Consider the following 285,386-nt stretch of genomic DNA (forward strand, 5'->3'; position numbering starts at 1 on the left):
ACCTTCCTTCTTTCACAGCCTCTGAGCTGTTCCCACAAGCAAGTTGAAACAAGCAATGATGTGTTTCTGTGTGGATTTTATGTCTATGATTCCCCTCTAAATATTTGCAGCATCTCCTCACACGCTGGTGTTTCTGCCTGTGTTTCTGCTCACATATTGCCTCCACTGGACTTTTTAGAGATTCCAATGCCCTTTTCTCTAGGGAAGTAGGAGGAAAATTCATTGGGACATTGCTAACCCTGTGGTGATTTGGTGGCAAAATTGGTGTGCCTAAAAATAGTACAAGACCAGGTTGCAAGTCAGAATACAGGAATACTAATTCTCCCAAGAAGGTCCATATAGTTAAAGCTATGGTTTTCCCAGTAGTGATGTACAGAAGTGAGAGCTGGACCATAAAGAAGGCTGATCGCCGAAGAATGGATGCTTTTGAATTCTAGTGCTGGAGGAGACTCTTGAGAGTCCCATGGACTGCAAGAAGATCAAACCTATCCATTCTGAAGGAAATCAGCCCTGAGTGCTCACTGGAAGGACAGATCCTGAAGCTGAGGCTCCAAGACTTTGACCACCTCATGAGAAGAGAAGACTCCCTGGAAAAGACCCTGATGTTGGGAAAGATGGAGGGCACAAGGAGAAGGGGATGACAGAGGACGAGATGGTTGGACAGTGCTCTTGAAGCTACCAGCGTGAGTTTGACCAAACTGCGGGAGGCAGTGGAAGACAGGAGTGCCTGGCATGCTCTGGTCCAGGGGGGGTCACGAAAAGTCGGACACAACTAAACGACTAAGCAACAACAATTCTCCCAAGCAGATCTGCCAGTGATTCTCTTTAAACTATTTCAAAGCTATTGCCAGCTCCGTAGGTTGTGGACTGCAACTTTATTTGCCACCAAAATTGAAGTTCTGACAAAGTTAACTCAGTACTTTTCCCCAGGGTGCTTCAGTGAAATTCTGCATCCTCAATCAGAGGGTGGAGTTTTGTTGATCCACACTCAGAGCTGATTTGACCACTAGGTGAACTAGGTGGCTGCCTAGGGTGGCAAAGATTTAGGGTAATAAAATTCACAGGCACATGCCAAGTCTATTGCCTACTGTCAGTCCATGATGCAGCACAAAATATCATTATTTTTTTAACGACTTTCTTATGGGCGAGGAGTGTTAGGAGTGCGCACACACCCAATTGGTTCACACTGGTATTTGCTAACCCCAACATTTTGACAACAGCTATTGTAGGAGGTTGTTTCAATTATTTTTGAGAGACTCTGAATAGGAACAGATGCTAATCTACAGAAAGCCCGGTTGCCATTTCCTCCAACTGAGTGCTAAAGAGCAGTTTTCTCCAAGGGAAAGCGGCGGGACAAGAAATGGATAAGCCCAGAATTTCTAGCTCTCTCTTGCAGCTTATCCACACTTAACTTTACCTTATCCCTTTCCAGTCACAGTTGGCACTTGAAAGCTCCATGTCTGAGGGCCTGGTGTCTTTCGCCTGGCCTAATCTCTGAGGTAGACATTCTGTTGACTTTAAAACAAAAACAGAGGTATTATAGCTGTGGCCATGCCCCCTGCATCTCTATTTTTGCAATAATGGCTCATGTCAAGCTTCCAAACCGAGGAGGGCAGGAAGAGTACCCCCTTCACCTTGCCCGCTGGTCTTCTATTCGAGAATGTGGTGTACGATGGAAGCCTATTCAGTGGGCTCCAGAACCTGTGTGAACCGGGGTTCGTGAGACCCAGTGTGGTGTAGTGGTTAAGAGCGGTGGACTCGTAATCTGGTGAACCGGGTTCGCTTCCTCGCTCCTCTGCATGCAGCTGCTGGGTGACCTTGGGCTAGTCACACTTCTCTGAAGTCCCTCAGCCCCACTCACCTCACAGAGTGTTTGTTGTGGGGGAGGAAGGGAAAGGAGAATGTTAGCTGCTTTGAGACTCCTTCGGGTAGTGATAAAGCAGGGTATCAAATCCAAACTCTTCTTCTTCTTTGTGACGATGGTGTGCACCTTTCCGATTGGGGGAATGATATATGGCTGGCCGATCTTGCAGATGGCTTGAGGCATTGGTTACAGGTGTGAGGGTATTTGGAGGGGGAGCCTTTGGGCTCTTGTGGCGGTTAGGCATTGTTTGACCTTGTGTGGGGGAGGGGAGGTGCAGCCATCACCTGCCCCTCCAAGCTTAAGGGTATTCCGTTAAAGGGATCCGGGGGTGTTGATCTTGTCCGAAGTCCGGGTCAGGGGCTAGGGCCATGACACAACCCCGACAGGAACATCCCAGGGAGCTCGAGTTGGTCTGCATCAACAGGGCTCCTCCATAATATAATAATAATTTATTATTTATACTCCGTCCATCTGGCTGGGTTTCCCCAGCCACTCTGGGCGGTTTCCAACAAAACACTAAAATACAATAACTTATTAAACATTAAAAGCTTCCCTAAACAGGGCTGCCTTCAGATGTCTTCTAAAAGACTATATCTGACTCCTGCCCGATGCTCAGGAAGTCCGGTAAGGGTAAACCACCGGATGGAGTTTACAGCGGTTGGAGGATGGATGGTGGCTAACAGATTGAGGTTGAATCCTGACAAGACAGAAGGTCCAGTCGTGGCCAACTCTGGGGTTGCGGCGCTCATCTCACTTTATTGGCCGAGGGAACCAGCATACAGCTTCTGGGTCATGTGGTCAGCATGACTAAGCCGCTTCTGGCGAACCAGAGCATAGCACGGAAACACCGTTTACCTTCCCGCCGGAGTGGTACCTATTCATCTACTTGCACTTTGACATGCTTTTGAACTGCTAGGTTGGCAGGAGCTGGGACCAAGCAATGGGAGCTCACCCCATCACGGGGATTCAAACCGCCGACCTTCTGATCGGCAAGCCCTAGGCTCTGTGGTTTAGACCACAGCGCCACCCACGTAAATACGGTGGTACCTCAGTTTATGAACTCAATCCGTTCCGGAAGTCCGTTCTGAAACCAAAACCATTCTTAAACCGAGGCGCGCTTTCCCTAATGAGGCTTCCCACCACCAGTGCCCTTCCACCGTTCGGATTCCGTTCTTAGACCGAGGTAAAGTTCACAAACCGGGACACTACTTCCAGTTTTGCGGAGTTCATAAACCAAATAGTTCTTAAACAGGGCTGTTCTTATTTTATGTATGCAACAACAGCAGCAAGAATACTTATCGCGAAGTATTGGAAGACACAAGATTTACCCACACAGGAAGAATGGCAGATGAAGTTGATGGACTACATGGAATTGGCGGAAATGACTGGCAGAATCCGAGACCAGGGAGAAGAGTCGGTGGAAGAAGATTGGAAAAAGTTTAAAGACTACTTACAGAAATACTGTAAAATTAATGAATGTTAGAAAAATGTTGGAATGAAGTTATATGGCTTTAGTAGAAATGTTATAAGGAATTAGGTATAGATAGATTAATAGGGTATTAAAGGGAAAAATAAGGTTAGAATGTGTTAAGATAATTATAGGATAGAAAGCAGAGGAAGATGGAGAGGAATTGCTGAAACAATTAATAGAAGTGGAAGACAAAAAGGGAGGTGTGAGGAGGTTGTGGAAACAAGTGAATGAAAGATAAGATATTGAAATTGGATTGTGTTTTGAATGGTTTTTGTTTCGTTTTGTTAATTGTTTGTGTTAGTGTTGTGTAGTGTTTTTTGTATGGTATTGTATTGTTGTATTGTTGTTGGTTTTTTTGGTTTTTTGTAGTGTTGTGTTTAAATTGTTGAAAATTAATAAATATTATTTTTAAAAATAAAAATAAACAGGGCTGTTCTTAAACAGAGGTACCACTGTAGTACTTAATGTGTTGCACTTAATGACATCGCATCACTGGGGCTGCCCCTAGGTTTTAGGGTAGGGCCCTGAAACCTGGAGGTCTGAGATGCTCCTGCCTTGACAACCCTAGTCAGGGCAGTAGGTGGCAGTGCGTGTGTGAAATAGCAAATGCAAAATGTGAAGACTTTGCAAAGAGATTTAGGCATGTCTTTTGCCGTGCAGGAGCTAAAGACCAGGCACTCACTGAGAATTCACTGTGTACAGTAGTTAATTTGCAGTAGAGGCATCCCCCCACTTATGCGGGGGTTAATTTCACTTGTAAAATTGTGTAAAGTGGGGAGCACCCTCTAAACACCCTTTAAACGCCCTCTCTGCGGCTCTCGCAAAAATATCAGGAAATATCCACAACTAGAATTCAAGTTCTGAGGCTGGCTGGAGACTGGAGGACCCTCAAGAAAGCAGCGGCAGCTGTGCTACCCCGAACATCAGCTGTTTGGCGGGGAAGCTGAGCAGCTTGAACAAAGCCCTGCTGTGCCTCTGGTTGTCCACCCTTACCGATGTCCTTTTCAGCTCCAGGGAGGGTTTCCTCACGAGTCACAAGCTGTCTCCCCCCATTTCCGGGTATGAATTGAATTATTTCCCACCACCAGGTGTATACGTGTTCGCACACAAGTCGATTGTGCAGAAGTGGGGGGGACACCTGTACAATTCTCTGCTTCAGAAGTAAGTCTCTTTAAGCTTAATGGGGTTTACTCCCAGGTAAGAAGTGTCAGGAGAGAGGCTGCCCACAGCACCAGAAAAAAACAGGAGAAGCATTGGGTTGCTGTTAGGCTAACACTACCAGGAAGAGAGCCTTCCTGCATAGTGGGGTTTACGTGAAAAACTTTCTTCCAAACCCACGTTATTTCACCCTCTCTCCCAAGTGTGCTGCTTTTACAGGTTGAGGCACAACTGACTAACTTTGGCATATTTTATATTTGGTATATTCTGCTTGGAAATAAAGATACTTTAACTAAATAAGGCTTCCCTCCTACGGATAAAAAATTGGTGACCTTTCAGTAGACACCATTTTCCATGTGTCCACACAGCCACTACTGGTCTGTTTGTCATCACCAGGCTGTTATTTATTAAAACACACAGTGACCATGAATAAACATACAAAAATGAATTGGCTAATATAAGCATAAAATAATCAAAAAGATTACAGCTGCAACAAGAAATACCTATAGACAGTGGTGTAACGTGGGTTGTCAGCACCCGGGGCAAGGCAAGTAATTTGCGCCCCCTAACCTGTGGATTTTAGTAGGGGCAGAGAGCTGCGAGTGCGAGCGTGCACCCCCCCAGATGTTGCGCCCGGTGCGGCCGGCCCCCCCTGCACCCCCCACGCTACGCCACTGCCTATAGACAGTGCTTTTAACACAAGAATGCTTTATCGTGTGTGTGAAACTCCACCTGTTTTTTAATTGCATGTATATTTTCCTCACAGGAGTTCAAGGCCATGTATAATGTTCCCCCCTCCCCTCTTTTTAGATAGATAGATAATTTATTACGGTCAGAGACCAGCTTATAAAACACACCTGGGGGTACAGTCGCAGAAGAAAAAGAAACAATTAAAACAATGTACAACAATAAATTTAAAAACAACTCCTTTTATCTTAATGACAGCCCTATGAGGTAGGCTAGGCTGATGGGAGTTCAGACACCTAAGTTGTGAAACTGCACACACGTGAGAGAACTTTTGCTTGCTTTTATTTATCAGAGTTGGCAGAGTTGTTTTGTTGAAAATATCAGGACTATTAAATGTAGCTAAAGCAAGGAGGGCTGCTTTTCTGGCTGTGTGTGTGTGTGTGTGTGTGTGTGTGTGTGTGTGTTTCTTTGCAGAAGCCTGTAGTGCAATGGGTCTGGCTGTTAACTAGACGGATGAGGGTGGTTCGAGCCCACTCAGGGACAGCTGTGGGTAGGATTCTGCATTGCAGGCCATTGGCCACGATTACCCTCAGGGTCCCTTACAGCTCTCCAATTCTGTGATTCTACGAATGCCATCATATATTTGCATTTTGCTTTTCCACCCAATTGCTCAAGGTTGTGTATGGTGCCCTCTGCTGTCCCTTTTTATCTTTGCAGCACGCCTATGGGTTAGGTAAAGGTAAAGGTAAAGGTAAAGGGACCCCTGACCATTAGGTCTAGTCGTGGCCGACTCTGGGGTTGTGGCGCTCATCTCGCTTTATTGGCCGAGGGAGCTGGCATACAGCTTCCGGGTCATGTGGCCAGCATGACTAAGCCGCTTCTGGCGAACCAGAGCAGCGCACGGAAACGCCGTTTACCTTGCCGCTGGAGCGGTACCTATTTATCTACTTGCACTTTGACGTGCTTTCGAACTGCTAGGTTGGCAGGAGCAGGGACCGAGCAACGGGAGCTCACCCCGTCATGGGGATTCGAACCACCGACCTTCTGATCATCAAGTCCTAGACTCTGTGGTTTAACCCACAGCGCCACCCGTGTCCCCATGAGTTAGGTAGGTTAGGTTAATTTATATACATAAAGAGCAGTTATTGCTAATTCGTAGCAGTGTGTATGAGTGCCTGGCGTGCTCTGGTCCATGGGGGTCACAAAGAGTCGGACACGACTAAACGACTAAACAACAACAACAACAAAGCAGTGTGTATGTAAGTACCTGCAAGGCAAAGGGCCAAATTCACATACCAGGTTTGGAGGCTCTACACATGCAGAGGGTTTTTTAAAAATATTTTTTTATTAGGAATTTCAACAAAACATTTTATCAAAAAATATATCATCCTTAATTCCCCCCCCCCCGTTTTTCCTCCTCCCCCCTTCCCATAAAGTAACCCCCCCTCCCCTCCCCTCCGACTTCCCTCAGCTCCTCTCTCTGGTTTATCAATAGATGTTATTCTCTGCATGTTACAAAATTGTATAGATCCTTAGTTTATCTGACTGGCTATTATCAATAGAAAGTTTGTGAGTCTTTATTCAAAACCTCCCAAGGAGTCCAGTTCATTTTGTTGTTTACACATGCAGAGTTAATCAGCATTAATAGCAGGGCATCCACAGTAATTGATGATTCGATTTGCCCCTCTGCCAGTGGAGAGGCTCCTTCACTTGTTCCTGAGCTCCTCCAGCCGGTGGCTAGGATTGCCACTGCCCCAATTACAGCTCTATTATCTGCAATATTTTAAAAGCCATACTATTTCCTTGTGCTTTTAATAAGAATTAATTCCTCAGCGTGCTCAGCTGCGGCTGGTATTGGCTACAGTCATCCTCACTGCAGCTTTAGCTAATTGACCAGGTGTCCTATTTTAGCACACTGAGGTAAGTTTAATCATACAAGTAATTGACTGTGCTATAACTGAACACAGGTCATGCGTAGGTTTTGCTCATCTTTGTATTGAAGCTGTGTCAGATGATACTTACGGCATGATTCAACTATTATGGATGGTGGCATTTATTTTTACGGTGTTTAAAATAGCTATATATACCAGAGTTATGTAGCCTAACTATTTTTAACTCAGCCAGTCAGTTTTATTGCACATAGCGAAAGGCTGCTGCAATGTACACAGAATCATTCAACAATTAAAAGAAAATATACTGGATTGATACAAAAAACTTAAAACGTTTATGTTATCAAGACATTACCTACTCTAAACAGAGCTATAAAAGTACCTTAATATAGAAATTAAGACATTAAACAATAAAATTTATAAGCTAAAATTATCACATGGCCACTAATATATTAAAAAATAATGTGAATTAATACAGTGTGCAATTATATTCGGAGTTTGGTGATAAAGATAGAATATAGCTTGATGTAGATAGGGTCAAATAAATTCATCTCCTTTACAGTTGGTGGCTATATAAATTGCTCTAATTGTCCTATTTTTAACTAATTCCTCAGCATTTAAGTAAAGGTAAAGGTAAAGGGGGACGCGGGTGGCACTGTGGGTAAAACCTCAGTGCCTAGGACTTGCTGATCGTAAGGTTGGCGGTTCGAATCCCCGCAGCCGGGTGAGCTCCCATCATTCGGTCCCAGCTCCTGCCCACCTAGCAGTTCGAAAGCCCCCCTAAGTGCAAGTAGATAAATAGGTACCGCTTTATAGCGGGAAGGTAAACGGTGTTTCCGTGTGTGGCGCTGGTGCTGGCTCGCCAGCGCAGCTTCGTCACGCTGGCCACATGACCTGGAAGTGTCCTCGGATGGCGCCGGCCCCTGGCCTCTTGAGCGAGATGGGCACGCAACCCTAGAGTCGGACATGACTGGCCTGTACGGGCAGGGGTACCTTTACCTTTAAAGGTAAAGGACCCCTGGATGGATAAGTCCAGTCAAAGGCGACTATGGGGTACGGCGCTCATCTTGCTTTTCAGGCCGAGGTAGCCAGCATTGGTCCACGGACAGCTTTCCAGGTCATGTGGCCAGCATGACTAAACCGCTTCTGGCACAACGGGACACCGGGACGGAAACCAGAGCGCATTTAACTCCCTGCTGCAGCAGTAGCTCTTTATCTACTTGCACTGGCGTGCTTTTGAACTGCTAGGTTGGCAGAAACTGGAACAGAGCAATGGAAGCTCACCACCGCCGCATGCATTCAAACTACCGACTTTTTGATTGGCAAGCCCAAGAGGCTCAGTGGTTTAGACTACAGCGCCACCTGCGTTCTCAGCAGTTATGACACTGAATCTCTTTCTGGGTTTGGCTACTTAAGTATACTGTGTATACTTAAGTATACACAGACCTAAGTATACACAGGTTGTAGCTAAAGTGGCTACAACAGTTTAGCTGAAAGTGAGAAAAGAGGACCATGTACCACCGGATAAGTTATTCAGCTGCTGATTAAATAGCACAATGCAAAATAGATTAAACATCACAACGTATGAAGCAAGCTTGCCTTTTGAACTATATAAATTCATAACACAGTTTTAAAAGCATGTAACTAAAAGATAGGGGAAGATACTGAAGGGAAATAACCCAGTACCCAAAGCAGTGAAGAGACTAAAAGAAAAACAGCAAAACTAGAAAAATTGCACAGCGAATTTTTTTATATATATATTAAAAAGTTGAATTTTCAGAGCTTTAAAAATAGCAAACAGAAACTGAACAGGGCAATCATGATTCATGTAAGGAATGCTATATTCACAGTGTTTTGCCAATGTCTCATAAGAAAGTGTGTGAAAAAAGCACAGCCATTCCACAGTAAACACCCAGTTCTATCGATGCTTCTGTTTGGCTCCAGTAAATCTCACAAGATCTAAACACTCCATAAATGCAGGAAAATAAGTTTGCATAAATATCTTTAAGCCTGTTCTTATACAATTTAGTTCAGTTTCTCTCCTCATAGTAACGGGCTTAGAGAAGCCCAGTTTCTGGCTTCGTCAACTCCCTCACCTATTCTTCCAGTGTACGCTGTACTAATCAAACACAAGATGTCACAAACTCTTGTGCTCTCCCATAGCAGTTAGGAATATGCACAAGACAGGTGCTTTATACCTAAGCACTACTTCCCAAGGCAACAGACAGTGGTAATTGCTAATAAGGTGAGAGCATTGTTGGGCAAAAGATGTTGTCTTAGAGCAGTGATGGGCAAACTCGGCCCGCCAGCTGTTTTGGGACTACAATTCCCATCATCCCTGACCACTGCTCCTGTTAGATAGGGATGATGGGCATTGTAGTCCCAAAACAGCTGGAGGACCAAGTTTGGCCACCACTGCCTTAGAGGCTTAGCAATCACAGGTGTGCAAGACTATGTTGTAAAGCAGCGGTAAGGAATCTGGATCCCTCTTGATGTTGTAGGACTCCCATCATCCCTAACCACTCACCATGCTAGCTGGGGCTCATGGGAGGGGCAGTCCAGCAAGATCTGGAGCCCCACAGGCTGGCTGTTGTAAGGCAAAATCATGTAGCTTAGGTGTCTTAAAATAGTGTACATTAGAGTTTGAAACATTTAAAGTGCTGGTATCGGGTAGTGTTTTGTCGAGCTGTTGTGGACTACAACTTCCATCAGCCCCAGCCAGCATGGCCAATGGTAAGAGGTTAAGGGGTGTTGCAGTTTAGAGAATACTACACTGGCTATCCCTGAGGGAGAGACTAAGAAACTAAACTAGAAATCAGGAAGTCACCTTTCCCCAGCTTTAAATCACGCCTCTGCCATGAATCTATAAATTGGCCTTACACCCCTACTTTCACAGCAGGCAGCAGGCCCATGCAAAGCTTCTCTGTGACCCGGGGCAGAAGTCTTGTTAGAATAAAGTTAAAAATTCAAACAAAAAAAGCCGATTCCTGGGCAAGTGTACCCGGCGGCCTACCACCCTCCATGGGCCTGGCTGACGGACTCCCAGGAATTCATGAATTGGTCAGGGATAGTTGACTGTGAGCCAACAAGAACTTCATTATTCTTTCTCTCCCTATTCTAGAGGCCGCACGCCACCCAACTTCACTTTATCTGATGAAAGAGGTTGTAACCTGTGAAAGCTTATCCTACTTAATTAGCTAGAGATGCCAATGTACATTTTGTCCTTTGCCAATATTAAATAACACAGACGCTCTCTGTAATTATACTAATCCCTAGCGAAAGGACTTTTGGAAGATTAACCAGTTTAGTTTTCAGTTTGGGGTATACAACAGCTAATTGTTGCAAGCCAATGTATAAAAGTCCGGTTTAAGTTTAGGAGCGCAATCGATACCTAAACTGAATATCTCGAGAAGGATGCACAATTCCAAACCCACAGCGGCTTCCATCTACTGGTGGGATTTCCTCTTCTGAGTTAACCAGTTCCATGTCAAAACAGGTGAGCATCAGGATCACAAACATCTTCAATTCACTAACAGCAAAGAATCGCCCAGGGCAAATAGACGGCCCTCCGCCAAAAGGCATAGTGTATTGTTTGAGCTTTTTTCCGTTCTTATAGAACTCTCTTTTGGTGCCATCTGGGTTCAAGAACCTGTCGTATTTGAATCTGTGAGGATCAGGGTGGATTTCTGGGTCCATATGCAGTCCAAGGAAAGGGAAAAGAAGTAGATGGTCTCCTTTACGAAGGACGTATTCCCTCCCATCAGACATTTTAAGATCTGTATCCTGCATCACACTTCTGAACAGGAAGGGATTCGCTTTCAAGCGCAGAGTTTCTTCTATTGTACTGTCCAGAAGAGGAGTCTTTATTGTTTCCAGGGACACATCGATGATGGGGCTTCCTGGATTCACTTCCTGACCAGTCTCTCTCAGTACTCGGTCTACTTCTTCCCACACTGCTTTCTTTGCTTCTGGATACTTCAGGAGATGCACAAGAACCCAGAAGGCAGCTGGACCAGTGTTGGCTTGAGATGCCCAGAGGAGGAGAAACATAAATTGTGTCCTCATCTTTTCGGTCATCCCAATCTCAGCCATTTGCTGATCTTGCTCAACTATCCAATTGCTGATGTTATCCTTCTGATAGATCTTTTCTACCGACAGTATGTCCCATAAGAATTTCCTCAATCTTTCTGTCTCCATTTTACCCTGAGGGTCCAGAATACCAAAAACCATTTGGGGAAACAAGTGATCAAATTTCTGAAAATTCCCCAAAAAATCTCCACGTTGTGTTAGTTTATTCTCCTTAGCGTTTCTTTCGCTCTCAACAACTTTGTCTGGGTCAGTTCCAAACAAAGCCAGAAAAGCAGCCTGGAATATTGTATTGTAGCTAAAGTGCAAAACCCCATCCTGCTGCCATTGCCTCTTATTCTCACCTGAATCCCAGCTATGAAGCATCACGGTCTTCAACTTCTCCATCATCACCTGGTTCAGGGCAACTAGACTCTTGCCTCTCAGATACTTCTTGCTATTTTGCTGCACAATTTTGTGATGAGATTCGGATGCGTGGAACCTAAAAGCGTTAAAAACTATTTTCAGTCCAAACGTATCAAAATCCAGCTTGTCTTTGGACTTCTTTATTATGTCCCGGTAAGTGCAAGGGTCCAGCACAAAATGTAAGTAATTGCCCCCAACCAGAACCGTGAAAATATCTCCGTGTTTCTTCTGCATGCATTCCAAAAATTCTACAGGCTTCTTCTTGAAATGAATCCCATGTCCTAGCCATGGAATGAAGCCTTTGTCCAGAGGAGGTTCCTTAGGTTTCCTTTTGCGAAATGCTCCTACTGCATAGAGCCCACCAAATAGAGTTGCAAGGAAGGATGCAAAGAAAACACAAAGCGCAGTCTCCCAGGAATCCATGACGGGTGTTCAGAAGCCGAGCCGCTCAGCCAACCCAAAAAACGAATCCTCAGCTCTACTTATAATGCACCTGTTTGGCTGTCCTGCGTAAAACTGCCTCAGCTCATTTGAATTGGCAAGCTCTCCTCAATTTTGCATAATTACGGCATTGCATTATTCTCTCCGATTTATGTTCTGCTTGTTCACAAGCTGAAAAACCACTGAAGCACGTGAAGTGGAAATTATTACTGGAAGTATGTTGCGACAGCTTGCTAGCTAGGAGAGTAAGATTGTGTTAACCGAATTATATGGTTACCAGCTCCCTGGGTCAGCAGCTGTGGTACAGAACCACTCAGCCTGTGATTCACTTTCAGTATTAGCCCAGGAGCACGGCAATTATGTTCCGTAGTACATTGTTATGGGTTCCTCAGTGCCAGATCCTCCTCGTATTTCTTAGGTTTAGCAAAAGTTAGAATTAATTGAGGTTTGACTAAACTATGCCAAACACAGAAAGCCCTTGATTCAGCTTTTGCTGATGAGTCAGGTCAGCTTGACTCATCAGCAAAAGATGAGAGCTGGACCATCAAGAAGGCTGATCGCCGAAGAATTGGTGCTTTTGAATTCTGGTGCTGGAGGAGACTCTTGAGAGTCCCATGGACTGCAAGAAGATCAAACCTCTCCATTCTGAAGGAAATCAGCCCTGAGTGCTCACTGGAAGGACAGATCCTGAAGCTGAGGCTCCAAGACTTTGCCCCCCTCATGAGAAGAGAAGACTCCCTGGAAAAGACCCTGATGTTGGGAAAGATGGAGGGCACAAGGAGAAGGGGACGACAGAGGATGAGATGGTTGGACACTGTTCTCGAAGATACCAACATGAGTTTGACCAAACTGCGGGAGGCAGTGGAGGACAGAGGTGCCTGACGTGCTCTGGTCCATGGGGTCACGAAGAGTCGGACACGACTAAACGACTAAACAACAACAACAACAGGTCAGCTTGGCAGAAGTAGCTGAGGTCATTGGAGGAACAGAAGGCCGATGATGGCTAGCCATTATTAGCCCATCAAGGAAGCCATTAAGAGGTACCAGCTGTGGAGAGGGGCCAGACAAGAAGGGTTTAGGAATTCAGGTTTGGAGATAGTTTTGCTGGGTTAGCAGCAAGCCTGCTGCACCTATGGAAAGAGCAAGAGACCCTCTACTGTGTGTAATGCTGGTATTCTCCCACCCCACCCCCAATCCAAGCTCAGATTGTATTAATGTGTAAATAAACCATATATCATAAAGACACCACTGACTCCACTGTGCCTTATTGTCCAACAGGAAGCACAGACCCCATGATCCTTGCACTTCTGTGGCTGGCGTATAACAATGTAAATCAAGCTAGTGTGATTGAGATTTTACTTGTTCCTACTTGAAGAGATGTTAATTGCTTTCCTATCACATGTTCCTTCATGTTCTTATGAAGCAGTCACTTTACCCAACTGCACTGGCTGCCAACGAAGCCTATTAAAAGGCCATCTAAAAAGCCGCACAGAGGCTGGGGAAACCCAGCCAGATGGGCGGGGTATAAATAATAAATTATTATTATTATTATTATTATTATTATTATTATTATTATTATTATTAGTTTCCAGGCCCAATTCAAAGGCATGGTTTTGACTTAAAAGGTAAAGGTAAAGGACCCCTGACAGTTAAGTCCAGTCGCGAACAACTCTGGGGTTGCAGCGCTCATCTCACTTTGCTGGGCAAGGGAGCCAACGTTTCTCCACAGACAGTTTTTCTGGATCATGTGGCCAGCATGACTAAGCCACTTTGGGCGAAACCAGAGCAGCACACGGAAACGCCGTTTACCTTCCCACCGGAGTGGTACCTATTTATCTACTTGCACTTTGACGTGCTTTCAAACTACTAGGTTGGCAGGAGCTGGGACCGAACAATGGGAGCTCACCCCATTGCGGGGATTCCAACCGCCGCCCTTCCGATCGGCAAGCCCTAGGCTCAGTGGTTTAGACCACAGTGCCACCAGCGTCCCTGGTTTTGACTTACAAAGCCTTAAACAGCTCAGGATCATAGTACCTCAAAGACTGCCTCTCCCCATATGAACATCAGAGGCTTTTCATGATAGATCTGGATGGTAGCAACATGAGAATGGGTCTTTTCAGGAGAATGTACAGTATTTGAAGGGGATTTTGCACCTTGAATTTACTCCAGGTAGGTTTCTTATGCTGCCTGTTGAACTTTTGACTTTAGTGTCCAGGTTTCATTCAGGTCTTGATAATTTAACTGCTTTATTAATGGGGTTCTGTCGCAGGGTTTATCAAAAGGGTTTTCCCTAGCATGGCTTGTATAACATACATGCAGCAGTCTTTCTCATAGAGAGAGGAGAACAGTGGAGGCTTTGTGCTTAAACATTATGCACCATTTTTTCCTCTGTGACCTAGCACTACACATCCCCCTTGCAAACACAAAAATACAGTGTGTTGTGATGTGTCTGTTCATGTTTGCATCAAAGCATACTACAATACAATACGATATCTTTATTGTCATTGTCCCATACAGAACAATGAAATTGAAAAATCTACATAAGACATTCAAACACCCCTAAAAACTCTGAAACCCCATTTTAAAATGCAGTGTTCTCCTATAGAGACTCCTTATACTGTGTTTAAAACCAGAATTGCATTTGGGTAGAAACTGTTTCTCAGACAGCTAGTCCTAGTCTTTATAACCATATACCTTCTTCCAGAAGGCAGAAGCTCATCCACTCTTTGGGCTTGAAAAACTTCATGATTGAGGTTGAATCCTGACAAGACAGAAGTACTGTTTTGGGGGGACAGGGGGCGGGCGGGTGTGGGGGATTCTCTGGTCCTGAATGGGGTAACTGTGCCCCTGAAGGACCAGGTGCGCAGCCTGGGAGTCATTTTGGACTCACAGCTGTCCATGGAGGTGCAGGTTAATTCTGTGTCCAGGGCAGCTGTCTACCAGCTTCACCTGGTACGCAGGCTAAGACCCTATCTGCCCGCAGACTGTCTCGCCAGAGTGGTGTATGCTCTAGTTATCTCCCGCTTGGACTACTGCAATGCGCTCTATGTGGGGCTACCTTTGAAGGTGACCCGGAAACTGCAATTAATCCAGAATGCGGCAGCTAGACTGGTGACTGGGAGTGGCCGCCGGGACCACATAACACCGGTCTTGAGAGATCTGCATTGGCTTCCAGTACGTTTCCGAGCACAATTCATAGTGTTGGTGCTGACCTTGAAAGCCCTAAACGGCCTCAGCCCAGTAGACCTGAAGGAGCGTCTCCACCCTCATCGTTCTGCCCAGACACTGAGGTCCAGCTCCGAGGGCCTTCTGGCGGTTCCCTCATTGCAAGAAGTGAGGCTACAGGGAACCAGACAGAGGGCCTTCTCGGTAGTGCCGTCCGCCCTGTGGAACACCCTCCCACCAGATGTGAACGAAATAAGCAGCTATCTTCTCTTTAAAAGACATCTGAAGGCAGCCCTGTTTAGGGATGTTTTTAATATTTAATGCTGTATGGTTTTTAACACTCGATTGGGAGCCGACCAGAGTGGCTGGGGAAACTCAGCCAGATGGGTGGTGTATAAATAACAAATGATGATGATGATGATGATGATGTTCAGAACGATTAGTGCTTTGGTCCATATCTGCATTGCTGTCAGGGCTGGAGTCAGGCACAGGTCCGAACTGTGCTCTGCTGCAGCCTCTTCCTGTTCATTAAACCCTGTCACCTTTTCCACTTCTGATAGCTTCTCCTCCCCTCCAATCTGCTCCTTCTCCCTCTGACCACTCATCACCATCCCACACCCCAATCCCCTGGCTCTGAGACTTCTTCTCCTGGGGGTTCCCTAGGGGTTTCCCCAGCTGATGCCATTCCTCTGCATCCAGCCAGTCCTTGACAGTTACCTAATGGAGACGTTTGTGCTTGTTGAGTAGATATGTTTGGGCTGTGTGGCAGAGCCACTTCCGCCATTCAGAGGAGGTGGGGTTGCGGGCTTCACGCCCCCACCACATGCACGGTGGCTGGCTCTCAGCCTCCGCACGATGGAGGGAATCCCTGGCTGTGTCATTCCCTGGGCAGCCAATCGGCTGGCTCTGGGGGTGTGGCCTGCCCTATTTAATGCAGGCACGGCCAGGGATCTCCCTCTTTTGCCGCCTCCAGCTGCTCCGGTTTCCCACCCTCCCGCCCTATAAGGTTTTCGTTCCTTGACCTGGTTGGTCGCCGTTGAGGGGCCTGGTAGGAATTTCTTCCACTTGGCAAATTGGTTTTTCACCTACCTCGTAGCAAATCATCACAACTTCCTTGGTATTGGTGGTTAGGCATTGGAATAGTTCTGTAGATGGAAGAGGGGAGATAGCGCCATCACCTGCCCCACATATTGAAGGGTAGTCTGATAAAGGATTCCGGGGGGTGGGGTGGCCCTGTCTGAAGTCAATGGAGGTGAGGGCCTAAGGCACGCCCCCTATCGGTGACCCCAGGGGAGTTCCTAGTTGATGTGCATCAGCAGGACTCCCCCTACTGGTGGTTAACCCTTCCTGGACTTCAAGCGGATGGGCTGAAGTCGGATATAGTCAGTTAGGACCAATGCCTAAGTCAATACCGCTCATCACCTGTAACCAATGAAGTTGTGGCCATATTTAGCCCATTAACCTTAAATAATTGGGTCACGTGTCTTTATTTCCACTGGGGGGGGGGGAGAGACTCGCCACCCAACTGGTTGTCACTGCAGCCCTTAAATGGATGCTCCTGCTGGACTCCTCTCCCTGCCACCCACCTAGCCTCAAATTTGGAGGGGGGTTAGCTGGCACGCCCAACCCCGCTTTTTGCATTCCCAGGCTGACTTGGGCTGACGATAGTTGTACTGCAGTATAACACCAACACATTGGTGAAGGCTGGTCGGTGCTGTCGTCGTTGAGCATCCCCATTATAACTGCATGAAGAACCTGCTGCTCCAACAGGCCGAAGGAACATCGTCACACCATCATAACTTTTCTGCAGTTGGGTCTGTTGCTCTGCTTTGCGATTTCTGTTCTGAGTCCCACACGGATTTTCCAAAGAAGTTTTTGTAAATACAGTCATACCTTGGGTTACAGATGCTTCAGGTTGCGTTTTTTGGGGTTACGGACCGCCGAAACACGGAAGTACTGGAACGGGTTACTTACGGGTTTCGGCAGCTGTGCATGCGCAGAAGCGCTAAATCACACTTTGCGCATGCGCAGAAGTGCCAAATCGCAACCCGCGCGTGCACAGATGCGCCGCTGCGGGTTGCGAACGCGGGTTGCGAACATGCATCCCGCACGGATCACATTCGCAACCCGAGCATCCACTGTACACCTGTCTTAAATCTTGCATACTGTTATGAGTTTGGGCACAGTGGGGGGGTAGGCCTGAACTCCCCTCTAATTCCTCGACCTAGGACGGATTCAATTCCGGGAACAGCCAGGCTAGCTTCCTGGTTGGCTCTCTAAGGTCATTAAGGTAGCAAAGGAAGTCGTTCTGTGCCAGATACCAAATGGGAGGGCGTAACCTCTCTCAAACTCGCTCATTGTTAGAAGGACAAAGGCCAGAGTTGAGGGTCAAGCTGTGTGACCTAGAAGCCAGGCTGCAGGTTGAGCAGCTGGGAGAGACAGAACCATGCCTGATTCCTGTTGGGAATGGAAGAAGCAAGACCCTCTTGGGATGTTAATGCTGCAAACCCCTCCCTCATAGACTCAGGAGACAGGGTTGACCTGCAACCATACACTGCTGCAATAGGTGGTGTTGACCTCACCTGTACTACTGTATTGGTTGTCATGAATGCCAGGTACAAGGCTTTGTCAGATGCTTGCTGCGCCTCTGGTCCAGTATACCTGGTCCAGTATACCTGAAGGAGCATCTCCACCCCCATCGTTCTGCCCGGACACTGAGGTCCAGCGCCGAGGGCCTTCTGGCGGTTCCCTCACTAAGAGAAGCCAAGTTGCAGGGAACTAGGCAGAGGGCCTTCTCGGTAGTGGCGCCTGCCCTGTGGAACGCCCTCCCACCAGATGTCAAAGAGAAGAGCAACTACCAGACTTTTGGAAGACATCTGAAGGCAGCCCTCTTTAGGGAAGCTTTTAAGGTTTAACAGACCACTGTATTTTAATACTCTGTTGGAAGCCGCCCAGAGTGGCTGGGGAAACCCTGCCAGATGGGCGGGGTATAAATAATAAATTCTATTCTATTCTATTCTATTCTATTCTCTGCTGTTTCAAAGCAAGAGTGATTTTCAGAGTGGGCGTTTAATGAAGCCTCCAGGAAATAAAATAAGCATATCAGATGTAACCAAAACAGCTGGGAAAGTTAAAAGAGAGATTGAGTACAAGGAAAGAGAACGCGGTGGACCTCTGGGGTGAAGACACCATGAGAAAGACTGAGTACAAGGAAAGAGAACGCGGTGGACCTTTGGGGTGAAGACACCATGAGAGAAAAGATAATGAGAAGGCATGATCCTGAGAAAGGAAAACCCACAGAATCGATTCCCACACTGTGAGGAACCTTCAAAGCCTTTCCTTGCTCTGCTTTCTTAACATAATTGGGATTTAGGAAGGGAACCTAGCCTACAGCCAAACAACTCTGTTGACCTAGAACAGAGGGTTTTATTCTAAAAGAGCTGAGTCAGAGAAGGGGGGGGCAGAGATGGAGGCAAATAACTGGATGCAGGGAAGAAGCCAGAAGGACAAGCTACAGCGTGTCAGAAAGGGGGGGGGGGACAGGAGAGCACTGGCAGCAAATTATCGAGAATAATAGGGCCTGTTATACTGCCAAGGGTTGCAGCCCTACCCGAGCCATGCAATTTAGTAACACTGCAAAATGAACTTGAAGTGGGGAGCAGCCATAGCTGTCAACTTTTTCCTTTTTTTTAAGGGAAATTCCCTTATTCCGAATAGGATTCCTCGCAAGAAAAGGGAAAAGGTGGCAGCTGTGGGAGCAGCTCTGAAGGAACTGTTGCCTAAGCACAATTTATCCTACCGCCAGACCCGGGGGAGCAATTTGCCTTGGAGTGTAGGTGAGCAATCCCAAGCAGACTCTGTATATGGTTTAGACAGAAGTCCCTTGCAGGAGACTGAATGAAAATGCTCCTTGTTAAGTCATTCCAGGAGTGCCTGGCGTGCTCTGGTCCATGGGGTCACAAAGAGTCAGACACGACTAAACGACTAAACAACAACAACAGTCATTCCAGAGCAGCGAGAGCATTTCCATTATCTGGCAGGGGTGGGTTCCAGGTGTTTGCTTTCTGATAATTGCATCTGAAAGAAGATCAAACCTATCCATTCTGAAGGGAATCAGCCCTGAGTGCTCACTGGAAGGACAGATCCTGAAGCTGAGACTCCAATACTTTGGCCACCTCATGAGAAGAGAAGACTCCCTGGAAAAGACCCTGATGTTGGGAAAGATGGAGGGCACGAGGAGAAGGGGACGACAGAGGGTGAGATGGTTGGACAGTGTTCTTGAAGCTACAAGCATGAGTTTGACCAAACTGCAGGAGGCAGTGGAAGACAGGAGTGCCTGGCATGCTCTGGTCCATGGGGTCATGAAGAGGCGGACACGGCTAAATGACTAAACAACAACAATTGCATCTGAACACCTGTTCATTGTGTCCGTCCTACATATGGCTTGGGCTGTTGGGCAGCCTCTTTCAATGCTCAGTTTTCATTTGCTTTGTCTCATCACTTTTTAACTTCCTTCAGCGTACCATCTATATTACGCAAGCTTTTGGAATTCTGCTTTTTTATTACTTATTACTTTCTTTTCACAACAATAAAGAGGTAACATTCCTAGATCCCCTAAATGACTGTGCCCTAGGACTGCTGGACCAGAGGGGCAGCAACCCTAGACCTCATCTTAAATGGCAGCCACTGCTGGGTGCGAGACGTGTTGTAGCCATTGGCAACTGCGTCCATAGCATTGCCAAGTGCGAAACACATAGAAGTGGGTAAAGGTAAAGGTACCCCTAACCATTAAGTCCAGTCGTGGCCGACTCTGGGGTTGCGGTGCTCATCTCACTTTACTGGCTGAGGGAGCCGGCGTACAGTTTCTGGGTCATGTGGCCAGCATGACTAAGCCGCTTCTGGTGAACCAGAGCAGTGCCCGGAAACGCCGTTTACCTTCCCACCAGAGTGGTACCTATTTATCTACTTGCACTTTGACGTGCTTTCGAACTGCTAGGTTGGCAGGAGCAGGGACTGAGCAACGGGAGCTCACCCCGTCATGGGGATTCGAACCGCCGACCTTCTGATTGGCAAGTCCTAGGCTCTGTGGTTTATCCCACAGCGCCACCCAGGTCCCATGTAAGTGGGTAGTTGCCAAGAAAACCCAACATGATAACAGAATCACAGAACTGTAGAGCTGGAAGGGCTCCCAGCCCCTTGCAAGGCAGAAATCTCAATGGAAGCATCCTCAGGCTTAACTTCAGTTTCAGAAGGGATTAAAGGGATAGAGCAACTCTCCTGCCAGGAAAGGTTGCAACATTTGAGGATTTCGGCTTAGAGGAAAGATGTGCTAGGGCTTGTCCACTTCCACTTGTCCTGTGTCATGGGTCCAAGCAGTTTTCCACATGACCAGCACTTCCCAGAATGCGGCAGCTAGACTGGTGATTGGGAGCGGCCGCTGAGACCACATAACACCGGTCTTGAAAGATTACACTGGCTCCCAGTACGTTTCCAAGCACAATTCAAAGTGTTGGTGTTGACCTTTAAAGCCCTAATTGGCCTCAGTCCTGTATACTTGAAGGAGAGTCTCCACCCCCATCGTTCTGCCCGGACACTGAGGTCCAGCACCGAGGGCCTTCTGGTGGTTCCCTCACTGAGAGAAGCCAAGTTACAGGGAACCAGGCAGAGGGCCTTCTCGGTAGTGGCACCCACCCTGTGGAACGCCCTCCCACCAGATGTCAAAGAGAAAAACAACTACCAGACTTTTAGAAGACATCTGAAGGCAGCCCTCTTTAGGGAAGCTTTTAATGTTTAACAGACCACTGTATTTTAATACTTTGTTTGAAGCTGCCCAGGGTGGCTGGGGAGACCCAGCCAGATGGGCGGGGTATAAATAATAAATTATTATTGTTATTCCCAGGCATGTGTCCAAGTGGCTTACTGCCTTACCCCACTCCTTTCCCCAGGAAAACCCACTCTTTAGCTCTAAATGGGAACCAACGGGAAACGTGGTTGCTGCTTGCTCCAGCTGAGTGCTAAACAGCCCTTTTCCCTGGGGGAAAGCAGTGGAACAACAGGAAGTGCGGAGAAGCCCTAAGAAGCGGTATGATAGATTATATATGGTGTGGACAGAGAAGAAGCTTTGCTTTCTCATAACATTGGAACCTGTGGACACCCAGTTTGTACATATCAAATAATGCTTGCCAAAAGCGTTCTTCAGTATGGTAATAAAAGCACTCAGATATGGTTGGTGTTCCACGACAAGCTGTTCCCTGCCAGCGTTCATCTGAGTTTGATTTCTTTCCAGGAATTAATTACAGTCGATAATGCAACGCTAGCCTTACTCATCTTGCAGATCCTGGATAACCTGGATTGCTCAAACTGGATGGGGGTCACTGACCTGTCTAGCGCAACGTCTTGTTCTTACAGTGGTCGACCAGATCTCTATGGGAAGTTTAGAAGCAGGGTCTGAATGCAGCAACTCTCTGCCCTCCTGCGTCGTCCAACAACGCAACGATTCAGAAGCATCACTGCCCCCGACAGTGGAAGCAGAACATAATCTTGCCTTTTATGGTTTTGTCTAATCCTCCTCTCAGTGGCGTAGGAATGGGGGTGCACTGGGTGAAGACTGCCCCGGGTGTCATCACTGGGGGGGGTGACAAAATGGCAAAAATGTGTGTTTTTAAAATACCGTGTTTTTTGCTCTATAAGACTCACTTTTTCCCTCCTAAAAAGTAAGGGGAAATGTGTGTGCGTCTTATGGAGCGAATGCAGGCTGCGCAGCTATCCCAGAAGCCAGAACAGGAAGAGGGATCGCTGCTTTCGCTGCGCAGCGATCCCTCTTGCTGGTCTGGCTTCTGAGATTCAGAATATTTTTTTTCTAGTTTTCCTCCTCCAAAAACTAGGTGCGTCTTGTGGTCTGGCGCGTCTTATACAGCGAAAAATACGGTAAATAAATATTGGGCTCATGACACAGCTCTGCAAAAGCTGCTTTCTATGTTGGGAGGCTAAGAAGCTGCAGCTCCCGCAAACCCGGACAGGAGTGAGTGACTTAGTGCAAAGGAAACAAAATGGAAGGAATGCAATTCTTTAATCAGGATGAAAGACTTCAGCAAAACAGGGAATAGGATTGGAAGATATGGAGCTGGATATGAATTAATGCATACACAATAAGTAAACAACTATGGAATATTGTTTTAACATATGACCACCGAAGACGGACTCTTGTGTGAACAAAGAAAAACAATATTATGGTTTAATATGGAGAAATAGTTGTTGAAGTTACTGGGGGTAAAGCTGTTAGTTTTGATTGGAGAGAAATTATTGTTGACATTCACTAATAATAAGAACTAGAGAACCCCGTATGAACTTTTGGTACAACGGAAAATGAATGGATTTGAGTTTATGCATTGGCTACTTCAAGACTTGATTGCTGCAATGCGCTCTACATGGGACTTCCCTTGCATCTGGTCGAGAAGCTGCAGTTAGTGCAGAATGCTGCAGCCCAATTGCTGACAGGAGTGAGGCCACGTCAGCATTGTCAGAAACACAGCACAAAGAGAAGCCGGGATGGGCCTGAACATAAGCCTCACTTTCCCCCCAAATTCTGACCATGAAAATGTTAGGATATTTCCGTTCCACCTTAAAAGGGAGTGGGCTTTGTGAGTCACAGAGTCTGCGTATTTCCTGTTCACAGGAAGTTTATGTTTTGTCTATTGCTTTCGTTTCTCTCTGTGTGTCTGAGACACTGAAGCAGGCAGTCATGTTTTTTCTTTGTTCTGACCAACGCTGAATAAACTTGTAAATAATGCTCTCCTGCGTGCATCTTTCGCTGTGCGAACTCTGCTGATAAGAGCGTGCACGAGCTCTGGAATGTGGCAAGCTATTTCTGAGGCTTCGTGTCGCTAATTGACTGATACTGCGTTATCTATGGGAAGTCGATGGATCGCAACGGAGACGGCTTGGGGGCATGATGGCCTTTGTCTCCCGGGCAGTATCCCAACAGAAAAGTTAAAGTGCAGTTTATATTCATGACCTTATAGTATGCAGCCAGAAGCTCAAGGCAAACAGCACCAGGATGGGGGAAGTTTAAATTAGGGGTCCCCAAACTAAGGCCCGTGGGCCGGATAAGGCCTGAGGGACTTGTTTATCCGGCCCGTGGCGACCCCCGCTGCCCACTCTTACCCACACTGCGCTGCACGGCTGCCCACTTCCGGGTCGGAGGAGCACTGGAAATAGCTTGTGCACATGCGCAAGCATTATTTGCGCATGCGCAAACGTTATTTCCGGTGCACATCTGGGTCGGAGGAGGCCTGTGCACATGCGCAGAAGCTATTTCCAGTGCTCCTCCGACCTGGAAATAGCATGTGCGCACGCCTATGGGCATGCGCTCCCCTGCCCTCTGGCCCGCCACGCAATCGGCGCTAGAGACACCGGCCCGAGGCTTGGTAAGTTTGCTGACCCCTGGTTTAAATAGAAAGGGCCCGTCCTGACTTCCTTTTGTGCTGTGCTGTAAAGCTCCGAGTTCCTTTTTCCACCCTGCTGCTTACTCCATGAAAGTCTGCCGTTTATTACCAAATCAGAGCAAACTGCAATTTACAAAAAAAAAACCCCAAATTGGCATTTGTTCCAGTTCAGCATTAAATAGCGCGTTTTCCTTGTGAAAGCAATTGGGGGTGGGGAGAAAATGCTCAGACATGAAGCATTAGAACATGGACCCGAGTCTAGAAAGGACAGGGCAAAAAGCGAGCGTGGATTGTCTTAGCAAATGTCTTACCAAACCCAAGGCAATCTAGGGATGTTGACAGCCCTTGTTTGCATTCTTTAAAAGTGAGGAACAGAGTTCCTTTTTGCACAAAAGGGGCTTAAAGGCGAAAGACAAAGCAGGTGAGCTCTTGGACAATGACCACTCTCCACATTAAATGGGGGCGCCCTTTGCGTGGTCACGCACGGCCCCCTGGACCCTATGTGGCATCATTAGCACAGGCTTGGCTTCGCCTTCCCCAGGTGGGATACCTGGAGGTCTCCGCCTACCTCAGCCAGTTGCCCAATCCCGCCTGGGGAGGCGTTGCCAAGGTGATCAGGCCAGGTAAGGGGAGGGACCACCTGCCCACACAATAGGGAGAGGATCTTACCTGGGAATTGTCAGTTGGCTCCAGAGCTTCTCCCACCCAATCCACCCTCAGTTAAGACTTCTTTTGCAGGTTAACCTTTTCTCCACAGGTACGCGGGCGCTGCTATGTCAAGGTCGCTGTTAAAGGGCTGGAAAGGAATTTCCCTGCATTGGCAGGTTTCGCCTTTCCCGTAGCAAAACGTCACAACTTTGGCGGTATCAGGCCTTGGGTGGAATCCTTTCGTCTATCTTCCCTAAATGGGGGTAGGCCTGCAGTGGTGACCTACGCCCCTCCTCTTTGCGGCGGCGATACCAGGGTTCCCTGTTAAAGGGGTTGTTTGAGGGGACAGCCTGGCCATACCCTAGGGGTCGTCATTGCTCTCCCTTGTGACAGCAACGTAACGGGGGGAGGGTGGGCTCTCTGCTTGAACATATGTTCTCCAGAGGCAGCCCATCCCCCACACACACTGGATAACCCTGATGTTCCCCAGATCCCCAGTGGGGGACTGGGAGGGATAAACGCCCAATGCCTGAGCCAAGGTCTACCCACATCTGAAACATAAGAAAGTTGTGGCCAATTTTAATCCCATAGCACGTTGTCTTGAGTCGTCATTCCACACGGGGGCTGCCCAGGGTTTGGGGGACTCTGCCTGTCCACGCAAATGCCGACCTCAGTCCTTTTCCAAGTACACAAAGGGCTAAACACCACAATTCAGCACTTTGCTCAAATGCCCCCACCATTTCACATAGAATGCTCTCCAGGGCACTTCCAGCCTATTGGGATTTTTCCATTGGGATTCAGTAATATCCTGGCAATTTCAAGTTGTGCAATTGAAGTTAGTTTGGAGTTTTCGAGCAACAAAGCCGCTCCCCGTATGAGACAACTTAGCAACAAGAAAAGTAACAGGGAAATGTGGAATAACATGCTTGACGCAATAGTTGTATAAACGGCTCACAAACAAATTGGAATGAATGGCTGTTTCTTGAACAAGGTTGCCTAATTTCCTCCCACAGTTTCTGCAAACAAATCCAGATAAATGCTCAATAAACAATAAAGACAGATCACAAGCAATGCCTTACGCAATGCTTTGTCATGCGTGAATTCTCACTATGAGGAGAATGCCCTCCCCGGTGAGGTGCTTCTGTCTCCATTATTACTGACTTTCAGGGGGAAATAGAAATATATATAAAAAATGTCCAGTAGCACCTTAAGGTAAAGTTAAAGGGACCCCTGACCATTAGGTCCAGTCGTGACCAACTCTGGGGTTGTGGCGCTCATCTTGCTTTACTGGCCGAGGGAGCCGGAGTACAGCTTCCGGGTCATGTGGCCAGCATGACTAAGCCGCTTCTGGCAAACCAGAGCAGCGCACAGAAATGCCGTTTACCTTCCCGCCGGAGTGGTACCTATTTATCTACTTGCACTTTTGATGAGCTTTCGAACTGCTAGGTTGGCAGGAGCAGGGACCGAGCAACGGGAGCTCACCCCGTCACGGGGATTCGAACTGCTGATCTTCTGATCGGCAAGTCCTAGGCTCTGTGGTCTAACCCACAGCGCCACCCACATCCCTAGTAGCACCTTAGAGACCAACTAAGTTTGTTCTTGGTATGAGCTTTCGTGTGCATGCACACTTCAGATACACTGAAACAGAAGTCACCAGACCTTTATATATAGTGAGAGGGTGGGAAGGGGTATTACTTATAAGGGTGGTGGGAATGGGTGGTTGGCTGATAGGTGTGGTAAACCTGTTGACAACTGTTAACGAAGGGGGAAATAGGAAACATTCTTTTTTTACGAAGGCATTTGGTAGCTGAAGGATACAACCAGGGCCGTCTTAAGCATATCCAGTGCCGTGGTGCAAATATCTATCTGACACCCCACCCCACCCACCCGTTTCCCAGAGCTGTCGATCTTTTTTAAGGGGGGGCTTCAATCCGGCTCGTTTACATCACGCGGTCCGATGTGCACTCGGTGCTGCACATGAGTAAGAGGTGCCCGCATTGCAGCCCAGGTGGCCTCCCGCGAAGCCTCCCTCTAAGCACCCTGTGCCCCTTACCTGCCCCCGTCCGGGGAAGTCTTTGCCACAGGAGGGCCAGCAAGCAGATCAGGTGGCTTGCCAGCTGTGCCATCCTCGCTTGGCACCGGGATTGCACAGGGCACTTCCCTGCTCTACTCGCTTCCAGAGGGGGGTGCCCCACGCCCGCCCCCAATCATGCCCATCAGGCACCCAGGCAGCCCCGGCTGGAGGGGACGCGAAGGAGCTTCCCTGAGCTGGACGCAGCGCGCTCCGATGGGTGACTGAGAGGAGAGGAGCAGGCTGCCTCAGAGCGGGAAAGGGAGCACGCCCTGACTCTCCTTCCCGGACACTCAACCTGTGGCGCCCTCCAAAATCCTGCGCCACTAACGTCTATGGGTAAGACGCCCCTGGATATGACATAAGAAGAGCCTGCTGACTCAGGCCAATGGCTCATTTAGTCCAGCATCCATTTCTCACAGAGGCTGACTAGGTAATAATAATAATAATAATAATAATAATAATAATAATAATAATAATAATAATAATTTAGTAGTTATACCCCACCCATCTGACTGAGCTTCCCCAGCCACTCTGGGCGGCTCCCAATCGAGTGTTAAAAACAGTACAGCATTAAATATTAAAAACTTCCCTAAACAGGGCTGCCTTCAGATGTCTTTTAAAAATAAGATAGCTGCTTATTTCCTTCACATCTGAAGGGAGGGCGTTCCACAGGGTGGGCACCACTACCGAGAAGGCCCTCTGTCTGGTTCCCTGTAACCTCACTTCTCGCAATGAGGGAACCGCCAGAAGGCCCTCGGCACTGGACCTCAGTGTCCGGGCAGAACGATGGGGGTGGAGACGCTCCTTCAGGTCTACTGGGCTGAGGCCATTTAGGGCTTTCAAGGTCAGCAGCAACACTTTGAATTGTGCTCGGAAAAGTACTGGGAGCCAATGTAGGTCTTTCAGGACCGGTGTTATGTGGTCCCGGCGGCCACTCCCATTCACCAGTCTAGCTGCTGCATTCTGGATTAATTGTAGTTTCCAGGACACCTTCAAAGGTAGCCCCACGTAGAGTGCGTTGCAGTAGTCCAAGTGGGAGATAACCAGAGCATGCACCACTCTGGCAAGACAGTCTGCGGGCAGATAGGGTCTTAGCCTGCGTACCAGGTGGAGCTGGTGGACAGCCGCCTTGGACACAGAATTAACCTGCGCCTCCATGGACAGCTGTGAGTCCAAAATGACTCCCAGGCTGTCAACTTTTCCATTTTCTTGCAAGGAATCCTATTCGAAATAAGGGAATTTCCCTTAAAAAAAGGAAAACGTTGACAGCTATGGACTAGGTGCCTATGGGAAACCAGGGAGCAGGATTTCAACACAAGAGCACTCTCCTCTCTTGTGGATTACGGTAACTGGTATAGCAAACATTAAGAAAGCGTTGTCTATGATGCTTTCATAAATCTAATTTATGGTGTTGAGCAAGATCTTATCTATATGAACTCAAAAGGTAACTCCCGGTTACTTCAGGTTGGCTCTGCTTGCTAGCTAATTCCAAAGATAATAGGAGGAGTGGAGAAAGACATTGTGGCTGAATAATTAAGGTTTTCCGCTAGATGTGAATCAATCCAGTTCAGTCCTAGATCAGAGCTAGGCTTTTGCTCAGCAAATATGTCTTGTTCAGAGTGCTGGTTTCTAGGAGTTGGAGTCAGGACCCTTCTGCCTGGTTTCAGCTGCTCCCACTCTGGTAGAAAAATGATTTGTGTGCCCTGCCACCATAATTGTTCATAACCTTATAGGGAGTAGCCTTAAGGGGTTTTTTCCCCCTTCCTTTCAAGTACGTGTTTACCCAACAAAGCAATCATTCTTTGTCATCTTTCGGTGAAGCACAGGTCATTGCCTAGTAAATAAACACACGGTACAACAGAGAGAGTAGGGCCTTTCATGGCTGGTGGTGGAGTGGATGACGTCTGGCGGTGGTATTTGGGGTGATATAAGTGTTATGTACTGAAGTTCGCACCCTGGGCCAACTGTAGATAGTTCAGGTTCACATATGCAAATAAGGGATCGAAAGTGACATTCAGTGATTGGATATTTACAGAAAATGGTTACTGTTGCATTCTAGTGGAGCTCTATATAAGCAGGCTGGCAGAACCCTTCAGTTCAGTTCTGTTCTGGCCTGTGAATAAACAAGAGCTGTTTGAAGAATCGCTGTGTCGTCTGATATGTTCACCCACAACTTAACAATAAGCATACCCAGGGATGCGGGTGGCGCTGTGAGTTAAACCACAGAGCCTAGGACTTGCTGATCAGAAGGTCGGCGGTTCGAATCCCTGCGACGGGGTGAGCGCCCGTTGCTCAGTCCCTGCTCCTGCCAACCTAGCAGTTTGAAAGCACTTCAAAGTGCAAGTAGATAAATAGGTACCGCTCCGGCGGGAAGGTAAACGGTGTTTCCGTGTGCTGCTCTGGTTCGCTAGAAGCAGCTTAGTCATGGCCACATGACCCAGAAGTTAGACGCCGGCTAGCTCAGCCAATAAAGCGAGATGAGTGCCACAACCCCAGAGTCGTCCGCAACTGGACCTAACGGTCAGGGGTCCCTTTACCTTTACCTTTATGGCCTTTGAACTGGATTGTGGTGATACTGGTATTGTTTTTTTATTTTAACTAAGATCAGTGGTTTCTGATTCTTTGGGGAGGAAGTTAGATAACATGTCAAGCAAGCCTACATACACATATAAAGTATATTTATAATGCATCCTGCCTGCCCCCACCCCCACAAAAGAGGATCTCAGGAACTGTGTTTGTTACGGGTGCTGGGAGCTGAAGCTTTGTGAGGGCTAAATTAAAGTTCCCAGGATTCTTTGGGGGGTAGAATTTGCTCACATATATGGTGTGTACACAGGCCAGGTGTCGTCCTTCATTTCCCAGCACATTTTCCAGCGCTTTTCTTTTTTGTTTTTTTTTTAAATAAATTTTTATTAATTTTCCAAACACATAATAAAAACAAACAATACACAAAACAAAAACATACAAACATATAAACATGTATAATTTCATAATCTTATTTTCATGCACCTTACTTCCCGGACTTCCCCATACCTCTCCTTTTCTGCATCCTTGTTTTACATTTCTTCAGCAACTCCTCCAATTATCCATTTATTTTAATTCACTTTCATTAAATTCCCTTTTTTTTTTTTTTACTTATTGATTACAGCTGCAATTCTCTGTTTCTTAATTCCTTAACATCTTAACACTCCTCAATTTTACAGCAGTTTTTAAGATATATTTTAAATTTCTTCCAATCTTCTTCCACTGTCTCTTTCCCCTGGTCACGGATTCTGCCGGTCATCTCTGCCAGTCCCATATAGTCAATCACCTTCGTCTGCCATTCTTCCAGAGTGGGTAGTTCTTGTGTCTTCCAATACTTTGCTAAAAGAATTCTTGCTGCTGTAGTGGCATACATGAAAAACGTCCTATCCTTCCTTGACACCAATTGGCCAACCATGCCCAGGAGAAAAGCCTCAGGTTTCTTAGGAAAAGTCCATTTAAGGACTTTCTTAATTTCATTATAGATCATTTCCCAAAAGGCTTTAATCTTTTTTGAAAAAGTCTGATTTGAGCAGGTTTGTTACACAAGACCTCCTGATCAAAAATATTTGTGCAACCTTAATTTGCCCGTGTGTGACCGAATCCAATCTGAGAACAATGGTCTGGAACCACCTTTTCTTTGTGAAAGGTCCTTATTTTGAATGCACAGTGCACATTGCGTTGCATAAATCATTTGAATAGTACAAAGGCTGCTCTGTCACAAATTGCAAGCTCAGGCCGGGGCTGGTACATGACATTCCACAAACCACAGTTCATGGGGAAATAGTTGTAAACTCCTTGAGGACACAGGCAACACCCAGCCTCCACAACCATAACAACAATTGGTTGGAATTCTCCCGTTGGAATCCTTTTCTACCAGCAACAAGGTTTTCTGCTGCCAAGGCAGAATATATTGTTAAGTAAGGTTACCAGAGGGATGTGGGTGGCACTGTGGGTTAAACCACTGAGCCTAGGATTTGCCGATCAGAAGGTCAGTGGTTCGAATCCCGGCGACGGGGTGAGCTCCCGTTGCTCAGTCCCTGCCCCTGCCAACCTAGCAGTTCGAAAGCACGTCAAAGTGCAAGTAGATAAATAGGTACCGCTCCGGCGGGAAGGTAAACGGTGTTTCCATGCACTGCTCTAGTTCGCCAGGAGCGGCTTAGTCATGCTGGCTACATGACCCGGAAGCTGTACGCCGGCTCCCTCTGCCAACAAAGCGAGATGAGCGCCGCAACCCCAGAGTCGGCCACAACTGGACCTAATGGTCAGGGGTCCCTTTACCTTTACCTAAGGTTACCAGACGTCCCCGTTTCCCGGGGACAGTCCCTGGATTTACAAATCAGTCCCCTGACAAAATACATCTATTTAGTAGGAAGTTGAAAAGTGTCCCCAGATTCATTGGGGGGGGGGGATACTGTAACCTTATTGTTAAGTGCAACCCCAATCTCAGAGCAGCGTGAGATACCAGTGCTTTCTCGGGGTTCTGTTTCCTTGGAATGAATGTGTTGTGACTTTAGGAAATTCGGTTTTGCTTACAAATATATTGTTACAAAAGTCGGATGCCTGCACCTCCGGTGGCAAGAGCCCTTGGGGTCCTGGACACCCCCCACAAGGTCTGTGTTCCTTTGGAGAATGGAAAACGTGGCAGAGACTGTCGTGGCTTTAAGAAATATAGTTTAGTGACCTATTTACACCTTCAGTGTGCATGGAGGGAGTCCAGATCTTACAGCACGGTCATTTCAAGAGGGGCTTGTGTCCCTCAGCAGTGCAGGCAGCCTTCAGCCAGCCTGCCCAAGATGGATCCCAGCTCCACTTCCTGCTCCTTCTTCCCTGTCACCCTTGCTCCCAGACTCCTTTTCTCTGCCACATCAAACATAACCCCCCATCACCTTGGTACCATTGATTCTCCAGGCCAAATAATTCCTCCCTCATGGCCCATCAACACCTTTTGTCATCTTAACAGGTTTGCTCTTTACTAAACCAGCCAGGTTGGTTTGCATAAACCAACCCAGGAATTTTCTGTCTGGCATAGCTCTGCAGCTTTTACTTTAATCCATATCACAATTCATCAAAATCCTAGCATTTATTACCGTATTTTTCGCTCCCTAAGATGCACCTGGGCATAAGACGCACCTAGTTTTTAGAGCAGGAAAACAAGGGGGAGGGGAATCTGAATCAAATGTTGTACTCAACTATTTAAAGCAGCAAAATGGCGACTCCAGTCCACTTTGCTGCTTTAAAGCGAGCCACGGTATGTAATGAAGAGAATGGGGAAAGGATAGACATTCCATTACAATGTAGTTGTTTTCATTATCACTGGGAGTTAGTATTGGCAGCGGTCACATGAACTTAAATTTTGAGCATTTTACTGTTATTAATCAAGAATGGTAATAGTCAGGGAGAGAAACCAGGGCTGTGCAAATGAGAAGTGCTTGGAGTATGGAGGGACAGCAAAGAGATCAAATGATTGCGCTCCAGTTCCTAAATCTGTGAAGTTTTCTCAAAACAGGCATGGTTGTTTTGAAAGGAAGATTCCAAGAGTGGGAAATGGAGTGGTTGAACAAAGAACAGAGGTGGAAGAGAGGGCAGATAAATAGCTTCTATTCAATACCAAGAGAAGACAATGTTTTTGGTTTGGTATAGGTAGACTGTACTTGTAAGAATTTGTATAATGAATTATAGATTTGGAGTGGAATATCAGTGCCTCTTTTCAGCAATAAAGGTTAGCTGCTAGGAACATGGTCCACACACAAACACACAGGATGTCCGGTTACAATTAATTCTGCAATAGCTGGGTGGAGGAAGTTAGCCAACAATCTTCAGTTTGAACTTTTTTTATGCACTAGATATCACTGTTTGGTTTAAATTTAACTTGAAATACAAAGGGGGGAGGGGAGTCTCCTGCAATGCCTGAGTGTCTAACAAGAAAATGCATTATTATCACATCTGACTGAACTCCAAAGTTCATTTGCTATCTTGCCCAGATAGCACTGATCATATGGAAATAGTTGTGCTGTTTAAACTGTTCCTGAGCCAGATGCCCTGCTCGGTTTTAGCTGAGCTCACTATTACTGGTTTGTGGAGATGCTTTGCATGTATTTATGACGATTTCTGCAAAACTGCTACTTGAAGAAATCCCCAAACTTAATATTTTTAAACTTCAAATGGAGCTCAGGATCCAGTTAGGCAATCAAGCTTTTGCAGTTGAATTGGGAGGCACTGAGAGAGGGCAATTTGCTGCTTCAAAGCGAGCCACGGAGGGTCACCATGGCTCCCCTTCCTTCCCTCCTCCGTGGCTCGCTTTAAAGCAGCAAAGCCAACGGATCCTGTCCTCTTTGCTACTTTAAAGCGAGCTGCAGAGGGGGAACAGGCGGGAGCTTCAGGGGAGGCTGCCGGCTCCCCACCCTGTTAGGATATAGTTGCGTTCCACCTTAAAAGGGAACAGGCATGACTGTTGTGTGTCACATGCCTGTTTACTTCCAGCACAGGCTTGCTGGGAACTTCCGTTTGTATATTGCTTTTGCTTTCCTGCTGTTTGCTGGACACGAAGGGAAGCAGACATGTTTTTTTCCTTTGTTCCTGAACTATGCTGAATAAACCCCTGTAGATAATGCTTACACATGTCTCTGTCCGCCACTTCCGTTGTGAGAAGATTTATTCACTCTGCTGATAGAGCGTATCTGAGGCTTGTGTCGCTGTTTGATGCTGTTCCAAGGGAGACCAGTGATCGTTCAGCTGCCGGCCGGTGGCTGGAGCCAGCTGGGGGCCTGCCTGATGTCTCCCCGGCAGTATCCCCAACCCCAAATAGCAGCCCAGGAATGCAGGGCAACAGCGCACAGCCTGCCCGCCACTCCCAAACCTTCCCGGGGTTTCAGGGTAAAGGGGAGGCCGCTGGCAACCCGGGAGGGCGGGGCAACGGCGCGTGCCACACTCGGGCGAATTGACTCCAGGGACCATACATTCGCTCCATAAGACGCACAGACATTTCCCCTTATTTTTAGGAGGAAAAAAGTGTGTCTTATGGAGCGATAAATACGGTAATTTTTAGGGTTTAGAGAGGGTCCCCCCTTAAATCTATAACACCATACAACCTCAGCATAGGATGGAAAGACTCACGGAATTAGCACCCTAAAATATCCTGCTTATCCATTAGTCACAGTCAGGGGCAGCGTAATCCCATTTTGCTGCTTGCAGTGAAACAGGAACATGCTGCCCGCCATCTCTGCGGCCTCACCACTGGTGCCACGCCTCTCTAATTTGCATTTCGTGGTGGCGCCCAGAGAGTGTCCAGTGAGATCTGGTGCTCTCTCGCCGAAACCTGACAAGATCTCATGTGCTCTGGGATGTCTTGAGAGATTTTGGCGATATCTCACCTGAAACTGGTGCTTTGCCAGTGCTGCAGGCAGCAGAGACAAGACAGGCGCTGCACCCTTCGCTTCTGCCACGTGAGGCAGCTGCTTCAGGTTGCCTTCTCAGTGGGCTGGGTCTGGTCGTAGCTGTGGATCCAGCACAGAGCAAGCTTGTCTCTGTGTCTCCACCTTCCAGCCTGCTTCCACCTCAGCTCATGCCCACTACTCTGGCTATTGTTCTACCCAGCAGCTAAGTGAGGGAGGTGGAGGAAAGACCCACCCATTAGCCTAGCGGGCACCATCATAGAATTGTGGAGTGGGAAGGGATCCCAAGGTTCATCTAGTCCAACCCCCTACAATGCAGGAATTTCAACTAAAGTGTGCTGGACCCGGGGGTAACCCGAGAAACGCGGTCCAGAACCAGTCCAGAATCCGAAGGTTCCACTAGGAGTCAGTCCGACAGGGCCAAGGCAGGATACGAGGCAGGAAACCAGGCAAGGACAGGTACAGGATCTAGCATACAGCAATGTTGCTCCCGCAACCTGGGCAGGGTCCGACAGCCTTTTATCTTTGTCAGGGTAACGGCTGGTCCTGGTCCCCCAGCGACTCACCTCCCTGTTTTGCCCGAAGGCGAGCACTCCTCCTGCGAGTACTCAGGTCTCTCCTTCTCTCAGACCTTAGTCTCTGCAGCTCGGGAGACGTCCATGGGTTACTAGACCCAGGGGCCGCCTCAGCCTCCCCTGACCCAACCGGTAGTGGAGCAGCTGTAAGTGATGGCCCAGCTGGAGGCAACGAGGTCATCCCCGCATCTGGAGCCAGGGCAGGCTCAGGCCCCTGACTCGGCCCAGCTGGTGTTTGTTGCAGGGGAACCTGTGCAGACTGGGACTCTTCAGGATCAGGCCCCAGACTTGGGTCAGGTGATGCCTGAGGCAAAGGATCCGGTGCAGACTGAGACTCCTCTGGTTCCGAGTCCGAGCCCAAGTCCCAGGCCATCACATAAAGCATCCATGGCAGATGGCCACTTAGTTGTACTCTTGCCACCTAGCTCACTCTTTCGGGATGCTGATGACACTTAAGTGGCCATCTAAGTTCATTGTCTTAAAAAGAAACTTTCCTGACCAGTCCAGAAACCTCACTGGTTACAGGACCTCGAGAATTGGAAGGGGCTCAGGGCATCAGGGCTCAGGACGCGGGTGGCGCTGTGGTCTAAACCACTGAGCCTAGGGCTTGCCGATCAACAGGTCAGCGGTTCGAATCCCTGCGACGGGTGAGCTCCTGTTGCTCGGTCTCTGCTCCTGCCAACCTAGCAGTTCGAAAGCATGTCAGTGCAAGTAGATAAATAGGTACCGCTCCGGTGGGAAGGTAAACGGCGTTTCCATGCACTGCTCTGGTGTCAGTGTTCCGTTGTGCCAGAAGCAGCTTAGCCATGCTGGCCACATGACCTGGAAAAATTGTCTGCAGACAAATGTTGGCTCCCTCGGCCTGTAAAGCGAGATGAGTGCCACAACCCCAAAGTCATTCGCGACTGGACTTAACCGTCAGGGATCCCTTTACCCCTGTAAAGGGGTATCATCCAGACTGACTGCCCAAACCCACCACAATATTTAAGGAGAAAAGACCCCCTCCACCATTTTTCTCTGTTAGTGGTTTTAATAACTGGAAGACTACTCGAGAGCGCAAAAACATCTTTTCCAAGCTAAGTACATGGGAGGAATGTAAATAGAGGTCCACAATGCGAAAACAGATTTACATCCTAACAGTTTTCTTCCCTGGTGAAGGAAGCTTCTGTTCTTCTGCCTCCTTCTCAGAACACCTGAGAATTTTTGAGCTTACCTTCAGACCCTCCAAGTGCCCCTATTTCCAGGGACAGTCCCAGATTTACAGAAGTCGTCCTGGTTTCTGGTTTGATACTGAAATGTCGTCCCTGTTTTCATCCCAAATGAGGAGCTGCCTCATGATGTCTTCCTCTGGGCTTTGATTGAAGTGGACTGGCTGCAAATGTGGCAGACAACATGGATCAACACGGCCCTCTTGTTTTCCTGTTCCTGCCCAGAGACATAGTTTTATTTTTATTTTTATCCTAAAAATCCCAGCCAAACCTTATCAGGAAATTAAGGAAGCAGTTTATTAGAAGTTTTATGCATTGGCCTCAATCCTGTGCCACATCGTTTTCATAGAAGACACTAAACATGATCAACTGGTCTATATAAGCACTAATTAGGAGTATGTGTGCCATCTTAGCTGCATTCTTAAATTGCATCAGCCGGCACTTATACCACCGCTCCTTAATTAGCAGGTCTCCTGTGGCCAATGCTGTTTAGTTCTGCTGCCTGGAGCATTATGTCCTGCAATTGCAAGGCACATGCTTCTAGAATCATAGGATACCGTGATGAAACACATAATAGAGACAAAATAACCCATAGGTGTTACTTTTGTTAAAAAACCAGAAGCCATTTTATTGGGTATAATGGGTGAAGAGATACCAAGGGAAGATAAAAGACTGTTTATGTATGCAACAGCAGCGGCAAGAATCCTTTTAGCCCCAAAATGGAAACAGCAAGAAGTACCAATGAAATAAGAGTGGCAGATGAAGATGATGGACTTTGCGGAACTGGCAAAGCTGGCAGGAAAAATCCGAAACCAGCATGATCAAGTATTCCAAAAGGACTGGAGTAAATTTATACGATATTTGAAAGATTACTGCAAGCAATTAGCATCACTAGCAGGGTTGTCTGAAGACTCGTAATGAGAAGCTCTCTCCCTTTTTATTTTAACCTAAATTTTAATGCCTTTTTGTAATGAGTGAATCTAGAATTGGAAAACGTATATAAAATGCAATGATATTGTCAGGGGCTCAGGGACTGAGCCACAGGAGAAGGAGGAGATGGAGAGCGAAGGGGAACAATCGGAGGGGAGCGCAGGAGGGTGTGACAGTGACCAGGGAGATTCCCTGAGTCTCTCCAGCGAATCTGAAGATTCCCAGAAGGAGGCCCCCAGGGTCAGGGCAAGGGGGGCCAGTGGGGAGTCGCCAAGCGGCAGCTGGAAATCAGGGGTAGCTTCCCCACCAGAGCACAGCGGGGGGAAAGAATCCCACAGATTAGAACAAAAGCTTCTTCCTGCAGGAGGAGGGAGTGAGGCAGGACTGACCACGCCTCCGTCAGAGAGTGGAGGGGCGGAGGAGAGAGCAGGGCCGTCCAGCCTCCCGGAAGGAGAAAGCAGTGAAGGGAGCAGTGTAGCCGTTAGGAGGAAAGTGGGCGGCTGGGCGCGAGCGCCAAGTTCAAATGTAGAGGCGCGAGGGACAGCAGAAAATCCGGATTGGGAGCCAGGTCCCAAAGCCCGCCGGAGACAGGGGGAGGAGTCAGAAGAATCCGCCTCCGAAGAGTCCAGGAGGGTTGGGACCCCAGAGGGCAGGAGGACCCGGAGGCGAAAGGAGCAGAGGGAGGAAAGGAAGAGGTGGAGCAAAGCTCGGGTATTGAACTGGTGTAAAGGAGGGGCGGATTCAGACGGGACTTCGCCGGTCTAAGGACTCAGACGTAGCGCTGCGCGCCACGGATGTCAAACCAACAATGAACCACAATAAAGACCTTTGTTTATAAAGAGCAACTGGCGTTGGTCCTTTGTGAGCTGGGACCTGAGGCAGCCGCTGACAGATATGAAGGCTGATTTTGAAAGCCATGAGGCGGGAGGGAAGGAAGTCGATGGGCTCTAAAGAGCCAGAGAAGTAAAGTGGATAACAATGATATGATTGTATATTATTAAATGGAAAACTAATAAAAATTATATACAAAAAAGGGGGGGAAAGAAATAAACCATACATGCAGGTAAACAAACTGGTTCCTATTTTTTAAAAAACAACAACAACCCAGTATGCCCATGTAGGTAAAACTTTGTTTACTTTCCATACATTTCCCGGAATGGCTTGACACACAATCCCTCTTCTCCCCAGGAAATCCTGGAAACTGTAGTTCTCTGAGGGGACTAGGGGCTTCCTAACTACTCTCAGCACTCTTAACAAACTACAGTTCCCAGGATTCTTTGCAGGGGGGAAGCCATTAATGTGCAATGCAGATGGTGGTTCCGTCAACTTGGGAATCGGCACACAGGCAAAGAGAAAACGGAAAAACTTGGATCAGGCTGATTGGGGAATTTTTCCTGCTTTGGCAAGTGAACTCAAGCAATTAAACCATGTTCAAAGCAGGCAAATACATGGTAATATGACATCTGCAGAGAGCACTCTCAGGTGCTGCCTTCTGTTTTGCTTTTTCCAGCGTGAAGCTGCTGACTAAGGATGTCAGAGAATACTGACCAATATAGGAATTTTTACCACTCGTGAAATATGAAGCAGCAAATAACCACTCATACAATTGTTGTTGTTTAGTCGATTAGTCGTGTCCAACTCTTCATGACCCCATGGACCAGAGCACGCCAGGCACTCCTGTCTTCCACTACCTCCCGCAGTTTGGTCAAACTCATGCTGGTAGCTTCGAGAACACTGTCCAACCACCTCGTCTTACATTCCAGGTTCCTATCCAATATTTTTCTTTACAGCATTGGACTTTCCTTTCGCTTCCAGGCATATCCACTACTGAGCGACCTTTCAGCTTTGGCCCAGCCACTTCATCAGCTCTGAATCTACTTGTACTTGTCCTCCGCTCTTGCCCAGTAGCATGTTGGACGCCTTCCGACCCGAGGGGCTCCTCTTCCAGCGTCATAATTTTTATATGCCTGTTGACTATGTCCATGGAGTTTTCTTGGCAGAGATACTGGATTGGCTTGCCGGTTCCTGCTCCAAATGGATCACGTTTGGTCAAAACTCTCCACTATGACCTGTTCATCTTGTGTGCCCTGCTCGGCGTAGTTCATAGCTTCTCTGAGTTGTTCAAGCCCCTTCGCCACGGCAAGGCAGTGATCCATGAAGGGGACTCATACAATGCAATGTAACTAATAAAGAACTTCATTTTGGGGGGCGTTAAAAGAAAAGCAGTGGATATAGTTAATGAAACTTTATCTGAAGTCTCAAATACATCAAGCCACGTGCACCATTTTATAGGCATTTCTGTTACCTTGTGTACAATGAATAGTCTATGTTGAAATGGAAACCATTCCCTGGAGATGTAACCTTCTTGCGCAAAAGTATGATTCCCAAGTGCCCAATTCCAAATTATCCAATCCTGTTAGCGTGGTAAAATTCAGAACTGTATTGTGCAATATTCACCTCTGGTAATCCTTTTTCTCTGGGAAAGGATTAATCCCTTTTCTCTGCGAAAGCATTAATCCCTTTTCTCTGGGAAAGGAATAAGTGATATGTTAGCTTGAACACGTTGATTGTGCTCACCTTTGACATACCCGGCTATGAATAGAAGGTGTGAACTGAGGAGAAGCTTCCTTTTTCTCTCTTCAAAATCTGTCAACACAGAAATTCTAGCCTGCATTCAGTGGTGGTTTTGCACCAAGCAGAAATCAGTTATGCCCATGCAAGGCTGGGCATCCATTTTCCATCCCTAGCCCCCAACATAAATACCTCCTGCAGCCCCCAATAACCCGTGCTATTCCAGATGGGACACCCCACCATCACCCCCAGTTCTCGGAAGCATATTTTTTGGGAGAAGGCAGGGTGGTGATGCTCAGCTGCAGTAGGTAGCGGGGTTCCTTAAAAAAATCAAGGCCTGGTCTTGCACAAAGAGAAGTGGTTTCTGCTAGTGCAAAGCCCCCTATTGGGGGGAAAATAAAACCCTGTCTGAAATTGAGATGCCTGGGATTTGAGAAGGCAACTGGCCTGAAATGGAAAAGCTGGATTATTTTAGCAGACACACTGGCATTTTAAAGAAACCAGCATTTTATTCCTAGTCTGTTGCCAACTCTTAGAATGGCAACCCAGGTTTGAGCAGGGTTAGGAGCTCTGCTCCTAATTCTGATTGGGAAGGCAGGCTAAAAATGCTTTGGGGTGGGAATGGGGTGGGGCTGGGGGCTTTTCTTTCTCAAGAGCAAGATGGCCAGAACTGGACATTTTCTCTGTAGCTTGAGAATGGTAACTTAAAGAGCTTGAGCTTGCTTTTCCCTCCTCCCTCCCATTCCTTCTTTCCTTGTGTGTCGTGCCTTTTCCGCTTGTGAGCCTGTGATTAGGGACTGTCTTAATACTGATCTTTTTATTTGTCGCCACTGCCTTAGAATATCAGTTGTTGGGGGAACACAAGCAGAACAGGGTTCAATTGTTGAATATCAAGCTCAGCTTCTTGTTTATGGCCTAAGTATGGGTAACAAAAAAGGGACGCAGGTGGCGTGGGTTAAACCACAGAGCCTAGGACTTGCTGATCAGAAGGTCGGCGGTTTGAATCCTGACAACGGGGTGAGCTCCCGTTGCTCGGTCCCTGCTCCTGCCAACCTAGCAGTTTGAAAGCACATCAAAGTGCAAGTAGATAAATAGGTACCGCTCCGGTGGGAAGGTAAACGACGTTTCTGCGTGCTGCTCTGGTTCGCCAGAAGCAGCTTAGTCATATTGGCCACATGACCTGGAAGCTGCATGCCTGCTCCCTCGGCCAACAAAGCGAGATGAGCACCTCAACCCCAGATTGGCCACGACTGGACCTAACAGTCAGGGGTCCCTTTACCTTTACCTTTATGGGTAACAAATGAAGTGGCTCTGTGACAGAGGGCAAATGGGTGCCCAGGACAAAAGGTTGAGGCGGATGTCCAAGAGGGAGAGACATGCTTGCTTTCTGCTGGAATCCAAGGCTGGGGGGAAACAACAGCTTCTTGGGGTGTTCATGCTGTGAGCGTCTCAGGCTCAAGTTGTATAGATGTTTAAGTAAACCATATATCATAAAGACACCACAGTCTCTGCTGACCCTCATTCCAACCCTTGCAAAGTGCCAGGAACCCCTGGAATCTTGCAACGCTCTGAGATTGGGGTGGCTTGCAACATTACGTTCTTTTCTCCCTGACATTCTGCCAGTCAAACCTACAGCCTCCCAGAAATTGGATTCAGTTTAAAAAAGGAAAGGAAAGCCAGGGGGTGACGATACATGCAAATAACATATTGTCTGAACCTTGCAACATATCACAAGAGCACAGAGCGTACTGCCGCAGCCTTGAACTCTGTCCTTTCATCTTTAATCTCTTGCTATCTGTAGGCTGAGCTTGAAAGCACTGCAGAAAGTTACAACCTGTAAAGCAGGGCGCACCTTTGGGGTGAAATGATAATTGCACTGCAGAGATAAGCTATCACAAATACCCAGAAGTAAATTTATGATGACAATCCGCGGCACGTAACGCTAGTTCTGCTCAGGGCCAGATTTAGGTTTGATGAGGCCCAAAGCTACCGAAAGTAATGGGGCCCTTTATATGTCCAGCTGTCCTTTGTCAACAACAAATTGTCGCTGGTTTTTTTGTGTTGAATATATGCTATATGGTAATTTATGGACCTAATAGCAGCCTGCACAACACAAGACACTGTTGCTGTATATAGGTTTTATTTTATTTATCTTTTATCTTATATTTTGGAAATGTACATCCAGGTTTTTTCCCTTTAAATTTTTTGGGGGCCCTCAAAGGAGTGGGGCCCTAAGCTATAGCTTATTTAGCTTATACATAAGGGATGCGGGTGGCGCTGTGGGTTAAACCACAGAGCCTAGGACTTCCGATCAGAAGGTCGGCGGTTCAAATCCCCGCGACAGGGTGAGCTCCCGTTGCTCGGTCCCTGCTCCTGCCAACCTAGCAGTTCGAAAGCACGTCAAAGTGCAAGTAAATAAATAGGTACCGCTCCAGCGGGAAGGTAAACGGCGTTTCCATGTGCTGTTCTGCTTCGCCAGAAGCGGCTTAGTCATGCTGGCCACCAGACCCGGAAGCTGTACGCCGGCTCCCTCGGCCAATAAAGCGAGATGAGCGCCGCAACCCCAAAGTCGGTCACAACAGGTCAGGGGTCCCTTTACCTTTATCTAAATCCAGAACTGGCTCAGCTCCAGGTAGACTCATTGAAATGAATGGACATGGCTAACTTAGGCTGTTAATTTCACAGAATAATGGAATCAGTGGGTCCCAATGATCATTTAGTCCAGCCCCCTGCAATGCAGGAATCTTGAACCCACCACCTTGAGATTAAGATGCTCTACCGACTGAGCTATCCTCTGAGATAAATGGGTCTACTCTGAGAAGGGCTATACTGGGATACAACCCATGGATGGATTCTAAGTGTAATACTTGTCAATTTCTCATCACTTGTTGCAGCATTATTTTATCACTTGGGGGGGGGGGTTAGCCCAGTGAACACTAATTGCATTTCTACTTTATTGCAGAACCACCTCATGCAGTGAATTGTTCTCTTTTTCCCTCGCCCCATTTCCCCCCGCAGCATTGCAGTGCAGTGGTACCTCGGGTTAAGTACTTAATTCATTCCAGAGGTCCGTTCTTAACCTGAAACTGTTCTTAACCTGAAGCACCACTTTAGCTAATGGGGCCTCCTGCTGCCACTGTGCCGCCGGAGCACAATTTCTGTTCTCATCCTGAAGCAAAGTTCTTAACCCGAGGTACTATATCTGGGTTAGCGGAGTCTGTAACCTGAAGCGTAGGTAACCTGAAGCGTATGTAACCCGAGGTACCACTGTACTCATTTACCTTGTTCTCCCAACACACACGACATGGGACTCACATATTTTGTTGTTTGGTGCTAAAAATAAACTTTCAGGCTTTCTCTTGCTCCCCCCCCCCCAAAAAAAAAATGAAATCATCTGGGAAAGGCTTTCAGTCACCTCTGGCATACAGAATTTCTTTTGCAAAACTTTTTGCCGGTGTCCAAATGGACATAACCTTTGGAGGCAAGGAAGAGGTAAGAGTTCAGTCACCTAGGTGAGGTGAAGCAATCGCAGACAGCCTTTTGCAGCCTCCTTTGTTTCCCCAGATGCGTAACAGTTTGCTGAAGAACAAGCATCAGATGGGGGGGATCAATTTGGGGGAGGGTGATGGTTCTGCTTCTTAGCTTAAATGGGTGGCTACCTAAGTAAACACTGATTTCCAATTAGAACGCGATTCCGGAGGAGGGAAGTTCAGAGAGCATTTGGCTGCGTCCTCCATAGTCTGTGCACTGGCAAAAATCAGAGTTTGGGATCGGGATGGAAACCTCTTAGATCAGTGGTTCCCAATTAAGGGTCTGGGGACCCCTGGGGGGTCTGAGGAATGGACCTAGGGGGTCCACAGCTGCATCCCTTGCCTCCCCCAACTAAATTTCTGTCATGTTTGCATGGTAAGATCGCACATTTTATGGTCTGTTTTATCGCTGTGTGATATATTTTTTTCAATATAACGGCCAAAATCGGTTCTAAAATCACACCGCGGCAGAGCAGATGCTCGGGTTGCGAATGTGTTCCATGCGCATAGCTGTCAACTTTTCTTGCGAGGAATCTTATCCGGAGTAAGGGAATTTCCCTTTAAAAAAGCGAAACGTTGACAGCTATGTCTGTGCGGGAGGCACGTTCGCAACCTGCAGTGTTCGCAACCCATGCCTGTGCACACGCGGGTTGCGATTTGGCGCTTCTGCGCATGCGCGACCGCCAAAACCCGGATGTAACCCATTCCGGTACTTCTGGGTTTCGGCGGTCCGTAACCCAAAAAAACGCAACCTGAAGCGTCTGTAACCCGAGGTATGACTGTAATGGTTTTGACCCGGCAATGCACAGCAATATATCGCTCCTTGCATGAGGGAGAGCAGGCCAGCTGATTTCAAGGCGCCACTGATATCACACGATGATAACGCTGCTTATCTGAGGCACGAGGTGCTGCCTTCCCCGAATGCTGACGGAGAACAGGGCAGCTAATTGCAGCTAAAGGCACCGCGGCGCCACCTTCCCCTGGCACTGAGGCCAAGCAGCTATTCTCAGTCAGCAGTAAAGCAGCAGGTGATTTAGCGCCTCCAGGACTGCTTCTTCCCTCATCCCCATGCTTATATTTATAAAATTTCCAGTTCTCAAATCCATCTTTTATTGAGAATTTTAATGTTTACTTCTTTTTTTGGAAAATGCTTTAAATCATAGAATTGTAGACTCCAAGGATCGTCCAGTCCAGGCATCCCCAAACTCGTCCCTCCAGATGTTTTGGGACTACAATTCCCATCATCCCTGACCACTGGTCCTGTTAGCTAGGGATCATGGAAGTTGTAGTCTCAAAACAGCTGGAGAGCCGAATTTGGGGGTGCCTGATCCAGTCCAACCCCCTGCCATGCAGGAATTATCAGCTAAAGCATAATTAGAATTAGACATTAAACGGCCTCGGTCCAGTATATCTGAAGGAGCGTCTCCTCCCCCATCGTTCTGCCCGGACACTGAGGTCCAGCTCCGAGGGCCTTCTGGCGGTTCCCTCACTGCAAGAGGCCAAGTTACAGGGAACCAGGCAGAGGGCCTTCTCGGTAGTGGCGCCCACCCTGTGGAACGCCCCTCCCCATCAGATGTCAAAGTGATAAACAACTACCTGACATTCAGAAGACATCTGAAGGCAGCCTTGTTCAAGGAAGTTTTTAATATGTGACATTTTAGTGTATTTTTCATCTTTGTTGGAAGCCGCCCAGAGTGGCTGGGGAAACCCAGCCAGATGGGTGGGGTACAAATAATAAATTATTATTATTATTATTCCCACGGTCCTTTGTTAATTGTTTCTCTCCGGTTGTTGTTGGGGGGTTTTTTTTGCCACAAATCTGGTGTGTTTATGTAAGGCACCCTGGAGGTTTTTTTTACTTAAAGTTAATTAACTTTACAACTAAATAAATAAATAGAATTGTAGAGATGGAATGGACCCTGGAGGTCATCTAATTCAACCCTTTGCAACGCAGGAATTATTAGCTAAAGCAGTGGTTTTCTTCCGGTGTGCCATGGCACCCTGGGGTACCTTGAATGATAGTCAGGAGGGCCGTGGGCAACACTGGCCTCTGTCCCTCTGGGACAGGGGGTCGCAGCTTAGAGATCAGGGGCGGCAGCTGCGGCTGCACTCTCGGAGGGAGAGGGGAGAGGAGGCTAAGGGGACACTCCACAATGGAGGGTGTTCAAGAAAAGGTGTGAGGCTGCCAGCTCTGCAGGCAAGGGGTCATATAACTGGGCTCCTGAGCCCCACATGGGTGCCACAGAAAGAATGTAGGAGCCATGGATTCAAAAAGGTTGAAGACTCTTGAGAGTCCCATGGAGGAGAAGGGGACAAGGGGAAGGGGACGACAGAGGACGAGATGGTTGGACAATGTTCTCAAGGCTACCAGCATGAGTTTGACCAAACTGCAAGAGGCAGTGGAAGACAGGAGTGCCTGGCGTGCTCTGGTCCAGGGGGTCACGAAGAGTCGGACACGACTAAACCATAGCTGTCAACCTTCCCCCTTTTTGCGGGAAATTCCCTTATTCCAGCGCCGTTTCCCCGCTGCTATCCCGGATTGTTAGATATCCCGTAGACTGTCCCCGGGACAGGTGAGGCTGCTGATCCCTTATTTTCAAATCTGAAATTTGACAGCTATGGACTAAACAACAACAAAAGCATCCATGGCAGATGGAACATCCACCCTGTGCTTAAAAACCTCCAAGGGAGGCAGCTCTAACTGCCAGAAAGTTATTCCTGGTGTTTAGTTGGAATCTCATTTCTTGTAACTTGAACGTGGCTCTGCTGCGTCACAAGGCACATTTATATCCTACCTGCCCTACAAGAAACTCAAGGAAACATATGTGGTTCTTCCTCCCCTCCCCCCCCCCACCTCCCACACACAACAACCCTAAGAGGTAGGTTAGACGAGAGAGAGAGAGAGAGAGAGAGAGAGAGAGAGAGAGAGAGAGAGAGAGAGAGACTGGCCTAAGGTCATCCTTTTTGGTTCAATGACCAGGGATGGCTGTGTTTTTTTCAAAAAAAAAATTATTAAAGATTTTTTTGTTTCACAGAAGTGTAATGTCTCTCATATTTTTTCCATGTAACATTTTTACAAATCCGTTTCATTTGTTGAGACATTAGGGGGAGAGAAAAAAAAGAAGGGGGTCAGGGGGTCGGATGGGGGGGTCAGGTGGTGATGTTTCTGTTATGCTTAATGTATGTGGGGTTTGGTGTCAGCGTTGCTTGTTCTGTTCACTTGTGTTCCTTTGGTGGTGAGAGAGGTTGGGGTTGGCCTAGGGTGTGGTTGTTTGTTTGTGATTGGCTGTGGTGATCTTTGTTTTCGTGTAGGAGTGGGGTGGATGGGTGTTTTGGATCAGGTACGCCACAAAGAACTCATAACCCACCTCCTTTCAGCAGCCAGAAACACCATAACCAGACACTGGAGAGACCTGCCAGGAGTAAGCATGGACCAGTGGTACCAAATAGTATGGGAAACAGCCCTACTAGAAAAATTAACCAATAAACTGAAACTGACACGGGGAGAAACAGAAGAAGACGCCTTTACCCAGGTATGGCTCGCCTTTATCACATACACAGCCCAACAAGACAATGACAATAACCCACCAACAGCATACAAACCGGGGATGGATTTTGAACCCTGGCCATCAAGGTCTTGCACGGCACTAGCTCACGCTACACGTGCAGAGCAGGCCTCCTATTCTCACATAAGGCTTGCACCATTTTAATAAATATTTCACTTCCAATAAAACAGCAGAGCTGGCCTTCCTTAAACCCAGCAGAGGAAGGGGGTAAAGTCCATAGCCCAGCGGGCATGCCCTGCTGGCATCTCCAGGCGGGGCTGGGAAAGACTCGCTGTCTAAAACCGCCTGGAGAGATGCTGCCAGTCCGTGTAGGCAACACTGGGCTAGATAGACCGACGATTTCATTCAGGAAAAAAAGGCAGCTGCCAAGGTTCCTTCGCTATGATTGGCCAGGATACAGTGATAGACATTTGAAAAGCGCAGCGGGGGAGGGAGGAAAACCCCGTCCGGCCCACCAATAGGGGGAAGCTCTCTAGCAGCGCAATGCTTTCTGGGAGTTGTAGTTTCCACAAGTGACAATAAAGTATTTCATGTCATTTCATTTCTGGAGCCGCTGCATCGTTCAGCGTGGGAAGGGCAGGAGCAGCCTTTCTCAACCCGCGGGTCCCCAGATGTTGTTGAACTACAACTCCCATCACCCCTAGCGAGCAAGGCCAGAGCTCGGGGATGATGGGAGTTGTAGTCCAACAACATCTGGGGAACCGCAGGTTGGGAACCGCTGCGCGCAGTAGCTCCGTCGTCCGAGCACCGGGACGACCGCTGGGGTGAGACTGGGGTGCAAAAGGGGAAATTAAACCCCAAGGAGAAGTGGGGGGGGGGGGTTGGGGGGCGGAAATACCTTTTAAGCAGTTTTTAAAGAGAACGGGCAAGTGCTTTTTAAACAGGGATCATCTGACTGGGGGAAACTCCGTTAATTGCATCCCTATTTTACGCGTATGCCCTACTTTGCTCAAGGCTGCGTGCATGGGGATCTGCACCTTAATCCTCGCAAAACGGCCCTGCAAGGTAGGCGAGGTGTTCCTGGTCTCCCAGGGAGCGTCCTGGCCATTGCACGGATTTGAACCCGTGTCCGGCCCTCCAGGCGCTTGTCAGCTGCGCTTGATGGCGCAATCGAAGGGTTTCTCTTTGAGTCGCTGCTGTTGTAAGAAAGGCAGAGTCCAGCCGCCTTTTCTCCTTATGCCACCTTCTGGCCGAAGAAAGTATTGTTATTTTTAAACGATCCTTTCGTTAGATCATTCTTCGATGCGACGGTTCCTCTTGGGAAATGTTTTATATTATGCGAAATGCATAGGAAGCGAAGCCGTCTATAGCAGAACAGTGCAATGGCACATTTATATCCTCAGGCAAACTGTTTTGAGGAAGGGGAGAGTTTGCTGAAAAAATAAAGTCCTAAAGCGTTCGATGGAGTTGTACTCCCAGCCACTTATCAATAAAGAAATAAGATTAATATTGCAAGGTGCATATTGTAAACTGCCAGGGGATCTTTATTTAGGATTTTACCCCTATACTGCCACGGGGGCCGGATTAAATCGACCGGCAGGCCGGATTAGGCCCCCAAAGCAGACTTTGGACATGCCTGACCCAGGGGGTCACTGAGAGAAAAGTAGGGCAGTAAAGGTATAAATGTCTATGTGGCTTCGAACAGCCAGTACCACTGAATCAAGTTCCCAAATTTTGCAGAATTGATTAAACTAAATACACAATTCCAACTGGGTTTTGAATAAATGTGCAATTAATTGCTACTGCCTTGAATTTTATTGGGTTATTATCTTCCTTAGCGGGTTGTGCAGGATGCTGTTGTGGATAAAAAAATTTTTAGTAGGGTAGGGGGATGAGTTTGGGAACCCTTGCTCTTTGATGTTCCACATTCACCTTGACTCCTCTGCTGCCGTGACCTCACTTGTGTCCCCCACCCCCTCCACCCCCAAAATATCCTCTGCTTCTTCTCATGCTGTTTCCCTGAGCACTAAGGTGACTGGAGGACCAGGAACAATCTGGTTTCCCTTGCAGCCCAGTAATCTTTCGCAATATGGCGCCCAAAATTTGGGCGCCCCCACATGGATCTTCTCAATTATGGGTCTTCTCAATTTTGCGCCCCCTCAGCTCGGCACCCTCTGCGGGGCAACCGCCCTAAATCTGGCGCTGCCTGCTTCGTTTATCCTACCCAATAGCTAGTACTGTATTCAAACTAACTCTGCCCAATTTCCACTTATGAATTAAATACTGTGGGCGCCATATTGCTCCTCCCCATTCGTACAAACGTTTGCGTTCCATTTTCAAGCGCTCCGTGGGGCTACACAAGCTTTCTCCATGTGAGAGGATAGGCTGAGATGAAGGGGCCTGGTATGCAATAAGGCATCCCTATAAAATAGTCACAGATTTGGTATCTTCTATGGTAACCATAGACGCGGGCGTGGGTGGCGCTGTGGGTTAAACCACAGAGCCTAGGGCTTGCCGATCAGAAGGTCGGCAGTTCAAATCCCTGCGACGGGGTGAGCTCCCATTGCTCAGGTCCCAGCTCCTGCCAACCTAGCAGTTCGAAAGCACGTCAAAGTGCAAGTAGATAAATAGGTACCACTCCGGCGGGAAGGTAAACAGCGTTTCCATGCGCTGCTCTGGTTTGCCAGAAGCGGCTTAGTCATGCTGGCCACATGACCTGGAAGCTGTACACTGGCTCCCTCGGCCAATAAAGCAAGATGAGCGCCGCAACCCCAGAGTCGGCCACAACTGGACCTAACAGTCAGGGGTCCCTTTACCTTTTATGGTAACCATGGTCTTGCAAATCCCTGGAAGAATTAGGCAAGCAGATCTATGGATCAGGTGTCATGTGATTAGATTGAGGGACATGTTTGGTTCTGCAAACAACTTTCTTCCTCCAAACTTTTCCCCACAGTCCAAGTAACTTCTCTGTACCAGGAATATAATTCACCTAGTGTACTGGGAGCGGTTAAAATAATGTTCCTTCTATAGTGGAGCTGAGGAACCTCAGGCCTGGCGGCCCCCAGGACCTCTCCATTTGGCCCTTGGAACTCCCTAAGCCACACCCAATCACTGCTCTCCTTTAATGCTTTTGTCTTGTTAGACTGTATCTTTGAACTGTGATATTATTTCCTGGGTTGCTGGTATCGATATTCGTATTATTGTTCTGTCTGTCTAGATTTGAAATACCATGTGAAGTGTTTATTCATTTGTGTAGTTTATTACAACAAAATTAGAAAGTAAACGTAGCTGGGATAGTGCAGTCGGCAGAGTGTGAGACTCTTAATCTCAAGGTCACGGGTTTGAGCCCCACATGGGGCAAAAGATTCCTGCATTTCAGGGGTTTGGACTAGATGGCCCTCATGGTCCCTTCTATGATATCTTCTTCAGGGGAAAATCTGGATTTTTTTTCAGGTAGGTTAGGAACGAGTATCTTTCATCTTTTATCACTTCCTTCCTTGCAGTTAGCATGGCGTCCGGTTCAGAAAATCCTCTCCCTAGCTATGAGACGGACGACAGCCAAACCTCAAAGCTGATCAGAAAGTCCCGGGAGTCTCCGTTTGTCCCAATTGGTAAGTTGCTCTGACACAGAAACATTTCGCCATCACCCTCCTTTTGTGATCTAGGGGGAAAACGCAATTTCCCTCTTAGGCAATGGGTATAAACAAAGTCTTGGACAGTCAGGAAATTCCCTTGAGATGTTGCTTCCTTGTTGTAGCCAGTACAGTAGAACTGAATTGAAGTTTGAATTGAATTGAAATACTTTGTTGTCACTTGTACAACTTGTATACAGTGAGATTACACGAGCAACCCCCACTCAGCTCTCTTACTCTTAATTCCCCTCGTTTACTGACGCACACCCACCAAACCCAAAAGTCAATTGCCCTGTTCTTATATTTTCATTCAGCAGCCTAACAGCCCATGGACAGAAGCTGTTCTTTACCCTGTTGGTGCGACTAATCCTGCTTCTATATCTTCTGCCCGAGGACAGGAGATCAAGAAAGTGCCGGCCACGGTGTGAATCATCCCTGAGAATTTTCCTCACTCTCCTGGGGCAACGTTCTTCCGCTATTTCATCCATTGGATTCATGGGACAGCCCATAATATCTTGTGCTGTATTCACCACCCTCTGTAGGCACTTCCTATCTTCCATGGCTGGCAAACAAGGAATTCAAAAAGCTACAGTGCGCTTCTCACCCTCTCTTCCCCTATTCTAGGCATTTCGGGTTTTGCAGCTGTGGTGGCCTATGGGCTGTACAAGCTGAAGCACAGAGGGGACACCAAAATGTCCGTCCACCTGATTCATATGCGTGTCGCAGCGCAGGGATTCGTTGTGGGGGCCATGACCTGCGGTACGTACTTGTAGTGGTTTGGAGTTACTCGTGCATAAGCCGACCCCGTTTGGGTGCTTGGTTGTCTGGTTAAATCCTTCGGACTGCACAGCCCAGCTCCGCTTGACTGCCTCAGTCACTGGCAGAATCTGTCTGTGGGCGTTTCTTAAACCTCTGCCAGCATAAAAGCTGTTTGACACCTAATCATCTCCGCCTCTCATTGCGCGGGAGTCTCCTGCGCAGGGTGGGCGTGGGTAGTGGAGTGCTTGGGCTCTCTTCACTGACTTCCAGGGAAGAATCCTGGAGCCCTTCCACCTCCTCTTCCCCTTGCTCTCCTGGACTCTTGGTGTCACGCGTATTTCCTTCCCCTTCCACCAAGCTGAGTCTCCCCCTTGTGCTAGGACCTTCACCTGCAGAATCTGAGACCCTCTCCTTCTCCCGTGTCTCTGATGTCAGTTCCCTGACAGTACTGAAACGGGAGACTCCTGTGCCTTGATCTGATAAGCGGCAAATAGTCTTTCCCTGAAAACCTTTGTTTCAGCTTCCCAAGGTACCTGAGAGGGTGGATTGATGTGGGCTGCTCTTGTGCTGTGCAGACTGTTTCCTGTGATCTGAGTGGCAAGAGCCTTCTATCAGGTGGAGGATCAACGTTCAAAGTTGGATTTAACTCTCCATTAGCAAAAACATGATATTCACAGACTTGGCTGTTGGTTCTAATGAGCACAGCAGGTCACCCTTGGTAGGTCTGGCCCCATGAATCGGCTGCTGAGACTGAAAGTCTCTGCCTTCCCACAGCCATCTACCGTATTTTTCGCTCCAGACCATAAAACGCACCTAGTTTTTGGAGGAGGAAAACAAGAAAAAAATATTCTGAGTCCCAGAAGCCAGAACAGCCAGTGGGATCGCTGCACAGCCTGCATTCGCTCCATAAGACGCACACACATTTCCCCTTTTTAGGAGGGAAAAAGTGTGTCTTATAGAGCGAAAAATACAGTAAGTTTCCTCCCCTCCAGGGCTTTTCCCAAGCAATCAGAGACTATGCCTCTGTGCAGCCAAGCTCTTCTCTGCCCTTTTCATGCCGCTTCTGATTCTGGGAGTCAGAGGGGAGGGGAGCTTGTTGCAGCAGGAGGTGGAAACACCCATGACTCTTCACAAGCCTGACTCATCTCTGCCTCTTGGCCTCCCTCCTCTCCTGCTTCCGTTTCTGCCTCTGATTTTGGACTTCTTTCTACCACAAATTCCCCCTGCTCACTAAGCCCCATTCCCTCTTCAGCTTGCAACACCTCCTCCTCCCAGTCTTCTCCCTCTAACCACTCATCACTTCCCCACCATCACTCCCCGAGCTCTGAGCCTTCTTCCCGTCATGGTTCCCAAGCTGGTTCCTCTGCACCCATTACACAGAAATAGAAACAGACAAACTGATCCCTGGCAAAGTGTTCTGGACCTCCCCTCCACCCGCCCTGATTTTACCTTACAAGATGTGTGTCCCACATAGTAAGAATACGCAACAGATCAATCACACTGTTAAATCTGACTTCCTTAGTAGGTTGTGATACCCACTGTTTGGGATCGGTCTTCCAGCAAGGATGTAGTTTTTGTTGCCGTCTCTTTCCCCAGTCAAAGAAAGACGGCTTTGAACTCAAACCCTCCTATCTAACACGCCTTTCTCTCTCTCTCTTCCAGGCGTCATTTATTCCATGTATCAAGAATACTGGGTGAAGCCCAAGCCCTAGGAAGCGGTCAATTGAAGCCTGTCCAGAGTTCTTATGTACCCTAGAGAAAGACCTCACTCGGAAATGGCGCTGCAATAACTACAACTTTGCACAATCTCATGCACAGTGTTAAACTCTACGCTGCCAGTGTGGCTCTGCATTAGGTTGTTGGCGGCAAAAGCGATTCCTCTCTCTCTCTCTCTTGAGAGAGACCATCAATTGATAAATTTTCACAACATGCAACCCTTTTTCACTAAGCCTACCCAAGACGTAAGGCACTCTGTGGCTTAGAAGGTCCAGCGTTTCCTCTTCAGAGTTTCCTCTGGGTTGTGAACAAGCAAAGCAACAAAGTGAGGGATATTCCTGTGTTGGTGCCATGCCTGTTTAAGAGATAGGTGGTCAACCTCTCTTAGCTCTGAATTAGAAACAATTGTGGTGGAAGATTAACCCTTATGATGTGAGCCTTAAATAGCAGATTGTAAATAGTTTAATCTTTATTTAGTTTTTAATGTTTGATGCTTTGCTATGTTTTTGTATATGCTTTAAGCTGCCCAGAGTGGCTGGGGAAACCCAGCCAGATGGGTGTGGTATAAATAATAAAATTATGATGGTGATTATAATGAAAATGATGATGATGATTTATTAAAGGTAAAGGTACCCCTGACCGTTCAGACCAGTTGCGGACTACTCTGGGGTTGTGGCGCTCATCTCGCTTTACTGGCCAAGGGAGCCAGCGTTTGTCCACAGACAGTTTTTCCAGGTCATGTGGCCAGCATGACTGAGCCACTCTGGCAAACCAGAGCAGCTCATGGAAATGCAGTTTACCTTCCCGCCAGAGCAGTACCTATTTATCTACTTGCACTTTTTTGTGTGCTTCCGAACTGCTAGGTTGGCAGGAGCTGGGACCAAACAATGGGAGCTCACCCCATCGCGGGGATTCGAACGGCTGACCTTCCAATCGGCAAGCCCTAGGCTCTGTGGTTTTAGACCACAGTGCCACCCACGTCCCATTGATGATTTATTACCTAACATTAAATTCTAAAACTTCCACTTCTTTTCACTTTGGGTGGCATTACAGCATCTTGAATTCTTCTCTCTCTCTCTCTCTCTCTCTCTCTCTCTCTCTCTCTCAATTGCCAAAAAACACACTTTTCTTTGGTAGCACAGAATTAAACACAGAATAAAAAGGTAAAGGACCCCTGGACAGTTAAGTCCCATCAAAGGTGACTATGGGATTGAGACGCTCATCTTGCTTTCAGGCCGAGGGAGCTGGCATTTGTCCACAGACAGCTTTCGGGGTCCTGTGGCCAGCATGACTAAACCACTTCTGGTGCAACAGAACACCGTGATGGAAGCCAGAGCGTATGGAAACGCCCTTTACCTTCCAACTGCAGTGGTACCTATTTATCTACTTGTGCTGGTGTGCTTTTGAACTGCTAGGTTGGCAGAAGCTGGGACAGAGCAACTCTGTTGGGATTTGAACCACCAACCTTCCGATCGGCAAGCCCAAGAGGCTCAGTGGTTTAGACCACAGCGCCACCCACGTTCACGGAATGCTGAACCCTTAGCAGTGCAGCAAGGTCCTCCATACATTTGGACTCCCCCTGGTAGCGAACCAAAATCTGTCATTGCCACCAATTCTGAGCCTCCCCTAAGTGGGGCAGTTCTTGATTGTGACACCATACCGAACTCTATCTGAAAGGAAGCCCCTGGCTTCCTGTCCGGCTCAAAGATTGGAGAGGAGGAGAGGTTGTGTGGAGTCCTCACCAATGACAAGATGGTCTCACTGTTTCCTGAACCTCATCATGAGGTTGGGAGATCACTTGCCTCCCTCCAGGAGGAAAATGGATCTGTTAGTGGCCAGGGGGTGCTGGTTATATCCTGTTCTACGCTCGTAAGTCACCAGCCAAAAATTCAACCCAATAATGAGCAGCAATTAAATCAGCCTTCTTCAAATCTCTGGTTGGGCAACAGCTATTATCTTCCAGCTTTTCAGGCCTGCAGCCTCTTTTCCTAAGCGAGGAAACAGTCTAGTTTGAATTGTTGTCTGTTGGCAGGCCATGATGTGAAGCAGTGTTGAAACATCAATAAGTTAAACAGAAGTCCTTGGAATGAAATTAACAACCCAAAAAGACAAAATGTTTCAAAAAGGTAGCAGACCTGCAGCTGCTGATTTTGCAGCAACCTGCCCATATGTGTCAATAAATGTTGCTATCCTGTTGTTCGCAACTAATAAATGTAACCTTATAGCTGTGAGCAAACTGGAATTTCAAATCTGTAAAATCCTCGGCTTTATCATGGTGTTCTGAATGATATTGATCGACACAGTATAACCCAATGACTGCTTTTATTAAACATATTATTATAACCAACACCGCCTTTCTATTAGGTTTTGATGGTAACAAGCGTCTCTTGATTAAACTGCAAGTAATATATATATGGGACGCGGGTGGCGCTGTGGGTTAAACCACAGAGCCTAGGACTTGCCGATCAGAAGGTCGGCAGTTTGAATCCCCGCGATGGGGTGAGCTCCCGTTGCTCGGTCCCTGCTACTGCCAACCTAGCAGTTCGAAAGTACGTCAAAGTGCAAGTAGATAAATAGGTACCGCTCTGGTGGGAAGGTAAACGGCGTTTCCGTGCGCTGCTCTGGTTCGCCAGAAGTGGCTCAGTCATGCTGGCCACATGACCCGGAAGCTGTACGCCGGCTCCCTCGGCCAAAAAAGCGAGATGAGCGCCGCAACCCCAGAGTCGGCCACGACTGGACCTAATGGTCAGGGGTCCCTTTACCTTATATATACACGAACACGCATATGATTGGTTTTATATACAATTGCTGTGAGAAGGTCTCAGACCACTCCTTTTTTGGTTTTTGACCTTCATTTTCACATTCTTTTTTCCCTATTAATGGCTATTAATCCTGTCTGCCAGTTCTCTGCCCCCAATTAGTGTTATGGAGCTGAGAACCCTGTGCTTGTATCGTTACATGTATTTCTGACCCCTCTTCCTCTCCCAGTCAAAATCCAAAATGGCGTACTGGGCCTGCCTTTTGCCGATTTCGGTCTGTCAGGTACCAAGAACGTGGGTGGTATTACTACGTTGTAAATAGCTACGATCTTTTAAAAAAGGATTAGATGAGCTAGCAAAAGTGGCCGTGTGTCTCAAGTCTAAAGGCCCTGGTTCAAAACTCGCCTCGGCCATGAATCCACAAGATTATAATCAAATAATTCAGAGTCTGAGAAGGGATTCAGAGAAACAGATAATTATGAGGAAGCTCTTCTGTTTGCGTTGGTCAGAAGGTGCTTTCCACTAGAGGGCAGCAACTGTGTTGTTTTAAAACTTCAACCACCAGCACAGTGAGGGGCAATTCAGATGATGTTTCCAGAGCCAGTGTGGTGTAGTGGTTAAGAGCGATGTTAATATTTAAATCTTAGAATAGCTTTGGAAACGGATATAGGCTGTCGGGTTAGAAGTAGATGATAGTGTATTTTTAAAATAATATTACTTGTAAGCGATAAAATGTGAAGTTATTTTAAATGTGATTTTTTAAAAAAGATGGTTAGAAACTATGATATATGCAAACTGCTAAAGACGAAGTAAAATGAAAATCAGATAGGCGGGACTTGGGGAAGCCCACTTAACAGTGTTTAGAAAAACAAGGATATGAGAAGAATTTGTTTGTTTTGCTGTTTGTGTTCTTTATTTGTGTTATAAAATGAAGAAAAAAATTTGAAGGAAAAAATAAATAAATAAGAAAAACACGAATTGAAGTCATTCTGCCGGGCCTCTCTGTGGCACGGTTTTGCTTGTAATGTGTAGCCTGTCCTGATGAGACCTTTTTCCTTGGTCAACGAAGCAGGTGACGTCTGCTGCAAACCAAATGGCCCTTGCCATTCAGTCCGTGGCTCCAGGCAGGGCAGGATACCAACCCCAAACTCAGCGAAGCCAAGAGGCGCTGCATCGCCACGGAGAATGCCAAGGGACCCCTTTGTCTATCTCGCCTGTTTCCTCCAACCACTTCAGCAGATTTGGACGTTTGTCAAGCACTGTGTGCGACAGAAAAAGAGAGCGAAGCGAGGAATCGTATGCTGGAAGTTGTTTTAGAGCAACTCGAGAAATGCACCGTATTTTTCAGTGTATAAGACGAGGTGTTTTTTTACGGGGAAATTATGTATAACAATTTTTTTCCCAATTTTTTTTTTATTCATTTTATAACACAAATAAACAACACAAACAGAAAAACAAGCAATACAAACAAATTCTTGTCTTATCCTTATTTTTTCTAAACATTGTTAAGTGGGCTTCCCCAAGTCCCACCTATCTGATTTTCGTTTTACTTCATCTTTAGCAGTTTCCGTATATCGTAGTTCCGACCATCTTTTTTTTAATCACATTTAAAATAACTTCACATTTTATCGCTTACAAATAATATTATTTAAAAATACACTATCTTCTGCTTCTAACCCTACAGCCTATATCCACAGCCTAATTAAACATACTTTTACACCTTATACAAATTTTTTGACTTCCATCAATCACATCTGAAAAATTTCCAATCTAATAACTTAACATACATTTCTTACTTTCGCTATTACATTTAAATCTCATAACTAATATCTCTCATCTTTCTCTATTTTGCAATGTTTCATATATTCCTCCTTGCAAAACTTCTTGTAGTCCTACTAGCGCAATTTGTTGATTACAGTTGCTCTTCAAATAGTTGGTATATTTTTTCCAGTCTTCTGTGAATCTCTGGTCCCGCAGGTTTTGAATCCTTCCTGTCATTTTATCTAATTCTGCGCAGTCCATTAATTTTGTCTGCCGTTCTTCTTTCGTCGGAATTTCTTCTTGCTTCCATTTCTAAGGTAACAATACTTCTTTCGTTCTTTCTTCCTGGGGTGAAAGGCAGGGCGGCCACCAAGTGGTGGTGCCAGAGAGTCGATGAGAGACACAGCTAACTCATTCTGGTTTTGCCTCTCTGCTCTTCCCTGTTGAGTTTGACAGAGGCAACACTGAAGTATTGAGGAAAAACCTAATCAAGATGTTTTATAGATGGTACTTAAAAGGTAAAGGGTAAAGGGGACCCCTGACCATTAGGTCCAGTCGTGACCAACTCTGGAGTTGCGACGCTCATCTCGCTTTATTGGCTGAGGGAGCCGGCGTACAGCTTCCGGGTCATGTGGCCAGCATGACTAAGCCGCTTCTGGCGAACCAGAGCACCGCACAGAAATGCCATTTACCTTACCGCCGGGGCGGTACCTATTTATCTACTTGCACTTTGATGTGCTTTCCAACTGCTAGGTTGGCAGGAGCTGGGGCAGAGCAACAGGAGCTCACTCTGTTGCAGGGATTCGAACTGCTGACCTTCTGATCAGCAAGCCCAAGAGGCTCAGTGGTTTAGACCACAGCACCACCCACATCCCATGTGCACAGCTACAAACACCTGTGGTTTTTAGCAGCAAGATTCTGGCGGCACTTTCTGCCCCCCTCCACCCAGTGCTGCTACGATAGCAGCTCCTTTTGGGGAGAGCCAACTGGAAGAGTGCAGCGACTTCTGCTGGAGCTCTAAATTAAGCCGCGGCCAGGCCAAGAGGCGGATCGTATTTCTCTCCTCTCTGCCTTTTGCCGTGACAGCCTTTTTTTTTTACCTCCCAGGGGACACTTCACCCAGCTTCGTTTAGCGCTGCCTGGATCCCACATCCCTCCCTAGGGGGTTTGGAAGGGCGACAACCCCTCTGACTTTCTGCTGATGGGAACAAATGACCCTCTGTGTGACATCGCAGCAAAGTTTCTCGTGTTGGCGAGACCTCAAAGTGCGGCCCATCAAAGAGATGACATACCTCTCTCTGCGAGTTATCAGAGGCTGCGATTTGGGTGTTCGGTTTGGATATGTTAAAAGCACAACAGAAGACTTTCCCTCCATCCATCCTATTTATGTGCCAGATGCTTTGATGTGGGCAGATCTCAGACTGTCCATCATTTCGTAGGTGTGCTGGTCCTGGGGGGAGTTACCGTGCGGCATGGTCTGAGTCCGGTCCTGGGTCAAGGGTCTGGAGGTTGTCCGTTGAGGGAGAAGCGGGGTCCAAGGCAAGGAGCCGGGCGTGGTCAGGAACTCAGGGAGAGCAGGTCAGGGTGCTGGCAGGAATAGGTTTCCAAGAATGTTGCTCCCGCAACCTGGGACTGGGCTGACTGGCCTTATCTCCTCTGAGGCATAGGGCAGCCCCGGCCCACAGGTGACTCGCCTCTCCTGGCCTGGAGGCGAGCACTCCTCCTGCAGGAACTTAGTTCCCTCCGCCTCTCTGCCCTGAGCCTCTGCAGCTCAGGAGAGGCTGGAGGGTTACTGGACCCAGAGGCAACCTCAGCTTCCCCTGACAGGGCTGGGAGAGGAGCACCTGCAGGCAATGGGTCCTCCATCACCTCAGGAGCCAGAGCAGACTCAGCTGGTGTCTGCTCCTGAGGATCCAGCACAGGTGAGGGCCCTTCAGGTTCAAGTCCCAGCCCCGGCTCAGCCAGCCCTGGAGGCGGGGACTCCTGTGCAGGCTGGGAATCCTCAGGTTCAGCCTCTGAATCCGATTCCCAGGCCATCACAGTAGGTGAAAGCAAGGGCCATCCCTGTGTAACTTTGAACACCCCAAATTTTGTGCAAACCATCAGCCAAGTGGGGAAAATTCCTGCCATGCCCCTGTCCCAATGACAAACGACACACGACGGCATAGCAAGGTCAAGCGCAAAGCCCTAAAAGCAGGGAGAGGTGGGTGGGTGTTCTGAATGCAAGCTCCGAAAGAGGAAGCTCTGGGTCACGTGCATAGGTCCCTTGATCCGTTTAGCCTGCATCCCATTGGCCTGATTAAACCCTGCATCAAGGGACCTACCAATCGGGTGTTGTGGCTGACCAATCTTACCCACCCACAATGCAGGGTTTGGTTGCCCGGTCTCACTGCAACACGTGCCCTCTTTAAGGGAGGACCCGATAAATCAAGATAACAAACTTTTTGTTTGGAAATGGTTTATTGAATATTTACAGATAAATTGTAAACAGATAAGAAAATTGGCAGGATTATTGTAATAACCTGCTGTATTATAAGAGCATATACAGTGGTACCTCAGGTTACAAATGCTTCAGGTTACAGACGCTTCAGGTTACAGACTCCGCTAACCCAGAAATAGTACCTTGGGTTAAGAACTTTGCTTCAGGATGAGAACAGAAATTGTGCTCCGGCGGCGCAGCAGCAGGAGGAGGCCCTATTAGCTAAAGTGGTGCTTCACGTTAAGAACAGTTTCAGGTTAAGAACGGATCTCCGGAACGAATTAAGTACTTAACCCAAGGTACCACTGTATTCAAAGTGGATGAATAAATAAGCAAATTAAGTTGATTTGGATATGCAAGAGACATTAAAAATAAATTTAAGGAACAGTGGGAAGAGGGGGAAGGAAGTCAAGTTTTGAAATATTAAGATGATTGTAAAATTGGTGAAATGTATAAATTTGAAAAGTAAAAATAATTAAAAAACAAAGCAAAACCCAAGACAAGTATCTGGTGCAGGCTGTCCGAAACACAAGTGTGATATGTTGATGTGTGAAAACTGAACCCGGCAACCACATCGCCATCATGGAAATGCCTGCAGGCACATCATTGGGCGAGGTCTGCAGAGAGCAGGCAAAGTCCCTGAACACTGAGCATTGCTGGAAACGTGCGCAGGCTGTCTGCCTCCGAGCAGCACCCTCTTAAGCCTTTGAAACCGGAGCCCAGCGCAGCCTGTGCCTTTTCGAAGGAAAGAATGCCGTCCTTGCAAACAAGGGATTGAGAGAGCAGCTGTGGTCACTATCCTGTGCCCAGCGGGGGATCTGCCTAGACACCTATTTATACCTCCTCGTTTTCACAAGAATGGCACAGGGCAAATGCAAGCAAAGGGTGGAGCCGAGGGAATATGTGGAGGAGAAGATTCCAAAGCCGCCTTTTCCCTTCCCCTTTCAGGCACTGCCGCTGTCCTGTGGCAGGAAAACTCAGCGCAGAAAAAGCTTTCTAAGCCTTGCTTACTGGGCTCTGGGAAGATCTTGTGAAATCTCAAGTGGCCCCTCCTGACTGTTTTCTTTCCTTTTTTAAAAAAGGTTTTTTTTAAAATAATATTTATTAGAGTTTCAAATGATACAAAAAACAAAAAGAACAAGAACAAGAAAAAAAATAAAAAAAATCATCCTTTACAATCCCATTTTCAATAACTTTTTTCCGCAACTTCCCCTCACCTCCCCTTCTTGTATTCCATGTCCAAATATTTATCCAACAAGTTCTTATCCCTAAATTTTTAACCTTAATTTGTTATTATATTTATTATATTATATTTTTAACCTTAATTTGTTATTATATTTAATTCAATTTGTATATCAACTTTTAACTTATATACCTCAATCCTTTACATTTGAGAACTTTTTCTAAGGTCGACCCAGTTTCCCTTCCACGAATTCCCCATTCTTATACTAATAACAACACAAAATTTAAAAAAGAGTAGAAAAAATCAAACACCCTTTGGATTTCCAAACCCCACCCTCCCTTCCCCGGTTTCGATCCCAGAACCATTGTCCATTAGTCCATCTACTATCAGCCTGGCAACCTCACGTCCGAGGCCCTTAAGTCTCTCTCAGTCCCTCTCTGCCGGTTTCTTTGAAAGTCCTTTATATTTAACACCAAGTCTCGGAGGGGCACTCTCTCTATAATGTCCATGTTCCTTCCAGCCAGACCTCCATGTTTAACGGTGGAGCTCAAATCTTGTTTCTTATTTTTTTAAAAGATTTTTATTAAAGTTTTCAAAATGTTACAAAAAGAAAAAAGAAAAAGAAAAAATACAAAGTAAAAACAGTTAAAAACAATTCAGTCTTTCCGTGTCTTATCTTTCATTCGCTTGTTCCCCAGACCTCCTCACGCCTCCCTTTTTTGTATCCAGTTCAATTAGTTGGTTCAGCAAATCCTTTCCCTCTTTGTTTTTATCCTAATCTTTAATCTTAATATATTATAACTTTAGATTATCACCTGTTAACAATCCATTTTTGCACATCTTTATAACATTACTGCTGAAAACCACTTAACTTCAATCCAACATCATTCTAACATTCATTAATTTTGCAGTATTTCTGTAAGTAGTCTTTAAATTTCTTCCAATCTTCTTCCACCGACTCTTCTCCCTGGTCTCGGATTCTGCCGGTCATTTCCGCCAGTTCCATATAGTCCATCACCTTCATCTGCCATTCTTCCAGGGTGGGTAGATCTTGTGTCCCCTCCTGACTGTTTTCCCCCAGCTCGCCATTACACTGGGGAACATTTTTTTTTTCCATTTTCTGTTGCATGAGATTTTTCAACTGTTCTTATATGTTCTTTCAATGCTGATTTCAAATCTGAAATCGATTTTCGTGTACATGCTATAGTGATCTTTCAATTTCCAACTTTTGCCGATATGTCATATTTACACTGGGGATAAGTGGACATTGGGGACGCGGGTGGCGCTGTGGTCTAAACCACTGAGCCTAGGGCTTGCCAATCGGAAGGTTGGCGGTTTGAACCCCCACGATGGGGTGAGCTCCAATTGCTTGGTCCCAGCTCCTGCCAACCTAGCAGTTCGAAAGCATGTCAAATGCAAGTAGATAAATAGGTACCGCTCCGGTGGGAAGGTGAATGGCGTTTCCGTGCGCTGCTCTGCTTTGCCAGAAGCAGCTTAGTTATGCTGGCCACATGACCCAGAAACTGTCTGCAGACAAACGCCGGCTCCCTCAGCCTATAGAGTGAGATGAGCGCGCAACCCCAGAGTCGTCCACGACTGGACCTAATGGTCAGGGGTATCTTTACCTTTTAAGTAGACACTGACACGTTGATCTACCCTAACCACATGGCAATTATTGTTTTGCAATCTTAATTTTTCTTTATTTTTATAGTTCTGTAACCTAAATATTTGTATTTTTTTCAGATCGGACCATGAGAAACATGAATTGCAAAAAAAAAACCTAGAACTTACAGAACAAAACCAACTTCAGATATGAAATCAGTACGTCGAAATTAGGTTAAAACAACTGCAGGTGTCAATGCAACAAAATTTTTGTTTCCCAGTGTTATCTATTTATTTTCCTGCCACCCACACAAATCTGCAATCACATAAGCAAATCATGAATGAGTTACAGGCCCACTGCAATTAAATCAGTAAATCAAAAAATAAACCCCTGTGCCCTAGTGATGTCGCAGAACTTTCCCCCTCCTGTCCATTGTCAATGTCAAGAAAAACAACAAAATTCTAGGCCTGAGTTCTAACATAGGAAGGATGGGGGAGAGGACAGGATCTAAGGTGAATTCCTTGTTGTTCTTTGATCCAATGAAGCAGTGAACTCCAGAAGTTCGGCAGGACCGTGATCCCCACTCTTGCGGCCACAATAAGGGTCCTTTCTTTCGAGACAAAAGGTCTGATTTGCCATTGATTTCCAAGGCAGTTTCTTGGCCGCTTCGCTCCCACTCTGGCTGTTCCTCGCATTTGTATCATCTTCCAGATGTCTCCTTCTTCACAATGCACCCAATTGTGCCTTTTGGCTGCCGAAGAACCAGCTCGGTTGGGTTACAACAACAGTGTTCATCCTGTTTTCCTCCAGCTCCCCCAGGCCCTGCTTAAATTCACCTGCTATTCCACAAGCGGCCTTGCTATGTAACGTACCTGCGAAGGCAATTTTGTCCCAAACATTTAGCAGGAGGGGGAAATGTGCTGACCTGCTCCAGGTTCACAAAGACCCCACCTGTGGCATCCTTGCCAAAATAGGTTGTGGATGGGCCAGAAGTTAAAAGGCAGGTTGAAACCAGAGTCGAGACGGGAGGTTCACCTGAGCTCAGTTAGTCACCAGAAAGATCTCTGGTCCTTTATCTTTGGAAGCAAAGCAAGACTTGGGAGGCAACAGAGGCAACAGGAGAAGAAGGAAGAGGGATTGGGTCAAACCAAGAGGGAAGACCGATTTGGAGGTTTCAAGGTATGTTTGAGAGCACTTTGAGCAGGCCCACCAAGCCATGTATTGTGTCTCACCAGACATTTATGGAAACAAGTTCTGCTGGATGGAACCAAAGGCCCATCTAGTCTAGCAATGCTAAACCAGGAGAGACTGAATAGGAGTCCATTCTGAAACAGGAGTTGTGAACAGATATGTAGGAATATAGTCACATCTTTGTTTATTTGCTTGTGTTTACGTTTTGAGAGTCCTGCCAAGTGTAAACCCCCGGTGAGTTTTCAAAAGCTTTTCGGAAGCTTTCCACTATTGCCGGTATTAGTGTACGAAGCCTGTGATTTCTCCTCTTAGACCTCTTGTGCATTTCCTAAATGGAGAGTTCAGCCCCTTTGCATTCAGCTTCTGAAAAATTCTGAAAAATTAACATTATCTGACAAAATTCCCTTTATTTTGTGGTTTTTTCTTCTCTGCAATGGTGATAAGTTATTCTTCTCAGTGGCTACCTCCATTTCCTTTGTTGAGTTTCAGTGTGTGAACTTTCATCTAATACAGGTGAAACTCGAAAAATTAGAATATCGTGGAAAAGTTCCTTTATTTCCATAATTCAATTTGAAAGGTGAAACTAATACATGAGATAGACTCGTGACATGCAAAGCAAGATATGTCAAGCCTGGATTTGTTATCATTGCAATGATCATGGCATACATCTTATGAAAACCCCAAATTAACAATCTCAGAAAATTAGAATATTCAAGAAAAACAGCAAAACAAAGATTGCAAATCGAGCATGATTGGACCTCTGAGAAGTAGAAGCATATCTCACTTTGCATGTCATGAGTCGATCTCATATATTAGTTTCACCTTTTAAGTTGAATTACTGAAATAAATGAACTTTTCCACGATATTCTACATTTTCGAATTTCACCTGTAGTTCTTTACTCTGGTTCCCCATTTTGACCACAATGCTTCCCACTATTGCTCGTATTATTTGACATACTATTTTTTAACATTGTCTCCCCTCCCCCTCCCCCATTTTCATTTGTCTCAGGGTTTGCGTTTGAAATTTGAGTTCCATTTTCTTGACTAATGTGTCTGGGGTAAGGATCGAGAAGAAATTTGATCCAGTTTGCATTTAAAGGCAGGCTCAATAATTCACACTTTCAAAAAAAAAACCCAGTGTGCGAACTGAAAAACAGCTATTCTTCAAAATTCGGGCCTCTCTGAATTTTGCAATGTAGTTCTCCAGCCAAGTAATGTGTACAGACATCCATAAACAGTTCATAAACTAAGCTGTTCCTAAACCAAGGTACCACTGTATAACATTTTCCAATTAATAGTCAATTATCATTGGACTTCCCTTCCCCCCCTCCATGGTTTCCTCAAATTTTTGAATATTGCTGCATATTATAGTTAATCCCACCACAATTTTCTCAGATACGATTTTACTGTTCTCATTCAAAGCCCACGCATTTTAACATGTTTACAACAGTTGTTTTTTAACCAGCCTACAAACATTTCCCACTTCTCCCTAAAGTCAGCCTCATCCTGCTCTCTAATTTTGCCTGTTAAACTTGCCAGTGCAGGATGCTCCATCAGTTTCAGCTGCCGATCCTCTTTAGTAGGTACCACCGCATCTTGCCATTTTTGCGCATTTTAATTTTCTCGCTGTGGTTGTGGCGTATAAAAATGAATTCATCTACAGAGCAAAGCATATGCAACAACTTTTTAATCTATCAACTTGTTAAGGTATCCACCAAGATAAGCCACAGATTGCTGACATTTAGCATTTCACCGAATACCAATCACAGAGTATTGCTCATGTTCAAAAATGTTCTGATACGATAATCCCTAGCTGTCGATTTTAAACGAAGAGGCTCATTCTGAGTCAATTTACACTATAGCCTTGGTGAAGACTTGACATTTTTATCCCCAAAAAAGTTTTTGATTTGAGTTTCCACTGAAAGGAGGCTGCATTTTAATGTTTAAATGTTTTAATGTTGTATTTTAATCTTGTTTTTATAGTTGTATTTCAATGAATTGTTTTATACCAGGTGTTAGCCGCCCTGAGCCCAGTCTTGGCTGGGGAGGGCGGAGTGTAAATAAAATGGGCATATGCACTATCCATGTTAAGACACCCCCAGATTTTATTTTATTTTTCAATTTTTTTTATTAATTTTCCAAAAAAAAATTTAAACGAACAAACAAATAAACAAACAAAAATAATCTCCACCGTATTAAATCAAACTCAGTTACATTGTTAAGTGACTTTCTCGTGTCCCCCTGGTTGAATTTCAATGTATATCATTTTAACGGCTTTCCAAATCCAATATAATTAAAAAAATTAACTTGATCACTTAACATCTTTCTTTCTTTGCAGTTCAACATTAAACATATTACAGTGGTACCTCGGGTTAAGTACTTAATTCGTTCCGGAGGTCCGTTCTTAACCTGAAACTGTTCTTAACCTGAAGCACCTGAATTTAGCTAATGGGGCCTCCTGCTGCCGCCACACCGCCGGAGCCCGATTTCTGTTCTTATCCTGAAGCAAAGTTCTTAACCTGAAGCACTATTTCTGGGTTAGTGAAGTCGTCTGTAACCTGAAGCGTATGTAACCCGAGGTACCACTGTAATTCATCCCATTACATATTTAAATCCTAAGCCTATCTGGTATTTGCAAGCTTCTCCAATTAATTCAACTTAACATATTTAACTAAATAGTCTTTAAATTTAAAGACGCCCCCAGATTTTTAACCTTATTTTAAAGTAAAAACAACAACAACCTAGTCTTATACATGGAAAAGTACGGTATAATATGCCACTTTATGAGAAAAGCGGGATATAATTTTTCAAAGCCAGCGTCCCCCAACCTGGTGCCCTCCTCCAAATGTTTGGGGATCTTGGCTGGGATTTGATGGGAGGGCACCGGGTTGGCAAAGGCTGTTCTGAACAATCATAAACAAACCACACGCTTTCCCTTTAAGCCTTTAGAGTCTTCTGGGTTCACTCAGGCTCTGCACCAGCTCCTACCTCAGCCTTAGGCTGGCAGGAAGAGAGAGGGAGCAAGCCAAGAGTTTTCTGCTGCCCATTTTGCTCACGTCCCTGCATGGGTTCCTCGCCACCCCGCAGGCCTCTCTTTGCTGCACTGCAGAGCCAAGGACCAGATCTCGCTTCCATTTAAAGAAGGACAAATGACTTTTCCTTCTCCCTGCCTGGGGGAGCTTTAACAAGAGCAGGAACTTGAGGGTAAGTGCTCACCGTTTCCCCATTCCAAAGTGCATTGTTTAAATTTTACTCCTTTGCACCTTTCTTCCACCCAGGTCCCAAACTGGCTTAGATACAATAGGGCAGTGGCTTCCTGTGTCTAAAAGCCATAGCTCAGAATTAAATCTAAGGCTGGAGAGCCTCTTGCAGCCTGAGGGGCACATTCAGGGGAGGTCCTGCCACCCTCGAGGGCATGCTAGGTGGGGACGCAGGAGAGGGCCTTCTCGGTGGTGGCTCCCAGACTTTGGAACTCCCTCCCTGGAGAAGCTGGTGACTGGTTCTCTCCTTGCTGTTCTTCTGCTGGCAGGAGAAGACCTTCTTGTCCCAACAGACTTTTGGGAACCGACTGCTTTTAATGAGGGGGCTAGCGCCATGCTGTTTTTGTTATGATTGTATGTTTTTAGTAGATCTAGTAGATTCTATATATCATATGTCAACCTCCACCGGATGACCTCTTGATTCAGCATTCATCCACAAAGCTGAACTTTGCGAAGCTTCATTTTCTCCCAAAAAGCTTTTAGACTATGAGCACATTCACCCCATGCATTTAAAGCGCTGTAAAGGTAAAGGGACCCCTGACCATTAGGTCCAGTCGTGGCCGACTCTGGGGTTGCGGCCCTCATCTCGCTTTATTGGCCGAGGGAGCCGGCATACAGCTTCTGGGTCATGTGGCCAGCATGACTAAGCTGCTTCTGGCGAACCAGAGCAGCGCACGGAAACACTGTTTACCTTCCCGCTGGAGTGGTACCTATTTATCTACTTGCACTTTGACATGCTTTCGAACTGCTAGGTTGGCAGGAGCAGGGACCGTGCAACAGGAGCTCACCCCGTCGCAGGGATTCGAACCACCAACCTTCTGATCGGCAAGCCCAAGAGGCTCAGTGGTTTAACCCACAGCACCCTTTAAAGCACTGTAATACCACTTTAAACACCCATGGCTTCTCCTAAAGAATCATGGGAAGTGTAGTTTATAAAGGGTGCTGAGAGTTGTTAGGAGACTATCTGGAAGTTCCTATTTCCTCATACAAACCTGCCCAGGCTCTGACATATCTGGGGGAGGCCTTTCTTTCAGTTCCACCACTCTCACAGCCACACTTGGTGGGGATGCAAGACAGGGCCTTCTCGGTGGTGGCTGCTCCCAGTCTTTGGAACTCCCTGCTAGAGAAGCTAGGCTGGCTCCCTCCTTTCTGTCCTTCTGCCAGCAGGTGAAGACCTTTCTTTGCCAACAGGCCTTTGGAAACTGATGTTTTCCTTTCCCTTTTTTAGGAAAGAGCTGATGCTATGATGTCATTATTCTTATTGTCTGCGTTTCGAATGGATCTTTTTTATACTATTTCAATTCTATCAGTGTTTAATGACATTTTAATGATGGTCTTCTCTATGCTTCTCAGCTTGTTTCACTAGCTTGTTTCATGTGCGGCCTAGGACCCACATACCAACAGGACCGCCTCTCCTGGTATGCCCCACAGAGGACCTTAAGTTCCACAAATGACAACATTTGGGAGGTCCCAGGTCGCAAGGTGGTTAGATTGGTCTCAACTAGGGCCAGGGCCTTTTCAGTACTGGCCCCGACTTGATGGAACACTCTGGCACAAGAGACTAGGGCCCTGCGGGACTTGACATCTTTCCTCAGGGCCTGCAAGACAGAGCTGTTCCGCCTGGCCTTTGGTTTGGACTCAGTCTGACCCTTATGTTTCCCTCCCCTTATGGTTTTGATCCATGGGCTACTTTTAAAATGAGGCTGCATTTTAAATTGCATTTTAACCTGTATTTTAAATTGTCCCCCCCCCCCCCATTACGTTTTTACTGTCATTTTACTGGTGTTAGCTGCCTTGAGCCCAGGTCTGACCGGGGAGGGTGGGGGTATAAATAAAATTTTTTATTATTATTATTAATCTGCGTAAGCCGCCTTGAGCCCCAGACCGGGGGGGAAGAGGAGGTGGGATATTAATGAATGAAATCACATAAATTCTTCTGGTTAGTTAATGGGGAGACACTGAACCATTCACCTTTCAGTGCATCCTGCTTCGGTGCATTTCTGAACCACAAAAAGCCCCAGGGTTTATTGTAAAGTGGATTCGTTGCACTAGTGCAGCAAAGCCCTTTCATCCAATTCAGCTGCGCGTGGCTAAGGTTCTGGCATATGCGCCTGAGCCCCTCCTGCAAAATAATGACAGTCGCGCTGGAGACAGGCGCCCTCCTGCATTTCCCTAGCTGCATATTCAGGGATGGTGTCGAGTGGACCTGATTTACTGCCTCCGACACTTACGGGCAGCAGCAAAGTGCACCCCAGGGAAGCAACTCAATCCTGCCGGCCCGGGACTTGCAGCAGCAGCAGCCAGGTAGCAGCGCTGTGAGCGAGCCGCTATCTGTGCACCTTGGGGCTGCTGGCTTCGCCTTGCTCCTCTGTCCTCCTCTCTCACATTGTCCTGAATTAACTTTGGCTGCTCCCGCTCCTGCTCCTGCTGCTGTTTTGGGCTGTCTTCAGCAGTCCTTTTGACAGGCAGCTCCTGGGCCAGCCCCTCTCTCTGCAGTGGTCCTCCAAAATAAAAATATCTGCAGCCGGCCACCTTCCACTCTTTGCTAAACTGACACCAGGGACCTGCCAAGGAGGGGGGGAATACCCACCGGCCGATCACTCCTTTAAAACAAACACACAAACAAAAACCACCGGACCTTTTTACAGAAGGACTTTTTTTTATCTCTCCTTCATTCATGTCTATCTAAACTTGGGACTTTCAAACAGAGGTTACCCCAGTCTCCTGCTCTTCCTCCTCTTATCCTAGACCTCCCCTTTATTCTCCAGGCCGGTGGTGGTGCTGAACTCGGCCAGCTTGTTTCTCAAGGTCAGTGAGAGGGGAATCTGCATGCTGCCAAGGGGGTTTGGGTAGGGCAAAACCTGGCGCGTGGTTTAAGTCGCCAGCCGGTTGTCCCCTGCAGCCGCCACCGCTGCCGCTTCTGTGTGGGATTCGCTAGTGGCACAGCTGCCGGCTAGCGAAGGGTTAAACGGCATGTGCACTCAGCTGGAAGGAGAGAGGTGTGCGGAGGGCAAGTCGGAGGGAACTGCTTCTGGCTATGGCATTCGTCCACGGTGCAGAAACTTCGATATCGATATACTGGCATTGCAACATTGAGAGGTCCTTGGGATGTCACATGCAGGTGTGTGCACTGGAGCAACAACAACAACAACAACAACAAAAGAGTCAGGCAAAGAAAGCTCGTTTGAAAAGGCCGTAAAACTTCCACGCTCGGTGCATCTCCAAGCGCCTGTCAGAGGCTGCCCCAGGAAAACGATCGCCTCTGCTATCACATTGCGCCGCCGGCTGCAGATAGAGCAATTACTAAGCTAAAATTGGACAGGACGGCTGCTTTGCAGATGATTTCCCTCTCCGCCCCGCCTCACCCCAGCTACAGTGCCATTGCCTTATGCTATTTAAGACCCAGGCTCCATTAACTGTCTCCCTCCCTCGCCACCGTGATCAATAATGCAGCTTCCCTTTAAAAAAAACATTCGGCGTAATCGATGCAGGATAGAGCCAGTAGAATTAACACACCTAAGCGTTTCTTCCAGGACCAAAGAACAGTGGGTTGGGATTTTTTAATTGATGCAAAGGCAGGGGTGCAATTAGGTCATTCTGACCTCTGGCCTTACTGGGGCCGTATATGTGTCTGTGCAAGAGTGGGGGGTTTAGCCCTCTTTAGACAGAATTATTTTACTTTAAAATTGTGGCAAGCCAGCTCTGCTGCATTGAGGGCACTTTCTAACTTGTTCCACACCCTCCAGTTTTCCTTTGATGAAATTAGGTACCTCCTTTTCAATACAGTCATACCTTAGGTTACAGATGCTTCAGGTTGCGGTTTTTTGGGGTTGCAGACCACCAAAACCCGGAAGTACCAGAATGGGTTACTTCCGGGTTTCGGTGGTTGCCCATGCGCAGAAGTGCTAAATTGCGCTTTGCACATGCGCAGAAGTGCTGAATCGCAACCCGTGCGTGCGCAGGCACGGGTTGCGAACACTGCGGGTTGCGAATGTGCATTCCGCACGGATCACGTTCGCAACCCGAGCATCCACTGTAATATTATTACTATTATTACTACTACTACTACAACTGGACCTAATGGTCAGAGGTCCCTTTACCTTTACTACTACTACTGTTACTCTACATATCTGATAGGGTTGCCCCAACCACTCTGGGCGGCTTCCAACATATATAAAAACATAATAAAGCATTAAACATTACAAAACCCTAACCCTATACAGGGTTCAGATGTCTTCTAAAGGTTGTATAGTTACTTATCTCCTCGGCTCAGGGGCCACATAATTCCATACCCTCCGAAATTTATCCGGCAAAAATAGGGACGTCCTAAGGAAATGCGGGACATTCCAGGATCAAATCAGAAACCGGGACGGCTTCTGTAAATCCCGGACTGTCCCTGGAAAATAGGGACACTTGGAGGGGCTGTCGTTCTACTAAACAGGGACCTTCTGTGCTTCAAAGATATTTCCTGATGGTAACCCCTATGCAGAAGCAGAAATTAACTGTAAAAACTAGGAACTGCAACAACCCGTAGCTCTAACCACTGTGAGCTTCCTGTTAACAGATTGAGGTTGAATCCTGACAAGTCAGAAGTACTGTTTTGGGGGGACAGGGGGCGGGTGGGTGTGGGGGGATACCCTGGTCCTGAATGGGGTAACTGTGCCCCTGAAGGACCAGGTGTGCAGCCTGGGAGTCATTCTGGACTCACAGCTGTCCATGGAGGCACAGGTCAATTCTGTGTCCAGGGCGGCTGTTTATCAGCTCCATGTGGTACACAGGCTGAGACCCTCCCTGCCCACAGACTGTCTTGCCAGAGTGGTGCGTGCTCTGGTTATCTCCCGCTTGGACTACTGCAATGCGTTCTACGTGGGGCTACCTTTGAAGGTGACCCGGAAACTGCAATTAATCCAGAATGCGGCAGCTAGACTGGTGACTGGGAGCGGCTGCCGAGACCACATAACACCAGTCCTGAGAGATCTGCATTGGCTCCCAGTACGTTTCCCAGCACAATTCAAAGTGTTGGTGTTGACCTTTAAAGCCCTAAACAGCCCTGGCACAGTATACCTGAAGGAGCATCTCCACCCCCATCGTTCAGCCCAGACACTGAGGTCCAGCGCCGAGGGCCTTCTGGCGGTTCCCTCATTGTGAAAAGTGAGGTTACCAGACAGAGGGCCTTCTCGCTAGTGGCGCCCGTCCCGTGGAATGCCTTCCCTTCAGATGTGAAGGAAATAAGCAGCTATCCTATCTTTAAGACATCTGAAGGCAGCCCTGTTTAGGGAAGCTTTTAATATTTAATGCTGTATTGTTTTTACATATAAATATATGTAAATATATTTACATATATGTAAATATATGTATAAATAAATTGTTGTTGTTGTTGTTGTTGTTCAAGCTGCATCCTCTGCACACTACAATATACCATATCCGTGAAGGCATGACAAAAAGTTCTGTGCGTGGCTGCATGGGCCTGCTAAAAAAACATTATGGCCCCAATCCAGCCAGAAGCTAAAGCACCCTTAAGTAGCAGCATTGTGTTCAGTCAAAGAACGGAGTGCATGGCTGGCTGTGTCCCAGGGATGGAGGACTTGTGGGGCTCCAGGTGTTACCAAACTTTAACTCCCACCATTCCAAAGTCAAACCACTGGTCCTGCCGGCTGGGGCTGATGCAAATTGGAGTTCAGGAACATCTGGAGGGCTGTGGGTTCCCCATCCCTTGTTGTATCCCACTGAAATCAATAGCATGTAGATTTCAGAGTGCCAGGCTGGTGTTAAAAACTATAGGATCTGGGTTATTATTATTATTATTATTATTATTATTATTATTACGATTAGGACTGGGTTTAGGTTTGATGAGGCCCTAAGCTACTGAAGGTAATGGGGCCCTTTATATGTCCAGCTGTCCTTTGTCAACAACAAATTGGCACTGTTTTGTGTGTTGAATATATGCTATGTGGTAATTTATGGACCTAATAGGTATCTAAACCAGTGATAATTTAGGGAGCAGGCTAGCAGGCAGGGCCCATGACTTCCATCACAGGAGCCAACACAACACAAAACACAGTTGCTGTATGTAGGTTTTATTTTATTTGTTTTTTATCTTATATTTTGGAAATGTACATCCAGTATTTTTTCCTTTAATTTTTTTTGGTAGGGGGCCCAAGAGAGTGGGGCCCTAAGCTTTAGCTTTGTTTAGCTTATACGTAAATCCAGCACTGATTATTATGGGATTCTCTCCTTCCCTACCCCAGGGCTAGCCTAAGACATTTTGCTGCCTGAGGCAAAAGACAGATTGACACATTTCCGCATGGACAGTACAAGTGAATCTTACATGGGTGGTTTGGATCCAAGGGTTCTGTGTGTGCGCGAAAATTGCGGATTCCCGATCCCTTGGAACTGTCCTTGCAGGTGATGTGTGGAAGGGAGAAAACCTCACCCCCTCTTCCTAGAGGCAAGCTCACCTTGCCCAGCAAGCAGGTTGGAGATTTTAAAACCTCTTCCTTGCTCCAGCTACCCAGCGCATAGAGAGCAGGTTCTGGGGGGGCTCACATGAGAGGCGGCGCACTGAGCAGGGTCCCAGCAAGGTGGAGAACTTAACAGCTCTTTACGTGCTGAGTAACCTCGAGTGAGCCTGGCGCATGAAGAACATTTAAGATCTCTGCTTTCTTGGGATTTCACACACACAATTTAAACCAGTCTGCCTTCAGCCGCGTATGGTTGAAATCATTCAAGTTACCGTAAACGCACATAAGATGCAATCGTACAGTACAAAGAGCTGCCCCGGCTGGCAGGAGAGCTTGTCTCCACACTCGAGTAGGACCCTGGCAGAGACACATACCCGACTGGCATGTTCTCTCCCTCCTGGTCATTGGTTTGGGAGCTTCAAAAGCTTTCTTCTGCCCGAACATCACAGCGACCGATGCCAACCGACACCAGCACACTTAGGGATCCACAGAGTCTTCGCAGTTTGCGTAAGACCTCAGCAACTCAGCATTTTGGCTAATCTACTTTATTTACATATAAACACACACGGAGCACTGCAACATGGCTCCCTCTCTCTCTAGCATCAGACAACAAAGAGAAAAAGGACAAAGGACAATAGTCCCACTTCACGGAACACAGTAACACAAACGCCTTGTTTCCGTCACTTCCCACTCTGTGGAGTCAAAACATACACCGTCATGTGATAGACAACAATCCCATGACAGCAGTCATGGAGCAGGAATTCTAACAGATGCCACTGTACTGGAAGGCAGCTGCCTAGTGCAAATACTACTACTACCACTACTACTATATAATATATTTATACCCCGCCCATCTGGCTGGGTTGCCTCAGACACTCTGGGCGGTTTCCAATACATATAAAAACATCATAAAAATCAAACATTAATAGTAACAATCTGATACAATATACAGTGGTACCTCGGTTTACGAACTTAATCCGTTCCGGAAGTCTGTTCTTAAACCAAAGCTGTTCTTAAACTAAGGTGTGCTTTCCCTAATGAGGCTTCCCGCCGCCGGTGCCCTTCCCCCGTTCGGATTCCGTTTGCAGACCGAGGTAAATTTCGCTAACCGGATCACTACTTCCGGTTTTGCAGAGTTCGTATACCAAATAGTTCGTAAACAGGGCTGTTCTTAAACCGAGGTACCACTGTATATGAAAAAATTCACAATAACTTTAAAATAAACAACATATCAAATATAGCAACATTCAATAATCCATTTGAGTATAATAGTAAGCAGTAAAATCAAAGGACGGCAAATAATAATTAAACAGTTTACACTTATCAATTGAAATAAAGAATTGCCAACCTAATCAATAAAAAATAACAGCATATCAACATGCACAAAATTCCACAAAACATACAAAACGATGTAAAAGGATCAAATTGAGAAACATGGGACACACAACTTATAATTTATTTATTTTTAAATATTCTAAAAAATAACTATGGGATCAAGAAGGCAGTGATTCCCATTCTGAGCTGCATTCATCAGCAGGGGTGGCCCATCCCATTTTGCCATTCCCCCCCCGCTGTCCCACACCTCCTGAAACCTCACCTACTAGGCTCAGCCCTGGAGAAGTGGTGGTGAGATCTCACTATAGCGCCGCGAGATCTGCCTGGAAGCCATTGCTGCTTCTCCTTGCTTTTCCAATGGTGGTGGCAGGGGCCTCCCCTTGAGATTTTGCCACCTGAGGCAGCTGCCTCAGTCTGTCTCATGGGCGGGCCGGCCCTGATCACCAATATCGTTGCTTTTTGCAGTCCAGGGCCAGTTCTGCTCTGGAGTCACTCCCATGTTATTCCTTTCTATTCCGTTCTGTGCTGACTGTGGTGTTCAGTCCAAAGAACGAGCAGAACCCAACAGGGCTGGCTCCCTTGGGTGCAGGAAGTTTGTAGGACATCTCAAGAACATCTGCTTGGTCATATTTTGGGAAGTTGCCTGTCTGCATGGGGTCTGGGGCTGGGTGTGGGCTTCCATTAAGTTATTAACTCTGTGGGAAGATAATAGCAGCCGGGGCTACTGTGGGCAGCTGACAGCAGTGAGTTTGAGGCCTAATAATAATAATAATAATAATAATAATAATAAATTTTATTAATACCCCGCCCTCCCCAGCTGGGCTCAGAGTGGCTGACACCAGTAAAATTACAGTAAAAACATACCGGGGGGGGGGGATTTAAAATACGGGTTAACGTACAATTTAAAATGCAGCCTCATTTTAATAGTATCCCAAAACCATAAGGGAAGGGAAACATCAGGGTCAGACTGTCCAAACCAAAGGCCAGCTCTGTCTTGCAGGCCCTGCAGAAAGATGTCAAGTCCCGCAGGGCCCTAGTCTCTTGTGACAGAGCGTTCCACCAAGTCGGGGCCAGTACTGAAAAGGCCCTGGCCCTAGTTGAGACCAATCTAACCACCTTGCGACTTGGGACCTCCAAAGTGTTGTCATTTGTGGACCGTAAGGTCCTCCGTGGGGCATACCAGGAGAGGCGGTCCTGTAGGTACAGTTGTGAGTAGGATGAGATAGCCAGAGCTGGGAGTGCATAGGTGGCAGATCACAGTGCATTGTGGGTAGAATGCACACTATCTACAAACGTATATCCATGCACAAAAATATGTTGGAGTGGAATACCCCCCACTACTTATCTTTCTGCTGGGAAAAGCTTCACTTCTTGAATTTTTGCATGTCAGCCTTATAATCATCCTCATCATCCTCATCATCCTCATCCTCATCGTTTATTTATATCCCGCCCTCCTCAGCCGAAGCAGGGCTCAGAGCAGCTAACAACAGTAAAAGTCACACAGTTTACATAAAATCACAATTAATTGAAATACATTCTAAAATCAATTCATTCTAAAATCAATTCAGAGTCAAATTAATGGCAACCCTCGGGCTAGAGTTCTATGAGGATTACAGAAGGAGAGAGGGGGTCAGACTGTGCCTTGGCCAAAGGCCTGGTGGAACAGCTCTGTCTTGCAGGCCCTGCAGAAAGATGTCCAGTCCCGCAGGGCCCTAGTCTCTTGGGACAGAGCTTTCCACCAGATCGGGGCCACGGCTGAAAAAGCTTCTGTTAAGGGTGCAGGAACTGGCCAAGGGGTGGCTGGGTGGGTGTAGTAAAGTAAAGGTAAAGGGACCCCTGACTATTAGGTCCAGTTGCAGACAACTCTGGGGTTGCGGCGCTCATCTCGCTTCCGCCGGCGTACAGCTTCCGGGTCATGTGGCCAACATGACTAAGCCATATCTGGCGAACCAGAGCAGCGCACGGAAACGCCGTTTACCTTCCCGCTGGAGCGGTACCTAGTTATCTACTTGCACTTTGACGAGCTTTCGAACTGCTAGGTTGGCAGGAGCTGGGACCGAGCAACGGGAGCTCACCCCATCGCAGGGATTCGAACCGCCGACCTTCCGGCAAGCCCTAGGCTCTGTGGTTTAATCCACAGCGCCACCAATACCCATTAGACTAGGGACAGCTGAATATTGTGCTGGGAATATTCACCCTGCGCATGTATGAATGAAGACAGCTCTGCGGGCAGAATAACTCCCGCGATGCCTTGGAGCCCACAACCAACTCCATGAAATGTGAAGGTATCTCCCCTGCTTCCTTCCCTCTGCAGATCTGGATCCCCTTGGAGTTGGCTTCTGTGGCAGCAGCGACCCTCCAACATGGGCATTAAAGCGCAGTTGCCCACTTACGAGCTGGGGCTCTACGCTCTGGTCGTGGCAGGTGCCATCGTTTACAGTGGGCAGGAGATCTTCGAAAGCTCCAGAGGTAACTTTTTCCGTCCAGTCAAGGCCAAGAGAATGGGACTTTGAGTCAGTTGGGCCAGAGGAGAGGACATCTCCATTTTTCCACTTGTCCTATAAAATAAGGGCAGAGAGCCTTTTCTTCTTCTGCAGCTGAGGGCCACATTTTCTCCTGGGCAAGCTTCTTGGGGCCACATGCCAGGGTGGGCGGGGCCATAAGCCAAAGTGGGTGGAGCAACAAATGATAATTTGCTTCCACCTCCCTCTCTATTGTCCATCAAGGCAGGCTTGAAGTTCTATCAGAGGACAAGGGTGCATTATAGCTAGACAAAAACAGCCAATGAGGGTGCAAGGCAGGGTGTGGGCGTGGCTCAGGAAGGGGTGTGGGCGTGGCTCAGGAAGAAGCCAGTGTGGTGCAGCAGTTAGAGTGCTGGACCAGGGTTCGAATTCCCACTCAGCCATGAAGCTAGCTAGAGAGATACTTACTCTCAGCCTAACTTATGTCAAAGGATTGCTGAAAGGATAAAATGGGAAAGAGAACTCTGTATGCTGCCTTAAGCTCCATGAAAGAAAGGTGGGATATATACAGTGGTACCTCGGGGTACAAACACTTCAGGTTACAGACTCCGCTAACGCGGAAGTAGTACCTCGGGTTAAGAACTTTACCTCGGGATGAGAACAGAAATTGCGCGGCGGCAGCAGGAGGCCCCATTAGCTAAAGTGGTACCTCAGGTTAAGAACAGTTTCAGGTTAAGAACGGACCTCCGGAACGAATTAAGTTCTTAACCAGAGGTACTACTGCAAATGAAATAACGTGAATAAACAGAAACAAAAATGGAAAAGATTCAGAGTTCTGGTAACACAATAATATTCCAGCTTCCATCCAGTGAAAGAAGGCAAAGAAACAAGCCTCCCAAAAGGCTCAGATGTAGCCAGGATGCCAAACTAGATGTGCCATTGGCCTGATCCAGCTCATCTTAGGTTCTTATAAGGGTATTGAGGCAGATATATGCAAGCACACTTTCGATTCTGCCTGCGCCTGCAAAGGTTTAGGGGACAACAGACTTCCTGCTGAAATCCTGTATAATTTTGTGCCACAAGCTTTTATTTTGGGGGGGGGGGGTTCCTACTTTTCTTGTGCTAGAGAACAAGTGGCCCTCCAGGCAGAAAGAACACAGTAGCACAAGGGAAGCATTGCAGAACCGCAAATAAAGCTGAACGGTGTGTGGACAGTCTGGTGCAAATCCGCCACTGAGCTGGATCTCTTGCGTGGACTACTGCAATGCGCTTTACGTGGAGCTACCTTTGAAGGTGACCCGGAAACTGCAACTAATCCAGAATGCGGCAGCTAGACTGGTGACTGGGAGTGGCCGCTGGGACCATATAACACCGGTTCTGAGAGATCTGCATTGGCTCCCAGTACGTTTCCGAGCACGATTCAAAGTGTCGGTGCTGACCTTGAAAGCCCTAAACGGCCTCGGTCCAGTATACCTGAAGGAGCGTCTCCACCCCCATCGTTCTGCCTGGACACTGAGGTCCAGCGCCGAGGGCCTTTTGGCGGTTCCCTCCCTGCGAGAAGCCAAGTTACAGGGAACCAGGCAGAGGGCCTTCTCAGTAGTGGCGCCTGCCCTGTGGAACGCCCTCCCACCAGATGTCAAAGAGAAAAACAACTACCAGACTTTTAGAAGACATCTGAAGGCAGCCCTGTTTAGGGAAGCTTTTAATGTTTAATAGATTATTGTATTTTAATATTCTGTTGAAAGCCGCCCAGAGTGGCAGGGGAAACCGAGCCAGATGGGCGGGGTATAAATAATAAATTATTGTTGTTATTGTTATTATTAATGACACTGATTGCATCAATGACATGTAGCGCAGGGCGACCCTCAGCCCCACCCCCATCAGTCTGGAGAAGCCTTAAGCCTACCCACAGCAAGGGAAAAAATAACCCCTTGCTTTTTAACAACAACAAAATAATAAGAAATAATCATAATAAAATGTTATTTATATCCCGCCCTCCCCAGCCAAAGCCGGGCTCAGAGCGGCTAACAACAGTAAAATAAAACGACATTCTAAAATCATTTCATCATTTCAATGAAAACCAATAGTTTTCATTGTATAATTAGTTTCACTGTGCTATTAGCACCCTGTGCTCCTTAAAGAGCTACATGAGCCTTGGGATTTAACACAGACAGTGGTGCAATGATACAGGGAAGAAGAAGAAGAAGAGTTTGGATTTGATATCCCGCCTTTCACTCCCTTTAAGGAGTCTCAAAGCGGCTAACATTCTCCTTTCCCTTCCTCCCCCACAACAAACACTCTGTGAGGTGAGTGGGGCTGAGAGACTTCAGAGAAGTGTGACTGGCCCAAGGTCACCCGGCAGCTGCATGTGGAGGAGCGGAGACGCGAACCCGGTTCCCCAGATTACGAGACTACCGCTCTTAACCACTACACCACACTGGCTCAGGGAGGCTGGGAAGGCAGCGCTGTCACGCCAACTTAAAGTTTGGCTGCATTTAGGAAGGGGGATTAAGAGGGTAAAACGGAAGGGCAGAGCCTGTTGAGCCAAAGCCAAACATTTGGCGAGAAGTTTTGAAGTTGCTCCATAACGCTTGGAGTAAAGGTCAGCATTCTGGCACATGCGTAGGCTCCCTGGAGACGCCAGGGCATGCGCAGTAGGGTGGCGGGTTCCTAAGCTCAGCCCCAGTGCGCTGTTGCACAGATGTTGCACACAAGGGTCACATCACCTCTGTTGTGCTAAGTTGAGTTGGAGTTGATGGTGTGTTGCCGTAGCAACATGGCGATGTGCCACTTTCGTACCTGTGCAGCTCACCCCCTGACTTACCCCTGGTTTCACCCTTTGTCTGTGCCAGGTACCAGAAGCTACCCAGAGCATGCAGTTGTGTACCACAAAATGACCATAACAGATTGTGGACATGGCTTTTTTCCCAAGTGACCAAATAAGGGCAGCGGACATTGTGGCGAGTCACCGAGTCACCGCAGTATACCATCTGTCCGAGTTTTTGCAGCATACCAACATGGGGAAAAGGAAGGGTGCAGTGGAGAGACAGGCATGGTGCACACACGCCGGCGGAGCCAATCTGGTGGTTCTGCCAAGGTGTTTCCACCAATCTTGCCACTGCCTTGCCTGTCCCCTCCCCTCCATCCTGGGATGGTGCAATAACTCTGGTCAGGAGGATGCCAGGTGATTGACGCAGTGGGAGTTTGAAATATACTCGGAGTTGAGTGTGAATTTCATGCTCTTTATTCAGCTCGTAGAAGCAATGAATGAAACTTCCCCCAAAACGTCTGGCTATATATACATTATTTACACAATGGTCCCCGCGTGATTGGCTAATTCCGGGCTGCTCCTGTAGGCCAATCAGGTTGAGGATTCACCTCCTCCAGAAGCCTGATTGGTTGCTCCTGCAGGCCAATCAGGTCGCTGATTCACTTCCACCTGGAGTTGGATTGGGTGGCTCCTGCAGACCAGTCAGACTGCTGCATTCTGGATCCTATTTTTCTAGGATTCAGCTCAGTACATGAATTTTACTCGAATTCGAGTGTGGATTTCATGCTCTTTATTCAGCTCATAGTAGTGAGGAATGCAAGTTCCCCCGAAATGTCTGCTTTATATACATTATTCACACAATGGGCGCCACGCAATTGGCTAATTCTGGGATTCTCCTGTAGGCCAATCAGGTTGCGGCTTCACTTCCACCTGGAGTTGGATTGGGTGGCTCCTGTGGACCAATCAGACTGCTGCATTCTGGATCCTATTCTAGGACCAATCAGACTGCTGCATTCTAGATCCTATTGTTCTAGGACCAATCAGACTGCTGCATTCTGAATCCTATTGTTCTAGGACCAATCAGACTGCTGTAATTTGCTCCTATTCAACTCAGTACATAACAGAGTTGTAGTTCAGAATGCCTGGAGGGCACTAGATTGGCCGGGCCAGGGTATTTCCTCGATGCGACCCAGTGCTTCCCCCAACAAGTAACACATTTTCTCTTTCAGAAAGCATGAACCGAAAAGCTTTCCGGGAGAACATTAAACCAGGATGGCATTACTTTGGCAGGAAAATGGTGAGCGGTACAATTTTCTGGGCCATCTTTGGCCAGTCGCTGCTTAGAAGGGAGCTGGGCCGGTCCAGGCTGCAATGAATATTCACACCTGTTTAAAATTTGCCAAAAATTCCCGTTGCCTCCAGAGCTGTCGGAGGGGCTGTTCAGTGAATTTGCATGGAGGAGGGATGTGGGTGGAGCATGTGTGAATTGTGTAGGCAGAGATGAAGACTGGGAGACCAATGGGTAGGTGCATCTGGGTGGGCGTACAAAATATGACTGGGTGCAGGAACCTGCCTCAAGAATCTAGCTCTATAGTCCTGCCACGACTACAGATCTATGAAATCATAGATCTATGGGCCAGGGCATCTATGAAGTCAATAACTTCCCGTGATCTATGGGGCCACAGCTACTACAGATGTTCGCTCTTGTTCAAAAGCAGCATCGCCGCCTGTCACTGAAAAACATCCAAAAACCCAGCAGTGAAAACTGGCCAGGCCTGCTGGCTTGGACCCAGGTCAGTGAGTGCCCAGGATTGTATGCATGCATGCGTCTGATGTCAGCATGCCTGCCCTGGCCAGGGCGCAATTTTGAGAGGGAGTTTGACTGGGCGCCCCCCACAGGGGCTCGCTCATTGGAGTCTGGTTCCAGCACACAACTGGAGTTCTACTCTCGGGTCAAACCTGATCCGGGGGTGGACAGAGCGGAGGAGAGGCACTGGGCTGCCCCCACGACGCAGCAACCAGCTCCCTCATCCCAGCCTCAGCTCCACTCCTATGTCAGGTCTGACCTGGAAGGTGGAGAGAGGAAAGAAAGTCATTGCCGCTCATCTCCTCAGTTGGGCAGCGTGCCCGGCCGGGCCGGGCACAGCGGGCTCCCTCAAGGGCACGCTTGGTGGAAGGATATTCTCTGCAGTTGGGTGTGCTGACATCAGGCGCACTTGCCCCTGTGGCGTGCGTGGCCCCTTCATAGGGAATGTTGTGGGGGCTGGAGCGCACACAGCCCCACACACTTGGCATCTATGATACTGGTATTGATAAATATGCAGGTAAAAGGTAAAGGGACCCCTGACCATTAGGTCCAGTCGCGGACGACTCTGGGGTTGCGGCACTTTACTGGCCAAGGGAGCCGGTGTACAGCTTCCGGGTCATGTGGCCAGCATGACTAAGTTGCTTCTGGCAAACCAGAGCAGCGCACGGAAACGCTGTTTCCTTCCGCTGGAGTGGTACCTATTTATCTACTTGCACTTTGACGTGCTTTCGAACTGCTAGGTTGGCAGGAGCATGGACTGAGCAATGGGAGCTTACTCCATCGTGGGGATTTGAACCGCCGACCTTCTGATCGGCAAGTCCTATCATGTACTGGTGGGAGGTTTTTCCACACACCTGGGGCCGAAGAAGAAGAAGAAGAAGAAGAAGACGAAGAAGAAGAAGAAGAAGAAGAAGAAGAAGAAGAAGTTGTTATTTATACCCCACCCACCTGGCTGGTTTTCCCCAGCCACTCTGGGTGGCTCCCAACAGAATATTAAAAACACAAGTGGTGGTTCACTGCTGCCGCCAGACCTGCCTGAGGCAGCGACCCCACTCTGCCTAATGACTGGGCTGGCCCTATTAAGCCTATGCAATGCACTTAGTCTTGCCTCCCATTGGAACCCTTGCTTGCAATATTTCCATGCAACTGCGCAGCAACCAGGGACACGGTTGCTTCTTCTAGACAGGGGAAGGGTAAATCGAGAGAAAATGGACAGGACGGGTGGGTTAGAGGATCAAATTTTGATGCTTGTGATGCCGTGTGAATGCCCAGAAAAAGTTGTGTGAATAACCTGCACCGATCCCAAAATAAACACCTATCTGGAATCATCCAGAAAGTTGGGCCAACTTTTTCTCCAGCAAACAGGACTGGCTGCCGTATTGATTGTTTGTGAGGCAGGGCTTATGAAAGCAGAAAATCTGAGCTTCTGTGATCTTACTGCTTCAGTTCTCTGTCCTTGCAGGATGCAGCTGACTTTGAATGGGCCATGTGGTTCACTTCCTTCAGAAACTTCATCATCTTTGCCCTCTCTGGGCATGTTCTCTTCGCCAAGATCTGCTCCATGACGACTCCTCAAGTAAGCAAGTACAGTACTCTGGCCCTTTAACGTTAAGTAAGGCTTACAGCACCACCTGCTGGCAGCTTTCTGTTACAAGCAATTGGATCAAACGCTTACGTCTGAAAAGTGTTTCATCTGTGGCTGGATCATAGAATCATAGAATCATAGAGTTGGAATAGACCACAAGGGCCATCGAGTCCAACCCCCTGCCAAGCAGGAAACACCATCAGAGCACTCCTGACATATGGTTGTCAAGCCTCTGCTTAAAGACCTCCAAAGAAGGAGACTCCACCACACTCCTTGGCAGCAAATTCCACTGTCGAACAGCTCTTACTGTCAGGAAGTTCTTCCTAATGTTTAGGTGGAATCTTCTTTCTTGTAGTTTGGATCCATTGCTCCGTGTCCGCTTCTCTGGAGCAGCAGAAAACAACCTTTCTCCCTCCTCTATAGGACACCCTTTTATATATTTGAACATGGCTATCATATCACCCCTTAACCTCCTCTTCTCCAGGCTAAACATGCCCAGCTCCCTTAGCCGTTCCTCATAAGGCATCGTTTCCAGGCCTTTGACCATTTTGGTTGCCCTCCTCTGGACACGTTCCAGTTTGTCAGTGTCCTTCTTGAACTGTGGTGCCCAGAACTGGGCACAGCACTCCAGGTGAGGTCTGACCAGAGCAGAATACAGTGGCACTATTACTTCCCTTGATCTAGATGCTATACTCCTATTGATGCAGCCCAGAATTGCATTGGCTTTTTTAGCCGCCGCATCACACTGTTGGCTCATGTCAAGTTTGTGGTCAACCAAGACTCCTAGAGTACATTTCACATGTACTGCTCTCAAGCCAGGTGTCACCCATCTTGTATTTGTGCCTCTCATTTTTTTTTTATTTTGCAACAAAAATTAACAAAAATTATATGAAGACACACCAGTGGAAATTAAAAGAAAGCTGGAAATGATGGGGATGGAAATAAGAACTGGGGGGAAAGGCATGGGTTAGAATCAATGGTGGATTCTGTAGAAACAACATATAAATATATTCATGTAAATATAATAATGTTGACTCAAGCCTGTCTAAATGTGTTGAACATATTGATCAAAACTGGTCAGCTTAAACTCTCCTATGATAGTTAAATAGGCACACATACACCAGAGCTATCTAGTGAATTAATTTCGAGCAGCCAAAATAAATTTACTTTAGCAGCAATTAAACAAGCAATGTAATCAGTCACAGAAATGGACTTGAGGATCATTGCACTGAATACACCTAGAAACTAGTCATATAGTGAGCAATTTGAGGTGGGTGGGGAATAGGAAGCCTTGAGGGATTCAAGATCCCGGGGAATAAGGCTGCAGTCCTAACTCAACTTACCAGGGAGAAAGCCCTTGTGAATTCATTGGGGTTTATTTCTGAGTAGAGTTGGTTGAGATTGCACTGGAAGCCCCAACTTTAACATAATGCATCATTGCTGTGTACAGATTCTCCTGTAATACTTCAAGGCATGCAAAATGTAGCCATTCTGATCCATGCAAAAAACTATAAACCACAAATGTTCATGTCTGGGCAGTGGAGGGACCTAAACGATACAATACGATAATCTTTATTGTCATTGTCCCATACAGAACAACAAAATTGAAAATCTACATCAGACATTCAGAAACCAACAAGCCTGCTATCCCAGCTATCCCAGCCTGGTTAGCCCCCTAAAAACTCTGATACCCCATAATTAAATACAATATACTCCCATAGAGACTACCTTACACTGCGTTTAAAACCAAAATCGCATTTGGATAGAAACTGTTTCTCAGGCGGCTAGTCCTAGTCTTTATAACCCTGTACCTTCTTCCAGAAGGCAGAAGCTGAAAGAGATCATTTCCGGGGTGCGCACTATCCTGCACTATCTCTGCAGCTTTCTTATGGCACCTGGAAGCATAGATTTGATCCAAGGTGGGAAGAGTGCACCCAGTTATTCTCTCCGCAGTCTTTACAACCCTGGACAACATTGTTTTTCGCCTGAACCGTGCACCTCCCAAACCACACACAGAGACCATAAGTTAATACACCAATGTCTTCAAAGTGTGGCAGGCTTCCTAAGTTCTCCAGAACTCCCCACAAGAAAAGATGTTGCACAAATCAGAGCAGGTGTGCAGAACCTCTGGCTTCCTAGATGTTGCTCCCAGCATCCCCATGTTGGCTGGGGCAGATGGGAGCTGCAGCCGAGCATTATCTGGGAGGAGACAAAGTTTCCAGACCCCTGAAGCAGAGGTTGAGGGGAGCCAGGACAAATGAAAAAGCTGTGCTTCTTTATCCCAGAATCCTAGGTGTGCAACCTGGTATCTGGAGCACTTGGAATAATAACAATTTATTATTTCTACCCCGCCCATCTGGCTGGCTCCCAACAGAATATTAAAAACATGATAAAACATCAAACATTAAAAACTTCTCTAAACAGGGCTGCCTTCAGATGTCTTCTAAAAGTCAGATAGTTGTTTATTTCCTTGACATCTGACGGGAGGGTGTTCCACAGGGCAGGTGCCACCACTGAGAAGGCCCTCTGTCTGGTTCCCTGAAACCTCACTTCTTGCAGTGAAGGAACCGCCAGAAGGCCCTCAGCGCTGGACCTCAGTGTCTGGGCTGATCGATGGGGGTGGAGATGCGAGTGTGTGTGTGTGTGTGTGTGTTTGCACACTATTTTCTCTAATATGAACACTTCATTTTGTGTACATTTTTGGTTGGAGAACTTGAAGGAGTGCAGCTTTTGAAGGACAGTTGTTTTGGGGGAGTGAAAACAAGGGCAGACTGCATTCCAGTGCAGACCAAGCCAAATTTCTCCTCCAAATCCAGAAATGTGTGGTTTTCCCCCTTGGAAATCTGTTTTTGGGGGAGAAAGGGAAACTCCCCATGGGAAGGGAGGCTTCTGCACAGCCAGGAACGTGAGATGAGATCTGAAGGTGCTGCTTAGACGGACGTCTGCAGAGGAAGGTATTCTAGCCCCACAGACCATGAACAAAAGAGAACGGACCACAAAGGCCTGTGACAAAAGTAGACAAAAGGTTATTTCGTTCTCTCACAGCACAGGTCTGTGGTTTACATGGCGTACGGGCTGCTGGCTGTGCTGGGAACAATGGGCAGCACTTACCTGATGATCGTCCTGTCCCACTGCTTGGTCATCTACACCATCTCGCTCGTTAAGCAGAAGTGGCTGTGTTTCATCGCGGGCCTTTGCAGCTTGGCTTCCTTCAAGGTGGAACCGTTCGGCAGCTGGCAGGTATGTCGGTGTGCAGCTACCTCACCTGTCAAAGAGGGACTTGGCTGGCCGAGTCCTCAGGACCAGACCAGGCATGGTCCATGTGGTGGCCTCCAAATGTTCTTGGGCTCCCATCATCCCTGACCATTGGTCAGGCTGGCTGGGGCCAAGGGGAGTTGGAACCCAACAGTCTCTAGAAGGAAGCACATTGGCTGTCTCTGGGTTAGGGGGCTCAAGAGGGTCCAGATCCAAGGCAGGGTCCAAATTACTCGGCCATGGAACTCACTGGGGAAGGCTAAGCAAGTTATTATTGTCTTTCAGCCTAGCCTGCCCCATGGGGCTGGCATTGAGGGGCAATTTGTTGTTGTTGTTGTGTATTGAATTTATATATTGCCCTCGAGATAAGGACAACTGTGACTTTAAAGAAGAATGGGAACTTTTTACAAATTGCCGTATTTTTCACTCTATAAGATGCACCAGACCACAAGACGCACCTAGTTTCTGGAGGAGGAAAACAAGAAAAAAAATATTCTGAATCTCAGAAGCCAGAAGAGCAAGAGAGATCACTGCGCAGTGAAAGCAGTGATCGCGCTTGCTGTTCCGGCTTTTGGGATAGCTGCGCAGCCTGCATTCGCTCCATAAGACGCACACACATTTCCCCTTACTTTTTAGGAGGGGAAAAGTGAATCTTATAGAGCAAAAAATACGGTACTTAAAAAAACAACAAAACGAATTGGACTCCTTGGCAGGTTTTGAATAAACATACACAAATTTATTGATTGTTAACATAATAGATGATTTAAGGATCTCGACAATTTGATAATATGCAGAGAATAATATGTGTTGAAAAATCAGAGAGAGGAGCTGAGGGAAGTCTCAGGGGGGAGGGGGAGGGGGGAAATTGGGGGGGGATGAAAAGGAGATGATGTGTTTTGATAATTTGTTATGTTGAAATTCTTCATAAAAACTATTTTTTTAAAAAGAATTTATATATTGCCCTATACTTGGAGGTCTTAGGGCAGTTCACATAAAAGGATCACAGCATATAAAATAAAAAGCAATAACCCAATAATTATGCCCCCCAAAAGAGCCACATTTTAAAAGGGTATGGGATGCTGATCAGGTCAGCCAAAGGCCTGGTTAAGAAGCAACGTTTTTGCCTGGTGCCTAAAGGTATATAATAAAGTGCCAGGCAAATTTCTTTGGGAATAACATTCCACAGAAGGGGAGCCACTGCAGAGAAGGCCCTTGTGTTGCCACTCTCCGGACCTCTCGTTGGCATCTGCCCTGTCTCAAGAGACGGCGGAGTGTGCCTCCAGGGGTGCAGCCACATCGCTGGAGAATCACGGCGCCAGCTGTGGCTGCAGAGACCAGTAACTCACAGCTGCTGCCTCCTGCGTTGTTTTTGTTGCGTTAGTAGCACCAAAGTGACCTCCCTGGGGCGCAGGTGACCAGACCCCTCTCTCAGCTTTGCTGATATAGCCAAAGAAAAGCAGAGCAAAGAAGCAGAGCCACTCCCAGTTTGGCTATTGGAGTTGCTGGAAGGAGGCAAACAAGGCACCATCCAACCGTCTTAAGGACTTCACTCCAGATTTGTGTAGGCTTTCCTCCTTGGGCTTTTCTTCTCCCGAAGATGTCCTACAAGGCTGCAGATATCAATTGTTCTTTGGGGTTTACTTCTGAAGCCTTTCTTGTGAATGAGTATAATCACAAGAGGTTCAGGATCAGAGTTTTCCTTCTCCTAGATGGGCTCCCTTCCCAGGTTGACAAGCCCCATCTGCCCCTCACTTCCCTCTACAGCTCGGACAAAAACGGCCTTCTTGACTGTTGGACCCACACTTGGTCTCGTCTGCTCAACCCGCCAATGGGGTGGTGTTAATAAGGGATATATTATAATATAAAAGGTAAAGGTAAAGGGACCCCTGACCATTAGGTCCAGTCGTGACCAACTCTGGGGTTGTGGCGCTCATCTCGCTTTATTGGCTGAGGAAGCCGGCGTACAGCTTCCGGGTCATGTGGCCAGCATGACTAAGCCGCTTCTGGTGAACCAGAGCAGCGCACGGAAACGCCGTTTACCTTCCCACTGGAGTGGTACCTATTTATCTACTTGCACTTTGATGTGCTTTCGAACTGCTAGGTTGGCAGGAGCAGGGACCGAGCAACGAGAGGTCATCCCGTCACAGGGATTCGAACCACCGACGTTCTGATCGGCAAGCCCTAGCCTCTGTGGTTTAACCCACAGCACCACCCGTGTCCCATACTATAATATAGCTTCTTCAAAAATATGTTCAGATCAGGGTTGCCTGAAAGATCTAGTGCACAGGGCGAACCGAGAGGTTTCTATGCACCAGACGAGACTCTGAAGCAACCTCGTTTCCTTGGTATATGTGGTAACTATTCTCTTTTGTCCAGAATGGGTTTGTAACAGGAAATTTTGATCTTCAAGATGTTCTCTTTTACGGAGGAACCGGCTTCAGCATTATGCGTGCCATGAGTTTTGCCCTGGAGAACTGCGAGAGGAAGGAAGGCAATTACTCCATCTTCGCCCTCCTGAAATACAATTTCTACCTCCCCTTCTTTTTCTTCGGACCTGTCATGACCTTTGACCGGTTCTATGACCAGGTGGGCTGGATTCACTGTCATGCTCTTTGCTGCTCCTTTCCTAAGTTTAAGGCATGCTACTCCTTTCTTGGACGGGGGGCTGTTGGGCAACCTAGTCAGCTAGCCCTGGTGATCATCATATTGGATGGATTTCCCCCCAAATTGATTTTTGAATTCTGAGTTTATTGTAATTCACGTTTTATGCTGTATTTTATGCTGTTTTTTGTTGTATCAATTAAGTGTTTTAAATTTGTTGTTAGCAGCCCTGAGCCCGGTTTTCTGAACCAGGAAGGGCGGAGTATAAATAAAAAATCATTATTATTATTATACTCCCCAAGACAGTCACTCATGCTACGTGATGTTCTCTCTGGGTCCATGAACAAAGCACACGTCCTTCCATCTCCCCCATTTTCCCTGACCACAGGTGCACATCAGTGAGTTGCGGCGCAAAGACTATGAGATGTGGCACATCTGTGTCCATGCTTTCGTCCATCTTGTGGCCATCATGGCAGTGGATGTCTTTTTCCACTTCTTCTATATCCTGACCCTTCCTTCGGACATGAAGTTTGTCAACCACCTCTCAGATTGGGCGTTGGGTGAGTGAGTCCTCCGTTCTGTGTTCGAGGAATAAAGGAAGCCCCTTTCTTATTTCCTTTCCAGCGTGATTTCCACATAGATCATTCCCACGTGCTCTTAAGATTACTTTCACGGGAGACATTCCAGTAGAATGCAGGGATGGGGAAAAGATGTTGGGAGTGGCCTGCATTTTCATGAGACACCAATTCCAACTTCTCAAACCAATCAGCGAAGTAAAACAAAATTCTCCTTTGAAATTTTCACTTCTCCGAATTTTGCATTGCAGTCCTCACGCCAGATAACATGTGCAAAAATGCATACATTAGCATGCAAAAAAAAGTTTGTATACTAGTCAAAATTGCATACAAAGATGTGTAAAGGTAAAGGGGCCCCTGACCATCAGGTCCAGTCGTGGCCGACTCCTGGGTCACAGCGCTTATCTCACTTTATTGGCCGAGGGAGCCGACGTACAGTTTCAGGGTCATGCAGCCAGCATGACTAAGCCGCTTCTGGCGAACCAGAGCAGGGCACGGAAATGCTGTTTACCTTCCCACCGGAGCGGTACCTATTTATCTACTTGCACTTTGACGTGCTTTTGAACTGCTAGGTTGGCAGGAGCAGGGACCGAGCAACGGGAGCTCACCCCATCGCGGGGATTCGAACCACCAACCTTCTGATCAGCAAGCTCTAGGCTGAGTGGTTTAACCCACAGCGCCACCCATGTCCCACAAAGATCCGTACCTCAGGAGAAATTTGCATTAAATTATGGGTGGATTTTCAGGACGATTTTTTAAAAACAACAACAAAATATATTAAATTTCTGAGCAGATGTGGAGAACTGGATTTAACATATGAAAGACAAGAAACACGGACGACTTTGTCCATCCATAGGTACAGTGGTACCTCGGGTTAAGTACTTAATTCGTTCTGGAGGTCCGTACTTAACCTGAAACTGTTCTTAACCTGAAGCACCACTTTAACTAATGGGGCCTCTCACAGCCGCTGCACCGCTGGAGCACGATTTCTGTTCTCATCCTGAAGCAAAGTTCTTAACCTGAAGCACTATTTCTGGCTTAGTGGAGTGTATAACCTGAAGTGTATGTAACCCAAGGTACCACTGTACATGGAAAGTTGCCTTATACTGAGTCAGGACATTGACCCATATAGCTCAGTCCTGTCTACACTGACGGGCAGTTTTCATATAGGGAGTCTTCCTCTGTCTTACCTGAAGATGCTGAGGACAAAACCTGGGACCTTCTGCATCCAAACCAGTTCCCCCAAATGCTTCACATAGTCCTGTGCCCTTGCTTCCTTGTATGTCAACCTGCTGCCCCTCTCCTTCCTCTTCTGTTCTGCAGCTGGCTTGGCTTACTCCAACCTGGTCTACGACTGGGTAAAAGCTGCAGTGATGTTTGGGGTCATCAACACCATCGCCAGGCTGGATCACCTGGACCCCCCTCAGCCGCCCAAATGCATCACCATGCTCTACGTCTTTGCAGAAACGTGAGTATACCCACCTTTATCTTCACAGTCTCCGATTGCTTGGGAGATTGCCCTGGAGAGGACTTAGGCAGCAGTGGAGAGGCGGGGGGAGACTTTCAGCCTTAGGAACTGCTTCATGGGGGCAAAACCTGCCTGAGATGAGATGCTGTGATCATTAGGCCTGACCGCTCCTGCGCAGATCCTGTTTTTGCTAATAAAGAGTTAACTATGTCCCACACAAATGGACGCGGATGGTGCTGTGGGTTAAACCACAGAGCCTAGGACTTGCCGATCAGAAGGTCGGTGGTTCGAATCCCCGCGATGGGGTGAACTCCCGTTGCTCAATCCCTGCTCCTGCCAACCTAGCAGTTTGAAAGCTCGTCAATTAAAACACTTAATTGTAATACAATGGTACCTGTGGATGCGAATGGGATCCATTCCGGAGCCCCGTTCACATCCCGAAGTGAATGTAACCCGTGTCCACACGTCTTCACGTGTGCAGGTCATGTTTCGTCGCTTCCACGCATGCACGTGACGTCATTTTGAGCGTCTGTGCATGTGCGCGCGGCAAAACCCAGAAGTAACACACTCTGTTACTTCCAGGTCGCCATGGAGCGCAACCCAAAAATATTCTACCTGAAGCGTATTTTTCCCAAGGTATGACTGTACTATATAGAAGCAGCATAAAATACAGTATAAGCACGAATAACAATAAAATTCAAACTTCAAAAATCGATTGGGGGGAAATCCATCCAATAAACATTATATAGGGCTAGCTGGCTGAATTGGTCCTACTTGGGCCAGCGAGGAGGCCAGAGGAGAATTAGCTGTGGGGTCTCAGAGCGAGTGATCTTCATAAAAGGGGAGGGGGAGGGAAGAGAAGGGAAATAAAAGATCAGGGTGAATTCAAATTAAAGGCCAGGCGGAATAGCTCTGTCTTACAGGCCTGACGGAAGGAGGTTAAGTCCTGCAGGGCCCTAGTCTCCTGGGACAGAGCATCCCACCAGGTTGGAGCCATCACTGAAAAGGCCCTAATCTAGTCCAGCCCCTTGCAACACAGGAATCCCACCCAATGTGGCATTCGAACCCAGGACCCTGAGAGTAAGAGTCTCATTCTCTGCCGACTGAGCTTGAGCTCTTTGCTTTCAAGGGGAATCCAAACACTATGGAAAATGTAAAACCATTTCCAGTCCCCCCCCCCTCAAAAAAAATTAGTCAATGAAAATGCAGCAGCAACAGTCAATAAAACAAAGCCATTGAACAGCCATCGGAAAAATAAATAGACTTTTGAACCCCTTGCATGAACACACACAAACCTTGTTTCTAAGAGGGACAGTTCAGAGCTTTCCTCTTGAAAATAAAAATCTCATTTCCCCAATAACTCTAAATCCACTGTTTGCTTCTATGGTATTGCTGGGCTTTTCATTGCCTTTGGTATTTTTATATTCTTCTGACTGGCTTTGAAAGGCACCTTGAACTGTGGAAGAGGCAGCATTTAAAGGCACACTTGAGAACCGTGAAAGATTCCTTGCCGTATATATTGTTTAGACAGGCCTTTGAAACATGGAAGTTTCTCTTTCTTAACCGATCAGTATTTATTGAGGTTTTCAACGATGTTTTTACAGAGGCCTTATGCTGATATTATTCTTGCATGCTGTGTGGCGCCTGGATTTTTTAAAAAATGAAAGCGTGAATTATAAATTGGTAAATAAATAAAATAAAATCTGGTGTAACTTCACCCATGGGCTTAGAGCACTTTGCAGCAACCATGTGCCTTGGAGGGAATAGATGTGGAATCAGGGGCAACAAATAAAGCAAAAGCTTGTTTTTTAATCTAACTTTTGCATTTGTCTCGCAGGCACTTTGACAGAGGGATTAATGACTGGCTATGCAAGTAAGTTTCCTTTCCGGCGATGGCACTTAATGTTTCTTGAGGTCCCTGGGAGATTTCCTGCTCTCATAACAAACTATTCACAGACGGTGGTGGAGAAATGAGGGAATATTCATCTAGTGCCCGCCATTTCCACCTAATAATAATAATTTATTATCTATACCCTGCCCATCTGGCTGGGTTTCCCCAGCCACTCTGGGCGGCTTCCAACAGAACACTAAAATACAATAACCTATTAAACTTTAAAAGCTTCCCTAACCAGGGCTGTCTTCAGATGTCTTCTAAAAGTCTGGTAGTTGTTGTTCTCTTTGACATCTGAGGGGAGGGCGTTCCACAGGGCGGGTGCCACTACCGAGAAGGCCCTCTGCCTGGTTCCCTGTAACTTGGCTTCTCGCAGCGAGGGAACCGCCAGAAGGCCCTCAGCTCTGGACCTCAGTGTCCGGGCAGAAAGATGGAGGTGGAGACGGTCCTTCAGGTATACTGGACCGAGGCCGTTTAGGGCTTTAAAGGTCAGCACCAACATTTGAATTGTGTTCGGAAACGTACTGGGAGCTAGTGTAGGTCTTTCAAGACTGGTGTCATATGGTCTCGGCAGCTGCTCCCAGTCACCAGTTTAGCTGCCGCATTCTGGATTAGTTGTAGTTTCCGGGTCACCTTCAAAGGTAGACCAACGTAGAGTGCATTGCAGTAGTCCAAGTGGGAGATAACCAGAACATGCACCACCCTGGCTAGACAGTCTGTGGGCAGGGAGGGTCTCAGTCTGCGTACCAGATGGAGCTGATAAACAGCTGCCCTGGACACAGAATTGACCTGTGCCTCTATGGACAGCTGTGAGTCCAGAATGACTCCCAGGCTGTGCACCTGGTCCTTCAGGTCCTTATCAAATCATAGAATTGTCAACTTCAGGTTCTACCCTCTGGAGCAGCAGAAAAGAAGCTTATTCCATCTTGGGGACATGAAACCTCGAGCCAACCTTCTCACTGTGTGTGTGTGTGCTTTGACTCCTAGGTACGTCTACGATTATATCGGGGGCAATCACGACAACATCTTGAAGGAGCTGGTAGCCACCATCGCAACCTTTCTTGTGACCACCATCTGGCTTGGTCCTTGCGAAATAGTTTACATCTGGTCCATCTGCAACTGCTTTGGCCTCAATTTTGAGCTGTGGGTGCAGCAGTTCTTTCAGCTGAAGCCGTTTGCTGCCATTGAGGTATAAGTGTTGGTCCTTAATGCATTGCTAGATCCTTAAGGCCTGCTGGGCTGAGGGTGGGGATCCCTCCAGATGTTATTGTGTTACATGTGTGCAGCCAACACTAGCATATGTTCGTAGACACATTGCAGAGAGGTTAAAGATCTTTTACTGGCGTTACGGCATACACTTGTCATCTTTTTCTTCTTTGGCGATCCCTCATAGCCGAGTAAGATTGTCTTCCATAAACACGGTTTTAACAGTGAGTCCGTAAGTGACTGTGGAGGCCAATTTTGGATCCACACGTCCTTCCACAGTGGGGACATTGGATTCCGGGTGGGAGTTGATCGCGGTGTGGATTTGCCAAGTGTGCCTTCCTCTTAGCACGTTTCTCCCTTGCGTTCTGAGTTCAAGTGCCTTTGAAGCCCATGACACCTTCAGTAAAGGCTCTTCTCCAACTGGAGCGCTCGTAGGCCAGTGTTTCCCATTTGGCGGTGTCTATACTACATTTTTTTAAAGATTTGCCTTGACACAGTCTTTAAACCGTTTTTGTTGACCACCAGCATTACGCTTTCCATTTTTAAATTCGGAATAGAGTAGTTGTTTTGGAAGACAATAATCAGGCATCCGCACAACATGACCAGTCCAACGAAGTTGATGTTGAGGAATCATTGCTTCAACACTGGTGATCTTCGCTTCTTCCAGTATACTGGCATTAGCTCACATGTCTTCCCAAGTGATGTGTAACATTTTTCGGAGACACTGTTGATGGAATCCTTCGAGGAGTTGGAGATGACGTTTATAAGTGGATATACTTGTTATGGATGTGTGTTAACCCTTAACCTTATGCCCACGAGAAACTCTCACACAAGTCTCTTCCCCCGGGCAGGCCAGAATGTCGGAGGCAATGTCTCGGCGGATCAGGGGCTTCTTTGGAGCAGCCAACTTCTGGGCTATCGTCCTATACAACATCCTTGCCCTCAATAGCCTCGAATTCGCCATTCTCGTCGCCACGAGAATTCTCCAAACAGGTAGCGTTCCTCCGGCAGAGTGGGCCCAACCCCTTTCGATGGGCTGAAAACCATATTTACCATGGCTGTACCCATTAGCCAGCTTACATAACAAACCTACTAGAGACACAGATCGATATTTGGAATTCCTCGGCCTCTTGACCTCCTTACTTATCTCCAGTAGCACACATTACTTCTTCTGTCCCTGGTCCCTGTGTGGGGCGTCCTAGGCTCTTCCATCCTCCCCATAAAACTCTGCCTCAGAACTGGGTTAAGAGTATGAGGGACCTCAGGCTAACACAGCCTTCCTCAGCCTTGGGCCCCCAGATGTTGTTGGACTACAACTCCCATCATCCCTGACCACTGGTAGCAAGGGATGATGGAATTTGTAGTCCAGCAACATCTGGGGGCCCAAGTGTGAGAAAGGTGGGGCTAAAAGAAGGGGAGGGGTGGGGAACCTCAGGCTCAGGGTCCAAATGTGCCCCCTCAAAAACCTCTCTCTGTCTGTCCCTCAGGACTTCTCCCCAGCCACACCTCTCACTGTCCCTGCTCCACATCCTGAGTGTTTTTGCCTACCTGGAATTTGTCCTTGAACTCTGAGCATGCCTTTTGGGCCAAGGGTGGAAGGTGCATGTGAGCATGTACAGAGAGGGAATGACTGCTAAACCAGTCTAAAACTGTGGCCCAGATAGGCTCATTCTCTCATAACATTCCAGTTCCTCAACAGATGCTATCTGGCCAGCTACGAGAAATCTGCCCTGTGGCCATGTTGATCTCTTCTCCTTCGCTCTCCTCCTCAGGTTTCCCCCTCAGCACATTATCCATCTGGTTCATCACTTACTGCGGTGTGCAGCTGATCAAGGAGAGAGAACGCTTCCTGGCTCTCCAGGAGGAGAAAGGAGACAAGGACAAGACAGAGTAAAGGAGAGGGAGAGAGGCCAGCCCGCAAAATGGCCGCCGCGGCTTTTTGACACGCTAGGCCAAAGTGCCTGACCCCTCCGCCCTGAGGGCCTGTATGCTGCCACGAAGATCTCCTGTAGCCACGTACAAGCTCACCTGTGTAATGAACTCCTTTCCCTATTTAAATTAAAAAAAGATATTTTCTATAAGACTCAAACACAAGGGCTGCCAAGTTATTTCTGTAAAGAGCCGCTGTGTTGTGAGTGTGCCGTGATTCAGACCTCGCCGTTCTTTGGGAGCACCTCTCATCTATGGCCAGCTTCTGGCTCTGCGGGAAGGTTGCATATTGTCACAAACCATTAAATAGTAGGTAATATAGAGGAAGTCCGGGACACGGCTAGCGCTGTGGGTTAAACCACAGAGCCTAGGACTTGCCGATCAGAAGGTCGGCGGTTCGAATTCTCGTGACAGTGTGAGCTCCCGTTGCTCGGTCCCTGCTCCTGCCAACCTAGCAGTTTGAAAGCACGTCAAAGTGCAAGTAGATAAATAGGTACCGCTCCGGCGGGAAGGTAAATTGCTTTCCGTGCGCTGCTCTGGTTCGTCAGAAGCGGCTTAGTCATGCTGGCCACATGACCCAGAAAAACTGTCTGCGGAAGCGGACAAACGCCGGCTCCCTCGGCCTGTAAAGCAAGATGAGCGCCGCAACCCCAGAGTCGTCCACAACTGGACCTAACGGTCAGGGGTCCCTTTACCTTTACATAGGTATCTAGAAGACCTGAATAATAGGGACATGGGTGGCGCTGTGGTTTAAACCACTGAGCTTCTTGGACTTGCTGATTGAAAGGTTGGCTGTTCGAATCCCCGTGACAGGGTGAGCTCCCGTTTCTCGGTCCCTGCTCCTGCCCACCTAGCAGTTCGAAAGCACGCCAGTGCAAATAGATAAATAGGTACCGTTCCGGTGGGAGGGTAAACGGCCTTTCCGTGCGCTGCTCTGGTTCGCCAGAAGCGGCTTAGTCATGCTGGTTGCATGACCCGGAAGCTGTATGCCGGCTCCCTCGGCCAATAAAGCGTGATAATTGCTGCAACCCCAGAGTCGGCCATCACTGGACCTAATGGTCAGGGGTCCCTTTACTTCTGTAGGAGAAGGTATATGCAGTGGTTCCTCAGGTTACATACACTTCAGGTTACAGACTCCGCTGTCGCAGAAATAGTACCTCAGGTTAAGAACTTTGCTTCAGGATGAGAACAGAAATCGTGCTCCGGTGGCGCAGCAGCAGCAGGAGACCCCATTAGCTAAAGCGGTGCTTCAGGTTAAGAACAGTTTCAGGCTAAGAATGGACCTCCGAAACGAATTAAGTACTTAACCTGAGGTATCACTGTAGAGGAAAGAGCGACCTGTTTTGTTTAGGTTCAGCTCGGGGCTTCCCAGGGGTCTAGCCATAGCCATAGCCCCAGGAACATGATTTTGAGATGGTGCGAACTAAGCACGGATCCCCGTCCCACCTTGTCTGCTGCCGGGGGCCTCTGGCCCCGAAGCCTGGCCTCACCTTGCTACCACGCTCCAGCTCCCCTTGCTGAATGGCCTCCTGGCCAGCAGGCCCTCCAAGTGCCCCTATATTCCAGGGGCATCCTTTATTTAGAGAAGCCGTCCCAGTTTCTGATAAGATCCCGGAATGTCCCGCTTTTCCTTAGGACGTCTCTACTTCCATAGGAGAAATGTTGGAGGGTATGGAGTTATCCGACCCCCGAGCCGTCTGAAGGCAATCCTGTATAAGGAAGTTTAATGTTTTGTTATGTTTTTATATATGTTGGAAGCCTCCCAGAGTGGCTGGGGCAACCCAGTAAGGTGTGTGGGGTATAAATAGTAAACTTAGCATTATGGAATGGGACGTCCCTGTTTTCATCTGAGAACTGTTGGAGGGTATGGGCCAGTGTTGGGGGGATGTATCAAGGGCTGCGTTGGCCGACTGGGCTCCCCACTGTGTGGGCAGGTGGCATAGCGTGGCCCCATAAACCCTCTCTGCCCTGTGTCTGCCTGGTAGTGTAAGCGGCGAGGGCTGGGCTGGTGCGACGGGTTTTGTTCACCCTCTGTGCCCTGCCCCGGGCACCAGCAAAGGACGCAATGCCACTGGGGCTTTCCATAGAGGCATCGGGTTAGCTACTGTGAAATGAGGATGCTGAATTAGATGGGCCTCCGGGTTGATCCAGCAGGCTATTTTTATGTTCTAATCGAACGAAAATTCAGAGCTTTTTCTTCAGCAAGAACTCAGTTCCAACAGTGTTCAGGTGGGAGTCATTGACATTTATACCCCGCCCATCTGGCTGGGTTTCCCCAGCCACTCTGGGCGGCTTCCAACAAAATATTAAAATACAATAGTCTGTTAAACATTAAAAACTTCCCTAAACAGGGCGGCCTTCAGATGTCTTCTAAATGTCAGGTAGTTGTTTTTCTCTTTGACATCTAAGGGGAGGCCATTCCACAGGGCGGGCGCTACCATTGAGAAGGCCCTCTGCCTGGTTCCCTGGCTTCTCGCAGCAAGGGAACCGGCAGAAGGCCCTCGGAGCTGGACCTCAGTGTCTGGGCATAATGATGGGAGTGGAGACGCTCCTTCAGGTATACTGGACCGAGGCCGTTTATAAGAGAACAGGGGATGCGCTCCTCTTTTTCTAGAAAAAGAACACTGCAAAGAAGTATTGTTTGGGGAGGGGTGTATGAAGAAAGCTCTCACACACATCCGCTCATCTGACAAACTTGACCCATGAGGGGTGGCAGAGATAATTTGCCACTGTCTGTCCTTGGCTCTGATGCCACCTACTGTCGGTCTCCTTGCCTTCCACCCACCACTAATTATAAAGAACACTTCCAAGTTCATGTTCTCCTCTTTTTTGAAAAAATCTCCTAAATCGCTGCCTTCACCCTGAAGATGATGACACTGAAGGCTGTTGCTGCCCCTTCTCCCAAACCTTCAGAGTCGAATGGTCATTTCCTCCGTCAGGGAAACTGAGTCATCCAGTCCCTGGTGTTGAAGTCATGGGACCACTTGGTGGCCTCTGCCATGACGCATCAATAAAAGCCCGACGATGACGAATGGATTCCACGCCCCGTTCCAGAAGAACTAGCTGTCCCTCCACAATGCGGCTAAATTTAAACCGGGAGCTGAGCTTTCTGGAATGCTACAGAAGGCTCTAAAGTTAGATACCATCAGAAGGAAGTGCAACTCGCTGAACAGGCAGAATGACCGATTGGGCGGGCAAGTCTTCCATCTCACACGGTTGCAGCCTCTTCCCAGCAACAGAGATTAAAGGTCTTCGTTGGGGTTAGCCCAGCTAATTAGGAACTAATTGGGCTTTAGCGAAACACTCCAACTTCAAACCATGAGATGTCAAACTGGTTTGTTTCTGCTAGCCATGGTTTTAGGGTTCAACTATAGCACTACAGTCATACCTCATGTTACGTTTGCTTCAGGTTGAGTGTTTTCAGGTTGCGTCCTGTGGCGACCCAGAAGTACCGGAAAGGGTTACTTCTGGGTTTCGCCGCTCGCACATGCGCAGATGCGCAAAATGACATCACACGCATGGGGAGAAGCGGCGAATCGCGACCAACGCAGATGAGGGTTGCATTCTGCTCATGTTGCGAACGGGCCTCCAGAATGGATCCTGTTCGCAACCAGAGGTACCACTGTATTACATTATTTTTTATTATTGATTTATTCCCTACCCTTTTTCCCTGACAGGGACTCAAGGCAGCTTTCAGATCAGCTAAAAACATAGGGGCAGGGGAACCAATGATAAAAACAATTAAACATTAATATAATTAAAACCATATAATAATAATACTTTATTATTTATACCCCACCCATCTGGCTGGGTTTCCCCAGTCACTCTGGGCGGCTTCCAACAAAATACTAAAAACACAATAAAAGATCAGACATTAAAAGCTTCCCTAAATGGTGCTGGAGTAGACTCTTGAGAGTCCCATGGACTGCAAGAAGATCAAACCTCTCCATCCTTAAGGAAATCAGCCCTGAGTGCTCACTGGAAGGACAGATCGTGAAGCTGAGGCTCCAATACTTTGGCCACCTCATGAGAAGAGAAGACTCCCTGGAAAAGACCCTGATGTTGGGAAAGATGGAGGGCACAAGGAGAAGGGGGCGACAGAGGACGAGATGGCTGGACAATGTTCTCGAAGGTACCAGCATGAGTTTGACCAAACTGCGGGAGGCAGTGGAAGACAGGAGTGCCTGGCGTGCTCAGGTCCAGGGGGTCACGAAGAGTCGGACATGACTAAATGACTAAACAACAAACAGGGCTGATTTCAGATGCCTTCGAAAAGTCAGATAGTTGATTATTTCCTTGACATCTGGTGGGCTGGCTTTCCACAGGGCGGGGGCCACCATCGAGAAGGCCCTCTGCCTGGTTCCCTGTAACTTCACTTCTCGCAGTGAGGGAACCGCCAGAAGGCCCTCGGCGCTGGATCTCAGTATCTGGGCTGAACGATGGGGGTGGAAACGCTCCTTCAGGTATACTGGGCCGAGGCCGTTTAGGGCTTTAAAGGTCAGCATCAAGACATTGAATTGTGCTTGGGAACGTTGTTGTTGTTTAGTCGTTTAGTCGTGTCCGACTCTTCTCTTCTCATGAGGTGGCCAAAGTCTTGGAGCCTCAACTTCACGATCTGTCCTTCCAGTGAGCACTCAGGGCTGATTTCCTTAAGAATGGATAGGTCTGATCTTCTTGCAGTCCACGGGACTCTCAAGAGTCTCCTCCAGCACCAGAATTCAAAAGCATCCATTCTTGTTGTTGTTGTTTAGTCGTTTAGTCGTGTCCGACTCTTCTCTTCTCATGAGGTGGCCAAAGTATTGGAGCCTCAACTTCACGATCTGTCCTTCCAGTGAGCACTCAGGGCTGATTTCCTTAAGAATGGATAGGTTTGATCTTCTTGCAGTCCACAGGACTCTCAAGAGTCTCCTCCAGCACCATAATTCAAAAGCATCAATTCTTCAGCGATCAGCCTTCTTTATGGTCCAGCTCTCACTTCCATACATCACTACTGGGAAAACCATGGCTTTAACTATACAGACCTTTGTTGGCAAGGTGATGTCTCTGCTTTTTAAGATGCTGTCTAGGTTTGTCATTGCTTTTCTCCCAAGGAGCAGGCGTCTTTTAATTTCGTGACTGCTGTCACCATCTGCAGTGATCATGGAGCCCAAAAAAGTAAAATCTCTCACTGCCTCCATTTCTTCTCCTTCTATTTGCCAGGAGGTGATGGGACCAGTGGCCATGATCTTCGTTTTTTTGATGTTGAGCTTCAGACCATATTTTGCGCTTGGGAACGTACTGGGAGCCAATATAGGTCTTTCAGAAACGGTGTTATGTGGTCCCGGCAGCCACTCCCAATCACCTGGATTAGTTGTAGTTTCTGGGTCACCTTCAAAGGTAGCCCCATGCAGAGCACAAACATGAAAGATCTCTTAGAATCAAATGGATAATTGTAATAAAAACAACATGGCGCCAGCCCTTTCACTGAACGCAGTTGCTTCCCAAAAGCCTGTTGGAAGAAGTTCTTCACCAGGTGGCAGAAAGACAGCAAGGAGGGAGCCAGTCTGGTTTCTCTAGGCAGAGAGTTCCAAAGTCTAGGAGAAGCCACCACCGAGAAGGCCCTAAATGGCATGGAAATGTGGTTAATCGACAAAGAGGAATGAAGGAGTCCCATCGCACCCGCGTGGCTGTGCAGTGTGGATCTCACACATTAATTTGCCATCCTTTGCAGCTGATGGGGTGACAGGGACATTTGAGAGATTAAAGAGCTCATCAGATGTTAAGTCCCCTTGCAAAGGGGCAAATTAATGCAGATGGGAAAATATAATCCACAGAGAGGATTAAGAACATGGCTTGGAGCCGAGACAATGTGCTGCTCTGGAAAGACCTGCTAACCCTTTGTTTGCCAAAAAATGAAAAAGGCAAGGGGAGGACAGGCTGGATTATGAATTCCAGCTGTTGCCCCAGACTACACTTGACTAATCAGGGCATCTGTTTACTGAGAGCCAATGTGGTGCAGTGGTTAAAGTGTTGGACTAGGACCTGGGAGAACAGGGTTCAAATCCCCACTTGGCCACAAAGCTCGCTGGGCGACATTAGGGCCAGTCACTGCCTCTCAGCCTTAATCTACCTCACAGGGCTGTTGTGGGGTTTAAATGGGGAGGGGGAGAACCCTTTTGGAGAAAAAAGGTGAGATATAAATGCAATAAAATAAATAATACTCTGTCAAGGACACCCAAATCCGCTCCACTTAATGTCCCCAACTCAGAGGGAGGTGTGTACATATATTAAATTTCCTTGCAAAACATCTTTTGAGACGCAGCTTTGAAAAAAACAAACAAACCCCAAGCCCCTGGGATTTTGAAAATAACCATCTTATTTAGCTATCCACCATGTCAGTTGTCAGCCTCGAATTCTGACTGCCAAACAGGCCCGGGTGTCATCAGCATATTGTACTACACATCATCATCATCATAATGCAATATGTAAATGTCTAGTAAAGTTTCCCGTTAATTAACGGCATAAAAGCTGAAAGATATCCTAAGCTATTAGTGGAACGGTATTGTTGTTGTTCAGTCGTTTAGTCGTGTCCGACTCTTCGTGACCCCACGGACCAGAGCACGCCAGGCACTCCTGTCTTCCACTGCCTCCCACAGTTTGGACAACTCATGCTGGTAGCTTCGAGAACACTGTCCAGCCATCTCGTCCTCTGTCGTCCCCTTCTCCTTGTGCCCTCCATCTTTCCCAGCATCAGGGTCTTTTCCAGGGAGTCTTCTCTTCTCATGAGAAGTCTTGGAGCCTCAGCTTCAGGATCTGTCCTTTCAGTGAGCACTCAGGGCTGATTTCCTTCAGAATGGAGAGGTTTGATCTTCTTGCAGTCCATGGAACTCTCATGGGAGTCTCCTCCAGCACCAGAATTCAAAAGCATCTATTCTTCAGCGATCAGCCGCCTTTATGGTCCAGCTCTCACTTCCATACATCACTACTGGGAAAACCTTAGCTTGAACTATACGGACCTTTGTCGGCAAGGTGATGTCTCTGCTTTTTAAGATGCTGGGAACGGTATTACCCGAGCATTAAAATTTTGGCTGGATTTTCAGCATTTCAGCATTTCAGACTCTCAAATCCATAAATCTTTATGGTATTCTTGGATTTACATCTTGTCTTTGCTCTACAGAAATCAAGGCAGCGCTGAGAGTTCGTCCTCCCCATGATCTTCACAACAGCCTTGTGAGGTAGATTTGGGTGAAGCAGGATGTGGGCCCAGGACCCAAGCGAGCACCATGCCTGAGTGGATATTGAATAAGCTATATCTAGGCAGCTGTGAACGCTTGGGACAAAGCGATATAAATATTATAGTCCCAGCAGGACTTGCTTCCTTTAGTGTCAGTTGGCCACTAACAATCATTCCACATATTTCTGAAAACAGAGGGTATTGCCAGTGCTTATGTGTCCAAAATGCTACAACCAACAAGCAAGAGGGATACACCTGCAGCTTTGCGGGTACCCTCAAAGTCTGCTGAAGTACATAAAGGGAATCCTGACTGGCTATTTGGGGGGCAGGGTGTGTAAAAGCAAGAGGGATGGGTAATCTGAAGGAGCGTCTCCACCCCCATCGTTCTACCCAGACACTGAGGTCCAGCACCGAGGGCCTTCTGGCGGTTCCCTCCCTGCGAGAAGCCAAGTTACAGGGAACCAGGCAGAGGGCCTTCTCGGTGGTGGCACCCGCCCTGTGGAACGCCCTACCACCAGATGTCAAGGAGATAAACAACTACCAGACTTTTAGGAGACAAGTGAAGGCAGCCCTGTTTAGGGAAGCTTTTAATGTTTGATGCATTACTGTATTTTAATATTTTGTTGGAAGCCGCCCAGAGTGGCTGGGGAAGCCCAGCCAGATGGGTGGGGTATAAATAATAAATTATTATTATGGAGTGTAGCATCCTGAGGCAGGGCGTGGCTGGCTGACCGGAATACTAAGCAGAAGTGCTTCATACTGCAACATTTTGCAGAGCCAGTGTGGTGTAGTGGTTAAGAGCGGTAGTCACGTAATCTGGGTAACCGGGTTCGCGTCTCCGCTCCTCCACATGCAGCTGCTGGGTGACCTTGGGCCAGTCACACTTCTTTGAAGTCTCTCAGCCCCACTCACCCCACAGAGTGTTTGTTGTGGGGGAGGAAGGGGAAGGAGAATGTTAGCCGCTTTGAGACTCCTTAAAGGGAGTGAAAGGCGGGATATCAAATCCAAACTCTTCTTCTTCTTCATTTTGTTGCTGTTCCCAGTGACAAAATGAGCAGTCAAGTCCTGCTAATATGGTGGAAATGCCAGAAATAAGGCTTATGATCTCAGTGTTCTGTGTGGGGGAAATATGAAGCCAGGAGCAGGATGGGGGGTGAAATCTGAACAAAATGAAACTCATCCTCTGTTCGAAGCTATCTGGAATAGGCTGCTAAAAGGTTTCTGGTTTGGTGTGATGGGTATGGTGGTCCTCACCTTAGGGACTAGCAGCTTGCCTGTTCCCCCATCTGTTCACTTGTAAACAAAAAGTTTGTTGCCAAGGGCCCCATAACACAACCGCACTTGCTCCTGACGAGGAGACGAATCCTGCGTACGGCTGCCTATGGAACAGCCGGTCACTTGAGGGAACACGGCTCAAACAACGATGTACATGTGAATAAATCAAATCAGATAAACCATCCCTGGGGCATCTGTGACTTGGACGGATTTCCTTCTTTCGCACCAAACGTCAGATGCGTTTCTTCGCTGTTTACTCAACTCTGACTTTGCAGTATATTTTTAGCGCATTAATCTTTGCTCCGGATTTAGCAAAGGAGACCAGGGATACGGGTGTGTGTGTGTGTGTGTGTGTGTGTGCAGTCAAGACTATCCCCACGGCTCCTGAGCTTGATTTTAGGGACTTTGAGTCACTCCGAGGCAGAATCTGTTTCACACACACACACAGTTACTAAGGCAGCCGGTCACCAGCTTTTCTGCCGAAAGTCCTTCAGGAAAAGGCTTCCCCGATAGTGAATCACGAAAGCGTCTGCCATGGATCTAGAATTACACTTACAGCTGTTACTCAGCCCCCCTCGTGCCACCCCACCCGCCAACAACAGCCACCCCTCCCCGGCAGGCCAGTTTGTCATATTAAAAGGTGATCGGCTTACATATGCTGCCGAATGGATTCCCTAAGCTCCGTAATGCTGTAGCTATATATAAAAAGCCCCTCTTGCTGTGGAAACTGAGCCACACAGTCAGCTGCCTTGGCAGCAAGTATCTCATATTCTCTGAGCTCCATCTGGGAGCAAAAAAAAAGGGGGGGACCTTAGACGCTCACGGGTTCAAAGGAGTGGGAAGAGAAGACCGAGTGGGAGGAAGCGACCGGAGTCATGGCCTTGCCGATGGAACAAGCTGAGGAGTTGCGTCTGTACCAGCAAACCCTCCTCCAGGATGGTCTGAAAGACATGCTAGACCACAACAAGTTCCTCGACTGCGTCTTGAAGGTCAAAGGGAGAGAATTCCCCTGCCACCGCCTGGTCCTCGCCGCCTGCAGCCCCTACTTCAGGGCTATGTTCCTGTCGGACATGGAGGAAAGCAAGAAAAAGGAGATCGACTTGGAGGACGTCGACCCAGAAGTCATGGGGAAGATTCTCCACTACATCTACACTTCGGAGCTGGACATCACCGAGCAGAACGTCCAGGACATCTTCACGGTGGCTAACATGTTCCAGATTCCTTCCATCTTCACCGTCTGCGTCTCCTTCCTTCAAAAGAGGCTTTGCCTCAGCAACTGCCTGGCCATCTTCAGACTGGGCTTGATGCTTGACTGCGCACGCCTAGCCATAGCAGCGAGGGACTTCATAAGCGACCGCTTCACCCTCATCTCCCGGGACGAGGAGTTCAACCAGCTCTCTCCCGACGAGCTCATCGCCATCATCTCCACCGACTCGCTCAACGTAGAGAAGGAGGAGACCGTCTTCGAGGTGGTGATGAAGTGGGCCATGGCGAGGGACCATGAGGCCCGGGCGAAAGCGCTCCCGGTGGTCTTTGAGAGCATCCGCTTCCGACTCATGGACAAAGGTTACTTCAAGGACCATGTGGAGAAGCACGCCTTGGTCAAGTCCAGCCCAGAGCTCCTCAAGAAGGTCCAGATGGTCAAGGATGCCCATGACGGGAAGCTCACGGTGGTGAGAAAGACGACGGGGAAGAAAAAGGGGGAGAAGAAAGCTGGTGACAACGTCATCAATGGAGAGGTAGAGCAAGAAGCAGGAGAGAAAGAGGAAGAGGAGGAGGCTCTCCCAGGGATCTTGAACGACACAATGCGCTTCGGGATGTTTCTACAAGACCTTATTTTCATGGTCAGTGACTCAGGGGCAGTGGCCTACGATCCAGGCGCCAACGAGTGCTATTTCGCCTCCGTCTCCGCTCAGATCCCAAAGAATCACGTCAGCCTGGTCACCCGCGAGAACCAGATCTTCATAGCAGGTGGAATTTACTACAACGAGGACAATAAAGAGGACCCCATGAACTCCTATTTCTTGCAGGTACCACTTGTTGTTTTCTTCCTCCTGGCTTGTGAATGATGTACACAGCTTCCTGCTCCTGGGCCAAGAGTCACGCAGTGCTAGATTCCCCTTGGAGTGCGGAGCCGACTCCAGGGTGGTTTAGGTCCAGTTTCAGATGTGCCCTGGTTCAGGCTGGCCTGACGCTCTGTTTTAAGTTTGTGGCTCAGCAGGGATGGTGGCAAGTTCAGAACAATGGCATTGTATCACCTTATATTGCATTACCTAGATAGTTATTGCTTTGTTCATAATCTAACAGTTGTCTGGCTAGATGAGGCAGGAGATCCACATAGCCAGGGGTCCCGCTTCCCCTTTATCTGAACACAAGTGGGCCCTGCAACAGAAAGTTGCAGTATGAAGTGCTTCTGCTCAGTATTCCAGTCACATCTCAGGGGCCAAGAAGGTCTCTTAGCAACTCTCAGCACCCTTAACGAACTACTGTGCCCAAAATGCTTTGCAGGAAGCTATGACTGTTTAAAGAGGGATGCGGGTGGCGCTGTGGGTTAAACCACAGAGCCTAGGACTTGCCGAACAGAAGGCCGGCGGTTCGAATCCCCATGATGGGGTGAGCTCCCGTTGCTCACTCCCTGCTCCTGCCAACCTAGCAGTTTGAAAGCACGTCAAAAGTGCAAGTAGATAAATAGGTACCGCTCCGGCGGGAAGGTAAACGGCGTTTCCGTGCACTACTCTGGTTCGCCAGAAGTGGCTTAGTCATGCTGGCCACATGACCCGGAAGATGTACGCCGGCACCGCAACCCCAGAGTCAGCCACGACTGGACCTAATGGTCAGGGGTCCCTTTACCTTTTTTATGACTGTTTAAAATAGTATGACTATTTAAAAGGTATGACTGTTTAAAATCGGGACGCGGGTGGCGCTGTGGGTAAAAGCCTCAGCGCCTAGGGCTTGCCGATCAAAAGGTCGGCAGTTCGAATCCCCGCGGCGGGGTGCGCTCCTGTTGCCCGGTCCCAGCGCCTGCCAACCTAGCAGTTCGAAAGCACCCCCGGGTGCAAGTAGATAAATAGGGACCGCTTACTAGCGGGAAGGTAAACGGCGTTTCCGTGTGCGGCTCTGGCTCGCCAGAGCAGCAATGTCACACTGGCCACGTGACCCGGAAGTGTCTCTGGACAGCGCTGGCCCCCGGCCTCTTGAGTGAGATGGGCGCACAACCCTAGAGTCTGTCAAGACTGGCCCGTACGGGCAGGGGTACCTTTACCTTTACCTTAAAATAGTATAGTGCTTTGAGAGCAGGGTGTAAACATGGCCTAGTTCTCCATTGTTCCAGAGGGCATGACTAGAACCAATGGGTGGAAATGGCAAATGTGGTTGGACTCTGTTTCCCATCAGCCCCAGACACCAAGGATACTAGTCCGGAGTGATAGGAGCTAGAGTCCAGACAAATCTGGAAGGCTACAAGTTTCTCGCCCCTGCATTCAGAGATTTGTTGAACGGTGGAAGAGGCTTTCCTTGTCCCCTGGAGGTATAGAAGCAGAGGCTGGATGGTTCTCTATTGGGGAGGCTGCAGCTGCATCCTGCATTGTAGATCCAGTGGCATTGGGCCAGATAACCTCTGGGGGACCTGTCAACTCCATCGTTCTGCTGCCCAACCACAACCAAAGCTATATCTCAGTCCTAAAAACCCTAGCAGCAGGGTGAGCGTAAACCCTGCTCAATGCAGTGTGATGTACTTCTGAATAAATCTATACAGCATCCACTCCAACTGATCAAAATTGGGATGCTCGTTTTTTTGGCCCAAACTCTTGCGGGAGTCGGGTGGCACTGTGGGTTAAACCACAGAGCCTAGGGCTTGCCGATCAGAAGGTCGGCGGTTCGAATCCCCGTGGCGGGGTGAGCGCCCGTTGCTCAGTCCCTGCTCCTGCCAACCTAGCAGTTCGAAAGCACGCCAAAAGTGCAAGTAGATAAATAGGTACCGCTGTGGCGGGAAGGGAAACGGCGTTTCCGTGCGCTGCTCTGGTTCGCCAGAAGCGGCTTAGTCATGCTGGCCACATGACCCAGAAGCTGTACGCCGGCTCCCTCGGCCAATAAAGCGAGATGAGCGCCGCAACCCCAGAGTCAGCCACGACTGGACCTAATGGTCAGGGGTCCCTTTACCTTTACCTTGCGGGAGTCAGTTGACTTGGGTGAGAGCGAGAGGCCAAAAAACAGGACATTCTGGGATCCAATCAGAAGCAAAGGTTGGCTTCTGTAATTCCAAGATGTCCTGCTCAAATCTAGATGGCTGAGGGGTATGATACAGATCCATGCTCTTTGGAGTCTTCTTCTTCCTGTATAACAGGAGTGGGAGACTTCAGGCCCAGGGTCCAAATGTGACCTTCCAGGCCTTTCTATCAGACCTTTTGGAGTTGAGTGCTTTGGCCTGGCTGGAAAATGTCCTCAATCTCTGATGGAACCTCTTGGCTTCCTGGACGGAGGATAAAGGGGTGTGCAGAAGAAACAAGCTGGTTTTGCCTCTGGCCCTGCGGCCCTCAGAAAGTTGTGCAGGTGGGACTGCGGTCCTCAGCTCTGCCCTGATGCTTCTCTGCCTTATCGCTTCTCTGCAGTATGACCACATGGACTCAGACTGGCTCGGGATGCCTCCCCTGCCGTCTCCGCGCTGCCTGTTTGGCCTCGGCGAGGCTGAAAACTCCATCTTTGTGGTTGGCGGGAAAGAGCTGAAGGAAGGAGAAGAAACCCTGGACTCAGTCCTGTGCTACGATCGGCTGTGAGTGCGAAACAAAGTCACTGGTTTCAGGCTTGGGCCTAAAACCTGAGCCAGCCAATACAGACTCCGAAGCAGATTTTGGACGAGGGGCAGTCCACATTATGACCCTGAGGCCATTGTTCAAATTTTGACAGGCAAAACTGTGGGTTGGAGGGTGTTGACAAGCTGCAAGGTGTGCAACCAAGATGACCAAGGGCCTTATGAGGAACGGTTGAGGGAGTTGGGAATGTTTAGCCTAGAAAAGAGGAGACTGAGAGGAGATATGAGAGCCATCTTCAAATATCTCAAGGGCTTTCAAATGGAGCTTGTTTTCTCCTGCTCTGGAGGCTAGGACCCGAACCAATGGATTCAAGTTACGAGAAAGGAGATTTGGTCTAAACATTAGGAAGAACGTTTTGGTAGTGAGAGCTGTTCAACAGTGGAACAGTCTCCCTAGGGAGGTGGTGAATCTTGGACCTTTTTAAGGAGAGTTTGGATGGCCATCTGTCAAAGATGCTTTAGTTGAGATTCTGAGTCGCAAGGGGTTGAACTAAGACCCTCAGAGTCATTTCCTACTCTATGGTTCTATGATTATATGAAAATGGAGGTTGAATTGGCCTCAGTTGTGCCTGTCGAAATCAACAAGGGCCTCAGGGTAATAATTTGTCACCATTGTGATTAACATCTTTATTTATTTAAAACATTTCCATAACACACAAACATTAAAAACAAAACAACGTCTGGGTCGTTTGCAGCAGACAACAACCCATAACTTACTTTATAATTATGCTTTAATTGTGTCGCCACTTTTATTGTTCTATACTATGTCTGCATTTAATTTGTTCCTTGTGAGCCACCCAGAGAATTCGGATTGCGCAGAAAATAGATACAGAAGCCATCCGTTAAAATAGTTAATCACAGCAAAAGGCAGCAGTAGAAACGATTGCAATAGATTTTTTTTTAAGCACGTCTGAGGTTAAAAGCCTGGGGAAACAGGGAGATATTTGCTTGGTGCCTAAAAGACATTCATGGAAGTGGGGAGAGATTTTAGTATGCTGCTGTGAAAGGGGCAAAGAAATGCAGAAAAGAGGGGTGAAGGGGAACCTGAGGCTGCAATCCTAGAGCCATTTTCCTGGGAGGACAAAGAAGCAAATATGTCAGAATTCCCTCAGTGTCTCCTTTTCTTCAGTTCTCGATGTTAGTTTGCAGATCTTTTTTTCAAAGAAAATTCATCAGCGTGTTCTCCAAATGGGCACATTTTTATGCAGTTTTTTTGGTGTAATATACACAATTTTTGCCCAGCGATTCCTCCTAATGCAACACATTTCTGGATGTTATTTTCATACGGCCTGGGGGCCTGGGAAGAAAGCTGAAGGCTGCCTGAAATAATATCATTCTTCTGTCCACCAGGTCCTTTAAATGGGGAGAAGCGGACTCCCTTCCTTACCCAGTCTATGGCCACAGTGTGGTATCCCAGAATGACCTCATCTATGCCATCGGAGGCAAAGGAAATGACAAGTAAGTGAGAGCAGTGTTAGAAACAAAGATATGAAAGCTAGGAGCTAAATGGCACCTTAAACCGAGGTTATGGGCGCAACAACGGAATGTCTAGGCGCGGTTTTTAAAAATAACAATAATACAAAGCAGAAACTGAATGAACTGCAGGTAAAATATTATGTTCATTTTTCACATGCTCTAGTAGTCCTTTCCCCACCCCCCACCCCCCTAATATTCTTAAGAGGGTCTCTTCTCCAGTCTTCAGAGAGTAGCTGGAAGCTGAAAAAGGTCCTCCTTTCCTTCCACTCTGCAGTTTTAATCTGAAGTCTTAGGCCGTTTGTTATGTACTGAGCTGAATCCTAGAAAAATAGGATGCAGAATGCAGCAGTCTGATTGGTCCGCAGGAGCCACCCAATTCAGCTCCAGGTGGAAGTGAATCAGTGACCTGATTGGCCTGCAGGAGCAGCCAATCAGGCTTCTGGAGGAAGTGAATCAGCAACCTGATTGGCCTACAGGAGCAGCCCAGAATTAGCCAATCACGCAGGGCCCATTGTGTAAATAATGTATATATAGCCAGACGTTTGGGGGAAAGTTTCATTCATTGCGAATCCCCGAAGTGGGGTGAGCTCCCGTTGTTTGGTCCCAGCTTCTGCCCACCTAGCAGTTCGAAAGCACCCCCGGGTGCAAGTAGATAAATAGGTACTGCTTTCTAGCGGGAAGGTAAACGGCGTTTCCGTGTGCTGCTCTGGTGCCGGCTTGCCAGACCAGCTTCGTCACACTGGCCACGTGACCTGGAAGTGTCTCCGAACAGCACTGGCCCCCGGCCTATAGAGTGAGATGGGCGCACAACCCTAGAGTCGGACACGACTGGCCTTCGGGCAGGGATACCTTTACCTTCATTCATTGCTACTACGGACTGAATAAAGAGCATGAAATTCGCACTCGACTCCAAGTATATTTCAGTGTTCATGTTGAGTTCTGGCACCTCTTTTTCAAGAAAAATGACACTGAATTTGACACAAGAGCTGTTCACATCTGGTTGGCTGCCATCCATCTGTCTCGGGAGACAATGGAGGAGTGAGCCTTTGAGGGTGCAGTCAAATTGTTGGGGGAGTTACAGCGCCTGCTGTGGCTATAGAGACCGATATGGGAGAGACCTGTTTTGTTGCAGCTGCGGCAGATGACAGTGTCTGGTTGTGCTGCACCTTGTCTCGGTCCATTCACTATCAGAAGCACAGCTGGTGGTGACCAGAAGAGAGAGCCTTTTCTGTGGCTGCTCCCATATAGTGGAATTTGCTCCCCAGAGACTGGCTCCCTCCTTGTCCTCCCTCTGCCAGCAGACTAGGTAAAGGTAAAGGGACCCCTGACCATTAGGTCCAGTCGCCGATGACTCTGGGGTTGCGGCGCTCATCTCGCTTTACTGGCCGAGGCAGCCGGCATACAGCTTCCGGGTCATGTGGCCAGCATGACTAAGCCACTTCTGGCGAACCAGAGCAGCGCATGGAAACGCCGTTTACCTTCCCACCAGAGTGGTACCTATTTATCTACTTGCACTTTGACGTGCTTTCAAACTGCTAGGTTGGCAGGAGCAGGGACCAAGCAACGGGAACTCACTCCATCGCGGGGATTCGAACCGCTGACCTTCTGATCAGCAAGCCCTAGACTAAGACCTCCCTGTTCAGACAGGCCTTTGGAAACTCAGCTGAAAGATGGTTCTGACCACTGGGCTGCTCTCATGGAAGCCTGCATTTTCACCACTGGTTCCAAATGTGTTTTGGAGCATTTTAACTATTGCTTTTCAACAGTTTGTTTTACTGCTCTGTATTTTATAATGTTAGGGACACGGGTGGCGCTGTGGGTTAAACCACAGAGCCTAGGACTTGCTGATCAGAAGGTCGGCGGTTCGAATCCCCATGACGGGGTGAGCTCCCGTTGCTCGGTCCCTGCTCCTGCCAACCTAGTAGTTTGAAAGCACGTCAAAGTGCAAGTAGATAAATAGGTACCGCTCCGGCGGGAAGGGAAACGGCGTTTCCGTGCGATGCTCTGGTTCACCAGAAGCGGCTTAGTCATGCTGGCCACATGACCCGGAAGCTGTCTGCGGACAAACGCCGGCTCCCTCGGCCCATAGAGCAAGATGAGCACCGCAACCCCAGAGTCGGTCACGACTGGACCTAATGGTCAGGGATCCCTTTACCTTTACCTTTATTTTATAATGTTGTTTTTAAACATCGTAAACTGCCTTGAACCTCAGTTTGGGAGAGAGGTGGAATTATAAAAACTTTAAATAAACTAAACAAACCTCACGCCTGCCCCTTCTACGCCAGGAAGTGCCTGAACACACTCCTTGTCTACAACCCAAAGAAGTTTGAGTGGAAGGAATTGGCTCCCATGAAAACAGCGCGATCACTGTTCGGGACGACAATACACAACGGGAAAATTTATGTGGTGGCTGGAGTGACCGATTCCGGCTTGACCAGCTCAGTGGAAGTGTATGACATTGCAGCCAATAAGTAAGTGCCTTGCCTGGATGCACACAGAATCACAGAATTGTTGGAAGGGACCCAACGGTCATCTAGACCAACCCCCTGCAATGCGGGAATCACAGCTCAAGAATCCCATCCAATCTCTGTTTATAAACCTCCAATGGAGGAGAGTCCACCAGCCTTCCGAGTTAGTTTGTTCCACTGTTGAATCGTTCTTAATCCTCAGGAAGTGCTTCCTAATGTTTAGCTGGAATCTCCTTTCTTGTCATTTAAATCTTTTGGCTCAAATCCTCCCCTCCTGACCAGGACTTCCCAGAACTATTGAACCCCGAAGCACATTTCTCACCACCACCACTAAAATTCCTGTGCTGCAGAAGCTTATTTGCAAATTGTGCCAGAATCAGAATGATCAGACAGAGGAGGTTCCCCGTTGCACTCTGCGTGAGTCACTGATCTGTGTGGTGCTTACAGATAGAAAGAGGCCCGTTCTGCGCAACTACTCACACAGAGATGCAGCAGGTATACAAACCTTTGGCCAGGTACCTCTGCATTAGGACTAGACAGGATAGTTCAATCCCACCCAGAATTCCCTGTCCAGTGGAGAGTCTCGATGGAAGGAATTTGGACCAGAGTGGTAGTAGGATTTCGGTGCCCATTGCTTTGTACTTGTGCCCCATTGCATGCCCCATATCTAGTGCTCTTATGCACATAGGGACGTCAGCCAGGGAACATGCAGGCAGAGAGGTCTGCATCCTCACGCTCATCTGGTTTTCTGTGCCATGTCAGGTGGGAAACCTTCCCGGAATTCCCCCAGGAGCGCAGCTCAGTCAGCCTGGTCAGCTTGGCAGGTACTCTCTACCTGATTGGAGGCTTTGCCACCGTGGAGACAGAGTCGGGGGAACTGGTGCCAACAGAGCTCAATGACGTTTGGAGGTAAGACATGCCGCCATGGTTCAGCCTCGCTGGCATTCATGGGAAGGAAGCAAATGGGAGATTTCTCATTTATCAAAGGTGTTTTGTTGTGATTGTGGGTTTTTATGCGAGTGCCTATTATACCAGGAGATGACTTTTAGCTGTGCTACATAGAGCTATAGAATTGTGGAGTCGGAAAGGGACCCTGAGGATCATCTAGCCCAACCCACTCCAATGCAGGAATATTCAGCTGCCCCATACAGGGATTGAACCTGCAACCTTGCCGCTATTAGCACCACGCTCTAACCAACTGAGCTATCCCTACTAGCTCTGAACAGTAGATGCCACAGAGCCATGATGATGAGTTGCCATTGATAGAAACACACACACACCCTTCTCCATGGAAGCGCTCAGTCCCCTTTTAGAGCCACCTTGGCCATCTTGTGGCAAGGAGTTCCACAGATTAAATTTGTGCAGCTTTATGTGGGAGTCCTTGGTTTTGCCCCAACATGGATCATTGATTTTTATAGTGCGGCGCTCCTTTGCCGCTGCATCAACCATCTCTCCATTTGGAGAGCTCTTTTTGGAGCCGTTTAGTCTGACCCTGTTTTCTCAGCTCGCTAGAATTTGGGGTTGTCTGAAAACTTACCTACTTCATGGCAGATTTGGGCTGTCAGACTATTCCAAGTTACAGGTAGGGTAGCCGTGTTGGTCTGTCGTAGTCGAAACAAAATAAATAACTCCTTCCAGTAGCACCTTAGAGACCAACTAAGTTAGTTATTCGTATAATAATAATAATAATAATAATAATAATAATAATAATAATATTTTATTTATATCCCACCCTTCCCAGTTCAAGAAACCGGGCTCAGGGCGGCTAACAACAAATTTGAAACACTTAAATTGGTGCTACAAAAAAACCAGCATAAAACACGGAATAAAGCATAAATAACAATAAAATCAAAAATCACTTTAGGTATGAGCTTTTCCTGTGCATGCACACTTCTTCAGATACCTGAAGAATCTGGTATCTGAAGAAGTGTGCACGCACACGAAAGCTCATACCAATAACTAACTTAGTTGGTCTCTAAAGTGCTACTGGAAGGAATTTTTTTATTTAGAGTATCAGGCTGCAAATGATACATAACTAATTGCATCCCCCTCCCACCCCTGCACTGTGTTTCCTTTGCAAATGGGGTGGAAGAATCTAAACAGCAACATAATTTATGCAATTATGCAAATTGCATAATTCTGCCACAGAGAACAATAATGCAGTTTTGAGTGGCAGGCGAGCAGCAGTGTGATGGGATCAGTGCTGCATGGAGTAAATACAGGGCAGAACAGAGAACCACACGGTCTTACATCCTTTCTCCAGATCAGTGATGCACAAATTAAAAAGCACCAGTCCCAATACATTTCAAAAAACAAAATCTATCTAAAACATGAAGGGAGGGAGTTAAAAGAACATTTTAATGTAATAGAACTTTAGCATGGAACTTGGGAACTCCCTGCCTTGTGATATCAAGCAGGCTCTGTCGCTGCACTTTTTGGCGCCTGCTAAAACCATTCCTGTTTAGACAAGCCTACCCAGGCAGTGGACGACAGTAGTGCCTGGCGTGCTCTGGTCCATGGGGTCACGAAGAGTCGGACACGACTAAATGACTAAACAACAACAACAACCCAGGTGCTTAAAAGGGACGCGGGTGGCGCTGTGGGTTAAACCACAGAGCCTAGGACTTGCGCGACGGGGTGAGCTCCCGTTGCCCGGTCCCTGCTCCTGCCAACCTAGCAGTTTGAAAGCACTCAAAGTGCAAGTAGATAAATAGGTACCACTCCGGCGGGAAGGTAAACGGCGTTTCTGTGCACTGCTCTGGTTCGTCAGAAGCGGCTTAGTCATGCTGGCCACATGACCCGGAAGCTGTACGCCGGCTCCCTCGGCCAATAAAGCGAGATGAGCCCCGCAACCCCAGAGTCGGCCACGACTGGACCTAATGGTCAGGGGTCCCTTTACCTTTACCTTACCCAGGTGCTTAGAAAGCCAAGGCAACTTTAGTTTCAGGGTTTTAACTTTTGAATGTCTTCAAGTACTGTTGTGGATTTTTCTGAATTTTATTGTTTTATCTTTTTTGTAAAGAACTTTGAGCGCGCCCCTCCCCCTTTTTCTTTTACAATCAAGGAATCAAGTGCATAAGAGTTTATGAAAATCAGTAAACAAACATACTGGCGCCTGTGCATTTTACACCAGTTGATATAAGAACTCTAGGTCCATTCACCCCATCTTGGTCTCATCCAGTTCTGTTCCTGACTTTTCCAGGTACGACGAAGAAGGGAAGAAGTGGGAAGGTGTTCTCCGAGAGATCCAGTACGCGTCAGGCGCGACATTTCTGCCCGTGCGGCTCAACGTTCTGCGATTAACAAAGATGTGATTGCACCCCAAGATCACTTTTAACTCCCTGCTACCAAGATTTCTTTTTCTCCCTGCCTCCCCAAATTCTCTTTCTTTTGTAAGGCCGTTTTGATGAGTGTCACTTTTTTTGGTTAGGTAAAACATTTTGAAAAACTGCTACATTTGCTGCTTCCTGTCTTATTTACTCGGTTTCGCAAATGAGCACTGGAATAATGAAAGGCCGTAAAGGGCGGGCTGGCATTTGTGCAAGAAATTTGTGGAAGGAAATTTGTGCAAGCAGGCAACCAAGCAAGTTGGGCAGGAGCTGGTGGGCAGTTCCCTAAATCTTAGCACAACTTCACCCTCTTTTATCCACTGACCTGGGAGGGAGCAGCAGCTACAGCAGAGGAGGAGGAGGAGGAGGAGGAGGAGTTTGGATTTGATATCCCGCTTTATCACTACCCGAAGGAGTCTCAAAGCGGCTAACATTCTCCTTTCCCTTCCTCCCCCACAACAAACACTCTGTGAGGTGAGTGGGGCTGAGAGACTTCAGAGAAGTGTGACTAGCCCAAGGTCACCCAGCAGCTGCAAGTGGAGGAGCGGGGAAGCAAACCCGGTTCACCAGATTACGAATCTATCGCTCTTAACCACTACACCAGGCGAGTCGCTCAGGGAAGGCAGGCGAGACCTTGAAATCTTGCCGGAACCCAAAGCTACATAGCCCAGCTGTTCTATGTACCCTGAAGACATAGTCACCAATTTCCTATTACTGAGGGACTTCCCGGAGTATTTTCTGCTTCTAACCAGAAAGATGGACAGGGGGGGGGGGGACTTAGGTATATCTAGGTACAGTGGTACCTCGGGTTAAGAACTTAAATCGTTCTGGAGGTCTGTTCTTAACCTGAAGCACCACTTTAGCTAATGGGGCCTCCTACTGCCGCCGCACGATTTCTGTTCTCATCCTGAAGCAAAGTTCTTAACCTGAGGTACTATTTCTGGGTTAGCGGAGTCTGTAACCTGAAGCATCTGTAACCTGAAGCATCTGTAACCCGAGGTACCACTGTATTTGATGTCGATGCCTAGGAATCTGAAATCTGTAGGTGACTTACCTGGCTCAGTGGCTGGGCGTGACAGTATCTGACGTTTGCTTCTGACACTTGCTTAAGTGCCCGCTGTGTCTTTGCAAGAGAGGAAGAAGGGAACAAGTTTTCTGCGCCCCCATTGATTCTTTGGTTCTGCCTCCTTCTAGCTGCCCTGCTCATCACCTCACCAGCTCCAGGGTCCCCCCAGTGCCCCCTCCAGCTCTGCAGCTCTTTGTCTGGTAGCCCAGGGAAGATGGAACAATCTGAAGATGTTCTAGAAATGGGAAGGCACTGGCCCTCTTGACCAGGGGTCAGCAAACTTTTAAAGCAGGGGGCTGGTCCACTGTCCCTCAGACCTTGTGGGGGGCCGGACAATATATTGAAAAATATATATGCATGAATTCCTATGCCCCACAAATAACCCATTGGGACACGGGTGGTGCTGTGGGTTAAACCACAGAGCCTAGGACTTGCCGATCAGAAAGTCGGCGGTTCGAATGCCCGTGACGGGGTGAGCTCCCGTTGCTCAGTCCCTGCTCCTGCCAACCTAGCAGTTCGAAAGCACGTCAAAGTGCAAGTAGGTACCACTCCGGTGGGAAGGTAAACAGCATTTCCGTGCGCTGCTCTGGTTCGCCAGAAGTGGCTTAGTCATGTTGACCACATGACCCGGAAGCTGTATGCCGGCTCCCTCGGCCAGTAAAGCGAGATGAGCGCCGCAACCCCAGAGTCGGCCACGACTGGACCTAATGGTCAGGGGTCCCTTTACCTTTACAAATAACCCGGAGATGCATTTTAAATAAAAGGACACATTCTACTCATGTAAAAACACCAGGCAGGCCCCACAAATAACCTAGAGATGCATTTTAAATAAAAGGACACATTCTACTCATGTAAAAATATGCTGATTCCCGGACCGTCCGCCGGCCAGATTTAGAAGTCGATTGGGCCTACCCATTCTCATGACTCTGCCCCTTCTCCCACAGATTCCCCTCTCTTTTTCCTGGGGTAGCTAAACCCTTAGGTCAAACCGTGTGTTCCAGTAACCTCAGACTCAAATCGTTTGTTCCGTCTTATATTCCCAACTTTCCCCTGAACATCTCAACAATAGACACTGAGGCTCACAAACAACTAGACACACAAGAGATTTTCCTCCTGGAAAAAGAACGGCACGCGCACTCAGATCAAGAAAGTTCCGTTTTATTTAGGTGTAAGATTTGGAAACAGCTCTCCAATTCCTCCCCACCCCCCTCAAAAAATGTTCCTCAACAAAACAGAACATTTTGGTGACGATTAAGCAAGGTCCCACTGTCCGTTGAGTGTTTGATATTAATTGGAAGAAGCAGGGCCTAAATAATATATTTATATATACTTTTTAATTAAAAAAAAAAGCATTAGGAATGTTTTACGGTTGACATGACAGATCAGAGACCCTCAATGCTCATTTTCAATTCCCTAAAAGAAGACGACATTGTTAACAAGGAGGCTGTCGTAGTAAAGGAGCTGTTACCAAGGAGCTTTTCATAGTGAAACCTTAAGAAAGTTAGCAGGCCGGTACGATATGCCAGAGGAAAAAACCCAGGCTCAAATTTTGTAGTCAGCCCAAGTTCTGAAGGATGTTTTGCACTCATGCTCACCTGTAATGTTGCAGGAGAGACGGGGCCAGCCTGGTCTCCCCAAACCCCTGTAGAAATGGCTTTGCCTCTATCTAGCAAGCTGCTCTAAGAAGCCTCAAATAATCTATTCACAGGAAGCCTGGGCATTTCCTTCTGATCTTTCCTTCAAACTTTTGTTGACTGGTGTAATCGCAAAGTAGTAAAACACCCGAGTTGTGAACTGGCTTCATGCTTCACAATCAGCTTTATTAGACGCAGGGTAGCCAAGCCACTCTTTCTCACTCACTGCCTCCCTAGCTCTCCATTTTTAAATTGGGCGACCTCACAGGGCTGTTGTCAGGCATGGAGAGGGTCGTGCAAGAAAACCTTCTTTTGCATTTCCCCGGGGAAGAAATTCCTAGCATGCTCTCTTCCCAATGCTGCGATCAGGATTCAGGAGAGACAAAGTGCTGCTTCACCCAACACAGGTTATTAGACTAGGACAGGCACGTTCAACAGGTAGACCGTGACCTATTGGAAGATCAGTAGATCACTGGACGGGGATCCGTGCTTAGTTCGCACCACCTCAAAATCATGTTCCTGGAGCTATGGCTATGGCTACACCCCTGGGAAGCCCACGAGCTGAACGTGAAAACAACAGGTCACTCTTTCCTCTACAGTAGTACCTTGGGTTAAGAACTTAATTCGTTCCAGAGGTCCATTCTTAACCTGAAACTGTTCTTAACCTGAAGCTCCACTTTAGCAAATGGGGCCTCCTGCTGCCGCCGCACAATTTCTGTTCTCATCCTGAAGCAAAGTTCTTAACCCGAGGTACTATTTCTGGGTTAGCGGAGTCTGTAACCTGAAGCATCTGTAACCTGAAGCGTCTGTAACCCGAGGTACCACTGTAGATCGTAGTCTCCTGGGAGTTGGCCACCCCTGGAATAGGGGCTTCACTCCCACAAGAGGCAATAATGGCCTTAGATGGCTTTGAAGGAGGATTGGGCAAACTGATGGAGGAAAGGGCTACTGAGAGCAACCAGACATGGCAGCTATGCTCTGCCAACACTGCCAGAGGTCTCTGAATGGAGGCTGTTAGAAATCAGAAAGCGGGAGAGAGGTGTTGCGATTGGGTCCTGCATGGAAGCTTTGGGCAAGCATCTTGTTGGCCACCGTGGGAACAGGACGCTGGACTAGATGGGCCTTTGAACTGATCCAACAGGATTCTTCATAGAGTTGGGAGGTGTCGAACCCCCCCAAAATGCAGGAATCTCCACTAAAGCATCCATAACAGAAGGCCGCCTAACCTCTGCTTAAAAACCTCCGATGAAGGAGAGTCCACCCCCTCTCATGGGAGTCTGCTGTCAAACAGCTCTCACTGCCAGAAAGGTACGCCTGAAGTTTAGTCAGAATCTTCTTTCTCATCGCTTGAAGCCCTTGGTTTGAGTCCTACCCTCTCAGGAGCAGAAGAAAACAAGCTCGTTCTCTCTTCTATAGCCCTTGATATATGTGAAGATGGCTATCTCATCTCCTAGGGACGCGGGTGGCGCTGTGGGTTAAACCACAGAGCCTAGGACTTGCCGATCAGTAGGTCGGCGGTTCGAATCCCTGCGACGGGGTTAGTTCCTGTTGCTCACTCCCTGCTCCTGCCAACCTAGCAGTTTGAAAGCACATCAAAGTGCAAGTAGATAAATAGGTACCACTCTGGCGGGAAGGTAAACGGCGTTTCCGTGCGCTGCTCTGGTTCGCCAGAAGCGGCTTAGTCATGCTGGCCACATGACCCGGAAGCTGTACGCCGGCTCCCACGGCCAGTAAAGCGAGATGAGCGCTGCAACCCCAGAGTCGGCCACGACTGGACCTAATGGTCAGGGGTCCCTTTACCTTTATCTCCTCTTTTCCAGGCTAAACGTGCCCGATTCCCTGAACTGTTCTTCCGACGTTCTTTGTGATAACACACGTCCTTTTGGTATGCCAGGGATAAAAAGAGTGTTGCATGCAGCATTGTCCAAGTGTCCAGCCTCCCTAAATCAGGAGGAGAAAAGGGCATACCAGCATCCTGTACACAATCGTCCATTCATTCACAGGAGCCTAGAAAGGGTGCAGAAACTCTCCTTCCCCTTTCCAGGATCAAGACAGATTCACACAACAGTTAGGCAGGCACCTGAACTGGAATGGGGAAGGGGAATGGGGGACTGCATGTTGAGATTTCTGCATTGCAAGGGGTTGGACTGGATGACCCTTGGGGTCCCTTCCCACTCTACAATTCTATGATTCTCTGAAACGCAAGCATCACACAGGCACACTCAGTAGGGATCCTGCCTTGCCACCAAAAAGGTCCTATTCAGTCACATCCCCTGGTTTTGGAGACTTCCAGCAGATGCTACCTGTACTCTTGCAAGAATATCCACACAGGGGATGTGGAGACTTTGGGGAGGGGCCATAACTCAGTGACAGAACATCTGCTTGGGCTTCGGAAGATCCTGGGTTCAACCCCCAAAGGCACGCCAAGTTTCAAGGACCACTGGTTAGCAGGAGACCTACCTGAGACCCTGCAAAAGCTGCTCCCAGTCAGGGCAGAGTAGGGTTGAGGAATCGTCAGCCCTTCCAGGTCTGGTTGGACTCTAGCTCCCATCATCCCCAGCCAGCATGGCCCATGGCAAGGGATGATGGGAGTTGCAGTCCTACTGCACCTGGAGGAAGAAACAGGCATCTCACCCCTGGCCTAAGCAATTCTGGGCTCTGGGTGGGTAACCCGAGCTGCAACAAGGCAGGTCTCCATGTGCCTGGCTTGTTTTTGGAGCAGCGGTTTGGAAAAGCTAAGGATCTCATGGATAGTCCAGCAGAACCACAGCTTAAGACGTCCAGGCGTTGGACCATGGAGATATGCTACTTTTCCCATCAATATGTTTGCCTTATATAGAACAGGCCAGCTCTTTATTTCCCCAAACTTTCAACAGGTGGGTGGGAACACCTGCATTTGGGTCGGCTGATGTTGCAGTGATTGGCTGCTGGGTGGTCCCGCAGACCTGCCCAATGGTCCACAGGGGTGTGGGGAGATAGCGGCCAAGCAGGAATGAACTCGCTGCTCAACCACTGGTGGGATATTCTGCAGGGAGCAATTGCAGAGGGCAGTTCCCTGGGGGCAGCCAAACCTAGGATTGAGCCCCGGCTTATGAATCAACTGAAATCTGTCCTCTGCAGGGGCCGACAGCACCCACCGAACCCACCCGCCATCTGACGTCAACTGCCCACTGAGGTAACGTCATCTGATGGCCAAGTTGATATGGTTTCATGCGGACGACCTCACGGACCAAACTGAAACCCTGGCTGGCCGAGACTGGCCTGCAGGCTGGAAGCGCCCCACAAGTGATAAATGTGGGGTGAACTATATTAATGGAAACAAACCCACCCACCCACCCAACCAACCAACCAACCAAGGAAAGGTTGAAAGTGTCTTCCCAGTGATGTGGGATGGCGGCCCTGAAACGCGGTCCGAAACGCTCATCTTCTCCTAGCTTGCAAACCTTTCAACAACCCTGCAAGGTCATTATGATTATTGAGAGGGGAGGGAATGAGAGGGCTGAAGCCGAGAAGGAATGGCTTACATTCGGGCAACGGGAGTCATTTTTATGGCAACGGTGAGACCCGAAACTTTGGGCGGGTGGGGGTCTCTTGGTTTATTCGGAGAAGGACTCGCTTCTGGATAATTTGGGGTGGGGTGGGAAGCAGCCTGGCATACCAGCAATGGTCCCTGGCACTTCCAGAGGTCCTCCTCTCTCTGGGGGTTACAGCCGCAAATTCAACACAACTCTCTGGAAGCTTCTGGAACAATACTCCCATGTTACCTCAGTGAACACCCTTGTGGGTGGGCGGTGCTGCACATGCAGGTGGTTTGATTTTAAGGGGAGAAAATTGGGCACGCTCCCCCTACCTATTCCCCCTGCCCCCGGGGAAAGATTAAGCTTGCCCCTAACACACACAGATCCTTCGCAGCCAATAGCACCTTCCCTACATGCACAGACTAGCATTACGTGGCCAAAAGAGGTGTGTGTGGGGAGACTGGCTCTGCCTCCTCCTTTTTAGGCTCAGTTTTGCCCTCATACAACTCAGCAGGGTGGGAGAAGATGGCGGCCTAGTGAGAATTTGCTCTGCCTGCTGCTGGCTCTGGCGCCACCTACTGGTGGGCTCCCCACCTTCCGCCCTGCCAGACCCAATGGGAACTAAACGCCACTGGCCAATGGTGCCAAAGCTGCTCTGTCGTCCGCCCCCCACCCTTCAATTTGAGGATAAACAGGAAAAACGCAAGAAGTGGCTGCGATCATTGACCACGGAGTGCTGCTTCCCTTGCAAGTTAGAAAGTAAAAGCGTATGCAGGTTATTCACACGACTGTTAAAATGAAAAGTTTGCAATATATTTTGCAGAACGATTCTGACGCCGCTTCTTTCTTTTTTTAAACCAATGTTCTCAGAACTCAGATCATCCTCCTTCCCACCCCCCAACCCCACCCCACCCCCAGATCTATATAGAATAAAGTGCTTCATTGTAAATATTTTTTTGTTTGTAACGCTAAAAGAGAGAGTCCACGATACACGCGTCTTTTTTAGTTTTGCTTCGTTCTTGGCATATTTGGGCAACGGGTTTCAAACGCTGTAGAAAGCAATGCGTTCAGAATATTACCTTTGAGGCATGTGGAGTCATGGTACGTTGCCTTTTTCTCTTTCTCCAAAGGAATACGAGGTTGTTGGGGTTCTTTTGAGGGGTGCAGGTAAGACACCCCGTCTCCCCGACGCTAGCCATCACTCTGTAAAGTCTCTGGAAGAGGTTGCCACGGACAGTCAAACCGGGAAGCCTCTCTCACGGAAAGGCCCACGACGTCTTCTTCCCAAAGGGTTCGGCGCCGCGGCGTTCTGTCCCAACACACCTAGCAATTATTGCACCGTCTCGACCTTTTCCCCCACCCGCCCAAGCCACAACTTTCTCGCTCCATCTTTTCCTGTCCGTTTGTTATGGCTGTTGTTCCAGGGACCAGCCCTGCTTCAGTTCACACTAAAGACACACACACAGAAAAAAACCCAAATCCGTAGAGAGGCAAAGTGGTCTGGGCGTTTTAGCTGAAGAGGAGCCGTGAAGTTTCAGGCAAAGGAGGAGAAATTGCCGAATTGAATACCCAACGAGACTCGTAAGTCGCCCATTGCACACGGACCTGTCCGCGTGCATGTGGGGTTGTGTTGTCATTTTTTTGCATGCTGATGGGGCAAATCCGCCTATGCGCTGCAGCTGCTCAAGTTCTGCCTGTTTTCCATGGGGCTTGACTGAGGCGTCTTGTCTTTGAAATGAACAGAACCGGCTTAGCAGTGGCACGTGAGCGAACTGGCCTGCTGATTTCATTAGCCCGCAACAGAGTCCGGAATACCTTGCCAGCACCCAAACGAGGAAGAGTTACTATGATGGATTAATAAAGTGCAAAAAGGTTAAAATAATAAATTCTTTATGTTACAAAAAAAAAAGAGGCCCAGGCCATCTCAGAAGCATTTGGCAGAGGAAAAAATAGGCAGGTACGACCCTAACGGAGTTTGCTTAGTGCATTAGCCCACTGACAAATTACTGGAATTAACAGAAGGCTGGAGATCAAGTGCCTGTGCCCTTATTTCCATTTCTCAGGTACACAAAGACTCTTCCGTAGAACCTGCTTGTCTTAAAGCCATGCAAACTGTCAAGGGTGAGAGGGGATCTGTACTTCAAGAGGGAAATCAATAGGACTCTTCTCTGGTGCAATTTCATGGACCACCAACGAGGTTCAGCCTCGTCTCTCCCATTGTGCAGGGAGGAACAGGTCCCTCGAGCAACAGAGAATGAGAAGTCACAAGTCGTGCTGATACCGAAAGATGGAGGAAGGGGAGGAAGGGCTGTAGGCTCAGTGGTTAGAGCATTTACTTTGCAACCAGAAGGTCCCAGGTCAATCCCCCAAGTAATCTTCAGGTAGGGCTGGGAGAAAGCCCCATTCCTGAAATTCTAGGGAACTGCTACCATTCAGGGTAGACAATATTGAACTAGATGGACACAGGTCTTGTTGTGGTATGAAGGCAGCTTGCTGGGCTCTTAAGGAATGGAAAGCTGGCCTCTGGGAGACCCAACATCTAGCCACTTCCACAAATCATGGCATCAACCACACCCTGGACTTGCTATTTCCCTGCAGCTCAACTGCGAAAGGTGGTTTCCCTTTCCCCATTCCTTTAGAGCAGCCTTTCTCAACCTGTAGGTCCCCAGATGTTGTCGAACTACAACTCCCATCTCTTTCTTTTTCACCTCCCAAGGTGAAAGACTTCTGGGTTCAAGGGAAACGCAAACACTTCCAGGAAGGGATGCCATATGCCTCTGCAAAGTGGTTGTTGGGAATGGCAAGTATAATCATAATAATTTACTATTTATACCCCACCCATCTGGCTGAGTTTCCCCAGCCACTCTGGGCGGCTCCCAATCGAGTGTTAAAAACAATACATCTTTAAATATTAAAAACTTCCCTAAACAGGGCTGCCTTCAGATGTCTTTTAAAGATAAGATAGCTACTTATTTCCTTCACATCTGAAGGGAGGGTGTTCCACAGGGCAAGTGCCACTACCGAGAAGGCCTTCTGCCTGTTTACCTGTAACCTCACTTCTCGCAATGAGGGAACCACCAGAAGGCCCTCGGCGCTGGACCTCAGTGTCTGGGCTGAACGATGGGGGTGGAGACGTTCCTTCAGGCATACAGGACCGAGGCCGTTTAGGGCTTTAAAGATCAGCACCAACACTCTGAATTGTGCTTGGAAACATACTGGGAGCCAATGCAGATCTCTCAGGACCGGTGTTAATGGGGAGAGAGTGCTACTCAGGGGCTTCACCTTAGGGAATCTGGTTGGCCACTGTGAGAACAGGACTAGATAGGCTGATCCAGAAGGACTCTTGTTGTGTGTTACAACCTCTCCTCTCCACCAGACGTGGCAGGATAAGCTAAAGAAGAGAAAGCTCTCATTCAAGCCATCAAAACCGACAAGGTCTGTCGAACAGCCTTTAGCACGCCCCAAGATCTTCAGAGCCCAAAAAATGGACGGCAGCGGCATTTGGTCTACAGCCTTCCACGTGTGAAGAAAACATAACGTGACCTTCAAATTCTACGCAACTCAAGCAGCAAAGATGGCTTGGTCCTCCTGCTCAGAGTTGAGAACCTCAACCTCTTCAAGCTGGAGGCAAAAGACCAAGCACTGTCAAAGAAGAAAAACCCAAACCAACGGCTGCCCAAGACATTCGTGACTGACACCTGCTGGGCACTTACTGAATTACAGGCCGGTTCTGCGCCCGCACGCTCAACAGCTGGGCGAGGGCCTAGTTGTTCAAGTTCACTCTGCTGCCTGGGAAGAGAGGAGGCGGAGGCGGCAAGAGCGGCGGAGGAGGGATGCTCTGTGCGTGCACATGCATGAGGGGCAAGGGAAGCGCATGGGAATGCGGCGTGCCGTGCAGCGGGACGCCCGTGGTCAGTTGAGGCGAGCCGGCGGCCTGGGGAGCGGCGAGGCCGATGGCGTTGTTGCCGTTGGGGTCCGAGGCTACAGGGTTGCTCACCCGGAAACATTTCTCCTTGTGGGCCTTCAGCATGTTGGAGAAGCGGAAGCGCTGCCCACAGACGTCGCAAGGGTAGGGCTTCTCGCCCGTGTGCGTCCGGCGGTGGCGCTTCATGTTGGGCCGGCTGGTGAAGCTCTTCCCACAGATCTCGCAGATATATGGCTTTTCGCCTGGGGAGAAGGGAGAAGAAAGATGGCGGGAGACGTTGTGTCATTGAAATCCTACTCCATATTGATAATAACAATAATAAATTTTATTTATATCCCGCCCTCCCAAGACGAAGCCGGGCTCAGGGCAGCTAACAACAATAAAACAGTGCAACAGTACAACACAACACAACACAACACTCTAAAATCATTCATTATAAAATTAATTCAAATCAAACCGATGGCAACCATTGGGCCAGAGCTCCGCGAAGATTGCAAAAGGAGGGAGTCAGGCTGTGCCCTGGCCAAAGGCCTGGTGGAACAGCTCTGTCTTGCAGGCCCTGTGGAAAGATGTCAAGTCCCGCAGGGCCCTAGTCTCTTGTGGCAGAGCATTCCACCAGATCGGAGCCACAGCCGAAAAAGCCCTGGCTCTAGTTGAGGCCAGCCTAACCTCTCTGTGGCCTGGGACCTTCAAGATGTTTTTATTTGAAGACCGTAAGTTTCTCTGTGGGACATACCAGGAGAGGCGGTCCCGTAGGTACGAGGGTCCTAGGCTGTATAGGGCTTTAAAGATTAAAACCAGCACCTTAAACCTGATCCTGTACTCCACCGGGAGCCAGTGCAGCTGGTAAAGCACCGGGTGAATGTGATCCCCCGGTGAGGACCCCGTAAGGAGCCTCGCAGTGGCATTCTGCACCCGCTGGAGTTTCTGGGTCAGTCTCAAGGGCAGCCCCACGTAGAGCGAGTTACAATAATCCAGTCTGGAGGTGACCGTCGCGTGGATCACAGTGGCTAGGTCAGGGCGAGAGAGGTAAGGAGCCAACTGCTTAGCTTGGAGGAGATGAAAAAACAGACTTTGGACATGCCTGATGTACAGAACCAGAAGGGAAAGAGATAGAAAGAGAAAGAGAAAACAAGATTCCTTCTGGTCTTGCTTTTATAGTCAGTGTGACCTTGACTGAAAGAGATAAGAGAAGCAGTTAAAGCCAGCTGCACTCAGCTCCTCTGAAGGAATAACCCAAACATCAGGAACATTCTGCTTGCTTCTTTCACACAGAGATGCTTCCAGAAGAGTTAAGTAGAATAGGAATGATCTCTACATATCAGATGTACTTTCTGTACTAAGAAATGCAAACTGACACTCTGGGATTAAAAGGAATTGGGGAGAAGGGGAGAGTGGTGATGCCAATGGGGTCTTTGGGAAAGCTGAGGCCTAGAAACTTGTTAAAGTTGGGTAATTTAATATAATTACTGTATTTGTCGCTCTATAAGACACACCAGACCACAAGACGCACCCAGTTTTTGGAGGAGGAAAACAAGAAAAAAAATATTCTGCATCTCAGAAGCCAGAACAGCAAGAGGGATCGCTGCGCAGTGAAAGCAGCAATCCCTCTCGCTGTTCTGGCTTCTGGGATAGCTGCGCAGCCTGCATTCGCTCCATAAGACGCACACAGATTTCCCCTTACATTTCAGGAGGGGGAAAAATGAGTCTTATAGAGCAAAAATCCAAAGATCACAGGGTGGTTCGCAACATAAAAATGCAAAATGACCTGAGAGACCAGGGTTCGAATCCCCAATTGCCCATGAAGCTTACTGGGTGATTTGGGGCCAGTCACCGCTTCTCAGAATTATTTGCCTCACAGGTTTGTTGTGGGGATGATTCTGACAGGACCTACCTACCCACCAGGCCTCCAGCTTTCCTTAATTCAGTCATGGTTTATTGTTGAGGTTTTGTTATGGTTGCTGTTTTGAAGTTATAATGGTTGCTTATGTATTGTTCTCACTGTTGCGAGCTTCTTTGAGCCTATTTCTTTCTTTGAGGCAGTGTACAAATACGCGGGTGGCGCTGTGGGTTAAACCACAGAGCCTAGGACTTGCCGATCAGAAGGTCGGCGGTTCAAATCCCCGCAACAGGGTGAGTTCCGGTTGCTCGGTCCCTGCTCCTGCCAACCTAGCAGTTCAAAAGCACGTCAAAGTGCAAGTAGATAAATAGGTACGGCTCCGGTGGGAAGGTAAACGGCATTTCCGTGTGCTGCTCTGGTTCGCCAGAAGTGGCTTAGTCATGCTGGCCACATGACCCGGAAGCTGTACGCCGGCTCCCTCGGCCAATAAAGCGAGATGAGCACCGCAACCCCAGAGTCGGTCACGACTGGACCTAATGGTCAGGGGTCCCTTTACCTTTTACCTTTACAAATAAAGTGATAATGATGATATATCTATTTACCTACCACATTTTCCCCTGACAGGAGACTTAAGGCAGCTTAGAAATAAACATAAGAACTGCTAAACATGGGGGGGGGGGGAATCGTTAAATAACGACCAAACATGGATAGAATTAAAACTACATGCATATATAAAATCTGTTGAAAATGACTGTAATAAAAACAGCACAGCACCAGCCCTTTAATTATAAGCAGTCCATTTCCCCCAAACCTGTTGGAACAAGAAAGGATTCGGAATTTTAAAGAGAAGTTTTGCGAAACCGCTCATAATATGGGACAGGACAGAAGAGGTGGGTTTGTGACGTTACAGGCACTGGCCAGTCAGTACTGTGCGCAGCTGTGGAAATGGGGCTGGACTTAAAAGATTGGGAAGGCAAGAAGCGGGAACTTGGCTGGCTTGTCCACCCCGAGCCATGGATCCCTTACCTGTGTGTGTTTTCATGTGCTCGTCAAAGTACTGCTTCATGTTGAAGTCCTTCCCGCACCACTGGCACATGAACTGCTTGTGACCGATGTGGATGCTCATGTGAGAACGGAGTTGGTACTTGTACTGGAACCTCTCGTTGCAGTTCTGGACAAGGGAGAGAATGGAGGAATGGAATAAGGAAAGGCAGGAAGTTTGCATGAAGGAAAGGTCTCTGTTGTATTAAACCAAAAGGTCCATTTCATTCAGCAGTTTTATTTATATCCTGCCTTTCCTCCCAGGGGCTCAAAAACGACGTATTATGCTCCTATCCTTCCCACGGCATCTTACCCACAAAACAACCCTGCAAGGTAGGGTTCCTCAAACCTGCCATAGAATATGAACACAACTGTAAATATATACTTTAAAAATAACACTGTGCATAACAGAATGTTTTTTTTAACTGTGTTTAGAAAGCCCAGTTCAAATAATGAGCTCTGTTGCAATAAAACTGCAATTACCAGCAAGTGAAAACATCCTGCACTTTTATAAACCAAAACAGAACAAGTGTTACTCCAGGCTTCCTCAATAATAATAATGTATAATAATAATAATAATTTCTTATTTATACCCCGGCCATCTGGCTGGGCTTCCCCAGCCACTCTGGGCGGCTTCCAACAAAATATTAAAATACAGTAATGCATCAAACATTAAAAGCTTCTCTAAACAGGGCTGCCTTCAGATGTCTTCTAAAAGTCTGGCAGTTGTTGTTCGCTTTGACATCTGATGGGAGGGATTTCCACAGGGTGGGTGCCACCACCGAGAAGGCCCTCTGCCTGGTTCCCTGTAACTTGGCTTCTCGCAGGGAGGGAACCGCCAGAAGGTCCTCGGAGCTGGACCTCAGTGGGAATTCCTCAGATGGGAATTGTAGTCTCAAAACGTCTGGAGCAGGCTTCCTCAACCTCAACCCTCCAGATGTTTTGAGACAATTCCCATCATCCCTAACCACTGATCTTGCTAGCTAGGGATCATGGGAGTTGTAGGCCAAAAACATCGGGAGGGCTGAAGTTGAGGAAGCCTGAACTAAGAAAATGCAGCCAGCCCGAGGGAAAATGTACAAAACTAGTTCAAATATATGTTGGAAGTGTAAGGAAAAGGAAGGGACATTTTATCATATGTGGTGGGACTGTAAGGTAATTAAAAAAAATTGGGAAATGATATACAATGAATTGAAGAAAATATTCCATTTAACATTTGTTTAAAAACCCGAGGCATTTTTGTTGGGGATTATAGGGAAAGACCTGCCAAAAAAGTTGAAAAACATCTTCATGTATGCGACAACGGCCGCGAGAGTTCTGGTAGCACAAGCATGGAAGACTGAAGAAACCCCAACTAAAGAATCATGGCAAGAAAAATTGACGGGCTATGCAGAACTGGCAAAACTGACATATAGGCTACGGGACAAGGATAACTGTGACTTTAAGGATGAATGGGAACCCTTTACAAAGTATCTGAAGACGCAACAAAGCGAACTGGATACCTCGGCAGGTTTTGAATAAACATTCACAAACTTTTTATTGATAATAATCAGCTAAATAGTTTGAGGATCTATACAACTTTGTAACATGCAGAAAACAGAATTTTTAGAGAAATCAAAGACTGGAACTGAGGGAAGTTGGGGAGTGGGGGTGGGTGGGTTTTGTGGGGAGGGAGGGAGGGAGGAAAAATGGGGGGGGAAATAAGGATGATATGTTTTTGCATAGTATGTCTTGTTATAATTTTGAATTAAAAAAAAGAAAAAAGAAAGAAAGAAAAAAGAAAAAAGAAGAAAAAAGAAAGAATATGCAGCCAGCCCAGTTTCAAACACTCAACCTTTCTGCGTGGAAGCAGGATGGCTACGGGCTGCAGAAGAAGAGGACTTGAATACAGATCCATTGGTCCAAGTTCACGCTGCAAACTGGAAAGCGGAAGAAGATAAGACTGGCTGAACCTGGTTCTCACCTCACATTTGAAAGGCTTCTCCCCCGAGTGCTGCAGAGAGTGGACCTTCAAAGACATACTTCGCTTGAACGACTTCCCACACGTTTCACAGGTGAACGGCATGTCCTTGGTGTGGGCTGCAAAGCAAGGGAGAACCGTGGTTACCAGGGAAATCTGTACGGTTAGGAATGAGCCAAAACACACGGCCAGCAAAATCGTACGGATTCAGCTCCTGCCGGAACGAAGAGCTGGCAGCCTCCGGTCATGCAAGCTGCTGAGCGGCCGCAAAATCTGAACGGCCTCCGAAACCTGCACTTAGAAAACGCACAGGTCAGGGAGGAGAATGTACAATGTTTCCCAAACTTTTTGGACTATAGTTCCCATCATCCTTGACCACTGGCCCTGCTAGATAGGGATGGTGGGAGTTGTAGTCCAAAAACAGCTGGAGACCCAAGTTTGGGAAACCCTGTGTTAGAAATGTTTAGATATTTTCCTTCGGTGAAGTGAAATTATAATGTGTAGTCCCTGATCTTATTAGACACTTGGAGCTAGAAATGCTCTTCCTGACTCTTAAAGAAAATGTTTTTTTGATATATTTTTTAAAAATGGTTTTAACAATGTCACAAGCAATACCGGATCCATGACTGAAAATACAGCAAGGACTGCAAAGGAAAACAATACTGGCCGTAATACAGTAAAAAAAAATTAGACTAGAAGTAGCTTTCTATCTGTAGGGGAAACCATATTTACTAGAATCTAATAAACCATCAAATCTAATGTACACCTCCATTTTCAGAACCTGGAAACAAAAAAAAGTATTCACTGGTGAATGTAAATGTCCCATCGAATCTAATGTGCGCCTAAACTTTTGCAACGTAATTTGGCCAAAAAATGGTGAGCATTAGATTCGAGTAAATATGGTGGATAGACAAGTAAAGCGTGGCCTCTCTCTCTCTCTCCTTTCTGCAATCTGGAGTGGTACAGCTCAGCAGGAGCAGCATGGTGCAATTCCGACTGCGCAACTCACAAAAGACCCCTAAAGTGTTTCCCCAAAGATAATCCAAACCAGTTTTTCCCAACCTTTGGTCTCCATCTCTTTTTTCAGACTACAACTCCCATCATCCCTGACCACTGGTCTTGCTAGCTAGGGATGATGGGAGTTGTAGTCCAAAAACATCTGCAGGCCACCAGGTTGGGTGTTTGTGAGTGTGTCTGGACCAGGCTTTCTCAACCTGTGGGTCCCCAGATGTTGTTGGACTACAACTCCCAGCACCCCTAGCTAGCAAGGCCAGAGCTCAGGGATGATGGGACTTGTAGTCCAACAACATCTGGGGACCCACAGGTCGAGAACTGCTGGTCTGGACTGAACCGTTCTTTTAAAGGCACCGATAAAAGCAAACACTTGAAAAGGGGTTACGTGAAATAGTTAGGAAGTAAGATGAAGACAGGCTTGGAAAGGGTTCGTGGGGCAAAGCCTAGAAACCTGATTTGCGCCCGAGAAGGTGGGTCATCTGCACAGCGCTGAAACGCCGCCTGGTGCTGGGTGCTCCTCAGGGGGTGGCAAACCTACTGCTGCGCACGGGGCCCCCTCCCCACTCACCGACCATGTGCTTCCGGACATGCGCCATCGTGTAGAACTTCTTCTCGCAAATCTCGCAGGAGAACTTCTTCTCCGCGTAGCCGTGGACGATCTTGTTGTGCTCATGGAGAGACCACAGCTTCTTGAAGGCTTTCCCGCAAGTGATGCACTGCAAAGGAGATGGGGAGAGTCAGGAGGACCTGAGCCTAGCGAAAAAATTGTGCAATTCATAGAGTTTGAAAGGACCATGAGGAACATCTACAAGGCAGGATTTAGGTTTGATGAGGCCCGCCTAGGACTTGCCGATCAGAAGGTCGGCGGTTCGAATCCCCGCAACGGGGTGAGCTCCCATTGCTCGGTCCCTGCTCCTGCCAACCTAGCAGTTCGAAAGCACATCAAAGTGCAAGTAGATAAATAGGTACCACTCTGGCGGGAAGGTAAACGGCGTTTCCGTGCACTGCTCTGGTTTGCCAGAAGCGGCTTAGTCATGCTGGCCACATGACCCGGAAGCTGGACGCCGCCTCCCTCGGCCAATAAAGCGAGATGAGCGCCGCAACCCCAGAGTCGGCCACGACTGGACCTAATGGTCAGGGGTCCCTTTACCTTTACCTAAGCTACTGAAGGAAATGGGGCCCTTTATATCTCCAGCTGTCCTTTGTCAACAACAAACTGTTTGATTTGAATTTTTTTGGATGGTTTGTTGAATATTACTTCATTTGATAAAACTTGTTTGTTTTAAAGTTACAGTGGTACCTCGGGTTAAGAACTTGATTCGTTCCGGAGGTCCGTTCTTAACCTGAAACTGTTCTTAACCTGAAGCACCACTTTAGCTAATGGGGCCTCCCGCTGCTGCCGCCGCACGATTTCTGTTCTCATCCTGAAGCAAAGTTCTTAAGCCGAGGTACTGTTTCTAAGTTAGCCGAGTGTAGCCTGAAGCGTCTATAACCCGAGGTACCACTGTATTATGATTTTTTGTAATATATTGGATCAGATTGTTACTATTGATGCTTGATGTTTTAGTATGTTTTTATAGGCATCGGAAGCTGCCCAGAGTGGCTGGGGCGACTCAGTCAGATGGGCGGGATATGTATGTACGTATGTATGTATACATAAATAATAATAATAATAATAATAATAATAATAATAATAATAATAATAATAATAATTTTCAACTTTTTATTGATTTTCCACATTTTGTGTTTAGTTTATTGTCTTTGTTGCGTGTTTTGTTTGTTTTTGCTTTTTCCTGTGTGAACATATTATTATTATTATTATTATTATTATTATTATTATTATTATTATTAGTCTCTCCAGGGATGGCAGACTCCCCTGCCTGTAACCCAGGACGGCTGAGCCCAGTCAGTGGGTCTGTCTCAGCATAAGGCAGCATCCTACGTCACGACTCCTGTCCGTTCTAGTTTCACAGAGGGCGCCCCATGCGCCAAAGCCTGCGAAGGGCGGCCTGGCTGAAATGTGGCGCCTCAAGGAGCAGTGGTCTCCCTTCTCACCTGGATGTTCTTCTCGCAGTCCGTCTGGTGGTGCAGCAGCAGCTCACTCTCCAGCAGGAACCGCTTGCCGCACTTGTCGCAGATCTGCATGCGGCTGTGGGTGACGTTCATGTGCTTCTCCAGGTACCAGCGGTTGTTGAAAACCCGGGGGCACTTCTTGCAGGGGTAGTGCTGCTTCTCCTCCAACTTCACCTTCTGGCCCACCCCGTCTGGCTCCTTCTTCCTCTTCCTTCCTCTCTGGTCCTCCCCTTCCTCCTCCGCTTCCTCCACCTCCTCGTCTTCCATCGCCACGGCAACCGCCTCCTGGGACCTGGTGGAGGCAGCGGCCTGGGCGGTCTTGGAGGGCCTGCTGGCCTTGTGGGGCAGCCCGGACCTCTCCCTCTTTATGTCCGCCACCTCCTCGCCGTCTTCCTCCTCCTCCTCCTCGTCCTCCTCCTCAGTGGTCTCCTCCAGCTCTTCCTCCTCGCTGTGCTCCTCCTCTTCCTCCTCCTCCCCCACCTCGCCGTCATCCTCTTCCTCCTCTCCTTCCCCGTTCTCTTCCTCCTCGCCATCCTCGTCTGCGCCACGCCCTTCCCCTTCGGGCCGCCCAATCACCGCAGCGATGCCGGCCGTCTGGTCAGCGGCCGGAGACTTCCCCTCCGTCCCTTTCGAGACGTTGAGGGTTTGATTGTTGAGGTTGACCTCCACAATGATCTGCTCTCCCCGGTTGTAAGAGCTTTGGCTGCCCAGGGCCACATCGGGCTCTTCGCCCTCCACCTTGCAGACGGGCGGGCTGCCATCTTTCTCCTCCTTGTAATACTTCTTGCCAGCCACGGCAGGCAGGTTCTGGTTGCCCCCGCACGCCGTGCCGTCCTCAACCCGCACAGAGTAGGGGTCGTTCCCTTCCCGAGCGTAGATCTTGGGGTGCGGCGCCGGGTCCACCTCCTGCTTGATGTTGCAGTAGTACTGAGATGGGACGCCTTTGCCACAGCTGTCCGGAGGCAGCGCCATATTGCTGGCCATGGCTAAGCCGAGGGACCTGGTGCTGATCAGCTCCTGGCAGGAGGACGCAATGTCGCTCATCTGCAGGACGGCGGCCGCGTTCAGGACGTCCTGCACGTTGCAGGCATTGACCAGGAGCTTGGAGGTGTAGATGAAGTTGAGGATCTGCTGGAGGCCCTGGGAGGTCAAGGCCTCCAGGGAGAGCTCCACCCGCTGCAGCTGCTTGTTCTGGGTGAAGAGGGAGTGGAAGAAGTGGCTGTAGGCAGCGAGGACCCCCTTGTGAGCCGGGAAGACGTTCCTCTGCTGCAGCAGGACGATGTCCACGTCGCACAGGTCCGGTTGAAAGAGGCGCTGCTCGTTCAGTCTGTCCATCAAACACGTGAAGTGGAGGGCTACATCCTCCACCAAAGAGTATTCGGCGGCCGGGTAGTCAGTTGTCTTTTCGACTATCAGCTGTGGGAAGAAATGAGAAGGTTAAGAAGAGCCAGGTAGTGGTGGGACTCCACCTTCTTCTTCCCCTTGGAATGGATGGAGCCCAAGACAGCTCAGGTGGCTTCCATCCTTACGTTCCCACCAAGATATCTGAAATACAACCAGGAACGAAGCAGGCTTGCTTATTAAGGCAAACCGACATTTCCTCTCTCTCTCTCTCTCTCTCTCTCTCTCTCTCTCTCTCTCTCTCTTTTCTGTTTTACAATTTAGAATATTCATTCAGACAACCTTAAAATATCAATGACTTCCCTTCTTCTCTTTCCATGGTTCATTTTGCACAGCACAAATCCCTGCATACTAAACCATTCAGTATTCCATTGTTACTTCCATCAAAACTTATTTACACTGTTGAATTTATCTTAAGGCTGCCAACAGGTATACAAAATTATTGCCCATATATTCAATAAACATTTTCCAATCTTCTTCAAACATATGTTCGTCTTGTTCTCTTATTATATAAGTTAGATCCACAAGCTGCACATATTCCACCTCGCTCGTTTTCCATTTTTGGGCTAACGAAACATGGGCCGTGGTGTACATAAATAACCTTTTTTGACACTTGGGAATTCCCATCTGAATAATCCCCAACAAAAAGGATGTTGGGTGTTTGTTTTTTGAAAGGTGCTTTAAAACATTTTTTTCAATTCATTATAAATTATTTCCCAGTACTCTTTTACCCTTTTACAGGCCCACCACATATGGACAAACGTATCCTCAGTCTCATTACATCTCCAGCACTTATCTGATTCAGTCTTATACATCTTAGCAAGTCTGCTCGGAGTTAAATACCATCTGCAAATCATTATCAAGTAGCTCTATGGCAGGCATGGCCAAACTTTGCCCTCCAGATGCTTTGGGACTACAACTCCCATGATCCCTAGCTAACAGGACCAGTGGTCAGGGATGATGGGAATTGTAGTCTCAAAACATCTGGAGGACCAAGTTTGGCCATGCCTGTTCTATGGACATTTCCTCACTAACCCCACCAATCTAGGTTCTAGGCAGCTATTCCCAGGTCTAGAGAAATTGCAGCAGCAGGGGATCACTCCACCAGTTCATGTACCTTCCACCAACAGGCTGCGTACTTGCAGCCGGAGACTACGCCTGCATGGAAACATCCTCTGCTCATCCCTCTTCAATCCCCTCCTGGTTCTGGGGGACAGTGGTGCGGGGAAGGGAGGGAAAGCCCCTGGCCCTTGTCTTGCCTGGCTCGCCTCTTCCTCCAGCTCTGAAGCTTCCCCTTCCTCCGTTATCTTGCCTCTTGACAGGTACAGGTCCCCACAAACCACTCAGCTCAAAGTGGTGAACATCCTTCTACCCTGTCCACTCCATTTCATCTTCACAATGACCCTGCGAGGCGGGTGAGGCTGAGATACTGTGACTGGTCAAAGGTCACCCAGGGTGCTTTGTGGGGGTTTGAATCCTGGTCTCCCGGGTCCCAGCCTGACACTGTAGTCCACTATACCACGCTATCAATGGGTACTAGCCACAATGATCACAGCTATGAACACACCATACATTTGGTGACTGGGAGTGGCCACCAAGACCACATAACACCGGTCTTGAAAGACCTACATTGGCTCCCAGTACATTTCTGGGCACAATTCAAAGTGTCAGTGCTGACCTTTAAAACCCTAAATGGCCTCGACCCAGTATACCTGAAGGAGCGTCGCCACACACATCGTTCAGCCCAGACACTGAGGTCCAACTCCGAGGGCCTTCTGGCGGTTCCCTCCCTGCGAGAAGTGAAGTTATAGGGAACCACTCAGAGGGCCTTCTTGGCGGTGGCACCCACCCTGTGGAACGCCCTCCCACCAGATGTCAAAGAGATAAACAACTACCTGACATTCAGAAGACATCTTAAAGCAGCCCTGTTTAGGGAAGCTTTTAATATTTGATGAATTACTGTATTTTAATATTTTGCTGGAAGCTGCCCAGAGTGGCTGAGGAAACCCAGCCAGATGGGTGGGGCATAAATAATAAATTATTATTATTATGTGCTTAAACCACATCACCTCTTGCAGAGAGTCTTGGAAACTGTAGAGAAATTCAGTAAATAAATTGGGGGTCAGCCAAATTAGGTCTGCTGGCTGCAGGGTCCCCACCCCCATCTTATCTTCAACGGACCCAGATTTCCCAGGGGGAAAGCAAGGGGAGAGAGAATCACACCTGAAGTTAGCAAAAAGCAACAACACACACACACAGCCGCACCACTGACCGTCACACAGAGGGATCCTGTCAGCTATCACTCAGAAGATCCTTGCACACCTTCTCCAAGGTAATTACAGCCCATTAAAAACAGCGACTCGTTTCCTTCATTAAGAGACCTCATTAGGATGAGTTAAGGCACACACTCCAGTGGGCTTTAAAAATAATAATAAATTATTGCCGGGGGCGAAGCATCACCTCCAAAACTTTAAAGTCACATTGAAGAAGCTCTTGGTTGCAACTTGCAACTGGTAAAGAGCAGCCGTTCCAGGATGAAAAAGTTCTTTGATGCAGAGCCATAAATCTGCTCAAAAGAAAGGCGCTCTCTAGGGTTTCGATTGCAGACAGGTAGGGGGAAGCAGCTGGAGAAAGAGGCTGAGGCGTCATCGGTCGCCTGCAGACTGACAGTATTTTGCATGAGGGATTCAGTCCCCGTCCCCCCCACAAATCTGGGATTGCACAGTTAGGGTAGATTAAAGTGTTCCAGTGCAAAACAACAACTCACTGAACAACAATAGAAAAGCGGGTTTGCAGTTAGGCAAGTAAAGGGACGCGGGTGCCGCGGGTGAGGCTGAGAGACGCAGGTGGCGCTGTGGGTTAAACTACAGAGCCTAGGACTTGCTGATCAGAAGGTCGGCGGTTCGAATCCCCGCGACGGGGTGAGCTCCCGTTGCTCGGTCCCTGCTCCTGCCAACCTGGCAGTTCAACAGCACAAAGTGCAAGTAGATAAATAGGTACCGCTCCAGCGGGAAGGTCAACGGCGTTTCCGTGCGCTGCTCTGGTTCGCCAGAAGCGGCTTAGTCATGCTGGCCACATGACCTGGAAGCTGTACGCTGGCTCCCTCGGCCAATAAAGCGAGATGAGCGCCTCAACCCTAGAGTCGGCCATGACTGGACCAAATGGTCAGGGGTCCCTTTACCTTTAAGTAAAGGGGAAATGCAATGAACATGAACAGATGATCAATGGGATGTTGTAACACTGCAATGAAAGGATATAAGGACGAATGTTCTTCGTTGCATAACGAGGGAAGGGAAGCTTGGGAGCCTGAGGGCCGAATTCCTTTTGAGGCAGTCTCCTGGGGGCCACGTGCTGCAGGCAAAAGCGGACGGAGCGACGAATGCAAATGTTACCTTTGTATAGTATTCTAATTTCTAAACACACTCAGACACACACCCCCTCTCTATCCAGGAAGGCAAGAGGCGAGATCTGGCTTCAAGGACGGATTTCAGTCTGCCAAACAGAATCAAGGAAGGTGCAAAGCGAGGCTGGTGTGATCTGTGGCCTGGGAGGAAAGGGTCGGGCAGAGAAGCCTCGCCTCTGGGTTGTTGCCTCCAGAGAACAAGAAAGATAAATAAACGGCTGAAAGTTCATTACAGAAATAAGCCCCGAGCTGCCTTCTGAGCTTCTTCGGAACGACAGCAAAATAATCGGCCAAAGCCGAGCGAGTGGGTTTTTGGCATCTCCTCCTTGGCAGCTGCCTTCCTCAAAAAAAAATCATTGCATAATCCGACCCTGATCTGAGCATGCAGACACACACACACACACTCCCTCTACTGCCTCTTTGGAGTTTATTCCTCCCTCCTTTCGCCTCCCTCAGTCTGACTTGATTCTGCAGTTGACAGTTTTGCAGCTGAGCTGCGTTGGCACACGACTAGGGGACGCTTTATTATCTTCTTCTCTTCTTTAATTGCACAATCCGCTTGCTTTTTCAATGCTTCGGGGAGAAAGATCCTGAGCTGATCATGAGCGTAGAGAGGGAGAAAGAGAGTTATTAAAGCTATCTGGGGGGAATGCCAGTGCCCCTTGCCAGCGCACTATTACAAAAACGAGCCAGATTTAATAGCAAGAGAGGGTCGCGGTGACCCGCCAGTGTGCAATAGGAGCCTGAGGTCAGGCTGAAACGAAAGACCTTGCTCCTCAGGAGCAAATTCTGGGTGGGCAAGTGAATCTGCTGGTCCGGACAGAGTGGGCAAATCCATACTCTACTGGCTGCAATAGTTCATAGACTCATAGAATTGTAGAGTATGGTGCCATCTAGACCAACCCTTTGCAATGCAGAAATAGGCCGTTGTTCCTTACAGGGATTGAACCTGCAACCTTGACATTATCTTCTTCCCCCCCCCCCAAAAAAAAAAAATATTAATTTTATAACACAAATAAAGAACACAAACAGAAAAACAAACAAATTCTTGTCATATCCTTATACTCCATCCACCAATCACCTTAAAAAGGTTTATTTCCCAAGGCTCTCCCCAGCTTATATTATTTTTAATTGCTGCTTGGGTTATTTTCTGCATTTGTTTTTCAGTCATTTCTGCTCTTGTTAAGCTGCTTTGGGTCCTTCCTTTGTCAGAGGAGGGGAAACGGGCTACTAAAGGGTCTACATAAATAAGAATTAAGAACCCATGTTGCTAGGGTGGGCAGTAGCTCCATGTTGTCCACACTGGCTGGCAGCATCTCTCCAGCATTTCAGGCAGGATTCAATTCAGGGCCTGGGACCTTCTGGCAGTGAAGCAGACCCTCCACCACTAAGCGACGTCCCCCGTGAGATCCCCACTGTCCCGTGCAAACGAGATCTTGCAATATCGCGACCCTCGTTTTTTGGACCACCCCTGAAAAAAACACGCACCCTCATGGCATTTTGCTTGTGCAAGAGATTCCGCTGCTTTGAGGCACGCTATATATGGCTCCGAGCCTGACGAGGCGAGACGGAGGACCCCATTCCAGGTCTTCGCCTGCGCTGTCTTAGCAAACGCTTCCCCCGAGGGAGTCGAATTAATCATAGCTGATCCAAGCGCTTCCCGGCCGCGCTCTGGGGCACGAGAGCAGTCCACGACGGAGCTCGTCACAGAAGGAGGAGGAAGCCCCGCTCGGGTGCAAAAATCCTGTTGGTGCCGCCTTGCACCGCTCCTAAGAGGCATTCAAGGTCACTCTGGTCCCAGAGACTTCCCTCCCTCCCTCTCTCATTCCCAGAGAAGGCCATTGTCACAGCTGAACAGCTGCCCAGAGTGACAGAAGCACAAACTTGCAAGCTCCCTGCCTGCATATTCACAACCAGCCATCGCATGAAGAGGAGAATTAGGTTCTTTACTCAAAGGGGTTTGCATTACAGAAAGTTCAAAGTACAATCATACCTCAGGTTACAGACATTTCAGGTTGCACGTTTTCGGGTTGCGCACCGCAGTGAACCCAGAAGTACCGGAACGGGTTACTTCCGGGTTTTGGCTCTCGCACATGCGCAGAACTACTAAATTGCGCTTTGAGCATGCGCAGAAGCGCCGAATCGCAACCCGTGCATGCGCAGACGAGGGTTGCGAACGTGCCTCCCGCACGGATCATGTTCGCAACCCGAGCGCCCACTGTACATCCTGGCATCTTCTTTGCAAAGAGGTGCAAAAGCAAGCAGAAGTCAAGCAGGCGATTATTTCAGGGAGAAAACTATCAACTGGTTCCCAGTACATTTCCGAGCACGATTCTAAGTGTTGGTGCTGACCTTTGGAGCCCTAAACAGCCTCGGCCCAGTAGACCTGAAGGAGCGTCTCCACCCCCATTGTTCAGCCCGGACACTGAGGTCCAGCTCCGAGGGCCTTCTGGCAATTCCCTCATTGTGAGCAGCGAGGTTACAGGGAACCAGGAAGAGGGCCTTCGCGGTAGTGGCACCCGCCCTGGGGAACGCCCTCCCATCAGATGTCAAGGAGATAAACAACTATACAACTTTTAGAAGACATCTGAAGGCAGCCCTCTTTAGGGAAGTTTTTGATGTTTGATGATGTTTTTATATCTGTTGGGAGCCGCCCAGATTGACTGGGGCAACCCAGTCAAATGGGTGAGGTACAAATAATAAAATTATTATTAACATCTGGAACCAGCGAAACTGACTGTTCTGATGAAAAATCCACAAAAATATGAATTAGTGGGGGAAATAGCTCGGTGGCAGAGCATCTGATTTGAATGGGGAGGGTCCCGGGTTCAAGTCCAGGCTTGTAGCTCAGAGAATGCCCACTCTCTGAAACCCAAGAGAGCCACTGCCAGTTAAGTGTAGACCGGGTGTGGGCAACACCTGGCCCTCCAGATGTTGCTGAACTACAACTCTCATCATCCCTGCCCGCTGACTCTGCTCACTGGGGTGGATGGGAGCTGTAGCTGGACTGCTGCAAAGTGGACACTTGCCGTTCGTACATAGGCTGCCTCCATGATTTGGAGCCTTGAGTGATTAGGTATCCAAATAATGGGGAAAGCCTGTGAGAATACACCAAGCACACCGTTCGCAGACATACCGATGCAGGTGTGATGGAACGCTCGCAAAGCTGTCTCCTTCCATTCAAATGGGGGGGGGGCTGAAAAGGGCTGCAGTTTAACAGCCTTGCTTTTGGGGCAAGTGGGTAGCCTTTGTGCCCAAAGGCTGCCTTCAATCACTTGAGTCTACCCAAACTTTGCAGTCTTCATTTGAGGCATTTGGCCATGTTCCCCTTCTCCCCCGGCCATCTCAAGTCAGGAAGACGACGACCAGAGAGGGGCCATTCTCAGGCATTATAACCACCCACCTGGGGAACACCTTTCCTGGGCACCCAATGTAATATCACTGGGCCACCAGATGAAGGCCTTCTTACCATCTGCCCAGGCTTTTTATCATCATCTAGCATGAGGTCGACTTGGGTTCCTGTTTCAATCTGTCCTGCTGAATTGTAGGGTTGTTTTATCTCAGGCCGCATTTTCTTAGTCCAGGCTTCTTCAACCTCAGCCCTACCAATGTTTTTGGCCTACAACTCCCATGATCCCTAGCTAGCAGGACCAGTGGTCAGGCATGAAGGGAACTGTAGTCTTGAAACATCTGGAGGGCCGAGGTTGAGGAAGCCTGATTTATCTTTTGTTTTGTTTTTTAGCTGATGCTGCACTCTCTTTTGATTAGAATCATAGAATCATAGAGTTGGAATAGACCACAAGGGCCATCGAGTCCAACCCCCTGCCAAGCAGGAAACACCATCAGAGCACTCCTGACATATGGTTGTCAAGCCTCTGCTTAAAGACCTCCAAAGAAGGAGACTCCACCACACTCCTTGGCAGCAAATTCCACTGTCGAACAGCTCTTACTGTCAGGAAGTTCTTCCTAATGTTTAGGTGGAATCTTCTTTCTTGTAGTTTGGATCCATTGCTCCGTGTCCGCTTCTCTGGAGCAGCAGAAAACAACCTTTCTCCCTCCTCTATATGACATCCTTTTATATATTTGAACATGGCTATCATATCACCCCTTAACCTCCTCTTCTCCAGGCTAAACATGCCCAGCTCCCTTAGCCGTTCCTCATAAGGCATCGTTTCCAGGCCTTTGACCATTTTGGTTGCCCTCCTCTGGACACGTTCCAGTTTGTCAGTGGATTAGCATTGGGTTTCTCATTTCTGACAACTTACTCGTTTATTAACTATATCAGAGTGGGGTACAGCGATTCAACAGCCAAACAGAAAAATCCCATTAAAATCAGTACAGAACAAATCATTAAAATGACTGGCTACTCGAGGGACATTAAAAAAACACACACAAAAACACTTAGGTCTGTCAGCACACAAAGGTTTTTTTCCGAGAGATGCTGGAAAATCAAAAGTGAGGGTGCCTGCTGTATCTCTGCTGGAAGAGAGTTCCACGGCATGGAACTGGTGACGCTAAATGCCTTACTTTTAGCAGAAGACAATAGGGCTTCTGTAACATGGGGAACAACTAACAGTGCTTCTTCGGATGATATGAATGACTGAGCTTGGAACATAAGTCCTTAAGGTACCCTGGACTCAAGTTGTTCATGGCTTTGTACATATATTCAAGGCTTACAGCAGCTTGTTCGTGTCACGGCAAACGGGTCCATTTCTTACAAACTAAAAGATGCGATGCAAAAGTAAAAATGGAGGGGTAGTGTTATGGGGTGTCTTGGGGAGAGCAGTGAAAACTGCTCAACGTTCCCCAAAATCAACAGCACAGACCTAGCTATTACATATCACCTCTTATTCATAAAGGCAATCTGGGCTATTTCAGACGATCCGCCGTTATACAGTTAACAAGAAAGAAGTCATAGCAACCTGTGGTTGTTGTTGTTGTTGTTTTGGGAGAGAGCTTATCTATGGTAACTGTTCAGGAATTTGTTGCTTTACTTTGCTCGAATAAATTAAGAACATGGGTATTTGAACCATTGCCAGCAAGCCGGCTCTGATCCTTGCTCACACTGAGCAAACCAGTTATATGGGGAGATTACCTCTGTAGAGGGACACGGGTGGCGCTGTGGGTTAAACCACAGAGCCAAGGATTTGCCAATCAGAAGGTCGGCGGTCCGAATCCCCGCGACAGGGTGATCTCCCGTTGCTCGGTCCCTCCTCCTGCCAACCTAGCCGTTCAAAAGCACGAAGTGCAAGTAGATAAATAGGTACCACTCCGGCGGGAAGGTAAACGGCGTTTCCGTGCGCTGCTCTGGTTCGCAAATTAAGCAAGTCTGCTTAAAAAGTACCGGGTACAGGTAGGCAGCTGTGTTGGTCTGCCATAGTCGAAAGAAAATAAAGAAATTCCTTCCAGTAGCACCTTAGAGACCAACTAAGTTTGTTATTGGTAGGAGCTTTTGTGTGTATGCACACTTCTTCAGATACATGTACCGATTACACATTCTTTTGCCAGGTTCAGAGAACGACAGAGAACTTTGGAGGGCAGTGAAATCTCTCCCCCGCCTCCCCCACAACCCGATTCTTGGAAATCTAGCAATCACACATACACACAAACTTCTGAGATTCCTCCAGTCAGTACTCCTGGCAGGCATTCTGGCCAAGAGAACCAGACTCATTTTAAAAAGGCACAAGCTGAGATTCTCACGAAGCAGATTTCCATGCTGGATGCCAGTGAGATCTCAGAATACAGAGCTCCAAATAATGCAACTTATGGGTACGAACGCACAGGGCGCTGCTGAAATCTGAAAACCCAAAATGCACCACTGCTGGCCGCTCTGTCCATAGCGACACCCACATCTGAAAGCAGAGTTCCCACTTCGCAGCCCTTTCTCATAACCCACCGATGTACCGTATCTTTCGCCCTATAGGACGCACTTTTTCCCCTCCAAAAAATGAAGGGGAAATCTGGGTGCGTCCTATGGGGCGAATGCAGGCTTTCCCTGAAGCTTGGAGAGCGAGAGGGGTCCGTGCGCACCAACCCCTCTCGCTCTCCAGGCTTCAGGAACACATCCGCAGCCTAGGCAGCCCTGCGGGAGTTCCCGCAGGGCTGTCTAGGCTGCGGATAGTAGTCTGCTTCCCGGAGCGCCGGGCACGCTGAAAGCAGAGCTCCCGGCACTTTGGGAACACATCCGCAGCCTAGGCAGCCCTGCGGGAAGTCCCGCAGGGATGTCTAGGCTGCGGATAGCAGCCTGCTTCCCGGAGCATCGGGCACCCTGAAAGCAGAGCGCCCGGCGCTTCAGGAACACATCCGCAGCCTAGGCAGACCTGAAGCAGAGCGCCCCGCGCGCCGGACAGACATCCCCAGCGTGGGGAGCCCTGCAGGAGTTCCCTGCTGGGCTTCCCATGCTGCGGATAGCAGCCTGCCACCCGGCGGGCGGGGTGCCCTGAAGCAAAGTGCCCCGCTCGCTAGGCAGACATCAGCCAGCCCCACAAGCTCGGGGGACAGCAGGGAGGCGCAGCACTGCCATCCCGCTGTTCCTCGACCTGGTTCGGTTTCCCCGACCTGCTTTTGGGGGGGAAATAAAGGAATTTTTTTTTTCTTTATTTCCCCCCAAAAAAACTTGGTGCGTCCTATGGGACGGAGCATCCTGTGGGACCTTAAATACGGTAGATAGGTGGAAATTCAGTTTCAAAGCTGAAGCTCCTGAAACTGCACTTTCTGAAACCATGTGCGAGGGAAGACAGAGCCATCCTTTGAAATTCGTACTTCTTTGAATGTCACGAGACGTGTACAAAAACACACAGGCACCCACAAAAATTTGTACCCCGCTCATCTGACCGGGTTGAAATGAGCCTACCCAAAATGATCATATTGAGGGAAATTGCTTTGAGGAGAAAACACAGTGGTACCTCTGGATGCGAAAGGGATCCGTTCCGGAGCTCTGTTTGCATCCTGAAGTGAACGCAACCCGCGTCTGCGCGTGTGCGGGTCACGATTTGCTGCTTCCACGCATGTGCGTGACATCATTTTGAGCATCTGCACATGTGCGAGCGGCGAAACCCAGAAGTAACATGCTCCGTTACTTAGTCATGCGGCTTAGTCATGCTAGTCACATGACCCAGAAGCTGTACGCCAGCTCCCTTCAGCCAATAAAGCGAGATGAGCGCCGCAACCCCAGAGTCGGCCACGACTGGTCAGGGTTCCCTTTACCTTTATGACTGTAAATGGTTCGTTATGACAAATGGCATACCGGCGTGTGTCTGCTAGGATAATTCCGCACTAAAATGCTGACGGCTTTTCGTGAGGCGATAGATGTGCAAATGTGGAGAACTGAACGTTGTATTGCAAAAAATAAGGAGGGGAAACAGACAGGTTGGGCTGCCACGTACACACCCACCCAACAGCGCCATGCAGGCTGCCCGCCTTCCTCCCAATGTATTGCAGGAACTGACCCAGGAAAGGCGGAAGGCTCTACTTTAAAAGGGGACCTGAAAAATGCCTGCGTCTTGGGAGAAAAGCAATGACAAACCTAGACAGCATCTTAAAAAGCAGAGACATCACCTTGCCAACAAAGGTCCGTATAGTTCAAGCTATGGTTTTCCCAGTAGTGATGTATGGAAGTGAGAGCTGGACCATAAAGAAGGCTGATCGCCGATGAATGGATGCTTTTGAATTCTGGTGCTGGAGGAGACTCTTGAGAGTCCCATGGACTGCAGGAAGATCAAACCTCTCCATTCTTCAGGAAATCAGCCCTGAGTGCTCACTGGAAGGACAGATCCTGAAGCTGAGGCTCCAATACTTTGGCCACCTCATGAGAAGAGAAGACTCCCTGGAAAAGACCCTGATGTTGGGAAAGATGGAGGGCTCAAGGAGAAGGGGACAACAGAGGACTAGATGGTTGGACAGTGTTCTCAAAGCTATTAACATGAGTTTGACCAACTGTGGGAGGCAGTGGAAGACAGAAGTGCCTGGCGTGCTCTGGTCCATGGGGTCACGGAGAGTCGACACGACTAAACGACTAAACAACAACAACAAGGGGCTGCAACCTTTCCGAGGGCACCTCGCTTTTATGCACTCTGCAAAACTCTCCCTTTCAGCGGCCCACCAGCTCCGAAGGAAGACACCGGAGGCCTGCAGTTCTCCTCTTGGCGTCACCCCAAAACCCAGAGGCCTTGGAGGGGCCTGCGAGGGAAGGCAGCCAGGCTTGCTTATCCAGGGTCGGCTGCGGTCCAGGCTCTCCAACGAGGCCGAGTGAAGGTCAGCGCGAAGAGATTTTTGAGGCAGGCTGGCCTCATCCCATCTCCGTCAACAGAGTTTTACGAGGGGGAGATGCATGAGGGGTTACAGCGAGTTCACTATGTGCAAAGTGCTTGGGGGGGGACTTATTTTCTTTTTAAAAGGGGGGCATGGCAGGAGCAAAAAAGCAAGGGGGAACTAGACGGAGGACAGAAGCAGACAGGATGGAGAAAATAAATAAATTAATAATAATAATAATAATAATAATAATAATAATAATAATAAATTTATTTATACTCTGCCCTTCCCGGCCAGAGTCGGGTTCAGGGCGGCTAACACCAATAAAATCGCAAAATCGCAGTAAAAACATAATAAGGGGGAAAGAGAAGGGGAGGAAACCAATTTAAAATACAGGTTAAAATGCAATTTAAAATGCAGCCCCATTTTAAAGTAGCCGATAAATCATGACCATAAGGGGAGGGAAACATAAGGGTCAGACTGAGTCCAAACCAAAGGCCAGGTGGAACAGCTCTGTCTTGCAGGCCCTGCAGAAAGATGTCAAGTCCCGCAGGGCCCTGGTCTCTTGTGACAGAGCGTTCCACCAAGTCGGGGCCAGTACTGAAAAGGCCCTGGCCCTAGTTGAGACCAATCTAACCTCCTTGAGGCTCGGGACCTCCAAAAAAGGAGGTAGCCGACAAAAAAAAAGCCTCAGATTGCAACCGCCTTCTCCTCATAATAGATAGCTGCGAACCAGAGATGGGGAGACTCAGGGTCAGGGGCCAAATGTGTCCCTCAGGACCCTCTGCCCGGCCCTCATAACCCTCCTCAGGCCACACCCTTTGCTGACAAGAGGCGTCACCAGAGTTCAAGGACACATTCCCGGGAGGTGGAAACAAGACACAATTGCAAACCATGGTTTAGTGTTACGTGAACCAGCCCCAAGGAGTCTGTCTGTTCCCCTTCCTCTAGGTCAGCGGTTCTCAACCTGTGGGTCCCCAGATGTTTTTGAACTACAACTCCCATCATCCCTGAGCTCTGGCCTTGCTAGCTAGGGGTGATGGGAGTTGTAGTTCAACAACATCTGGGGACCCACAAGTTGAGAAAGGCTGCTCTAGGTGCTTCCGCTATTTTGGAGTAGGGTGCAACCACGCACTGCAAAATTATAGGCAAGGGCAAAGCATTGTTTGCCCATACGGACGTACCTGGAAACCAGGTTGCCGCAAACAGAAGTCAGAAGCCCAGAACTGTGGCTCCTGAGCTGAAGGAAGAGGCAGTATATATACAAGGCTGAAACTCCTCAGGGCCTGTTTGTGAAACATCAAACCAGGCAGGCATAACATCTGAACAGACCCAGCATCAGTAATCAACTCTTGGCCAAATGAGAATTCGAACTCGGCTCTTCCCAGCTCAAGCCCAACACTTTTGTCACTGCAGAATACTAGCTCAAGTTTTTAAGTCTAGTTTCCCTTTACTGGGTGACTTGTGGTCTAAATTAGAAAAGAGAGATGCCAACTAACAGGGGAAAGAACTGGGAAGAAAACAAAAAACCCGACATCATTTTCTTTTTCCATGCAGACAAGCAAACGTAGAAGTGACAGAGCCTTCACCCTTCAGAGCTGTGGGGGAAATCGCAGCGAAGCATTCAATGAAAAACATTTGAAGAACGCCTAATGTTTTGACACATTGAGTTCACAGGGAAAGAGGGTTTCCCTTGTATCCTGTTGCCGCAGATGTACGGCATGACAAGCCGGGATCTTTCAAACAAAACCTTATCAGCTCAGTCGCAGCACGGCCCAAACTCCTGTTTTTCTCATCGGAGAAGTCAGCTGGGCAACCAAGAAGCTACAAATAAGAGTTGCCGCCTTTGGGTTTCAAAAGTTCCCTCACCACGGGGGCAGAGTTCCTTAGTAGCTGAGCTCAATTTTTTTTAATGAAGCCGTGCCTCTGAGCTTGCACAGAGTACATTTGCCTTGAGAGTCAGTGTGATATAGCGACTGGAGCAAAGGAATGGACACAGGACACTGGGTTTCAAATTCCCACTAGGCCTTGAAAGATCACAAGATGACCCCCTTATTATTATTATTATTATTATTATTATTATTTGTATATACCACCCTATACCCATAGATCTCGGGGTGGTTCACAACATAAAACTGCAATATGACATAACACAAAATACATAACAAAAACAGAAACGACCCAATAACCCTCTCCTTCCACAATACATTTAAAAGGGCATCGGACGTCAATCAGCCAAAGGCCGGGTTGGAAAGGAACGCTTTTGCCTGGCGCCTAAAGGCGTATAATGAAGGCGTCAGATGAACTTTTCCGGGGAGAGCATTCCACTGCATTCCCCCCTTCCCCCCTTTTCTTCCTTCTCCTTCCCTTTTTTCTTTTTTTCTTTCCTATAATGGCTTATGTTCTATGCCATGTACTTTGATATTTTTTTGTAGTTTTTTAGCCTTTTCCATTACAGTACCTCGGGTTACATACGCTTCAGGTTACATACGCTTCAGGTTACAGACTCCGCTAACCCAGAAATAGTGCTTCAGGGTAAGAATTTTGCTTCAGGATAAGAACAGATATCGTGCTCCGGTGGCGCGGCAGCAGCAGGAGGCCCTATTAGCTAAAGTGGTGCTTCAGGTTAAGAACAGTTTCAGGTTAAGAACAGACCTCCGGAACGAATTAAGTACTTAATCTGAGGTACCACTGTATTATTAAGGATTTTTCCTTTGTAATTTTGGTTTATCTGTATTTGAGTAAAGCAAAATAAAAATCACTAGAAAGAAAGAAAGAAAGAAAGAAAGAAAGAAAGAAAGAAAGAAAGAAAGAAAGGGCCCGTTCTTGTGTTGCTGCCCCGGTCCAGACCTCTCATGGAGGCGGCACATGAAGAAGGACCTCAGAAGATGATCTCAGGGTCCAGGTAGGTTCATATGAAAAGAGGGGTTCTTGAGGCAATGCGGTCCTGAGTCGTTTAAGGCTTTATAGGTCAAAACCAGGACTTTGAATTGGGCCCGGAAACTAATTGGTAGCCAGAGCAGTTGGACCAGGATCAGCGTTGTATGCTCAAACCGTCTTGCCCTGGTAAGCGTAAGCAACCTAGCCGCTGATTTCTGCACCAGCTGAAGTTTCCCAACTGTCTTCTGAGGCAGCCCTACATATAACACATTGCAGTGATCTAACCTGGAGTTTACCAGAGCATAGACAACAGGGACATGGGTGGCGCTGTGGGTTAAAACACAGAGCCTAGGGCTTGCCGATCAGAAAGTTGGCGGTTCGAATCCCTGCGACGGGGTGAGCTCCCGTTGCTCGGTCCCTGCTCCTGCCCACCTAGCAGTTCGAAAGCACGTCAAGTGCAAGTAGATAAATAGGTACCGCTTTGGTGGGAAGGTAAACGCCGTTTCCGTGCGCTGCTATGGTTTGCCAGAAGCGGCTTAGTCATGCTGGCCACATGACCCGGAAGCTGTCTGCGGACAAACACCGGCTCCCTCGGCCTATAGAGCAAGATGAGCGCGCAACCCCAGAGTCGTCCGCAACTGGACCTAACGGTCAGGGGTACCTTTACCTTTACCTTTACCTTTACCTTAGACAACAGTAATTAGGCTGTCCCTGTCAAGGTAAGGATGATGAAGAAGAAGAGTTTGGATTTGATATCCCGCTTTATCACTACCCGAAGGAGTCTCAAAGCGGCTAACATTCTCCTTTCCCTTCCTCCCCCACAACAAACACTCTGTGAGGTGAGTGGGGCTGAGAGACTTCAGAGAAGTGTGACTGGCCCAAGGTCACCCAGCAGCTGCATGTGGAGGAGCGGGGAAGCGAACCCGGTTCACCAGATTATGAGTCCACCACTCTTAACCACTACACCACACTGGCTCTCAGGATGCAGCTGGGTAACCAGGCGAAGCTGATGGAAGGCACTCCGGGCCACCTGAGCATCCCAGAATTCAGGGGGAGCCTGGGAACGGGGTTTTAATGTGTGGTGTGTATACGGCCAAAGTTAAGAGTCCAAAACTTATAAGGGTCCAGCCAAAAGGAATCAGAGTAGTTTAGGTTTCCCTTCCAGCTTGCCTTTTGCTCTCTCCACGAAGAAGCCACTGCTCCAGCAAATCAATTTTGGGCAGCCCCCTGTCTGCACGATGCCTTGAACCCAGGGCTCCCTAGCCACGTTCCTTTGCAGGGCGACTCGTGCTTTGGGCTCTCCTTAGCCCATCCCTGACAGCGGCAATCTCTCGCGCTCCTGAGCTCAGCGCCGTGCTAATTCGAGCAAAATGATGATTGCCCTCCCCTCCTTCAAAAGCCTGGCACTTGACTGCCATTTCCAGAAAAGTGCTCAAATTACTAGCTGCGTTATTAAGGGCACAATGCCACGTCTCTCGCAATCGCATAATGGCACACTTTTATTAAAAGAGCAGGAGGATCAGGGGGGAGAGAGAGAGAGAAGCAGAGAGTGAGGAGAGCTTTGCACCATCATCGTGAGATCGGTGGATCTGGGTTCCGCCATCCGGAACAGCTTTCCTAGAGAGAGCCCAGATTACTTTTAAAAAAATAAAAAATAAATTCCCTTTTTACATAACAGGGCTTTTGCTCGTCGCCACGCACACACAGGCAGAACCGCAGGAGAAAGGCCCGCTTGCATTCTCCAAGTGCCGTTAATCCCACGGTTCGCCCTGAAAAGCATGTTAGCCTCACGGGGCCCAGCCTGAACGCCAAAGGCTCCCACCGGCTTGATGTGAGTGCCAAGGTTATGCTAGGAATGTGAGGCCTGCGCTGGAGGCTGGAAGGAACATTTGCAAAAGACGCAGAGTCCAGAGGCACAGCAACCCATTTCCCCCCCTTTTTCTTTAGCCTGAAAAGAGGTCTCCAGTGTGACTGCTACTCAGGAAGAAGGGTGCAATTTCTACTACTCCACCGCCAGCAGCTGGGACCTCAGTAGGGGTGTGTGTGTCTCTGTGTGCACTCAGCTTCCAGGATACGACCACGAAGGCCTGCTTCTCGCAAAGAGCAGACCTGTTTCTAAGCCACCAGGTTAGATAGTTCCCACGGCCAAATGCAAAAAAATAATAATTCCTGAGCATAGAAAAGAAGCGTATCTGCTGGAAATAACTTGCAGATAACTGATTGGCTTAGCATTTTATATAAGTTAAGTGACGAATCAATTTGTATAATTTTAAAATGAAAATATTTAAAGGTGTTAACGATTAAGTTAAATTTTATAAGAACTGTCATTTGGAAAACCATTAAATGGATATACATGGAAATTCAACCAAGGGGAAGCGAGGAAGTCACTTAACAAGGTTAATAAGTATAATTTTTAATAAGATTATGATTTCTGTTCGTTTGTTTTGTTTGTTTATAATTTTGTGGAAATTAATTTTTAAAAATTGGGGGGGGGGGGAGAGTAGTGTCTCTGGAAGAAGGGGCCAGCTCAGTCTTTTCCCTGACATACTGGTTTTCTGCACATGGGGACCTCCTTCCCACATGGAACTGCTCAACAGCACTTGGAACTTGGGAATGGTACAGTCCAGAAACACACCTAAAATATTATCTGTTTTCAAAAGTTAGGTCTGAGTGGCAGCTGGAAAGAAGCCTATCAGTGTGACTGATGGGGGACAGGTTGCTCAGAGGAGAACGCCCAGGATGATCACCATTTGTTATCAAAAGTTATGGCATCCCAGGGCTGAGTTCATCAGAGCATACACAGAGTTACTCTTCGGTCCCCATCCCCCCCGAGAGACCTCTGGTCCAAGTGCCTAACTTAGCACCTTCCCCTTTGTGAAGGAAGGGACAGAGACTGTCTGGGTGAGCCTTGGGTCCCCCGGATGTTGTTGGACTACAGTTCCCATCATCCCCCTGGCCACTGGGTAAGCTGGCTGGGGATGATGGGAGTTGTAGTTCAGTAACACCCGGGGACCTTGAAGAACACAGAATCCTACACTATAAGCTTGCCTGCCTTGTAAAGAGAAAATCCCAGTGCAAACACAAAGCTGTCACTTGATTGGGAATGGGATGGAATATGCAGAAGCGCAGCAACTCTTTTTGGCTCACCGTCAAAGCAGCGGCTATACAGCACCACACACAAACAAACACACACACACTTCCTAAATGCACCTCTGCAACAGTTGCTTCTATAACTTGTTGCAGAGCTGGTCTCCATGTGGTGGCACAATTGCAAACACATAGGCTGTTTGTTTACGGCATCCCAACTTTTCTCTGGGGAGGCGGGTGGCGCTGTGGGTTAAACCACAGAGCCTAGGACTTGCCGATCAGAAGGTCGGCGGTTCGAATCCCCATGACGGGGTGAGCTCCCGTTGCTCAGTCCCTGCTCCTGCCAACCTAGCAGTTCGAAAGCACGTCAAAGTGCAAGTAGATAAATAGGTACTGCTCTGGCAGGAAGGTAAACGGCGTTTCTGTGCGCTGCTCTGGTCCACCAAAAGCGGCTTAGTCACACTGGCCACATGACCCGGAAACTGCACACCGGCTCCCTCGGCCAATAAAGCGAGATGAGCGCCACAACCCAAGAGTCGGTCACGACTGGACCTAATGGTCAGGGGTCCCTTTACCTTTACCTTTAACTTTTCTCTGAAGGAGGCAGTGACAGCTCTCCAGCTCCTCATTTAATCAACACAATCCAACTAGTTCGTTAAGAAAATCCCCAAACTCTGTTCCATGGGCGACTCTGGGTCATCTCTCCGCGGTAGCTTATCTTAAAGTTTTAAGTGTCTATACGCTTATCGTGTTTATAAATTTTAAATTTATTGTTGTACATTGGTTTAAACGTTTGTTTTCCTTCTGGGATTGTACCCCCAAGTGTGTTTTATAAGCTGGTCTCTGGCCATAATAAATCCTCATCATCAACAACAACAACACAACAGCTTAGGCTGAGAGGCAGTGAGCTTTGTGGCCCAGTAGAGGTTCAAACCCTGGTCTCCCAGATCTTAGTGCAATGCTCTCACCACTAGGCCACACTGTCTCTACCATGCAGGCAGCCGCCATCCTCCCTTGATGTGCTTGTGTATCCGCAATGGCTCTACTGGAGCTCCCCTTGCCACTTCTGCCCACGGCCTTGTGCCCTCCAGTCCTAGCAGGAGCCACAAAGGGGTATACGCCCTCAAGCCTATAAAAAATAAATCTGGAGGTGGCATGGGAAAGAAGGGGTTGTGAATTGAGAAAGTCCCCTACCCTGCAATACAGGGACAATACTAACCTAACAGGGCAGGTGCAAAGATTACTAGATCACATCTGGGCTCTGCTTTGAGCACTATGTGATTGCGAAGAAGGACAATCACATTTTCTCTATCTCCCAAGTAAAAGGCAGAGGGCAGCCATAGCTTAATGCCTCGTTCCGCAGAGTACAGAACTCCTTTATTGCTAAAATTAAATGTGAGATTCAGCATAAATGCTCTGTTGGTTATAGCTGGCGCCCACAATGAAGCAAGTAATTGTTTGATGTTCACCAAATGCTTTTTGTTGGCATTTTTTAGTAGGTTGCATTAGTGTTCACTCATTTGGAGCCCTGTGAGATTTTTTTTTGGGTGGGAGAGACATTGGAGAAATGCTCCCCCAAATCCATCATTCGCTGCCTGCTCTTTCTTTGACTGGCCAGGGGTCCGGCAGCTTTTAAAAAGTGAGGTGGTCTTCCTCCTCCGGACAGTGCTCCTAAGCCAATCAGGGATCACTTAGTGGACAGGATGACATCATGATATAGGGCAGCCAATCAGATCTGACCTGGAAAGGATGGGGGATATGAAACAGCCAGCCCAATGGACAGACGTGTTTCCTGCAATGCTTGACTCCCGCTCTGAATGGAAAAACACATTTGGCACCTTTTGACATCGACATACCGAAAGGAAAAAGTAAAACCCGAAAGAGGGAAGCCTTTTTGCCAGGGCCAAAAAGACCCCTCTATTTGCTAGCCAAGAAGCAACTGCACCCCACAAAAAACCAACAACAACAAAGCCAGAAAATAAAATACCACATTACTCTACATCAGGCCTAATGAAGAAGCAAACCAGTATTGGCAAAGTCTTGCTTTTTGAGCGACGGACGCTCAATGAAACAGGGATGAGTAGACTAGAAGAAGCTTCCTTATCAATAAAACCTAAACATTGCCAATATTTTGTTCTCCTTCTAGGGACAATCAAAACCAACTTATGCAGTAACCCAAAAAAGCATGGGATGATGAGAAGTCTTCCACAGCCATAGTTTTGAAGGCAGGTCCTTGTTCTATAAGCTCAAATTCCCACACAGCCCAATAAATATGTGCCATTTCTGACCACAAACAAGGCTTGGGGATCCAGTCTAATCAAACTCTCTGAATGAGACCCAAATGGGTGCGTCACATAACCTGGATTCGCCATTAGGTGTGCATTCAGTGGGGAACAGCAGCCAATCTTGGCTCTCTGATGAGCAGGCCTCTACAACACAACTGCTTGCTTGTTGGATTCAGGAATCTACCTCGAGGGCCTCATCCTTTTACAGGCAAACTTCCGAGGGCCACGTGTCCACAGTAGGCCCAGGTAGAGACGAAAGTGGGCACAGCAATGCATGGAACTCTAACCTTTGCTCAGTAGGCTACTTTTCTAGCCACACACATTGGTGGTTCCTACGCAGATCTCTATTCCAGCAAGGAAGAGCCATGATCACAGTTGAAGGACTCATCCTAGCCAGGCCAAAGCACTCAAGGAGGGCAAACAACATGATATGTGGACATGCCCAGAGGCCAGAGAAACCCAGAGGACCAGATTCAGACCCATATGCTAAACTTTTACATGCATATATACACACTTGCCATGAGCTACTAGGATTTGTGGACAACTACCCTACATGACAAGGGACGCGGGTGGCGCTGTGGGTTAAACCACAGAGCCTAAGACTTGCCAATCAGAAGGTCGGCGGTTCGAATCCCCGCGATGGGGTTAGCTCCCATTGCTCAGTCCCTGCTCCTGCCAACCTAGCAGTTCGAAAGCACCTCAAAGTGCAAGTAGATAAATAGGTACCGCTCCGGCGGGATGGTAAATGGCGTTTCCGTGCGCTGCTCTGGTTCGCCAGAAGCGGCTTAGTCATGCTGGCCACATGACCCGGAAGCTGTACGCCGGCTCCCTCGGTCAGTAAAGCGAGATGAATGCCGCCACCCCAGAGTCGGTCACGACTGGACCTAATGGTCAGGGGCCCCTTTACCTTTACCTTACCCTACATGACAAACCACTGAATGACAAGAGGTAGCTTCTCAGAACCTTCAGGTCCTGGGCTGATCCCACCCACCCAGGCTGGCCATTGGATCTTCCAAGACAGGAAGTAGGATAAGAGGGCTTCCTGTATGAACTGAGCCTTGCTTGAACCAAAAAGGTCTTCCTGAACTCTGATGTGGTTCTATATCCTTGCTCCTGACTAGTGACTTGTTCAATGGGTCTTTGTTCCTGGCTCACCTCAGACTGCTGCTCATGGCCCAGATCTGAAAACCAGCGATGCGGTTAATTAATTTACACTCAGGACTTAAGTGGTCTTTCCAAGGTGGGGGCTCTTTTTAGAACCTAGACGTGGTCCTCCAAGATGACGTTGGACTATAACTCTCATTGTCCCTGGCCGTCCTGGCTGGAGTCCAGCTACATCTGAGACTCCGCCGAGGCATCTTGGTCCCAGGCCATTTAGGGTCTTAAATCTTATTTCTTTAGGCTGGTTTTCCCTCACAACTGTTGCACCTTCTATACAGAGGATCCATTTTACAATGGAAAGTAAACTTGATGGAATGAGCACATTCCATCTAGACAAAATCTGCAAATAGCATCAGATTGGGAGGGGGCCCCTGATAATTATTGGAACCCCAGCAGTTAGAAGGGGGAGTTAAAAGTAATTCCTTCCCCTGCTGCGGTGCTGAAGAAAATCCCTCATCCGAACTTATTTACACTGGGAGGAAATTTTCCATTAGTGTCCATGGGGGTTCCATCTCAATATGAATAGTCCTTATCTCTTCCAAGTCAAGGCCCATAAAGGATCCTCAACAGATGTCTGTCCAATAGCGGCCTGAAGAGAAGGAGACGTCCTAGTCTTCCTAAAAATCTAGCTGAATAGAGGCAGAGCAAAGTTGAGCACTGGAGAAGCAGAGATGCCCAAGTCTTGTTTATATCTGCTGCTTTTCCTATCCTAGGCAAATGTGATCGATAAGCTTTATCGCTCAGCCCAATCTTCCTTCTTCTTCCCAGATCTTTCAAAGGTTTTATCTTCTAGGTCAGAAATCAAACATTAAAAACTTCCACGTACAGGGCTGCCTTAAGATGTCTTCTACAAGTTGTATAATTATTTATCCCCTTGACAGCTGATGGGAGGGCATTCCACAGAATGGGTGCTACTACCGAGAAGGCCCTCTGCCTGGTTCCCTGTAACTTCACTTCTTGCAGTGAGGGAACTGCCAAAAGGTCCTCGGAGCTGGACCTCAGTGTCCGGGCTGAACGATGGGGGTGGAGACGCACCTTCAGGTATTTAGGGCCAAGGCAGTTTAGGGTTCTAAAAGTCAGCACCCACACAATATGACCTACCACGGCTTCAATCAGTTTTCCCCTGAAAAACCACAGCTGAGTCACGCTAAGACTGTTATCCGCTGTAACCACTATTTTTTTCTAAATCTTAATGCTGCATAGACAATCCTTGTTTTCTGTATTTCTGAAACCAGGTGGGGTTGCCACCTGTTTTCCTGACATAATTCCCGTTAACCACGTTGTGTCAGGAAGGGACCTAACAGGTGGCGATCTTCCCCATCACTAACTCTCCAAGCCCAGAAAGGTTTCACCTGTTGGATTAAATCCCACAGCAAGTACAGGCACAGGAGCCCGTGCCACCACCCAGTTTTTGGGATGCCAGTGTTGAAACCAGGCAGGAAGTCAAGAACATTTCCCTGTTGTTTGGCCTCCAGCACCTCCATATATTCAAAGATATACTATCTCTGCAGAGGGAGGTTCCATCTCATAGCCAAGGAAAGTTCAATCATGTATAGACACTCAGATACTTCCCAGATCCATGATTCTACAGCACGTATGGGGAACCTGTTTCAACCAGAGGGCCACATTCATTCCCAGGCAATGTTTCAAGGGCCACATGGCAGTGGTGGGCAAGGACAGAGGCGGAAATGGGTGGGGCAGCAAATGTAAAATTTACCTTTTTCACAGTCAGCTAGTTATTTCACCTAGACAGCATCTTAAAAAGCAGAGACATCACCTTGCCAACAAAGATCCGTATAGTTAAAGCTATGGTTTTCCCAGCAGTGATGTATGGAAGTGAGAGCTGGACCATAAAGAAGGCTGATCGCCGAAGAATGGATGCTTTTGAATTCTGGTGCTGGAGGAGACTCTTGAGAGTCCCATGGACTGCAAGAAGATCAAACCTCTCCATTCTGAAGGAAATCAGCCCTGAGTGCTCACTGGAAGGACAGATCATGAAGCTGAGGCTCCAAGACTTTGGCCACCTCAGGAGAAGAGAAGACTCCCTGGAAAAGACCCTGATGTTGGGAAAGATGGAGGGCACAAGGAGAAGGGGACAACAGAGGACGAGATGGTTGGACAGTGTTCTCAAAGCTACCAGCATGAGTTTGACCAAACTGCGGGAGGCAGTGGAAGACAGAAGTGCCTGGCGTGCTCTGGTCCAGGGGGTCACGAAGAGTCGGACACAACTAAACAATAAGTTATTTCACACATCTCTTTCACCTCCCGTCCAAACAAGCAAGAGGCATTATCCGACTTCAAGGACACAGCTTGGGAGATGAAGAAAATCCCAGGCAGAGTGTCGAGGGTCAGACACAGAGAACGCATTTGGCCCCTGTGCCTGAGATTCTCACCCTTGCTTTACAGGGTGATTCACTAGCACACATTATAATAATAATAATAATTATGATGATGATGAGAAATTCAATGTCACATTATGCTGCTGTTTCCATCTAGACAAAACAATCCCTCATCTCCTCCCAGTGTTAGAAACTCAGATATATAAGCTACGGGACAAAGGTGGCTCTGTGGTCTAAACCTCTGAGCCTCTTGGGCTTGCTGATCGGAAGGTCAGTGGTTCAAATCCCCACAACAGGGTGAGCTCCCATTGAAGAAGAAGAAGAAGAAGAGTTTGGATTTGATATCCCGCTTTATCACTACCCGAAGGAATCTCAAAGCGGCTAACCTTCTCCTTTCCCTTCCTCCCCCACAACAAACACTCAGTGAGGTGAGTGGGGCTGAGAGACTTCAGAGAAGTGTGACTAGCCCAAGGTCACCCAGCAGCTGCATGTGGAGGAGCGGAGACACAAACCCAGTTCACCAGATTAAGAGTCCACAGCTCTTAACCACTACACCACACTGGCTCTATGTCCCAGCTCCTGCCAACCTAGCAGTTTGAAAGCCTGCCAGTGCAAGTAGATAAATAGGTTCCGCTGTGGCGAGAAGGTAAACAGCGTTTCCATGCGCTCTGGTTTCTGTCGCAGTGTGCCGTTGCGCCAGAAGCAGTTTAGTCATGCTGGCCACATGACCTGGAAAGCTGTCTGTGGACAAACGCCGGCTCCCTCGGCCTGAAAGCGAGATGAGCGCCGCAACCCCAGAGTCGCCTTTGACTGGACTCAGCCATCCAGACGTCCTTTACCTGTTTACCTTAAACCAACTTTACGGTTGCCAACATGGAATGCCTAGTTGCCATTTTGGGGGCAAGGCGGCTATAAAGTCTTATTTTTCAAGTGATGGACTGATTGATTCTCAGTTAAACATCTGGCTAGTTCAGAGGACAACCCTGAGCCAGGTGAAGAACTTTGAGAACTTAAAAGAAGAAAAGTCACTTTTGCCCAGGAACTGTCCACATATATATTGGCCTATTCCTGCCTCTTTTTCTTAACGGTGACACAGACCATTCGTAACAGTGAGTGGGGCGAAGACAAGCCACAGCAATTAACTATAACATTGTTCATTGCTCCTGCTCAGGCTGCATGGAAAAAGCGTTTCGGTTCCCGAAATTCATTCCTGATGGTGCAGATAAAATAGAACACATGGAATTCTACAGGATGGGGTATTCGTGTGGGGGGGGAGCCAAGATCCAGGGCTCCCCAGGCATGCACCTCCAGAGCGTGGAGACTTCAGGTGTCATCCTGTCTCCCAGGTACCTTCACTTGAAGGTAAAGGTAGAGGGGCCCCTGACCATTAGGTCCAGTCGTGGCCGACTCTGGGGTTGCGGCACTCATCTCACTTTATTGGCTGAGGGAGCCGGCGTACAGCTTCCGGGTCATGTGGCCAGCATGACTAAGCCGCTTCTGGCGAACCAGAGCAGCACACGGAAACGCTGTTTACCTTTCCGCAGAGTGGTACCTATTTATCTACTTGCACTTTGATGTGCTTTTGAACTGCTAGGTTGGCAGGAGCAGGGACCGAGCAACGGGAGCTCACCCGGGCGCGGGGATTCGAACCCCCGACCTTCTGATCGGCAAGTCCTAGGCTGTGTGGTTTAACCAACAGCGCCACCCACGCCAGGTGCAAAATGCGCCTAGTGAATTTGAACCACTGTCCTCTCTCCATATGCTGTTTTGGAGGATTCTACCCCCACAAGTCAATTTCAAGGGTGCATAGCAGAGGGGAAGCCTTGCTCACACAGAAGCCTACAGCCGAATCCCACCCATTATTCCTATTATCCATTATTCCTTCACCAGCGGATCCCAGGGCGGGTTGGAACAGTTTGAAACCCTGCATTAAGAACCAGCTAAAACAAATCACAGTCGCGGGAAGAGGTCCTGAAAACACACACCTCAAGTGTCACAAGGCCAGGGCAGAAAAAGGTGTGTCTTTAGCACCTTAGAAAGCTGAATTCAGAAGGTTAAACCACTGAGGCTATTTCGAGTGACACCAGATGACCCAAGAATTCTGTCTGCCCTGTGATGGTCCGTTCACACATGCCTGCCAGCCTGACAGTGCTGCAATTGTGGAGCGAACAAGCGTTTGCGTGAGGAGCAAGCTCTACGATGAAGGCCAAACTATGCAAAGACTGAAGATTGGGAGTTTTGGATTACAGCTTTTCCACACCAAAAAAAACCACAACACCCCCCCCCCCCATTTGCAAACCAGATGTAGAACTTACACACACACACACAACCGAAACCCAGAAATCCATATACAACTTTTTGGTTCCGGATCGTACCCATGGTTAAGATTACTTCCTTGAGAAGATCTGCACTGATGAAGGACTGTAGGCCTTCCTTGCAATCCAGGGATTCTCATAGCCAAATAACCCTTTCATCCCAAGCATCCAGATAGTGTCACTTCCAATAAAATGTATATTCCTGATCTTGTCCCTGCCCTTGAGCTGTGTGTGTGTGTGTGTGTGTGTGTGTGTGTGTATTAAAAGGCTCCAGCCCTCCCTCTTTTAAGCTGGCACCTTCTCGCAATTGCAAACGCAAGGTCTCCCACCTTTCCAGCGCAGAAACACACCTTCATTTCTGCAAAAGGAGAAAAGGGAGAAGTGTCGCATGGGGGAGGGGGCGGAAACCCCCCTCGAAACCAACGCAAACTTGAGCAGACTTGCTGGGAGAGGAAACTGTCACAAATCCCATAGCGACCCTCTTGCAAATCAATACCTCCAAGCAGATGGGGGTTTTCCCTCCTCTCTCTCTTCCTAAACCGACACCACCCCATCGGAAGCCACACTTTGCCTGAAAGCTCCTAGACAATGCATCTAAACACGAATGTCACTCCGAGTTCACACCAGAAAGGCAAAACAAGCCGGCGAGGCTTCCTCCGACGGCTATATACGACTGCAAGCAGCCCCGTCAACTTGTAACGATTGCAATTTGGGGGGTGAGCTAATCCATCGCCACAGCGTCGGCCCAGCTATGAAGGAATTTTAACTCTTCGCATGCAACAAGACAGCTATTGTACGTTCTTCCAGCATCTCTCTCTCTGCACATCTCGGCTGCCCCTCACTTGCAAAAAAATAAAAGGAGAGAGCCTATAGATGCGGGGGAGATATAGATATATAATTATGCATGCAAATAAAATAAAATAAAATAAAAAGAGCCCTACCCCCTTCTGATCCACCTTGGCTTGCACGCACGCACGAACATCTGCGCTTTGCAATGTGGACACACAGAAGTAAGAAAAATGCTAACGGGGGGGGCAGATGGGGAGAGAGGCAGAATAATCGCAGCGATCGAGGGGCAAGTTTGCAAGGAGAGCAACTGTGTCGACCCCAAATAAATAATGAAATAAGGCAGAAAAAGAGAGAGAAATGAAGTGTCGGATCCAATACCATTTTGATGCGAGGGTCTCCGGTCAATTGAGCCCCGGTGCTCCTCTGCTTGCTGGGGGGTTGTGATCTCCATGAAAATGTTGGAATGTGACAGATTAGATCTTTCTTTTTCTTTTCTTTTTAAAGGTTTTCTCCCCCTCTCCCTTTCTTTCCTCCTTCCCCCTTTTCCTCTGCAGTGGTTCCTTCTGCTGGGCTGCAGCGGGGGGGCCTCCTGCGCTCTCGTCTCCCCTCCGCCGCCGCGGCTGCCTCTGCTGGCTTGCTGGCTTGCTGCCGCTCCTCCTCCCCTCCCGCCGCCCGCCCCTTTGGCGGCTGCTTCACTCCGGCCCCCCCATCGCCCTGTCAGCCCCGGAGGAAGAGGCAGGCGAGCCTGGCAGCGCGCTGCCAATGCCAGAAGCCGGGCCCAGCTGATTGGAGGCGCCGCCTCCCGTGCGCCTGCGCGCGGACCTTGCCTCCCTCCCTCTCTCTCGCTCCAATTTAAAGGGACTTTTGCAAGGCGCGCTCCCACCCAAGCAAATAGCCCGCCTGCAAAGGGGTGGCTGCCCCTTCCAGGGCCGGATTTATGTATAAGCTAAACAAGCTATAGCACATAGCTGTCAACGTTTCCCCCCCTTTTAAGGGAAATTCCCTTGTTCCGAATAGGATTCCTTGCAAGAAAAGGGGAAAGTTGACAGCTATGCTATAGCTTAGTGCTGCACTCACTGGGGGGGGGGGGGGGCAAAAACATTTAAAGGAAAAAACACACCTGGATGTGCATTTCCAAAATATAAGCTAAAAAACAAATAAAATAAAACCTACATACAGCAACAGTGTTTTGTGTTGTGTAGGCTCCTATGATTGTAAGTAATGGGCCCCAATCATTTTAAGTTAGAACTTAATAATTATTTCACTATTAATATACTCCTTCTTAATTGTATATTATTATTATTATTATTATTATTATTATTATTATTATTATTATTATTACCCCACCCATCTAGCCGGGCTTCCCCAGCCACTCTGGGCAGCTTCCAACAAAATATTAAAATACAATAATGCATCAAACATTAAAAGCTTCCCTAAACAGGGCTGTATTTCACCAAGTGCTACTTGGGGTTACGTACGCTTCAGGTTACAGACGCTTCAGGTTACAGACTCCGCTAACTCAGATATATTACCTTGGGTTAAGAACTTTGCTTCAGGATGAGAACAGAAATCGCGCAGCGGCAGCAGTGGGAGGCCCCATTAGCTAAAGTGGTGCTTCAGGTTAAGAACAGTTTCAGGTTAAGAACAGACCTCCGGAACGAATTAAGTACTTAACGTGAGGTACCACTGTATGCTTCTTCTTAATGGTATTTCTGTTCAACGATTACTTTGATAAAATACATATTTTGTTACGTGCAAATGGCTTGAGATACCTATTGGGGCCATAAATTACCATATAGCATATATTCAACACACACAAAAACAGCGACAATTTGTTGTTGACAAAGGACAGCTGGGCATATAAAGGGCCCCATTACCTTCAGTAGCTTAGGGCCTCATCAAACCTAAATCTGGCCCTGGCTCGCTCCTTTTATTTCGTGCCTGGATGGGAAAGCTCAGCCGCTCTTAAGGCTGCAAGAGCATGCCTTGCACATTTAACCTAAGAGGAAGCCCAGGGGTGTGCAGGGCTTGCGACTGAGTCAGCATGGAAGTAGTCGGGTTGCACGTGAAAAGCCTGTTCAGGTCCACATTTATTTACAGTGGTACCTCTGGTTGCGAACAGGATCCGTTCCGGAGGCCCGTTCACAACAGGAGCAGAATGCAACCCATGTCTGCACGTCTGCAAGTCTGCAAGTGCACGTGTCGTGATTCACCACTTCCGTGCATGCGCATTATGTCATTTTGTGCGTCTGAGCATGCGCAAGCAGCAAAACCCAGAAGTAGCCCTTTCCGGTACTTCTGGGTCGCCGCGGGACGCAACCTGAAAATGCGCAACCTGAAGCAAACGTAACATGAGGTATGACTATTTTTTTTGCAGAGGCAGACACGGATGTCTGGCGCTTGCTCCCACTGAACTTGGCTTGCCGATGGAGGGCTGGTTGCTTTTTCCTGTTGTGTGGGAGACAAACCCCCCCTTTTGTGTGGTAGGGTGGACTGGAGGACGTTTTGGCTGTCTTCTAACCAGGGCTGCACTGTGCCCCCAACCCCCATAATAGCCTGTTTGTTGAATGGGAGTTTCATATGGACTGCAGAAATTTATCTGGAGCTAGGGTGGCTGGTGTCCTTTGTGGGTGGGTGGGGAAACACAGGTAATCTGACTGGGGGCAGCACAGCCAGCACACACTAGGATACGATAATCTTTATTGTCATTGTCCCATACAGAACAACAAAACTGAAAAAATCTACATCAGACATTCAAAACCAACAAGCCTGCTATCCCAGCCTGTTTAGCCCCCTACAAACTCTGATACCCCATAATTAAATACAATATACTCCCATAGAGACTACCTTACACTGCGTTTAAAAGGGTTGCTATATTTCAAAAAGGAAAAACCAGGACACACTGAAAGGAGCTGAACATTTTATAGGGAACCCCCCCAACTGTTGAGCTCCCCCCCCCCCGACAAACCCCAAAGTTACTGAGGAATTTTTGAGTTTTGGAGCTTTTAAAAAGGCATTTTGTTTGGCACTATTTAACCTCTGTTGCTGGTTTTCCAGGACATTTGCCCGATTTCTGAATCATAATGTATGTGGCTGGACTTTGGGGGGAGACAACAGTGTGTGTGTGTGTGTGTGTGTGTGTGTGTGAGTGAGAGAGAGAGAGAGAGAGAGAGAGAGAGAGAGAGAGAGAGTTTTCAACATATGATACAATGGAAACCCAGCTAGTCTAATGATAATAAACAATACTTAAAAATAAAAGCCAGGCAGGCCCAGGACAAGGTGGCTGGAAGAATGATAACATTCTAGCCAGGGCTGTCCTTGCATACAATTGCCGGACTACAACTCCTGTCATCCCTGATGAGAGCCCAACATCTGCTCATAGCTGTCAACCGTCCCTTATTTGGCGGGAAAGTCCCTTATCCCAGTGCTGTGTCCCGCTGCTGTCCCTTGTTGATGATGTCCCTTAAATTTCCCGGGTTTCAAAGGAAGCAGCTCCTCCCCCTCCCTCCCTGCCGGCCAGGGAGGAGGGAGGCTTCAACTGTGTTGCTTGGCTGCGTTGCTCACCCAATAAGGAGTCTAAGAACGACTGGGGGGTGGAGCTTGCATGCCTTGTGCCGATCAAATCGGCCGCGTTGCCTGGGGACTCACCTTTGCTCAGCGCTTCCCAGCGGAGAGGTGACGGTGGTTTTCCTTGCTGCATCCCCTTTGCCGGGTTGCTGCGCTGTGGGAACCACCGCTTGAGGCTTCGTTTGGCTGCTGGTTGGGCTTTCTGCCTTTGGCTCAGAGGGGCTCAGAAGTTGAACATACCTGTGCTTGGAAAATCCCTTATTTTGGCTGCTGATCCCTTATTTTTGAGGCTGCTGGTCCCTTATTTTCAAATCTGTAAGTTGACAGCTATGCATCTGCTGGAGGGCTGGAGGTCCACTGCCTCTCCTGGAGAATCGCCTTTTGCAAAATCTGCTCATACAGCCATTTGCAGGATGAGTAACTGTGTGCATGAGGGTGACTCTGTTGTTTCAGAGGCTGCAGGTCTTAAACAACTGGGTCATGTCTGCCATCTTTATAGGTCAGGGTGCCTCGATTGCTAGATGACAGCTTCCTCCAAACTGGTGGGGGTTTTTTAGGGTGGGGGTAGCTGTATGATTTTGCAGTAGACCTCGTAAACCACTTTCCCCAGCCCCTTCCCACCAGATAGGTCTTAATTCACCCTCTGCACAGCCCCGTCAGAGGTCAGTACTGAGCACTTTGGAATCGCTGTCCATCCATAAACAGGACTGCTGGACATCTGGTCCTCATTTCCATTCAGCTTCAGCTGCCTTGTGCAGTAACCCGTTCCAGATGTTTGCTGCCCTCTGCAAAGGCATTTGACACAAGCCCGGTATTTAGCCTGCCTCCCGTTTCCACCTCCCCACGCTTAAAATTCTCTCCTTGTTGTCTTTCCTCGGGGGCTGAAAAGCTCCACCAGCTTTTCAGATGCCTGTCTCAATTTTTTAAAAAAGAGTAAAGAAACAAACTATAGTTCTTCTAAATACTTGGCAGGGAAGCCAGCCAGCCTCATGACCTGCCGCTGTCAAAACTTCCGTGGGCATTGGAAACAAAAAATCAGAGAGTGCTTATGGCACAGTATGCAAATACGATATTGTTGTGGATCTGGAGATTCCCTTCTGATGACTAGGGATGGGCCAACCTGTCAAATTCACTTTCTCGTTTTCCTAATCCTAAATTCAGCTCCTCATTTTCCACATCGGTTTGCAATCATCATCATCACTCATTTTGTGCAAGTTTCTCCAGATAAGACATATTTTTTTGTATGCAGCTTTGCCTGACGCAATCGTGTTTGCAAAGCAATTTCCCCAGTATGATACGTTTTTGGTGCACTAGTAAAAATAACACCCCAAATGTGTTGTATTGGGCAAATAGCTTTGCAAAAAGGTTTAACACTGGGCAAAATTTAGTAAACATTTCTACACATGCTTCACTTTAGTATATATGCATTTTTTATACCAATTACTTGACTGGAGAACTGCGTTGCAAATTTCAGGGAAGTCTGCTCTTTGAAAGATGGCTGTGTTTCGCTTTATGCGTTGTTCTGGGAAGTGCAAATTAGCTAGATTCACCTTTGAAAGTGAGCAAATTGGATTTCTTCCCCATCCCTACTGATCTGTTGGATCAGAATGGACCTCCTGACCGCCTGTCCAAACACAGAGAAGGCAGGCTTTTCTGATTTGAGGGGGAAAGTATTTCAGAAACCCTCCCTGAGCCAAGGAGATATACAACTTTTAGAACAGGCATAGGCAAACTCGGCCCTCCAGATGTTTTGGGACTACAACTCCCATCATCCCTAGCTAACAGGCCCGGTGGTCAGGGATGATGGGAATTGTAGTCCCAAAACATCTGGAGGGCCGAGTTTGCCTATGCCTGCTTTAGAAGACATCTGAAGGCAGCTCTGTATAGGGAAGCTTTTTGATGTTTAATGTTTAATTATAGTTTTATATATGTTGAAAGTTGCTCAGAGTGGCTGGGGCATTAATAATAATAATAATAATAATAATAATAATAATAATAATAATAATAATGGAACAGGACATGCCTATTTTCATCAGAGAAATCTTGGAGGTTATGTAATTCCGCAATACCCTCTGCGTAACTTGATAGGCCTGCCCAGGGGTCTCCAGGTTCTGTCACATGCTGATGATGTAATCAGTGTGCGCTGCTTTTAGATGTCTCTGAGCAAGAGAGGCCATGGGCTGTTTCCTCTTCCCAATTCCTCCCGCAGAATCATCCAGAGGAACCAGTTTTGTCTGAACAGGCCATAGCCTGCCCTAAATATTTACGGGCACATGCCACGCATTCGTTGGGCATCATCGTTCTCTATTGCATTGCACTCGTGGCGGTTAAGCATTTGACACAGATCGGCTGAACCCGTGGTGTGGCATATAATGTTTGCCAACGCTCTAGCTGGCAGCCACTCAGGGAACAAAAACAGAATGTCCACAAGGCACCCCCACACAAAGCAAGGGGAAATTGCCAGTTTGGCTGGCGTTATGAAACCACACAGGTCCCATGCTTGAGGGGCAAGGAAATCACAGATTGAAAGGTTAGCTGGAAAGAGATGGTGTAGCCCAGGGGTCAGCAAACTTTTTCAGCAGGGGGCTGGTCCACTGTCCCTCAGACCTTGTGGGGGGCTGGACTATATTTTGAAAAATATATTTTGAATATATTTGTATATTTTTGAATATATTGTATATTTTGAAAAAAATAAATGAACGAATTCCTATGACCCACAAATAACCCAGAGGTGCATTTTAAATAAAAGCACACATTCTACTCATATAAAAACAGGCAGGCCCCACAAATAACCCAGGGATGCATTTTAACTAAAAGGACACATTCTACTTGTGTAAAAACACGCTGATTCCCAGACCGTCCGTGGGCCGGATTTAAAAGGTGATTGGGCCGGATCCGGCCCCCGGGCCTTAGTTTGCCTAGCCGTGGTGTAGCTCAAGGATGTGGAACCTGGTGGTATTTGGATGTTGTTGGACTGTGACTCTCACCATCCCTAACTCCACCTGGGAGACCAGGGTTCAATTCTCCACTAGGCCATGAAGCTCACTGGGTAGCCCTGGGCTGACCTACCTCACAGGGTTGTTGTGGGGATTAAATGAGGAGCGGGGGAGAACTATGTGCTCTACCTTGAGCTCCTTGGTGAAAATGGTGGGGTAGAAATGCAACAAAACAGGTAAGAATAAATAAATGCTGACTGGAAATGGAGTACAATAACATTTGGGAGGCTGCATGTTCCACATCAACAACCTCAGATATGCAGATGACACAACCTTGATGGCAGAAAGTGAGGAGGAATTAAAGAACCTTTTAATGAGGGTGAAAGAGGAGAGTGCAAAATATGGTCTGAAGCTCAACATCAAAAAACCGAAGATCATGGCCACTGGTCCCATCACCTCCTGGCAAATAGAAGGGGAAGAAATGGAGGCAGTGAGAGATTTTACTTTCTTGGGCTCCATGATCACTGCAGATGGTGACAGCAGACACAAAATTAAAAGACGCCTGCTTCTTGGGAGAAAAGCAATGACAAACCTAGACAGCATCTTAAAAAGCAGAGACATCACTTTGCCAACAAAGGTCCGTATAGTTCAAGCTATGGTTTTCCCAGTAGTGATGTACGGAAGTGAGAGCTGGACGATAAAGAAGGCTGATCGCCAAAGAATGGATGCTTTTGAATTATGGTGCTGGAGGAGACTCTTGAGAGTCCCATGGACTGCAAGAAGATCAAACCTCTCCATTCTGAAGGAAATCAGCCCTGAGTGCTCACTGGAAGGACAGATCCTGAAGCTGAGGCTCCAATACTTTGGCCACCTCATGAGAAGAGAAGACTCCCTGGAAAAGACCCTGATGTTGGGAAAGATGGAGGGCACAAGGAGAAGAGAACGACAGAGGACGAGATGGTTGGATAGTGTTCTCGAAGCTACCAGCATGAGTTTGACTAAACAGTGGGAGGCAGTGGAAGACAGAAGTGCCTGGCGTGCTCTGGTCCATAGAGTCACGAAGAGTCGGACACGACTAAACAACAACAACAACAACCATGTTAGCCTTGGTGAAGACTTGAAGTTTTCATCCCCCAAAAAGTTTTTGATTTGAGTTTCCATTGAAATGAGGCTGTATTTTAATGTTTTATTGTTTTAATGTTGTATTTTAATCTTGTTTTTAAGTTGTACTTCAATCCATTTGTTTTTATATCGGGTGTTTGCCGCCCTGAGCCCGGTCTTGGATGGGGAGGGCGGGGTATAAAAATTATTTTATTATATTTTTATTTATATTCTCCAGGCCTGACCTGCGCCAGGCAACCTTTAAAGAAAGGCGGCCACTCTACTACCCAGAGGCAGCAGAGGAGAGAGAGGGGATTTGATTTGGTTTGTCCCTCCAGCCACTTCCTTTTACTAGTCTCCTAATCGAGAAGAATATTGGAGGTGAAGCACGGAGGACAATGCCTTTTCTAAGCAACACACATGCTACTGGGAACTCTCCATAATTGAGCACTCCTAGCACAATAAAGCAATTGCCTGCATGAAAGCCACCCTTTGCTCACAACAGATAAAACAATCATGTAAGGAGTTTCCTTTCGTTTCCCACATTCAGGAAAAACAACAGCCTGCATCCTAGTTACTGTACACATTACTTTTGGCAGCTATACGGAGATGTACCAATCAGTTGCTGGAAACAGCAGGCTCCAGGTAACGCAGCCAAGACATTGTCATAGAAGCGAACACAAGTTCCAGAGCTCCCTCCCCTGCCTAATTTATTTTCCCAAATCCTTATTATCTATGCTTGCGAAACTGCCGATATCCAAGACACACAGACCCAGCACAATTACAGCAGGTGATGGGAAGGCAGAAGACGAGAGCAGCACCTTCGCCTGTGGGCAAGGGAGGCACTTTGATCTCACAGGGAATTTTATTTACTTCTTACGGCACACTCCGTTCTTTCGAGGCTCCCTAAAGGTGCAAGGAGATGGGACTGTTCCACTTTCTGGTTAGTTTGTTGGTGATTACATGCATACCTCATGCAAGCATACTGTGCGTGGTTTTTTTAAAAAAGGACACATATTTTTTCAGGCAAGCAACGTGGTCTGCCGTGAGCTCCTCTGCCTGCAATCCCTCCCCACAGGCTATGGGCCTGATCTAGACAGCTTCACAAATACTGAAGGATGAGAGAGTCACTGGCATCCATCAAACCATTGAAGTTAGAGCTCCTGGTGTGATTTTAGAGGTCTATATGGGAGAGACAGGTTTTGTTGCAGTTGGGGCAGAATGAAATGCACCATGGCATTTCTTCTCTACGCTCCTCCCAGCGGCAATTCATCCTCTAGTCACTGTCAGGAGCTCGTCCTACTCTCGAGTAGGACCATGGCAGAGACACATGCCCGACTGGCATGTTCTCTCCCTCCTGGTCAATCGTTCGGGAGCTTCAAAAGCTTTCTTCTGCTCGAACATCACAGCGACCAACAGACATCTGCACACTTAGGGATCCGCAGAGTCTTTGCAGCATGCGTAACAGACCTCAGCAACTCAGCGTTTTGGCTAATCTACTTTATTTACATATAAACACACACGGAGCACTGCAGCATGGCTCCCTCTCTGTCTAGCATCAGAAAGCAAAGAGAAAAAGAACAAAGGCCAATAGTCCCACTTCACGGAACACAGTAACACAAACATCCTGTCTCCGTCACTTCCCACTCTGTGGAGTCAAAACATACACCGTCATGTGATAGACAAAAATCCCATGACTGCAATCATGGAGCAGGAATTCTGACATCACCGCTATGGATACACAACCTGACTGTCTTGTCTCCAGGCACTGCGGTCGTCTGCAAGGGATTCCCACATGGCGGGGATGAAGTTGCCAGTCCTCTCATCACATTTGCAGTAAAGGTAAAGGGACCCCTGACCATTAGGTCCAGTCGTGACCAACTCTGGGGTTGCGGCGCTCATCTCGCTTTATTGGCCGAGGGAACCGGCGTACAGCTTTTGGGTCATGTGGCCAGCATGACTAAGCTGCTTCTGGCGAAACAGAACAGCGCATGGAAACGCCGTTTACCTTCCCGCTGGAGTGGTACCTATTTATCTACTTGCACTTTGTGCTTTCGAACTGCTAGGTGGGCAGGAGCTGGGACAGAGCAACGGGAGCTCACGCCATCGCGGGGATTCGAACCGCTGACCTTCTGATCGGCAAGTCCTAGGCACTGTGGTTTAACCCACAGCGCCACCCACGTCCTATACATTTGAATACATCTATGTTAAACAGAGTTGGTCTGCCAATGGGCCTGGTGCCCGAAGCCAGCTCCCCATAAAGCACATCCTTGGGGGATCCTGCCGTCTTCCATTCTGTGAACATGACCAAGCCAACATAGGTGTCACTGAGAGAGGAGTGCAAACATGCTGGGAATGTGGGCTTTCGGGAGCACATCTGTGTTTGAGACTCTGTCCTGCCACGTGATGCCCAAAATCTTCCTGACGCAGCATATGTGGAAGGCATTGTGGCATTGTAATCCAGCAATATCTGGAGGGACACAAGCTCCTCACCCCTGCTGTACGCTGACAGGCGGCTACCTCTAAGATTCAGATAAGAATCTTTCCCAATCCTACTTTAAGATGCCAGGGACTGAACCTGGGATCTATTGCATGCAAAACATCCCTGAGATGTGTTGAGAAATGGCATTTGGCCCAAGGTCGCCCAGGAAGTTTTGTGCCTGAGTTGGGATTTTAATCTGGGTTTCCTTGGACCTTGTCCAAGCACTCTTGAACACTTACACCATACAGGCTGTCCACATAACCACTCTGGGAAGGAGAATGCATGTTAAATAGTTTCAGCTAGCGTATGGGCTGCTCTTGGGAAAAGCAGAAAGGCCCCAAACCTCAACAAACAAATGCAGATGAGACATTGTACAGTGCTGCTTGGTTATTGAACAGCATAACAAGGCTTGTTCAAATCCACACTGAATATTTCATTTGCGGGCAGAAGCTTTCAACGGATTTGAGAAGTGCTTTGGAGAATGAGGGACGTGCCATATGGAGCATTCACATTTTTCCACCCTCACGATCGGATCCACCAGGCTACATTCAGAATAAAAGAGCAAATGACTAAGGCAACCAGGTGTGGTGCAGAATTATTAAAGCAAGCCAACCATGTGGAACCCTGGCTGAAAGCTTAAAGTTCTGCCACACTGTGCTTGTAAACATCAGCTGAGAACTTGGAAAACCTGGCGTTCAGGCCAGATTGTGGTGGCATTTTTTACTTCTGCAGTTTTTATTATCATTTAAAAAAGCACCAACTGCAATCATCTAGCACATTAAGAAAAGGTTTGGAGCCATGCTGACTGGGGTTGATGAGACTCAGGAGTCTAACAATTTCGTAAGGCCACAGGTTCCCCACTCCTGGGCTAGACGAACCTCATTTTCCGATGTTGGTGCTTTACTACAGGCATGGGAGCATTCAAAAATACAACCCTCCAGCTGGGGACCGAAGTGGTACCACCAGAATTCGACCACCTTGGCCTAACATCCTGTTCCACATGGCATATAAAACAGCTCTGCCTTTCCAGTGCGGTTGCTTATACTGTAGTGTGGTTCCTTATCTAGCTTGCTGTTGGAGGATGACAGCCGCTGATAGCAGGATTACTAGATCTAGCAAAGGGGAAACAGTGGGTACTCGGAAGGACAAGAAGATTGGAATCTGCTGGTAGCGTTTAGCTGTTTTAATTATTTACTTGTGTTTGCATCTTGCATTTTATCCTGTGAAGCACCCCGAGATCTCATGATGAAGGGCTAGGATCTAAAGCACACCTTTGGTGCATTCAGTTACAGGCAAAAATCCTGGGAGTCTCCCCATTTCCCTTCTGACCACATATCCTTATGTTGCTTCTAAGACATGGGTAGGCAAACTAAGGCCCGTGGGCCTGATCCTACTTCTGTGCATCACATTCCTCCAGCGGTTAGACTCTTGCAATGGACAATCTTTCTCCACTCTGAGCACCAAGATAGATTGGGTGCCCCCAATCTCAGCCAACTGAGCTCTATCAAGTAACTGTAGGTTGTCCTGTTGCTTGAGGTGTGGGCTAGGCAGGCCTCAAGTTGCTGCACCTTCTCTTCTAGCAAGACAACTAGCTTGCACTTGCTACAAGTGTACTGTTGCTTGTTCTCTGGCAGATTGACAAACATGACACAGGTGTTACAGGTCACTACAGTAGACCCCACGCCCTCCTTGTCTCTGGTCCTATGCACACCAAGAGATAGAAATCTGGGCCTCCCCTGCTAAATGCCCTCACAAACACCCCCGTTTGTGAGGTCTGTTCGCGAGCTCCCAGGATCTGCACTGAGCTAAGTCTTGCAGATAATGGTTGGATGCATTCAACTTTATTACAGCGAGAAGCAACACTATGCTCAGTGATTGCTCAAGATACGTGGAGGCTAACTGGGACAATTAGATACAGTCCTTTTCAGTATGCTCAACATGAGTATTAGTATAGGGATTTATAGCAATTAAAACACATTTGCAGCCTACAAAATAATAAATAAAATAGTTGTTTTGCCATTGACATATAGGCCAAATTGACAATTATTTTTATTATTTAAATATATTAAATAGTTGGTTTGAATTAAATGACTGAATTAAATAAATGATGTAACCCAATCTCTGTAAGTCGAAAAAGCTTGAAAACAATCTCAGTTCTATCAACCCAGGTTTGCATGAGCACCGAATAACCAATATCCAATATACTTAAATGATTTATATTTTTAATTGCAATGGAGGGGGGGGGAAGAATCACATTTTCAAATGTACAGCTGTTAGCTCTTGACAAAAAAAAATCTGGATTTGATAACATTTAAGAAATGTACAGCATTTCAAAATAATAGAAAGTTAAATTCAGTATCACGACTACAGTTACAGACAGCATTTCCCCCTCTGCTGTCACACCCAGTTATCAGAAGGGCTAGTTCTGCTGTTAGAAAACATCGCTATTTCATATGAAAATTTGTTTACACTGAAATGTTCATTTACAAACAATTCTTTAACTGCTGAATCAAAGCACTGGAAGAAATACAGTGCTTTTGAATTGAAAATGAGTGTTTGTAAACCCATTTACAAATAGTTTGCTGTCACTATTGAGACTCTTTTTGGTGCTGAACACTGAAATGAACTCCCATGTCTTCCTTTGCTACAGTATAAAATCTTAACAGTATAAATACCTGGTGGTATTCTGAAGCCAGTGGGAAAAATCAAACACCAAATTATCTTGTACAAGTCTCATTCACTGAAGGGTGGGTGGTCAGAAAGTCCCCACTGAAACTATTCCCAGTGTTCAAAGACATGACTAAGAATGTCAAAGGCTTTTTGGGTCAGCTTTTACAAATCCAGGGTGCAACATTATTCCTACATTCTTATAGCATGGATACAGAATTGAAATAGAACTCTAGACTACCATCTTTTGAGGCTTAACATACACCTTTATACATTTTTTTACTTTTTCCAAGAAAGGGCTGTGAAGCTTTGCACCTGAACCTAAGTATTACATACTGTACTGCAGAAAGACAGAAATACCTGTGTTAAATATTTTTATCCACCTCCGCTCGTGTAAAGGCTTATACCAGGTCACCACTGAAATAATACAAGCTTTTTAGATAACTACAAAGAAGGTAGTCTTGGAACAGTATTCTCCTCCTCCTCCTTCACAGTCTCATGGCTGCCAGCGTATTTTTGAGAAAAGGCTAGAAGCCATTTGTTAGTCCCAAGAGGTAATTCTGACACATCAGGCCTCTCTCAATACATAAGGATATCTGCAAATCCCAATCTCTCATGATTGATAAATCTAACTCCAGGATTCAGAAGACGGCATATGAAAAAGTTGTGCTCAGAAGTTGTTAAGGCCTCACCTCACTAGGCATCTGTCAGTTTTACTTGGGAATACTGAGAAAAAGGGGTCTGCACAGTACTGATGGGGGAAAACCCCTGTTAAATACAATCCGTATTTCCAATGGTTATGGCTTTCAGCTGTATCTGCTGCTTTCACTGGGGCTTCGGTTGTTAGAATAACTGCGGTCACTTTCACTGTCTGAGCCGTAGGATCTAGGGGGAAAAAGCCAAGACACAAGTGAAGGTCTACACCGCTGAAGTGTCACATTTTCAAGTACAAAATTCTGCAGCAGTCCCCACTGCGAGCCGAGTGGCATGGCAAAGAAATGAAATACATTTCATTATGTTAAATATGCTTTCCCGGCCCCGCCAAAAGCTTATTTCAAGCATGGATTTTCTCAAACTCTCAAATGGATGAAAGCTCAACTACACTAATTAGAAGTATATTTCAGGATTCCCCCACCCAGGTTGCCTTTTGCCAATTTTGAACCTACCACCTAACGTGGTACACAGCCAACACCTACTTTGATTCAAAGCATCATAAAAAAGAGGTAACAGAACAAAAAGCCTGGCGTAAGAGAGTAAGAAGGGACAATTTTTAAAATATTGATTTTCTTCAACACCCAAACATAGGGCAATTACACCTTTTCAGGCAATGTGGTGGAAAGCTGATGCGTTGGCACCATAATGAGATCTAACACTTATCAAGGTTGTTAATGGAAAACTACACATCAGGACCACTACTGGGAATAAAAAGCAGTGATCAGGTGTTCTCAGAAGCATTTAGACAGACTATGAAGAGACACTTGTGTCACCTCTCAAGTTCAACAGCTCGTCACCAAAGGTATGTTGCTGTGTGTACTAGCTACCAATAAAAATCAAATGTAATAACCTAGTTCTTTGTTCTTCTATGAGTCCAGTGAGGCAGAGTAAGTTCTGAATCAGTTATGGATTAGATGTGAGCTAACAAACTGAAATCTAATTGAGACAAGACAGACGTGTCTTTGTTCAATAGGAGAGTTGATCTGTTTTGGCTATTTTGATCACGTGTGTAGCCTGGGATCCCCTGGGGTGCAACGTGGTAGTTGTAGCTAGAAGGACCCTTCCACCACTATGGTTTCTGGAGAAAGTAGATCTGGCCACTGTTGCACAAGCCTTGGTCAGATCCAGAGTGTTTACTTGTAATACGCTCTACTAGGTGAGGCATTCTGAAGTGTGAAGTGTTTGGACACTTCAAACTGTTGTCACTGGAATATGTGATCACACTGGCTTCACAGTGGAACATGTAATCACATTACTAGTTTTTGGGTACAGTCTGAGGCGCTTATTACCGTCAAAGCCCTAAATGACTTGAGTTCAGGTGTCAAGGAACACCTCTTCTAATAGGAAACAGCTCGCCTGCTAAGGTAATTAGAAATGATCTTGTTTTGTGTTCTGCTGTTGTCACACGTGTAGCTGAAGATTGCACGGGACACAGAACTTTTCCGCAGTGGCACACAAGTTGTGGCACTACCAGGCATTTGGTATTGGGTAGCTATGTTGCCTTGGCACTTTACTTTTGCTCTACTGCTCTACTGTTAATGGTTTTGGACATTTAATATTTTACTGTACTCTGATTTATATTGTTTTGTTTTATATACAGTGGTGCCTCGTAAGACGAAAAGAATCCATTCCGCGATTCTCTTCGTCTAGCGGTTTTTTCGTCTTGCGAAGCAACCCCATTAGCGGCTAAGCGGATTAGCGCTATTAGCGGTTTAGCGGCTATTAAAGGCTTAGCGGCTTAGCTGCTAAAAGGCTATTAGTGGCTTAGCGGCTTTGAAAAAGGGGGGGGGAAGCGGGGGGGAAATGGCGAGACTCGCAAGACGTTTTTGTCTTGCAAAGCAAGCCCATAGGGAAATTCGTCTTGCGAAGCGCATCGCAAACGGAAAACCCTTTCATCTAGCGGGTTTTCCGTCTTGCGAGGCACCACTGTAATAATTATGTTTGGAGCCCTTGGGTCGCTCCTATTTTTGTGGAATTTTGGCAACTGCACAAGATTCGTAAACGATTCGCATTACTGCTAGGGGCACAAGTAGTTCGAACAGAGAAGGTGAGAGGCAAATGTCATTTGCATTTGTCTATAGTAAGTTCCTCAATCTAGCTGCCAAAAACCACATACCTGGACCGTCTGTCATAACTGCGAGATCTGTGGTAACTGTCACTCCTTTTGCTTCTACTTCGGCTACGGCTCCTGCTGTAGTAACTGTCATAGGTATAGGATCTGCTTTTATGGGTGAAAAAACCAAGCAATGACTTACTTTGTTTAACACTGAATCTCCCTCAATAAACTTAAGAGGCATCAAAGCTTTCTTATTCACAGAAAATATATCTGGATTAAATACAATATGCTAGAGAATTAAAAACTAAACTCAAATGAAAAAAAATCTATAAAAGGCACCCATTCAGTGCAGCTATGTTTCCATTACTCTCTTTCAATTTTGGAGTAAAATAAGCCTGTTTAGAAAAGTAAGCCACAGCACCTTATTATCAATGCATCATTTAAATTTGCTGTATATACTGGAGTCATATTTAAAAAATGATCTCTTAGCATACCTTGATCGACTGTGGTGATCGTAAGAGCTGCTTCTGGATCGACTTCTACTATAAGTGCGACTATTAAACAAGAAAAGAACGACATGACATTTTTAAACTGTAAGAAAGATGTCCCGGTATTGTGCTTGCTTATTTTGCATTAAAGCCAGTTATAACTATTTCCCCAAGTGACAAAATATGTGTTTATTTTTAAACCATACTAAATCTACAGAGTGCCTCTGGTAAGAAACCAAACGAGGCTTCAAGCAGATTTTTGCAGGAATTTATTCTCTTCTCTCCAGCACTTCCCCTTCCCTTTCGCTGGTACTAACCTGTGACTCCTGCAACTGTCGTAAGAACTACTTCGACTTCTTGAGTGGCCTCTGCTGTACCATCCTCTGCTCCGGCTTCGTGTGTAACTCCGTGACCTAGAGATTTCAAGTGCATATACTTAAAAGCTGTGCAAAGTAAGGCCCAGCTAATCACAGGGTTTCGTTTTATGGTTTTCAGAGCACATAGTGACCAATAGGCTAGCCCCATTGAGCAAGGAACATTGACATAGCCTATGGGTATCAGGAAGGAGCCTTCACTGCACTCTTTTCGACACATGCTAAAAACATTTTTGTTTGCACAAGCCTACGCAGATACCTCCCCTTCATGGATCACTGCCTTGTCGTGGCGAAGGGGCTTGAATAACTCAGAGAAGCTATGAGCTATGCCGTGCAGGGCCACCCAAGACGGGCAGGTCACAGCGGAGAGTTTAGACTAAATGTGATCCACCTGGAGAAGAAACTGGCAATCCACTCCAGTCTTTTGCGAAGAAAACTCCATGGACATAAAAAAAGGAGCAGCTTTGAGAAGAAGGGGGGAGTTTCCAAAGCATGCTCTGGTTCATGGGGTTACGGAGAGTCGAACATGACTAAAACGACTAAACAACAACAGCGCGGATACCTACAATGCTGACATGGTTTCGGTTTTTTGCAGGTTCTAGTTTTCTGAACGATTTAATTGTTTTTACTAACAATTGTTGAGACGCGGGTGGCACTGTGGGTTAAACCAGAGCCTAGGACTTGCTGATCCCTGCTCCTGCCAACCTAGCAGTTCGAAAGCACGTCAAAGTGCAAGTAGATAAATAAATACCTCTAGCGGGAAGGTATACGGCGTTTCCGTGCGCTGTTCTGGTTCACCAGAAGCGGCTTAGTCATGCTGGCCACATGACCCGGAAACTGTACGCCGGCTCCCTCGGCCAGTAAAGCGAGATGAGCGCCGCAACCCCAAAGTCGTCCGCGACTGGACCTAATGGTCAGGGAATCCCTCAACCTTTACCAATTGTTATGTTTTATTCTTCGCCATCATTTCATGAAAGAAATACAGGCAACTGAGTGTTTGTGTGCACTTAAGGCACGCAAAACCACTGACATGCATGCCGTTTTTGACACTGGAAGGGGGAGGAACAGGGACGGAACAGGCATGTGTGCATCCTGAATAAATATCTTAAAAAAAATAAAAAACTTTTTTTTAAAAAAGGCATGTGTGCATCCCGATGACTGCCCATAAAGAAATAGCTATGTCTATTTGTAAAATGCAAGTAATTTTACTTACCTGTAAGAAGAGGTGGAACTTCCCGATCGACTCCTGGAGTGACTGTAGGAATGGGATCTTGCTCTGTGCCTGGATTTGGGGTCCGACTTGCTTCGTGACCGGCTATGGCTCCTTGACGGGCTGTTTTCCCGTGTGGGAGAATCCTCCTCGCTAGAGCTCTCGTGGTTCCTCGGTCTCCGATTCAGCCGGGCAGTCTTCCTAACTTCATCAAACAGGGAGCCTGGTCTAATTTTGTTTTTGCTTTTAATTTCTATTCTTAAACCTTGTGGCTTTGACTCAGACGACGAGGCCACGCTTTTGGCTTCGGAATGAATACTAGAAGCTGCCGGAGCTGCAGGCTGCAGGTTCCCTACTCCCTGTAACGGTTTCCATTTATTATCAGCCACGCTGCTCTGAGGGTTTTCCACCAGCTCAGTCTTCAGCACACATTCCACAGCAGCAATGGTTGTGACGGGCTTAGGTCTTTGTTTCTCTCTCTGTGTGTTGCCTTCTTTGCTACCAGTCAATTCTCTAGCATCAAGTCCTGGTTTTGCACTCTCCGCTTCAGAGCTACTTGGCACATCTGTGCTCTTGCTAACTTTAATGTCCTGCAAGTTCACCTTCAGACTTACTGGAGAAAGTTCCACATCAACTTTCACAGGCGAATTATGCTCTGGAGTACAAATCTCCATGTCATCCATCTGGGTAACATCCACCTCATTTTCATTATTTACTTTGGCAGCACCAGCGCTTTCCGAAATTTCCGTATTTTTTTCTGAATTTAGAGCATGTGCTGGTGTTGCCTCTTCCCCATTAACTTTACAAACGTTCTTAACGGCAGGTGATGTATGGCCTACAGTTTTATTCTCTTCACTGAGCTTTTTGTCTTTCCCCGTTTGTTCTTGGGGGATTTTATCATTTTCAGAATCCTGATCTTGCTTTTTATCTGTTTTTGTCACGACTGGCTTCTCTCTCTCATCCTTGGTGCGTGGCTTTACAGCAATGTCCTCCTCCTCCTCCTCCTCTTCTCCAAACTCCAGAGGCGGCTGCCAGTGAAATGTTTCCTTTCGTTTTTGGGCCTTATGCTTCTTTTCTTTCTTACCCTTGGATTTCTCCTTCGCTTTTTTGGAATGTGTCTTTTTGAGGTTCTTTTTGGAGCCGTGTTTTTGCTTTCTGGATTTCCCCCTGGCCCCTGAATTGGAATGGGAGCTCTCCGTCTCGGAAGGGGAGAACTGCTTGCTCGTCTTGAGTGTACCTGAGGAGGAATCCAACTTTGTCTTGCACTTGGCGAGGCTGAGATCTGTGTCAGAGTCTGATGTGGCTTCACCTTCCTCCTTGCTAGAAGACAACCTTGAATCTTCCTTAGAGTTCCTGTTTCCGCCTCGTTCTGAATTTGATTCAGAGTCCCACTTACTATCGGCACGCGTTTTCCTTTTTGCTTTTCGACCGCTTCTTGGGGAGCTCAGTTTCTCCTCCAAATGTCGTTTTTTTGAATGGTCACTGCCCCACTCAGACCCGGGCTTTTCTTCATTCCCATCGCAAGCAGAGCTGCTTTTCTTTCGCTTCCGGCTTGCTTTTTCTTGCTGCAACGGCCCTTTCTCCTGCACTGGCTGTGGTTTTGTCACCTGCTCACTATCCGTGGAGAAGTCCAGAGAGGATCTACTCACGCTCTCCCTGTGCTTCTGAGAGGCCGCATCTTTTGCATACAGAAGAGTACTTTCAGAACTGCTTTGTCTCTTCTTTGACAAGTGCCCACTTTCTTTCGTTTTGCTTTTCTGTCGTTCATCCTCGCTTAGAGAAAAATAAGATGACGACCCACTGTAGCACGACCGGTCACTGGGGAATTTATGCACTGAATGGGATCTAACAGTTGACCGAGATCTTGAGCTGGATGGACTTCTGGATCTGGAGTAAGACTTGGAGTAGGATCTACTTCGAGATGTCCTGCTCCTCGACCTTCGCCAACTCTCTGAACTTCTATTGCTGTGATTTTTTGAATAATCACTGCGGTCACTATCTGAACTTTTTCGCCGCTTACGGTATGAAGTGGATGTGCTTGTATCTTTGACACTTACTAAACTGTAGGCGGTCTGGGTAGGCATCAAGTGAGTGGTCTTTGCTTTCATTTCCTGAATTCGCTCATAGGATGGTTTCCAAGGCTTTTGCCCAGGTTTCCATCTAGAAGGCGGGGGACTGTCACTAAGTGATATGACTGGAATGCTTTCGGCAACAACGGGCTGTATCACAACTTTGTCATTTTGTGGCAATGCTGCCATGACAGGTTCGACTGCAACAGGCTTGAATTCATTTAAACGAGCTGCGACATTTTTTGGTGAACTGGACGCCATCTTCAGATGCTTGGAACTGGACCTAGATCTTGATCTGCTCCTAGACTGAGAAGACTTAAAAGCCATTCTTGACCTAGAACTTCTTCTGGAATAAGATCTAGATCTGGTTCTGGACCTGGTTCTAGACCTGTAGTATGACCGGGAGTCCCTGCTTGACGGGGACAATGAGCTCTGCTTATCTCTATCAGATTTAGACCAGTCCCTTCTGGAGGAGTCATCTCTAGAAGAAAGTGAGGAAGAGCGGGACACCCTCTCACGGTCACAAGGCGATTTTGTCCTTCTAGCAGAAGAACGAGAAGATTCTTTCTCTGTTGAAGTAGACAACCTCTTCTTTTTAATTTGCTTCTGCTTCTTTAAGTGTTTTTGCTTTTTGGCCTTCTTTTTGTGCTTTGCCTTTTTCTCTTTCCGGTGTTTCTTGTGGTGGCGACCGTATTTAGCACTACTTAGGTCAGAATAACCATTATGTGACCATGACCTTGACCTCTGAGACAGACTTCTTTCATCCCACCTTCCTGGGTCACTCAACCTAAGAAAAAAAATGAATAAAATGTTTATCTGTATCTTGTGAGCACCCTGAGATCTTTGGATGAAATATAAATTTTAATTAATTAATTAATTAATTAATTAATTAAGTAGCATTTCCTTGACTATGCTTGCTTAGCTTCTAAAGTTCTCTAGCAGAGTTTTCAGGAGCCATACAGCATGGGTCTAAAGACCTGGGTACATGATCTGCAGGTGCCTGGAAGAACTGGGCCGGGACAGCCATCTTCCTACAAAGGCCCTCAACAATTAGCGCACATGAAATTGCGAGCAGTATCTCTACCTCAAGTAAAGAAAACCAAAATGACAGAACTATGTCTGAGTGGATAAACAAAGCCTCAGTTCACATGCCTCAAAGGAGCTGCTCAAATATGATCCAACAAAATTGTGTTAATACTCAGGAACATGTCCTCAGAGCAACTAACTTGGCTGACTGTTCAGATGAATAGTTTTTTGGATAAGTGTGTACCCATGGAATTCATTCCAAAAGCAGTCCCATGGGGGAACATTGTTAAAGCTACGATGGTTGTTCACTGGGAATGAAAACAGCCCGGAGGGTGGGGCAAAGGAGCTTCACAAAATGCAAATAAGTAAAGTTTCATGAAACATATTTTGGGAGCAAACTCAACTGATTTTCATAAACAAAAATCGTTCCATTTTAGAATTATTTTTAACCTGCTCATATAGGTTTTTTTACAATGCAGCCCCGAACTGTTTTAATACTCAAGAAGTTTCTGCAAGCGAGTAAGATTAACATATGTCGCCCTGTTCCAGATAACAGGATGTAAACTAGACGCAAAGCACCCAAGTAAAATTTCCCTACCCAATCAGCCCTACTCTCTTATTTGTAGCCATCGAAAAATAAACTCTCTTACCAGGTACAAAGTCTATCTAAACTGCAGTGCAATAGATGCCTTACAGAATCTGCTATTACCACTCTCTTTATACATCTTGTGCCTATATGTAATTGACTATTTTATGGGACAAGAATAATTTAAGAGAGCTAGTCTTACTTGTCTCCTTTACTCCATTTTTCTCCACTGGGTGGCCTATAGGCTCTTAACCTCTGCATTTCTTCTTTCCAGTGTGGAGGAGTTTCACTGCTCTCATCATTATCAGATTCTGAACATGAGCGAGAACGAGGTGGTGTATGGTATCGCTAGAAAAATACAACAGCAGAAGCAGAATTGTATACAAAATCCGTAATATAGTAGCGCTCATACACAATCATCAAGGCTTATCCACGATTAAAGACAAATGTCTGGGGGCAACCGTATACTGAGCATATGTTACACCCAAATCTGGAGATTACTTGCAGATTTTCTGTGCAGGTAAGCAAACCTTGCCAGAGGAACTCTGCAGGAAGAGAAAATGTAGGTACAAGCGGAGACCTTGTTCAATTTGGAGAAAGAGCTTTTGTGACAGGAGAACATAGAGCCCACAAGAAGCTAAACTACAGCATCTGCCTAGTGGGCTTTAAAAAATCATCTCCACTTCTACTCTTTCTGTTCTTTGCCATATAAAGGTTCTGCGAGCAACAGGCAAACACTGCAATACATTTTGATAATATTTTTCAGTTGTTTATTGCTACTCCACCTTTTGAGGTCTCACATTCTCAGCCAATTTATAATGCCTTACTATCAATCCCCATCTCCATTTAGAAGAGAAGCCTATATCACTAAATAACTTGTTTATTTTAAAAAGAAATTATAACCATTTGGTGTGTTTTTAGCTCCACTCATTTTTTTTTATTCATGTTGGGAGCTGTCCTGGATCCCACACTAGGAGAAATAGAATAATACTTTGCAATTAACCTCTTCATTCCTGCTTCCGCATCCAGGGACAAGTATGAATTTTTGTATGCAAGTGGTCAGCAAACAGAGGTAGCTTTCAAACACTGGCCAAAATAAAGCTCTCATGTAAGTTACAAAGATTGAAGGGCGGGGGTAAATATGGAAAACATACTATTGTGCCTCTCCCTCTGATTTTTCTTCCAGATTTAGATACTGAAGGCTTCTGGTCATTCAAAACCGGGGCTACATCAAGCAGCTTCCTTAAATATTAAGAATTATACAGGTATAAGGAAAACAGCACTGGCAATAATATATGTTTCTTACAGTCAAATGTTAAAGACAGCCCAAACTGGGCAAGTGACTCAAATGGCCACACACTTAATTGCATAGCTTTTTCTTTGCTAAGACACAGTTCAGAACCATCTGGTTGGCACTCCCTCCCCTCCCCAAAATTACAGAATTTTCACCCAAGGCAAACGAGTCTCTACAGCTCCTAGCTGAGAGGTGCAATCACATACTGTAAAAGCATTCCTTCATCTGGCTCGCCAGCTGGATCACCTGGACATCAAAGTTTTCACTGGGGTACCCCCAATAAAGACACCTCTTTAAGGAATCCAATAGAGAAGAATCTCACTCTTCCTGAAAGGAGTTTCCCCAAAGATGCTGAATTGCTATGAGACTAACCTGACCAGGGGCCTACACTACGTGGTCCAAGAATGAAATGGGCATGTAGGATTTCTCCACCCTTTGCTGCATATATCCCACTAGGTATGAGAGAAGTATCTGGGGACCAGGAATTATTCCTTTTGGAAACATCAGGGGTTATAATGGTCAGGACATAGAGATTTCATGCTGAGGATCTTTCTAAACCAAAAGCTGGCTAACATTCAGAGAAAACAAAAACTGGAATCCAATACTTCGTGACTATTCTGCACCCTTGTCCCATTTTTTTAACGGCAACTGGTACAATAGCTGGCTAGATGAGACATTTCTTCCATCAAAAAATAAAGAGCTTGGTTTCCTACATGTAAAATACATTTTTTTTTTTTCCAGCCATGGGAGTACACAAGCATCCCATCGAAATTCAAGCATATGAATTGCATCCCTGTAATGATGAGGTATTATTGCAAGTTACAACGATCCTCCACTAACTCCCTAACTGCAAATACACAATTGGCTCAAGGATTGCTTAAAAGGAGCAGTCCCACAGAGAAGGAACAAATACAACAAGAAGAAAATTGTTGCATACGGCTCAGGCTCTGTATTTATAACTGGTGCGTCTCTTCTGAGCAAAAATCTGTTTTCCGGTACTGGAGGAATTTCTTCAGGACGGACGACGGGCTTGTCCCTCTTCGCATTTGAGTCCACTGCTTTTTCATTTTCTTCGCTTCTGTTAGGATGGCTGAATAGAAAGAGCAATTTAGAATACACAAACACACACAGACAATTTTTGAAACCCAAATGAGAACTGCATGTGTCAGACTATATTCTGTATGTGACAACTTTCTACATCAAGTTTCCTTGCACTGTAAGAAGCTTTTCTCAAACTTAATAGCCTGATGATGAATCAAACTCCTAAACTTTTTAACTTCCTGAATTTCTTTAAGTCAGCACAATTTACTTCTCCAGAAAAGCAGAGAATTAAGGCCTGCAGGTTATCTGCTTCTATTCCTTTAGATAAGCTGCATTAATTTACTCGAGGGCAAAAAGTGGAATTCAAAGAGCTCCAGTAGTGACGCAGATTCCCATATGGCAGGGTATGCAATGGCTCTGTATGTAGGTTAAAGAACTAAGCAATCTGAGGGGCTCCTTCTTACCGAAGTGTGGTGTCAATAACTCTCCCCCGCTTCCCACTGTTTCTATGTTACTCTGTGTCATATACTGCTGTTTCTCCTCTATTTCCATAGGTCAGGGATGAGGAAGCTTTTTTGCCCCAAGGGCCACATGCCCACGATGAGCAGGACCAGAGGGCAAAAGTGGGTGGAGGAATGAATGAGAGTTTTGTACTGTAGGGATGTACCGTATTTTTCGCTCCATAAGACGCACCTGACCATAAGGCACACCTGGTTTTTAGAGGGGGAATGCAAGAAAAAAAAATTTATTTAAAGGGAGCACTGATCAGAGCCTGTATGCTCCCTTTCACAAGCCGCGTGGAGCATGTGTGTGACGCTTGCAGGCTTTTCCCCGACAAGGGCAGCCTGTCACTGATGGGCTGCCCTTCTCCCTCCTCAGGGAAAAGCCCCCAAGAGCCACACACACTCCGCGTGGCTCTCTTTTTGCTCCCGCAAAGGCCAGGGATAGCCGTGCGAAGCCTCTGCAGGGCAGCAGGATGAAGGCTCCCCGCTGCCCTGTGGCGGCTTTGCGCAGCTAAGCCAGAAGCTAGAACAGCCAGAGGGAGAGCTGCACAGCGCTCCCTCTAGCTGTTCTGGCTTCTGCGGTAGCTCGCAAAGCCTGCATTCGCTCCATAAGACGCACACACATTTCCCCTTACTTTTTAGGAGGGGAAAAGTGCGTCTTATAGAGCGAAAAATACGGTATCTTCACACATCCCTCTCTATTTTTCATTCAGACAAGTGAAAGGAATAATCAGAGTTTAAGGATGCTTTGCAGCCAAGCAAAAAACACTATGGTGCAGGTTCAGTGAAGGGTGTGGCCTGGGGAAGAGTTACAGAAGCTATATATGGGAGTCAGGGGGGCATACTCAGCCCTTGGAGCTCTGGTCTTCCCTCCTGCTCCAAGTTCATGGGCTTTGCAAGAAGCGAGGCTGTCCAAAATAATATCTGCGGAGCGCAGAAGAGCTCACGAGTATTGGTGGAAATGGATGTTTTGTTGTTTTTAAGAGTTGAAAGCTTCATTTTTGTTCTTAAAACCTCACAATGCTTTGCTTTTACAAAAAACCAAACCAGAGCCCTTCAGAATTCAGCAGCCACATTCTAAAGAGTGTCATGTTGTAAGGCCTAGTTGTAGGCATGTAAAAGTTTTGGGGTTGGCTCTTTTTAGATTCTCCATTATAGCAAATGGGAGAACACAGGTGTTTGATTTTACACAGAGTAGCTTGGAAACTCACACATAGGTCAAAGCAGAAGAACACAGAGCAACTTAGAAAGAGATAAGAATTTAAGAACGCACAGCTACAAGGCAAATATTGAGACCCATGAATACCCCTACTCATTTTACTTTGATGAGCTTTAGCTTAAATGGTTAGAGCTGGTTCCTCAGTCCTAAATGTCAGCATCCATTTATGTAACATGTCAAAGTCAACTTCACAGATTATGCCCTGAAATATTATTTCCTAATGCAGAAAGTCTGACAGTGAGACAGTTATCTTCACTGCAAGCCAAGAATCTTAAAACTTGGTGCTCAAGAGAAGCTTACAGGTCTACGAACAGAAGTGAATAAAACGTTAAAACCTTATTAAGCTTATTCATCTCTTCTTGTGATAATGTATTAGATACCTTCTTTGGCTTGATGCCCGTTTGTTCTTGGGTTCCTCCTTTTTCTTCTCTTCCCTTCGTCGCTTCCTTGACTGTTTAGCTTTCATTCTCCGCTTGCGTTTCCTTTTCCTACTTCTCTCACTTTCAGACTCACTGTCAGATGATGATTCTGATGAAGTAGACGAGCTGCTGCTGGAAGTATCTGAAGCTTCTGAGTGAGCAGACACCTTTCTCTTCTTCTCCAATGCTTAGGATGGGAAAGTTAATACATTTTGATAATTCACACTTGGAACATATGGATTTGCATTCAGCATGGTGGGTAAAACCACAAACACAATGAACTCTGGGGATCATGATTAGATCATTACACTTTTTTGTTTGTTTGTTTCTAAATATTTGAGATAGTATGCTAGTTCTAGCCATACTGATTGACCACTGGGCAGACATAAAAAGGCTACACTGGCAATTTGGCATTAACCAAATGCTAGACAATTTAATGCTGGGCAATGCAGCCATGGTTTACTGCCATTTGCCTTGAGAAAATGCATCCAGATACATTCATATAAAATCAACGTGCTGGTTATCTGTGGGAAGACAGACATTGTGCTATATGTCAGCAACTGATATTGTAAAAGTATTTAAATCTCAACGTTACCCCCCAGCAAATATACATCTTAATTTCTGCCTTATTTTTTAAATAGCCCTGAAGACTTCTTTCATCCAGGTTCTTAACTTTTCCTTCCTGCTTTCATTTTCCTGTCTTAAAGAGGGCATAAGAATGGATACTCATAGTGTTTTATTGTTTAATGTAAAAACTGCAACTGCTGAGGGTACGCGCACACAATATAAAAGACTTTGGGATGCAATTTATCTGCACTGGCTAGTCTAACAGTACCCACTGGATAGTTTCTGCACAGGCATCAATGAAGTCCTCTTCTTTCCAAGGCTCTCCATAACATCTCTTTCTCTGGCCAGTATTTCCATCAGGGATCAGTGTGCACCTCCAATACAGCCAGCCCCCCCTTCTGTCTAGCAACCTGGTCCACAGGTTATGCCACTGGTAGTGATGACTGTGGTACAAATGAGGCCAAGGGCACACTGGGGAGAAAATGAGCACCACACTCTCCTGTGGGGAAAGTTATGCCTACATCTTGATGGATCACGGTCTTATGCAGAGTAGAAAATAATAGGCCATCTTAAAAAACAAAATCATGAAGAGTAGGGTGCTGACAGACACATTGTGTTATAGCAAGGGTGGCTAACACACGCCCAGAGGCTCCATCCAGCCTCCAAGGGATTTTCTGTGGTCCCCTACTCCAATCTGTCTTATTGTTATTATTACTGCTCCTATGGGTCCCCTGTCGTGATGCCCTAAGGTTTGTTGTAGTCCCTAAAGGGACTATGTGCCCCCAGTCCATTTTGTCATTTAAAAAACACACAAAAACCTGACCATTCCAACAGGTCCCATGCACTTATTCTATGATGCCAAAATGTTTATGACCCCAAGATACACCAAGATTTGTCTTTAATTGTTAAAAATTAAATCACCACACACCCATCTATACTTTGGCCCACATGAGGACTGACCTCTTGGCCTTAAAACGGGTTAGGCACTCACGCTATAGAGTAAACTCATTCTATGTAGACAACTTTATCATGAAAATGTCCTGTTTTACTATGATTTAAGCCTAGAAAATTTGATCCATTATTTAAACATTTAAAATTTAATAAGGAAGCACACTTCTACTATTCCTGTATTATTCTAGGCTTAACAATTGAGCATTTTCCAATATGCAGCCCACATTCTCCCCAAATGTAGCAACACAATATGACCAAACTCAGTATAATGTTACAAAATGGAAACATAGTAAAAGCACGTAAAAAAGGATTTCTTTACCTTGCAGAATACCTAGATCTAATACAAATTATGATATTATCTCACAGATTTCGAGGAAGTATGCAATGGCTTACCATCCTTTGCCGATTTTGTAACCAGCAACCCACAGTCAATAACTCGCACATCTGCATATGGCCTGCTGGCAGTATCAGTTTTCAGATTTTCTATTTGTTCTATTACTTCAAAACCAGAAATAACCAATCCAAAGACAACATGTACACTGCAGAAACAGAAGATGCAAAAAAGTGCACTGGTTTATATGCCAGCAGTAATTGCTTGGAGTGACTTCATGCAACAAATGTTATCCTTAACACAGAAAATTCATTTAAAAAGAGGTTGTGTTAAGAAAGCTTTAAAATTATTGGCAAAATGCAGAGCCAATATGCTATGCCCTGTTACATGTTTTATGTCAGACACATATGGAGTCACACATTGCACACTTTTAATTACACACAGAGGTTGTTTTTAAGGTGAAGTAAATTGGGCTTTTTAAAAAGCAGTTTTTGCCTATCCTGCTCATTTTCTTTATGTGTTCAGACTGTCCTTCCTACAGCAACCAATATGTTTCTCATGTGAATATCGTAAAGAAACTAGGAGAGGCATTATTGCCCTTTTAATTTTAGAATAACAACTCTAAATGATCTTATATGATACAAGGATAAAAAGTGGGGTGGAAGAACAGAACCACCATGTACAATTTACAGAATCCACTGAACTTTAGGACTGAGCAGAGATTTGAACCTTCCTAGTTTAAAAGTCCATGTTCAAGAGAAATTTCCAGTTGATTTGGCCCAAATGGCCCTAAAGTGCAAGAATACAAATATCTGTATCTTACCCATCAAGATGAGGAGCAGGCTTTGTAGTTCTGCTTAACATCAACATAAGACGATTTTTTTGTGTGTGTGGAAAAAATCAGTTGTTCAGATGAGGAGGTAAAAAGGCAGAGTGGCACATAAAACAAAAAAGGAAGGAAAAAAACAGGGCCAAGTTAATAATTTTTGCATACAAAGCTTAAGATTCATATGAAATTCAGGAAATGGAATATATTTCAATAATTACTATTACTACAGCATAAAGCCACACTTCAGTTATTCCTCCAGGCAATATGCATGCAGACAGAGCACATACGTGAATAGCTCAGTTTCACTGTGGCTGATATTGGGCAAATAACTGTACATGTGCACAAATTTCATCTATTGAAACAAGATTCATACTGCTCTACTGCACAGCATTGCCATCTGGTTCTTACCAATAACACTAAAATGCGGCAATAATAATTTAGGTGCTTGTATCTACACCGTATGCTACACAAAACTTTAATTATTAGACAAAAAAAAGGGGATAAAATCAGTTTCTGCAAAACAAATTGGTTTCCCGCTATTCTTCTGGCTCTGCAAATCAGCTTCAAATCTTTTCACTAGAGACTGGTCTACAGCCACTGTTCTAGAAAAGGATCGGTAAAATTTATAGACAGTCAAGTAACGCCAAAGGCTAGCACTGAAATCTTGTTGACATCTAATCACAACTAAGTCCCACTGAATTCAATGGGGCTTCCATCCAGGTAAGTTTGCATAAGACTGCAGCCTTAGCTGAGACTCTTAATTTATTGAACTCCAAGTCCTGTTTCTGTCTACTCCTACAATGGCTTGTATTTTAAGGAGTTTAAAAAAATAATAATCAGGAGGTAAATGCTATATTTGAAATTTCATCCCTCTAAACACCATACTGGTCACTACTAAACCCCTTCAAGTCATACATTCCAACAGTTCCCATCTGTCAATGGCTCAATAAGAGGATGATACAACAGATTTCAGGGGGAAAGTTATAACCCAAGTATAGCACACACCCCTTCTGCATACCACGCAGAGACTTTTTGTCACAAAAAGCAAGAACCGCCGCTGAGTTCATTATTTTGATTAAGAGTCCTCCTCCTAAGTCCTCTTAACTTACGTTCCACTCTTCAAGATAATCAAATATTCCTGTTAAAAGTTTCCTATAAACCAGCAGGTTCGTTATCAGGGTCCACTGTTCTTGGCTGGCTTTGGTAAGCAAGTCAAAAAGCAGTGCTTGTTTGAGTGCCTTGCCTGAACAGCAGCCAAAGGAGCCTCCTGCCTCCCTAGAGGAAAGAGGTTCGGAGCTTGCCCATCTGGTCTCTGCTTCACCAGGGGGCTCAAGGCACTGTCACCAAGCAGCAGCCAAGGACTCTTCCCATTTGTTCTGGAGTAAGAAAGGGTGGCAGGCTTACTGGCCTGGCCCTGCACTGTGGGAGGTGGGGCAAGACTGCTGTACAGCAATACTGGGACCCTCAGTGGCCAGACAGCAGTGGTATAAAACATGGTGAGCAGAAATGTGGAAGGAAGGACAGAAAGTTTTGCACCGCACAAATCTGAACGTGGGAAACCTGTGATTTGCTATACGTCCTGAAAGACATCTGGCTACCCCTGAGCAAATGCTTACCTTTCAGAGAACTATCCAGAACAGTGAATATTAAGCAGGTGGTTAAGTGTTCCTGACACCAATGAACACTGAAAAACTAGTGAAGGAGCACAATGTGCTACCAAGTATTACCTTGCTGGTACTAGGCTTTGGGCATCCTGTTATGATTACTGTTGTTCCAACTATGTTGGTAATGCACAGCCAACATCCCACCAGTATTATGTATGAACCGCCCTTCAGTAAAAGGGATGATCATTTTGATAATTTGATTCTTTAGAGAGCTCAAATGGTGCAGTATGTGATATACAGGAACTTGAATTACAAGTTCAAGTTTTACTGCATCAATGGATGCACTGGGTAGCTACTGGCAAGTCACTCAGTCTCGGTTCCCTTATCAATAAAATGGAACCAATCTAGAAGAGCTGCTGCAAGGATGAATAATGCACACTGTGAAACAATCCACATTCTATGAATTAAAACAGAAGTTTAAGACAAGTTTGATTACAATTCATAAAATAGTTACCAGAAACTACAGTCCAAACACCACCAGCTTCCAAATGGAAGTCTGATAATTAACTATTAAGGGTTTGAATATTTCACCATAAAATAGTATTTCTTACCTAAATGTTTAAGAGATTTTAGAATATTTTCACTACACAGACATTATTAACATTTTCAGGAAGGTATTGAGGAAGACAGAAGTGCTCTGACCGACAATTAGAATAATTTTTATTTGTTTATTTATCCCCCTCCCCGTGCTTTAGATATTCTGATAAACTTGAAACTTTGTATTTGCATGTTGTTAAATAAGATGGCAGGTGCTTGTAAATACAATGTTTTAACCAATGTTCCTTCCTTCCTCTGGAAGTCCATTATAGAATTGCAGTTTAAGAACACAAGCTGGTGACGTACCCATTCCACAGATTTTCAAAGGTGTAAGCATAATTTCATCCTAGTGAAAAGCACTGCATAGAGAATGTTGCTTGTTCCTCTTCCCCCAAAAAGCAAAGCAACTAGCTTTCTACAAGTAATTAATATATTTTGATATTTTATCACAAAATAACACCTTGGGGTTTTTCCCCCAAGCCGAGAGAATGAATACTTATTTAGAGGTTAAAATAGTGTTGTCATATAGACCAAACTGCTCTGCTCAAAACAGGTACTTCCCCCCAAGAAGAACTTCAATACCACAAGATTTAATGCACATATGATCAGAAAAGGACAAGAAAGACAGAAAAAAGAGAAGAGAAAGAACACAGCCTTAGAGGAATGAGACATTACCTTTGGAGCGCACGATGTAACACTGTTTCTGTAAATTTTACACAAAAATGGCAAGAAATAAATTGTAGTACAATTCCAGACAAAATTGAGTCTATGTTTAATACAAATTTAAAATATTTTTCAAGTGAATGCAGTTTTCAAAGTGTATGCAAAACCAAGAACACTTTAAAAAGAAGGGCTCTAAATTTTCTTCATGTTCATATTTAGAAGGTTAAAGTAAGTTGAGGGTTATACCAGTAAAGATATATCTTGCTTATGTACTGAAGTGTCACTACAAACAATGCACTCTATTAAACCTTTGCCTAGAAAAGATCTTTTTACTGAAAATTTTCAAGAGTATGCAATGCACATGTGTAGAATTCAGTGTAAGTGATTTTGGCATCTGAGGATGAATTTGTATTGTACAGGATATTATGGGTTGTATCCAATGCAAGTCAGACTCCAAGTAGACCCACTGAAATTAATATACATGACTACCTTAGGTCTACTAAATTTAAGTTAGCTGCAACCCTATACCCCTGTTATAAGAGACCATTGAAAGGAAGATAAGCTAATGAAGAATGTTAAAAACACAAAAGTCCATACTTTCTTGAGTAACTATGGACACTCATTTTAAAGTCTTTTTCACCTGACAGAAAGAAACTCTAGCAGTACAGAAAACATTATAGGCAGTAAAGCTTTAACATACAAAAAAGCCAATCATATGAAAAGAGACAGCATTCCCTAAACTTAACATTTTGTACTGGAGGTGTTACTGTTATTCTTTCAATACATCAAAGATTACCAGCAAGCATTTTTGAAGAGATCCTTTATCACTTATATTTATTTAAAATAATTTATATACCGCTTAATTGTAAAAACGTCTAAGCGGTTTACCTGAAATACAATTCACTAAGACTTACAGGCCTGGAAGTCCTTGTTAAGGACTTCCTGTGAATAAGCAGTGTTGTGAACCAGCACTCATTGATTCTTGGGGGTGGGGAGAATGAGAGCTGGTCTGCACGTAACGCTAAGCCAAGGCTTGTGGTTTGTTCTTCTGGTCTCCAGTCGAGTCAGAGCAAAACGAAACAGGAGTGATTCAGAATTATGTACTAGCAGACTGCTTATTCACAGAAAGGCATTAAGCCACAAACCATGGTTTATTGTGATGTGTGTATCGGCCCATGTATCACACCAAACACACTGGGTCAGTTTTATTTGAATTTACTCATTACAGCAATTCAGCTGTGTTATTCATATTTAAGTTGAGCTGAACAGAACTGTTTAGATGTTAAGAAAGTAGGAATCAATCATTTCTTAATGGTGTGAGAAATATTGTAGGAGAGCTACACTAAAAGACCTTGCACCGTGAAATTAACTGCTCCAAGAAATGCACTACTGTGCGTACACAGCAGCTTTCATCACAAGCAAGACCAGGTACACCAGCCGTAAAATCCATTGCTTTAGATTTCTCTTAGTAGAATGCCACCGTCCACAAATGAAAGCACAAAGTAGAAAAGTCACAAGGTTGAACACTCCCAAAACACAATCCCTGTCCACCATAGCTCTAGAATCTAAAAATTTTACCTCCCCACCCTCCAGCTACATTTTAGAAAAAGCTGTAGAACTGTTCCAAATACTTGCAGCTGTTCATAAACTAAGCTTCAGCAGATTTAACTGCATGCCAGTTGCATGTTTGAACAAACACTGAATTATTACAGCAGTGTTTAAAGGCCAAATATTTACTTATTGTTTTGTGTGTGCATGCACAAGGGGTAAGGAAAATGTGCATTCACATACTCATGCTATAATCTATTTTAGGTATTCCCTCAGCTTGTGTGCACGCAGCTGAATATTCTAACACCCTCCACCACCTCCCTTTTAACAGCAGATCTTCCTCTAGGGCATATCACAAAACGTCTTTTGGAACTCGACTCAATTCCAGAACTGCAAGGTACTGTGGAACCTGGACAATATGGCTTAAAAGCTGTACTTCCTGGCCTGATTGAAAACATTGTAGCTCAGTATACAACACTTAAACACATCCTTATGAGACTAGTAACTCGTGAAAATATTTACAAAACATTGGGCCAGGATCCTAACAGCTCATAGTGTAAACAGAATACCTTCCACTCACAGGGGAAACTTGCTGATTTTTTGTTCCATCTACAGTCCTTCATTCTGTGTTCCTGATCTTCAGCAAGAGATTTTCGAGGGAGCTTTCACAAAGCACTGTAAAACCCCCCTTTTGTATGCAGGAGTTCCACACGTGCTCCTTTAATTCTCATAAAATATATCTTTACTGTCTTTAAAAAACCAAAGCCACAAAATCTGTGGGGCTCCTGGTATAAAAAGTAGTTTTGTTAATAGCCTAAGACTGATAACTTAGTAGGGCTGTGCAATGGTCACAAGAGTCAACTTTTTATCCATGGCTTTGGGAAGGAGCCTGATCTGTTCTGGAGGTCTGTTACCCCAAGGGCAATTGGCTAGAGGGGCTTCTGCCCCTGCTCTGCCTAGTCTTCACCCATGTGGAGAGGAGGTTTCTCTCCATTGATTTGCACAGAGCAAGAGCGGAGGCAGACAGGTGTGTGGGTCCTCCCTCAAATCATTGTGAATGGAATGCCATGCGAAAATATTTCAGTTTTTAAGAACTAGACTTGTCAGTCAACAATACCCTCCAACCTGTCCAATTCTCCTCTTGACTTCAGAGTGTTAACCTATTCAGCTTGGTGTCTCTCTCTCTCTGTCTCTCTCTGTCTCTCTCTCTCTCTCTCTCTCACACACACACACACACACACACACAGAAAGAGAGAGAGAGGCCACTGTTTTAAAACTGCAGGATTTGGGGGCACTAAAAGTTTACACAGCAACTCAAGAATTAGGGATCTCTGATCCAACTTGAGACATCTTATTAAGGCCCTAATATAAGTCAGGTGTTTGAAAATCTTACCTGAATCATCCCTATTCATCTCATAATTCAATAACTACATAGAGTCAATGCACACCCCTACAATCTAGTGTGTGCTGAAAGTCAGCCTGCATCCACCTACATAGTCCTTTCAGACTGCAAAGCAGGGGTGTTAATTCTATGGGCACGGAGAGGTGTGAAGACATGAAAATATTTCAGTGTTTCCTAGAAGTTTCCTAGATTTCCAAAAAGCGTGGTGTTGTTGTTTTTTGTTAAAAAAACAGAATTTAAAAGAGAGAGATTTCTGGTGCGCGCACGCACACAGACAAAAATACTGTTTGGGGAGTTCACTGGAAGTAGCTACTAAGAGGGAAGCACCTAAAAATAATGTTCGCATACTGCACTTAAAAGGTTAAGGTACCCCCTGACCGTTAGGTCCAGTCGCGGACGACTCTGGAGTTGGCGGTCATCTCGCTCTATAGGCCGAGGGAACCAGCGTTTGTCTGCAGACAGCTTCTGGGTCATGTGGCCAGCATGACTAAGTCGCTTCTGGCGAACCAGAGCAGCGCATGGAAACGCCATTTACCTTCCCGCTCGAGCGGTACCTATTATTCTACTTGCACTTTGACTTGTTTTCGAATTGCTAGGTGGGCAGGAGCTGGGACCGAACAATGGGAACTCACCCCGTCGCGGGGATTCGAACTCCCAACATTCTGATCTAGGCTCTGGTTTATACCACAGCGCCACCCGCGTCACCTCTAAATTATAATCATTTGCATCCATGTAGGCTAGGAGTTTCAGCTGCAATTCTGTGCACATGGAACTCAAGATGTACAGGAGCTGTTATAGGTCCATGCTGCCTCTCTGCTCAGAGCAACACTGCTGACCCTGATGCAGCAGGCTTCTTGGGAAGTCCCCTCTGTACCTCATCTGCACCAACTACTTACTCTTTCCCTGTGGATGCAATGTGCTCAACACCAGAGCACTCAACTCCTGATTTTGAAGTTAACAGCTTTCAATAGCTGCACAGAGGTAATACAGAGGTCGCTCTGCTCTCCTTGTGCCAGAGATGCATCCATCTTTTTAAAACTCATAGAGCCTAAGCTACTCAACCCTTTCCAGTTCAAATATCAATAATGTGTAAGGAGCCCCCAGAAAAGATGGCAAATGATTACAGTCCTGGAAATATGACATCTACTGGGATCAGTTTCTATATGTATGAAACTGAGAACCGTGTCTACATAAAATTAAATTTTCCCTGATCTCATGGATTAGAGTGAAATATAAACCTATTTATTATCGGCATTTTACAGAATTAAGACAATTTAAACTCTGGTGTTGGCTGTTATTAAAAGCTGGTCTTTAAGATCCAGCTCCTAATAGTTTGCCTATTAATCAAACAATCCTGCAGGTAATATGAAAGAAACTTTAGAGCCCATTGGTAGCTTCTTGATCAATGTACTATCAGTTGTTATTTCTCTAGTTCAGATAAGCTTAAAAATGGAAAAAGTGTGAGCAAGAGAGAAGGTAGCAAGGATAGTGAACAAACTGCTTGTGCTCAGGACTAAATATACGATTAATCCAAGTGTTAAGTTTCAAGAGAAGCCATCTTTCTGCCAAACTAGATAAACAGAATTCACAACAAACCTACATCTCTTTGCCCAATGAAGCAAATCCATTTCCAATCCTTCTTCTGGTTATATTCAATTTCCATTTTTTGGACTTTTTTTTTAGAAAAGGAAACAACCTAAATATGCCTCTTATCTGAACTTCATGAAGGCAGAGATATCTTGAAACAAGAAGAGTCTAGTCCTGGACAAGATACTCCTTTAACTCAGCTGTGAAGCGCCATTCATTCTTACCCAACAAGAAAGATGGCAAAGTTTATAAAGTTTTGAATAGCGCAACCTGGATTGCAATTCTTCTAAAGCACTTCTGAAAACACACCAGCTTGAAAACAAAAGAGAAAACCCAGATCCTCCTAAACACAAGTCTACAGTGAATAAAACTTGCATTTCTAAAAATGTTAATATAAAATAATGGAAGATATTTTAAATACCGAAAGGGGCACATTGAAAACAGAATGACTGGGAAGTCACTTCAGCTTAAGAGCTGTGCGGTACTCACAATATATTTATGAATCAGGGATGAAGTTTTGTTGATGAAAACTTGTGAAGTACATTACTTTGCCGTTCAGTTTACCTGTCCAAACTTAAAGTGATTTAAGATGTGCAGGATAACCCATTTGGAATGTCTGTACTATGTTATGATATCGAAATCTTTTATGATAAACCTAAAGTACTGTCAAAAGAAAAATTCCCTTCGAAAATTTATTTTACGTTTTGCAATTAACTCTGGTCAAGAAGATGCTTTGTTTTGTCTTCTCTTCCCTTTTATTGTTATCTTCAGAATGCAATAAAATGATTGTAAAAACTGTCATCAAGATGATCAGTCAGCTAGCATACATATATATTGTATTGAGTAGTCTGCTTTGGATGTTTCTCCCTATGCATTCTGGGAATCCATGGAAGGGAGCAGGACCCTCTGGTCCCATGCCCAGTATGAACATTCCTGCTTGCTCTGCTCCTGATTATATACAGGTAAAGGTACCCCTGCCCACACAGGCCAGTCTTGACAGACTCTAGGGTTGTGCACCCATCTCACTCTATAGGCCGGGGGCCAGCGCTGTCCGGAGACACTTCCGGGTCACGTGGCCAGCATAACATCGCTGTTCTGGCGAGCCAGAGCTGCACACGGAAACGCCGTTTACCTTCCCGCTAGTAAGCGGTCCCTATTTATCTACTTGCACTCGGGGGTGCTTTCGAACTGCTAGGTTGGCAGGCGCTGGGACCAAGCGACAGGAGCGCACCCAGCTGCAGGGATTCGAACCGCCGACCTTTCGATCGGCAAGCCCTAGGCGCTGAGGCTTTAACCCACAGCGCCACCCGCGTCCCCTCCTGATTATATAGAATCATCTAATCCAACTCCCCTCTATGGGTGTCAAACAAAGGTCTCAAAAACAGCCTCTGTGTATCTAGCTGTACATGTACAGATTCCCCTTTTAGACCTTTGGCAAATGAGAGAATGGAGGGATACTTCTGATACGGGCTTTTTAACAGTTCTGAGCTGAACTGGGACAAAATTTGTCACAGAAGTGGGATTTAAAAGATAATTTACTTGAATTATTTCAAAAAATACTATTTTTATGCTACAGAAATGCCAAGCAAATCCAATTACTCTAGAAAAAAGAATTGTTTTCTGTAATTTGTGAGATGAATGAGTTTTTGACTGCCCTTTGCTTTTTTCTGCAACAAATACTTTTGATGGTTGGTTTTGGCAATACCATCTTTCTCATGAACAGCGCTTCTTCATTTAAGAAAACTCAGCTCTCACAGTACATCTACTTACATGAAAAACTGGGAACCATTGGTATGTTTCCCTCTGTTTGCCATCGACAAAAGGAATGCTCTATCGTGTTTCAGAATAAAGTTTTCATCTGTTTCAAGAAAGAAGAAAAGACAGGCTAGTTAGCTTCTCTGGGCTGAATGAAGTACTTCAAAAAAGATCAGCAGCTTAACAAGGAGGAATTCTCCAGCTGTTCACCAGGGAAATTTGAAAACCACATAATAAGAGCAGATATAGGTTGTACAATCAACAAATTCGTTAAATAATACTTAGGAGTTTTGTTGTTAGTCATAACAGCTTTACAATTAAAAAAAAAAAGATTTTATCAAGCTGCCTTCGACTGTTAGCCTGCACATTGGTCCATTCAGTCTAGGTTTGTTTGCTCTGACAGGAAACAGATCTCTTGCAAATACTGGTATCTTGGACATGCAAACTATGCACACTATCACCAAACTATACCTGGATTGTTCAGTCCAACCCTACTGACTATGGAGAAGGGGGTCGGGAAATACCATAGGGCGGCTTTCCACAATTTAAGAAATTCAATGGTCACTTAATGCCCCCTTTCCTTTGTGAAATAAGACAACATATTTGGCTGACTCTAAGTATAGCCCTCTTCCATTCCAGGACTTAAAATGATGACAGCCCCCCTGGAGTACTAATAAATTAGCAATATATTAGCAACAGAGTAAGAATGGTGCTGGGTGGTAGTAATTCACAGACCATTAATGACCAGCATATTAAAAGGCTGAACTGCATAATTGCAGTGAGGGTTGGATACTTTTGTTTATAAAACCTGCCTTGAGTGCAATACTGACCATCTACAGAGAAAACAACACCCAAAACACATTATCTCTCAAAACCCACTTCAGGTACAGTTTTTCCACCAATTGCAAAAGCGAATGAAAATAATTTCCACAAAACAGAAGAGAAAGCCCTGTGCCCTCCTTTCAAGCTTTGGTCTGAGTACGTCGTTAGGAGTAAAACGTTAATTTGATGAAGGGTATAGAGGAGCCGAGCAAAACTAATTTTAGTCAGATAATCCCTTTCATATGCACACAAAAGTATAATTATGGCTGAACTGTTAAACAGCAAAGCTGCAAATACACAGTACCATAATATTTGTACTTACCCATCATAAAATCTTAGAGAAAAAGAACCAAAAACCTTTAGAATAAGGATTTGTCGATGCACTACTCTTAAAGACCAGTATCTGTTGCCACCTAACTATATTCAAGCATCCTTAGAGTTTAGCTTTGGTAAGCATGTTTTGATTTGGTGCATATTCCAACCAACCACTTTCAACACAAGTTTGCAACAAATATTACAACCAGAACCATCCAGTTTCTGTTTAAGAATCAATGACTAATAATAGGAAGCTCTTGGAAACAGTTCATTCACAGGTTTAGTAAAGAACAAACATAAATGTATTGCTCCTATGAAAAACAGCTACATGCTGGAAAATATTTTGAGAATTCAATATACATACAAACCTTGAAAGGGTGGGGGATAGGGGAAGGGGAAATGTTTCAAGACAAGTATTTCGAATCCCAATTATTTCTTTTGCCAAGGAGAAGACCACCTTAGAGTCTCTCAAACTATATTTAGGCTTTTCTCCAAACTATATTTACCCAGCCACAAATTCATTATCAGTGGTCCAAATGTTTATTAGGAAGGGGGCAGGGGAACAGTTTGAATTTGTGTTGAGCATTTGTCTCTTACCTTTTCATTTTGCAAAAGACCACATTCTCTATAAACAAAAGAATATGTTGACAGTTTTAGGCAGGAAGATAGGAGTTGTCATGAATCAAGTTGCCTAGCCTCCATGCTGAAGTCATGTTTAACCACTACATTAGCCGCAATAAGTTTTGACAGTTAATGCTAACATTACAATATATTCATTTACAAGTCATGCACATAGATAGTATCCATGCAACGTTACTTTCATGCAAAGGTGATCTAAGTAGACCTTCTCATTAAATGCATCATGAATAAAAACTCTCAAAACTGAAGCAAGAGATCAAGAATTATTAGACCTTACCTTTAAAATATCCTCCATAAACAGATTCACCTCCTTTTCCATTACCTAGTTATTTAAAAAGTATGCATTAAACCATGTCAAAATGGAATTATTCACATGGTTAGTATAGTGATAGGTCTGTGTACAGGTATATTTCTGAACTCTTGATGTGTAAAAGATTAAATAGGACCAGCTTAGTTAAATGTTTTAATTGCATAGTTTATCATTCAACCTCATGGTAAAGCTCAATTACAGAAAGCTTACAGCTAAATCGACTATCCAAAACAAAGCTAACATACAAGGATGGAAAGTTGCCCCAACACTTTGTTCAGAATCACGTATTTCAGTTTACTGTTGCAGGGGAACCTCCATCCAGATGTTGCCCGATTATACCCCTGACCACTGGCTATGCTGACTGAGATTGATGGAGTCTAACACCTGAAGAGCCACAGGTTCTCCATCCCTGCCCTAAATTCATTTGACACCAAGCAAACTCTCAGTAGTGGTGGACTCAGGCCAGAACAGAAGAGCAGCCAAGTGTGCTAACTGGCATGAGCCTACGATTTTGAAGGGAAGTACTACAAGTCCCCTTAGAAGAGGCAAAGGGGGAACCTTTGTAAATATTATTGAAATGGGGCCTATATTTTCCATCTGGCATGGGTGGACTTCACATTTACTTTCCAAGTAAGCCTAAAGGGCAGGATAAATGTAGGCGTTTTGAAGCAGGGGTGAAGAAACCCACAGCAACCAAAGTGCGGTTTAATGAACAGAGCAGTAGTGGACATTCACACTCCAATTCTGAACATATTATTCTAAGGGCCACTTAAGGTCACTTTACCTAACAATATTTCTTCACATTTCACTTGTGTGAACTTTCTGTGAGATGGCACATATGATTACCGCATGTATGTAATCCACTAGATCTACACTCAGCAGATTATGCACAACCATATGAATATTTCTGGCGACATTTGAAATTAAACAAATTGTCTTGTCAGTCAAAACACATCTGTGCCCAAATTCTAATCTGAACTTCTTCATGCATGAAGAATGCTACATGATAACATTCAGGAGCAATAAAGTTCTTACACCTGTGACTTCCATGAAGGAATTTTATCATGTCTGGGCATAGATGACTGACATGCCAATGTTTTAAATCTCAGATAAATGCAACAGCCCTGTTTAGGGAAGCTTTTAATGTTTGATGGATTACTGTATTGTAGTATTTGTTGGAAGCCGCCTAGAGTGGCTGGGGAAGCCCAGCCAGATGGGTGGGGTATAAATAATAAATTATTATTAACAATTAGCATCTCATCTTACTATTATATTGCTTTGAAGATGGATTAATTTTATTTAATTCTTTAATTTGTATACCACTCTTCCTCCCAAAGGAGCCCATTGCAGCAAACACTACTGTAGTAAAACTTCCAAGAAAAAATAATAAAATAAAAACCTAATTCTAAAAAAACACAAGGCAAATTTCCTCACTACTTGAGTGGGGCAGGGGTAGGTGGGATCATAATCTCTCTCAGACTCTACCTTCACTGAAGTCTCCTCCTTGTATCATGAAGTTTTTAACCACACGGTGGAATGTGGAGCCTTTGTAGCAGAGCTTTTTCCCAGTTGTTTTTCCAATTCCTTTTTCCCCTGCAGGGAGGAAACATATATAAGCGACTATCTCAAAAATTCCCAAAGCAATAATCTTGTTCTAAAGTTGAACAGAAATACAGAGCCAAGCATTAACACACTGCAAAATAATCGGGTTTATAGATAAAAGGAACACAGGTACTTTTTTACTATATACACCAAGATAGAGATTTGCCAATTCTTCTTCCACTCTTCCCTCAAGCTTTAACACTGCAAATGAGATGTGGCCAACTTCTAGGCTTTTAATGATCACATCAGCATTTTCTTCTTCTATCACTTGGCAGATGTTGTTTCCCTCCAGGGTTGTTTTCAGAAAGATTAGGAGAGTTTAAATAGGATTTAATCTCCTGGGCTCAAGAGAGATATCACATTCGCATTACCACAACAACTCCCATTTGGCAGATCTCTGGTTTTCAGTGCAAGGAGTAGTAGACAGTAAAAAGGGGTAACAAAACATGCAAAGAAGCCTCCTGTCAAATGCACCTCTGTCAGCAATTGTGGGCACTGGAATGAAGAAGCCACAAGTTACCTGAACATAGAAACAATTATTCAATAATGGAAATTATTCAATTATGGAAGAAAAGATTACCTGTACATAGGCAGAGAAAGTTTTTGCAAGTCCTTGGACACACATCAGAAAAAAGTTGAAATATGATACGACCAACTGTAATAAGAATAAATATATAGTTACTTTGCAATTTTGTAATATCCAGGATAAAATAGTGACATTTTCTCAGTGATTGTACTTCCATATATTCTTGCTGGAGATAAACAAAACACAATGCAAGTTTAGTTGTAATTATTTAAAAGGTAATTATTTGGAAAGTTTAAATGCAATGGCAAAAACAGAAGACTGAATGGACATGTATTCTGTCTCTCTGTCAGGAATAGCTGGGGTGTGGTGGGGTGGTATGTACAACCAGAGAGTAATGATGTGCTTGATTACCATTTTTATTTTCCACGGGTGATCAAGAAAGCCTGATTCTTATGCAGGGCTAATATTGATCCAAGTTATTATCTGTTATCCTTTAGTACACAACAGACTTAGGCAGTGGAGGGAAAAGGAGCCCAGGTAAGCACCTACTACAAAGTCGTCTCCCCAGAATATCTTCACTTCCTTTAGAACTCACTGATATATAGGTTGCCTTCAAGAGCCCTTGGTACTTTAGTACTTATCAGCAAAGCAACTTTTTCATTTGCGCATTACCTGAAGCTAGAAAAAATGCAAATGTAAGTGTTTCAGTGAATGTTAATAACAGTAGGCAACTGCACAGCCTGCTATAGCCTTCGTGTGTCCTGCGAGTCAGGGCACGATAAGAATGAGTAGGATTCGTGACCTAGGACCTGCCTTTGTTGGCTCCTCTACAACCTCCCCTCCCTGCCAGTAAGCATAATGGCATTAAAAGGGGAAAGACACTTATGAATTCTCATAACTGCTACTCTGCAGTGGAGCTTTGGATAAACCTGTGAAGAGTGGGCTGATTCCATGTTGCTGTCCCCAACAGCAGCCATTAGCTTACACTCATTCTACCCTTCTATCTCTTCCCAGTTGTGCAGGTTCCTGGCAGCAAGGAGAGGAGTGTTAAAGGATTTTCACAAGGGGCAGGAAGGCAGGCTTACAGCTTCAAGCATTCACCTATGCGGAAGTGAAATCCCCCCCCCCCCCCCAGACTTGAGTAACATCATAGGCATTTTCAACTGCAGAAAGCAAGTGGAAAAAATACCATACTATCTCAGTATCTCAGGTGTATAGTAAAGGTAGGGTTTTTTTTAAAATCTGAATTATAGACCTATCAAGTGTATATTAAAAAGGTAAGTTGTTCACAAAAAAGACCTCCACATGAAGAGAAAAGTAAAGCTTAGTCCTTCCTGATGCAGAGGTAACTTCTTTTAAGTTGCAACACTTCAGACTGCAAGACTGAATATTCTCCACACCAAGAACAAATGAGAAACAAAATCCGTTCATACAGAAAACACACGTCAGGGACAAGGTATTTTGCCTCATTTTTTTCCATCTGACGCTTGTGCGAACTAAGCCTGGGTGTTGCCCATCTCATATCATTCTTCCCCACCAACGAAGATCAGGAACTTTCCACTCAGCAATATTTTATTCCTCAGTATTATGGACCAAATACAGAAAAGTCTTTCTCACTACTTGGAAAAAAATTCACACCACTACTTTTAAATTACTGACCGTATAGTCTTAGAAATACTTTGAACATTAAAGTAAATGTGAGGGTAGGTGGAGGAGTAAGTAGTATATCAACTATACTACATTACTGATTTTAGAGAGGCCCTTCTTTATAACTTAATTTGAAACAAGTGTCCTTTACTTTTTTAAAAAAAAGTAAAAAGATTTAATACATGTTCTAATCAGTTCATGGGGCATACTTTTAGAACAGACTCAGAAAAGTATTCTGTAGAATGACTATGAAGCACATGAGGGTCTTTAAGAAAACCCTGATCACCTAATTGCTTCTACAACTCCGAAATATGAATCCCTGTACACTCTGCCACTTACTTCAGCTGCTATAATAAAGTTATACTAGGCACCCACACGAAGTCTGAGAACACACAATTTAGAAGTAGCTTTTTATATCTTTTAATTTTCTTACAATGACATGCAGACATGAGGTACTAACACCACTAGGACTACTCCTAAAGGATCTAATTTAGCACTATGGTAATTAGACTATCTTTAAAAGGTAAAGGGACCCCTGACCATTAGGTCCAGTCATGGCCGACCCTGAGGTTGCAGCGCTCATCTCGCTTTATTGGCCGAGGGAGCCGGCGTACAGCTTCCGGGTCATGTGGCCAGCATGACTAAGCCACTTCTGGCGAACCAGAGCAGCGCACGGAAAACGCCGTTTATCTTCCTGCTGGAACGGTACCTATTGATCTACTTGCACTTTGATGTGCTTTCGAACTGCTAGGTTGGCAGGAGCAGGGACCGAGCAACGGGAGCTCACTCCATCACGGGGATTCGAACAGCCGACCTTCTGATCAGCAAGTCCTAGGCTCTGTGGTTTAACCCACAGTGCCACCCGCTGCGTACATGCCAGTAAAATCCATTTATCTTCTACTGTAGGCAAGTCAAAGTGGAGAGATGGACAGTCTCATCTGAAATCCGTCCCTTCTCCTACTTAGATTTCCTGTCAGGTATACGTCACTAAATATTGCTTCTTACCCTCAAATGTTTCTTTCTCCTCGAGCAGGATGCTTCCCTTTCCACCCGAAAACACTACATACTGAAGAACTTACCAATGTTTTTTGAAAGAAGGTTATCACTAAACAGAAAAAGTGCTGAGCCCGTTTTATTATTCTAATGTATAATGTTTGCTCCATTAAAAGTGCATGAAGCAGTAAAAAAAGAAACTACTGCAACCACATAAGGCAAAAATAACCATAAAAAAATCAAATCAATATCCAAATACTTTAAAAGTAGTAACAATAAAACAAGACACTAAACAGAATCCAGAGCAGCATAGATGTTTCTGAAGGCCTGATATTTCTGGTAAATTTTCACTTGTCTTTTAAAGATTAGCAAGAATGTTTCAGACATCTGCATAGATCATTAATCTATACTGCACATACCATTTTCACTACTGTGAAATCTGGGCAGTCTAGCAAGCTGAGGTGTCTATAGTTGGGGGTCACCAATACAAAATAATGACCCCTACTTTCCCCACATACTGGTTACCACCATTTCCCTAAGCTACACTACTAACTTCAGCTGCTCAACAAGGACAGCTCAAGACTGCCTTCCAGATGTGACTAAAAGCAGAGTCCAAAAGATTTTGACTAAGAACAGATCATTCATCCATTCCTATAGCACTCTGTGTGAAGGAGAATGAATAGTACAGAATTACCACACACTTGGGGTGGTATTGAACCTCACTAATTTCTTCTCTGCCTGAAAAATGAAAGGAAATTGCAAATTCGAAATCTGCAGATAGGTAAAGGACAAGTGTTAGAAAGACCAAGTTAAAAAGAAAAACACACACTACACTATTAATAGCCTATTGAAATGAAATTCCTCTGCATCGCCTCTTCATTAAACTATTTGTGAGGGGGGCATATGATCTCTTACAAGTAATTTATCATACCAGTTCTTACAGGTAAGCATGTTCTAGGGATAGAAAACACTAAATAATTTCTCTGGTACATTAACTACTGGCAAGTAAGATAAGATGACATACAAAAAGAAAAAGACAGCTTTATAGTTAACATTTTGGGTTTTTGTCAGAATCATGACAATCCCAGCATTTATTAAAAAACAGTAAAATCCCAGTTCCCATTAATAAGGGGAAATGACAGATGTGAAGAAGTGCATGCCAGAAGAATTAAAATCAAAGTTCCTGGATGGAGATTCCTGCGGTTAAAAAACCATAAATATCACAGTACCGGTTGTGTGTTCTATATAAATATATATTCCACCTGATGGAGTATCAGCACCTTCCCCTGTTGCCTCCCACCAAGAGGGAACAACCCAGAAACCAGAAGAGAACATGACCACATATCCTTAAGAAACTTTACTTTTTGTGACCTTTGTCTGAGAAATGGGGTATAAATATAGTGAAGAATCACTTGTCAATGTTTTGCATGATTCTGCTTTCCCTTCTGGCCATGAGAGCAAACACATACTCTTTAGGAATTAGCATGCATCCTCAAAATTACATATACAGGCATCCCCCACTGCGTTCAACTTGGGTATGTTCAGCGTTATGCACTTGGCAAAATAATAAATAAATAAAAGCGGGTGGAACAGAAGCAGGTATCCAGGAAATTTGTTTTTTCCAATCTCACCCACCACTGAACCCGCTATACGCAATTTCACGTACACTTTCGGTACCCAGGAATATAACCCCCGTTTAAGTGGGGAGTCGCCTATACATCAATTTACAATATTTGCTCATCCTATCACACTGAGAGATTCTGGAGTTTACCCCCAGCAGATCTCTAAATTAACTCCTGCCTCTCACAATATACACATAGTTTTTAACATACAAGTGTTTAAACGCTACCCTATCAACCCCTCGCAAATTCAAATCCTTCCTTATCCCAATGTATATTTTTATCCCCCACCCAGCCACTCATTTGTAAAAAGCTCTCTCATCTCACAGGGATTACAGACAGGTTTTTACTACACCACCCTATAACACTGGTTCAGTTTATCTATTGATATTAAAATGCTTAAGACACCACATATAACTATTGAAACAATTCGCCAAGTCAATATACATGGCTAAAAATTAACAATGCCTATTATATATTCAAAGTGCTGCACAGAGGGGGGAAAGACAATTCCACAGTAATGTGAAATATGGCAGTCATCTATCTAGACATTTAACCTAATGGAAGACACTGGCAGCACATACTTCTGCTTCAGGGCTTGACCTAATTCAAACATCTTTTCAATCATACAGCAATCTCTGAGCCCCTCCAACTCTTACCTGGTTCCCGATTTATTTCTATGTCGAAGAAGCACTGAGGCCGATCCTGTGCCCCCATGGCAGCAGGAAGCCCAAGCACCTCTCCTCCTCACCACCTTGAGAAAAAGAGAAGCATTTCAGAATTCCAGCTGCTCAACAATAGTTGTATATAACGTCACAGAGAAGCTGAAGGCTATTTATTGTAGCTTGAAAACAATCCTCCACCCACATGACGTAGCAGCCAATGGTAAGTGGTACCGCAGATTTCACAGGAGCCACATGGAAATTACATTTTCTATTTTTAATGAAAAATTGAACAAGGGAGGAGACAAGCTCCCACATTCTGTTAGGAAGTAGAAAGAAGAAGAGCCTGCTAATTCTAGCACTAAGGATTCCAGGGCAGAGAACAATGGACTTCATTCAGCTTTTGGAACAGAGTATCATGCACTCAAGCCCCTTAAGGATTTTATGAGCGGAGTTGTATTATTTTAGCTTTCCTCATCTGCTAAACGGAAGAGCGAACACTTGCATCCCCAACTTTGTTGAGGAGGGAGTTTGCAAGGCAAATTGTATTTCCTTTCCGATCTGCATCACCTTAGAAAGAGGATGATAAAAAAATACTGCTCTCCTCTCTTTGGAATCTGCATGTGAGAGAGGCCCTTCCTAGTCCTTCAATAAGCTACCACAACTATTTACAACCTATTCCTACAAGCATTTTAAGGTGATTCAGTTAACATACTTAATATACTTAATAACACACAGCACATTTCTGGGGCATATGAAGGAGACATATGTCTCACTGCTTGGCATACTATGAACCCCATGAGAGCCGGATTAATTTATACACAGTAGCAAAACTTAGATTTCTCAATCCTGAGGAGGATGCGATTTATTCCAAGGACTAAATATTGTACTCTTTCAAGATCACACGGAAATGTGTTACTGTAAGCCCAAAAAAGCTTCCTCCTCTATAAATACCATTCAGAATGTCCAGAATTTTACTTTTTAATCTCATGTTTTAGCATTTCTGCATGTTTTAAAGTATGTTTGTCCTTCCCCACCCCCTTGATCTTACTTGATCTTTACTTTGCTATTGATTCTAGCCCTCAAGCAGCGTATATTTGTTTTATTAAACAGACAAAACCACGTACAAGTGGGGGAGGAGAGGAGGCCCTATAATTTCAAAAGGGAGCTGTTTCCGCTAAATGTTTATATTTTGGGCTGGCCGTCATCCTCAAGAGGGGAGGGCTCCCTGCAAGGGGGGGGGGTGAGGAACGGACCATGGGGCGTTTCCAAAGCAAGGCCTTTACTAGACCAACTCCCCACACCTGCCACCAAAACCACAATAACCCGAGGCCTTGGGGAGCTGCTGCCAGCCAGAGCCGACAACACTAGCCTAGATAAGGCCTGGGGAGTAAATAGCAAAAAATTAAAAAATGGGGCGGGAAGCCATTGTGCAAAAGCGGGTGGTGTGGAGATTCCCTGAGGAGAAGGGGGAGATTAAAGGCACCGGGGAAGTCAACCGCCCCTCGCCGCGAAGTCAGGGCGGCGTTTCTTACCTGGCCGCGCTGGTGTTGACGGAACCTGCTCTTTGTTTTCCCGCTCCCCACCCCAAAAGGCCCCCCTGCCCCGACCCTTTTTGCCCGCCTCCCCTCACCACCCAAGGGGGGCGGGAAACTCCACAAGGAGACGCAGCAGCCCTGCTACCCGACGGACGCCATTAACGGACTTCTCTGAGGAAACGGGGCGGCCCCGCCCACTCCGCCTCTAGGCCGCGCGAGCGCCCTTCCTCCCCGACCCCACCCTCTCGCAAGCCCATTGGCCAGCTGCAAAAGGTTCACGCCCCTTTCCCTCCTGCTTCCAATCGGTGGCGCCCTCTCTCTCTCTCTCCGCCCACCGCCGCAGCAAGCAGCGCCCCGCGAGGTGACGTTACCAAGCCCCGCCCCCCGTCTCACATAGGCAGTGAGTCCCCGCCCCCCCTGCTCTCCCTATTAGCAGAGAGCTTGGCGGGAGCGCTCGTGGAGTAAATAAATAAATAAGCGGGCGACGGCGGCGGCCACGTTGTAATATCGCGATAAAAAGTCTAGTCTCGCGGTTGTCCCCCTCCCGCCTTTTTGGGGGATGTGGCAAATACGTCAAGGGGGCGGGGATATCTTTGTAAATTATATTTCGTTTATCAAATGCTGTCTTCTTTAGGAAAGCAGATGCTTAAAATTAGGGTCGCCAGAGTGATTGGCATGTTTTGTTTCCCACAGCCCTCTCTCTCTCACACACACGTACACATGCGTGCAAACTGTTTCCTCGGTCTCGTTGCTTCTGGGCGTGTGCAGAGTGCCTTTCAGGAAGATTTTTTTAAAAAAAATGTCAGTTATCTGAACGTTGTGGAGGTTGCGCAGGTCAAAAGTCTTATTTGGGGAGGAAAAAGCATTCTGCGGCCTGTGTGCCTCTGAGCATGTGCAAAGTGCCCCCTCCTGCTGCCAACATAAAGGGCAAGGCTTAGGTGCAAACTTCTGGCCATGGCTTTACGCCCTTGCTGCATTAATGCTAAATGCAAAAAAAGTGCTGGCTTTATATCTTTCCATTCTGGAATGAAATTCCAAGCTAGGCCACGAAAACTGTTCCTGGAAATGTTAAAATGTTCTTGTTCTTACCCTGTTTTCCAATGTAGCATTGTAAACTGCTTTGAGGGTTGTCCCCAAGTTAAGTGGGGTACACATTTTATGAAAAAATACAGGACACTGCAAAAAAACCTGCTCCCACCCCATAATGAATAACCATCTAGATGCACCGTCAGTATTCCAGCTGCAAGTTAATGGGAGTTATTCCCAAATAATTGTGCACAGGATTGCATCTTTAAATGAGCAGCTTTCATTTCTGGGTGAAGACCTGGCATCCTTAAAATGCACATGCTATTGCCTTTGAAAACATCTCAGAAACTTCAGTTAGTACATAATACTAGCTTACTAAAAGAGCTACTGTACTACAGTATATATGAAGGACATCTTATCTTAATTTGATTATGAAGCTCAGTGCTGTGAAACAAACAGACAGGTCAGAGCAAAAAGCCTCCAGGGATCTCTTAAAGATACCTTGAAAAGGTGAAGAGGACTTAAAACATTTCCTTGCCATCTCTTGAGAGTTTTGTAATCTCGAAAGGACACTAATAGCCTGGGGAAATGGCAACTCAGTGGAAACGGAAACTAAACCATTCATCTCATGGATTTACATTGGTACAAATCCAGACACCAGGTGCCAACGAATAGGGAGGGTGAAAGTAAAGTGGCAGGGCTTTTTCAGAAAATTGTGTTTTTTTCTGAAAAACTGAACTGCCACTACTTTGTTATTGGCCTTCTGTGCAACTCTGCAACTTGTTGCAGGGGATCCAGCCTGACTGGCGCCAGAATTCCGGGGCCCACAAGCCCATTGTTGCTAGTTGGCCCCCAACACGCACCTGAAGACCTTCCCGTATTTTTTATTCTGCTTCTGCAGTAGCAGCAGAACGCATTGCCCTCCAGTGATGCTGGCACTGCCAGATGACTTCATTCGAGATTGTGTCTCTTTTTGGAAGAAAGGCTTGCAACTCAAACCATAATAAGTATTTTTTTGTAACATTCTTTCCCCTTACTGGAACTTCTACTGTTGTGTGGACACTGGACAATGTTTTCATGAGTATCACAGGCCTCTGCAGAACTGTGACTGGTATTGTTTCATAGAATCAACGCAACTAGCGCATGCACACACACACACAAATGCTTGCAGTATTTTGTGAGTCTACCTTGTTAAACAGGTAGCCAACTACAACTCCCATCAACCTCAGCCAACATCACCAATAGTAAAGGATTATGGAAGTTAGAATCAAACAACATCTGGAGGGCACCACATTGGCTACGCCTGTAAAAATTGCATATCATTTTTAAAAAATATTATGAATGTTAGAAGCTGGACTATCCTATGCTGTACCATCCAACATGAGTGGGGTATTCCTCTAAACCTCTTGAAGAAGAGGACATGGACATTTCAACCAAGATCTGGTTGGGAGAAGGATTAGACAGCATCTTAAAAAGCAGAGACATCACCTTGCCAACAAAGGTCCGTAAAGTTAAAGCCATGGTTTTCCCAGTAGTGATGTATGGAAGTGAGAGCTGGACCATAAAGAAGGCTGATCGCCGAAGAATGGATGCTTTTGAATTCTGGTGCTAGAGGAGACTCTTGAAAGTCCCATGGACTGGAAGAAGATCAAACCTCTCCATTCTGAAGGAAATCAGCCCTGAGTGCTCACTGGAAGGACAGATTATGAAGCTGAGACTCCAATACTTTGGCCACCTCATGAGAAGAGAAGACTCCCTGGAAAAGACCCTGATGCTGGGAAAGATGGAGGGCACAAGGAGAAGGGGACGACAGAGGACGAGATGGTGGGACAGTGTTCTTGAAGCTACCAACATGAGTTTGACCAAACCGCGGGAGGCAGTGGAAGACAGGAGTGCCTGGCGTGCTCTGGTCCATGGGGTCACGAAGAGTCGGACAGGACTAAATGACTAAACAACAACAACAACAAAAGCAGAAAATGAATCACTTATAAGAAAGCAACTCAGTGTAGTGCCTCACTGCAAGGAAAAGCATTGGCCTTCTGTTTTGCAAAGCGAGCTTGAGTACTTTGCTGCAGGTGGATCCATTAAGAGATAACGGATGAGAAGCACTTTGAACATTTCAGATAAGCTAAATAAATGTTAAGTCTTGTTATTGTTGTTCTGACTGCAGATGGAGGAGGATTAGTGTCATATAGAGTGACACTTGGAGAGAAATCCAGGAAAAAGAGAGAGACAAAGAAAGACTGTTCCCAATGAATGCTTTTATATGTGTTAACTATGCACTACAGGAGACTCTCAAAAGGCTTAGGCAGCCAAGGTCATTACCTTTCCCTTTTAATCACTGCTTTGTTTTATAGAGATAAAAAAGGCAGCAGCTGGCTTAAGAAGTATACGTATGTGGCATTGCATCATTTCAGATTTCACCAACCTGGTGCTCTCCAGATGTTTTGGACATCAACTCCCATCAGCCCTGCCAGCTTGGCAGTACTGCTTTGCAGCTGCTCAATGTAAGAAAGACAGAGGCAATGGGTTTGTTTTTTTAAGGGCAAGATCTACCGTAATTCCATATACCCCATTTAGTGCCCTAATTTTGACAGATGTTTAGACCAGAAATCTGCTATGAACATCCTTATACATGGGGCACTTCACAAACATGGGATAGCCAGAGAAGTCTTAATTTTTGGCATCTCTCCACTAGAATGTTTCACGTTTCATCTGGTGTTTAACCCACAAAATTAAACAAAGCCATTTGATTCCATGACTCCCCAACAATTTTAGTAGATTTCTGCACCTGATCACACAATATAACAAAATTTGAGCCGACAACACTGAGGGTTTGATACCTTTGTTTTCACTTTGTCCTTATTCCATAAGAAGCCTGACTCTTGCAGCAGGTCTTTCTACCACAGTATGTGAAACCCTAGTTAATATTGCTACCCTGACATGATGATATTAAGGAACTTTGGTTTCAAGTATGCCATTTATTTATTCTGTGTTGCAGTTAAGATGGGTGGGTGGGTGGTTGCCTCTCTGGAGTTCTCCTCAGTTGGATCTTCATTCCCAGGCCCTGGATTGTTCCTCCTTTCCAGCACCACCAGGTGTCCATGGTGACCACTGGGAAATACTGGGAGGAGCAGAGACCAGCTCCAGAAATGATGGCGACCCTAGAGAAGCCGTCCCAGTTTTTTATTTGATCCTGCAATGTCCCAGTTTTCCTTAGGGTGTCCCAGTTTTCATTGGAGAAATATTGGAGGGGATGAGAGTATCTGAGTACCTTGCAATGGTCTTGGCCCTTTCCTCTTTGATCCTGGCTTTTTCATTTCTTGGGCGCTGTCCAAAATGTGCAGCCCCGCTTACAGCCCTGGCCTTGCCCATAGGAAACAAAGGTTGATTCATAAGCACGGGAGAGGGAGGACGACGACAAAATCCTCAGTGGCACATGGCCTTAATGAGGTCCAACCAAAATGCCACAAAATAGCTTGCAGCCTTTCGTAACGGCGCCACATTTTGCCGTTTTCCATCAGAGAGATCGCCAAGAATTGGAGCATCAGGGGATTGGGCTAGATCAGGCACAGGCAAACGCAAGCCCTCCAGATGTTTGGGACTACAATTCCCATCATCCCTAGCTAACAGGACCAGTGGTCAGGGATGATGGGAATTGTAGTCCCAAACATCTGGAGGGCCGGAGTTTGCCTAGTAGATGACCCTCGGGATGCCTCCCAACCCTACAATGTTATGATTCGATGACACTTCAGCCCCAACACTTCAGCCCCAACAAGTACGGCCAACGGCCAAGGCTGATGGGAGTTGTAGTCCACATGTTGGACTACAACTGGAGAGGCGCCGTTCCTCTGTCTACGCAGGGACTCTTCGCACGGAGGCGCCCCTCCGTTTCGCAACCGGAAGTTCAGGTTGCGAATTTGGCTTCTACTCTCTTAGGGCACGCGCGAATTGCAACGGGAGGCGGCTGCCGCCGCGGCCTAAGCCAATACTACTCAAATGCTGTAACCAATAAAAGTTGTGGCCTAATTTTGCCCATTAACCTAAAACAACGTCTTTGTGTGTCTTATTATAAACCTATGCGGGTGGAGGGTGCTCGACTCACAACCGGAATTTCAGGTTGCGCGTTCGGCTTCTACCTCTTAGGGCACGCGGGACTTTTGCAACGGGAGGCTGCCGCCGCCGCCGCCGCCGCCGCCGCGCGACGCTCTCCCGCCGGCGCCTCTATGGCGATCCTCTCCGGCCGCCTCCATCTCTGTAGCCGGAAATGGACGGGCCGGGCGCGTTTGTTGTGGTGGACGCCGCTTCCTCCGCTGCCTGCGCGGCCGCTGTGACGGCGAGGCCCCGAGGGGAGAGGGCGAGGTGAGGCGGGAGCCCCGGGAGGGTCAGGGGAGGGAGGCCTCGGGGAATGGGGCCGTTGGCTGAAGGAAGCGGGTTGGTCACGCGCCGGGGGTGACCGTCGGAAGGGGGCGCGGCAAGCGGAGGAGAGAGAGAGAGAGAGGGGTGGACCTGGCTGAGACTGAAGGGGGAATGGGCGCAAGTTCTCTGGGGGGCGCTCTGTCCCCGCGAAGCCTACCTCACGGGGCTGTTGTGAGGCTGAATGGGAGAAAGGGGGTGGGGCGCGTGCGCCACTCTGGGGGTGAAAGGCGTGAAACAAATTGCACGAATAAATAATAATAATAATAATAATAATAATAATAATAATAATAATAATATGTTATTTGTACCCTGCCCATCTGGCTGGGTTTCCCCAGCCACTCTGGGCGGCTTCCAACAAAGTATTAAAATGCAGTGGTCTGCCTCAGGATACTCCACTCCATAATAATAATCCGGCCCTGGGTGAAGGTTGTGAAACAAATTGCATGAATAAATCCCTCACACACACTTTCTCTCTGCACGTGTAGCAAATGCAGTGCCGGATTTATGCTGAACAAGCTATAGCTTAGGGCCCCATTCTCTTGCCCCCCCCCCCAAAAAAAAAATGTAAAGGAAAAATAACCTGGATGTACATTTCCAAAATATAAGATGAAAAACAAAATAAAACCTACATACAGCAGCAGTGTTTTGTGTTGTGTAGGCTCCTGTGATGTAAGTCATGGGCCCTGCCTGCTAGCCTGCTCCCTAAAATATCACTTAGAAAGGGTCCCATTACCTTCAGTAGCGTAAAGGTAAAGGGACCCCTGACCAATAGGTCCAGTCGTGACCGACTCTGGGGTTGCAGCGCACATCTTGCTTTATTGGCTAACGGAGCCGGCGTACAGCTTCCGGGTGATGTGGCCAGCATGACTAAGCCGCTTCTGGCGAACCAGAGCAGCACATGGGAATGCCGTTTACCTTCCCGCCAGAGCGGTACCTATTTATCTACTTGCACTGGTGTGCTTTTGTACTGCTAGGTTGGCAGGAGCAGGGACCCAGCAACGGGAGCTCACCCCGTCGCGGGGATTCAAACAGCTGACCTTCTGATCAGCAAGTCCTAGGTTCTGTAGGGCCTCCTCAAACCTAAATCCGGCCCTGGGTGAAGGTTGTGAAACAAATTGCATGAATAAATCCCTCACACACACACTCTGCACGTGTAGCAAATGCAGTGCCGGATTTATGCTAAACAAGCTACAGCTTAGGGCCCCACTCTCTTGGGGGCCCCAAAAAAATTTAAAGGAAAAAACACACCTGAATTGTACATTTCCAAACTATAAGATAAACTTTTTAATTGTATTTCAGTTCAACAATTACTTTGATAAAATACATATTTTGTTATGTGCAAATGGCTTTCGATACCTATCAGGTCCGCAAATTACCAGATATACTCAACACAAAAAACAATGACAATTCGTTTTTGAAAAAGGACAGCTGGGTATATAAAGGGCCCCATTACTTTCAGTAGCTCATGGGTTGGTTTACACTACAGTATCAAGGCAAAGCTATGGAAAGGGTATCTAGATAGTTTTGAACTGTAGGTGGGGAAAGAGTGGCTTAAAATGGGGAAAAAATGTATTGGTTTAAGGTGTAGCTCAGCTTGTTCTGGATAAAGTGTGTGTAGAAATCCAGTTTGAGGAGGGATCCTGTTGCTGCAGAACTGCTGATGTTTGGAAGGAAAGGGTGGGCAAGCAATGAGTTAGTTTAGTGCTACCTGTATGCCCTGGTATTCATAACAAAGCATTCGGTGCCCATTTAGAACTGGATATATATGAACCTGCTGGGATTAAAGAGCTTTTCAATGTCTGCAGGATTAAAGAGCTTATCAAGCTCTAAACAGAACATTAACATGTTAAGTTGTTAGGAACGGCCTGTTCAACCTGTTCAATACAGCGCTGCAGACAACTGAGATTCATTGAGGCAAGTTCATAGTTGGAACTATCCTTTGGAACCTGGCTGAAGTCTTGTGCAACGTGGTGGATTATTTATCTTTTAAGATTAGACAGTTATGCTTCTGTTCTATAGACTGTGATGTGTGGTTAAGTAATGTGGTTTATTTTCCTTTTCCTTTTTTTATTACAAAATATGAGAAACCCAACCCACTGACAGTGCTGCTTGTATTCTTTAGCCTTGGGGCACTTGCAGAGAGGAGTAGATAGTTCTGATGCTGATGATGATGATAATAATAATAATAATAATAATAATAATAATAGTAAATAATACTTTTATTATTTGTATGCTACCCATCTGACTGGGTTGTTCCAGCCACTCTGGGCAGCTCCCAACAGAATATTATTCTCAATTGAAATGACAGCCTACTTGAATTTAAAAACAAACTCAAACCCACCCCTGTTGCACTTTCAGAAAAGACACTTCTTCCTGAACTTCCCTGGTGATAAAGATATTCACATTTTTTTTTATTTTTCAGTGTGAGCACACCGCGCTTATTGTCGCTGAACTTTCTTTCCTTTTTCGATATATTTTCTTAAATTTGATGTGTAAAAGTAACTAAATAGAATATATTCACGGGTCCTTCACTGAATCCCTCTGCTTACTTAAAACCCCCCTTTTCAGTTGTGTTACACCGACTCTGGAATGCTCTCCACAGCTTGGTGATGTCTTTTCGCTGCTGCGTGGCGTTCAAAAATACATTAGTTATTTTATCTATTGTTACTCTTATAGTCCAAGGAGCCATGCGTGGTTCTCCAGTGTGGAGCTCTGCATTGCTTTCCGTAGAATCATAGAATTGTAGAGTTGGAAGGGACACCTAGGGTCATCTAGTCCAACCCCCTGCAATGCAGGAATCTCAGCTAAAGCATCCATGACAGATGGCCACCCAACCTCTGCTTAAAAACCTCCAAGGAAAAAGAGTTCACAACCTCCTGAGAGAGACAGTTCCACTTTTAGTCAGGCTTGGGGAAAAACAGCAACACGTTGCTGCTGCTGTTTTATGCTGCTATATATATATTGTGTGTGTGTGTATTGTGTGTGTATGTATTGTAACTCTTCATTTTAAACCGTGTTAGCCGCGGTGGGAGGTTTTGCTCAAAGAGGAGCAAATGAATACATTGAGTAAACGAAATACTTATTTCCAGGTTGCCCCCATGAGTTCTCCTGTGGAGGATGTCCATGATCCTCTTTGCCTGCGTGGTTCGGGTGAGGGATGGACTTCCACTCTCTGCCTCCACGGACTTCCACCTAGACCAGGACTTCTTGGAATGCAGGAAGAGGCTCAAGACCTTGTCATCCATTCTGACACAGTTTCCAGAGCGTGGGACAGCCAAAGAACGTGACCTCAGTATACAGTAAGTCATGTTTCAGCTTGGCAGAGATGTAGGTTTTCCCTGAAATTGCCTTGATGGGTACCTTCATGTATGTTCCCTTGATAGTAACATTTTATTTATGTGTTTGTACTCTGCTTCATTAAAATATATATCTACAGTTACTAGAAAAGGTATGGTAATAAAATCCCAGCTAAAATTTAAGAGATGCATAGTGTCACAATCTGAAAAACAAAACAAAACAAAACAAAACAACAACCTACAGCCATTAGGGAAAGCCTGAATAAACAAACAGGTTTTTTAAAGTGAATGAACATGCCACGGTTGATGCCTCTTAGATGACATGTAAGACTCGTAGAGCATATTGGATTTTTCCTATTCCAAAAATCAGGGGTGCTAAAGTCAAGTAGGGCGTCTGGCCAAGCCTCTCTGTAACCTCTTTCTGCTTTGTCCAAGGTTACTTCCTGATAACATGCAAGTTAAGCACACATCCATAGCTGTGGTCTCTGGTACCAGCAAGCTCAGCAAAGGGTAGTGTTTTTACAACTCTGGGCAGCAGCCTACTCCCTGCATATTGAGAGATATTCTTTAAATTCAGTGGAAGTGTAAGGCTCACAGCCTGTCTGTTTCAGGCAAGGGATGCAGTTCTGTGCTTGAACAGCAAGCAACCCCATCTCCTATAGCAGGGGTAGGCAACCTAAGGCCCAGGGGCCAGATGCGGCGCAATCGCTTTCTCAGTCTGGCCTGCAGACGGTCCGAGAATCAGCGTGTTTTTACATGAGTAGAATGAATCTCTGAGTTATTTGTGGGGCCTGCCTGGTGTTTTTACATGAGTAGAATGTGTCCTTTTATTTAAAATGCATCTCTGGGTTATTTGTGGGGCATAGGAATTCGTTCATAATTTTTTTCAGAATATAGTCTGGCCCACCACATGGTCTGAGGGACGGTGGACCGGTCCACGGCTGAAAAAGCTTGCTGACTCCTGTCCTACAGTGTTGGGATTCTAGGTGCCGAGCTGTGACTGCAGCTATTGGGTGTTTGTTTGTTGCTGCTCTGGTCCCTTAGTTAAGTTTGTGTCTGGTGCTCGCAGTGAATCTTGGATTTTTCTTCTTCTCAGCTTTCATTCTTCTGGAGACGTGGCCTGCATGGGGATTTGCACCAGCAGTTTCCCAGCTGCCATGGCGTTCTGCTTTCTGGAAGAGCTCCAGTGGGAGTTTGCCACTACCTATGATGCCACCAGTGTGGGCCTGGCTTCCAGACCGTATGCTTTTCTAGAATTCGGTGCGTACAAGGCTTGCCTTGTCTTTCTTCCTCCTCCTCCACCAGCTCCTCTTCAGGAATCGGTAGCAATCATCGCATTTCAAATAAATCAAGAAGCCCGGCTAACATTCTGCCTTATACTTGCTGATACACCTTAATGGCCCTAACCTCAATTGATGATATCTGCCAGAGAGGAAGCATAGCGATAACCATCCTGCCCAAACAGTGAAATAATCTCTTTATTTGTGATACTTATTTGGGGTTGCCCTTGGAGACTGCTGATGGTAAAAGAAGTAGAAGGGGTTGAACATTTTGCCCACGTATGTGGTGCTGGAGTATTCAAGGACTTAAGCCCATCCAAGTTAGGTTATGGATGAGGTCCATTTGCTTCAGATAAGCTGCTTGTTCAGCTGAAAGCAGCAGTTCTTAATTCCTTGTGTGTCCTTCTCCATAATAACATAAGAAGGTCCCTGCTGGTTCTTGCCAGTGGCCCATGTAGTCTGGCATCCTGTTCTCACAGTGGTTAACCAAACGCCCGTGGAAAGCCTGCAAGCAGGACCTGAGTGCAACAGCCCTTTCTCCCCACTTGTGATTCCTAGGAACTGGTATTCAGAGGCCTGCTGCCTCCAATGGTGGAAGTAGGTCATTGCCACCAGGCAAACAAGACCCTCTCCCAGTGATTTCTGATGGATGTACTTGTGTACTTCCTGTAGCCCTATGCTAGTATCAGGCGGTGCATTCCTTATCGCTTTGCCTTGCAAGCGGCCAGTACTTACTCCATGGAAGCTGTGGCACATTTGACCAGGCTGCATCTGTTCTGTGCCCCATGCCACTTCTGTATAAATCCGGCACTTGGAAAAGTTTAGTTCCACGGGCTGCATACGTTTCACCAAGGGAGCATATTTGTATGCGTTTTGTCAGGAGCAGGTCAGCTCATGTGGCGTCAGTGCAGTTAACTCTTTATCCAAAGAAACAAAACAGCTCAGGAGGCCAGGCCTAGTGAGCACAGCAACGCTTTCTGGTAGATCTTGCCCCCATGAGGCAGTTGTGAGGACAGAAGGTCCTGCCTTCCCACCGTTCCCTAAGTCTCCTCCAACCCCGGGTCCTTCCCAAGCAATCTGAGACTTTGCCACCTTGCCTTTTGCGCTGCCCTCTTCACACCTCTTCTGGTTTTGGGAGACTAGCAGGGAGGAGAGCTGGTTGCAGCAGGAGGGGGAGACCCCCCGGCTTTTTCAGCAGCCTGCCTGATTTTTGCCTCTTGCCTGCCCTACTCCAGCCTCCGCTTCTGCCTCTGATTCTGGGCTGCTTTCTACCGCAGACTCTCCCTGCTCACTAAACCCTGTTACCTCTTCAGCTCCCAATACCTCCTCATCTCAGTCTGCTCCCTCTTCATCCCACCACCTCTTCCCTTGCTCTGAGCCTTCTTCTCTTTGGGGGGGGGGGTGTTTCCCCAGCGTGTACCTCCTGCCACTCCTCTGCATCCAGCCCCATGGCAGTTTTCTTCCTTTCAGTGATTACTTTCTTGCTTCTCTGATGCAGACAATGTCATTCAAAAAGTCAAAGGCCGTTTCAATTACACAAATTGCGCACAGACAAAGTTCAACTTGGAAAAGATCCAGGAAGAGCTCCTCTTGCGGCCTCCTGCACTTGTGAAGTTGGAAGATGCGGAGCTGAAGAATGGGATTGTGAACGGCCACACGGAGCTCCAAATGGAATCTGGTGAGTCGCAGTCCGCAAAGGTGGATTCCTTGTCATCCATACTCAGGAGCTGGTTGGCTACATTTACTTGCTAGTTAACTTTACTGCAGTACACTAATAGTTCCAGCTGATAGGCCGTAGTCACAGCCAAAAATACAAGAACAAATAAGAGCATGCAAAGGCATCCTATTCACTTCTGTAATAGTTGTGGCATATTATTTGCATGCTATAGTACTATCGGGACGTGGGTGGCGCTGTGGGTTAAACCACAGAGTCTAGGACTTGCCGATCAGAAGGTCGGCGGTTCGAATCCCCACAACGGGGTGAGCTCCTGTTGCTCGGTCCCAGCTCCTGCCAACCTAGCAGTTCGAAAGCACGTCAAAAGTGCAAGTAGATAAATAGGTACTGCTCTGGTGGGAAGGTAAACGGCATTTCCGTGCGCTGCTCTGGTTCACCAGAAGCGGCTTAGTCATGCTGGCCACATGACCCAGAAGCTTTACGTCGGCTTCCTCAGCCAATAAAGCGAGATGAGTGCCGCAACCCCAGAGTCGGTCACGACTGGACCTAATGGTCAGGGGTCCCTTTACTTTATAGTACTATCAGAACTTTACGTGAAACTTTAAGCACACTAAAAGTGGTTCACATGACTTGTTTTGTTAAATAACCCTGTTGGGTAGATCAGTATTGTTACCCAGATCTTGATCTCCCAAGAGGGGATACAGGAATAAGTGCTTTGCAAATGATGCTGTGTGGAACTAATTCAGACACCAGGGTACGTAAGAAACATGAGAAACGGCTGTAAACGACATAGCAGTGCTCACCAGTCTCACTCTCTCTTTCTAATCCCCTTCCTTCTTGAACTGGCCTGAAGGTCCTGCTCACAGAATGCAACCTGTGTCTGCTTTGGGAATCTTATCTCTTGTTCTCAACATTATGTGTGGAGCATTGAATCTCATCCGAGGCGTTCACCTTGCAGAGTATTCATTTCAGGTAACTGGGGAGATGACATGAGGACGAGGAGGGTGGAGGTAGGAATTTCTTTGGTACCTGTCCAGACCCCTGCGAGATCAGGCCGGTGGCTCATCTAGTGCAGTATCACAGCGGCCAAGATATATATCTTAATGGAAACCCACAAGCAGGGTTGATTTCCGCAGTCATGTTTGAAATGATAATTTTTTATATTCTGCTGGAAGCCACCCAGAGTAGCTGGGGAAACCCAGCCAGATGGGTGGGCTATAATCATCATAATAATAATCATCATCAACAACACAATGTAATTTAACCTTGCTGGGCTAATGTGGTGATCTTTGTTAAGGGAACATTAGTTGCTCATACAACAGCCATGTGACTGTAAATATAATTACTTAAGATCAGATGTCAGGGTTAGCAACTTCAATTTTTGAGACTTTCTAGTACACCATGAACCTGCTAGGAACTGTGCGCATGTTAAGCCTCTATGAAAAGAGAATGTAAGCACTTTATTTGTTTCTCATGCTGTTTGGCATTGGCTGCTGTTTATACTTTCGTTAGTATCTGATTGCAGCAGAAGCACTTATCATATTTGACTCTGCTTTATATATTTTAACCCACCAATATCAGTTTTCTGATAGTTTACTTTATTATAAATTTAAAATGTTATAATATCCATATTTTCAACATGAATTGTTTATTTGGATCATGATATGACATTATCGGGCATTTAGACCTTAATTGTAACGATGCGTTGATTTGCAATTTTTGCTTTTGTGTCATTAGCCACTTTGGGCACATTTATGTGGGAGAGCGGCATACAGATTAAAATAACTTAATACCTGCAAATTGGCCACTGATAAATTTCGACTGGGAAACAACTGTGGAATCAACGTCCAAGACAGTAATGAAACCAGTAAGAGAGTTAAATAAATATCTAGGCTTATTTTACATGTTTTGCCCAGTGGGGGCCCCCGCTCCGCCTTTTTAACAGAGCAAGAGTAACTTAGATATTGCAAAGTTCTGTGCAAGTTGAAAGCTGGTCAAATGTGAACCAATTAAACCTGACTCCATGCAAAACAGATGAACTGTTCTATCTCAGAAGAGCTCTTGACATCTTTGATGGGTTTGATGTGAGCACAAACACCATTTCCCCCTAAATGGGGCTGTTGTTTGTTCAGAGCTATAAAAATATATTGTTTTACAAACTCCTTTTTTAAAAAAAAAATGCCATGGAATAATTTTGAACTAGATGAGTACTTTGGTTTACATTTGTTTCTTCAGTGGCATGACTCACTGTGTACACAGTCTTAATTGTAAGTTAAATACCAGTTTAGTTCCTTCCTGATTCTGTTGTTTTGAGTGCTGAAGTAATAAAATAAAGACCACTGTGTACCTTCTTGAAACAAATTCATTCAGGCTTGCACACAGTCAGGGAGGCTTTCCAAATGCTTTGTGCCCCCTCCTTTTAGATGCACATGACTTAACACAGATATAGATCGGCAGGCAAGAGAGTATTTCTTCCTCCTATGGTCTAATAACTTTGTGGACTTATTTACACCGACTGAGTTAATTTGACCTTCAAATGTCATCTTCCAACAGGAAGACCGCAAAGGAATTGGAAATGTGATCGCATTTCTCCTGCCCTTTGTAGCCTGCTTTTTGTTGGTAAGTATATTATCTGTTTTCTTCCCACGAAAATCAGACGTGACATGATTTGCAGTCTTGCGGGGGGCAGGGGATGCGGGTGGCAAGGGGACGTGGGTGGAGCTGTGGATTAAACCACAGAGCCTAGGACTTGCCGATCAGAAGGTCAGCGGTTCGAATTCCCGCCACGGGGTGAGCTCCCGTTGCTTGGTCCCTGCTCCTGCCAACCTAGCAGTTCGAAAGCACGTCAAAGTGCAAGTAGATAAATAGGTACCGCTCCAGCGGGAAGGTAAACGGCGTTTCTGTGCGCTGCTCTGGTTCGCCAGAAGCGGCTTAGTCATGCTGGCCACATGACCCGGAAGCTGTCTGCGGAAAATGCCGACTCCCTCAGCCTATAGAACGAGATGGGCGCCGCAACCCCAGAGTCGGTCACTACTGGACCGAATGGTCGGGTCCCTTTACCTTTATAGAATATAGAGTCGTAAGGGACCCTAAGGATCGTCTAGTCCAGGCACGTCCAACAGGTAGAGGGCTTTCCCCCTCCCTAAGAGAAGCTCAACAACTTTGACCCTCCCAAAAGGGAGTAGCTCACTGCCAGTTTTTAACTGTGAGTAGATTGCAGTCTCTTGGGAGTTGGCCACCCCTAGACTAGTCCAACCCCCCTGCAATGCAGGAATACGCAGCTGTCCCAAATGGGGATCAAACCTGCAACCTTGGCGTTATCTGGAGAAGCCAGAGATTGGACCTAGGAACTCTCACATATGAAGCTATGTCCCTTCCTTTCATAGCCTGGTTGCTAAACTTTGCTAAACTTCTCTCTGGTTTTCTTCCTTTTCCAGTGCTGCCTTTACCTGTTCTACAGTTCAGCCAGGAAGATAAAGGTCTTTGTACTTTTCGTCACAATCTGTCTATGCAACATCTACCTGTATGGGTTAAGGAACATCTGGCAGATACTTTTCCACATAGGAGTGGCCTCCCTTTCTTCCCATCAGATACTGACACGGCAAGTTGTGGAGAAGCAGCCAGACTTTGGAGTATGAAAAAGATCGTGGAATACCAGCTGCGGGTTGTTGTTTTTTAAAAAATGTTTGGTTTGGGAAAGGGGGTGTTTAACGCTGGTCAAAACCAGCTTGTGTAAAATGGCGAGGGTTTTTTTTTTGGTCACCCAGCCTTTCCCAGAAGAATGGGTTTTAGCCCACAGTTGTGGGTTTATAGAAGCTCAAGGGAACAGGCATACACTGTGTCCAACTCAAGGCAGGGTCCTTTGAGCACCAGTCCTTTTCAGATCAACGCACATAATCTAGAGAATGATGTGGATGCCCTTGCCGGAGTGAAGCAGAGCCGAGGGCCTGATGGGTCCTTCCTGTTCTGGGATTCCGGGAGAAAGATAGGCTGCAGTTTCCAGCAACCATAAAACAAATAATCTGATCTGTAGTGTCCTGCAAGCAGAGAGCAGGAGAGCTCTAGACAACCCCAGAACATCAGTCCATGCCCCACTGGAGAAGGCAAGCCATACAGGGATGGCGATTGTTGCTTTCACGCTGAAACCCCCCCTAAATACGTTCCAGTCAGTCAAATACCCACACGGCACCACAAAGGCCAGGCTTTCGACTCCTACAAGTTTAAGACACAGGTAGAGCTAATAGAATGGCTCGTGGCTTTTTTATGGCAAAGATGGCTTTAAATGGTAGGCAGCTTATTGTGACTACGCTAGGGGAGTAGCAACTGATATAATCTCGAATGCAGATTATAGATGCCGTTTGCATGCATTTAGATTAATAGTAATGAACGAGTTGTTGGGCAAACGCTTTGTATGTATTAGAGGTAACAGGAGGAAAAGGCTAAAGAGCTGAATAGGAGGTTTATCAGTAGAAGGTGGTCCATTGGGGCAAATAGGCACTGCCCCACCAGCCCAGGTGTGCTCTCAGCCAGGCCTCACCTGCCTGCTTTCTTGCTTGCAAGCTGTCCAGAAACTGGCTCTGTCAGCTTCCTCCTCCTCCTCCTCCTCTTTCGTCTCAGTGTTGCTCTTGTGTAACTCAACAGGAAGGAGGATGGGGGCAAAAATAGAGTTGATTGGTTCTGCCTGTCATTCACCTGCTTTTGGGCTCCCTGCCTTCTGCCCTACCAGTCCCAACATGCACCCCCCATCAGCGGTGTTGATGTTCCTTTGCAAATCATCCAGGCGGACGTTCCTTGCACATCCTATTCAGCACTTTCCCTTCCTGGCCTGTGTGTTGTTTGTACAAAGGCACTGGAGGTAGAACAGGGTAAAAAAAAGAGGTCCGTTGGCAGAACAGACAAGTGGGAGATATCAGCACCAGGCATTGTCTCACTGATGGGGATCATTTGCTCCCTATGCAGATAAAAACATTTCAGCTGAACTGAACAGCTTTTAAATAGCAACCAGGGTGCAAGTTGTCTGCCAGCAACAGCACTGGTTTAGGGTGGCCTCCGGAAACTGGTGCATCTCTTGGGATTCTTAAAGAGTTCTAGCTTTCACTTAAATAAACGAAAATGTTTCTAGTGGTGTGGGCTAAGGAAATGAGACCAAAAAGAGAGAGAGAGAGAGTCTTCTGACAAGTCTATAGAGAAGGGAAACAAGCCTGGACTCCAGTTCCAGCTTCTCTGCCTTCCTGTCTTGCAGCCCACACCTTTTTTTTTTTTAAAAAAGCAACTTGCTCTATGGCAGGGGCTCCCAATAGCCTCCCTAATGCAGCTTTCCGTGTGCAGAACAGAACTTTCAATCTCCCTTTCATGGTCCGCCCTGATACAATTCAGGCACATTTATTAACTTTTGTAAGAATATATGATTCATATTAATGGAAGCTATTGCCCTGTAACTGAGACTAGAGCAGGTTCTCTCTCTCCTGATACTCTTATTGCGGCTCATTGGGTGTATTTAAGATTTGTGAACAGAGTTTAATTTAAGAGCATGCACTTTTGAAAGTAGTAACTAGAACCTGTGCTCCTCTCAGCCTCTGCTGCACTGTACAGTCCGGTATTTAATGTGTAGAAATATGCCAGCGTTTACACCATTTGTGAACCCTTTTTGATAACTTTTGGAACAAAGTTTGTCGTGTAAAGTTTTGATGCAGTTTTTCTCGGTGACGGATTAAGATGTTTTACAGGACACTCTCTTACTTGTGATAGTTTGGGGTTAGAGTCATTTGTTGGACTGCAAACCATTCCCACATTCATCCTTACTGCATATCCTGCAGGACTCATCCCCCTACTCAGGATTTTGTATTTTCTCTCTTGACTATGAGAGATGGGGGGAAAGGATGGAGAGAATTAACTTTCTTAGTCTGCAGACAGCTGGAGGTGCGAACTGAAGAAATTAATAATTCTCTAAAATCTGTTGGTAGCTCACACTGAGACTTCATTGTGTATTTAATAGCTGAGACCCACCTCAAGTCACAAAAGCAACTCACATCATCTCCTGCTTCCACTTCACTACCAAAACCATTGCCTCTCCTCTGCCTGCTATCCCAAATACATCTTGTTCCCCTTCTAATTTCAGCATATCAGTGGAATGCGCTCCATCTGTGTTTTCATTTTTTTTTTTCTTAAAAGGAAAGGTCTTCAAAACTTAGCCTGTGACCCTCAGCAAGCTTAGAGATTATCCAAAGAGTCAGAAAAATCTCTTGGTACAGCGATTGGGTGGGGATGGCGTTTTTGAATGAACCAACGCACAAACTCCCTTCAGCATAGAAAACTAGTATGCCAGAAAGTGCACTTCTCTTCTTTTTAGGAACGCACTTTTTTCTTTTTCTTTTCACCTGTGGGGCATTCACACACGCGCATGCTTCCTTCTCCAATTGTGTAATTACGTCATGCACAGAAACGTCGCATGAAATCAGCAAGATTTCTTTTCAAGCCGATGTATTTGGCGTTCAGGTTTTTGATGAGGCTGAGCAGCAGTGCCAATCCCTGTACAGATTTCCATAGGACACAGAGGAATCCAAAGGGCCAAATGCAGGGCAGAAGTTTGTGCAATGTGGGTAACCAACTGCACAGCTAGTTCTGTGCTTCCACCTGGCCCCCTTGGCTGGTTCAAAGCTGGCACTGCTGTCGGTCAGCCACTTTCATTTTGGTGATCTGCAGCCTGCAGGGAAGCCACATACACAGTGCAAAGTGCTTTATGGTCTTGCTTTTCCCTGCAACCTCTTAGCCCAGTGTGCTTAGTCCTCCTGGTTTTACAGATGGGGTAACAGGCTGCCCGGGACGCGGGTGGCGCTGTGGGTTAATCCACAGAGCCTAGGACTTGCCAATCAGAAGGCCAGCAGTTCGAATCCCCGCGACGGGGTGAGCTCCCATTGCTCGGTCCCTGCTCCTGCCAACCTAGCAGTTCGAAAGCACGTCAAAGTGCAAGTAGATAAATAGGTACCGCTCCGGCGGGAAGGTAAACGGTGTTTCCGTGCGCTGCTCGGGTTCACCAGAAGTGGCTTAGTCATGCTGGCTACATGACCCGGAAGCTGTACTCCAGCTCCCTCAGCCAATAAAGTGAGATGAGCGCAACAATCCCAGAGTCGGTCACAACTGGTCCTAAGGGTCAGGGGTCCCTTTACCTTTACCTTTACCTTTACCTTTAACAGGCTGCCCAAACCAACCTCAAGGCGAGCCAAGGATTGCCAGGCCGAAACCCACAGCCCCATCCTCTTGACCATAACGGCCACCATTATTTTGATACTGTGTCATTTACAAAGGAGAAGTGCAAGTTTGATACGCTGTTTTCACATATTTTGAGTTTTTAAAAAATAAAATAAAAAGGGCATGTGCTAGGCTGATTGGGGAAATTAATGAGACAGCTCAAAATAAAAAGGGCATATACTAGGCTGATTGGGAAAATTAATGAGACAGCATAAGAATCTCAGGGTTGTGGGTTCGAAACCCACACTGGGGGAAAAGATTCCTGCATTGCCCAGGGTTGGACTAGATGACCCTCGAGGCCCCTTCCAGCTCTACAGTTCTTTGATTCGATGAGCCTAGTTCTCACTGAGGTGGTCTGTGCCTGAGTTTGTCTATGGGTGGGGGCTTTCAGGGTGGAAATTCCCCCAATGCTAAATAAATTCCCTGCTCATGGAAAACCAGCATGCAAGGGAGAAGGCTAGAGTAGAACCCTTCTAACAACTTCGTGAGATGGTTTCTTTTGCTTAATTAAATGTTTTATCCTGTGAGCCCCACAGCCTACGATTTGAAGCGGCAGAACCCAGATGTTGAGTTGATCACGTTCTGGACGCTGGCTCTTTACAGCAGTGTTTAGAACAATTTTCCTGTGTTACTGCTGTGCCATTACTGTATCTCGTTAATGAACGGGATTATATCCAACCAAGTTTTACTCAGAGTAGATCCATTGAATTGAATGGACCCAAGTTAGCCATGCCCATTAATTTCATTGGGTATGGCTAGCATTGTATACAACTCAATCCAACAAATTGATTATTTAAAACCATGCTGAAAAGGGGCAGAGTTAAGAATGTATTTTGAAAAGGACACATATAGGATGGTTTTGTGCTGCTTTAGTAAACAATGCCCATTCCTGCTTCCTCATTCCATACTTGAGTTTTGTTTTAGTAACAGCCAACTAATGCCACATTTTAATTTGTACAATTAACAGGCAGGTTAGGATCTTTAGCAAGCTCCCATCCCCTTTTTATTTTCAAACCAAAGAGATTCTTCATACTTTTTTGCGTGTGGAAAAAGAGGTACCATTTTTCTGGAGATGTTTTTGCACTGTATTCTAAAAAGATTCAGCTGTCGAAGTCATTTTTTTTTTTGCATGAGTGTACATATGTATATAAACTAACGGACAAGTAAAAGTCAAAGAATAAATGACCTTTTTGTAATTACTTGTGACCTGTGATTTGTACAGCATAGGACTGGTAAGTCCTGCCTCTTTCCTAAGTCCTCTTGCAACTCTTCAGGGTCCTGAAAGATCTGTAGGTCTATAGAACTTGCTAGCGCAAGTTAGGAAGGATATTAATAAAGAATATCCCCTCTCCTGCCTCCCTGAACATTCCCACACAAAGCATGCGTTTTGCCACTGAGGTACCGTCGCTCCCCAGTTTTCCTTTATGAGATCCTGAATGAATTGGTCCAAATCCCTTTGTGCGTTCAATCTGTTTCCCTCTTGGTCCTGCACCTCCCATCACTCCGAAAAAGAAAGCAGGGCCTGGATGCGCTCAACGGTTTGTTCTTCCAGATATCTGTATGTGCAATGCTCCTGTTGCTTCTCTTGTTTGAGCTTGAGAAACAGGCGCACCGGTTGATGTCAGCAGAGGAAGCAATTAGGAGCAGCTTTCCCTTTTGAAGTTGTGGATAAAAGCGACCTGGGCGTGTTCCATCCGTCAGAAGTGGAGCGCCACACGCAGAGGGAAATGGGGAGATTAAAACATTTTTGAGGACGGTTGGAAATTTTGAAGCATGCTGCACCGCTTTGAAATTAAAAGGCACATTAAACAGTTGGTCCCTTACCTTTCTCGCCCTGATCTGGCCACAGTGATCCATGCAACGGTCACCTCCAGTCTTGGTTATTGTAACTCGCTCTACGCGGGGCTGCCCTTGAAGCTGATCCAGAAACTCCAGCGGGTGCAGAATGCTGCGGCGAGGCTCCTTACGGGGTCCTCGCTGCGGGATCACATCCAGTGCTTTACCAGCTGCCCTGGCTCCCGGTGGAGTACAGGCTCAGGTTTAAGGTGCTGGTTTTGACCTTTAAAGCCCTATGCCTAGGACCCTCGTACCTACGGACCGCCTCTCCCGGTATGCCCTGCGGAGGACCTTAAGGTCCACAAATGACAACACTTTGGAGGTCCCAAGTCGCAAGGTGGTTAGATTGGTCTCAACTAGGGCCAGGGCCTTTTCAGTACTGGCCCCGACTTGGTGGAATGCTCTGTCACAAGAGACCAGGGCCCTGCGGGACTTGACATCTTTCCGCAGGGCCTGCAAGACAGAGCTGTTCCGCCTGGTCTTTGGTTTGGACTCATTCTGAACCTTATCTTTCCCTCCCCTTATGGTTTTGATCTATGGGCTACTTTTAAAATGAGGCTGCATTTTAAATTGTATTTTAACCTGTATTTTAAATTGGTTCCCCCCCCCCTATTATTTTTTATTGTAATTTTACTTGTGTTAGCCGCCCTAAGCCCTGCTCTGGCTGGGGAGGACAGGGTATAAATTCTTATTCTTATTACAGGATGTTACTGGCTACTGAGGAAGGAGCTTGGGAGGCCACAGAATGATACAGTGGTGCCTCGCAAGACGAAATTAATCTGTTCCGCGAGTCTCTTCGTCTTGCAGTTTTTTCGTCTTGCGAAGCACGGCTATTAGCGGCTTAGCGGCTATTAACGGCTTAGCCGCTTTAAGAAAAAGGAAACAAACTCGCAAGAACTCGCAAGACGTTTCGTCTTGCGAAGCAAGCCCATAGGGAAATTCGTCTTGCGGAACGACTCAAAAAACGGAAAACTCTTTCGTCTAGCGAGTTTTTCGTCTTGCGAGGCATTCGTCTTGCGGGGCACCACTGTATAAGAATGCTATTTAAGTGAATTCCACCCAGGACCCACTTTTAACCCAAACAGGCATCTGGGGATGCCTTTTTTCATGGGGGAAAGTGCTCCTCTTGCAACCCACCTTTGGGGTTCAGGCCGTGACACGCTGGCGGGCTCTAACCCACCGGTTAAAGACCTGTGGTCTGTAGGAATTCTGTGCATTCCAGTGCCACCCACAAACAGGGTGGATTTGATTTAAATCTTTTTTGATGACTAGTCAGTAAGACTTGATTTAAATCTTTCTTTCTTTCTTTTTACAGAAAGACTAATTCTTGCCGGAATAATCTTAATATTTACAACCATGCAAAGGTTTCATTTTTTGAATAATAAATTTTCAGAGTAGTTTTTAGCATTATGTCAAAAATTACTGATTTGGTTATACAATTAGAAATAAAATTAACAGATAATTATGAAATTATTGTGAGGTTTAATAAGTTAACTGTTTGTATTTGGACAACATTTCTGCTGTACTTTATTGGAAGGAGAAAAACAATCATTTCCTTAATAACAATTTAAGCAATGTATTTAACTAAAACAATAACATTATAGCATCCATTATAGTATCCATGTTTGTTAACTGATGTGGTTAAACGGTTTTATTTTTTTTAACACCTTAGACTGAGTTTTAGCACGCATGAAAAACTTAAATCCTTATTTCCTGATGAATAGCCTTTGGACTATAATGTAACTTAAATAGAAAATGGTCTTTAGAAAGATTTTCCCTCCAAAAGTATTTAATTTTAAAAATCCAATTTAAATTAAAAAAAAATCCGATTTAAATTTAAAAAATTGATTTTATTATTGTTATTATTCTAAAAAATCATTGCTTTTTATCCACCCTGTCCACAAGCATTGACTAAAAGGCAGGAAAGCCACTTTCCTTGCCCCCCAGCTTTCCAGCTATGACACGTGATTAAAATAAACTGCCGTCCTGGTGCAAAAGAATCTGGGGAAACTCTTTTTTGCAAAATATCCTCTTGGGCAGCAGAGGGCAGTGATACACCAACCATCAACACAACGGCAAGGTAGGGCAGAGAAGGGATGGAGCTGATCTCTGCTTTGCCTTTCTGCTATTAATATGAGGATGGCGATGATGATGCTTGCTGATGCCGGTTACATTTATTACCCACCCGTCCCTAGCAGGTCCGATTAAGCGGTGTATAAATTTTATTGATTAATAAATGAATTCCTTGCAGACATTTCCTTGCAGTGCCTGGAGACAGACAGTGGCCAGAGGAAGAAGAGCTGGACCATAAAGAAGTCTGATCGCCGAAGAATTGATGCTTTTGAATTATGGTGCTGGAGGAGACTCTTGAGAGTCCCATGGACTGCAAGAAGATCAAACCTCTCCATTCTTAAGGAAATCAGCCCTGAGTGCTCACTGGAAGGACAGATCCTGAAGCTGAGGCTCCAGTACTTTGGCCACCTCATGAGAAGAGAAGACTCCCTGGAAAAGATCCTGATGTTGGGAAAGATGGAGGGCACAAGGAGAAGGGGAAGACAGAGGATGAGATGGTTGGACAGTGTTCTCGAAGCTACCAGCATGAGTTTGACCAAACTGCAGGAGGTAGTGGAGGACAGAGGTGCCTGGCATGCTCTGGTCCATGGGGTCACGAAGAGTCGGACACGGCTAAAAGATTAAAAACAACAAAAATTTTATTGATTAATAAATGAATTCCTTGGAGACATTTCCTTGCAGTGCCTGGAGACAGACAGTGGCCAGAGGAAGAAGCGCAGAGAGAAGAAACACAACAACAACAACAACAACAACAACAACAACAACAACAATAACAACAACAATAATAATAATAATATATTAGTACCCTGCCCATCTGGCTGGGTTTCCCCAGCCACTCTGGGCTGCTCCCAACAGAATTAAAAGCACAATAGAATATTGAACATTAAAACGTCCCTAAATAGGGCTGCCTTCAGATGTCTTCTAAAAGTCAGATAGTTGTTTATTTCTTTAACATCTGATGGGAGGGCGTTCCACAGGGCGGGTGCCACCACCGAGAAGGCCTGGTTGCATCTGCAGCAGTACAACCAGACACCTTCATCTGCCCCAGCTGTAACAAAATTGGGTGGGTGGGTGTCTCCAAACAATTCTCAGCGCTGTTAACAAACTACAATTCCCATGATTCTTTGGGGCAAGCTATGACTGTTAGTGTGGTCTTGTAGTGCTTTAAATATGTAGTACGGATGTGGCCTAATGGAGCTGGCTGGAGATCAAGGCTGCACACAAATCATATATTTAAAGCACACCCCGCCAAGAATCCTGGGAACTGTAGATGCAATTCCCAGCACCCTTAGCAAACAACATCTGCCAGGATTCTTGGCATAGCTGTCAACCGTCCCTTATTTGGCGGGAAACTCCCTTATCCCAGCGCCGTGTCCCGCTGCTGTCCCTTACTGATGATGTCCCTTAAATTTGCCGGGTTTCATGCTCGCCCGGCTCGGGAGGGAAGCAGCGGCTCAGGGTCCTCCGCCGAGAGAGAGAGCGCGTGCACAAGCTGCCGTGTCTCCGTCGCTCCCTTTCCCCCCTCAGGGGCGTGTCGTGAGGAGACGGGTGGCGGCGGGCGGACAGGCAGGCAGTCCCTCTCTCGCGAGACTTCCGCCGCGCTGCTAGGGGAAGCCAAAGGCGGCAGTGGTTGAGGAGGCGGCCTGAGGGAGGAGGAAGAGGAGGGGATGGGGAGGGACGCAGAAGGGCGGCACTTCAGCGGCCGCCGCGGCGCCGCAACCACCTTATGCCGGGCTTGCAGGCGGCCTGGGCAAGAGTCTCCCTCCCTCCCTCCCTCTCTCTCGGGCGGGGAAGGGCCGATGGAACTCCTCGCGCCAGGACGATGGCAGCCCCAATGTGCTGCTTAGCATACCCTCCAACCAGTGCAGCATCTTAATGTAGTGATTTCCCCCTCTGCATCCCTTTCATAACTCTGTTTTTATAAATCATTTGTCCATCCATAGTTCAAATTTTTACTACAAGTTTTCTGTCAATCCTACCAATGTATATAAGAAGAAGAAGAAGAGTTTGGATTTGATATACCGCTTTATCACTACCCTAAGGAGTCTTAAAAGCGGCTAACATTCTCCTTTCCCTTCCTCCTCCACAACAAACACTCTGTGAGGTGAGTGGGGCTGAGAGACTTCAGAGAAGTGTGACTGGCCCAAGGTCACCCAGCAGCTGCATGTGGAGGAGCGGGGAAGCGAACTCGGTTCCCCAGATTACGAGTCTACCGCTCTTAACCACTACACCACACTGGCTCTCAACTCTTTACAATAGCTTTTCAACTCTTTACAATAGCTTTTCAACTAAATTATAAACTTTCCCCATTCTTTATTAAAGAGGTCCTCTTCCTGGTTTCTAATCCTGCCTTTAAGCTTTGCCATCTCGATGTCGTTCATCAGTTTTGTCTGCCAATCTTCTTTGGTCAGAGTTGTAGACCCTTAGGATCATCTAGTCCAACCCCCTGCAAAACACAGTTAGTTGCAGCAAAAGCAGCATGGCCCCATCAGTGCGGGATTTCTGTATAAGCTAAGCAAAATCCCTTATTTTGGCTGCTGATCCCTTATTTTTGAGGCTGCTGGTCCCTTATTTTCAAATCTGTAAGCTGACAGCTATGATTCTTGGGGTGTGTGTGTGTATGCTTTAAATGTGCTTTAAATGCTTGGTCTGTATGCAGCCTTGGAAAGAATGCACTCACAAGGGATATTGTCCTGATGTTAACGGATCGTGCTCAACTACCCCCAGCTCCCTAGGGTGCTAGCAAAGGCACAGGAGCAGGGCCAGTGAAAACGTTGGCAACCCATGCTGATCTCCATCCTGTTTCAACCAGCTCCATTTTTCTTTAAATTCTGTTACAGAAGTTTTCTTTTAAAAAGAGAGAGTGAGAGAGACAGAGAGACTGATGGTAGAAAAAGATTTCGTTTATGTCTGGGGAAAGATTAAAAAAAGCAATGTACACCCCATGGGCCTCAGAAGTATATTGCTTTCTTCTAGGGCTCTTGAGACAAATTCTATTTTCATTAGCTTAAAAAGCCGAGTTCTCCCCACATTCTCCCCAGCTGTGCAGAACATATTAAAAGTCTGTGCTCTAGAATTTAATAAAATTCACACACATCCAATCTTAACTGGCATGGCACTTTTTTTTTTTTTTTTGTCAAGGCTCTCTCCATTTATGATATTTGAAACTCACTTTCTATGTTGGCAGATGGCCCTGTTATTTAATAACAATAAGTAAAGGTAAAGGGACCCCTGACCATTAGGTCCAGTTCTGGCCGACTCTGGGGTTGTGGCGCTCATCTCACTTTATTGGCCAAGGGAGCTGGCGTACAGCTTCCGGGTCATGTGGCCAGCATGACTAAGCCGCTTCTGGCGAACCAGAGCAGCGCACATAAATGCCGTTTACCTTCCCGCTGGAGTGGTACCTATATATCTACTTGCACTTTGACGTGCTTTCGAACTTCTAGGTTGGCAGGATCTGGGACCGAGCAATGGGAGCTCACCCCGTCGTGGGGATTTGTACCGCCGACCTTCTGATCAGCAAGTCCTAGGCTCTGTGGTTTAAACCACAGCGCTGTAAATTTAGTTAGGCTTCTGGGCTACAAATATCAGAAGGTGCCTGTCGGGCACCGCTGCGGTTTGCAAGGTGAGTGAGAATGGCATGATTGAAGTGCCTAGAATTAGGCGTGGTGGGGAGAAAGCAGATAGAGGAATTTTTTCTACTAACTCTAGAGCTTGAGCAAATCTGAAGAGGGCGAGCATTAGAAGATTTTGCGGTTGTTTAGTCGATTAGTTGTGTCCGACTCTTCATGACCCCATGGACCAGAGCACGCCAGGCACTCCTGTCTTCCAATGCCTCCCACAGTTTGGTCAAACTCATGCTGGTAGCTTCGAGAACACTGTCCAACCATCTCGTCCTCTGTCGTCCCCTTCTCCTTGTGCCCTCCATCTTTCCCAACATCAGGGTCTTTGCCAGGGAGTCTTCTCTTCTCATGAGGTGGCCAAAGTCTTGGAGCCTCAGCTTCAGGATCTGTCCTTCCAGTGAGCACTCAGGGCTGATTTCCTTTAGAATGGAGAGGTTTGATCTTCTTGCAGACTCTCAAGAGTCTCCTCCAGCACCATAATTCAAAAGCATCAATTCTTCGGTGATCAGCCTTCTTTATGGTCCAGCTCTCACTTCCATACATCACTACTGGGAAAGCCATAGCTTGAACTATACGGACCTTTGTCGGCAAGGTGATGTCTCTGCTTTTTAAGATGCTGCCTAGGTTTGTCATTGCTTTTCTCCCAAGAAGCAGGCTTCTTTTAATTTTGTGACTGCTAACACCATCTGCAGTGATCATGGAACTTTTATATACCTGTTGTCTTTGTCCATGGAGTTTTCTTGGCAGGGATACTGGAGTGGCTTGCCGGTTCCTGCTCCAGGTGGATCACATTTAGTTAAAACTCTCCACTATGACCTGTCCGTCTTGGGTGGCCCTGCATGGCATAACTCATAGCTTCTCTGAGTTATTCAAGCCCCTTCGCCATGACAAGGGAGTGATCCATGAAGGAGGTTAGAAGATTTAAAGGTAAAGGTACCCCTGCCCGTACGGGCCAGTCTTGCCAGACTCTAGGGTTGTGCGCTCATCTCACTCTATAGGCCGGGAGCCAGCGCTGTCCGCAGACACTTCCGGGTCACGTGGCCAGCGTGACAAAGCTGCATCTGGCGAGCCAGCGCAGCACACGGAACGCCGTTTACCTTCACGCTGGTAAGCGGTCCCTATTTATCTACTTGCACCCGAAGGTGCTTTCGAACTGCTAGGTTGGCAGGCGCTGGGACCGAACGACGGGAGCGCACCCCGCCGCGGGGATTCGAACCGCCGACCTTTCGATCGGCAAGTCCTAGGCGCTGAGGCTTTAACCCACAGCGCCACCCACATCCGCATAGAAGATTTAGGACAGACAAAATAAACCCCTAAGTCACACAGCACATCGTTAAACGGTGGAACTCACTTCCACAAGAAGCACCCACTTGGATGGCTTTTCCAGAGGATTAGACTAATTCGTGGAGGTACAGGCTATCAGTAGCGACTGGCTATGGTGGCCATGTTTTATTCTACTATTATTATTTTAAAAATTTGTATATTGCCCTACATCTGTAGATCTCAATGTGAAATGACAGTACAGCGGTACCTTGGTTCTCAAACTTAATCCATTCCAGATGTCTGTTAAAATCCTGAAACCGTTCATAAACTGAGGTGCGGCTTCCGATTGGCTGTAGGAGCTTGCTGCACTCAAGCGGAAGCCGTGTCGGACGTTCAGCTTCCAAAAAATGTCTGTAAACCGGAACACTTACTTCCAGTGCCAGTGTGGTGTAGTGGTTAAGAGCAGTGGACTCGTAATCTGGTGAACCGGGTTCGATTCCCCACTCCTCCACATGCAGCTGCTGGGTCACCTTGGGCTAGTCACACTTCTCTGAAGTCTCTCAGCCCCACTCACCTCACAGAGTGTTTATTGTGGGGGAGGAAGGGAAAGGAGAATGTTAGCCGCTTTGAGGCTCCTTCGGGTAGTGATAAAGCGGGATATCAAATCCAAACTCCTCCTCCTCCTCCTCCTCCTCCTCCTCTTCTTCTTCTTCTTCTTCTTCTTCTTCTTCTTCTTCTTCTTCTTCCAGGGTTATGGCGTTCGGGAGCCGATTTGTTCATCAACTAAGCCTTTCAAGAACCAAGGTTCCACTGTATAAAAACACGCAAGATACTGTATTTTTCGCTCCATAAGACACACTTTCCCCCTCCTAAAAAGTAAGGGGAAATGTGTGCAGTGAATGCAGGCGGGAGGCAGGCGGGAAAAGCCCCCAAGAGCCATGCTCCCTTTCATGAGCCACACGGAGCGTGTGTACAGTTCTTGGGGGCTTTTCCCTGAGGAGGGAAAAGCCTGCAAGCGCCGCACACACGCTGCGCGCGGCTCGTGAAAGGGAGTGCTGAGCAGAGCCTGGGATGCATACAGGCTCTGCTCTGCGCTCCCTTTAAAGAATATTTTTTTCCTTGCATTCCTCCTCTAAAAACTAGGTGCGTCTTATGGTCAGGTGCGTCTTATGGAGTGAAAAATACGGTACATAACAAAAATAAGAACGAAGCAAACCAAAAACCCTCCCACCCACAACACACTTAAAAGGGCATCAAATGTCAACCAGCCCAAGCCCTGGTTGAAGAGTAATGTTTTCGCCTGACACCTAAAGATGTGAAACGAAGGCACCAGGTGGGCTTCCCTGGGGAGAGCATTCCACCAACGGGGAGCCAATGCAGAAAAGGCCGGTTCTTGCGTTGCCACCCTCTGGACCTCTCGTGGAGGAGGCATATGAAAAAGGTCCTCTGATGGGTCAGTTCCTAAGTTCCTATTCTGCAACTCCTGCAGCTGATGATGCGATGCGATTCTACAATGGTGAGAACCCACAGCTCTCAGAGATCCAGAATGAACAACACAAGGTCAACATTCCTGCCTTCTGGCCTCCGGTTTGTGTCTGTCTTCCGCTTGACATTTTAAAAGCTAAAACTTTTCAGGTCTGGAAAACATCAACAAAGCTCTCATTTCTTTGGCCTCGATAGGAGGAGGCCACATCCAGTCTTTTTCTAGTATATTTTTCAAAGGTTATTGGACAGCTTTAGAAACAGCAGAGAGTTCCAAACCCCACCCAGGCTGATTCACGAGCCGTTGTGAGCATTCTTTAAAAGGTTTTTATGGGGAAGGTTCATATGGGGAAGGTTCATAAAGCTTCATATGGAGAGAGGTGGCCCTTGAGGTGTTTAAGGCTTTATGGGTCAAGACTAGCACTTTGAATTGGGCCTGGAGACTAAGTGATATCCAGTGGAGTTGGGCCAGGATCGGTGTAAGACATGGGTAGGCAAACTAAGGCCCGGGGGCCGGATCCGGCCCAATCGCCTTCTAAATGCAGCCCACGGACGGTCTGGGAATCAGCGTGTTTACATGAGTAGAATGTATCCTTTTATTTACATCTCTGGATTATTTGTGGGGCATAGGAATTCATTCATTCCCCCCCCCCCAAAATACAGACCGGCCACCCCACAAGGTCTGAGGGACAGTGGACCAGCCCCCTGCTGTAAACGTTTGCTGACCCCTGGTGTAAGATGTTCAAACGGCCTTGGTCCAGTATACCTGAAGGAGCGTCTCCACCCCCATCATTCTGCCCGGACACTGAGGTCCAGTTCTGAGGGCCTTCTGGCGGTTCCCTCACTGAGAGAAGCCAAGTTACAGGGAACCAGGCAGAGGGCCTTCTCGGTAGTGGCACCCGCCCTGTGGAACGCCCTCCCACCAGATCTCAAAGAGAAAAACAACTACCAAACTTTTAGAAGACATCTGAAGGCAGCCCTGTTTAGGGAAGCTTTTAAGGTTTAACAGACTATTGTATTTTAATATTTTCCTGGAAGCCGCCCAGAGTGGCTGGGGAAACCCAGCCAGATGGGAGTGGTATAAATAATAAATTATTATTATTATTATAACAGTATGGGGAAGGTGACTGCCAAACATCAATGGGCAGTAAGCTCCAGAGATGCCACATTGAGAGATGGATTCCACGAGAGTGCAGAACAAACTCCTTTTGGCATAACGTGTAGCTTTGCTCTTTGCAAAACCGTTTGTCAAGGAAAACCTGCGATGGCAGAATGAAGATCCCTCCGTCTTCTTTTCTGAGAGAGAAAGAGAAGGGGGGGGGGGGAAACCCGTTACTTTAAGAGACATTCTCATATGGACAAGAAATGCCTGCTGGGGCATGTCTAGAAAAATGAAAAATTGGTTCCTCTTTCGGATGGATGGATTTCTTCTGCCTGCTGTAGGCATTACATATTGGGGGAAGGAGAAAGAGGCTTCCCCCCCAATAAGAATGATGAAAATTAGGTTTTGAGAGACAATGTCGTCCATCTTCCTCATCAAATTCCACAGGGTTCAATGTTTTTCACTGTCAACTTTTATTTTTGTATCTGTTTCCACCCCCCGCCCCAGAATCCTTGGAAATTTGGTACAGTGCATCCAACAGGATTTCTGTCCTCATTCCAGATCAACGGCTTCTGCTTTAAAAGTTCGTTTGGCAGCAACCCTTGAATAATTCAGTGACAAAAAAAGAAAAAAAGAAAAGGTTGTTCAAAGGCCTCCTTCCCTGCAAGATTTTCATTTTTTACATCAAGGACCCAATTCAGGGCAGCATGTAAGCTGCCCAACTGGGTGAATCAAATAGTTTATGATTTTTTTTATATAATAATTTTTATTGATTTTAACATTTAAATTACAGAATGCACCATGAAACTTATCACTTATACAATCTTTTTAGACTTCCATCAGCACCTCTGATAATCCACCGTTTTGTCCACTTCTTATACATTTCTTAACTTCATATTGCCTTTAAGTCTCTTAACAAATTATCCTTTCCCTTATCTATTTTTGCAATACTTCCAATAATACTCCTCACAGAACTTCTTGCAAACCAACAAACTTCGTCTGGTCTTCACAAATACTTTTCAAATAGTCCCTAAATTTACTCCAGTCTTCTGTGAATTTCTGGTCCCGCCGGTTTCGAATTCTTCCTGTTAATTTATCTAATTCTGCATAGTCCATTAACTTCATCCTTCATTCTTCAATTGTCGGTAGTTCTTCTTGCTTCCATTTTTGGGCTAATAATATTCTTGCTGCTGTTATTGCCAAAGAGTTTATGATCAGATGTACCCTCCCCTTACTAGAACCCAGGTTGGGTTACAATAATATCAGTTTAAAATCAGGTGAAAGGAAGGGGCGGAAAAAGAGAAGGATGGGAAAATGGAATGGAGAGTCTGGAATCCTAAACAGGCAGGCCTCCACCCTGCAACATTTTGTTGCAGGTACCTCTCATTAGAGGTGCCTTGAAATTTAATCAATGGGTATGTTGCTCTTATTAATTTTATTGGTTGTAAGCCACTTTTGGACGCGGGTGGCGCTGTGGGTTAAACCACAGAGCCTAGGACTTGCTGATCAGAAGGTCGGTGGTTCGAATCCCCACAACGGGGTGAGCTCCCATTGCTCAGTCCCTGCTCCTGCCAACCTCGCAGTTCGAAAGCACGTCAAAGTGCAAGTAGATAAATAGGTACCGCTCCAGCGGGAAGGTAAACAGCGTTTCTGTGCGCTGCTCTGGTTCGCCAGAAGCGGCTTAGTCATGCTGGCCACATGACCCGGAAGCTGTACGCCGGCTCCCTCGGCCAATAAAGTGAGATGAGCGCCGCAAACCCAGAGTTGTTCGCGACTGGACCTAATAGTCAGGGGTCCCTTTACCTTTAAGCCACTTTTAGGGTGCCACTGACTGGTGGAAAAGCAGAATCGTCATCATCATTTGACACCTAGTGTGAAGAAGAAGAAGCGTTTGGATTTGATATCCCGCTTTATCACTGCCCGAAGGAGTCTCAAAGCGGCTAACATTCTCCTTTCCCTTCCTCCCCCACAACAAACACTCTGTGAGGTGAGTGGGGCTGAGAGACTTCAGAGAAGTGTGACTAGCCCAAGGTCACCCAGCAGCTGCATGTGAAGGAGCGGAGACGCGAACCCGGTTCCCCAGATTACGAGTCTACTGCTCTTAACCACTACACCACACTGGCTCTGTGTGTCAGGAGATGGCTAGTTTAGAACCCTGACCTGCTTCTTTTCTATGTTCAGGGAATTCTTTCCTATAGAGGAGCAACACCACCTGCTATTTTCCTAGCAGACACATTTGATGATGAGAACAAAGGTTTAGCAACCCCTCACCATTTTTTTTCCTGCCATCTGCAAATTTGTGTGTGCAAACCCTTTTCTTCTGCTTCTAAGAATATCCATCTGTCAAACTGGTAAGACAAATACCAAATTACATCAGGACATGTGACATATGGCTCATAAACAGTGATGGATGGCAGTTTGCATCCTACCCTCCACGGAGGTTATCAGATCAGTTCATGCTCAGATATTCTGCTTCTTGGCTTTCACCTTTTCGTCTTTCGACTGTTGAATTATGCAAAAGGGCATTGGCTGCAATTTGCTTTGTGCATTTCAGATTTTTCTTTACAGCCACAGGCACTGTGAAAACCCCCATTTGTGTGTTACACATCACAAAATTACTGCCACCCTTCTCAGCCACTACAGTATAAGGAAAACTAAGTACATGCAGTGTTGCAGTGATGGGGGAATTTGAGTGGACCTTGGCTCTGGGGCTTTCTTCAGACCAAGTGCTCAGATATTATCTGCCCCATGGCAGTTGGCAGTTCCTCTTAGAGTTAGTATTAAGAAAGGCAGAAAACATGGAAGATAATCACGAAATGGCTGGATACGTCTCTCCTTTTCTTTGATGGAGTTCTTGCTTCACAGTAGCAGTTTAAATGTTGCACTTCTTTGTGAGATTCTTCCACATTTCTAATGAAAAGCTAAGGTCTGCATTTTAGCTGGCTGAAGAGCTTTCGTTAAAGGATTTTGCAGGTTGAATCTGTGCAGTCAGACGGAAACACTGCTCAATGCAACGGAGCTTATCGTGCTGTTCCTAATAAATTGGGTACTTTGCTACATCAGAGGTGGGGAATTGGATCCAGCCGGTGGATCATATGGTTAATCCAACCACTCTGTGTAGGTGAATGGTGGAAGTGTGTGTGACTGCGCAAGGGACTTTGACTGTTGGGCAGGACAACCCACGTGTCAATCATTAGATGTCCTAATAATACCAGGTGATTGGCTGGTGACTTGTCCCACCCACCTGTCAAAGTTCATAGAATTGTAGTTGTAAAGGACCCAAGGGAAATCTCATCCAACCCCTTACAATGCAGGAATCTCAGCTAAAGCATGTGGGATGTGAAACACAAGAGCAGTCAAGTACAACATTCCTAGAGTGAACATGTTTACACATGGGGAGGAATGTTTGTCCAGCCAGCAGATAAACTTCCTGCTTCCTTCTGGGCTGGGGCAGACTTCCTCTGCATGTGACTAGAGGTGGGCGTGGCCTCACCTGTGCAGGTAACGACAAAAGCACAGGGCAGGGCAGCCATCTCTCTCTCTTTGACTACATGCATCGAAGAAGCAACATCTGCTTAGCCAAAGATGCTCTCTTGGCCTCCAGCCAAGAGAGGACAAAGGGACTGTCTCCTTATGAGATAGTTTCCAGGTGTATGTTACTTTTCTAAGATAAGCCTGCCTTCTGAGATCCAATTGTGAACAGAATGATGTGTGAGTAAACCTTTTTTATACTTTTATAGAAGACTGTGTTGTGTTTTATCTTTTATGAGGGAATAAGGGGCGTCCATTCCACAGTCGAACAGCTCTTACTGTCAGAAAGTTTTCCTGACCTTGAGTCGGAATCTCCTTTCTTGTAACTTGAAGTGATTGGTTTGAGTCCTACCCTCCGGAACAGGAGAAAACAGGCTTGCTCCACCTTCAATGTAACAGTCCTTTAGATATTTGAAGATGGCTATCATATCTCCTCTCAGTCTCCTCTTTTCCAGGCTAAACATACCCAGCTCCCTCGACCATTCCTCATCAGGCTTGGTTTCCAGACCCTGGATCATCTTGGTCACCTCCCTCTGCACACGTTTCAGCTTGTCAACATCCTTCCTAAATTGTGGTGCCCAGAACTGGACACAGTACTCCAGGTGTGGTCTCAACAAGGCAGAATGTGCTGGTCCCGGGGGGAAGGTTACTGTTACCGTAGTCAAAGTTCAGTCCTGAGTCACTAGCCTGGTAATAGTCCACAAGGTGCGAGGCGAGGTCCGAAACAGGGAGCCGGGCGGGGACAGGAACACTCGAAGATCAGAAGCAGGAAGCCAGGCGGGGAACAGGAACGCTGGAAGGTCAGAAGCAGGAAGCCGGGCGGGGAGCAGGAAGACTGGAGGAACAGGACTGGATGCTGGCCGAAACAGCTCTTCAATGACGACGTTGCTCCCGCAACCTGGGACCGGGCTGACTGGCCTTTATCTTCTCTGAGGCCAGGGGCGGTCCCGGCCCCCAGGAGCCCCGCCTCTCCTGGCCTTAAGGCGAGCACTCCTCCTGGGAGAAACCAGTTCCCTTCGCCTCTCTGCCCTAAGCCTCTGCAGTTCAGGAGAGGCTGAAGGGTTACTGGGCCCAGGGGGAGACTCACCTGTAGGCACTGAGTCCTCAACCACCTCCGGAGCCAGAATGGATTCACCTGGTGCCTGCTCCTGAGGATCCGGCACAGGTGCAGGCTCCTCAGAATCAAGGCCCTGCCCCAGTTTAGCCGGCCCTGGAGGCGGGGACTCCTGTGCAGGCTGGGATTCCTCTGATTCACTCTCTGAATCAGATTCCCAGGCCATCACACCGAATAGAAAGGGACTATGACTTCTCTTGATCTGGACACGAGGCTTCTGTCAGCCCATGTGGAGACAGGGACAGGGAAGGATCTGGTCCTGTGGGCCAAAATGCTCCTCTTTCAACAGGAGATGCCAGGAACCGAACCCAGAACCTTCTGCATGCCAAGCAGGGGCTCTGCCTCTGAGCTGCAGCCCCTCCTTGTATTAGAGCAACTCGTCATCTTGTTTTGCATGTTCTCCCTCTGTGTACCATGGATTCAGAAATTCAGAGTCGGAAGCCTCTGGCAAGCCTCCAGCCCGTATCCGTTGCGAGAGATGCTCAGCTGTGAGATTAAAGTCATTTGTCAATTGGCTACTGCAGATAAGGGAGGTATCTGTTCGGAAATCCCAGGAAAAGCCTGTGACATTTCTCCAGCGGCATTTGCGCCTTGCATTGGGGGCTGTGTGCGATGCTTCAGATTGTTTAAGAGACAAGCTGCGTTCATTCTTGGTATTTACAACATTTCTCAACATCACTTTTGCCATTTTAAGAGGGCATCCTGGCTCCACATTTTGAGGAATCCTTCCATACTTCATGCAGAATGAGGAGGCCAAATTCTGGACAGCACCAGTTCAAGCTAGACTCATAGAATTGTAGCGTTGGACGGGACCCTAAGGGTTATCTAGTCAAACCCCCTGCAATGCAGGAATTATTATTTTTTCCCCAATTTTTTTTATTAGTTTTCCAAATTTATAACAAACATAGAAGAAAAACATTACAGTAAAAAACAAACAAACATTTATCCTAACTGTTAAAATCCCAATTTTGTTTTCATTGTTGGGTGACTTCCTCAAATCCCCCTAGCTGAGTTTCCACATAACTCATTGTAGCAGTTTTCCAATATGACTTTCAAATAAAATTAACTTAGTCAATTAACATCTTTCTTTCCTTTCATATTATCCTCTATCCACAATGTTATACAATTTAAAATATTTCACTCCTGGGCCAATCTGGTACTTACAAATAGTTCTACTTATGTTATCTTAGCAAATTTAACTAAATAGTCCTTAAATTTCTTCCATTCTTCTTGGTGCTCCTCCTCTTTCTGTTCGCGGATTCTTTCAGTCAGGTCGGCCAGCTCCAGAAAGTCCATCACGCAATGCAGGAATATTTTGCCCACAGCTGTCCCTCGGTGGTCTCAAACCATCAACCTTCTGGTTAGCAGCCAGATGCATTGACCCATTGCACCACCTAAGAGGTATGGGGAATCATGGTGGTATGGACCTGGGAGAGACCCTTGTTTGAAATCACAGAGAGTTGACAGCTTTTGTAATGTGCTTTTTATTCATTCCTAAGTACAAGTTAGGGACGCGGGTGGCACTGTGGGTTAAACCACAGAGCCTAGGACTTGCCGATCAGTAGGTCGGCAGTTCGAATCCCCGTGATGGGGTGAGCTCCCGTTGCTCGGTCCCTGCTCCTGCCAACCTAGCAGTTCGAAAGCACGTCAAAGTGCAAGTAGATAAATAGGTACCGCTCCGGAGGGAAGGTAAACAGCGTTTCCGTGCGCTGCTCTGGTTCGCCAGAAGCGGCTTAGTCATGCTGGCCACATGACCCGGAAGCTGTACGCCGGCTCCCTCAGCCAGTAAAGCGAGATGAGTTCCGCAACCCCAGAGTCGGTCACAACTGGGCCTAATGGTCAGGGGTCCCTTTACCTTTACCTTTAAGTACAAGTTTAGCTGTCGGATTCTAGCACTGTTGCATGTCAGCTATGAAATGTCAAATGCCTAACACTGTTGCATGTTGTCTGCTAAAATCCTAAAACACTGCTGCATGCTGCCAATTGTCCGGTACTATCTAGTCAGCTATCAAGAAGCGTCAAACAACAAATGTTGAGAGTACAAGAATACCTGCATTCAAGACCAACAGCAATGCATGTGCTTGGGCTATTATTTCTGCTCTGTTCTTGGCTAGTGTCAGAGTCACAAAGAAAACGGAAGCCTGGGTATTGAAATTCTCCAGGAGTAGTTCCCAGATATCAGTGCGGGTTTGCAAAATGGAATTCATTAGCTCATTCCCCCAGCACAGTTCATGACTCAAGTCCAGATAGCCTGCGGTGCTATAATGCATATTGGAGGGAAATGATGTTTCCCTTGCCAAATAAAGTCCATCTGCTGCCTTGGCAGGAACCAGAATGCGAAAGTATTGATTCTGACAGCGCTGGCCTGATTTTTATCATCTCAAAAATGGCCCAGTTTCCTTGCTGCTCTGATGTTTGAAAGCTGGAAATAGAGTACCGCTGTGGGAAGCGACAAAATCTTGCTTGGAGTTATAGGGCTGGTGTGTGTGTGTGTGTGTGTGTGTGTCTGTAGGAGTGTAGGAGAGATTTTGTTTGAACATTTTATGTGAGCCTAATTCACAATTCCTAAAACAAACATGCAAACCGAAAATGCAGCTGTCCTTCAAATGATCACATCTCAATTTGTGATGTAGTTCTGCAACCAAAAAAATGTGTACAAAATTGCAAATGTTAAGAGAAAGTGGGCTAAAAATTTGCATACATTAGTGAACATTGTTTGTACAAGTGTGTATATTAGATGCAAACTGAATGAAAATGTGTATGTTGGTGGGAATGCATATTATAATGCTTGTGCATTTTCTTGAGGACTTTTTATTTGTTTTAAAAATGGCAGACTGATGTGAAAATGTTGCTAGCTGGACCTGAGCTTGGAAAAACAAAACTGATGGGATTACCCATCCTGCCATGGATTCCCTGACTGCTGTTGGGAGGAGACTCTGTGATTCCCATCTGTAAAATGGGTACAGCTTGAAATCCATTTGCCATGGCTGTTGGAACGAATGAGATAGCTCTGAGTACTCCCACCCACAAATTAAAGGACAATTGGCATTGATTTAGATCAGATGTATGCTTTTTGCTGAAACATTGTCCTAAACATTTGCCTTTGTTTCCACTGCATGCATCTGTGCATGGAAACTGGAGTAAGGCTTGACATCAGGTCAGGCTGCTGTTGACTAATGGGGCATCTTCTCCTTCCATAGGGCTTGTGCTCTAATTGTAAGCTGTCAATATAATTGCACCTTAGAGACCAACTAAGTTTTTTCTTGGTAGATTCTGAAGAAGTGTGCATGCACACGAAAGCTTATACCAAGAACAAACTTAAGGTAAAGGTAAAGGGACCCCTGACCATTAGGTCCAGTCGCGGGCGACTCTGGGGTTGTGGCACTCATCTCGCTTTATTGGCCGAGGGAGCTGGCATACAGCTTCCGGGTCATGTGGCCAGCAGGACTAAGCCGCTTCTGGCGAACCAGAGCAGCGCATGGAAACGCCGTTTACCTTCCCGCCGGAGCGGTACCTATTTATCTACTTGCACTTTGACGTGCTTTCGAACTGCTAGGTTGGCAGGAGCAGGGTCTCTAAGCTGTACGCCGGCTCCCTTGGCCAATAAAGCAAGATGAGCACCGCAACCCCAGAGTCATCAGCGACTGGAACTAACGGTATGGGGTCCCTTTACCTTTACCTAGAGTAAAAGGTAAAAAAGGGTAAAGGACCCAGTTAAGTCCAGTCAAAGGTGACTATGGAGTTTTGGTGCTCATCTTGCTTTTAGGCCGAGGGAGCCGGCATTTGTCCACAGATAGCTTTCCAGGTCATGTGGCCAGCATGACTAAACCGCTTCTGGTGCAATGGGACCCTGTGACGAAAACCAGAGTGCACGGAAATGCCGTTTACCTTCCCACCACAGTGGTACCTATTTAACTACTCGTACTGGTGTGCTTTCGAACTGCTAGGTTGGCAGGAGCTGGGACAGAGCAACGGGAGCTCACCCCGTCTCGGGGATTCGAACTGCCGACCTTCCAATCGGCAAGCCCTAGGCTCAGTGGTTTAGTAAGGTCAGGTGAAAAGAACTAACTGAAGAGTGCAGTTTGTTTATTGGCCAGCGTGTGGCGCCAAGCGAAAACGGAATGAGGGTACCATAGGGGCCCATGTTTAGTTTCCTCTGCAGAGACCTGAGAATCGGATAGAACTCCTCTTATGCCTTTTCTCCAGGTATGCCGATTTTTTAAAAGGAAAAACATTTTCCAACGGGACTGCATATCTGAGGGACTGCTTGGGGGTGGGGGTGGTGGAATGGAATGGGAGGCCAGGGAGAGAAAGCCAGGATTAATAGCATTCAGCTAAGTGGAACTAATTGAGATGAAAGATGAGCAAAACTCGTCAGCTCCTGACCTAATTATCAGGCAGATGGAAAGAGCAGGAGATAAGCAAAGCGAGTGAGAGCACTTATGGATATTGGAAAATAGCAAGGGTTCAAAAGAGATACAGGGAAGGAGACCTCACTTGCTTAAAACCTTTGCTGCTCATGGTACCAGTACAGTTTAAATAAGATGTGCCACTTTATGTCAGGAGTTCAGCCTACACTCGAGTAGGACCCTGGCAGAGACACATACCCAACTGGCATGTTCTCTCCCTCCTGGTCGATCGTTCGGGAGCTTCAAAAGCTTTCTTCAGCCCGAACATCACAGCGACCGTTGCCAGCCGACACAGGCACACTTAGGGATCCGCAGAGTTTGCGCAGCATGAGGAACAGACCTCAGCAACTCAGCATTTTGGCTAATCTACTTTCTTTACATATAAACACACATGGAGCACCGCAACATGGCTCCCTCTCTCTCTAGCATCAGACAGCAAAGAGAAAGGACCATAGGCGCCGACTCCATGGGGCTTGAGGGGGCCCAAGCCCCCTCAAAAATTCGTTTGGGGGGGCTCCGCCCCCCCAATAATCTCCGGCGCCCCTCCAGCAGAGCGCCATCGCCGCCCCTCTCCCAGCCCAAAATGCACAGGGAGGGGCGGGCTGCATGCCTCCTGCCCTCCCTCCCGAGCAAAAGCTCCACCCAATTTCCTTTGGAGCTGATTAATAGGCGCAGCACGCTCTCCCCTATTCGCTCACGAGGAGGCGGCGCCACTTTATTTGCATATTCATGAGCTTATTTATTATTCATGAGCTTTCCCGGGCCCCCCCAATATTTTTTATAAGTCCGCGTCCCTGGAAAGGACAAAGGACAACAGTCCCACTTCACGGAACACAGTAACACAAACATCCTGTCTCCATCACTTCCCACTCTGGGGAGTTAAAACATATACCGTCATGTGATAGACAACAATCCCATGACTGCAGTCATGGAGCAGGAATTCTAACACTTTATACTGAGTCCAGTGGTGCATCCAGCTCAGTAAAGTCTACACTGACTGGCAGTGGCTCTCCAGGATTTTGGACCAAGGTTTCTCCTAAATGTATCTGGAGCTGCCTTGGGTTGAATCTGGGACAGTCTGCATGCAAAGAGATGTTCTGCCTGTTTGCTAAGGCCTTTGCCTTCATAGGAACACAGAAAGCTGCCTTTCACTGAGCCAGATCGTTGGTCTATCTAGCTCACTATTGTCTATGTGGGATGTAATTCACCGAGAGCAGTCAAGTACAACATTCCTTGTAATGCTAGAGAAGACATGCAGGGGAATGTTTGGTCCAGCCAGATGAAACTTCCTGTTCCTGTTCTTCCTGGCTGGGGCATCCTTCCTTTTGCATGCGATAGAAGGTGGGAGTGACCTAACCTGTCCAGGTAACAAAAGGACAAGTCATGCAGTACTTCTCTCTCTCTTTTTGACTTCCTTCTTTGTTTGACCAGCTAATTCACAGCCAGCGTGTTATTCAGCCATCCTGAAACATTCAAAGCAGAGGAACTAACCTGAATCAACAGCTTTCTTTCAAAGTGAGGGGATGGTGGCCTTTTGATAAGTGGTACCCAAATTTTATACATACTTGGGAAGACAGGTGAACTAATACCAGTGCACTGGAAGAAGCAAAAATCACCAGTGTCAAAGCAATGATTTTCAACATCAACTTCGTTGGACTGGTCATGTTGTGCGGGTGCCTGATGATTGTCTTCCAAAGCAACTACTCCATTTCGAATGAATGGAAAGCGTAGTGCTGATGGTCAACAAAAGAGGTTTAAAGACTGTCTCAAGGCAAATCTTTAAAAATGTAGTATAAACACCAACAACTGGGAGGCACTGGCCTGCCTGCGAGTGCTCCAGTTGGAGAACAGCCTTTCCCAAAGGTGTTGTGGGCTTTGAAGACACTCGAACTCAGGACGCAAGGGAGAAATGTGCTAAGAGGAAGGCACGTTTGGCAAATCCACACCGTGATCAACTCCCACCCAGGAACCAATGTCCCCACTGTGGAAGGATGTGTGGATCCAGAATTGGCTTCCACAGTCACTTACGGACTCACTGTTAAAACCGTGTGTAATGGTTCTAGGGGTTGCTTGTGTGTAAATCAACGCCACCCTTGGCTGGTTGCCTGAATGAACCCTTTCTGTCTGGACAGCCACTCGCCCGTGGCTGTCTCAATCACTGGCAGAATCCGTTAGTGGGCGTTTCTTGAACTTCTTCCAGCAAAGAAGCTCTTTGACGCCTAGTCTCCGCCTACTTTCCCTGCGCGGAAGCCTTCTGCACAGGGAGGGTGTGGGCATCGGAGGACCCGAGCTCTCCCCACTGGTTCCCGGCGAGGAGTCTTGGAGCCACCTCGCCGATTCCCCCATCTGCCCCCCTTCTCCACTGGTGCTACGCTGATTTCCTTCCCCAGAAGATGTGCTGCTTCTCTCCCTCCCGGGACGCTCTCCGGAATCCCTCTGGAGCCCTCCCTCTCCCTCTGGCTCCGATGGCAGTTCCCTGACACCGTGTTTATGGAAGACAATCTTACTTGGCTACGAGGGATTGCCAAAGAAGAAGACAACCCAAATGCCCCTTGCTGATTCCTGTTCTGTAGCGGCTGTCAAGGAGTCTCCCAAGCCTCTCTTTGAAGACCAAGAGGCACCTGAATTGTGCCTTTTGATGCTGAGGTTTGAACTTCACGGCTGCGCCTGCAAAATTGGCCAAGGGAAATTGTTACCTAGAGTAAAGGGTGGAGGAAATGAGAGCCTTTTGTCAGACTAATGAGAGAAGTGTCCTCAGCGCTTTGCTGCTCCAAGCTGATAAGTGCCCACTTGGAAGAGCTTCCCCTGTGAAGTGGTCTCCTCTTTTGTGTCTTTAAAAAAAAACCACAACTCTGGGGAAATCCTCTGTGATAAAGCAGAGCAATCAATTGTGCTGCGATGAAGATGCAGAGAAAGCAGTTCAGATGGAGAGACAGAAAGAGGCGGAAATTATTCTCCTCTCTCTGGGAGGGCCCTTTACCGCTGCAGAGCCATTGCTCTTCCTTAGCCTGTCGCTGCGGTCCTGCGCAGCACATATCCCATCCCCATATCCCCATTGCAATCCTGCAAGCACTTACCCCCACGTCAAAGGTTTATTCTACACCAAGGGCACCTCCAGACTGGTGCTTTGTGTGTGTGCAGGTACATTCTGCAACCTCTCATTGGTGCAATAATAGTGTGTTAGCGGTGAATCTGTGCTGGACTGCTCACACATCAGGGAAACACTGGGGAATGACTAATAAATACAGTGGTACCTCGGGTTACAGATGCTTCAGATTACAGACTCCGCTAACCCGGAAATAGTACCTCGGTTAAGAACTTTGCTTCAGGATGAGAACAGAAATCGCACAGCAGTGGTGCGGCGGCAGTAGGGGGCCCCATTAGCTAAAGTGGTGCTTCAGGTTAAGAACAGTTTCAGGTTAAGAACGGACCTCCAGAACGAATTAAGTTCTTAACCCGAGGTACCACTGTATTTTAATACAGTAAACTGGTTTTGTTTTCTGTTTTGTTTTAATTTTGTTTGTTTGTTTGTCCCCCCCCCCCTTATGTTTTATTCTAATTTTATTGGTGTGAGCTGCCCTGAGCCTGGCTCTGGCTGGGGAGGGCAGGGTATAAATAAATTATTATTATTATTATTATTATTATTATTATTATTATTATTATTATTATTATTTAGCAGGGGTGGCCAACTCCCAAGAGACTGTGATCTCATAGACCTCATAGAGTTACAAACTGGCAGTGATATACCCCCTTTTTTGGGGTGCAGGCCAACACTGTTGAACCTTTTTTAGGGGAGCCAAACTTGTTGAGCTTGTTTGGGGGGAGCCAGTGATCTAACAGTGATCTACCACAGACATCAAGTGATCTACTGGTAGGTCATGATCTACTTGTTGGACGTGCCTGATATGCAGCAAATGGAATCCTATTGGCTTCCTGTGTATGTTACGGTGCTGAATGCAGCCGCCAAGTCCTTCAAGAAAGCTAATGAGGCTGACATCTCATAAGAAGGTTTCAGCATCTCCTGTACACTTTAATAATTCACTACGATATGTATCATTGATGGAGCAACACTCATCCTTTCGAGTTTTGCAAGCCGTGATATGAAACAGCTGCAAAGTGGGAAGGTAATAGGAACATGCCATGAGCTAAGACCGGGGGCAATGCCAGCTGTAGGATTTGCCTCTCGAAAACTCTGCTTTTTTCTTTTCTTTTCTGTGTTTTGTTTTTCTAGGGTACTGCCCAGGTAGGAGATAATAGAATCATAGAGTTTTTTGAGGGAAGGGGCATTGACGGCCATGCTTTTTTTTTAAAAAAAAGTTTAGATGAACAACTCAATGAAAGAATGCAAAAATGGAACATGATATATCAGCAGACAATAGGAAGAATAAAGGGACACACTCCAAAAGTAGCAGCGCAGAACAAAAATCAAAGCACAAGAAGTTGAGGGTAATTTAAGCATTCTAGACCTCTAGAGATATGGAATGTAATTGATGTTGTAGATTATCGCTATTGACATATGTAATCAAGTTCCACCAAACTGTATGCAAGATCTGTAACAATTCATTTCCTCGTAAGCCTCTTAACTGCTGTGTCATTTTCTCGGCAATAGCCATATCCAATACGACAATGATAAATTTGAGTCCTTTCAAGTTTTCCATTTCTGTACATTGGACAGTCATTCGAGGCAAGTAAGGAAGCAATAAAGAGTTCCTTGAAATTCACATGCAAGTCTTCAGATAAAGACAATAGCAACAACTGAGGTTTAACTTGAACGGGTTCTCTATATGAGAGCCAATGTGGTGCAGTGGTTAGAGTGTCAGACTAGGAACCTGGGAGACCAGGGTTCGAAGCTTGACCAATGAGATCATTGGGTGACCTTTGTCCAGTCACTACCCCTCAGCCTGACCTACCTCACAGAGTTGTTGTGGGGATTAAATGGGGAGAGGGAAAACCATGTATACTGCCTTTAGCTCCTTGGAAGAAAAGGGGGGATGTAAATTCAATAAATAATGATGATGATAAATAATAATAATAATAATAATAATAATAATAATAATAATAATACAGTGGTGCCCTGCAAGACGAATGCCTCGCAAGACGAAAAACTCGCTAGACGAAAGGGTTTTCCGTTTTTTGAGTCGTTCCGCAAGACGAATTTCCCTATGGGCTTGCTTCGCAAGACAAAACATCTTGCGAGTTCTTGCGAGTTTGTTTCCTTTTTCTTAAAGCCGCTAAGCCGTTAATAGCCGCTAAGCCGCTAATAGCCACTAAGCCGCTAATAGCCGTGCTTCGCAAGACGAAAAAACCGCAAGACGAAGAGACGAAGAGACTCGCGGAACGGATTAATTTCATCTTGTGAGGCACCACTGTAATTTCATGAAACACTTTGGACCTAAACTCCCCTGCAAGTGGACATTCCCACCATTTAATATTATTAAAAACAGAGGTCAGCAAACTTTTTCAGCAGGGGTCCGGTCCACTGTCCTTCAAACCTTGTGGGGGGCCGGACTATATTTTTTTGGGGGGGGGGAAAGAACAAATTCCTATGCCCCACAAATAACCCAGAGATGCATTTTAAATAAAAGCACACATTCTACTCATGTAGTAGTAGTAGTAGTAGTAATAATAATAATAATAATAATTTATTTATACCCTGCCCATCTGGCTGGGTTTCCCCAGCCACTCTGTGTGGCTTCCAACAAAATATTAACATGCAATACTCTATTAAACATTAAAAGCTTCCCTAAACAGGGCTGCCTTCAGATGTCTTCTAAAAGTCTGGATTTAGATGTCTTCTAAAAGTCTCTATTGGGGGGGAGGGGAGAGAACGAATTCCTATGCCCCACAAATCACCCAGAGATGCGTTTTAAATAAAAGGACACATTCTACTCATGTAAAAACATGCTGATTCCCAGACCGTCCGCGGGCTGGATTGAGAAGGTGATTGGGCCGGATCTGGCCCCTGGGCCTTAGTTTGCCTACCGATGATTTAAAAGGTCCAGGAAAAAGTAGAAGGCTACTTTTGGTGGTGTAGTGGTTAAGAGCGGTAGTCTCGTAATCTGGGGAACCGGGTTCGAGTCTCCGCTCCTCCACATGCAGCAGCTGGGTGACCTTGGGCCAGTCACACTTCTTTGAAGTCTCTCAGCCCCACTCACCTCACAGAGTGTTTGTTGTGGGGGAGAAAGGGAAAGGAGAATGTTAGCCGCTTTGAGACTCCTGAAAGGGAGTGAAAGGCGGGATATCAAATCCAAACTCTTCTTCTTCTTCTTCTTTCACCAGTCTGTCCTGGCCCTTCTAGCCTTCTTTGGTTAGCTGCTTTTATTATCTGAAGAAGTGTGCATGCACACGATATCTGCTGTGTATCTGAAGAAGTGTGCATGCACACGAAAGCTCATACCAAGAACTAACTTAGTTGGTCTTTAAGGTGCTACTGGAAGGAATTTTTTTTGCTTTTATTAAGTTGCAGTTACATGCCACCCCAATAGCCCCGAGTGGTGTGGATTCCAGGGGTTGCTGACATACTTACCGGAGTCTCTGTTCCCTTTTGGGACAATGATATGTGGCTTCTTGACACATATATGTGACCTGCGTCTGGACGGAGAGAGCGCAAAGTGTTCACATCCCTAGAGAGTCCAGTTCCTCATGCTGCTGCAGCCTCCGATTCCAAGAGATCCCAAACACATATGAGCTTCCCGGTCTCAACTCTGGGATTGTCTTTTGCTAATTACCCAGAGCTCAGAGTGGGGTCTCCCCCCCTATATTTCTGGAAGAGTCTTCTGCCTTGTTGATGGCTTTCTTGTTGGGTTAATGACTTTGCCTTTGTTTTATAATGGCCCATCTCCCGGCGATTCCCTGGTCAGGAGAACAAGTCCAGCCTGTATTTTGCTATTGTTGTTGTTGTTGTTTAGTCGTTTAGTCGTGTCCGACTCTTCGTGACCCCCTGGACCAGAGCATGCCAGGCACTCCTGTCTTCCACTGCCTCCCGCAGTTTGGTCAAACTCATGCTGGTAGCTTCGAGAACACTGTCCCACCATCTCGTCCTCTGTCATCCCCTTCTCCTTGTGCCCTCCATCTTTCCCAGCATCAGTGTCTTCTCCAGGGAGTCTTCTCTTCTCATGAGGTGGCCAAAGTATTGGAGCCACAGCTTCAGGATCTGTCCTTCCAGTGAGCACTCAGGGCTGATTTCCTTCAGAATGGATCGGTTTGATCTTCTTGCAGTCCATGGGGCTCTCAAGAGTCTCCTCCAGCACCATAATTCAAAAGCATCCATTTTTTGGCGATCAGCCTTCTTTATGGTCCAGCTCTCACTTCCATACATCACTACTGGGAAAACCATAGCTTGAACTATATGGATCTTTGTTGGCAAGGTGATGTCTCTGCTTTTTAAGATGTTGTCTAGGTTTGTTATTTTGCTATAGCCATTGATTAAATGCAACATTTGCTAGAGCCAGGAATTATGGGTTTTGCCTAAATTCTAACCCCTTTACAGAACCCAGAGATTATAGGAGAGCCTCTCAACTTAAAACATTGCAAAAAAAAACTGAGGCAGATTCAGCTCAATCATTATTATCTATTAAATTTCTATACTGCCCTTCATCCAAGGATCACAGGGTCGTTTGCAATATAAAGAGGAAGGCAAGAGCCAGAAAACAACGCAAAAAAATAAGGCTTGCCTCTTTTGCATCCTTCCTGGGCACAGCTTGCCATGGATTAATGCATCCCAGCTCCATTGCCTGTAATCACCAACGTTTATTGCTGCCTTGATTTACGCAAAACAGAAGCTGTGTTTATGAGAGCTACCACCAGCTGGCAATTGCGAGACCTCTGAGTGACAGTTTTAGGGGCCCGGCAGTGCAGTGCAGTTTTTGCCACCATTAATTGCATGTCCTGATGACTCTGGCAGTGCACGATTTTGCAGGCATTAATGGGTGCTGTTAGGAAGAACATGTCCCCTTGCCAGCTCCAACAGAACAGCTGGGCCCGTCTCCTCCCTGAAAGGACGCTGCCGCTCGGTTTCGACTCTGGAGAGTTGTGCTTGCAACTGGCATGGGAATTCCTGGACATTGGAATATCCTTGTAATACCATATTGGCCTGAATATAAGCCTCTCTCTCCCCCCCCCCCCAATTCTGACCGTGAAAAGTTAAAGTGTGGCTTAAATCCACTTACAAAAAGCTTTTACGATATCGCTGCTGAAACAGACATACAGTGAAACGGAACGGGTGTGAGTGTCTGCAGAATTTCAAGGGAGTGGCTTATATTTAGGCATTCTCTCTCTCCCCCCCCCTTAAATTTCAAAGGTGCGGCTTATATTCGGGCCAATACAGTACAGTGGTACCTCGGGTTACATACGCTTCAGGTTACAGCCTCCGCTAACCCAGAAATAGTGCTTCAGGTTAAGAACTTTGCTTCAGGATGAGAACAGAAATCGTGCTCTGGTGGCACGGCAGCAGCAGGAGGCCTCATTAGCTAAAGTGGTGCTTCAGGTTAAGAACAGTTTCAGGTTAAGTACAGACCTCTGGAACGAATTAGGTACTTAACCCGAGGTACCACTGTAGTTGTTATGGAGAGTTTACAGGCGGGCAGTAAAACTTTTTCAGCAAGGGGCCAGTCCACTGTCCCTCAGACCTTGTGGGGGCCGGACTATCTATCTATCTATCTATCTATCTATCTATCTATCTATCTATCTATCATCTATCTATCTTTAAAATGATGCAAGATCCCCGGTGGCTGCTTACCTGCGTCTTGCAAGTGGCAGGGTCTGGCAGTGGCGGCAGTGGCTGGACGATGTGCAGCGCATGAAAGGGCTCCAGAGAGGGGCTGCTTAAAATGGCGGCCACTCAAGCAACAAAGCCCAGCCCCCTTCCTCCTCTAGGCAGGGTGTGGAGAATCCAGGAAGAGGGAGCATAGCTGTCAACTTTCCCCTTTTCTTGAGAGGAATCCTATTTGGAATAAGGGAATTTCCCTTTAAAAAAGGGAAACGTTGACAGCTATGGGGAGGAAGGAGGCACGACCGGCGCCACCATTGTGTGAGGGAGAGGGAAAGAATGCATGCGTGCTGGTGATCCACACAGCGATTCCCGGACCGTCCGTGGGCCGGATCCAGAAGGCAATTGGGCCTGATCCTGCCCGCGGACCTTAGTTTGCCGACCCATGCCCAAGACGCTCACCCTGAAAACCTGTCTGAAACCTTTGACGGGCGGCACCTCCTTGCCTGCAAATGATGTTCAGAGCATCGTCTCTTGGTGCTTGTTTCTGCGAAGAGACCAACGGAGGCCAGCAAACAGTGGTGAAAATTGAAGAAAGCCATCGCCCACACAATTAAGCAGAGGGCATTGAGTTCAGTGAGACTTGCTCCCAGGTAAGGGAGCACAGGGCCTTGGTCTTCTAGTGTCTATTACATTGAAATGGGTCTTCTTAACTGCCTTCCCCCAGGGCGGCACAGGTTGTTTGACATGACCCTTGCTGGTTCCCGGAGCTTGAGAGGAAGCTGAGTAAAGGGGTTTGTGTTCTGAGGATGATCAGACAAGCTTCCCTTCCTGTCGCTTTGAATCGTGTTGGGCTGTGATGCCTGGAATCCCCAAGGTGAGCAGAGAGCTGGTGGCGTGTGCAGAATGGCTTTTGATGAATTATTCCGACACAGCGAAAACTGAAAGGAAATAAGGCCCCAAGATTCTGCTTTGGAAATGTGAGCTCCTTTTTGTTGTGAGCTTTCTGCTTCCCAGAATGCAATTCTGGGCTGCATCAATAGGAGTATAGCATCTAGATCAAGGGAAGTAATAGTGCCACTGTATTCTGCTCTGGTCAGACCTCACCTGGAGTACTGTGTCCAGTTCTGGGCACCACAGTTCAAGAAGGACACTGACAAACTGGAACGTGTCCAGAGGAGGGCAACCAAAATGGTCAAAGGCCTGGAAACGATGCCTTATGAGGAACGGCTAAGGGAGCTGGGCATGTTTAGCCTGGAGAAGAGGAGGTTAAGGGGTGATATGATAGCCATGTTCAAATATATAAAAGGATGTCATATAGAGGAGGGAGAAAGGTTGTTTTCTGCTGCTCCAGAGAAGCGGACACGGAGCAATGGATCCAAACTACAAGAAAGAAGATTCCACCTAAACATTAGGAAGAACTTCCTGACAGTAAGAGCTGTTTGACAGTGGAATTTGCTGCCAAGGAGTGTGGTGGAGTCTCCTTCTTTGGAGGTCTTTAAGCAGAGGCTTGACAACCATATGTCAGGAGTGCTCTGATGGTGTTTCCTGCTTGGCAGGGGGTTGGACTCGATGGCCCTTGTGGTCTATTCCAACTCTATGATTCTATGATTCTATGCTTCCAAGAATTGCAAAAGCATCACCGAAGCTACTGTAGCCTGACCGCAGCATGCCAATGATACAATACGATAATTTTATTGTCATTGACCCATAAAGAACAACGAAATTGAAAAATCTACATAAAACATTCAAAACCCAACAAGCCTGCTATCCCAGCTATCCCAGCCTGGTTAGCCTCCTAAAAACTCAGATACCCCATTTTTAAATACAATATACTCCCATAGAGACTCGTTACACTGCGTTTAAAACCAAAATCGCATTAGGGTCGAAACTGTTTCTCAGGCGGCTAGTCCGAGTCTTTATAACCCTGTGGTTCGCCAGAATCGGCTTAGTCATGCTGGCCACATGACCCGGAAGCTGTACGCCAGCTCCCTCGGCCAATAAAGCGAGATGAGCGCCGCAACCCCAGAGTCGGTCACGACTGGACCTAATGGTCAGGGGTCCCTTTACCTTTTTACCTTCTTCCAGAAGGCAGAAGCTGAAAGAGATCATTTCCGGGTTGCTCACTATCCTGCGCTTTCTCTGCAGGTTTCTTATGGCACCTGGAAGCGTAGATTTGATCCAAGGTGGGAAGAGTGCACCCAATTATTCTCTCCGCAGTCTTCACAACCCTGGACAGCATTGTTTTTTCCCTGACCGTGTGCCTCATGGTGATGATGGCAAAAGCAACTATTACCTGTTCTGTGGGTTTCAGGGCTTGAGCCTGTCAGCTGCTGCTTTGGCAAAGGTGGAAGATGATTAGGAATGAGATTTGAACCAGGGGACCTCAGGGTCTCACTAACAGCCATTAGCTGTGCTGCACACAGGGATTCTGTTACGACCTGCTGGGAAGGGTTGCGGTGCCCATTTTGCACACATCGCGCTGCTGTTTTACAGCCACTTTGCTCAGCAATGCGAAGGCAAGCGACATGATAGACGTTTACAGACTTATGCATGGGATGTAAAATAATTGGACAGAGGAAAGCTTTTCTCCCACTTCACATAACACTAGAAATCATGGACAGCCACTCAAGACAGATGGGTGCCAATAAGTGTGAATGTTAGGAGAAAAGCACGGGTGAATTTTCATGAGGACTTTTTTTTTCAATGTAGAGAATTGAACTTAAGTGTCACAGTCCGGTTCACAGGCGATTGAAGTCCCAGCAGGGCATGTCAGGACCGGGGGCAAGATGGCGGGGTGGGAGCAGGAACGGGGGTCCAGAAACCAGGTGTCAGGCAGCTAAGAGTCCGAGGGTCAGAGAGCCGGGAGTCAAGAAGCCAAGGGTCTGAGGGTCAGGAAGCAAGGAGTCACGGTCAAGGGTCCGGGGATCAAGAAGCAAGGAGTCACAAAGTCAGGGGTCCGAGGACCGAGAAGCAAGGAGTCAAGAAGTCAAGGGTCTGAGGGTCAGGAAGCAAGGAGTCACAAAGTCAGGGGTCCAAGGATCAAGAAGCAAGGAGTCAAGAAGCCAAGGGTGTGAGGGTCAGGAAGCAAGGAGTCAAGAAGTCAGGGGTCCAAGGATCAAGAAGCAAGGAGTCAAGAAGTCAGGGGTCCAAGGATCAAGAAGCAAGGAGTCAAGAAGTCAGGGGTCCAAGGATCAAGAAGCAAGGAGTCAAGAAGTCAGGGGTCTGAGGATCAGGAAGCAAGGAGTCACAAAGTCAGGGGTCCAAGGATCAAGAAGCAAGGAGTCAAGAAGCCAAGGGTGTGAGGGTCAGGAAGCAAGGAGTCAAGAAGTCAGGGGTCCAAGGATCAAGAAGCAAGGAGTCAAGAAGTCAGGGGTCCAAGGATCAAGAAGCAAGGAGTCAAGAAGTCAGGGGTCCAAGGATCAAGAAGCAAGGAGTCAAGAAGCCAAGGTCCGAGGATCAAGAAGCAAGGAGTCAAGAAGTCAGGGGTCTGAGGGTCAGGAAGCAAGGAGTCACAAAGTCAGGGGTCCAAGGATCAAGAAGCAAGGAGTCAAGAAGTCAGGGGTCTGAGGGTCAGGAAGCAAGAAGCCAAACGCAGCAAGGCAGGAAGCGTGTTGCTGTGGCAAAGAGCCGAAGGGAAACGCTGACCTTATATCCCTTCCTGGCTCTTGCCACCAGGTTCTGTGTGTTACCAATCGGCCTCACCTGTGCGGCCGTGCCTTGCCTCTTCAGAACAAACTTAGGAAGGCCCCAGTCCTGCAGAGTCCTATTGGTCACAGGGCCTGGCTCCTGCACTCACCCCTGACATTAAGACTGAAAAAAATGAGAAACAGGGAGAAACTGAAATTTGACAGATGTGGCCATCCCTAAAGAGAAATCTTTACATTTGTCAACCCAGTGGGCAGCTTGTGACTGCACTCATTTCTCTAGGAAAGGAACAGGAGGAGAAGAAACCATATTTTCACCCCTCCCCCTTCACCATTTCTGCATCAAAAGGTGATAAATACAGCAGCCGAAAGCGTCAGGGTGGCCGCGATCGCTTACCTTAATAGGTTCTGGCTGAGGCTCAAGCCTGCGGCTGCCTCTAAGTAAATCATCCATTTTGAGGTGATGCCTGACTCTTAATGGTTATTGTTGATTTAATATCACTAGATTTCCCTCAAGGAGGTCACGGAACAGAACCGGAATACCAAGTGTGAGGACGGTGTTTGCAAATGAGATTCTCAGAGGGGAGTTTATTGAGGTTTTTAATGCTGATTGTGAGCGGAATATTCATGCTAATATAACAAAGTGAAATATTGCCACCTCTGACACCAACGATGTACAGTCTCGTAGGAGGTCGTGCTGTAGTCTTTATTTATAAAGACTGCCTGTGCAGACTCAGGCTGTGATTTATTTGCCTTGTTCCTTTGGATTTATAACAATATTTGGAATGTCAGAGACCTTTTGTCAAAGATTAGCTGGTTTTATTTTAAAAAAGGCCCCCCTCGACAAGAACTGTAAGTTTTTCAGGGGACCTTGGAAGGGTGTTTAATGTCAAGGGATGTCATCACACAGAGAGACAACATAATATTTTCCTTTCTTCTTCCTCTCCTTTGTTTTTAGCTAAGATAAACCTGCTGAAAAAGAAAGAAAATTGGTCCACCTGCCAGGAAGACAGATGCTTTTGTCTGGATATTTCTTTCCTTAAACAAAAAAAAAATGCACTGATTTGAACGGAACAAGATTTTATGGGAGGTGAGCGGCTGCTACAGAAAGCAGCATGGGCATATGTAAACAGGTCTGCCTGCCCCCCTTAGGCAAAGTGAGCAAGAAACGTAGTGGAAGGCTGCTGCCCCTAAGCCCCCCCCCCCACATTCCCCTCTGTTGGAGGGCTGAGCTGAACCACCTCTAACCAAATGACTGCCTCAGGCACAGTGGAGAACATTATCCCATCATCAGTGCAGGGGAAAGTTAGATTCCTTCCAACTCTATAATTCTGTGATTCTAAATGTGGAGGCAAATAGCTGGCAGTCCTCCGGAGCAATGGGTCTGATACCTACCCCCAGATTAAATCTGCCGAGAAAGAGAGAGAGAGAGAGAGAGAGAGAGAGAGAGAGAGAGAGAGCGCTGCCATTCCCAAAACACCTTTATACCCAATTTACAGGACGCGGGTGGCGCTGTGGGTTAAACCACAGAGCCTAGGGCTTGCTGATCAGAAGGTCGGCAGTTTGAATCGCCGCAATGGGGCGAGCTCCCGTTGCTCGGTCCCTGCTCCTGCCAACCTAGCAGTTCGAAAGCACGCAGTACAAGTAGATAAATAGGTACAATGGTACCTCGGGTTACATACGCTTCAGGTTACAGACTCCGCTAACCCAGAAATAGTACCTCGGGTTAAGAACTTTGCTTCAGGATGAGAACAGAAATTGTGCTCCAGCAGTGTGGCGGCAGCAGGAGGCCCCATTAGCTAAAGTGATGCTTCAGGTTAAGAACAGTTTCAGGTTAAGAACGGACCTCCGGAACGAATTAAGCACTTAACCCGAGGTACCACTGTACTGCTTTGGCGGGAAGCTAAACAGCATTTCCGTGAGCTGCTCTGGTTCGCCAGAAGCGGCTTAGTCATGCTGGCCACATGACCCAGAAGCTGTACGCTGGCTCCCTCGGCCAATAAAGTGAGATGAGCGCCGCAACCCCAGAGTCATCCATGACTGGACCTAATGGTCAGGGGTCCCTTTACTTTTACCTTTACCCAATTTCCAACTCTCATCCTTAGTTCTAAATTCTCTCATTCTCTCTCTCTCTCTCTCTCTCTCTCTCTCTCTCTCACCTCCCAGCCTCTCTCATTCTCTCTTTTTCACCGCCCCACCTCTCACTTTCAAACATTCACACCCCAGCCACGCCCCCCCCCCCCCCGCCTTCCATTGAGAAGGCTGCAGGCAGAAGCACACAGGTTATATTTCTGCTGCTGATTTGCTGGGCCTATGACCCACTTAATGGCACACACTCCAAAAGCCTCTCTCTGTGCTTGTAAGCTGGAGATGCCCAGGGCTGCAAGCTGACTGCATTTCCCTCTATTAGCTGATTCCTGATGAAGAGGTTTCTACGGGTGAAGGGAGCTTGTCCTGCCGCCCGTGTTTATCCCACCTTGCTGTCGCCAAATCAGTTTGGCCTGCAATTAAATGCAGACTTTCTGCCCCTCATTTTAATTTGAGGAAGAAACCCTGGCAAGCTTGTCATAACAAATGACAGCAGCGCCTTCTAATTAAACTCCCCTGTCAGTTGTGGATTGATGAATGCAACACCACTGCACCGCGACGGAGAGAAGCAAGGATAAAATATAGCCTTCCTGTTCATCCAGGGTTCTGATGCCTGAAAGATAATGTTCCGCCTTGAAATGATTAGCTGGCTATGTGCATGTGCAACTATTTTGAAATGTTTTTAGGAATTCTTAAGGTGTGCAGGGAAAGAGGATGGAGAAACAGATATTAATTTGCCCGAACACCCCTCCAGCCAAGAAAGAGAGGATCATTCTGAGAGTTTTCAGCGTTCAAGGGCTTATTTTTGCCAGCCAAAAGATTTAAGGATGTTTAGGGGTGCGGTCTAAGAAGGGGTGTGGACAGAGAGACTTCTGATGGCAAGTTGGAGAGGACTCGAAATTCCTCATATCTGCTTTATACAGTAAGCCCGCAATTTATGCACATTTAACTGGTGTGCATTCAGCTTTGTGCATGTGGAAAACAATTAAAAAAACATTGAAAAGGAGGTGGAAAGGAGGCAGGGCTTTGGAAAAATTGATTTTGGCAATTGAATTTGATATGTTGGACTGGCTCTCCCCATATCAACCTACCAGGACCCTGAGATCACCTTCTGAGGCCATTCTTTGTGTGCCTCCTCCTCGAGAGATCCGGAGGGTGGCATACCATTATATATATATATATATATCCTTTTAAAAATCTACTGAAGTGGTTTACAGCAATAAAAACATGAAACCATACAGCAAAACCACAAAAAGGCATGTAAAAAGGCATCAATGGTCGGGGGGTGTCAACACGAGAACAGGGCCTTTTCTGTGGTGGCTCCCCATTTGTGGAATGCTCTCCCCAGAGAGGTTTGCCTGATGTCTTCATTATACACCAGGCAAAATTGTTCCTCTTTAACCAGGCCTTTGGCAGATTGATATCCGATGCCCTTTTAAATTGTGTTGGGGAGGGGGCAGATCTTGTTTTTATTTTCATTATGCATTTTGTCCTTTTATATTGTGATTTTATGCTGTGAGCTGCCCTGAGACCTGCAGGTATAGGGCAGTATAATAATAATAATAATAATAATAATAATAATAATAATAATAATAATAAATAATGACGCCTGGAAAATAACCTCTGCATAAGTTGGGGGCTTACTGTACTGTGTTTACTGTATTTCAATCACACAAGAGAAAGAGGTTTATAAATACCCACACCATCCCTCCATCCAAGGAACCAAGAAGCATAATTGCAGTTCAATATACATTCCAACCCCCCAAGGGCGGGGGTGGGGGGTGGGGATGGGGGGGGGCACACAGGGAAAGGGTGTCTCTTGAGGAGAATGCAGAGGACAAGAGTGAGAGAGACACAGAGAGAATTGGAGGTGTGCACTCAGGTCCCGACAATCCTATTCTATTGAAACTGGCAGCTTCTCATAATGGCTTTTCATTAAAATAAAATAAAATTGGGAGGCTGTTGCAAACGTCTACCATATAACATCCAGCTTGGTTTGCATGCCAGAAACGAAGGCGGTTTTGTTGTTTTTGTTTCGGATTTTGGCTCAGAGAGAGGAACTGTGAGTTTGCATTGGGTTGGACTGAAAACAGAATGTAGCACAGCAGGGCTGCAGATACGGCTCTTAGGAAGGACTAAGAGAGGATTATCAGTTTTGCTCTTTGCTTTTAGCAGCCTGGCTGCTTCCAATAAGCCCAAGCAGTCCGTCCTGCCTGTCATTTCTCTGCTGGAAATCTCCTGATACCTGCATTACCTGCACCTGGCAGAGTCATGCTGGGTGAGTTAATGCAGCGTTGCCTTGAGGTACAAAACAAGAAACAAATGTGCAATGTTTTAAAAAATTAATCTTGAGCATGTTTGTCCTGATCCATTAGAAATCTCTGCCAGCAAGAAATGGCTCAGTGAGAGAGAGGTCTAAGACATGGGTAGGCAAACTAAGGCCCGGGGGTCGGATCCAGCCAATTGCCTTCTAAATCCGGTCCGCAGACGGTCCGGGAATCAGAGTGTTTTTACATGAGTAGAATGTGTCCTTTTATTTAAAATGCATCTCTGGGTTATCTGTGGGGCCTGCCTGGTGTTTTTACATGAGTAGGATGTGTGCTTTTATTTAAAATGCATCTCTGGGTTATTTGTGGGGCATAGGAATCCGTTCATTTTTTTCTTCAAAATATAGTCCAGTCCCCCACAAGGTCTGAGGGACATTGGACCGCCCCCCTGCTGAAAAAGTTTGCTGACCCCTGGTATAAGACTTTCTGGACTAGTTAAATGCTGGGGTGAGTTCAGGACCCTGGACAGGGACAGTGGTGCCCTGTCGGCATATAGGATGTTCAGGACCATGGTCAGCGCACATGCAACTGAGAGCAGGTGGAAGAAGATGCTTCAGCACTGGTTTGTTGCAGTTCCCAGAGCCCTATAGTCTAGCCTGAAGCCTCACCTTCTGACTGCTGTAACAAGCCAGTAAAAGAGTAAGTGTTGGATGCATCTGTTGGGAGGTCATGTACTGTCATTGTACAGTGTAGATGTGACCTTGTTGTTGTTGTTGTTGTTGTTGTTTAGTCATTTAGTCATGTCTGACTCTTCGTGACCCCATGGACCAGTGCATGCCAGGCACTCCTGTCTTCCACTGCCTCCCGCAGTTTGGTCAAACTCATGTTGGTAGCTTTGAGAACACTGTCCCACCATCTCGTCCTCTGCCATCCCCTCCTCCTTGTGCCCTCCATCTTTCCCCACATCAGGGTCTTTTCCAGGGAATCTTCTCTTCTCATGAGGTGGCCAAAGTACTGGAGCCTCAGCTTCAGGATCTGTCCTTCCAGTGAGCACTCAGGGCTGATTTCCTTCAGATGTGACCTTATTTTCCTCAAAATTTTGGAAACCATGGTTTACCCCTCACTGGGCTGCAGGTCCCAGCACCCTGAACAAACTACAGTTTCCATGTTTCTTGGGGGAAGTCATGTGCTTTAAATATGACTTAACTGTGCTTTAAGCACAGGGTGTGGATGCGGCAGGCTAGATCTCTGAGTGCTTTGCGGGTGAACAGGCTCTTCTTTCACCCTGCCCTCATTTTTCTTTCAGATTTTCCCCTCCCCAAACGCTTTTGCCAAGCACTCTCCTCTTGTTAGATTATTTCCCTCAAGAGCCTCCTTGCTCCACCCCCCGCCAGCCCTTTCCCTTTTATCTTTTCAAAAGATGCAAGGAATGAATTGTTCAAAGCCTCTAAATGCCAAACCAAAGGCAAGTTCTGCAGTGCGAAAGACCACTTTCTCCCCCCTCCGCGTGGTGGACTTTAAGAGCCCTGAGGGGAGAAAAGGCAACTGCCAAAGAATGGTTATTATGTCTAATAAATAATGGCCTATATTCTGCAGTCCTTGCCCACGGATTTTAGCAGAGATGAGAAACTCAGCCAACTTATTAACCAGCCTTCTGCCTTGAACGCAACCGTTCAGCTGCTAAACAAGACTTCAGTACAACATATCCAGGCTTCAGCCTCGATTCAAGAAAATGGAAGAGTGGAAATTATGATAAAAAGACTTCCTCAAAGCATTTGCAGAGTGCCCTCTTCCTAACCCTTGAGCAGATAGCCCCCATAAATGTGGGATTGTCCCTGGCCAATCGCTGAGGTCTTCAAGCCAATCTGCGGTAGTGGTCCCCTATGGCTCAGATGCAGGACGTGCATTCAGTGTCATGGAATTGTAGAGTTGGAAGGGACCTCTGAGGGTCATCTAGTCTGACCCCTTGAAGTGCAGGAATCACAGCTAAAGAAACCCTGACAGATGCCCACCCAACCTCTGCTTAAAAACCTCCAGTGAAGGAGAGTTCACCTTCCGAGAGAGTCCATTCCACTGTCGAACAGCTCTTCCTGCAAAAAAGTTCTTCTTAATGTTAAGTTGGGGACGCGGGTGGCCCTGTGGGTTAAACCACAGAGCCTAGGACTTGCCGATCAGAAGGTCGGTGGTTCGAATCCCTGCAACGGGGTGAGCTCTCGTTGCTCGGTCCCTGCTCCTGCCAACCTAGCAGTTCGAAAGCACGTCAAAGTGCAAGTAGATAAATAGGTACCGCTCTGGTGGGAAGGTAAACGGCTTTTCCGTGTGCTGCTCTGGTTCACCAGAAGTGGCTTAGTCATGCTGGCCACATGACCCGGAAACTTTACCTTTTAATGTTAAGTTAGGCTTTCCTTTCTTGTAATTGTTGGTTTGGGTCCTTCCCTCTCCAGCAGCAGGAAACAAGCTTGCTCCATCTTCCCTGCGACAGCCCTTTAGATATGCGGAGTTGGCTATCATATCTCCTCTCAGTAGCTTGGCTTATTCTTTTGAGATGCTGATGACAACTCTTGAAGTGGCCGGCTAAGGTCGTTATCTTACAAGGCCACTTCTCCTCCCAGAGGGGAGGGGCTGTGAGCGGGAGCAGCTTTCCGCTGGGGCAGGGAGGCGTGCTCGGCTCCCTGCCCGATTGCTTCTGCTGCCGTGACCAAACCTTTCAGCTGACCAATAGGGTTGGCTGGTGGGCGGGGCTAGCCATCAGCCGTCACAGTGCTCTGCTCCTAGTCTGTTTACAGTGGTGCCTCGCAAGACGAAATTAATCCGTTCCGCGAGTCTTTTCGTCTTGCGGTTTTTTCGTCTTGCGAAGCACGGCTATTAGCAGCTTAGCGGCTTAGCGGCTATTAGCGGCATAGCGGCTTAATGGCTATTAACGGCTTAGCGGCTATTAACGGCTTAGCGGCTTTAAGAAAAAGGAAACAAACTCGCAAGAACTCGCAACACGTTTCGTCTTGTGAAGCAAGCCCATAGGGAAATTCGTCTTGCGGAACGACTCAAAAAACGGAAAACCCTTTCGTCTGGCGAGTTTTTTGTCTTGCGAGGCATTCGTCTTGCGGGGCACCACTGTATTGGAATATGTGTGCTGTGTTGGAGGATTGGATATGCGGCAACATCTACCCCTCCTCTTCTGGGTATTCCATTGAAGGAATTCGGCGGTTGTGGATCCTGTCCAATGCCCTGCTGGTGGCTAGGGCCATGGCACGACCCCCGGTGATGTCACGGGGAAGCTTCCAGTTGTATTTGCATCAACAAGCTCCTCCCACTGGTTGTTAACCCTGATATGACTCCCAGCTGTGCGGGGTGGAGTCTGGTATTGCTGTTTCATCCAGTGCCTAAGCCAATACTACTCACATGCTGTAACCAATAAAAGTTGTGGCTTAATTTTGCCCATTAATGTAAAATAACAGCAGTGTGGTGTAGTGGTTAAGAGCGGTAGACTCGTAATCTGGTGAACCAGGTTCGCTTCCCCGCTCCTCCAGATGCAGCTGCTGGGTAACCTTCTTTGAAGTCTCTCAGCCTCACTCACCTCACAGAGTGTTTGTTGTGGGGGAGGAAGGGAAAGGAGATTGTTAGCCGCTTTGAGACTCCTTTGGGTAGTGATAAAGCAGGATATCAAATCCAAACTCCTCCTCCTCCTCCTCCTCCTCCTCCTCCTCCTCCTCCTCTTCTTCTTCTTCTTCTTCTTCTTCTTCTTCTTCTTCTTCTTCTTCTTCTTCTTCTTCTTCTCCTATGCAGGTGACAGGTCCTCGACTCACAATAACCAGTCCAGAAACTTCCTCCAGAAGATTCGAGCCCTCATTGGGAGCAGGAATTGGAAGTGACTCATGGCATTGTCCAGATTGACTCCCCCCACCCCCACAGTATGTTCCTATTGCAAAAACAGCCCTCCATAAAACTGGTCACAGATTACATGGGAACATGTTAGCAGTCTATGGGATCTCACATCCAGGTCTTAAGTTCTTCTTTTTCCTTAAGAATACAATAAAAGAAAGAAACAAAGAAAGGAAAAACTTGGTGCTTACCCCAATATGCCACCCCAGGGAGATCCCACCCACCTCCAGCTCTCTGACATTGATTGGCAATGCCTTCTCTCAGCCTGAGCCTCTCTATCTGTCCTCTCCCCCACCCCCACCCCCCCGCTTCCTGCCCGTCAAAATAACAGACATTACGCTAGCAATTAGCAATCAGGGCAGCTGGCTCTTGGATCAAAGAAATTGGCTTCTGGACAAACTCGAGTGCTTTTGTCTTTTCAAAGTAAAAGACTATTTTTAAAAGAAAGAATAAAATAAAAAAAATGCTGCAAAGCAGTCTTTGAGAGTAAAACGACGACGGGTGCTATTACTGACTTCAGAGAGAATCGCTCACAGGAAGGATCAGTCGCTGAAGAATTGTACTTAAGGGGGACCCACGAAAGAAGCAGCGGTTTGAACTTGAAAGCTACTTTCTTGCAGGATGGTTGGCATGCATTGTTTTATTCCAAAGTCATCTGCTTTTCTTAAAATCTGTTGTTGTTGTTGTTGTTGTTGTTGTTGTTGTTGTTGTTGTTGTTGTTGTTGTTGTTATTATTATTATTATTATTATTATTATTATTATTATTGCCACCCTTGCCAATCCAAATCTTGGCATTCATGGGCACTTGTGATATTAGAGTTGGAATCTGTCCATGCTATTAAGATAAAGAAAAGTCTGGATAGTGATGCTACAGCTTTGCAGTTGCTCAGTTGGTAGGGCACGAGAATCTAATTCTCGGGGCTGTGGGTTCGAGCCCCAAGTTGGGCAAAAGATTCCTGCATTGCAGAGAGCCAGTGTGGTGTAGTGGTTAAGAGCGATAGACTCGTAATCTGGGGAACCGGGTTCGCTTCCCCGCTCCTCCACATGCAGCTGCTGGGTGACCTTGGGCTAGTCACACTTCTTTGAAGTCTCTCAGCCTCACTCACCTCACAGAGTGTTTGTTGTGGGGGAGGAAGGGAAAGGAGAATGTTAGCCGCTTTGAGACTCCTTAGGGTAGTGATAAAGTGGGATATCAAATCCAAACTCTTTGTCTTCTTCTTTTGGACATTAATCTTTTGCATCTTTATTTTATATCTTATGGTTTATATGGAAGTTATTTAAATTGGCTGTGTACCTTTTGATGTTTTCTTTATTGCTCATGACTACTTCTGTTATGTTGGAGTTATGTCTTTTCCCCCCGCCAGGTTATAGGCCACCTTGAGCATGGTTTGAGCTATGGAAAGGCAACCTATGAATAAAATTATGTATGTATGTATGTATGTATGTATGTATGTATGTATGTATCAATTGATGAAGATGATCATCCAAATGTCATAGACCAAATGGAGCAAACAGCACACAGACCTAGTGGTGGGAGGAAAAAATCCTTAAATAAGAGACATGGGGGAATGATTAATGGACTTCAATGTCTGTACACTAATGCGCAAAGCATGGGAAATAAACAAGATGAGCTTGAGCTCTTGGTACAGCAAACTAAATATGACATAATAGGAATCACTGAAACCTGGTGGGATAAGTCCCACGATTGGAATGTAATAATGGAGGGATACAATCTATTTCAGAGAAACAGACCAGACAAGAAAGGAGGAGGAGTGGCGTTATATGTCAGGGATGTGTATACCTGTGAAGAGATCCAAGATTTAGAACCTCAAAGCCAAAGTGAGAGCATTTGGGTCAAAATTAAGGGAGAGAAGAATAACAGAGACCTCATTGTGGGAGTTTACTATAGATCCCCAAGCCAAACGGAGGACATAGATGATGCCTTCCTGGAACAGATGGCCAAGCATGCAAAAGGAAGGGAGATAGTAGTAATGGGGGACTTCAATTACCTGGATATTTGTTGGATGTCAAACTCAGCCAAGAGCATAAGGTCAAACAGATTCCTCACTGGACTTGCAGACAACTTCATTGTCCAGAAAGTGGGAGAAGCAACAAGAGGAACAGCCATTTTAGATCTGGTCCTAACCAATGTTGATGACCTGGTTAGTGGGGTAGAAGTGGAAGGATCATTAGGCGCGAGTGATCATGCTCTTCTGAAGTTTACTATACAGCGGAAAGGAGCAGCCAAGCATACTAGGACTCAATTTCTTGACTTTAAGAAAGCCGACTTCATAAAACTTAGGGAAGTGCTGGGTGAGATCCCATGGACAGTAATACTAAAAGGAAAGGGAGTCCATGATGGCTGGGAGTTTGTTAAGAGGGAGATAGTAAAAGCACAACTTCAGGCAATACCAATGAGACGGAAACATGGAAGGTGCCTAAAGAAGCCAGGGTGGCTATCTAAAGAACTTTTAACTGAGTTAAGATTAAAAAAGGATGTGTACAAAAAATGGAAAAGGGGGGAAACCACCAAAGAGGAATTCAAACAAATAGCCAGCACGTGTAGACACAAAGTCAGAAAAGCTAAAGCACAGAATGAACTCAGGCTTGCTAGAGAGGTTAAAAGCAACAAAAAAGGCTTTTATGGGTATGTTCGTAGCAAAAGGAAGAACAAAGAAACAGTGGGGTCACTCAGAGGAGAAGATGGTGAAATGCAAACAGGGGACACAGAAAGGGCTGAACTCCTCAATGCCTTCTTTGCCTCAGTCTTCTCCGATAAAGAAAACAATGCCCGACCCGAAGAATTTGGAGCAAATGATTCAGCAGAGGAAACACAGCCCAGAATAACTAAGGAGATAGTACAAGAATACTTGGCTAGTTTAGATGTATTCAAGTCTCCAGGGCCAGATGAACTGCATCCAAGAGTATTAAAAGAACTGGCAGATGTGATCTCAGAACCACTGGCAGTCATCTTTGAGAATTCCTGGAGAACAGGCGAAGTTCCGGCAGACTGGAGGAGGGCAAATGTTGTACCTATTTTCAAAAAGGGGAAAAGAGAGGACCCAAATAATTACCGCCCAGTCAGTCTGACATCAATACCAGGGAAGATTCTGGAGCAGATCATTAAGCAAACAGTCTGTGAGCACCTAGAAAGGAATGCTGTGATACCAATAGTCAGCATGGATTTCTGAAAAATAAGTCATGTCAGACTAACCTGATCTCGTTTTTTGACAGAATTACAACCCTGGTAGATGAAGGGAACGCAGTGGATGTAGCCTACCTTGATTTCAGCAAGGCATTTGACAAGGTGCCCCATGATATTCTTGTAAAGAAGCTGGTAAAATGCGGACTGGACTATGCTACCACTCAGTGGATTTGTAACTGGCTGACTGACCGAACCCAAAGGGTGCTCATCAATGGTTCCTCTTCATCCTGGAGAAGAGTGACTAGTGGGGTGCCACAGGGTTCTGTCTTGGGCCCGGTCTTATTCAACATCTTTATCAACGACTTGGATGATGGACTCAAGGGCATCCTGATCAAATTTGCAGATGACACCAAACTGGGAGGGGTGGCTAACACCCCAGAGGACAGGATCACACTTCAAAACGACCTTGACAGATTAGAGAACTGGGCCAAAACAAACAAGATGAATTTTAACAGGGAGAAATGTAAAGTATTGCACTTGGGCAAAAAAAATGAGAGGCACAAATACAAGATGGGGGACACCTGGCTCGAGAGCAGTACATGTGAAAAGGATCTAGGAGTCTTGGTTGACCACAAACTTGACATGAGCCAACAGTGTGACGCGGCAGCTAAAAAAGCCAATGCAATTCTGGGCTGCATCAATAGGAGTATAGCATCTAGATCAAGGGAAGTAATAGTGCCACTGTATTCTGCTCTGGTCAGACCTCACCTGGAGTACTGTGTCCAGTTCTGGGCACCACAGTTCAAGAAGGACACTGACAAACTGGAACGTGTCCAGAGGAGGGCAACCAAAATGGTCAAAGGCCTGGAAACGATGCCTTATGAGGAACGGCTAAGGGAGCTGGGCATGTTTAGCCTGGAGAAGAGGAGGTTAAGGGGTGATATGATAGCGATGTTCAAATATATAAAAGGATGTCACATAGAGGAGGGAGAAAGGTTGTTTTCTGCTGCTCCAGAGAAGCTGACACGGAGCAATGGATCCAAACTACAAGAAAGAAGATTCCACCTAAACATTAGGAAGAACTTCCTGACAGTAAGAGCTGTTCGACAGTGGAATTTGCTGCCAAGGAGTGTGGTGGAGTCTCCTTCTTTGGAGGTCTTTAAGCAGAGGCTTGACAACCATATGTCAGGAGTGCTCTGATGGTGTTTCCTGCTTGGCAGGGGGTTGGACTTGATGGCCCTTGTGGTCTCTTCCAACTCTATGATTCTATGATTCTATTCTATGATTGTATGTATGTATGTATGTATGTATGTATGTATGGGCAAGGACTTCAGCTCAGTTGTAGTGCATCAGCTTCACATGTAAAAGCTTTCAGGTTCAATCCCTGCACCTCCAGATAGGGATGAGTGTGTTCTCTGCCAAAAACATTGGAGGAGCTGCTGCCCGTGTTTACAGTTTTGAGCTAGGTGGACCAACAGTGTAAGAAAGTGCCAGGGAATGGTCTGAATCAGAGGAGTGGGAAGATCAGCTCCTCTCTGAAGAGGAGCAGGAGGGGGAAGATTCGAGTGCCCCCCCCCCCAGATCCAGCAGTTTCAGGAGCAGAGAGAGACACAGACACTGAACAGCTCAGGCAGGAGTGACCTGTTGTTGTTTAGCCGTTTAGTCGTGTCCGACTCTTCATGACCCCATGGACCAGAGCACGCCAGGCACTCCTGTCTTCCACTGCCTCCCTCAGTTTGGTCAAACTCATGTTCGTAGCTTCGAGAACACTGTCCAACCATCTCGTCCTCTGTCGTCCCCTTCTCCTTGTGCCCTCCATCTTTCCCAGCATCAGGGTCTTTTCCAGGGAGTCTTCTCTTCTCATGAGGTGGCCAAAGTATTGGAGCCTCAGCTTCAGGATCTGTCCTTCCAGTGAGTACTCAGGGCTGATTTCCTTCAGAATGGATGCTTTTGAATTATGGTGCTGGAGGAGACTCTTGAGAGTCCCATGGACTGCAAGAAGATCAAACCTATCCATTCTGAAGGAAATCAGCCTTTATGGTCCAGCTCTCACTTTCATACATCACTACTGGGAAAACCATAGCTTTAAACATACGGACCTTTGTTGGCAAGGTGATGTCTCTGCTTAGTTACGGGAAAATGGAAAGAGAAACAGGAGGGAGGGAACAGCCAGAAGAGACATCATTAGAGAGTTTAAGGGACCCTCCCTCCCCAAGAAGTAGGAAGTCCGTCCGTATTAGAGAACAAAGAATGCAGAAAGGTGGAGAAGGAACTTCCCGTTAGTGTTCAGGATCTTGCAGGAGACAGAAGGGGGAGGAGGAGTTAGAGTAGCCAACTGCTCTCCTTGTGGGAGAGATGTGGATTTTTGCTTGCAACCACATGACTGAATAAAAAAGACTATAAAATATAAAGCGCTCATTAATTCTTGTCTGTGAAGTTACCGAAGGGAGGGGAGGACTCTCCATGCCCTGGCAGAAAGCTTCCTGTGTTATTTTATTTTATTTTTTATTAAATTTGCATGCCATCCTTCATCCGAAGACCTCAGGGCAGTTCACAGCATAAAGATACAAGATAAAAAACGCAAATAGGATGTCATTTGGCCAAAGGCCTGGCTAAAGAGGAATGTTAGAATTCCTGCTCCATGATTGCAGTCATGGGATTGTTGTCTTTCACATGATGGTATATGTTTTGACTCCACAAAGTGGGAAGTGACGGAGACAGGATGTTTGTGTTCCTGTGTTCCGTGAAGTGGGACTGTTGTCCTTTGTTCTTTCTCTTTGCTGTCTGATGCTAGAGAGAGAGGGAGCCATGTTGCAGTGCTCTGTGTGTGCTTATATGTAAATAAAGTAGATTAGCCAAAATGCTGAGTTACTGAGGTCTGTCATGCAAGTTGTGCAAATTCTGTGGATCCCTAAGTGTGCCGATGTCTGTTGGCATCAGTCAATGTGATGTTTGGGCTGAAGAAAGCTTTTGAAGCTCCCAAATGATCAACCAGGAGGGAGAGAACATGCCAGTCAGGCAGGTGTCTCTGCCAGGGTCCTACTTGAGTGTAGGCTGAACTCCTGACAGTTTTCACGTGGCACCTAAAATTATAAAATGAAGGCACCAGGTGAGCTTCCCTGGGGAGAGCATTCCACCAATGGGAAGCCAAGGCAGAAAAGGCCGGCTCTTGTGTTGCACCCTCTGGACCTCTCGTGGAGGAGGCATATGAAAAATGTCCTCTGATGGGTCAGTTCCTAAGTTCCTATTCTGCAACTCATGATGAGATGTGATTCTACAATGGTGAGAACCCACAGCTCTCAGAGATCCAGAATGAACAACACAAGGTCAACATTCCTGCCTTCTGGCCTCCGGTTTGAGTCTCTCTTCCGCTCGACATTTTAAAAGCTAAAACTTCTCAGGTTTGGAAAACATCAACAAAGCTCTCAGTTCTTTGGCCTCGATAGAGAAGGCCACATCCAGACTTTTTCTAGTATATTTTTCAAAGGTTACTGGACAGCTTTAGAAACAGCAGAGAGTTCCAAACCCCACCTAGGCTGATTCACGAGCCGTTGTGAGCATTCTTTAAAGGTTTTCATGGTGAAATGCCTGTCAATGGTCTCCCTAAAATGCCAAATCTGGCCCCCGCAAAGCATAGCATTTGCCAACTTTCCTCAGCAACCAACCCCCAAATGGCTGAGAGATATTGCTGTGAGCAAGAAATGACCCGGGAAAGGTGAATCTTCATGGCAATGTCCTCAAGACTCCTCAGTTCTTGGTGGGAAGGGAGGAGCAAAGAAAACCAGCTAGGCAAGGAAAGGTTGGGGTCAGGAGTTCACACAATCTGTGCAACATCTTTGAATGACTCAGCCAGAAGATGAGGAAAGCAAAAATAAATTAAAAATAAATAAAGGAGTGTCAGAAAGTCCAAGGACCATTTGTCCTGTAAACCGCGAGGGGGTTATAGAAACAAAAGACATCATCTTATCAACTTGTGATGTTGTTGTTTAGTCGTTTAATCATGTCCGACTCTTCTTGACCCCCTGGACCAGAGCACGCCAGGCACTCCTGTCTTCCACTGACTCCCGTAGTTTGGTCAAACTCATGCTGGTAGCTTCGAGAACACTGTCCAACCATCTCGTCCTCTGTCGTCTCCTTCTCCTTGTGCCCTCCATCTTTCCCAGCATCAGGGTCTTTTCCAGGGAGTCTTCTCTTCTCATGAGGTGGCCAGAGTATTAGAGCCTCAGCTTCAGGATTTGTCCTTCCAGTGAGCACTCAGGGCTGATTTCCTTAAGAATGGATAGGTTTGATCTTCTTGCAGTCCCTTTCATGGATCACTGCCTTGCCGTGGCGAAGGGGCTTGAATAACTCAGAGAAGCTATGAACTATGCCGAGCAGGGCACCCAAGATGGACAGCTCATAGTGGAGAGTTTTGACCAAACGTGATCCACCTGGAGCAGGAACCGGCAAGCCCCTCCAGTATCCCTGCCAAGAAAACTCCATGGACAACTTGTGATAGAAATGGATCAAAACTTAGGTTCCTTTACTTAGGGTTATCTTTATAACGGGGAAGGAAAACCCTGCCTCCCCACTGCTAAGGGCCACATTCCCTCAGGGAATTTTTCTTGGGGGCCATGTACTGGCCATGGGTGGAGCTGGGGCCCAAGGTTTATGGAGCCAACCCTTTTCTCTGCTTCTGCCAGCCCCTGTCCAAATTTTTCTTCTCTTCTCCACATGAACATTAGACTGAGGGCTGAATGAAATTCGATTGAGGATTACAGGTTGTCCACCCTTGTTTACATGGGAAGTTACCTTTTCATTAAAAACAAGAAAAACACGCCTGAAGAATTAATTTAGATGAGCAGTGTGCAAATGAATAACTCTTTCCCTCCCCACATTCAGAGATCACACTATACATTTAAAGCACTATGATACCACATTAAACTTCCCCCAAAGGATTCTGGGAACTGTAGTTCATTAAGGTTGGTGAGTGTTTTTAGACCACTATTGCCCTCACAGACCTACAGTTCCCAGAGTGGATAAACAACCCATCCATCTTCACAGGGAACTATTAACTATCCTTCAAACTGGAGAAACTTGTCACACTTGGCCTCTGCTTGTTTTTGAAATTAATTTTCTATATGCAATTGTTGTATTTATTGCATTATTGTTTTTAAACTGTTTTTATATATGCCATTATTTTAACGGTTTTTATAGATGTGATTGTTTTATATAGCCTGTTATTCTGTTGTGATTTGCTTTAAAATGCCTCACAGGAAGTGATTCATAAGTGATAATAATAGTAGCAATAATAATAATAGGGTTCACTGCCTCTTGCCTTTAAACTACAGAAGAAATTCCTTTTCTGTTTTTCTGCCCTTCGCATGAAGCTCGACTTGCAAAACTCCCAGCGGGTGCCAATTGGGTGTTAAAAATGCCCAGTGATTGAACCTGGCTTCTAAGCTTGTCTCTACAGCAACTTTGCAGATTTAAAGTGGCAAGGGGCAGCGGGACAGCTGGGCAGGAGACCCGTAGGAGCCAGTGATTTTGGCAATCTCCTTCTATTAGAGGGTCACTCAGTGGTCAGAGACGGAGGCTTGGAGGAAGACAAATTGACACAGCAGGCAAGCACTCAAGGTCGCGCATTCGCTACTGACCAACAGGTAGAGATGTTCCCATCAGCCAAGCTGGTGTTCTCAGGGCTCTGTTTTGAGAGCTTCAATACCCCAGGAGACCCCTTAATTGTCACCCTTTGAAGCAGGAGTGAAATGGCACTCTGCGGGAATCTAGGATGCAGATGCTGGGAGCCAATGTAATGGCGCTTCTCATTAGTGAGAAGCATTTTCCCCTTAATCATATTTGCTCACAGGGAACTGTTTGTTTGATGGGAGTTATCCAGTGCAGAGGAAGCTGGAATTGCCTTAACGTTCTGTGCTGCCATCTAAGTAGAAGCTGCCTTCTATGCAGTGCCAAGTTAAACTATGGAACTCAATGGCAGTCAGGGCTACCAACCTGGATGGTTTAAAAAGAAGAGTAGACTACAGTGGTACCTCTGGATACGAACGGGATCTGTTCTGAAGCCCCATTCACATCGAGAAGCGAACGCAACCCTCGCCTGTGCGTCTGCACATGCACGGGTCGTGATTCGCCGCTTCTGCGCATGACGTCATTTTGAGCGTCTGCATGTGCACGAGCGGCGAAACCTGGAAGTAACGCGTTCCGTTACTTCCAGGTCGCCGCAGAGCGCAACCTGAAAGCGCTCAACCTGAAGCACATTTAACCCGAGGTATGACTGTAATTTGTAGAGCTATAGGCTCTCAGTTTCCGTGCGCTGCTCTGGTTTCGCTAGAAGCGTCTATAGGCCTGCTCCCTCGGCCTATAGATGAGCGCCGCAACCCCAGAGTTGTCCACGACTGTACTTAATTGTCAGGGGTCCCTTTACCTTTACCTCTTTAGGGTCCCAGTGGCTACAATGGCTGTGTTTTATCGCCACTTTTGGAGGCAGCGTTGTCAGTTAGAGAGATGGCGAGTAAAGGGTGACACGATAGAAGCTTATACAATTATGTGGAGGAAACAGATAGAGGGAAAAGCTCCTCCCTCTCTCCTAACATTGGGCATTCAACAAAACTGAAGATTGGAAGAGTCAGGATAGAGAAAATAAAGGGCTTCTTCACACAGCACCATGGTCAAACTGTTAGAATTCCTGCTCCATGATTGCAGTGATGGGATTGTTGTCTTTCACATTACGGTATATGTTTTGACTCCACAGAGTGGGAAGTGACGGAGACAGGATGTTTGTGTTCCTGTGTTCCGTGAAGTGGGACTATCGTCCTTTGTTCTTTTTCTCTTTGCTGTCTGATGCTAGAGAGAGAGGGAGCCATGTTGCAGTGCTCCCTGTGTGTTTATATGTAAATAAAGTAGATTAGCCAAAATGCTGAGTTGCTGAGGTCTGTTACGCATGATGTGCAAACTCTGTGGATCCCTAAGTGTGCCGGTGTCGGTTGGCATCGGTCGTTGTGATGTTCGGGCTGAAGAAAGCTTTTGAAGCTCCTGAACGATTGACCAGGAGGGAGAGAACATGCCAGTTGGGCATGTGTCTCTACCAGGGTCCTACTCGAGTGTAGGCTGAACTCCTGACAGGAACTTGCTTCCCCAGGAGACAACCTAAATGGCTTTAAAAGAGGATTTAGCTTCCTGATGGACAAGGCAATCAATGGCTACCAGTGAGAGCCAGTGTGGTGTAATAGTTAAGAGCTGTGGACTCGTAATCTGGTGAACCAGGTTCGCTTCCCCGCTCCTCCACATGCAGCTGCTGGGTGACCTTGGGCTAGTCACACTTCTTTGAAGTCTCTCAGCCCCACTCAGCTCACAGAGTGTTTGTTGTGGGGGAGGAAAGGAAAGGAGATTTTTAGCCACTTTGAGACTCCTTAGATTGGTGATAAAGCGGGATATCAAATCCAAACTCTTCTTCTTCTACCAGCCACAATGGCTCTGCTCTGCCTCTCTCTCTATGACACATGTGAATGACCTGCTCTGCCTGTCATTTCCGTGACACAGGATCAGAGTTTGCGGACCTATTCCCAGCCTGGCAGGAACACTCAGGGTGCAAAGCAAGAGTCAGCGATGGGTATGGCCTGAGCTTGAGGTCTGCTGCTTCTGATTTAGGCCACAAACCAGACCTTGTTGCAAGATGGTTGTGAAAAAGCGACCCTCCTCCCCAAACTCTCCTCAAAAGTAGCAGCGAGGGAGCGGCTCAACCTTTGCCTCTTTCTTTAGCTCACGTGCAAGAGTGGAAGTCTGAATTGCCTTCCAGTGCAGCCTGCTGGAGACGTGTGACATTTCCTACTGCCGATAGCAATTTGCTTTGAAGCGCCTCGTTTCACACTAAATAGGTCATGGCCGATGCAGCGAGATGGGTAGCGCGTTGGAAGCAACGAGGAACCCTTCTAAATCACCAGGAGCCAATTGAGCCGCTCGCGTTGTATGTTGCAGATTTGAGGAACTTAAAACAGAAAGCAAATGGAAAGGCACATTCTGAACCCATTAAAGATGAGTAACCTTGAGGAATTTAGCAAATGCAAGCCAATTTTCAGCTGGCTGTTTGAATGCAAGCTGCTTTAATTCAGGGATGGCTATAGCGCAGGCAGGGATTCCCAAACTTTTTTCAAAGAGGGCCGGATTTGGTGAAGAGAACATGCATGGGGGCCGAAGTTTACCGATTGAAGTTTACCCCAGAGTTGCTGAGCTTTTTTAAGGATTCGAGTTACTGATTTAGGATTTTACCCCAGGATATACTGCCACAGGGGCTGGATAATAATAATAATAATAATAATAATAATAATAATAATAATAATAATAATAATTTTTATTTATACCCCGCCCTCCTCGGCCACAGCTGGGCTGAGGGCAGCTAACAACAGTAAAATTACAGTAAAAACATAATGGGGGGGGGGAAACCAATTTAAAATACAGGTTAAAATACAATTTAAAATGCAGCCTCATCAAGACCATAAGGGGAAGGAAACATAAGGGTCAGACTGAGTCTAAACCAAAGGCCAGGCAGAACAGCTCTGTCTTGCAGGCCCTGCAGGGCCCTGGTCTCCTGTGATAGAGCGTTCCACCAAGTCAGGGCCAGTACTGAAAAGGCCCTGGCCCTAGTTGAGACCAATCTAACCACCTTGCGACCTGGGACCTCCAAAATGTTGTCATTTGTGGACCTTAAGGTCCTCCGCGGGGCATACCAGGAGAGGCGGTCCCGTAGGTACGTGGGTCCTAGGCTGCAAAGGGCTTTAAAGGTCAAAACCAGCCCCCGAAATGGACTTATGCCTGCTATAGTGGGAGGAATCGGAGAGGATGTTTGCAGGACATTAGAGAGCAGTCCTCTAGGTTTGCCTGTCAGAATCAGCCCCACTGCCAGCAGAACCCCCTCTTGCTGCTGAGAGGAAGGTGATCTGGGGCATGGCTTTGACTCTCGGCTTCCAAGCAGCAACACTTTGCAGAATGCCCCAGGTCTTGCCAATTTCGGCGAGAGCCGGGGTGTTCCAGATGTGGAAGTGGTACTGAGTGGTTTGGGGTGCGGGGAGGGAAGGGAAGGGAAGGGAAGGGAGGAGACAGCCATTCCCATCTTGCCTCAGGTGGCAAAACGAGACGAGCCACTGCTGTTCCATCTGGCAGGGATGGGGATGAATTAGTTCACTTTGCATTTCAGGTGAACCTACCTAACAAGGTCCGTATAGTTAAAGCTAAGGTTTTCCCAGTAGTGATGTATGGAAGTGAGAGCTGGACCATAAAGAAGGCTGATCGCCGAAGAATGGATGCTTTTGAATTATGGTGCTGGAGGAGACTCTTGAGAGTCCCATGGACTGCAAGAAGATCAAACCTCTCCATTCTTAAGGAAATCAGCTCTGAGTGCTCACTGGAAGGACAGATCCTGAAGCTGAGGCTCCAAGACTTTGGCCACCTCATGAGAAGAGAAGACTCCCTGGAAAAGACCCTGATGTCGGGAAAGATGGAGGGCAGAAGGAGATCACTCCTGGAAGACAGGAGTGCCTGGCGTGCTCTGGTCCATGGGGTCACGAAGAGTCTGACACGACTAAACGACTAAACAACAACACCTAACATGCATGAATGAATTCTGAAAAATGGGCAGGGAAACTCAGGCAAACTTCCATGTGGAATTCTAAAATAAAGATAAAAGAAAGAAAGAAAATAAAATAAAATAAAGAATCACCAAGTGATGTGGGTGAATTGAGCAGAAGGTTGGAATGATAGTAACTGTGGTCTTTGGAACTCCCTGCCCATTGATTTTAGGCAGGCGCCTTCCCTGAGCTGTTTTTGGCAGCTGCTAAATCTGTTTCCTTGTTTGCCTCCCCAAATACGTAAAGCTGACATGTATTTGGGAGATGGAATTTCATTTTACATCTGTTTTTAACTGCTAAATGGACGGAGGCAGCAATGCCTCTAAGTACCAGCTGCTGGAAAACCAGGTGGTTGAATGCTGCTCTTGTGCTCGAATCCTGCTCTCTTGCTTCCCACGGGTATCTGGTTGGCCCCTGTGAGAGCAGGTCCTTCTTATTTGTGTGGGTCCTGTAGGAGAGGCCGTGTCCATTGCCCTCTGTTGTGATTTAGCCAAGGCCCGATGGGATCGAAAAAAGAGTTTTGCCACAGCCTTGAGGTAGGCTGTTGTGCTGGTCCCGGGGGTGTGTGTGTGTGTTACCGTGTAGCGTCGTCTGAGTTCGGTCCTGGGTCAAGGGTCTGGAGGCTGACCGTCAGGGGCGAAGCGGGGTTCAAGGCAAGGAGCCAGGCATGGTCGGGAACTCCAGAAGAGCAGGTCAGGGTGCAGGCAGGAACAGGTTACCAACGATGTTGCTCCCGCAACCTGGGACTGGGCTGACTGGCCTTTATCTCCTCTGAGGCCTAGAGCGGTCCCGGCCCACAGGTGACCCGCCTCTCCTGGCCTTAAGGCGAGCACTCCTCCTGCAGGAACTTAGTTCCCTCCGCCTCTCTGCCCTGAGCCTCTGCAGCTCAGGAGAGGCTGGAGGGTTACAGGACTCAGAGGCAACCTCACCTTCCCCTGACAGGGCTGGGAGAGGAGCACCTGCAGGCAATGGGTCCTCCATCACCTACGGAGCCAGAGCGGATTCAGCTGGTGTCTGCTCCTGAGGATCCAGCACAGGTGGGGGCCCTTCAGATTCAAGGCCCAGCCCCAGCTCAGCTGGCCCTGGAGGCGGGGACTCCCGTGCAGGCTGGGATTCCTCCGATTCAGCCTCTGAATCAGATTCCCAGGCCATCACAACTGTTTTCACTGCCAGGCATGAACTTTCAGCTCCATTGGTTAGTAGCAAAAGGAGATTAACCAAAGCAAGCGGAGGCAGCTGCCACCTGTTCATCTGCAGAAGATGGTCCTTGTTTCTTTTCTTGGATTTTATTGACTTTAGTGCCTTGGAAACTGGGCCCCTTGGTATAAATTCTTAATCAGGCAAAGGGTTAGAGATGGGTTATTATTATTTTTCTTTTGACTTCCTTTATCCTGTATCTGGCCTCCTTATTTACTTCTTCTAAGCTGTTTCCTTTATGAATAATTATTAAGATTTTTCTGATTATAACTTTTATAGTCTTCTATTTGGTTGTTTGTCTTGTTGTACATTATGCTTATTGTATGTTATGTTCACGTTTAATGAGGGTGGATTTCTGTATTGGGGGCGGGTGGGGGGTTTATGTTGTAAATAAAATTTCTAATAAAAAGTTATTAAAAATAATAAAATAAAATAATAATTATTTTTCTTTTGAAAACAACACAGCCCAGCTACAGCCACTCTAGGGACTGCGCCATTCAAATGGGATTTATTTCTGAGTCCCCTATAAACAACTTGTGGAAGCTCTCTTTCTTTTCTTAAATGATGAGTTGATTTCCCCCCCTAAGCATCTAGTGATGAGCTAGGGCTGAGGTGGGGAGCCTCGGGGCTGGCGAGGGGTGTAATGTGGCCCTCCAGTTCTCCTTCTCTGGCCCATGGGACTCTTTCCAGTCTGCATCTCCTATCCCCAGTCCACACCTCAAACTGGTCCAGTTCTTCCACCTCCCCCTGTGCTTTTGGCATGCCTGAATGTGTCCTTGGGCAGTGATAGGGTACCTTGCTTGCCTGGGTGGTGTAAAGGACAGAGCGATGGGTCCAGGTGTATGTTGAAGCTCCTGCCTATTACTGTACAAAGCTAGGAATCATGCCAGTTGTTCCAC

General features: G+C 46.7%; 7 protein-coding genes across 14 annotated transcripts; 4 read left to right on the forward strand and 3 right to left on the reverse strand.

Annotated features, from left to right (window-relative positions):
- Positions 1-9,594: 9,594 nt before the first annotated feature.
- LOC114607705 (7-alpha-hydroxycholest-4-en-3-one 12-alpha-hydroxylase-like) lies at positions 9,595-12,807 on the reverse strand. The gene has a single exon (XM_028751129.2). It carries the CDS (start codon positions 11,981-11,983, stop codon positions 10,442-10,444), a length of 1,542 nt encoding a protein of 513 aa, XP_028606962.2. The 5' UTR covers positions 11,984-12,807; the 3' UTR covers positions 9,595-10,441.
- Positions 12,808-46,754: 33,947 nt separating this feature from the next.
- HIGD1A (HIG1 hypoxia inducible domain family member 1A) lies at positions 46,755-52,775 on the forward strand. The gene is made up of 4 exons (XM_028751351.2): positions 46,755-46,891; positions 49,571-49,678; positions 50,324-50,458; positions 52,121-52,775. Exons 2-4 carry the CDS (start codon positions 49,576-49,578, stop codon positions 52,168-52,170), a joined length of 288 nt encoding a protein of 95 aa, XP_028607184.1. The 5' UTR covers positions 46,755-46,891; positions 49,571-49,575; the 3' UTR covers positions 52,171-52,775.
- Positions 52,776-66,242: 13,467 nt separating this feature from the next.
- On the forward strand, positions 66,243-95,914 carry HHATL (hedgehog acyltransferase like). 3 transcript variants are annotated; one of them, XM_028751161.2, is made up of 12 exons: positions 66,243-66,354; positions 76,521-76,675; positions 80,668-80,735; positions 82,708-82,821; positions 85,876-86,070; positions 88,462-88,671; positions 89,075-89,246; positions 90,585-90,729; positions 92,567-92,602; positions 93,608-93,809; positions 94,678-94,819; positions 95,599-95,914. In XM_028751161.2, exons 2-12 carry the CDS (start codon positions 76,570-76,572, stop codon positions 95,718-95,720), a joined length of 1,512 nt encoding a protein of 503 aa, XP_028606994.2. In that variant the 5' UTR covers positions 66,243-66,354; positions 76,521-76,569; the 3' UTR covers positions 95,721-95,914. The 3 variants fall into 3 exon arrangements, with proteins under 3 accessions (XP_028606994.2, XP_028606993.2, XP_028606995.2); XM_028751160.2 differs by lacking the exon at positions 66,243-66,354 and adding an exon at positions 68,944-69,218; XM_028751162.2 differs by lacking the exons at positions 66,243-66,354; positions 76,521-76,675 and adding an exon at positions 68,944-69,218.
- A 9,027-nt stretch (positions 95,915-104,941) lies between these two features.
- Positions 104,942-116,448, forward strand: KLHL40 (kelch like family member 40). The gene is made up of 6 exons (XM_028750901.2): positions 104,942-106,273; positions 108,851-109,011; positions 110,401-110,508; positions 112,812-112,997; positions 113,757-113,903; positions 116,197-116,448. The coding sequence occupies exons 1-6, from the start codon at positions 105,119-105,121 to the stop codon at positions 116,306-116,308; spliced, it is 1,869 nt and encodes a 622-aa protein (XP_028606734.2). The 5' UTR covers positions 104,942-105,118; the 3' UTR covers positions 116,309-116,448.
- Positions 116,449-118,526: 2,078 nt separating this feature from the next.
- ZBTB47 (zinc finger and BTB domain containing 47) lies at positions 118,527-163,033 on the reverse strand. Its single transcript, XM_028750883.2, has 6 exons — positions 162,683-163,033; positions 134,377-135,810; positions 132,890-133,037; positions 131,311-131,426; positions 129,333-129,477; positions 118,527-126,708 (listed from the first exon to the last, which is right to left on the reverse strand). The coding sequence occupies exons 1-6, from the start codon at positions 162,683-162,685 to the stop codon at positions 126,305-126,307; spliced, it is 2,250 nt and encodes a 749-aa protein (XP_028606716.2). The 5' UTR covers positions 162,686-163,033; the 3' UTR covers positions 118,527-126,304.
- An 11,559-nt stretch (positions 163,034-174,592) lies between these two features.
- Positions 174,593-210,693, reverse strand: NKTR (natural killer cell triggering receptor). Of its 6 annotated transcripts, none has more exons than XM_028751002.2 (17): positions 210,561-210,693; positions 209,023-209,117; positions 204,159-204,233; positions 203,462-203,569; positions 201,944-201,988; positions 199,906-199,993; positions 190,729-190,758; positions 189,968-190,113; positions 188,018-188,243; positions 185,812-185,964; positions 184,735-184,822; positions 183,783-183,928; positions 179,903-182,755; positions 178,633-178,728; positions 178,322-178,381; positions 177,888-177,989; positions 174,593-175,942 (listed from the first exon to the last, which is right to left on the reverse strand). In XM_028751002.2, the coding sequence occupies exons 2-17, from the start codon at positions 209,078-209,080 to the stop codon at positions 175,864-175,866; spliced, it is 4,353 nt and encodes a 1,450-aa protein (XP_028606835.2). In that variant the 5' UTR covers positions 209,081-209,117; positions 210,561-210,693; the 3' UTR covers positions 174,593-175,863. The 6 variants fall into 6 exon arrangements, with proteins under 6 accessions (XP_028606835.2, XP_077792817.1, XP_077792816.1 ...); XM_077936691.1 differs by having other exon boundaries at positions 177,888-177,992; positions 210,561-210,692; XM_077936690.1 differs by lacking the exons at positions 209,023-209,117; positions 210,561-210,693 and having other exon boundaries at positions 177,888-177,992; positions 204,159-204,330.
- Positions 210,694-215,798: 5,105 nt separating this feature from the next.
- SEC22C (SEC22 homolog C, vesicle trafficking protein) lies at positions 215,799-225,916 on the forward strand. Its single transcript, XM_028750275.2, has 7 exons — positions 215,799-215,951; positions 219,098-219,307; positions 220,401-220,564; positions 222,083-222,262; positions 223,113-223,231; positions 224,813-224,878; positions 225,697-225,916. Exons 2-7 carry the CDS (start codon positions 219,126-219,128, stop codon positions 225,895-225,897), a joined length of 912 nt encoding a protein of 303 aa, XP_028606108.2. The 5' UTR covers positions 215,799-215,951; positions 219,098-219,125; the 3' UTR covers positions 225,898-225,916.
- Positions 225,917-285,386: the final 59,470 nt, after the last annotated feature.

The sequence above is a fragment of the Podarcis muralis genome, chromosome 12 (genome assembly GCF_964188315.1).
Source record: "Podarcis muralis chromosome 12, rPodMur119.hap1.1, whole genome shotgun sequence".
NCBI lineage: Eukaryota > Metazoa > Chordata > Lepidosauria > Squamata > Lacertidae > Podarcis > Podarcis muralis.

Coding starts and splice junctions, on each gene's coding strand:
- LOC114607705 (XM_028751129.2), bottom strand. CDS start 11,983: ATGGATTCCTGGGAGACTGCGCTTTGTGTTTTCTTTGCATCCTTCCTT.
- HIGD1A (XM_028751351.2), top strand. CDS start 49,576: ATGGCGTCCGGTTCAGAAAATCCTCTCCCTAGCTATGAGACGGACGAC. Junction 49,679..50,323: donor GTCTCCGTTTGTCCCAATTG/GTAAGTTGCTCT, acceptor CCCCTATTCTAG/GCATTTCGGGTTTTGCAGCT. Junction 50,459..52,120: donor TGTGGGGGCCATGACCTGCG/GTACGTACTTGT, acceptor TCTCTCTTCCAG/GCGTCATTTATTCCATGTAT.
- HHATL (XM_028751161.2), top strand. CDS start 76,570: ATGGGCATTAAAGCGCAGTTGCCCACTTACGAGCTGGGGCTCTACGCT. Junction 82,822..85,875: donor GCTCCATGACGACTCCTCAA/GTAAGCAAGTAC, acceptor GTTCTCTCACAG/CACAGGTCTGTGGTTTACAT. Junction 89,247..90,584: donor CCTCTCAGATTGGGCGTTGG/GTGAGTGAGTCC, acceptor TCTGTTCTGCAG/CTGGCTTGGCTTACTCCAAC.
- KLHL40 (XM_028750901.2), top strand. CDS start 105,119: ATGGCCTTGCCGATGGAACAAGCTGAGGAGTTGCGTCTGTACCAGCAA. Junction 110,509..112,811: donor GGAGGCAAAGGAAATGACAA/GTAAGTGAGAGC, acceptor CTTCTACGCCAG/GAAGTGCCTGAACACACTCC. Junction 112,998..113,756: donor TATGACATTGCAGCCAATAA/GTAAGTGCCTTG, acceptor GTGCCATGTCAG/GTGGGAAACCTTCCCGGAAT.
- ZBTB47 (XM_028750883.2), bottom strand. Junction 133,038..134,376: donor ACTGCGAGAAGAACATCCAG/GTGAGAAGGGAG, acceptor TCTCCTTTGCAG/TGCATCACTTGCGGGAAAGC. Junction 131,427..132,889: donor TGTCCGGAAGCACATGGTCG/GTGAGTGGGGAG, acceptor CTTGCTTTGCAG/CCCACACCAAGGACATGCCG.
- NKTR (XM_077936690.1), bottom strand. CDS start 204,321: ATGGAAGTACAATCACTGAGAAAATGTCACTATTTTATCCTGGATATT. Junction 188,244..189,967: donor TACAAAATCGGCAAAGGATG/GTAAGCCATTGC, acceptor TCCCATCCTAAG/CATTGGAGAAGAAGAGAAAG. Junction 178,382..178,632: donor GACAGTTGCAGGAGTCACAG/GTTAGTACCAGC, acceptor CTTGTTTAATAG/TCGCACTTATAGTAGAAGTC.
- SEC22C (XM_028750275.2), top strand. CDS start 219,126: ATGTCCATGATCCTCTTTGCCTGCGTGGTTCGGGTGAGGGATGGACTT. Junction 219,308..220,400: donor GAACGTGACCTCAGTATACA/GTAAGTCATGTT, acceptor TCTTCTTCTCAG/CTTTCATTCTTCTGGAGACG. Junction 224,879..225,696: donor TTGTAGCCTGCTTTTTGTTG/GTAAGTATATTA, acceptor TTCCTTTTCCAG/TGCTGCCTTTACCTGTTCTA.